The 286,749-nt window shown below is 50.7% G+C and overlaps 4 protein-coding genes across 13 annotated transcripts; 1 reads left to right on the forward strand and 3 right to left on the reverse strand.

Moving 5' to 3' along the window:
• Positions 1–2,102: 2,102 nt before the first annotated feature.
• Positions 2,103–130,709, reverse strand: Bcr (BCR activator of RhoGEF and GTPase). Its single transcript, XM_042266565.2, has 23 exons — positions 129,315–130,709; positions 62,729–62,910; positions 56,669–56,773; positions 56,172–56,357; positions 52,299–52,406; positions 48,336–48,396; positions 44,529–44,581; positions 42,094–42,234; positions 34,518–34,639; positions 33,124–33,292; positions 31,047–31,166; positions 30,121–30,196; positions 28,321–28,425; positions 27,589–27,663; positions 20,616–20,713; positions 18,383–18,514; positions 9,071–9,130; positions 7,884–7,993; positions 6,149–6,288; positions 4,638–4,772; positions 3,572–3,677; positions 2,926–3,088; positions 2,103–2,531 (listed from the first exon to the last, which is right to left on the reverse strand). Exons 1-23 carry the CDS (start codon positions 130,597–130,599, stop codon positions 2,442–2,444), a joined length of 3,822 nt encoding a protein of 1,273 aa, XP_042122499.2. The 5' UTR covers positions 130,600–130,709; the 3' UTR covers positions 2,103–2,441.
• A 7,830-nt stretch (positions 130,710–138,539) lies between these two features.
• Positions 138,540–153,882, reverse strand: Rab36 (RAB36, member RAS oncogene family). Of its 8 annotated transcripts, none has more exons than XM_076558643.1 (13): positions 153,698–153,827; positions 152,507–152,594; positions 151,947–151,992; positions 149,931–150,189; positions 149,037–149,128; positions 148,016–148,081; positions 146,498–146,599; positions 144,283–144,347; positions 142,788–142,843; positions 142,018–142,095; positions 141,549–141,639; positions 140,636–140,733; positions 138,540–140,179 (listed from the first exon to the last, which is right to left on the reverse strand). In XM_076558643.1, the coding sequence occupies exons 3-13, from the start codon at positions 151,979–151,981 to the stop codon at positions 140,174–140,176; spliced, it is 948 nt and encodes a 315-aa protein (XP_076414758.1). In that variant the 5' UTR covers positions 151,982–151,992; positions 152,507–152,594; positions 153,698–153,827; the 3' UTR covers positions 138,540–140,173. The 8 variants fall into 8 exon arrangements, with proteins under 8 accessions (XP_076414758.1, XP_076414757.1, XP_076414763.1 ...); XM_076558642.1 differs by having other exon boundaries at positions 140,608–140,733; XM_076558648.1 differs by lacking the exons at positions 149,931–150,189; positions 151,947–151,992 and adding an exon at positions 150,470–150,519 and having other exon boundaries at positions 140,608–140,733; positions 149,078–149,128; positions 153,698–153,757.
• A 3,363-nt stretch (positions 153,883–157,245) lies between these two features.
• Rsph14 (radial spoke head 14 homolog) lies at positions 157,246–236,821 on the forward strand. The gene is made up of 7 exons (XM_006979072.4): positions 157,246–157,610; positions 158,722–158,969; positions 160,324–160,426; positions 166,861–166,979; positions 232,474–232,699; positions 234,448–234,584; positions 236,541–236,821. The coding sequence occupies exons 2-7, from the start codon at positions 158,771–158,773 to the stop codon at positions 236,780–236,782; spliced, it is 1,026 nt and encodes a 341-aa protein (XP_006979134.1). The 5' UTR covers positions 157,246–157,610; positions 158,722–158,770; the 3' UTR covers positions 236,783–236,821.
• Positions 174,816–227,506, reverse strand: Gnaz (G protein subunit alpha z). 3 transcript variants are annotated; one of them, XM_042266702.2, is made up of 4 exons: positions 227,324–227,506; positions 201,727–203,005; positions 200,234–200,365; positions 174,816–176,832 (listed from the first exon to the last, which is right to left on the reverse strand). In XM_042266702.2, the coding sequence occupies exons 2-4, from the start codon at positions 202,447–202,449 to the stop codon at positions 176,488–176,490; spliced, it is 1,200 nt and encodes a 399-aa protein (XP_042122636.1). In that variant the 5' UTR covers positions 202,450–203,005; positions 227,324–227,506; the 3' UTR covers positions 174,816–176,487. The 3 variants fall into 3 exon arrangements, with proteins under 3 accessions (XP_042122636.1, XP_015853256.1, XP_006979132.1); XM_015997770.3 differs by having other exon boundaries at positions 200,213–200,365; XM_006979070.4 differs by lacking the exon at positions 200,234–200,365 and having other exon boundaries at positions 227,324–227,504.
• Positions 236,822–286,749: the final 49,928 nt, after the last annotated feature.

Below are 286,749 nucleotides of genomic sequence, written 5' to 3' on the forward strand. Positions count from 1 at the left end.
ATGCTTGGGGGGGCAGCCCACGAGGGACTCCGGGCCATCATTCTCTTTGCAGAGAGGGAAGGCTGGGTTATCCCACTCCTAGAGAACCACCCGTGTATTTTCCAGCCCCACGTTGGCTTTGCCAGCCTACAGGCCTGCAAGGTGTGAGATATTAACAGAGGCAGCCCCAGCCACTGCCACCGTGGCCGGATGGCGGAGGAACACTTGGAGCACAACACAAGAGTGATCATTCCATCCTCAAACAACACCTATATAAATAAAGTGAACCGAGGGAGAGGGAGGGGCCGGGCGAGGGGATGCAAATTGGCACGTTGATATATTGCTTTCCAGTTCAAGGTGACAGATGCAAATCAAGAGACAACAGACGGGGGCGGGGGGGGGGGGGGGGCAGAAACGACAGCTGGGGTTGGCTTTCCTCAGCAGTGTCCCCTCCTAGGGTCAGAGCCACTGAGGGGGACCAAGATGGACAGCCCAACCAGGGGAGCCCACTGGGTCCAGAAACGCTCCAGGGCAGACCAAAGGGTGGCTCTGCTGAGATAAAAAAAAAGCCAACTAAACAAACACTGTATGCAGACAGAGAAGACCCTGCTGGGTCTGTTGTTTCCTGCCCAACACCTTGGGCAGGTTCAAGAGCAGACGGTAGGGGATACATGACTCTGCCTCTCGGGAATCCCCACGGGCTGTGGGGTGGGCAGAAGCTGTTCTCGGACACACCCACCTTCCAGGCGTGGGAGGGGCTGTGGTGGATGTGACCAGGTGCAGGAGTCCTCCACGACAAGCAACCTACACCCCCAAGTCATGCCTTTCTGCAGGAGCGGCGCAGCATTCAAGTCTACTGGTCTCTTTCTTCTCTCCCCTGTCCACTCCAAGCCCTGCACCGCTGGCGCCCTGGCCGGCCGCCTGATCAGCTCTACGCTGCCGAGGCTGGTCTTGAACTCATGGCAATTCTGCCTCAACCTCCCAAGCGTGGGATTCCAAGACCATTTTAAAAACAATGCAAGGATTTCTGGATTTCTTTCTGGAAGATAACTGGCGGCTTCCCCTTTCTCTTTTCACTGCGGAGGGTGGTCAGGAAGAGACGACCCCGACTCCCGCCCAGGTACAAGGAATGGAGGGTGGGGGTGGGGCAGAAGATGGGCTAGCCTTCAGTCTGCTTTGGGGCATCTGCTCCCCCCCCCCCCCCCCCCCGCCTGACTTTCCTAACCTTCTTCCCATGTTTCTGACGTTCCAGGGACATCAGAAATGACTCCTAACAAGAAAGAAAGCTGGTTCTTGAAGGAAGACAAAAAAGCTGCTTGGACACTGCCCGTCCACGGTGTACATTCTAGTATCTCATTAGGTGTCTGAATCCGTTAGGAAAAAAATTAGAAACTATGTATAAAACTTAAAAATATTCAAGTATCAAAAGCTATTTCGGATCAAAGTTTTAAAACAAGCCGCTAGAGCAAGCTGCTGCTTCGGAGCAGAAACTCCTACAAAAGTTAACCGAGTCTGCTCAGTCGAGAGCGAGGAAAAAGACGTGATGTGGATGTGGGACGACGGGGGACAGAGAGAGAGAGAGCAGTCAGAGCCAGGCCAGAAAAGTCACAGCCTTTGTAAGCCAAAAGGGAGATGTGGGTACCAGGCAGGCAGTAAAGATCAGTGGGCATGGCCACTCTCCCTGCAGAAGGAATGGTAAGGTACAGGGCTGGGGTCTCCTTCCCCCTCACCCCGTGTCTGGCCCCTGGACACTTCTGGGCTGCGATGGAGCATCCTCCTGAGAAGTGCACGAACAGCTAAAACAGGAGCATCAGCAGACAGGAGGAGCCTGACCTACTTCTGCACAGACATCCTTGTAGAAAGACAGAGCAAGCAGCAAGGAGTGAAGGCCCCCCCAGCCCCCCCGCGTTGACTCAGCATCTCAAACCCCGTTTGTCACACAGTCGGGGCAGTGAAGAATAATCCCCACCCACCCAGGGACATGGCTGGGGCCCCCACCCCACAATATGAAGCAGCAGCAGTGTTTATTCAAGACACAAGAGTGAGGGATCTGGTGGTGTCCCTATTCCCCAGAGAGGGTGCATCGGAACAAATGATCCAGTAGAGATTTTTTTTTTTTTTTTAACTCTGATAAATTAGACTTCGTAAAAACCATGCTTTCTGCCACCGGTCCCTCGTGTGCAGGCTGGCAGATGGGCTGGCCTGGGGCGCCCTCTGGTGGCAACAAGGAAAGAGTACAGTCTGGGGCCAGCCTGGGGCTTGCAGACACACCCGGATGACTTGTGTGGGCCCCCTTGGCCTTTGGCTTTGGGTACTTGTCTCTCGGCGGATGGCCCAGAGCTTGGGAATGGTTAGATTACACCACAAGAAGAGTCCCATTCGCACTCCGGGGATGGAGTCTCTTGTCACAGGTTTCCAGGTCATTCTGTGGACCTCTTAACGGGACGACTGACGCCAGGCCTTTAGACTTCCGTGGAAAACAGGACGCTCTGTCTCTTGCTGTCGGGGGCAGGGATGGCCTCCAGCTGCAGGAAGTACAGCAACACTTGGACCTGTCCCAGCAGAGAAGGGAGAGGAAAACAAGTAAGAGGGTGCTCTGGGTTGCGGGTGGGAAGCTCATCTTGGCTCACCCAGCTCAGGCACTAAGAGACCCCGTTCGTGACAACAGCCTCGCGCATCAAGACACCCTGAATTAGGCGGGTGTCCGCCTACACATGATGACGTCTTAAGGCCTAGGCTGTGCACACTTGAGAGACCCGCAGGTGGGCTGGGCCTTGGGCCCTGCAAATCTACTCAGGTCCCGAGGGAATCAAAGTAGCCAGGGTCCTTCGTTCCTGGCCCTCGCAGTCGTAGAGGGTCGACCTCTGCAAGGAGAGGTGGGAATGACTAAGAAGACTGAGGCCCCGTGTGTCGAGCCAGGGTAACGTGGACTACAGTCTCCCGTACCTGGGACATGACCTCCAGGGACCAGCTGTCAGTCATGGTGATGGGCTGGCTGGGGTTAGCGGGGAGCTTGCTTTCCTTCTCTGAGGGTCGAAGCAGCGTGGGGCCAAAGACTGTGGCGAGGTTGTGCAGGGACATCTTGTTCACCGTCTCCTTTTCGGCCACCCTGTGCAAGGCCAAGGCAGAGGGTGCCGTTTCAACGTTACATTCAGGGCAGAGGTAAAGATTCCACCCCGGCCGGGCCGTGGTGGCGCACGCCTTTGATCCCAGCACTCGGGAGGCAGAGCCAGGTGGGTCTCTGTGAGTTCGAGGCCAGCCTGGGCTACAGAGCGAGATCCAGGACAGGCACCAAAACTACACAGAGAAACCCTGTCTCACAGACAAACAAACAAACAGACTCCACCCCAGAGTCTGAGGAGCCCTGGATCAAGAGAACTCAAGGCCAGTGGGCAGCTGGGACAGCTCTGGGAGTAAAGGACAAGTTCGAGTGCAGTTCTGGCTGCTGGCTTTAATGCCATGGTGCAGAGGGACAGGGGTGGCAGTGGTTCTGGTCCCTGGAATGGGAAACGACTGCAGACCCGGGAAGGAGACAAAGCCCTTGGTGCCTGGTCTCCTGGGGTCTCGGGCTGCAAGGGAGAACAGACGCTACCTTTTCAAGTGGTCCAGAAGGAAAAGGAAGGTCAGTAGGTTGGCTTCTGGGAGAGACAGCAGCAAGTTGAGCATGCAGCTCTCCTTTGCGACGGGGTCTGAAAGAGCTACAGAAAGAGGAGGTTTAGTTTCCAGGGTCATAGCCCAAGCTGGAGCCCTCTCCTGAGGACATCCGATGACAGATCCAAAGTCTATGCTGGAAGATGCCACAGAGTTCGGGCCCATCACGGTCTCGGCGGCTCACACAGCTTAGGGTAATCCCCCTGAGAAGGACCCTGTGGCGGTTGTTTATGTGGCATGGGAGATACCCGAAATGCCTTCTCTCATCTCAAAGGGGCAACAGCAGCCTAGGCACCTGTCCAGCAGGTGTCCTAACCCTGCTGACTGTGGGCAGAGCTGTGCTCAGGGCCACTTTCTGCTGTTATAAGCACCCGAAAAGAGCCCAGGTTCTGAAGGAAGCATGTAGAGCTGGGATAAAGAACTGGAGGGCTGAAAGGCCCCTGCCCCAGTCCCTGGGAGTTTCCCTTGTTTTCATGTGCACCCTAGGGGCACTTTCAGGCCTAAAGGCCCAGGTCTTCTGGTGAACTGGCCATACAGGCTGGGTCACCCTAAGGGCGAGGTAGGAGCTATGCTTGCCTCATGTGCCAGTGGCTACTTTGAGCACCATCCTTCAGGTTGACTAAAGGTCAAGGGTTAGGCTTGAACCTCTGCTTGACTGGGCCAGGACCTGGGAATAGAATGTTAGGGGTTCCAAGAGGAACCCGGCAAGCCATCCATTCAATGCTGCTCCACTGAAAGGAGTGCTGTGGCTATCAGGATCTCACAGCTGGATGTGCCCATGGCGACACTGGTTACCCTCTGGCCACATTGAGAGGACAGGGCAGCAGCAGCCCTCGGGACAACCCACAGGTGGCTTGGTTTTTGTCTTACCCAGCCAACTCTCTTAGGTTGGGTTCAAATGTGGACCGGCGTAGAGGGGAAGAGTTCTGATTCCCTCCCCTAACAGTGCCAGGAGAGAGAAGAGGTAGGGAGATGCCTCCCACAAGGCTGAGGCCGTCAACGCTCACCAATGCCCTCTGCGAAGTTAGGGTAGAACTCATCAGTGAAGAGGGGCTCCGGCAGCTCCCGGAAATAGAGCTTCAGCGTGCCAGCAATGGCATTTACGTCCATCTCACTCATCATCACCGACACATCCTTATTATCTGGAAAGAACACAGAAAGGGATTCTCTATGTGGATCCCAGGTCTGGGCTTCTGCAACCCTGCCCGGGCTAATGAGGTCGCCAGCATGCTGACAAATGTGTGTGGTTTGCCTTCTTTCTCCCAAGCATCTGTGTGTGGGTCTGGGCAGAGTTGCAGGGAAGCAAGAGTATCTCACACCTCTGCCTGTGTCTCTGCTCCGTGAAGAGCAGGTCTGGCTGCAGAGCCAGGTTGGCCAGAGAAGGAGAAGGTAGAGTTCATGGAGCCCAGGTAGGACTCAGGCAACTCTTCTGTACAGAACAGCTGCCTGGGTGGCCGCTTCTTCTAACAGGAAGGCCCTGGGGTCATTTGGGTCATTTTTATGGTCCTATTGGGTATTTTCTTTGGACTGTGGTGGCCACTGGAGAGCAGGGCCTTCTCTGGTTTCCCAGAGAGGCTAAAAGGGCAGCAAGGCTCATCAAAGGGTGCTGGGCCCTTGGTGCCCCAGGTCAGGAAGGCGGTACACAGTCTCTGTTAAGTACACAGTCCTGCCGAGTCCTGTTTCTGTCTACCTGTTCTCTGGGGATGCTGCCTAAGGACCCAGGGCTGGTTGTTTTTTGTCAAGTTGAAACAAACCTAGATATCCCTGGGAAGAGGGGACCTCAACTGAGAAAATGCGCCCATAAGATTGGCCTGTAGGCTTTTCTTGATTGATGATTGATGTAGAAGGGTCTGGACCACTCTGGGCAGCACCATCCTTGGTCAGGTGGTTCTGAGTTGTATAAGAAGGCAGACCGAGCAAGCCACAAGGAACAGCTCAGTAAGCAGCATGCCTCCATGGCTTCTGATTCAATTTCTGTCTCCAGGTTCCCGCCCTGACTTCCCTCCGTGATAGACTATGACTTGGGAGTTGTAACCTGAAATAAACCCTTTCTTTCCCAAGTTGCTTTTGGTCTAGGTATTTTATCCCAGCAATAGAAACCTTACCTAAGGCTGACTCTCTAAGGGTCTCAAGGCCTTTGCTTAGCACTTGGGTGTAGTTAGAGCTTTCCTGCCTTGCCCACAGTCAGGACAAATCTCTCTCACCCGCCAGTCCCACAGCCGCTCAGACCCAACCAAGTAAACATAGAGACTTATATTGTTTACAAACTGTATGGCCATCTGGGGAATCACTATGTGACTAAAGCTGGCTTGGAACTCATCATGTAGCCCAGGCTAGACTGAAAGTCTATCCTCCTGAATGTTAGAGTATGTGCTCACACTGCCATGCCCAGCCTTTGTCTTGTACTCTTAAATAATAAGACAGTAAGGAAGGAAAAGGTAGAGAGTGATGTGCCAGGCCCTCTGGGAGTCTCAGTGTGGACACCACCTCTGTCCCACCCTGCCTGGGCAATACTCACTGACATCAAAGGCGGCCTTCAGTGCCTGGATGTCTGTGGCCACTCCAGACACTCGGTAGATGCCCACCTCCTCCATGCCCCGGCGCTCGATCTCCTCCACACACTGGCGCACAATGTAAGGTACCTTGGACCTCTCTCTCCTGCAGGGGGAGAAGAAGGTGTGTAGAGTTTGAGACCACAAATGTAAGCTCAGGCAAGTTTTCCTTCCTGCTTTGAGCTATTTTATCAGGAACTTTCTAAGAGCCTGAAGTATCCAATCACATTGCAAGTTACACATGACCCCGTGGGAAGGTCATGAGGCTCGTTATTTTCTTCCACGGTGCTGGAGGGCACTCAGGGCATACCTCACAGATGCTAGGTAAATACTCTGAGCTATATTCTCAACCTAGGAGGCTTTTCTAGGCAACATGGCTCTAGGAAGTACAGCTTCCAGGCTGTGAATGAACCAAAAGCTTCCTAGAGTCTCCTGATAAAGACTCTCACCTCTAAGATAGGAAGCTGGACAGGATATTGACCCAGACCCTTGACTCCTGTGCAGTGAATCCCCTGAGGCTCCTTGAGAGCTAAGGCTCGCACAGGGCAAACACCATGCATCTGCTGTGTGTTCGATAGTTTTATGTCAACTTGACACAAGCTAGAGTTATCTGAAAGGAGGGAACCTCAATTGAGAAAATGCCTCCATAAGATCTGGCTATAAGACATTTTCTTAATTCGTGATCAATGGGGGAGGGCCCAGCTCATTGTGGGTGTTTCCACCACTGGGCTGGTGGTCTTGATTTCTGTAAGAAAATAGGCTGAGCAAGCCATAGGGAACAAGCCAGTAAGCAGCACCCCTCCATGGCCTCTACATCAGCTCCTGCCTCCAGGTTCCTGCTCTGCTTGAGTTCCTGCCCTGACTTCCTTCAGTGATGAACAGTGACATGGAAGTACAAGCCCAAAACACCCTTTCCTCCCCAAGTTTCTTTGGTCACGGTGCTTCATCACAGCACTAGTAATCCTAAGGCTAGCTGCATGTACAAGTCTTCAGCGTTACCCAGGTCCCTTGCCATTTTAAATGCTTTCTCTTCTGGACAACCTCTGGACCTCCTGGTACAGCTCTGGAACCAGAATGCTTTGAAGACAGGAACCAGTGCTATGTGGAGGTATGAACCTGGACTCAGATAAACACAATCAGGTCCTTTCCAAGCCCCGATCCCATAGTTACATGGGTGAAGTGAGGGGGCGTCTGCCTCCCCCAAAGTGCACATCCGTGTTTTCTGGAAAGAGCTTGGAAGCAGAATCTCTCATAGGACAAGAGTGTGTTTGGACACATGTCAGTGTCGGGGCAGTACTCCATCCTGGGGAAGTGAATGGAAATCTGGGAGGAAGTGGCCTGTGTCCCCAAGAATTGCCCTCAAAGCAACAAACAGGCATCTCCCGGCAACAGGCTCACGACAAAAGGGCCGAGGTTCAAATTATTCAACAGGAACTTGGGATCACAACATATTCCAGGCAAGGGAAGCAAGTCCTGCACTTGGGCAGTTCCTGACCAGGAGGCGAGGACATTCCTGAGCTGGTCTGACAATAAACACAGGAGGTTTAGTGTGGCTAAGCAGAGCCTCACAGTCTCCCCTGGGGCTACCCCCAGGCCCCCATAGGCAGCCAGCAGGGCCAAATGCCCTAAGAGAGCAGGCCTTTCCCTCAGGCATGCCTGCAGAAGGCCCTCGTGAACAAGCCCACACCGCCCACCACTCACTTGGTGACCACAGCGATCTTGACACCGAAGACCCCTGTCTGTTTGCGGGAAGGCATTCTCTTCAAGCTGAACTCCCTGCTCGTGAACTTGACTGAGAGTTTCACTTCAATCTGCAGGGGAAAGGAAGGGTGTGGGTCTCTTGGGCTGAGATCTCAGGGTCCCTGAAGGTCCTAGCCCAAGAAACCTTTTCAGCCCCAGGGCAGACAGGTCAAGGCCCCAGGATGAGACGGAGGAAGCCCTCGTTGTAGTCAGTAAGAGCCAGGGGTGGCCAGGGGCGTAAAGGATTTACATCTGCACAGTCTCCCCTCATATCCTCATTGTTTCCCTTCATTTTTTAAAGTAATAGTTAAAAAAAAAAAAATAAGCAGGCGGGGCTGGAGCGTGTAGCTCAGTGGCGGTGCACACCCTTAGCATGCACAAGGTACTCTGCTCAGTTCAAATCATCAGAACAAAGCAGAAGAGGACAAGATAGCTGGACAACCACCGCCTCCCCTAAAAAAGAACCCACCACAACAAAAGGAACAGGTCAGAAGGTTCTAATCTGGAAATCTAAACTGCAAATCACAAACTGTAAACTCCCTGAGCGCCAAAGTGATACATGCGGAGGGTTCCACACCCAACTGGCCGCCCGCGAGTGAGTGAAGATGCATAAAATCCCACCACCCCACAGCTATGCATGTAGACTCTCTATAAAATAGTAGATAATAGTAAATTCATATTTATATTTGGGTCCCATGTCTGAGACTGCTTATGTACATGCAAATATCAGGAAAAGGAAAAAAAAAATCTCTAAAACTGCGCTAGTCCCAATCTTTTTGGATACATTTTCCCGGGATAGCCAAAGACGATGTCAGTGGATCTTAAGTGTTTGGTGAGATGTGGTCCTGGGGATGGACCCTAGCATCACAGATCTTTCTTTCAGGATTGAACACGCAGGGTCTGGGTGGCAACTGGCCACCAAATAGAGAGGGCTCCTTCCTATGCATGGGGTCTCTGCTCTGGAGGTGCCCCCCTCTGCCCTGTACACAGCACTCGTGGTGGGCACTCCTTCCTCCTCCGGGGCCCGTTCTCCTCTCGGGCCATCATCTCAGGCTTAGCCTTCTTCTGACCGTTCTGGGTGGAACTGGGTCTGTTTTAACTTTCAGTGGGAAACAGACACAAAAAGAGCCCTGTGGCCGGCCACTTACCCCATTCATGTCGATGACAGTCCGTTGCCACTCTCTGTCCTGTAGGGTTTGGGGGTCCAGCTGAAACCAAAGATGCATGATTACAAAAGGTCCTCAGGCCTGCTTGGAGGCCCTGCTGCTGTTCTATACTCTGCAGGGAAGCAGAGTCCTACCACGGTCAGAGAGGCAGACTGACCTGTTAGATGGTCCTGGAACCTCAGAGTGCCACAGCTCCCCGCCATGAACCCCGCTCCCCACCCCCAGCCCAGGTGGAGCCCAAGTCCCACTTCCATCTGTCAGAGGGGTTGCTAGATCCCAACGGAGGGCAGGCTGGTATAAAAACCAATTTCAGTGGTGACTGTGAGAGGGCAGGGCATCAAGAGTTGCCAATCACGCTTTCTCCCTGAACCGTGCCCAGAAAGACATAGAGTGCCACCCCGAATCAGATAGAAGCCTCACTGTACCCCCAACTTTGACCTCTGCAGACCATTGTCCAGCAGCCAGTCTACAGGAACCTACTGTATGTCACCCGAATAAGTAGTCTTTATAACTGCCACCCGCCACCGCTGCCATGTATAGAAGCTCTGTCTCCCCTTTCTGATGAGCACCCATGAGCGATCATAGGCTTCAGAGAGGCCACTAGCGAGGCTAGACGAAATAAGGAACTCGAAGTCTTCTGAAAATATGTCATGAACTGAGGGAGGCGCTGTGCTGGAGCTCTCCCTGGCATGCACAAAGTCCCTGTTTTTTTTTTTTTTTTATCTCTAGGACCCCCAAATTCAAAAATAAAAGAACAACCACTGCTTCCCAGGTTCTTGCTACAAAGAAATTCAGCTCTCTTCACTGTGGGAATCTGTGGGGTGGGGAAGTCCCTGCCCTTGCTTCACGGTTCCTTGTAGGAACCCCGGGGCCCACCTGCGTCTTGGCTGCCCAAAGATAGTGGCCCCTTCCTTCTTCAGAAGCAAGCGGAGTGAGACAAATCCTTCCCTTTCTCTCTGGGGACAGGAGTAACGGGGACCCCTCTCCCCTAGACACCCAGTGAGGGGCAAAGGCCATGAATGAGCAGTCCTAAGACATGGGTGAGCGGTAGGGTGAGGAGAATGGCCGTCTGAGACATCTGGGTGACTGGGTCCCACCCTTCCCAGCCCACCCGGGACCCCGGGCCCTGACTGACTGGCCCACCTTGCCCCTGCACACCAGACATCGGATATGGGTCCACAGGGCAGTGCCTCGGGCACACAGCCGCTTCTCAGCAGAGGCTATCCGGCTCCGGCTTGCCCGGCTCGGGTAGAAAAACCGAACGAGGCCCTGCATGGCGACGGGGGGTCAGGCGGCAAAGAGGCGGCTGGTGGAGCTGACCGGCAGGACCGTGGCGAGCTCCTAACCTCTGTCTCCTTTTGAGCAGGCTCTCCCAGGGAAGCTCCACCCAACAGCTGGGCCAGCCAAGGTCACAGTTTCCCATCACCCTTACATTCCACTTTTGTTTTTGGGCAGTATATGGGAAAAACAGCTCCCGCTCCAGAGCCTATTGGTTACGGGAATTCAGATAGGTCACCGTCTCCTTACTCCCATGCCCGAGTCTCCTTTTCGAGTGGGTGGTTTCCTGTGGTCCAAATTTAGAGACACTGAGTAACGTGTGTTGTTGGTCAGTCCACTCCAAGCTGGTAGCGTCCTGAAAGAGTGCTTCCAGGCAAGCTGATACTTTCAAATCCCATGCACTGCCATCAATGGACTGGGGGCAGAGAGCATCCTGAGTATTGATCCTGTCCCGTCCCCCCCCCCCCCCCCCCCCCCCCCCGCACACAAGCTTCCAGGGCCTTGCTGATCTAGACACTGTCCACTCTCGAGCACCAAGGCCTAGTATCTAACTCCACCTAGAGCTGCTGGGACCAGGCTAGCCCAACACCAGGCCCCCTAAGTGTAGCTTATATTGGTGTCTGGGTACACTCAACCCTTACAGCAGCCTCGAATAGGTGGGTTGGTCTCAAAGAATAGACTGTGCCTAGGCGGGGCAGAAACCGTGTACAGCAAGCATAACAGGACACGGAGGGCCGGGCTACACTGCAAACAGCATTCAAGGCTGGCACACTTTGCCAGGCAGTTATTTAAAGTTCCAGAGCAATAAAGAAGCAAGAGGCCAGGATCTGGAAAAACTGATGACCGAGGGGGAAGCGCTATTACATACAAGTGCAGGGAAAAGCTAAAGCCCTCAGTGCCACCGTGGCTGTCAGGTACCACAGTGCCACCCAGGCACTGGGCAGCCAGCAGGTGTGTGTTCATACAGTGGTCACAGAAGGACAGTCTGCTAACACCACAGTCTCCCTGGGACTGCATCAGGCAGGAACTTCCAAGAGCTGTAGTCAGTGGGTCTGGGGGATGGTTGCTCAGAGGCCTGCCTAGAAATCTGCTCAGTACACACCAGGACAAGCTGGGGAATGCCTGAGTTCAACTGGAGCAGACACTGAATGGGCCCTGGAGCCTCCTCTACCTATGATTGGAAAGCAGTCGGCCAGATTGACTTATACCAATGCCATGGTCCACAGTGGCACCAATCATAACAGCCTAGTAATCAGAGAAACAAAACTGTAGGCCATGACAGGTTACTCTTATTTAGCTACTATTGATAATACCAAGAAGTAGATAAACTTTAAAAAAAAAAAAAGTCAGCTGGTTGGTGGTGGCGCACGCCTTTAATCACAGCACTTGGGAGGCAGAGGCAGGTAGATCTTTGAGTTTGAGGACAGCCTGGTTTACAGAGTGAATTCCAGGACAGACAGGGCTACACAGAGAAACCCTGTCTCTAAAAAAAAAAAAAACAGTCACAGATTATCTCTGGTACGATTCTGTTGACAGGAAATGTGCAGAATGAACAAAACTCTAAAGACAAAAGGTATCATTACCCAGATGGCTCTGTGGGAATCTGAGCGATAACCCCAGCAGGACACTAGGAGGTTAGAAGAGATGGTACAGGAGGGAAAATGGGAAAAGACAAGATTCTATGTCTTGATATGCTTGATATGACGTTATTCCCCAAGAAGGAACAGGGCTGTGGGAATTATTCCGCTTAGAAAGTGTGTGAATGGAAATGAGAGAAGAGAAGAGGCAGAGAGAAAATCTCCAAGGGCCCTGGGCTTTGCTGGGTCTGATGGTTTCCTTTGGATGGTGGCCCTGGCTGAGGATGATGCTCTCAGGATCCTGTCCCTGTCCTGACCACATCCCACCAGGCTACAGAAGAGCATCCCCCCAGCTCAGGCATCCCCACAAATCCTGGGTTACTGCCAGTCTTGGGTGCAAAACTTGATGTCTTGACCTTGGGAAATCTCTCCCTGAAGATACAGCTAGTGTCCCATCCTGTGACAGTCTCCCTGTGCCCTGACCTTGGGCCACCATCAGTGCCATCCGAACCAGTGTGACCTTGGTGCAGGCTGGCCCTGGCTTTCGGGGCATCTGTAGTATCGTTCTTGAGTCTCTCTACTCTGGATCACAAAGCTTGGGGATAAATGTTATGGCATTCTTGAAGCCTGGCATATAGGTCCTTCCTCATGAGGACAACACAGCAGACTCTTGCGTATTGTGTGTTTAGATAACCCACAGAAGCTTGGGACGATCTTGAAAAGGACCCTGGCCAAGGTCTTGTGTACATACTGCACGTGAGGGCTCCCGTTCTCCTTGCTGGGTGACTCTTTGAACAGCTGGCACCATCCTGGTGACCGTGTCCCAGATCAGTGCCACCACAGCCCTCTCTTTCTGGCCCGTGGCTCTCATGTATCCTGGGTTCAGAAAGAGGGAGACCCCTACTCTTTCTCTTGTGGAATTCCATCTTCAGGAAGAGAAGTGGGGACCTGGTAACTCACCTAAGACAGTCATGTATTGGGGAGTGGGGTAGACAGAAACCACAGATTCAGGCTATGGTTCTTTTTTTCTTTTCTTTTCTTTCTTTTTTTTTTTTTTAAGTTTTTCGAGACAGGGTTTCTCCGTGTAGTTTTGGTGACTGTCCTGGATCTCACTCTGTAGACCAGGCTGGCCTCGAACTCACAGAGATCCACCTGGCTCTACCTCCTGAATGCTGGGATTAAAGGCATGTGCCATCACCACCCGGCCAGGCTATGGTGCTTGGACTAAGTGTTCAATAACATTTATGGAGCAAAAAGCATGCCGAGGCAGCATCTAAACCTCAGAAGAGTCCGACACCTCCTGTCCAGGGATGTGAATGAACAGCACCACTGGAGTCCCAGTTCCCATTCTGGCCCTTCCCTTGGGCCCTGCTCTCCTGCCCGGGACTGGACTTCCTCCTGTCCTCTCTTGGATATCCAGGACTGTGCCTTCTTCATCTCAGCATAAAGCCTTATCTCATAGGAAGTCCCTCTACTCAGATTCTGAGCCAAGGTTGCCATCCCTACCAACTCCCAGCAGCAGGAAACGGACAGCTAGGCACCCAACCCACATGGCACACAGGGAAGAAGACACTGATGTCATCGGGGAAGCCTGGGTTCAGGGAGGCTGGCCTTAATGAGTCACAGACGTCTCTCCCGGGTACACCTAACCCAGAAAACAGTATCTGCAGGTGAGAATAAGCCGGGGGCAGGAGAACGGAGTCAGACTGGAGTGTCAGGGCATCATGGGTGTCCATGGCTCCTCCTCCTGCTTCCTTCCTCCTGAGATCACACGAACAAGCCCCCGTTGCCAGGAGACCGGCCAGCCACTGTGGAGGCGGCCATGAGTCATCTAGACCCTTTACAAGCACTTGGGTTCCTTCCTGTTTCATGAGGTTCCAGAGGCCATTCATCTCTCAGACCATGGCTGAGATCCTCATGACCCGGGGGGCTGGAGCAGGATCCGGCTGTCTCCAGTGCCTCTTCGCTAACAATGACGATGACAATAATATAATAGCATCAAATGTTGACCAGGTCCCAGTGACACATCACTGAGCTCCAGATGCATCATGTCTCCCACTCCGACCAGCTACGTAAGGAAACAACACTGGAGGGTGAGGGGGTGATGACTCACTTGGGTCCCACAGGGCATGGCAGGGCTGGGAGCTGACAGAGATCAGCTTCTTTACCACATAGACTCTGAGCTCTTTGTTCAACACCGCTCCATCCCTGGGCACATTCTCAAAAACCCAATTTGAGTAAGAATCCTGTTAAGTCAGTTTTACTAGAAACCTCTATCCTGAGATTATGTGTGCGTGTACGTGCATGCGTGTGTGTGTGTGTGTGTGTGTGTGTGTGTGTGTGTGTGTGTTAATTAATATATATATTAATATATATATATATATTTTAGGGGTGCTTTATTTTGTGTGTGTATGTATATATGTTTGTGGAGGCCAGAGGCCAACCTCAGCTGTTGTTCCTTGTTCCTCGGGTGCTATCCATCTTGTTTTCATTAAGATAGGATCTCTCACTGGCCTGGAACTTGCCCTAAGGACAGGCTGGCTGGCCAGCAAGGCCCAGGGATCTGTCTGCCTCAATTCCCCCAGTGCTGGGATCAGAAGCATGTCATTATACTGGGCTTTTATCCCTGCCCCTCTTTTTTACACATGGATTCTGGAGATAACATTCAAGCCGCCAGATCAACTATCTCTCCCTCCTATTGCCCCCAGGTTTTTGTTTTGTTTTTTTGACAGTGTCTCCTAAAGGCCAGGCTGGCCTCCATTAATTCACTATGCATTGTGACTGGTCTTGGAGTCATGGGATTTCCTGCCTCTATCTCTAAAGTGCTGGGATTACAGGTGTACACCACCACCTTTGATATTTGGTTGGGTTCTTTATCTCCTACCTTCCTCCAGGTATTATCTGCTTACCTGACCTTCCTGGAGCAAAAATCCCATTAGGCTGGTCTAGCCAGAATCCTCCTTCCTCATGGCATTTCCTATTAGTATTCTTCCACCCACTGACCCTCACTTGGCTGTAAATTCCCACTTGTCTGTGCCGTATCTGGAGTCGAGCCCTGTTCTATATAAAGGAAGCATCCGGAATGAATCTGTCTTTGTTGCCTTCACTGCTCTCTGGCTCTGGAACTTTCTCTCTTCTCTTCACTAGGCTGGTTACAGGGCACTCAAGACTCCCTGACAGAAAAGCAAACGCATCCAGAAACATTTTGTTCATATGGCAGCACCACAGCAAGGCATTTCCAGAGAAGCTTGGTTTGACAGAATGGCTCTGTCCGCTTCCCACTGAGACCCCTAGTTTTCTGGTGGTAGTACTCAGAGGCCTTGTTTCAAAGCCCGCCGCTCTCAAGATTCCAGAGGTGAAACTTCAAGTCACCCAGGATGACTAGTGGGCCCCGAATTTCTCTTTGCTGGACTTGATAAAACCACGAAGGAGCCAGGCACCCAGTCTGCTGGCATCCTTGGGATCACCCCTGAGTGAAGCTGGGTAAATACAGGCTCCAAGAGGGTCCCAGGGGCTGGGGTGTGTGTGAAGGATGCCTGGGTTGTGAGCAGATACCAAGAGGGAGAAGGGGAGCGGAGCAATGGCTATTGGTTCTAACAAGTCCCAGACAGTACTGCTCACCGGAGGACCTGACAGTTGGGAAAGCGTCTCCTTGAACGTCAAATGAGCACCCTTCAAGTCTTATTGCACTCAGGTGCAGCACACACCTGATCCCTCCCCCCCCCCATCTATGACGGAGGCTGAGGCAGTTGGCCTGTAGGTGAGCTCAAGGCCTGCCTAGGCAAACCAGGAAGACTCTGCCGAGCAGTGGTGGCTCACGCCTTTAATCCCAGCACTCGGGAGGCAGAGGCAGGCAGATCTCTGTGAGTTCGAGGCCAGCCTGGTCTACAAAGCGAGTTCCAGGAAAGGCGCAAAGCTACACAGAAAAACCCTGTCTCGAAACACCAAAAAAAAAAGAGAAAAAAGAAATCAGAAGACTCTGTCTCCATCCAAAATAAGGAAGGGACGGGGCTGTAGAACAGTGATAGACTACTTGCTTAGCACATGCAAGGTCCTGGGTTCACTCCCTTCTCTTAAAAAAAAAAAAAAAAAAAATCTGCTGTAAGTACCATGGGAGAAAGCACGAGCTACAATCTGGATGGACCCAGCCCTCCGTGTGACAGCCTGGAGAGGGTGGGTGCTTTCAGAAGTGGAGCCTAAGTGGGAGGTCCAAAAGCCACCAAAGGAGGTGTCTTTGGGAGAAGAAGCTCTGAGGGGACACCTGGATTCTAGGGAGGTAGTGAGGACAAGTTGTTGCAAGATCAAGCCTGATACCCAGACTACCCCACCCCCCAATCCCCCATTGCCATTTCAAGATGCAACCTCCTCTTTCTACATCACTACCAATATGATGGTCTTTTCGGTCTCCAAAATGGAGCAAAATGAAGCCCTTTTTCTCCCTGAGTAACCTGCCTCAAACACATTGCACTACAGAAAAAATGGAATGATAGGGCACACAACACAGGGCCTGTCATGCGCCATGACAGACATTCATTCCATCTGTAACTGTCGCTTGGTAGATGCGCAAACACCTGACTTCTTTAAGAAGCGACGGCCTCAGCTGCGAGAACAAGTCTGACAGAAAACCTTTGGGGAACGAGACAGTACGATAGTAACAGACAGACAGAGGATACCAATACTGGGGCTGGGGAGGTCGCTCAGTGGCTGGAACCACTTTACTGCTTTCACAGAGGACCCAGGTTCAGTTCGCATCACCACCCACGTGGCAGCTCACAGCCACTTGCAACTCCAGTTCCGGGAGACCTGGTACCCTTTCCTGGCCTCTTCGGGCACCAGACACACATGTAGTGCATGCACCTACATGCAGGCAAAACATGCATTTATACACATAAGATAAAAAATAAATAAATCTTAAAAAAAAAAAAAAAGACCCATCATGGTGTCCAGGGGCAGCGTGGTCACTCTGTGGCTGGCTGGATTAGTGGCAGCTGCCTGGCTGAGCATGGACAGGACACTTAGAGGAACATTTCTGCTCTCCAGTCTGCTCTCGGTGTACGGTAATCCCTTGAGGCCCCAAGTGCCCGAGTCCCCCGACACACTTCCACAGTTAAAGACAGGCAGCAGCCTGCACCTCTTAAGACTCTAGCCAGGCAGGGGACAGAGAGGCAGGGGACAGAGACCTGCTGATCTGAGGGAAGAGGATGGGTCCCCGCCTCTCACAGAAGTGACTTCACCACTCCTGACACTGTTCTTATCACAAGGCGAATTTTACTTCTCGCCCCCAGGGAAGGAACCTGGCGCTTGTGGGCGTGTACAGAACTCTCACAGGTGTCTCTTTTCTCCTCTGAGGGGCCTCACACACCGAGGCAGAAAGTCTAGGCAGTGGGGTGCCATACTCAAGACCTGACCCACTTCCGTGGGAGGTGGAAGAGGTCAGACAGAGTGGCTGGGCTGCGTTGCATGGAGTAAGACGCACCAGCAGGATGGTGAGAGAGGAGGCAGGAGGATTGCCTGGAAGCTCACAGGCCAGCTCATCTGGAATACTCAGCAAAGCAGCAGAGACAAGAGACCCTGCTTCAAGGTGGAAGGAGATGTCCCGTGACCTCTACATGCCTACTCTGGGATGCCGTGCCCACATATGAAATAAATAAACAAGTAAATACCCCACAGAAAGAAGTCACACTTGTAAGGAAAGTAGAGACTACACCTTTTTTATTTTTGAAAAAGGATTGCTCTCTGTGGCCCCAGACTGGCCTCTGAACACCAGAGTTCATGTGATCATACGAGGCACATGCAGTCCATCCAGCTGCAGTCCAGATTTCCTCCTAGCTACCCCTACAGAGCGGTCAGGCAAAGCCAGGACACACTCACAGCAGGTGGCGTCAGCTCCCGTCTGCCAGGAACACCGGTGATGCTTCTAGGGCTGTATAAAGCTAGTTCCAAAGGACAGAGGGTCCAAGTGGCCCTTCCTGAGGCCTGGGGACCCTGCGCTGGTCCCGTATGGACATAGTCTCTTGGCCTTCCTGGGGGTTCCTATGCTAACTCTGGGGAGTACTTGTGTGTACCCTGTTCAGGAAAGCGGCTGAAAACTGGGCCTATACACCGGACAGACAAGGAGTAGGCTCTGGGACTCCGACTTTTCCAAAGAGAGATGGTTTCATAACCAACTTTAGCCCAGGGCACCGCCTGACCATCTGCTTGCGGGCTGCCAGAACCATGGGAGAAGCTATGGCTTCAGCTGAAGAAGAAGCCTGACAGAAAATCTTGGGGAACGAGACAGTACGATAGGACAGACAGACAGAGAGAAGGAAGGGCCCGTGACTGACTGGGCTGGCTCTCCACTCCATCCCAGGAGTTAGGCTGTTTTAGCAGCCTCCCATGGGAAAGGCCCCGGAGCACCCGGGGTGGGGAGGGTGGGGGGTGGGGGTGGGGGGCTCACCTGGAGCTGACCTTTCCCCATGAGCTTGTCTGCGCTCTCGCCATCCTCCTTGGGGATCTTCATCTTGTTGTAACACTTTTCATAGCAGAGTATCCGCAGGGTCTGGGAGCCTTCCAGCTCTATCTCAAACTCCTGTGGTTCCCCGAAAGAAAGAACGTCACCCACGAACAAACAGGTCCAGCCAAGGATGTGGCAGTTCATCGCCGTGTCTGAACCACGGCTGAAGAACAAATGGTACCCCTGCTGCCCCAGAAGGACCTGGACCTCACACAACTCTTCTCACTTGGTCCTGGGGCCTTTGTGATGAGCATCCCTGTGGGCATCCCTGTCACCACACTGTGGTTCTCTGACTGGATGTTTCTGGAAGCTTTGAAACCCTCTCCAGCCTAATTCAAACTTGGTACATCAGCATCTATCTCCAAAGCATGGTCTTGATACCAACAACATCAGAATCTCGGGGTGATTGTTAGAGGCGCCAGGATCTTGGGTTGACTGTTAGAGACAGATATTTGATAACTTTGGGTGGTATTGAGGTGAGTTCATTTTTAGGGCGGTGAAGCCATTCTGGTTAGTACTATAATGGAAGACACATGTCGTCATTTATTTGTGAAAATCCACAGCGTGTACTTCTAACATCAACTGTAGCCTTTGGGCGATGACCTGCTGATGTAGGTGAATTACAACATATACGATTTTAATAGTGGGGAGTATATGGGAATTTCTGCCCTTTCTCTTAATTCTGCTGTGAACCTAAGCCTGAAGGATGAAATTGAGGCTTAGGGGTACAATTCAGTGTTCATCAAACGCGAGCTCTGGCTTCAGTAAATTCTCTTTTAAAAAGTGTAATTCATGGAAGGGCCAGACAGAAGGCTTTGGAATTGGTCCTCTGAGCTTTGTCTGCCACTTGATGTGGAGTTAAACTTGCTCCTCTATCAACCTGCTGAGCCTCCAGTGAATCCTGCATTTTCTATTCATGCTTATGCAGGCATGCACGGCTCTCGCTGGGCAGAGTAGCTATTTCTGGGAAGATGTGTCAGGGGTATGTGACTTCCCTGCATGATCTGCATGTACACACCAGGTGACCCAGACCTCCCATCATGCCCCCCCTAGAGCTTTGGCTGATGACACCTACCTGGACCTTTTGCAACCTACCTAGAATCCATCTTTGAGGCCTCTGAGGGGGTCACAATCCCCCAGTCCCCCTGTTTTCTGGAGGCCTTCTACAATGCGTCTCCTGTAGCTTTTTTTTTAAAGATGGAGCTGTCCTGGTATTCACTATGCAGCCCAGGCTAGCCTTGAAGGCTAGGCAATTCTCCTGCCTCTACCTCCCATGTACTGGGACTGCAAGAATGTACCGAGCAAGCCTCATGTGGCTTTATCCTGCCACTATCATAGCTGAGATGACCAGAGAGTTAAGTACTGGTTCTCTTGTGTCTTTGTCCTACTTAAACAATATTTGTAATGACAGACAATGAGGGGATGCTATGTAGCAAGACCTGGGATCTGGCCCCACGGTCCTCCTATTAGGCCACATGACCAAGGCAGACTAGACCAGGGTGCCTGGTATCTCGTGATTCACTCCTCGGCGGGCAAGGGGTGGGAGGCCGCTCTATTACTCCGCTGCTCTACTGTACCAACTAAATCAAGGTTCTTTAGGGTGGCGGCAACGGCAGAGACCAGAAGTGGCCACTTAGAGGTCTGAGCACTTCATGCACACTGGCCTCTGTGCAAGCATGCTACTCCTAAGGTCCAAGGCTGGCGACTACAGACAACAGACTGCACAGAGTTAGTACCTCAAGGCAAACATACAGGGCCCCTGGAGACAGACCAGGGGGGGTCCGGGGAGCCCGGTCTACAACCCTGACAGGCAGGGCCTAAGAACTCTGGAAACCGGAATAACCACAGGAGCTCATTCAAGCTTCAGAGGAAAACCGGAAAATGGAAACCTAACAACTATACAATAGGCTATCGCGGGAGTCAAAAAGCCTTTTAAAGTATTCTTTCCAAACAGTTCTCTGGAAAAAACGGGGTATTTCTCTGCTGGGAGTGGGTGGGTAAGACTCCGAGGAACACAGAGATAAAAATCTCTTGGCTGTGTCACACGCCTCCCCACCCCCACCCCACCAACCTCTGGGAGATTCCAGGAATGCTGGCAGCAGTGTGGGGAAGCCCTTCGGGAGCCCCTGGAGATTAAGATCTGTGGAAAACATCCTGGTGGAGGCAGGCTCCTCACCTCATTCCAGTTCGGCTCGGTCGTGTCCCTGTAGACTCGAGTCTTGGCTTTATTCACAAAATACCCAAAGGAATCCACCTCCAGCGTGCAGTACAGATCTGGGAGGAAGTGACAGGGTTAGTGTGACCACTTTTCCATATGACCAGCTTTTCTTAGGAGCAAACGTTATTCACAAAAATCAGGAAAAAGAACACTTTTTCTTCTTAAAATAACCTAAACAGTGGCTGGCACAAACACCAGCCCTCAGGCAATACCCCTGGTCCTGCCAGAGGAGTTGGGAAACGGGACTTCTCACAGCACTCAGCATCCGCTGAAGTCCCTTCAGTGACAGGCAACCTATGCCGCCGGGTGTGTAGGGGGAAAGGCGGATATGGCCTTGGAAGCCAGGGCGGGCTGGTGCTGTGTTGCATGGAGAGGCCGCAGCACAGCGGATGTCTCCTATCCTGGGAGTGAGAGAAGGTGGCAACCGGAGCCTAGGGGAAGCTCCTAGGATCTGAGCAGACCCTGACAGGAATTTCACCAAGTGCAGAGCTAGGGCGCAGGAAGTCCCCCACCAGGGCAGGGCACAGGAAGAGACGGAGGCACTTGTCTGGTTGTGTGTGACATGGTCAAGTGTACGTGGGGAACGACAGGTCGGGGGGAGGGGTTCTGCATCTTAGGAAAGCCCCGGATGAGGAGTAGGGGAGGCCTGGGGGCGGGGATCGGGGAGGCCATGTCAAAGATAGACCCAGATGATATCCAAGTGCCACAATGGATAATGACATGTGACTGATAAGGCAAGGGGGATAGTATGGTGGAACAGGACAGTTATTAATGGCAGTATCCAGAGTCCAGATGAATACAGACTGGGACACTGGTGGAGAATGACATCTGGCTGACGGCAAGCAGTCACAAAGTGGACTAGAGGCTGCAAGCCACAGGTTTGGCTTGGAAATTTAGAGAGTTAAGACATCAGATGGAAAAATAACATGGGAGGTCAGGTATGGTGATATTTTATTTTGTACTGAAATGTGACTTTATTTGTATGTTAATAAATAAAGTTGCCTGGGGGTCAGAGCTAATAGCAAGCCATAGCAGAAGCTGGGGCGGTGGTGGCACACGCCTTTAATCCCGATACATGACAGGCAGATCTCTGTGTGTTCAAGGATACAGCCAGCATGGAGACACATGCCTTTAATCTCAATACCAACCATAGAAGACCTGGAGGTCTGCATAGACAGGCAGTGATGAGGAGGTCATGTGGTTGGGTTTACAACCAATGAGAAGGCAGAACAGAAAGTCAATAAAAAGACAGATACACAGGAAGTAGGTCTCTTTCTGAGGGGAAGGACAGCAGCGGCAGTGAAGGGTAAGGAAAGGTTTTTAAGTCTCAGCTCTTGGCTGCTGCTCTGACCTCTTGGGCTTTTAGCTCTGCATTTGGCTGTGTTTCTTATTTAATAAGACTGTTACATCTACAGTCAGGAGTCAAGAGTTGGAAAGGCAGCTCTGGCATCAGTGGCTTGTTACTGGATGAACCCTGGGGGTAGGCCTGGCAAGGGAGGAAGATGCTCATGGACCATCCTTATGGTTCATCTTATCGGCTCCACTGAATTTAGAATCCGTGGCAAACAGATTACTGTGAGACTTATCTACACCAGGTTAATTAAGATGTAAAGACCCACCCTAAACGTGGGTGGTACCATTCCACATGCTAAGAAGAGAAAGCAAGCTAGCTTAAGCCTTCGTCTCTCTCTGCTTCCTAACCGGATGCCATGTGACCAGCTGCCTCCTGCCTCCGTGACTTCCCCACCATAATGGATGGTACCCTGGAGCCGTGAGCCAGAATAAGTTCTTCTCTCCTTAAGCTGCCTCCGTTGAGATAGTTGTCATGACAACAAAAAGAGAGATGCTAATACAGGGGCCTGGTACCATGAGTGTTGCTGTGATAAGTCTGACTGTGGCTTCAGGACTCTGGAATGGGCTTGTTGGAGGAATGCGAAAGCAACCTGGAACTCTGGGTTAGAATTGCCTTTGAATGCCGTGAGCAGAGTTTAATTTAACACACATCATTCTGGTGTGAGTTTGGAGGACCAGAAGACCGAGAGACATTTGGACGGTGGAGGCCCACCTCATCAGGTTTCAGAGGGGAACTGGGAAAGAGGTCATTCAGGTTATAGTCTGGCAAATGCCCGGGCAGTATTTTGCTCATGTCCTGAGAACTTGAGGTGAGGCTGAATTTAAAAAAACAAAAAAACAATGGACTAATTTGTTTCATGGAAGACATTTCGAGGGAAGAGGACATCCAGGCTGTGGCATGGCTGTTGCCCACGGCTCTTATCCAGACATAAACGGGTGGTTTGGTAAGGAGAGGAGCTAGAGCAAGTTGAGAGCTGCAGCCAGAACCCAAGGCAGAAAACGTGGCTGTCATTGTTAAAGAGAACCCGTGTGCTCTGAACTGGGACAAAATCAAAGGTGCCCTGAGGTCAAGACCCCATCCAAGTCTCCCATGTGAAAATGCAAATTCGTTTGAAAGGAGAAAGCCTAAACTGAGGGTGTGGCTGAAGGGTTCCCTCTCCTGCCCTGGGAAGTGTTTCCCCAGGCTCAGTCAGCACACAGAAGCCGCGGTAACTGTGGTGCTAGGGACCAGACTCTATCCCAAGCTGGCAGCAGAACTTGGTAGTATCGTCTACAATTGCACTGGTTTTATGGACATGAAAGATGTAAGATTGAGGGGGTCGTGGAATCTTGCACAATGGTTCCAGAGAGCAACTTAGGTCGGACAATGTATAACAGAGCTGGAGTCTCTTCAGGGAGGCCTCAAGGGGCCACCGGGTTAAGCTGGGAAGGAAAGCCCAAGCTGCAATGGAGACCCAGGATGTTGAAGATGCCAGGACCACAGATAGTCACCAGGGAAAGCTGTAGATACAGAATAGTTCTGGCAAAAGAGAAAGGCTACATGTGGCAGAGCTGGGCGGGGGAGAGGCTACCCAATCCTTTTCGAGGTCAGAGAGTTCCATCATAAGTCCAAGATGCTGGGCGTAAAACCACACGCAGGCGTTAGTGTTTTCCCTGCTGAATTTTACTCTTGCTTTATCCCTATCATTCCTTGCTATACCCCAACTCTGGCTCTTTGCTATGGGAATGATGATTCTGCGCCATTGTATGTTGGAAACATGTAACTTGTTTTTGTGTTATATGAGTTCAGATAAGAAAGGACTTGAGGCTTTCAAGCAGTGTTGACATTGTAAAAGACTGTATTTTACATTTGAGACAGTCATGTGCCTACAGGGACAAGGGATTGAAGGTTTTGGCTTAAAGTGATGTTGGGGTGTCAAGTTGATGAGGTGTGGACTTGCTATAGCTAACCTTGGTGGTCAATGTTACGGGAATTAGAATCACCAAGGAAACAAATCTCTGGGCATGACTGTGGGAAAATTATCTAGCTTAGACTGAAGTGAGAAGACCCACCCTAAATGCTCCTGAGCTAAATAAAAAGGACAAAGTGAGCTGGACACAAATGTTTGCCTCTGCTTCATGACCATGGATGCCAACGTGACTAGGCTCCCTCATGTTCCCGTTACCATGGCTTCCCTGCCATGTTGGACTATATGCCCCATAACGTATATGCCATAAGTAAATGTCACAGAGAAATTCCCCTTCCTTAAGTAGCAGTTGCATTTTGTCATATTTTGCATTTTCTAGTACTTTTTAAATTGCATTTTGTAGCACTTGTCATAGTGATAAGAAACTAATATAAGGGCCGATGAGATGGTTTAATAGGTAAAGGAGCTTGTCACCCATGCTGAAAACGTGAGTTCGATCCCTGGGATCTACGTGGAAATCCTCCAAGTTGTCCTCTGCTCCCTGCACATGCAATGGCCCCTCCAGGTTCACAGGTTTGAATATGTAATCTCCAGCTGGTGAACTGTTTGGGAAGGATTAGGAGGCGTGGCCTTGTTGGAGGAGGTGTGTCATTGGGGGTGGGCTTGGAGGTTTCAAAAGACTCATACAATTCCCAGTGTGCTCTCTGCTTCCTACTTGTGGAAAGTGAACGCTTGGCCGCTGCTCCAGGCACCCATGGCCGAGTTTTCACTCTACATTGCAGACTCTGATCCTCTGGAACTGTAAGCCCTGATAAAGGCTTTCTTTCTAAGTTGCCTCGGTCACGGTGCTTTATCACAGCAATAGGAAGGTAACCAAGACAACATTCTCAATCGATCTCTCATGCCCAAGCACCCAGACACACAAATAAATCTATGTAATAAAAAAAATCAAAAAGAAACTAATGTAACTGGTAAACACACATAGGGGCCAAGAGAGAAGCGTTTAGGACTAACTGGCCTGTCATAGCTTTAGGGGAGTCGTCTGTACCCCAGCAAATGTATCTGCTGCAACTGCATGGCTTGGTGACTCTTTTTTGCTTCTTGGAGAAAGGATGTCACAATGCAACCCAGGCTGTCTGAGAATTCCTTCTGTCTCCCAAGTGTTGGGATTATCGGGGTGCCCTACCATGTCCAGCTTTGATAATTTCTGATAAATTAAAAAAAAAAACTGTCCAAATAATGCAAAAATTTCAGAAAACTGCCCTCACCCCCAAAGCCTCCTTGGGTCCAACTATAAACAAGTCTCATTCTCACCTTTAGCCTGACACCTGGAGAGGCTGACTCCAACCTTGGCCTTTTCTACAAATTTAACATACATGGAATGACACAAGATGTAGATTTTTTTTTTTTTTTGCACCATTTCCTCCGTTCAGTGTGTTTTTATTTTATATTCATCCGAACTATGGCGTCTATCAGCAGCTAGCTCATTCCTCTTTGATGGGTCATCGTAAGGGTGCCGCACTATGTCTGCACAAGACTTCATGGAGACAGAGGTTTAAGAGTGCTGTTGGAATATATGAACGGAAGGCTTGTTTCACTTTGTAAGGAACCATGCGATGAGTGTCGCTCGGTGGTCGAGCTTGTGCTCAGATGCACAGGGCTCTAGGTTTAATTCCTGGCAACAAACAAACAAGCCTGTGGACTGGAGAGATGGCTCAGCGGTTAAGAGCACTGGCTGCTCTTCCAGAGGACCCAGGTTCAATTCCCAGTAACCACATGGCGGCTCACAACCATCATGAGATCTGGTTCCCTCTTCTGGCCTGCAGGCATACATGCAGGCAGAACACTGTATACATGATAAATAAATCTTAAAAAAAAGAAAAAACTGCAGTGTTTCCCAGGAAGCTGAACAATGCGACGTCAGCACACGGTGTTCCTGTTTTTCCATCTCCTCATCAATATTTGATACTGTTCAATGTATCGTTTGTTTTAAGGTGTTGGGGTTGGGCCCCATTCATGCCAGGGAGGGGCTCTACCATTGAGCTACACTTCCAGCTCTCATATGCATCTTACTGATTATCACTGACCTCAGGGTGTATAAGCAAATATCTTACACTTTTCATTCTCATTTTCCTGACGTGACAAGCATTTTTTTTTTTTCAGGTATTTACTAGCTAGCTAGCATGTATTTAATAGCTACTATTTCTTTGGTTAGGTGTCTCTCCGTATCTTTTTCACACTAAAAAAATTACCATCATCATTTGTGTGGGGGTGTGCATACACATGAGTGAGTTTGTGTGCCTGCGTGTGTTGTGTGTGTATGCATGCATGAGGTGTGTGAGCTGGTGCCTTTGTGTGCTCATAGTGCATGTACAGAAGGCAGAAGACAACTTCTAGGTGGAGGTCCTCTCCTTTCATGGTGGGCTCCAGGGACTGAACTCAGGTGGTCAGGCTTGCATGGGAAGCTCTTCCCCGCACTGAGCCATCTCACCAACCCAGTACTCATTAAAAAAAGAAAAAATGTTTTAAATTGCATCTTCCGAGTGCTTAGTTTTAAGAGTACCCTGTACATTCTAGATGCAAGTCCCTTATCAGATCCATTCCAGAACTTGTGGAGGCCTCTTGTTCTGCAGCAGTGGTGGAGAGGGTCAAAACTGTATTTGCCCTTCAGCCTTGAACCATAGGCCTAAGAGTTGGGGGGAGGAGCTAGGCAAGGGGATCCGTAGAGCTACAGTGCAGGCACCCTTGGGCAGCTAGAGCAGTGTAGCATTGTAGGAAGGGCATTGGAGCCCATCTGGATTTCCTGGTGGCTTTGCCCAGCAGGTCTGCATAAGAGGATGATTGGACCACAGGCCTGAGTGCAGGTGTTTGGAAGGGTCTACACTTGGCTGTAACTAGCAAGGGGGAGATCTTTGCTCCTCCCCTTGGCATTGCCATAAAAGCCCTTTGGAATAAAGTTCAGGGCTGGTGGGTTGAGACCCAGGCTCTGCCGAGGCTATCCTGTGTTTCTGTCTCGTCATCTAGGTATCTCTTTCTAGCTAATATTTCTCACCTCTCCCTACTCAAGAGTACCCTGGGTCATAAAAGTGGCAGCTGGTCCACCACAGAAAGGTATTCTCTATCCAGTTCAACAGAAGAACTAAATCCCTGCTGAGGGGGTTGAGGGATCCATGCCTATGGTTTCCTGAATTGGAGCTTGGGCTCTCTGGCATTTTGCTGCTATCAGGCCTTGGGCTCAAATTCCAGACCTAATAATTAAAAGACCTGCCAGCAGGTGGCAGCTCATTTGTATGCATTCTCTGAGACAGATATGGGGAAAGGCTGAGAAAACAATCCCATTTCCAGCTCAAAGGCCCCTCAAAGAATTGCACCTCTGGTGGACATCTGAACAGTGTTCCTAGGTTGCCCATGCCTCTCGTCCGATATTCCTTCTTTTTTTTTTTTTTTTTTTTTTTTTTTGGTTTTTCGAGACAGGGTTTCTCTGTGTAGCTTTGCGCCTTTCCTGGAGCTCACTTGGTAGCCCAGGCTGGCCTCGAACTCACAGAGATCCGCCTGGCTCTGCCTCCCGAGTGCTGGGATTAAAGGCGTGCGCCACCAACGCCCGGCCCGATATTCCTTCTTAGTTAAAGTTTACTTACAGGGTCCACCACCTCCCCCCTCAAGCTACTTACTTGAACTCTGTTTAAACCCGGTGGCCGAGTGGACGATGACATTCAGGAAGCCGTAGAGCCCAGGAGACTCATCATCTGCAAGAGAGACCACAGAGGTAATAAACTTTCCGCCTCACCAGGATGGGAGGGTAAAGCGACTGGTTGATCCAGCACAGGGGGGAGTAGCATAGACAGTATGTGCCCACTGTGGATTCTGCATTTTGAGTCTTAGGATCTAGCTGGGTTCAAAACATAGGCAAGCCAGGCAGTGGTGGCGCACGCCTTTAATCCCAGCACTCGGCAGGCAGAGCCAGGCGGATCTCTGTGAGTTCGAGGCCAGCCTGGTCTACAAAGAGAGTTCCAGGACAGGCACCAAAGCTACATAGAGAAAACCCTGTCTCGAACAACCAAAAAAAAAAAAAAGGCAAACCAGTGACCAAAACAAAGTTCCAAAGAGAGAGGGGGCTGGGTGACAAAGGTATGCATGGAGCAGGTGTGCTTACGGTGTGCCAAACCTGCCCACGTGTGTTAACTGAATCCATATGCACATGGACAACACTGAACACAAAACTTGGCCTGGTTTTGGCGGCACTCAGGGTTCACACCCACTGTACTGACGGTCTAACAGGCTGTCACAAACCCAATGACTTGGGGACAAAGCCTCTGGCCAGTCTCTTCAGCTGCCCAGAAGTGGCTGCGAGGGGAGACACTGCTCCTACCAGATCAGCCCGATGCCTGGGAGCCCAGCCTTACCCTCTTTGTTGATGGTCAGTGGAATGTGGTGAACAGTCTGAAGTTTTACACATGAGTTGGTCAGCATTTGCAGCTCCACCGACGTCAGAGAGAAACTCTTGAAACCTGAAGGGGCGGAGGAGGTACGGGGATAGGTCAGTCACAACACACAGCGGGCAGGGAGATGAGGTTCCATGGCTCTCAGGTGAAACGCAGGTACAGCAGCGGAGCAATGTGAAGCCCGGGAGAGCCCAGGCCCGAGGGCTCCTGAGAGGATCAGCAATATTGCTTACAAACTCATGTTCACATGTGTTGACCTGCCACCCAAGCACAGTGCCCACAGGGCAGGTTTGAATACAACAGGATGGTCTGGAAGCATCTCCCCGGAAGGTCTCCCCAGACAGACACCGGTGTAGCTCTGTCCTTGACTCTAAGGTGGGTCATGTCTCTCAGTCAGGTGAAGCAAAGGGGTTTATTTCTGGGCACAACGTGGAGCAGGGACAGATGCTGCTGTACTGGAAATGGTTTTGGAGCCCCATGTTAGGCTAAGAATCCCGGGGACACAGGCCCTTGGTCTCTCCCAGGCCACGGAGGCACTGAAAGGAAGAGATGGTCTTAGCTCAGCATGTTATAATTGAAGAGCCTTCGAGACGGGAGCTCAGGATGGGTCAGAGGCAGGCAGAGCCCCCAGCTGCACCTGCAGAAACCGGACCCAAACTCCTGCTTCAGTAGGAGCTGTTGATTTCTCATCACGGAGCAAGCAGGCCTCTGAGAGCACAGTTCGTGGACAATGGGGAGCTGGGGAGCTGGGCAGCCGCAGCCCAAAGACTAGGGGTAAGGTCTATCATTGTACTCCCAACACTGTTCCAGGGCCTGGAGCGTAGCTTGCAATTCCAGAGAGAGAGGAAAAAACAAAAAACAAACCACTAACAGAGGGAAGAGCCTAGAGAAGGAAGGAGTGATTACAGTGAGGATTAAGTGTCTTGTCCTGAGGTGAGGTAGGAGGAGGACAGTGAACCAACACAGTATGGTTCCTTAGGGGGGTCCAGCCAAAGGCTCCTTCTTCATCACTACCTACAGAGGGAGGGCAATGGAGCCCCAGGGGAGCTGACATATATACACTTGTGTATTTTGTTTTTTTTTTTTTTAAGATTTATTTTATTATGTATACAGTACTCTGCCTGCATGTGTCCTTGCAGGCCAGAAGAGGGCACCAGATCTCATTACAAGTAGTTGTGAGCCACCATGTGGTTGCTGGGAATTGAACTCAGGGCCTCTGAAAGAGCAGTCGGTGCTCTTATACACTGAGCCATCTCTCCAGCCCTTGTTTTGTTTTTTAAATAATATTCAGGTTGACCAGTTGGCTTTTTCAATTGTATTAAGTTCGGAAGGGTCACAGTGAAGAGGCAGTTGGGTGGTTGATGGTAACTGGTGATCAGGGGAAGCCCAAGGATTATGCCATAAAAGGCCGGGCTGGGACAGATGAGAAGGGTGGAAGGTGTGTGAGCAGACACAGGGACAGCTAGCAAAGATGAGGAGTTGGGATGGTCTGGAGGAAGGAATCTTAGGGGAAGACCAAAGGGCACGGAGGGTGGGGGAGCACAGTGGGGCTGGGGAGTTCCTCTAATGGGCGTGCTGAATTAGTCGGGGCTCCACGCAACATTTCCCCCTCGGTCTAAAAGCCCCTCTGAAAGGAAGAGCCGAGCAGAGAAACAAGGGAAAGGGAGGGGAGCTGGAACACTAAGAACTGTCCACAGAGTATCCAGCCAGCCAGCCCTGATGGCTGATGACCAAGTTCGCCGGGTACAGGGGACCACTCACATTTCTTCTGCTGCTCCCGGATGCTCTCTCTCCACTCGGCTCGCTCATAGTCGGAGGAGATCAGGAATGTGTAACTCTATGGTGAGTGAGGAGAAGAGCAGACCCCAGTTATCTCTACTCTGGCTGAATCAACATTGGGAGAACCCCAGAGGGCAGAGTCTGAGACACACACCGTTCTCTAGCAGCCGGCTGAGTCCAGGCGTGCACACAGTCAAACTGACTACTTTTTGCACACTCTACTGCACTGACTGTACTGTGGGCCATCATACCCAAGCACAGGGTGGGCCTGTGTCCAGCATAAGTCTTACCTGAGATGCCTGGGTTAGGGAATGACTCTGGCCGAGGGGGTGTGGCTTAAGGGACATGGAGGAGTTATGAGGTCGATCTTTAAGGTGAAGGCTGATGGAACTCTCACCTCTGTATCTAATCCGTAAGAGGACAAGACGGGGACAAGGCCCCACAAAGTCTGTCAACTGCTCTCCTTGCCACGTGCTACAGAATTAGTCATGCTATGCATGCACAGTAAACACGGGGCTAGTGGAGGGAGAGGCCTAGGCTATAGATGGCACCAGGAATCGAACCAGAAGAGAATGTCAATGGCCCTGGAGGTCCCCAGGTTCCTGTACCTAAGGTCACATCTGCAAAAAAAAAATGTGCATGCTGTCTCCCCTACTCCCTCCCTGGAGTCCTGGCCACTCCCCAGCTGCAGGAGCTGAAGCAGCTGCTACTCAGCTGGGGACTCCAGCCCAAAGCACCATCAGAGGGATGTGTGCCCACAATCGACATGCCCACAAGCGACATGCTGCACTGATCTCTCTTGGAATGGGGATGCTCCCCAGAGCCTAGAATGGCCGTTCGTGGCCCAGGCATCCATGAGCTGGAGACAGCAGGCAGCTGGGTGAGTCTGGACCGCGGCTGGCACTCACCTTGCCATTGCGACTGTGTACCCTGAAGGCCATGCTGGGGGACATTAACAGCAGCAGCGACTCTTGCTCTGACAGCTTCTTTCTCAGCCTCTCCATGACCTTGCTGCCCTTGTTTGCTCTCTGCAGAGAGAGGACAGTCTTGCCTTTTCATCTGGAACCAATGCCACCTGCTCCCCGTCAGCTGTGGTCCATTGCTTTTCACCCTTACCCCAGGCCCACGGAGCACAGAATCCCATCTGTCTACTCAGCACAGTCCAGGGCCTTCGTCAGCTGTTGCTAGTGGCCTTTAGAAGATGTCAACAACCTTTCCTTGGGGTCGAGCCTCAGCACTAACTGGGGTTATACTCACAAAGCCCTTCCTGAAGGAATGAGCCCTTCTCATAAGAGCAGAGGAGAGGCCTTCCACTTTTCAAAACCTGGACAACAATATTAACTGGCACCTAGGAGACCTTTTACCTGCTTCCTGCCTTGGTCACATTTAACATCAGGTCCCTGGGATGTTGGGGGTCGGGGAGGAGAGGGTCCTAGTACATTAAGATGAATGTCACCATGATCTGATCAGAAAACCCCTGCCTGTCCTGAGCTGCGTGGAACTTTCCTGAAGCCACTATACCCTGGAAAGAAGACTGTGGCCTCTCATAAGCTGGTGCCCTGACCCCAATTCCCAGATGAAGAGCATGGTGTGGGATGGAAGCAACTCTCCATAGGCAGCAGGACCCAGGAGCCCTGAGGATGCAGCGCTTCCTCTGCTTAGGGACAGTCCTACACAGGTCATAAACAAACCATCTAACATTCACTGCGGTCTTGGATTTCCCCTGTCTGAAGCTACAGGGCTTCCCTACACACTCCTAAATGTGCAACGTTTACAGTGTGGAGGTCTAGGAAGGGACATACCGGCTGAAGAGGACCCCCATCCTGCTGTATCTGCTTCACCAGGGATCCAGGGGTTGTCCTTGAGCTGAGGCCTGATTTCTGATGATATATCTTGTTTGTGGCTAATACCAGACCCTCCCCACCCTCTGGTCTGGATTAACCCTAGACTCAAGGGATCCACACCCACTCTTTACACCTTCTAAAAGTTCTCCAGAAAAGAATTCAGGGGACTGCAATCCAAGGCAGCTAGAGGGGCCATCCTCTCCATCCCCACATCCTAGACTGCCCTGAGTCCTCTCCAGCCTAAATAGGACATGCCCCTCCCATTATGCATGTCTCCCTGCCTCAGTACCACATGGATGCTGCCTGAGCACCAGTTAGGGGCTGTTCTACATATGGAAAAGGCTAGGGTAGGAGGATTGCTTAGGCCCAGGACATCAGCTTGGACAACCCAGCCAAGACCTTGTCTCTTAACAAGCAAAAGAATGCGCTTAGTTGTCCCAGGTATACACTCTTTCTCTGCCCGACTTTTCATTTCTCCTTGGTGGGAAAGTGGTCCTCCCACTCTTGTGTGCCTTTCTTGCCCAGGATCTGAGAGTAACAATCTCCCGGCTTGTTTTCTACGTGGTAGGACATTACATTTACACCTTCCATGAGAAGAATCAGAGGCTACCCGAGGCCAGATTTTCTCGGGATGCCAGGCAAGGATGGCGTAGGGGAGAGAATGAGAAGACAGGAAAAGGTAGGTACAAGGCTGGGCTCTTCACATTCCAGGGATGGCCACGCAGGACTCAATTGGACATGGATCAGAAAGGAGTCACAGGGGACCGGCGAGTGCACACGAACCTTCTGTGCGAGGGTCGCTGATCACAAGTCAGGTAAGTGGACGTCAAGCAGTTTTACAGACGGGGTAAGTATCCCATAATAGACACTCTGAGAACACCAGTGCCAGTATGCCTCATTTCCCACTGGGGCTGGGTTGCTAGTGACTTTGGTATGAGAACTCAAATTTAGTTGGAGGCTTCTTAAGACAACCTGAGTCCAGCTACAACCAGATGCCCAGCACTCTAGGAGCTGAGAACTCTCAAGGGTCCCAGCAGATCCCGGAACAGATGCCTGGCCAAGACCGAGAAGGCACCTGCTTGGCTTGCACATGTACTCGGGCTACCCAGAACCTGGCCTGAGCTCTCCCAATAGGTCGCACCTTCTCTCGTTGGATGTCACTCTTGATTTGGGAGATTTTGATCTTCAAGGCATCCAGTTCCTCATCTGGCACCAGAGGGATGTTGGGTACTGCCTCCAATTCATCCACCATCTGGAAGCTGAGGTCCGTGAGCGGAATGTACCATTTACAGTCATATTGCTGGGTTTTGCTGGAGAGGGAAGAGGACATTAGCAGACCAACTACTTTCCTTTGCTTCTGGGAATCAGAGAGCCATAGGTCTGCAGCTGGGCCGTTCACCCGACTTCACACTGTGCACCATGTAACAGGCTAGGTGGAGGTTGGCAGGAGACACCGCCAGCCCTGGTTATGGACAGGGCAGGACTGAAGTTCAGAGCATAGAGAGGCTGCGATCTACCTGTCATAATCCCTTCACTTGACAGACAGGGAGTGGAGGCCCCACTTCTGAGTGAATCATTAAGTTCATTTGTACAAAGTCAGTGGAAATGTGTAAGGAGACCCCACTGGGTTTACGTCTGTTCTAACATGACCTCTTGACTCCATTCCAACCTGGTGTATCCTGGGCAAATCTCTGGTGGTGGTGGTGGTGGTGTGTGTGTGTATGTATGTATGTATTTTGGGCAATTCACTGGTGGTGGTGGTGGTGGTGGTGGTGGTGGTGGTGGTGGTGGTGGTGGGGTGTATGTGTGTGTGTGTTTTGGGCAATTCACTGGTGGCGGTGGTGACGTGTGTACGTATTTTGGAAAATTCACTGGTGGTGGTGGTGGTAATGTGTGTATGTATTTTGGACAATTCACTGGTGATGGTGGTGGTGGTGATGTGTGTATGTATTTTGGACAATTCACTGGTGGTGCTGGTATATGTGTGTGTATTTTGGGTAATTCACTGATGGTGGTAGTGTGTATAAAACTTAGAAGGCATCACAGCTTGGCAAGACAAGTACAGCTACCACCTACCCAGTGACTGGCTGCTGACAGGGGAAGGTTCCTGGCTCACCCCCATAGCCCTGGACGCTCACTCTTGGATGGTTTATGATGAGACCTTCCCCCAACAATAGGAGTCATAACCTTGTCTGCCCCCCATTACAGAAGGCGAAGACATGTCACTGTCCTGCCCTGAGACACCTCCAGATGGTTAGTGACAACCCTGACTTTGTGCTTGATTCATATCCAGATGGAAACAATGTAAGGAGTGGGGGGGCGGGGGTCTGGCTACATTGTTATCCCTGTCTGTCAGAAACCCACCCTCCCAAAGCACTGTGGTGAGGACACAGCCAAGGTCACTCATCCTCCCCCACCCCCCCACCCCACTTTGCTTCTTGAGCTTGGTGCAAAGGAGCAGGTCGGTGAATAGGAAGATGTCGGAAACCCACCCTCCCAAAGCATTGTGGCCAGGGCACGGCCAACGTCACTCACCCTCCACTTTGCTTCTTCAGCTTGGTGCAGAGGAGCAGGTCGGTGAACAGAAAGATGTGGCGCAGCTTGCGGGCCCCCTCCACCAGCTCCACCATGAAGCTGTCCTTCAGCAGCTGCCGGTGCTGTGGGCACAGTGTGGACAGGCCGGAAGTCAGGGTGATGGGTGTGGCGGGGAGCTAGGGCACCGGGGTCTCTGGGCTCAGCAGGAGGAGGAGACTATCTAGAAACCTCTTTCCTTTGGGGACTTTCACTCTCTCCACATTGGCTTCCAACATGTTCTATTCATCTTCCTTGCCTGCTAACAGGTGGGGCTGCCATGGCATCTCGTTGGTTCAGCCAAGTACTCTGAGTCCCACCTAGACGCTCGGCCCATAGAAGAACACCAGAGAATGGCGCAGAGGTGGACATCAGTTTGGGGTGACCAGTGCCTCTCTGAGGTGCTGGCCGGAGGTCAGCCACACAGAAGGGGTGTCCCTGTTGAGTGGCTGTTCTCAGGCACAGGCACAGTACTCCAGGGACTGACCGGGCAGCCTATCCATAGGGAGAAGACGGGCCCAGGAAGTCTTTGAGAAGAACAGTGCTGGGGATATGGGCCGGGTCTAAGGCCGAAGGCTTCAGGAAGCCATGACCTACGTCTGGACCCCACCTCTGGCCCTTCCCCAGACTCTAATGACTACGAACAAGGCCAACAGAGAGAAGAGGTGGACAGCACAGGACGTGTGACCTGGGTGGGCAGGGCCTAGAACAAAGAAAAGGATATGAAGAGAGTCTCCCACAGGCTCCAAGCCTTCTGTGTCTCAACAGTCCACCTGAGAGTCAAGGGACAGTCCACCTCACTTGTCCAACTCAAGAAGTTGCTAAGCAGGCACAGTAAGGCAAGTCATTAGTTTATTCAAACAATGCCAGACACCTCATGTGGGTCAGGTGATGTGCCATGCAGAGGACAGAGATAGGTTGGGGTACTGCTACTGTGAGCCACCCCCATGCCCAATTCAAAGATAAGAGAATGGTCCTGGAAAGGCCATCCCAAGGCAGCATTGCAAGCAAGTGGTATGTACACTCACTGGCCTGGGGGGAGCGCTCATTGGCCTGGGGAGAGTACTCATTGGCTGGGGGAGCACTCTTTGGCCGGGGGAGCACTCACTGGCCTGGGGAGAGCACTCATTGGCCTGGAGAGAGTGCTCATTGGCCTGGGAAGGAATACTCGTTGGCCTGGGGGGAGCACTCATTGGCTGGGGGGAGCACTCATTGGCCTGGGGAGAGCACTCATTGGCCTGGGGAGAGTGCTCATTGGCTGGGGGGAGCACTCATTGGCCTGGGGGGAGCACTCATTGGCCTGAGGGGAGTACTCATTGGCCTGGGGGGAGTACTCGGCCTGGAGGAAGTACTTGTTGGCTCAAGGGAGCACTCATTGGCCTGGGAGGAGCATTCATTGGTGGGGAGGGGGGTACTCATTAGCCTTGGGAGAGCACCAGGCTTTAGGGAGGCTTTTTGGAGGGGTGATTGCTCTCCACACTGTCTGGGAAGGATCTGTAGGTCAGATGTACACAACAAAGTGCAACACGAAAACCCACTCTCTCCCCCAGCCTGAGGTATGGTTGCCTCCCCACCCCGAGAAGCAGGGATGCTCCCTGCCCTCATCACAGTGGACTAGAGGCTGCACCTCCATAAACTCTACTTCCCATGCTCTGTAGGGATAGGAGGTAGATTCTGGTGTGTGCATCCTGGACAGGCCCCCGACATCCCCTGGAGGGCCACACATCAGTATCACAGGCAGCTCAGCTCATGACGGCCAGCTGATTGCCAGCACAGGACAGTCAGTTATTTTATACAGGCTGGTGTCCATACGGCCACCAACATGCTAAGATCATGAATCTCACATACATCTCCACAAGGCAGAAGAAGGCTTTCTGGGTGATGGTAGCCGTAAGATTCAAGGAACCGTGTATATACATTTGTCTTTTGGGTTGTGAGCCTAGCCTTTTAACAGGTGAGCCATCTCCGGAGCCCAGCAGTGCATACGTCTTAAGAAATGGCAGTGTGGGACTGGAGGGCAGGTTCTAGAGACTGGGTATACATATTGCTAGGTCTGTGGCAGGGATAAGGGAGGGTGCTGGGACACCAAAGTCTGCAGGGAATGACTACGTGACTGCTTCCTCAATAAGGACACAGAAGCGGGTCCCCAGACCACAAGGTGGCAGTCTTCTCTACACGGAGTAACGGAACGTCTTGCAATAGCCAGCAGAAGGCACTCTAAGCCCAGCCTAGACGCGGTAGGCCAGTAGTGTTCAGACAAGAGCCCCCTGGCACTGAATGCCCTTCCAATCTCATGCAGGCTTAAGAGGTTCCAAGAGGCAGATTCAGCCTGGTCGTCGCAAGTACTTTTGATATCACAGCAGTTACTTAACCCCCTCTCCAGCTTTGTCACGGGGTGGGGGGTGGGGGATGGGAGGGTGAGGGGGGTGGGGTGGGAGTAGGTGGGTGGGGCTTCATCACTTCCCAGCCAGCCCCACCACCCCCGGCCCTCAGACTATGAGAGCTCTTCCAGGAGTGTGTTAAGTCACTGACTGGGACATCAGAGCCGTCCTTGTGCAAAACAGCATGGGATCTGACTTCTGGGCCCCAGGGCGGGGTCAGCTCCACCCAAACAGAGCATCCAACAGCCAGGGAGGAGGGCCTCCTAGCCTTGGGACAACAGGTGAGGTCCCACACCTAACAAGAGCCCATCCAGGAAGGGAGGTCTGGAATCAGAGAAGGAAGGGTCCGTGGGTGAAGGCAGCCGTGGGCAGAGGGAGGGCAGGCCCAGTCCCACAGGATGAGGACTGTCCTAGGCCCGGAGGGCAGAGTCTCAAGGCTGGCAGTCTTGCCCTGCTTTATAGTTAAGATCGCTAGGACTTCTGGGCAGATGCCTCCTCCATGGCTCAGGAGGTTGGCCAGGCCTGGGCTCAACTCTGCTCTGAGCCCAGCTAGAAGCTCTATCGTGTGGAGAGGGGCTAAGATAGTCTCACTTCTTCCATCCTCCATCACCTCCCGCTGGGAAACAGCTCCAGGTTGGGGGGGGGAGGGGTGAGATAATGCAGGGAGGAATCTACGATAAGGAAATACTGAGGCGAATGGACAACGGAGACCTAACAGTAACCTTGCTAAGAAGTCTCCACTGCAAATCCAACTCCTCTGTTGCCTCCCCCATTCCCTTCCTGGAAGCCTGGCTCCTGTGCAGGCTCTGGCCAGCCTGGTCAGTCTGGCTGGGCCAGCTCACATGGCATCAGTGACTTCAGACTCTTGCACAGCTTCAGTCTGCCCAGGGGACACCTTGCTCAGAAGTGCTCGTCAGCCTGGTTACAGGCCCCGGGCGCACAGGGTGCTCAGCCATGCCTTCCCATCCAGCCTGCCCCCATTCTCCAGGGTACACAGGCAAGGTCAAGGCTGAGCCACCTCTGCTAACAGCATCAACAGGGTGCTAAAAAAAATTAAATGAGGTCAGGCAGCCAGGACGAACTGTTGACTCAAAGTCTCACCCAGTGCAGCCCACCCCGCCCCACCCCTGCCCCAAGACAGAGCTGAAGGGTAGACAGCCCAGGACCTTGCTGACCCAGGTCTAAAGAGTCTGTAGCTCAGAGAAGGACGTTTGCTGAAATGGCCAGAGCGTGTACAAGAGGACAGGGGGAGAGGTCCTGGGATGTGTGTATGTTCTCGTGTGCGGCTGCTGGTGTGTAAGTCCTGGTTTCTCCATATGTGCGTGTCCTGTGTGCTGGCAGGAGTCCCTGTGTGGGTGTCTCTGTCCCCATATTGTGGGGCAGAGCAGTGGAGGAAGATATGTGTGTATGGTTTGGTGGGGGGCACTCTCTGGTTGGTCCTCTACGTTCAGGTAGGAAATACCAGCTGGAAGGGCCTTCTTAAGTACCCAACATGGCCAGGCATCCTGGAGAGAAGAGATCCAGGGTCTCCTCCACTCTCACTGCCTGTCTCCTGGCATCGCTTGGATGGCACCAGCCCATCCAGGACCTCCTTGGGGAAGACCAAATGCAGAAGCACGTTGTTATGGGGTTAACGCTTACACTGTCTTTCTCCTTGACACAGCTTGTTGACTTGGTTTCTGTTTCTTTAAAACTCAGATGTGGGGTAGGGAGGGGGTTGAACTACAGTCCAGCGACAAAATGCTTGCCTAGCATGTACAAGGCCCTGGGTTCCACGCCAGTGTTACAGATATAAAAAGTTAAAACGAGAGGGAAAAGACCTGTTCAGTGGCATTTTTTTCTTTTTTCTTTTTTGAGGATTAAATGAAAACAGCAATACCCACGGAGCCTCACAGGAGCTATTGGGCTTTTATGGGTACTGAGGAGCGAATTCAGGGCTCTCGTATCTATATTCTGATATTGTTCTATACTTACAGTTCTGAGCCTCCTGCATGGTCTGTGGGCTCTGCGGTCCCTGCCCATCCTCATCATGACACCAAGCAAGCACTGCCCCACTACTCAAGTGCTGGTGGAGTTGGGGGCCTCATCCTGCCCTCACCTCTGCTCACCACCCTCTCCACACCAGCTGCAAATGGGTTTGACTTGTCCAGCTCTGGTGATTCCACGACTGGGTGTGTGTGTGCACAGAATGGAGCCCAGGGTTTCAAGCATGATAGGCTCTACCAGTGAGGTATATCCTTAGTCCCCCACTCTTTTTAATCACCAGCAGGAAAGCCTAGTGTTCTGTCTGAGCCCCACTGCCTCTCAGCCTTCCCTAGCCCTAGTCCTCCGGCACGATTCCTTCTTACAGCTCCTTCAGAAGCCACTGCCTGCCTTCCTCCACAAGGGGCCGCTAGAAGCCCAGGGAGAATACTGGACTCATCAGCTACTCTTGCAAGCCCTAAGCTGCTAGAGCTCAAAGCAGACAGGCAACAACCGCTTGGAGGAAATCATGGAGCAGCAGGGACCTAGTTACCTAACTGTGAAGTTAATTTGGCCAAACAAGTGCACACCCACCCACCAGCTCACAGGACTAGGGCCTGGACGGATGTGTCTGCAAGACCCTTTGGTCCAAAAGCCGAGATCTCAAGCCCTCACTCCTCACGCTGGGTAGCTCCTGGTGTGTTTGGGTGAGGATTCTGGCCTGCCAGGGCAGCTGCTGGCCACTGTCCAGTTTGGAAACCACCTCTTAACGCTGCCCAGACACTTCCAAAAAAGGGCCAGCCCTGGAGTCAGGAGACTTGGCTGAAAAGCATAAAGAGCTCCCAGCAGACGTACTGGAGATCAGGTGCTACCCACGGCTCACAGTTGGGTCTCTCCACAAGGCCCCGGCTCACCACGCTGGGAAACTTATAGGGTCTTTCCTGGATGGTGACATGAAGGGTGTCGCTCACAGAAGGCTTCTCCATGTCACCACCTCTGTTTCATACTGTCTGTAGGAGAGATCACTTTCAGCTTCACCACCGCCCAGTGGAGGGGTCACTGTCCTTAGAGAACGCAAACGCTCCATGGGGAAGGGGGCCCAGGTCAGGTCCACAGGCAAGCAGTGGGTGAGGATCGGCGCGGGGTTGGAAGGTTGCCCTCTAGCACCTCTTCTGCAGCGTCAAGCACCGTGTCGATGATGGAAAGATACTGAGGAGGATGCTGAGGACCCGACATGTCTGGGGACCACAGGGCACAAGTAGAGGCACCTGCCTGTCATCCTGGCTTAATCAGCCCTGAGGTGCTGATGGACAGTGCTGGATGAAAGGGGTGTAAGTCAGGACTGCAAACCGGCAGAGCCTGTAAGGAGCTGAGGTAGCCCCGGCTGAGTCCTCTGCAGGGAGTCTCCGGCCTTCCTAAAGCACTCTGCCCTAAACACTACGGACCTATGGACAGATGCGGGAATAGGGACTTAGCTGCTAACTTCCAGGTGACATCACATCCTCAGTCCCGAAGGCAGCTGATTTGAATGCTCAATACGTCTTTTAAAGGATCCTAGACAGCGGGCAGGGATACATGCGTGAACTTGGCCCCGTATTCAGGGCCAAGGGAAAAGGGGTTCAAATGCTTGCTTCTCGGGCCAAGCTCTCTCAGAAACAGAACAGCCGCCGGCAAAAGAGAAAGAAGAGAAGCGCCATGTGGGGTGGGTGACGTCAGCAGGCATCCAATCGATACATGAGATCATGGCGGATACAGACCCAAGGCCAAGTTAGAAACAGTGACTGCTGATGGGAAGCACAGGCTTTGCCCTTACCCAGTGGCCTAAAGTGAGAACCAGGTGCAAGGCCCCATGTCGCTTCAGACCTGCTTCCTGGCTCCCCTAGGAAGGTGGGAAACTGCGCCACTCAACACTTTTCCTAGTGAAGCCAGGGTCCCACCACTTCCGTCTTCAATGGACTTAACGATAACGGAAGAGTGGACACACAGGGCCCGGGTGCTGTCATTTACTGCCTTTTCCAACAATCGCATCACTTGGAGGCCCAGGGGCCCAGGGAGGTGAGTTATGTCCCGATCCCACTGTAGAGACCAAGCCTGGGTCTAGAAGGGAGAAGCTGTGAGTGGTGGGATGCTCCGGGGCAGGCCCTCAGGATACTGGGACGGAGCCTGAGTTGGCTTTATTCCAGAGCCTGGACAGGTCCGGTGAATGGAACTGAAGGATAGTTCCCTCCTATTTCCCTGACTCCTCCTGGGTCAGTCCCACCAAGAGAAATGTGCCCAGGCACCTCACTCATTAGCCCAATTAGACTGTGGCTGAGTGAGTACTTTCAACCCAACGTGTAGACCAGCTCTTCCCAGGGAAGCACATGGGGGGTGGGAGCCAAGAGCAGCCCACCTGTCACTATACTGAGGAAGGAAAAGAAAAGTCCCCAAGCACCTGCCGTCAATGGCATGACCTTTCCATGTCCTGCCTAGGCCTGACAACTCCTGTCTCTGCACAGACTCCAGAGACCATAGGACAGGTCCCTTAACTCTAACACCACTTCTGACAAAGGATGCTCGCGCTAGATTCCAGGTCCCTGCCCTGCCTCTCTGTCCTCACCAGATTCCATCCAAGCGAAAAGGTACCTGCCTCGTTAACGTGCGGGGCTCCTCCTTCAAAGGGTCAGAAGCAGCTAGGCGCACAGGCCAAGGGCTGCTTACTGGTGATACACAGACACAGAATCACCATTAGTGGCTGCCACAGGGAGCAAGAGACGCTCTGAAGATACCGACTTCGTTAGCCAGACTCGGGTCCCCCCAACCTGTGGCTCCTTCTCTTTGTCCGACATGTAAGTAAACCCTTAAATCTGGTGGTGTTAGCCGTTTTCCAAGAAAAGAACACCAGGAGATGGTGGCAGGTCTAGGCAAACAAAATGCTATCCTCTGCTTGCCGCTGCTTCGGGTGGCGTATGAGGAAAACAATGAGAGAAAAGGAAAAAAAAGAGGTGGCTGAGTGAGGGACAGTGACAGAGGCTGATGTGGCTATGGCAGTACAAGGTCACCCTTTTGACTTGACCCAGATGCCCGGCTGTACCTGGCAGAGTCACGGATTCCCCAAGGACCACACGTGTCCTGTGCTGTGCTGAGCCACCCGCTAAGGACCGGCAAGGGGCTCTCTGTGCCTGAGGTCGAGGGTGCCGCGCTCAGCCAACGCTCACCTCTCCCTTTTTCACCGTCATGGACTGCCGACGGGGTGTGATCTCCTCATTGATGCTGGACAGGAAGTTCTGGGAGATGCGGAGGGCGTCCTGCAGCAGGGAATGGTCGGGATGGCTGGCTGGAGTGTGCTTTAGCAAGTCCTGGCCCCGGGTGGGAAGACGAGAGTTAGTCAGGACGGGATCGGCACAGACCACCGTGTGAAAACCGCGCGCACACACTGGCTGCGGTTCAGAGCTGCAGGCCCCCTGCTCTCAGAGCGCTTGGGTGAACTCCATTCCAGAAGAAGCCCTGGTCCCATGGCATGCCCGGAAAACCCGGTAAGGGTGGGGGGCTTCCACTATAAAGACCTAGGGCAGGGTTTCTGTTCTTGCTATAATTAACATTTGGGGCCAAACTCTTTGTTATAGTGGAAAGAAAAGGGCTGTTTCTGTACAGCTCAGGGCGTTTAGCACCACTGCTGGCCTCTGCATGCACTAGATGGCTGTAAACATTCTCTCATCTTCATCTGTGAGGACCAAAACGTCTTTGGTCATTGATGCTGGCTCCTTAAGGGCAGAACTGATCATGGCCCAGAACCCCTGGCTTATACAAGGTCAGGAGAAAGCCCTGGGTCCTCCAGGCTCCCCTTCCTTCAGATGAGAGGCTCAGCCTTTCTTCCTACCCAGACAGGAGTATTAATGATTTATTTACCACAAGGGCAAATTGTTCCTGCCCATGGTGAACAGCTAGCTCCCTGATTCAGAAACAAAACCCTTTCAACTCCTAATCCCCGCTACAAAGAAGACATGGAGAGATGAGTAGGTCCACCCCCCACTCCCAGGAGGCTCTGGTTTTCTCTCCCAGGGTACTTCATTATACATGTGCCTGATCTGGACCAATCACAGTCATAGGCAGGTGGCAATATCTCAAGAGAGTCAAATGGATGGGCCACCTGGACAGAACCTCTGAACTGTTACTACTTCACAATTCTAGAGTCATCTAGAAAGAAAGCCTTAATGAGGAGTTGTCTAGAACAGGATGGTTTGTAGGCATACCCATAAGGAATTATCTTGAACATATTAATTTAGGTGGGAAGATCTACCCACGGTGGGTGGTACCACTCCCTAGTCAGGGCATTATGAATTGTGTAAGAGTGGGGAAAGCCAACTTTGTACAGCACACACATTCATCCCATCTCTGCTCTTGACTGTGGATGTAACTGGAGGCTTCAAGATCTGTCACCTTGACAGCTCCTGCCCACAGAGCTCAGAGGTACCATCCCCCTGGAACTGGAGTTATAGGTGACTGTGAATCACCTGATGTGGATACTGAAAACCAAACTTAAAGCCCTCCAGAAGAGCAGTACACACTCTTAACTGCTGAGCCATCTCTCCAGCCCCATCCAAAACTGCAATCAGAGCATGATAAAAGAATAATAAAGGTGAGTATGGTAGCATATGCCTGTAATCCCAGCACTTGGGAGGCTGAGGCAGAAGAACCATGAGTTCAAGGTCAGCTTAGGCTACAGAGCAAAACCCTGCCGCACAACGGAATATTCCATAGCTTAAAAAAAAAAAATGAGACAAAGCTGCCCAGACCAAAATGAAATAATCATCTCCATATACGTTATTAAAAGGGAAAAGGTAGGACCTAGAGAGATGGCTCGGGGGTTAGGAGTGCTCACTGCTCTTCCGAAGGTCCCGAGTTCAGTTCCCAGCACCCACATGGCAGCTCACAACTCTCTGATGCCCCTTTCTGGTGTGCAGATGTACATGCAGACAAAGTACCCACAGACAGAAATAAAAGGACCGAAGTGGTGTGAACACGTGGAGGACGCCACCTTCTGAGTAACTAACAAAGATGTTCACACGTGTTAGCTCACACGCAACAGACCCTCTAGTGGGGACTCCTTAGTGGGAGGGGGAACAAGAAAAGAAAACATCATAAAATTCTTGTGCATTGGTTGTACATTTAAAAAAAAAATACGTGACTGGAATTTGTAAGCATGCATGGTATTATTAACAGGGTTTCCCTGGGCAGCAAGACTGGAGTTGTTTCTGTTTTCTGCTTTTGTTTCTCAGCATAGGGAAACCTCCTGGTAGTGGGTTTCCCGTTGCAACACCGGCCCACTCCCCCAGCCCTGCCTGTTTTCCATGGAACCTCAGCTCACACACTTCACTGCCAGAGAATGTTCCCACTTACAGACCTCTCTGTCCACGTGGGACAGGACGCTCCTTCCCTGTCTGTCCCAGTGGGAGCACCCAGAAGCCTCCAGGGAGGTCCTGACTTCTCCACAACAGCGTGTGGCAATGGGACTGCTGGGTGCAGGTGAGAGGCGGGCCAAAGAGCAGCATTAACCTCGGGATGGGAGACCTAAGCGAAGAGGCCTTCCCTAGCTGGCCTGAGGACAGGGAGAGGGGGGAGGCAGTTGTCACGCTTCTATGATGGGACTCACGTGAAGGACTAGCGTGCTCCTTGTCACCCGGTCCACAGGCTTGTAGAGCAGATCTGTGGAAAGATTGGCAGGGTGAGACATGACCACACTTGGAGAAAACAACATGCTTGTCTACCCACTGGTGCTGCCAGGCCAAGGGGAAGGGAAGCCCTCCCTCCCCTTTGCAGGGCCATGAGGGCAAACTTAGGGTATCTGTCGGCCATGCTACCAGCTTTAAGTTCAGGGCTGCTGCTCGGGCCCGAGCCACTGGAAAGGCTCAGTATGGATGTGCTGCTGACTGGGATTGTCCAGGAGGTTGGCGAGGGCCCCGATCCTACCCTGGAGCAGACCAGGATGTGGCTCTCAAAGTCCATGGCTGGACAAGCTTGAGAGACCTGGATCCGAGAATGGCAAAAGCCAAGTGGGGTGCAAAATACAGCTCTAGATCTTGTGGGTGCTCTGGGATGGGAGCTCATTTGGGGACACCAAGGCTAGCCCTGGCCATCTTTGCTTTTCCCACACAGTGATGAACATGGTTCACATGAGCACAAACACTCAAGGTCTTCATAACATATGCCAAGTACATGTCTTTACGTGAGTTCCATGACGGCTTCAGGACATACACTGCTGTCTCTATTTTATACACAGGGAAAATTCAGCCTCAGAAGGGCTAAGGGGTGAGCTCTGGGGAATGAAACTACATTCACTGCTCCTTATGAGTGAATATAACTGTTCACACCAGCCTAACCCCCCCTGTTCACACCAGCCTAACCCTTCCTGTTCACACCAGCCTGACTGTTCACACCAGCCCAACAATCCAAGCAAGAAGCAACTTACTACTTTTTGATTAGTACAGACACATGGTCTCAGGATTCATCGCTTGCCTGCCTGCCTACCTGCATTCCACTCAGGCACTTTATGTGATGATGCCCTTGCCTTATTCTCTGCTATCCATAGTTGATATGTTTTTCCTTTGAAACATGACTGGGCTCTGCCCCCACGAATGAATTCATCTATTCATGGATTATCAAGGAAGTAGCTTTGCCATTCATCTGAACTATCTCTTTTGGATACTTGTTTGCCTTGCTGTGTGCTGTGTGGCCCCACTGGCAAGAGCGCCCTTACTGGATGCAACGACTGACCTTGAACTTCTCACCCTTTAGGCTGTGTGTGCTTGTGTGTATTACTTGAGATTGAGCACAGGCACTGTGTATGCTAAGAAGCCTTTATTCTCCACAGAGTGCTCAGTTAAGTCATGCGTGGCAGCTCTTATTAGTAATTCCATCATCTGGGAGGCTGAGTCAGGAAGAGAGCAGTGAGTTCCAGGCAAGTCTGGACTACAGTGTGAAACCCTGTCTCAAAAACCAATGAAATAAAGAACTCAGTGGTGCTACTCAGTTGCAGCAGCAGAAACTAGACTAATACTTACAAAAGAAGAGAAAATACAATCCTTTCAGGGCCAATGGAGACAACGTGATGATATTCTTAAAAGGTATTTTAAGAGGACCGGAGGGATGGCCCAGCACTTAAGAGTGCATGCTGCTCTTCCAGAGGACCCACGTTAGGAAGCTCACAGGCACCTGTAACTCCAGCTTCAGGGGACGCAATATGCATAGTCTCCTCCCCCAACACACACACACACACTTAAAATAAGACAATTTTTAAAGTATTTTGGGGGACTGGAGAAGGGCTCAGTTGTTAAGTACCTTTCTTGTTCTTCCAGAGGATCCAAGTTTAGATCCCAGCACCCACAACCACCTGTAACTCCAGCTCCAGGGGAATTCACTGCCTCTTGGCCTCCATGGACAAAACCACACTCATGTGCACAGACCCACATAGAGACATACACACACAGTATTTAATAAAAACAACAACAACAACTAATGATAAAATCAGTAGTATTAGTATTTGGGACCTGGAGAGATGGCTCAGTGGTTAAGAGCACTTGCTGCTCTTTCCAGCCGACATTTGCCTGCAACTCTAGTTCCAAGGTATCTAATGCCTTCTCCTGGTCTCGGTACCAGGCACATATGGTACACATACATACATTTAGGCAAAACACTCATATACATAAAACAGAAATAAGGAAATCTTTAAAAAAAAAATTTAAGAAGTATTTTAAAATGGGGCTCTCACTTGCTCAGACTGGCCCCAAACTTGCAATCCTCCACCTCAGCTTCCTCAGTGTCTCAGGCTACTACTGCATGTCCCTGAACCAGGCACAGCAATGTGTAGATTTATTTTCAGACAGGGTCTCAGTATGTATTCCAGGCCAGCCTCAAATGTAAGTTTTTCCTAAATGTCTCCCAAGTGCTGAGATGATCGGTGTGTGCCACCTCGCTGGTCTTTACAGTAAGACTTTAGTATGTGATATTTATTATGTGATTAATATTGTGTCTATGTGAGCTGCCATGTAGGTGGGTGCTGGGAACTGAACCTGGGTCCTCTGAAAGAGCTGTTAGGGTTTTTAACTGCTGAACCATCTCTCCAGACCCTTAATGTCTTTTTTTTTTTTTTTGAGAGAAATTTTTTGAGAAAGAGTTATTTATTTATTACATATACAGTGTCCTGCCTGCATATTGCCTGCATACCAGAAGAGGGCACCAGATCTCATAGATGGTTGTGAACCACCATGTGGTTGCTGGGGATTAACTCAGGACCTCTGGAAGAGCAGCCAGTGCTCTTAACCTCCAAGGCATCTCTCCAGCACCCCTCTTTAATACCTTTTTAAAGATATAGATTAATAAGCTTTGTGTGTGCATATGCATGCACATGCACTGGACAGCAGGCACGGGTGTATGCATGTGGCATTTGTAGGGTAACTTTTGAGAATTGGCTCTCTCCTTCTAGCGTGTAGATCAAGGTCATCAGGCATGGCCGCAAGCACCTTTCCCCATGGCCTCACAGGGAGCTTGGCAAATGGTGGTACCTGCTAACTCCTGCAATGTTTTCCTGGTGTCACGGTCAGTGACCTTATCCCTTCTGCCCCGCCATGACCCAGGCTGGCCTTCGTTCCTCCTCACTCTCACTACTTGAAGTCTAGAACCGAGAAGATGATAGCAATGATCCAATGAGGTGTCCTGTGTCTGTCTTTCCAACAGCACTCCCTCTGCTGGAAGAGGTCACCACCACGAAGGCACAGTGGTATGGAATAGTAAGTAGTTGAAGATGTGTTGTTACCTTTGTTTACGCTGTGGAACATTTGTTCAATGATGCAAAGGTGTGTTGCATTTGTTTAACTCTCTGAAGCTGTGTTACTGGGCCTGTCTAAAACACCTAATTGGTGTAATAACGAGCTGAACGGTCAATAGCAAGGCTGGAGAAAGGACAGGCGGGGCTGGCAGGCAGAGAGAATAAACAGGAGAAGAGAGAAGAGTGTAAAAAGGAGAAGGAGGAGAACTCCAGGGGCCAGTCACCCAGCTACACAGTCAGCCACGGAGTAAGAAGTAAAAAAAGGGGCCGGGCGTTGGTGGCGCACGCCTTTAATCCCAGCACTCGGGAGGCAGAGGCAGGCGGATCTCTGTGAGTTCGAGGCCAGCCTGGGCTACCAAGTGAGCTCCAGGAAAGGCGCAAAGCTACACAGAGAAACTCTGTCTCGAAAAAACCAAAAAAAAAGGGGGGATACAGAAAGGTAAAAGCCCAGAGGCAAAAGACAGACAGGGTAATTTAAGAAAAGCTGGCAAGAAAAGAGCCAAGCTAAGGCTGGGCATTCTTAAGTAAGAATTTGGGAGCTGGGTGGCGGGCCCCCAAAGAGCAAAGAGTAAACAAACAGACAGACAAACCAACCAACCACCACAGCACAGAGCATGCTCTGCAGAGAGAACTCACTTTCCAAAGAATTCTTGGTGGTGGAGTCCTTGGCATCCTTGTTACTCCGGGCTCTCAGGTTCTGCAGAGAGAAGAGCACATGTTAACACTGAATGGCAGAAGCAGCTTGGACAGCGCTGGAACAGAGAGCTTAATCTTTCCTCCCCACAGAGCCCCCTATGTACAGCAAGTGTCAGGGGGCACTCCGAGCCACCCAATGAAAACACGGGTTGAGCCATGGCCTGTGAACAAGATAAGCACAACAGGTGTCCCTGGACGAGTGGTTCTCAACCTGTGGGTCGCAACCCTGCTGGAAGACAAGTGACCTTTTCATGCAGGGTGGAGGTGGGGTGGGGAGGGTACAGGGGGGTTGCCTAAGACCATCAGAAAACACAGATGTTTACATTATGATTCACAGCAGCAGCAAAATTACAGTTATGAAGTAGCAACCAAAATAATTTTATGGTGTTGGGGGAGGTCACCACTACATGAGGAAATGTATTAAAGGGTCACAGCATTAGCAATATTGAGAACCACGGCCCCAGATGTTCCCTAAAGACAAGGTTTCTCAACCTCAGCACCCTGTGCGGGCATTGAGGGGTCAGAAATTCCTTGTCCCGAGTGTCTGCCCCACGTGGCTGCCCTAAGCCACATCCCTGGTCCCTATGTATGGATGCAGTAACAATCCATCCTCCTGCCAAATGCTCCTTTGGAACAAAGTCATCTACAGATGAGGACCTCTGAGATGGAGAATTCTGCACAGGGCAGTTTAACAGCATTCAAGGAGCTGGTCATTCAGATGAGTCCTCACTCACCTTTGGTGATGGCCAGTGCAGTGGGGGTAGGGATGGGGCACCACCAGAGAGATATCATGTTTTACCTTCAGCCGGTCTCGTGAATGGAAATGCACATGCATACTCGCTAATTGTGCCAATGAATTGCTTTATTATAAAAGGAGGCACTAAGATTGAAAGCAAGGATTGTTAATGGAATGACATCAAAGACGCCTCATTTGATCAGAGGTGCTACTGGAGACGTGACCGTTTAACGCCTCCCTGTGAGGCAGCTGCCAGGCATCCTGACGTTAAACTCCTGAGAAAATGCATAACCAGAGTAGGAACAGGAAGGGCCTCTGGGATCACTCTCCCAATCCTCCGTGCTACAAGTAATGTCTTAGGTCTGGGATCACTCTCCCAATCCTCCGTGCTACAAGTAATGTCTTAGGTCTGGGATCACTCTCCCAATCCTCCATGCTACAAGTAATGTCTTAGGTCTGGGATCACTCTCCCAATCCTCCATGCTACAAGTAATGTCTTAGGCCTGGGATCACTCTCCCAATCCTCTGTGCTACAAGTAATGTCTTGGGATTGGAAGATGGTATTAGTATTCCCTAGCTCATCAGGGCCAACGCCTGATGGCTACTTGAGTACTTTTCCTCAGAGGTTAACAGCCTTGGCAGTGGTTGTTTCTACCTACATCTTACTCAGTAGCTCCCAAAGGGTAGAAGGAGGCATGAAAGCGAAGGGGGAGACTCATGGGATCAGGGGATCGGCCCAAAGTCCACATTCTCCCGGACAGTTTGAGGTACAAGGCGTCCTGCCTCAGGGAGCCTTGAGTTTAATCACACATTTCCTCCGCACACCTGACTCCCAAAGTCATTCTTATCTGGCTCTCATTTATCATCTGGAGAACTAGAACCCCACAGAAGCCAGGTGGGCATCTCTGGTCTAACTGGGTACCACCTCACACATCTCTCACAACGGCCCTGGGGAAGGGTAAAAGTCCACTACCTGCCCTGTACTTGGGGATGAACCTACAGAGAGCTCCACGCATGAGCACTGACAGCCCCAGGATCCAGTCCCTTCACAACCACACGGCTGCTGCTTCTTCCTTGAACTTAACTTTCTTCTCTTCAGGCAGCTCCAATCTCTCTGAAGCATTTTTGAAAAACAGGGAACAGCAGAAATGTAACCAGAACCAAGGTTCAGAGAGCACCACAGGCCTGCTCCTTGCATCCCAGTGTTGGTTCGGATTCCCACTGCAGCGGTCAGTAGGACCATGCGAACGCCCTCCCGGGTGGCAACCCACCACAGCTTTCTCCTTGGGTAGAATCCTGTCTGGGTGGACTCAGACTTTGCCACTTCATTACAGTCTGTTTTTCCAGAATCAAATCTTTTTATCTGTCGGGGCCACCTGGGATTCTGTACAAACACTGAAGTTGATAAAGGTATAGGAAGTAGTTCATTAATGAAGAAGGATGAGGAAGGAGCAGACTGCACACCTGAGGTAAATATGGCCGACAGGGAACAGGACACTTGGTAGGCTTGGGAAGAACAGTGTAATATAGCACAAGCTGTTACCATGGGAGGTGATCAGAGCCAAGGCCACAGATGTGTGATAAATGATAAAATGGTACAAAGTCCCTGGAACACAGATCAGGTACGATAGTCAAAAGTTTTCTCTCAGCAAGAGAAACCTGACTCATCTTGGGTGTTTAGTTTTTCCTCTCTTCTTTGTAAAAGTGTGTGTGTGTGTGTGTGTGTGTGTGTGTGTGTTTCCCCCTAGTACTACTGTTGACGTCAAACTGGTCTTGACCTCATCCCTTACACGAGTAGAACACAGGAGAGAATGTTGAGTGTCTTCCTCTATTACTCACCACCTTATTCCCTTGAGGCAGGGTCTCTCTCGGAACATGACGCTTCTCCCTTTGAAGTTGGCTGGGTTGCCTGGCCAGCAGGCTCCTGCCTCTGCCTTCTCACCCTGGGATTACAGGCACATGTGGCCATGTCTTGCTTTTACGTAGGTGCGAGGGTTTTAAACTCAGGGTCCCATGCTCGTAAAGTAAGTGTTCTTACCCATGAGTCACCTTCCGGTCCCTACATTTTCCTTTCTAATGTTGCCTCTCTGCGTGGATATCTTTCCTCCCAGAACCCTTGTGTGATGGAATAGAGAAGTCAGTCAAAGCTCTGAGGAGGGGGAACTGTACAGAGCTGACATTGACAAGAATCCCCCGAGAAAAATGTCACATGGCTGCCACTGACATTGCAGAGATATGATGGGGAAGGGAGAAGAGCCCTTGTGTAGAGTAGAGAGATGGAGACCCAAGGGTGATAGCGGGCCCTAATCCTGACTTGGGTGCCAGCCCTAAGTGTCCTATTCAGGTTCTCTGTACCCGAGGGGGGCTCTTTTAAGGCCCAGGGGCTCACGACACCCTGTGGCTTCCTTCCATCAAGGTTAAATGCAAACAGGGAGACAAGCAACCCTGAGACCCAGGGCGATACAGCCCGGAGCTTTCCTCCAGTGGAGGTCTATGGACAGCAACCCTGGCTAAGCTGATGACTTCCTCTCGGTCTCTAGTGACAAGACTGTGGAGTAGACACAGGACTCCCATGATAGGTCAGAGGGTTAGAATTATAATAACGACAGACAAAACAAGGGAGTGCCCAGGGAACGTGGCTGCTGATGTTCGAATGTGTCCTCCTAAAGTCCATGTGCTGGGAACATAAACTTACCCTGTCGTACATGCTGTGTTTGAAGTTGGGATCTTTAAGAGGTGGTTAGGATTAGGTGAGGCCATGAGGATACACCTCAACTGAGCTAGTCTGCTTGCTCTGTCCTGTCATGTTAGGATCGTCAGGCTTCTCAGTCTCCACACCAGAATCAAATACATTTATATTCTTGATAAAGTACACAGTGAACAGTTCGTAAGAGCAATATAAAAAAGATGAAAACATCTTGACTCAGACCCTGGCCCTTGGGTAACAAACAGCACTGTGAGGACGGCTCCTACTGAATCACCACAGTGTCCTGCGACGCAGATGACCCAGCAGACTCTGAGTCAGAGCTGGGGTTCATACCCAGCCTTTAATCTGGTATACTTTGTTCTCCCAACAACCAGCCCACAACCCATCGAGGGAGTGGGAGGCTATGGGTGGGAGTCAGCAGCACTCTGGCCTGCACCGCGTCACGGCACTCACTCATTACCTCAGATATCTCTGCAAACTGACTGTTGGCCTGACAGCATTTCTCGGCAGTTTCCATGGCCACCCCGTAGTTATCCACGAAGGCTCGGTACACGCCCAGCTGGCTGGCCTGCAGAGAGGAAGGAGGGGAGGGTGAGACAGAGGTGGGAGAGGGAGGGGCTCCCCACCTTCCTGAGGACTTGGCTCTCGTGCATTGCTCTGGGGGAAAAAAAAAAAACAAAAAAACAAAAAAAAACCCCAGGTACAGACAGCACGCGAGTTGCAGAGACCTCAGCTCTTCCACACTGTTCCCTCCCTCCCTCCCTCCCTCCCTCCCACCTGCTTTACCTCCCCACACACCAAGCACGATTCCCTCTCCTAAAATGACATGTTGAGAAGTGAGTCACAGCCCTGGACAGGTAATGGCTCCCTTCTGAGCTCCCTGATTCCTCCCACCTCCCTTGCATAAAGGGTGCCGTGAGGAGCAGCTTCAACTTGAGGTGAGAGGATCCAGATAAATGCCTCCGTGCAGGTGAGATGGAGGCGGCCATCCTGGCCATGGTCCATGGACCCTGGTAACCACGGTGGGGCGCTCGTATCTGATCCTGTCAGGCAGGTAAGGAACAGTCTGGCTGACTGGAGAGAGGAGCTCTCACGAGGAGATGGCTATGCAGAGTCTGAAGCGTTTTGGTATAGGACCACTTTCATGGCTTCTCCTTTCCTTTCCTCTTTGCCTTAGGGGCTTACTTCTTTCAGGGATGAGAAATTCTAAAAAAATCAATTCTTATGTTTTTGGTAACCCAAAACTGGAGCTGCATAATAATGGTAAACATAAAGATTGCCAAGCCAGGCAGTGGTGCCGCACACCTTTAATCCCAGCACTCGGGAGGCAGAGCCAGGTGGGTCTCTGTGAGTTCGAGGCCAGCCTGGTCTACAGAGTGAGATCCAGGACAGGCACCAAAACTACACAGAGAAACCCTGTCTCAAAAAAAAAAAAAAAAAAAAAGATTGCCAGTATCTAGATAGGATGTCCTGTGTGATGGACATGGATACCTATACTGTGGTCATTCTTTACCAGAAAGGTCTAAAGAAACATCTGACAAACTCAAAGCAGCCTGTGCCCTTCGGAAAATGTCAGTTCAAGGAGCTAATATCGATAGAAGGAGCCTAAAGAGACATCATAGCCAAATACATAGAACATTGGGCAGGGCTGGAGCCTCAATCAGAGAGGGAGTAGGCGTGAGAACTCCAAGCGGAAACAAAACCCCACACACTGAAAGTGGAAAGGGCCATCTGCACCACCACAATAACCCAGGAGTCCAGGGCTCTAGAGAAGGCACTGAAGTTGGAGGAGGTACACATAACTCCCTGCAACCTTGGACTCCCAAGCGTGATGCTGGGTGAGTCTTGCCGCAGTCTGAAAGGGCTACCTGTAGGACTGTGTCTGTCTGTCCTAGGGAGTCCCCAGCATTCAGCCCAGGTTAAAAAAAAAAGCGTGCACTATTCAGCAGACTGACTGGGATTGACATTCCCCTGCAGCCTGTCACGTACGTAGACAGTGGAAGAAAACCACAGAAACCAAAAGTAACTTTCTAAATTTTACGTTCTAGTATTAAGAGTTTTCATTAGTGTTTTCTAAAACAGAAGTTCCTGGGAGGTTTCGGGATGCTATTCCAGGGAGAGTGTGGGGTGTGGTTTCTTCCAACAGCGCTATTCTTTGCTTTTCTGGAGGTTTCTGGTTGAGTCTGCTCTGCAAGTTTTAAAATTACTGGTACACGGCATAACGAGAGAGCTGGAGAAGGGACTCTGAAGATGAGGTGCACGGAACCAAAGACAGCTTCTTCCTACAGTGCAGCTGCGAGGAAAGGACCCCAGGAGAAGATAGGAACCAAGTAAGCGTTAGCTTTGTCTTCTGGCCTTAGCTCCAGTGTGTCTGAGGTCCAGGGCAGCAGAGAGGGAAGGAAAAACAACAGGAAAGCCACACCCTGGACTGGGGGCCTGGGCTCCTGCTTCCTAACAGCTTTCTCAAGACTGAAGCATTCCATCTTGCAGGGAAGCTCCTGAAGCAGGAAGGTCAACAACTCAAAAGGGCTTCAGGAAGTCCCTGAAACTCACTAGATTGACTAGGCCCCTTCTGCCAGAGTAAACAGTAAAAGCTGAGTGTCTCTCTCAGACAAGACAAGCTGCTGACTCTTAAAGAGACCAGACCACGGCCTAGAAGAGGTTTAGAACAACTGAGGCACCCGCAAAGGACACTCTCCAACCTGCTGAGCTGCCTGAAGACTGTGCAGTGTGCTCCAGGCTCCCAGCTTCTGTAAGCTATCACCCATGCTGGGGTGGGCTTTGGTGGTGCAGCTGTGTGTGAGTCATTTCTGCTCCTGTAAGTGATCCCAGTAAAATTCACTGTTTCACTAAGTTGGACTTGGGTGGTATCTGTACTTCGGTTTGTTGTGGGATCCCTCACTGGGGTGAGCAGATGTGTGTGCTGTGTGTGTCTCTCCAGGAAAAGTTGTGTGACACAACAGCCCCTCTGTCTCCTCTCCACAACCATCTGGGGGTATGGGTAACCCAGTGCAGTGTGTGCAGGGGGTCCTTTTCAGGAACCTCTACTTGTAGGAAGGCTGTCCTTGGACCCCTGCTAACCCTAAAGGACTCATTTTCTGCATGAGGGAGAGTGTTCCAGGCAAAGAATATGTGCATAAGAAGCCCGGGCAATCTAGGAATTGGGATCAGCCATCTTCAGAAAGAGACCAGGGCTAGCACCCGACTTCCAGGATGGGGTAACCTCTTTATTGGGCTGTTCTGCCAGCAACTTCCCCCCTTTTCCTATTCCCATGCTAGTACTAACAGCTCTGGAGAGCTGGCAAGTGTTTCTACAGATGTGTGTCAGATTCTTGGTCAATTTTGATCTACTGTCGACTTTCAGAAACTCTTACTCTGTTGTCCAACAAGCCCTTGTCTTTGGCTTTATGGCCCCTCATACATGAGGAACCTAGCCATCCTCCTTCCTTGCTGAATAGCTTTGAAAACAGTACCTGCCTTCCAGAGCAGCCTCAGTGCAGGTAAGGCATCATATCTCCCCCCCCCCCCCCCCCCCCCGGCACACCTTCTGCCCCTTCATATCAGAGTGGGACCCAGCTCTGTAGGAACCAGACTTCCTCACAGCAATGTGGCTGTCACCCGGTCCATGCTCCTTTGCGGAGGTTCCTGGTTACATACCCTCCCTTTCTCCCTTCATTTACTTACTGTGTTGGCCTCGGTTGGTCCCCTAAACTCCTGGGTTCAAGCAATCTTACTGTTTCAGCCTCCCCAAAGAGCTGAAAGTACAGGTATGTACCACTAACCCAGACTCACACACTTCAAACCATCTCCAGGTCTAATCCAATGGCATCACTATGTAAACAGTCATGATGCTGAAATATTTAGGGACTAATGACAAGGAAAAGCCTGTACGTGCCTAATTCTTTTCAGCACTTGATGAGTTCAGTTTGCAAATGAAGACACCCGTAGATACAGAGGCTGACTTGTAACCAAACTCCACTGTGCGCCCATCTGCAATCACCTCCCCGGGCCACGCTCTCTTCGCCACTAAGAGCCCAGTCTGACTGCTGAAAGCCACTTTGGCCCCAAAGGCAGCCTGATCTGTGTGTGGACACTCGAAACCCCAAGCAAAACTGTTGGAGGCCAAGAAGAACAGGACACAGTACTCACCCGACTCCAGCTGGGTTGGTTGTGCCCCTCCCTCCCAGTGGCCTGCCCTTTGGCACCAAGGCACCGAGACACGCCCCGGGCTCTCCTTCTTGCTGTCTCCTTGTGGCACCAGCCCACAGGGCAAACCTAGTCCTTTCCCCGCTATGGACACAGTCACAGGTGCCAGCATGTCCACGTCACTCACCAGCTTCTGGAAGAGGTCACCCACACGCTGTTGGTGGCTCCACTGCTGTACACGGGGGAACAGCCCGTCATAGAACTCCTTGTGGATCTCATAGAGCTCAGGCACTTTGAAGAAAATGGTCTCGATCTGCTGGCTGGTCAGCACTGGCTGGGAGGTGGTGGCAGCGGCTTTCAGAGGCTTCATGGGCTAGAGGACAGCAAGGTGAGGCGTCCTGGTGAAAAGCGCTTACCATTTGCTAGATTCCCCAGGGTGGTATCGGCTTTTATTTCTTTGGTGTTGTGTGATCAGGTCCAGGTAGGACCTTGGGCATGCTGGACAGACAGGTGCTCTACCACTGAACTACATTCGGGCTTGATCGTTTTTTCATATTCCAAGGGAAAAATTAAAAGAAAGGGAAAACTTGGCAACAGAGGTCTCCCGTCAGTATCTACCGGCTCCCAGAGAAGTCCAGATATCTAGAATGAGGTATGAGGTGAATCCCCACAGGGAGTGCTCACCAGCAGCAGCGCCTCCAGATGGCTCAGGTACGTCTCCTCGCTGGCCAGGATTCCGGATAGAACCCACTTTCTCATCTCCAAGCCCTTTTCCAAATCCAGTTCACTCTGCAGGAAGAGAAGCAGAGACATCAGCTCCCCCCGAGGACAAGCCAGAGACGATCCATTGGGAAGGAAGAGGGAGGTCCCAAGAGCCCTGGGACCCATTCAGCCATTGTAGTTACTAGTCACTAAAATCTAGAGGCCCATCCACTCAAGGGCCAGCCTTAGCCCCCACAGACTAGGAAAGGGGAAGCTGGATGCCAAGCAGGCTGCAGGACCTCCTCCCTTCTTGCCTTGCGCTTGGGACCACGGAGCGGCTGCTTTCCACACATGGAAGGACCAGGAAGCACACAGGAAGCCCAAGGCTAGCTCCAGCAGGGCTGAGCTGGGGTACATGGGAGCCTACTGCCTGTCCATCCAGATTCCTGCTATCGAAAACACCCGCTGCTACTTGCCCTTCACCCTATGCGTGTGTGCCTCACCTGGATTTCTGGTCTGTCGCTCAAACTTGAACCTTGGACCAACCAGGCCCCTAGGGAGCACCACCTCCTTCCTCAGCATGCTGCGCTTCCTGGCCTTGACTGACCCGGCTGGCTGTGCATCACCGCCACCTGCCTGTGGGAGTAGCGGGGAGGGCGGCCGGCCCCCAGGCTCAGGACGTCTGTCTGACTCTGCTTTCCAGGCTCGAACCTGGCTGGTAGGGACCCTCTTGCAAAGTAGACTCTACACGAAGCACCCGGGCTTTGTCAGCTTCCCAGACGAAAAAACTATGAAGCTCTCTGCAGCCTTGGTTCCAACAAGACAGAGCTTGGATGAATGCTGACCCAGGGGGTGCAGCCTGCACAACCTGGGGGACCATGAGCTGATGCCAGCTTATGCGGACTGAATTGTGTCTGTCCTGCCCCCTCCCCACCCTCACCCAGGCCCATTCCTATGGTGAAGTCCTGAGCCCCATGGCCTGAGAATATGACTATATTTAAAGACGTTGAAATGAAGTCAGGAGAGTGGATTCTAAGATGGTGTAACTAGTATTCCATAGGAACTGGAGTATATGACAGACACATACGGCAGGCATTTGACCCGACTGTCGTCAGGTGCAGCCATTCACAGATTCAGGAGAGAGGTCTTAGAAGAAAACACCCCTGTAACAACTTGACCGTCCAGCCTCCGACACCTACGAGAGAGTACATCTCTGTTGTTTAAGTGGCCCAGCTTACGGTGTTTTGTCACGGCATGCCTAGCAGACCGATAGTGATGGCGGAGCCAAGGGCAACAGAAAGTACTGCTTGACTTCCTGGCCGCTCCCTGCTTCTCTCCCCAGCCACAAGCGATGTCAGAGGCTGGCCATGCCAGTGGAACCACTGTGTGGCACTCGGCCAGCCAACCCCACCTATAAGCAGAGGGAGATGCCAGGAAGGGGAGGAGCCCTGCATCCGTGGAGGGTCATGTGATGTTAAAGGCCCTGCCCACTCTGCTTCTGGTTTCCTAGCCCAAGAGCAAACCCACCTCCCGGGCTTTAGAACAGGAGCAGTGACCCCTTCCATGACTCACTTTCCTAAATCATTAAAGGAAAAATGTCAGCAATGCTGACATCCGGGGCTGAAGGGCAATCCTATGCAATATGGTGCTGTCCTGCATCCCTGGCCTCGACCTCCCACATATGATGGCCACAAATGTCTGGACAGTAGTGTTTACTGCCTGGGGCCTGCATGACCCCTGGATGAGACTGGGTTCAAGGAAGGACCTGACTGAGGCCAGCTTAGACCTCTGCGAGGCTCTGCAGTTGGGCATGAGGACCCCACTGTGGACCCTCCGTGCCATAATAGCTCTGCTGGTCCTTTCTAGCTACCTAGTCCTGTAAGAGGGAAGTATTTCATGGTATAGCCTGCAGGCTCATCAGGAAGAGCCCAGGGTCAGAAGCCAGGGTTGCTCAGGGAGTCCCTGGCCCTGGGATTTTTATCACCTGGATGTCAACTGCCTAACTCTTGTGTCCCACCTGGATCCCTAGGGCTTGGATCACATTGTCACTGCCACAGGATTACCTAAGAACCCTTCTTGAGTCATGGCTTTATGTATGCGTGCATGTATATGTTGCTAAGCTGTGAACATGCAAATGTGTGTAGGTGGCACCCACTGCTCCAGGAAACTAACCCACCCAAATGGGTCCCTTCAGGGAACACCAGGCAATGGCTTCCACAGATAGGAGCCTCTAGGGCACAGCTGTGCCTGAACTTGGAAATTCCCTGGAACATAGAGTGCTCAATTAAGATTTCTTTCACCATCAAATCCCAAAAACCTGGCGAGGTCCTCGTTTGGACCTCGCTCTATGAAACCCCAAGGACTCCTTCAGAGTCTCAGTCTTCTTGTTGGGAAACAAGCAGGTCCCAGAAATCCAGGACTATTGATTGAGCTTGTTAAACACTGCCCATGGGGCCCGGATCTGCAGGATTTGATGGAGCGATGCCCACTTCTCAGCCCAGTGTTAAATGGCAGGTCCTCGGAGAAGCAGCCTTCGCTTGTCTCTGCACACACACGCCTCCCACTGTGGGGATGATGCACCTATCCCACACAAGGGAAGAGGTTAGGGAAGTGGCAGCCTCTTGACAGCAGCAGCCACCCCCAACCCCCAGCTCTCCTGTTCCAAGAACAATCTTGCTACTGTGAGCTCCAGGGAGATAGCGCGTGGAGGGGCCTGGGGAGGTCGGCAGGGCCAGTGACAGTCCTGCCCATCCAGCATAAGCTGCTGCTGCCTGCATGGATGGGAGGGGCCGGTGGAAGCCTGGTGCCTCATTCCACCCACGCAGTTTGGAAAGCCAGTGGGAAACACTGTGCAAGCAGGACGGCGCCAAGTCCAGTCCTTATTCCGAAGGGCGAGGCCATCTGGCCCGGGGACGGTGCTGGGGTAGACGGAGAGACTCGGCCACGAGAAGAGGAATCTTCTTAGATGGGAAATCTTTTAGTGGGGGGGTGGGGGGGTGGGGATAAGAACCGTGCTGGTGGTGACCCAAGCAGCCCACTCTGTCTCACAGGGAAGGGAACGGGGCAAGAAAGAACAAGAGAGCGATAGCAAAGGCTGGCACTGGCTGTTTATTACCCCGGCGGCGCACACATGACATTCTATTATCAGCACCCTACAGGCAGGGAGGTTCCTTCTAGGAGGACGCTTCCAGTAAAGGGCAATTGGAAGAAAACAAAAAGGTAGTGAGAAGCCCTTATGCCTAATCGGAGTGCAGAAACCGGCAGCCAACAACAGATAGAAACAAACCAGGTTCACGGTAACAAAGTAACAAATGCTACCACGCTCACAGGTGGGAGGAAAGCTGGTCCATGAGTAAGTCTTTCAAGACTCCTCCCACTGACCAATCAGGGTGCAGCTTTCTCGGCTGTAAGTTCATAGCCAGCATAGCTACGGAGCCAGGGGCCCTCTTCTAGCCTGCGTAGGGCCAGGGCTCTCTGAGTAATAGGCTAGATACTGGCCCACAGTCCAGCTTGCAAGTGCTCCGAAGGGCTGACTTTTCACAGCAGACCAGTCCTCCCGAAGGGGAGGTCCCGGCACCCAGAACTGGCTCCACTAGCAGATCCTGTCTCAATAAACCCACCGAAGAAGGCCTTCTTGCTGCTCCCAGGGTAAGGGGTGCCAGGTCCCTGCCCCACCCCAATTCAATACCTACCTAAGGGGTAGATGCTCACAGAGGTCCCCTGAAACGTAGAAGCTCCACTGAGCTTGTGTGTTGCCATGGAATCCCCAGGGGAGTTCTCTTAATGCTCAGTAGCCCAAAAGGAACGAGCTTGGCAGGAGGGAGCAAACCAGGCTTTGGGAGGCAGAAGAACCTAGGCAGTAGGGTAGGGTGCTCTGGCCTCAAACCCACCACATTCCCTAAGGAACCCAAGAAGAGAAATCAGAAAGCTACGGTTCTGCCTGTCACCGGTGCCATGACGGGCCTCTACCCTTAGGGTTGTAGACACTACAATAGCGCACCTTAACTAGAGGGCTGCTGGAACAAGACTCCGTGACCTGTCAACCCTCCTCATTCAGACACCTCCCACCACCTGCTCTGGTGGAATGCTTGGGGGGAACTGCAGACCTGCATGTGCAGATGTGCAACATCCTGCCAAATACGCAACATGGGCGGTGTTTTACGGACTCCTGAGGGGGCCGCAGAAGGCAGACAAGGTTCTGCATGGAGTCTCCAGGGATGAGCCCCTGAACTGGGTGCTAAGAGGCCGTCATCTACATCAGGAGACTGGCAGGATAGCGGGGTTAGGGTGCAAAGAGGGTAGATCAGCTTCCTCTCAAGGGATGGATGGGCAGAGGCGTAAGCGACAAGGAGCAGGTACATGTTACATGCTGGCTTCCTTTCCCATTCTTGTGTTTCAGAATGAGGAAGCTGCTGAGCCTCAGGGCCATTAGAAATCACAGACCCATACAAAGGAAGCACTCTCTCAACAGAGGCGCCAGCCCCAGAGCAAAGCGACCACGGTGGAAAGACGCATTCCTAGGGCTTGGTGAACAGCCATGGGGAAAGTGTGATGCTGGCGTTAGGAGCCAGGGTCACATGCATGCCGAGCATGAACTCTACAAACGAAGCCATGATCCCAAGGCCCGCTCTCCTTCTTAAGCTGAAACCCAGGGTAGAAACCATCCAGAAACAAGGTAAGCAGTGGGGGCCAGAGAAACAAAAGGGCCAGAGACAAGGAGGAAAACCGCTCCAGAGCAACAGTGATTGTTCAGGCCAAGAAGGGAAAATCCAAGATGTGAAGGGAGCTGGCTTCATTGTTTCCTGTTATATAAAAAAAAAAATATCCTGATAACAACACACACACACACACACACACACACACACACACACACACACACACATATAGGGGGAGAGAGAGAGGGAGAAGGAGAGAGAGAGACTGAGAAGCAAGTTATGGGATTAAAGGCTTATTTGGTTCACAATCACAGTCCATCACTGTGGGGAAGTCAAGGTGTCTAGTCCCATAGGCTACCAAGCCCAGGGAATAATACTGCCCATAGTGAAGCAGGTCTTTCCACATCAAATTAGCATAATTAAGATAAATTCCCCACAGGTTATCCTAATCCAGACAATCCCCACTGAGATACTCTTCCGATTCTCATTGTGTCACATTGACCTTTAAAATCGTCACAGAAGGTATCCTTGCTCCAATGGCAAGAGGAGCATGCCCCTGCCTCAGTATACCACTGGAAAAAATGACCTGCAACAATGCCCTAGCCACAGGGTCACAGAATGGCTCAGGACACAGCGCTGGTTGGACAGAGTCACTGTGGGAACTGCTCGGTCCAGCCTGCAAGCACCCCAGGGTGATGATGTTCCTGAAGGAGAAGGCGGGGCCCATAGAGCATGCTCCTTGGAAATGGGACAGATCACCTCTCAAACGTTCCATTACTCCCTAGCCACGTGACCTGGGAGGAAGCCAACAACTGGCCTCTCAGTTATGCACTGGTGACGGGAAGGGGACAGCGAGGTAAGATCCTTAGGACTGTTGGCGAGGGTTATGTGACAACTCCCTGGGAAAAGCAAACACACTCACTTGGTCACACAAGGCCATCGTCAGCACCTTCTCTGTTGAAAAGGGAATAAGTATACAGGGCCAGGGCTAACGTCAGCCTAGCCGAGCACTATGGCACTACACTACCATGTCATTCTTGCTTAGGGAGGGGCCTCTGGCATGACTCTTCTCAACCTCAAGAACACACACAACCTGCCCCTCTAGACTCAGTTTATAAAGCAAACCCATGACCCACCCTCCCTGCAGAATGTATGCACAGGGCTGCCTGCCTCTACTCGATTCACGAGAGGAAGAAGAAAGGAGTTTTCTGTGGTTTGTCTAAAGGTGCCGTCACCTCCTTGCTACACGTCTCTGAACAAGGAGTTAGTTACCTTTTCAGGAGACCTCTCCCCGGAAGCCGCGACCTGGTCCAGAGCAGAGCTCAGTGCCCCATCCCAGGTTTCACATCTACCCCACATTCCCGGCAGGTGCCCCTCCTGGACTCACCACTTTGGTGGGCTCCAGGGCTCCCGAGGCCAGAGCATCGCGGCTGCCTCTGCCTTTGCTGCTGAGGTGTGGAGAGGAAGAAGGTGAATCGTCGATGTAGGGCATTCCATCCTGGTGCCGGCGCTGTTCCTCGGCCTGGTCTGCGGCGCAGCCATACCCAGGTGGTGTTCCAAACGAGGAATCTGTGTGTGTACAAAGAAGCAGCCGGTGTTAATGAGAGCTGAGCAAGGGTCCAAGCTGACACATACAGGTATCTCTCGGGGACTTTAGGTACCCCGCCATCACTCTCAAGACCTACTACTAGCCAAAGACACAAAGGATGAGAAGGGATCCAACTGCAGCTCGTATCCAGATAATACAAGAGTAGCCAAGACTGTCCTCGGGAAGTGGGTAATATAGGGGACTAATATGTAACATCTGGCCCTGGTAAATAAACACACACATACACATACTCTTTCACACACATACACATACTCTTTCCTAGCACAGGGCTTCTAAAATCATTAGACTTTCCAAAGCGATACTTATTTTTTTTTAATGTTAGTGAGGTGATTAGAGAGCTCAGGATGGGGGCTGGTTGTTTGGGGTTGAGTGGGAGGGAAGGGTCAACCACGTGACTAGAGAGTTGGAACTTCCGGCTATGACCCTGGCCCTCTAGGAAAGGGGCTGAAGGTTGAGTTGATCATTAGAGGCCAATGACATAATCAGTCAGCCCCATGGAATGGCACTTCTATAGAAACCCACAACGCAGGGTTGGAAGAGTGTGGTGTCTTGGCCACTGAACACACAGGAAAACACTCTAGGCCACGCTACCATATAACCATCTCTTTCCTCCTACTCATTCGGAGTGGCTCCTTTTTTTATTTTTTTAATCATAAACTGAAAATGTAGTTAGGAAACTGCTTTCCTACCTTCTGCCACCATCCATTCCTGCATAAATGATGGAGTATGAAGAAGGGATTGCGAGACACCCCCCCACCCCCCCACTCCCCCCACCCCCCCACCCCCTCACTTTTCTCTGTGGATATGATCAAACAAAAACATGGGTCATGACCTGGGGTTTGAAGTTTGTGGAGTGAGGGAGGCTGGTCTTATGGGGCTGAGCCCTTAACCTGTGGGATCCAATACCATCTCCAGGAAGATAATGTCAAATCTGAGCAAACACTGCAGTATACCCCGATGGTATCCGCAGAGAACTGAAGGGCTTCTTGGTGTGGAGGAAAGGCCTGCCTTTGGTCACAGAAGCTTTCTGCTGACGGTGATGTGAAGACAGACAGGGGCTTTCCATGTGGGGAGGCGGCCTGGGCTAGGAGAACCCGAATGCAAAGGTGCCCTTGAATGGTCCCTATACATCTACCTACAGGGACGCAATGGTCAAAAAGACCACAGTCCTCTGTACTAATTGTTGGCAAACCCAGGAAAAGCTCACTATGATCCTGGGCTACTCCCCCCACCCCCACCCAGCCCCGGGCTACTACTTACAGTAACCTTTGCTAAGACCTTCCAGTGGACATACACACACAGGCAAGATGTGGCCCACCCTTGGCATCAACAGCTTAATTTGGACAGCTGGGGCACGTGGTGGGTTGGCATGGTGACCAGCAGAGGGCTAGATACCAGACCAGACAGCCAAGCTGATCATGGCCCTAGTTACCTGCTCGTCCTCTGAGAAGCCTTTATAAGAATAAGGGTGTTAAGCTGGGTATGGCTGCACCGACATTGTGTAACCCCACAAGGCCAACTTGGTCTTTGTAGGAGGTTCCAGGGCAGTCAGGGCAACAAAAGTGACCTTGTCACAAAATTGAAGTGGGGGTTGAGGGTGGGGATCAGGGTGCTTTCCTAGTGATCCTGACAAACAGTGAGGTACATCTTTTAGAGACAGAGGATGCTGTGACATCAGCTATCCATGGTTGCCTACAGTTTGCAACAGGTCCAAGCCTGAGGCCATAGGACAGCAGGCCAGCCCAGGTACAAGAACTGGCAACTGTGAACAGCGATCACCAGCAAGGTCTGGTGGTCCTGACCTGAGGAACCTGAACTACAGCCCAGACCCCCTTTATCCCAACCCGAATACAGCACAAGGACAGAGGGGGTCCATTCTAGAAGAGCCTCGTGGCTGGCGAAGCTCTAGTCATAGGAAAGAATATACCCCACACCACCACACACACACACCTCAAGGCTGGATGACAAGACCTGTTGGCCACCTGTAGCTCCTCTCTGAACCATTCCCAGTTTGAGATTCCTTCCTTCCATTTTGCTGAAATAGGGTCTCATGTCTCTCAGGCTGGCCTATGTCCTACATACAATTCACTATGAGGCTGAGGATGACCTTGAACTCCTGGACTTCCTGCCTCCACCTCTGAGATTAGGGACATGCAACCCTCTACCAGATTTATGTGGTGCAGGGGAGGGGGGGATGACCCAAGGCTTGCAAGCACTCTAGCAACTGAAATACCATTGTATTTTTCAATGGAATGGACCCTTCTAGTTTGTATTTTTTCAATGGAATGGGCCCTTCTAGCTTGTATTTCTCAATGGACTGGACCCTTCTAGCTTGTATTTCTCAATGGAATGGACCTTTCTAGCTTGTGTTTTTCAATGGAATGGACCCTTCTAGCTTGTATTTTTCAATGGAATGGACCCTTCTAGCTTGTGTTTTTCAATGGAATGGATGGACCCTTCTAGCTTGTATTTTTCAATGGAATGGACCCTTCACCACAGACAGCATAGACAAGGGCCCAGTGTCGGCTAAATATTCCTAAGAATCTTTTGACAGTCTTGCTCTTTTCCTACGGCCATCTTTTCAGCAGCCGACATCCTCTTCATCATCTGACAGGATGCCTTGCGTCTGCTCCCTGTGGCTTCCACTGACTACATGGACTCATGTCCAAGGTCAAGTCAACACTGGGTAGTAATCAACCCAGTAAGAACATCAGGGTCAGACTTGTCCCAGGGGTCACTGCACATGAACTGCAGGATTCCATGTCTGGGGCACAGTGAACTCCTTGAGCAGCCTGACAGGAGCATCAACTGCTTGGCAAGGGCTTGTCCACCACTGTGGAGTAGGAACAATGTGGACATTTCACCTTCCCAGGGTGAGACCCACAGACCAGGAGGTCCCCTGCTGGGCTGTGCCAGCCCACCTAACAACCCAGACTCCTCAGGTTGCTCCTCCTGCTGCCTGAGTCGCAGGTGATCCAGGAACCGAGCTGTGTCCGCCCTCTTCGAAACTTCCAGAATGATCCGGGCACCTGAACTCAGGAGGAACATGGCCGTGTTCTTAGCCCTGCCTTCCCAGGCTATGGGAACAGACTGAGAGGGCCAGACAACCCATTCACTGGAACACACTGGGAAGGCATACTGGGAGAACTGGGGCTGGGGCAGCAGCTCAGCTGTGGCAGCGTGGCCTCCCGTATTCCAAAAGTGAGAACAGATCAGACATCCAGCTGTGCCAGGAAGGTTTCCCCAGCTCCCACCCTCCTCTCAGCTCTGCCTCTGCACCCTCGCCAGGGTGCACTGTACACTGCTGGTGATGGCTGTCTTTATAGACAGTTGCTCCCATCCTTTGGTAGGCAGACCGCTCCAGTTACAGGCTTAGAAATCTGCTGGGCAGGCAGGTCCAAGTCTCACCGCAGTTAGAGCTAGTTCCAGACCCTGTGAGCACAGACTATAGTCTAGAGCCTTCTCCCAGAACCCTGTGTACCAAAAGCTGACTTTAGCTTGGGAAGAGGGCTGTAAATCAGGAATGCAAGCCTGGTCATCTATAGGGCTCTTCCTTTATTTTGGAGCAGTACTTTGCACAGTACCCATGGCGCTATCCGGAGCTAAGTTTCCTAACAATGGGAAAGCCTCAGTGTGGTGGTATTGTGTTCCCCAAAATATTGTGTACTCTAATAAATTTATCTGGGGTCAGAGAACAGACAGCCACTAGATACAAAGGCTAGAAAATGGTAGCACTCACACCTTTAATCCTAGCATTCCAGAGATAGAAATCCCTCTGGATCTCTGTGAGTTCAAGGCCACACTGGAAATAGCCAAGCATGGTGACATGCCTTTAATCCCAGAAAGCCAGCCTTTAATCCCAGGGAGTGGTGGTAGAAAGCAAAAAGATATATAAGGCGTGAGGACCAGAAACTAGAAGATTTTGGCTGGTTAAACATGTGGCTGGTTAAGCATTCAGACTTTTAAGCAGCAGTTCAGCTGAGAGCGATTGGGATGAGGACACAGAAGCTTCCAGTCTGAGGAAACAGGACCAGCTGAGGAATTGGCAAGGTGAGATAGCTGTGGCTTGTTCTGTCTCTCTGATCTACCAGCATTGACCCCAATAACTGGCCTCGGGTTTGATTTTATTAATAAGAACTTTTAAGATTCCTGCTACACCTCAGCTTTTGCAAGAAGCAAGGTGGAAAACACCTACTTGCTCCCTTTTGCCAGGCACTTCCCAGGGCTCTTCCTGGCGTTGCAATCTTTTACACATTCTGTGGATGTACACAGACACCTTGGCGGGCATGAATTCCCATTTTTCTGACAGAGTTTTAGAGTCTGATTACATTCAAGTCCACCTATGACTATTGCAATTTAAGATCCTTTAAGATGTAGGGAACTCCTTCACTGATGAGGAGCAACACCTGACAGCTCCCGAGGGTGTACACAGCATGCCTGGGACCCACACACAGAGAGGTCAGGGAGTCTGCAGAGAGAAAGCAGGAAGCAGGAGAAGGAGGGCATATTATGCATGAGCCTAAACCCCTATTGGCCCAGGGTGTGATCCAAACATTTTCCTAATGGAGTTTTAATTGGTAGGTTTAAAGCAACCAGGCACTAGCTCTGGGGTGTCACTAAGGCATATCTTGGCCATCGGCGTGACGTGTGGGGTTAGTAGGGCAAATTCAGTTGGTGCCTCCACCTACTCTACGACCACCCAGGGAAGTGGCCATATACCTGCCCCCCAGGGAGGCAGATATTTGAGGCAGATATTGCAGGAACCGGAAGGAGGGGGAAGACGGGAAATTGTGAAACAGGTGCACTACTGGAAGGGGTGACCGGGACCTGCCTGTAATGGGGGGAAGCCCATTCATATGAAATATGGATGCCAAAGCAGCTCTTATAAAACTCTACTTCATGGGCTGGCGTAGGAAGTCTGCCTAGCGTAAGCAAGGCCCTCGGTACATATGTACGTGCACACACACACACACACACACACACACACACGCACGCACGCACGCACGCACGCACGCGTGCACACACACAATTGTATGCACACCAGCACAGCCTGTTGGACTAGGCTTGTTACCCCAGCACTGAGGAGGCTAAAGCAGGATGATGATAAAGTTCAGGCAATGCCTGAGCTATGAGGTGACTTCAAGGTCAGTCTGGGCAACTCAGTGAGACCCTACTTCAAAATGAACGATAAAGAGGGTTCTAGAGATACAGCTTAGCATGCCTGAGGCTCTAGGCTTAACCTCTAGTGCCTACTCTGTCACTTTCCAAGCACATTCCAAAGAGAAGATAGCCCTAAAATTCTGTGCTGGTAACCATGTGATCTAGCAATTCTATTACCTACGTGACTAAGGAGACTAGAAAGTTGTTTACTCGGATGATTAAACAAAAACGTGTGTTGTGATGTTCACAGAAGCCACTGTTCATGGAGCTTTGGGCGGCAGTGGTGGGAAGCTTGCCTGGGTGAGAGCCCCGCTGCTGGTAAAAACCAAGAGTGAAGGTACACCATGGTCAAAAAGCAGAATCAATCCAAGTATCCATTTCCACCATGGCCTATGGGCTTTAAGATGATCTGACGTAAGCTACAAGATGGATGAGCCTTGAGGATATTATGCTCAGTGATAAGAGTCAGTAAGAGTCAGAAAGGGTCACATATCACGGTTCCATCCACGTGATGTATCCACCAAGGACACAGAAAGTTACAGGAAGTAGGTTAGGGACTGCTTTGTGAGTATGACGTTTGGTGTTGGGGTGGGGGTGGGGTGGGGCGGAGAACCGTGGAACCAAACCGATGGAGGCTGGTGTGTTCCATAGTTTTATGTCAACTTGACACAAGCTGGAGTTACCTGAAAGGAGGGAGCCTCGATTGAGAAAATGCCTCCATAAAATCTAGCTATTTAGCATTTTCTTGATTAGTGATTGATGTGGGAGGGCCCAAGAGGTGCCATCCCTAGACTGGAGGTCCTGGGTTCTATAAGAAAGCAGGCTGAGCAAGCCAGTAAGCAGCACCCCTCAATGGCTTCTGCCTCAGCTCCTGCTCCCAGGTTCCTGCCCTGTTTGAGTTCCTGTCCTGACTTCCTTCGGTGATGAACAGCAATGCTGAAGTGTAAGCCAAATAAACCCTTTCCTCCCCAACTTGTTTTTGGTCATGGTGCTTCATCACAGCGATAGAAATCTCTAAGACTGTTGGTTAAAACTGACTGTGTAACACCCAACTGCTTGCTTTAATTAATTCTGAGCTAGATCTGGTGGTTTAGACATGTAATTCCAATATTTGGAAGGCTAAGGCAGAAGGATTACAAATTCAAGAGCCTGGGCTATACAGTGAGGTTGAGGCTAACCTGGAGAAAACAGTATTCATTCTCTCTCTCTCTCTCTCTCTCTCTCTCTCTCTCTCTCTCTCTCTCTCTCTCTCTCTCTCTCACACACACACACACACACACACACACACACACACACACACACACACACGATGACTTTCATGCTATATGAATTTTACCTCGATTAAAAATGAATTGGGCTCACAACGCCATCCTCTATGAGCTTAGCTCCTCAGGGAGCTTAGGGCAGGAGGCTTGCAGACAGCTTAAGCTACATGAGTCACTGTCTTAAAAATACAAAAGCCAAATCTAACAGTTTTCTGAAAGGCCAAGAGTGCTATTGGAAACAGACAAGAGAACCAGCCATCTGTGCCGTAACCCCGGGCCACCACAAGCAGCAAATGGCCACTGCACTTGGGTCTGTTGCTGGTTTCAGTGGGTTTTCTGCTTTCTCCTCCTGTTAGGTTGGCAGCTGTCCCTCTTGCATTGGCAATCAAGCCAAGTCAAAACTCTATAAAGGAGACATCCCTCACCCACTTGGCCACAAGGCCATGGCGAGAGCACTATCTTAAGAAGAGGGGCACCGTGAGCCCCCAATCCTGGGCCTCTTAGCCCTTGCACTGCATCCCTAAAAATGGCATCACCATTTCTGGCCAGTTCCCAAGCATGGAAATCCCCGGTTGCCTGGGCAGGGAGAGGTCACGGTCATGAATCAGCGTGTGCCACACAGAAAGCCCTGAGGCTGGCTAAGCCCTAACTACCACCCAGACGGGTTGCAGAATGCCAGTCAGGAGGGGCCTGAGTGTGCCCTGCTCAGGGCCTGTTGCCCTGGCTCTCCAGGTAGCCCTGTTTGCCCTACAGGAGGGATGACGTTTCTAGTGCTTTGTTTTCTTAGCCCAGTGGTTCTCAACCTGAGACCCTTTAGTACAGTTCCTCATGCTGTGGGGACCCCCCAACCATAAAACTATTTTTGTGGCTACTTCATTAACTATAATTTTGCTGCTGTTATGAATTATAATATAAATATTTTGGGGGGATAGAGGTTTGTCAAGGGGTTGCAACCCACAGGCTGAGAACCACTGTCTTAGAGGCTGACCCATATAAGCTGCACGGCTGTCTACTCAGGGCCTGGGTTCCAGGTGGCTGAAGAATCTGAACTATCAAAAGGCCAATTTTGCAGGACATCTTCCACCAGCTGAGTGTACCCACAATGTGGGCAAGCACCCTTCCCAAGGTGGTCTGAGTGAGAAAGGCCCTCATAGGCTCCTATGTTTGAATAGTTGGTCCCCAGTTGGTGCTTGGGAAGGATTAGAAGGTGTGGCCTTCGAAGGGGTGTGTCCCTGGGGGTTGGGCTTGGAGGCTTCAAAAGCCCATGCCCTCCCAAGTTTCTCCCTCTCTCTCTGTGATGCTTGGAGGCTGAGATGAAGGCTCTCAGCTACTGCTCCAGTACCATGTCTGCCTGCCACCAGGCTCCCTATGATGATGATCACAGATTCACCCTCTGAAACGGTAAGCCTCCAGTCAATTCTTCCATATGTTGCCTTGGTTGTGGCATCTTCCCAGAAATAGAAAAGTAACTGAGACATACACCCCACCCCCACTTATACACCTGGCATCCAGAACACTCAAAAAATCTTAAAAATCTCCAGTGTCTAAAAAATCTAGACACTGGAGGCAGGAAAAAATAATCTGAGGCTCGAGGCCCCAGGCTGAAAACTGGCTGGTGCCAGGGTGGGGTAACCAAGGGTGGAAATCCCAGCTAGGAAAAGACAGCAGCCCATTGCCGTGGGAAGAGTGATTTAATTACTGTTTCTTGAACCACTTGGCTTTTTATTTTTTTAGGTCAACAAGGTTAAGAAAAACTTCTTGGAACCTCACAAATGAACGTGGCACCTATCTCAGCCAAGACACGTGCTGCATTTAACACCTGTGTTGCGGATGTAATGGGACCACACACGGCCCCTCCCCCTTGGAACCATGGGAGATGTACATCAAGACAACCACGCCAAGGTCACCAAGAGAGGAAGCTGAGGAAATGACTACAGAATCTGAGGGAGGGTTGGGAGAGGCAGACATGCTCTGTCCTGAACACAAAGGCCAACAGCAGGCCATAATCGGCCCAGGGGTAATCCTCCCAAAAAACACTTCCTTGGGCTGAGAATGTTACTCAGGGCTGGAGTATACGTGCAAAGCTCTAGGTTCTGTTCCTACTGCTGTTTAAAAGAAAAAAAAAAAAAAAAAAAAAAGAGGATTTCCATTTCCTACCTCTGAACCTGTAAGGTGATTAGAATCTTATTTGGTTGGGACAGACATAATTAAGGCTCTTCGGGTGCCACCTCCATAGATTATCCAATTACTATGACTCTGCTGGGCTCTTGTCCTCAAAGACCACTCAGGAGAAGTATAGGGGGCGTTCCTCTACATCAAGCAACCGTCCACTTCTTGGGACATCAACTGAGTGACCTCGGTTTTGTTCCAATCTGTTATTACCTGGACTTCACAGGTAAGGGTTCAGTCCTGAACTCCCGTCAATCAAATGTTGAGGCTACCTGGGACTTGTGAGTGACCAGCCACTAAGCAGTATAGGTCTTTGTTTCTGCCTCACTGTTCTCCTGGTACAGTAATTTACTAGACTAGCCTAGATTTTTTTTGGAGAACTTTCTACAGACAGGGGACCCTGGGCCTGGGTGAAGTCTCCTAGCAGCTGAGAGTCAATGATTTTGTCACAACTAATAAAATCTACCATGAATATTGCCTACGTAATTTTTTTTGACTAGCAATATTCCAAATAAGAATGTTCAAATATCAATGTGACCTTTGTACTTAACCTTATTCCTTTCCTGGCTATAAACACGTAATTTTATGAGAACCTCACAAACAAAATTACAAACTCTGTTTACAGTTAAAACATGTTTTCACTTCCTAGTGACCTGCATTGAGTAAGGATTCCTTTGGCCCTTTTAACCTACTTTTTAGGATTCTAGGAACCCACAATCCTATCCCATGCACTTGAGACATCATGATTTAAAAAGAGCAAGTTTCTAGAAACCCTTTGAACAGCATCACTCCAGAAGTCCACCCACCCCAGTCACATACGTGGCTACAGTTGAGACACTCCAGGTCGAAGGAGAATTTCCCGGAGGAGGAGGCCATAGCCACACCCGGTATGCACTGTCCCTTTATGCTAAAACCTTTCATTAACAAACTCCAACTCTGCATCACATTAGTTTGTTTTAAATTCTCTTCTGCAGTGCAGTCAGGAGTCTCTGGAGACTTCTATGAGGCGGGCTACTGGCAGAAACCAAGGGCTGCATCTCTGGTCCCCACTGCCAGACATAAAGGACACAAAAGACAACTGGCAAATGGAAGAGTACCCAGGGCAGGGTATATATCCCAAGGCTGTACCGGGGCCTTCCATGCCTCTCCAGATGTTCACTTGGAAGCTCTCTGAACCCCGATGTTTAGGTTCTTTTTTTTTTTTATGAGGCATGACTGACTCGCTCTCCAGCCCCTTGTCCCTCCCCCAGAGGTAGGGAGAAAGGCTGAAAAGTACCAACTCTCTAATCCTGTGGGAGTTGGTCAGGCTGGCGACCAGCCCCATCCTGAAGCTCTTTAGTTTTCCAAAGTACGAGACAAGGAACTATTTTTGGAGCTACACTGTTTGTTGTTTTTTGTTACGCAGCCTTTCTAGATCAACACATGGCCTACAGAGGAACTCAGACCCCAGCACCAAGGAACCACTTCCTAATTACCACCTGCCCATGGAAACAGGACTCTAACCAGCCGGCCATGGGCGCGACATGCCCTGAGAGCCACAGCTAGGTCTCCAAGTGGAGGCCTAAGGTGGTCTTCCAGTTAATCATTAATAGCAGAAGGTTTGGTCATACTCTAGGCTGGATCCTCAACTTGGCGCATTCGTGAACTGAACTGGACCGAGGCTTCCGGGAACAGGGTAGGGTGTGTGCAAGTGATGTTCTGTGTTTAATGCCAATAACTTATGGCATAGGATACGTGGGCAGATGTCAAAAGCCAAGGGACAGATCAAAAGGTGGCAGGGTCTGCTAGCCTAGCATAAACGGATTCTCCCCTGGGAACTCTTTTTTTGTTTGTTTGTTTTTTTATTAAACAGGTATCTGTTAGGAGACATATAATCCTTTTTGTTCCCTATCTCCTTCAACAATTTCCCTGAAAAAGAAAAAAACAATAAACAAACTGGTCTTGCAGGGATCGGGGAGGAGTCAGAGATTCTTTTCATCTCAACATTCCCATTAGTGAAATGAGGCTAATGACAGACACTCTTACCCATATGCCCTGGGGGGTAACAAGTAAACCACCACTCCCCTACCCGAAGGAGGAAGCACCTAGAAGCATCACTTAAAACAGTGACTGCAAACTGGGTATTCGTCCCATCCAGGGAGGGCGTGGATAGTTATCGCCACTATGTGGCTCCCTTCTGGAAAACTCTATGGTCTTCTCTTGCTTAGCTTCTTTAGTGTGCGGAAACTCTTCTTTCACTGTCTTAAACCAGCTCCACTTATAAAACGTGGCAAGGTCCACGTGCTGGTGGGGCTCACAGCAACTGCCTAAGTCTGTCTTCTGGTGCTATAATGCAACACCAGAGGGCAAGGACTTATAAAAAAAAAATTAAAAAAAAAAAAAAGATTATTTAGCTCACAGTGAGCATGGGGTAGGTGTGGCTCTGTTGAGGGTTCCCCTAACTGTTTCGTATCACGGTGGGTGGCATCTGTTACAGTATACATAGGAAATATTCCCCTAAGTGTTAAAAGCTTAGTCCCCAGCTTTTGGGAGGTGGTATAAACTACAGGAGTTAAGGCTCGGTGGGAGAAACAGGTCACTATTCTTAGGAGCTATTCATTGTCTTTGGCCCCTTCCTCTGGGTTCCACTCCCCTTCGCTTCACTGCCAAAGACAAAGCTTTTCCTCTATTGTGTCTTTTCTCTATAAGGCTTCTGTCTTGACAATGACCTAGAAACAAAGGCAGCAGATGACCATGGACTAAAACCTCAGAAACCATAAGCCGAAATGAATCCTTCCTTCCTCGCTTGCTTTCTTGGACACTTTCATTCCGGTGATAAAAAGTCTGACTAATGGAGCAGAGCACCACTGGAGAATGCCAGAGAGGAGAAGGGGCTGGTGCCTTCTCCTAGGATAACCCACTGTTGGATCTAATGTAGAGTCCCGTGAGAACTAACCCAAGAGTCACTTGCCCAATATCTTAACCAACTCCTACTGGGTCTCACCTCTAAAAAGCCCATTACTGATCAGCATTGCTACACTGGAGGCCAGATTTCTAACATTCAAATCTTTGGGGTTACATATCAAAATCATAGCAGCATCTACCTATAGGGTTCTAAGGCTTTTGTGGGCCAGAGAATCATCCGGGCACAGCACTCGTAGCCTACCAGAAAAGGTCAACGGAGCCTGTAATGCCCACGGTATATACTGGCCACTTATCTACAAAGGTCCTCTTTCCCACTTTCTCAGATACCAGGTGTTTCCAGATCTCTCTTCTCAGGCACAAACTGGGCTGGAGAGGAACTCTGCAGGGCTCCAAGCTCTGCAGGCCAAAGAAAGTCTCTGCAGATGGCTGAGAAATGAGCCAGAAAGCCAGCCAGTAAGGATCCCTTTGTCCAGATGCAAGAGGGGACAGAGAGCTTGGCTCTGGACCTGAAACTCAAAACCGTCACATTGGAATTACCACTCATGGTGATAATCCCAGTTGTCATCAAGGGTGTGACAATCTGTTCCAAGACCCACCTGTCACTCCTTGGTCAGTCAGGCTGGGGAACCAGGCCTGGCTCCCAGCCTGCTTCCTCCAGGGAGAAGGGATTCACAGGCCTGAGCCGTCCCTGACAAACACAGCTGCCAGACACTCCCACACCCACTCAGGGCCCACACTCAGTCACCTGCCAGACCAGTCAGGTGAGCAGGTCCTGATGACAGCTGGGCTGCATTCCATTCGTAAAGTACTCTCCAGGGAAAGCTAGCCTCTGAGACTCCAAGGAGGAGCAGCTGGACCACTTCTCTCTGTGACGGAGTCCTTACGTCATCAGTTGGAATAGTATCAGGAAGAGGCCTTCCTCCAGAACTGTGGGACCCACCGGGAGCCGAGGCGTCTGGAGGGGTGCTAAGAAGGTATCCGACGCAGGCTCACAGAAAATCTCCAAGTAGTAAAGTAACAGCTGGACTCTACTGGACCACCTTGCCTCAACAGCCACCTCCGTCCTCGGCGCCTTGCAGAGTTGGCAGCTTATTTAGGTTGAGTCAAAGACACTCAGGCTTCCTGCACACTTCTCACATACAAGCTAATCCCAGCCCACTTCCAAAGGTCCCTGTTCCAGCCCACCGACCTCCCTCTGGAGGGGCTACCACCAGCCCCTGGCAAAGGATAGCAGTAGCAACCATCAATTTCATACCAGTGTCTGGCAGACACTAGTCACCTCCGTTTTCAGGAAGAAAGCCCAGAGCTGCTTGCACCCAGGGCTCCCCATACCCCATGCTTTGCATCTGGGCTGTGCACATGGTGTGTTGCCCTTTTTTGCTGAATTTTGCTCTGTTCGTGACTGGAGCACAGGAGTGGTCAGCGGCAGAGCATGGACCATGTATTTAGAAGGGTGGTGGACTGATCTATTTGGACAGCTGACTGATGGCCATCAGTATCTGGACAGCTGACCGACGACCATCAGTCTGCTTCCACCTGCTGAGTCAGCAGCACACTGGCAATGCACATGTCTCACAGCTCCACCAAGAATGCACTGGTGTTGCAGGATGGAGTCCTAAAGCCTGGGAAGAGAGAGCTGTGAGAGGACCAGAGTGGCATGCATTGGAATCCCGGGGCTCAAAGACTCAAAGAAGGAAGCTACTGTCCACGTGCACTGGGGGGGGGGGGGGGGAGGGGGCGGGGCTGGTCGTTGTGTTGCAAGGTGGTATCTGGAGCGCCTCGAACTGAAGCGCCCCCAAAGGCCTCCATAAGCCACCACGGCTACCAGTCCCAGAGGCGTTGCCAGCTCTCACGGGCAACATCCCTCAGCTTTGTGGAGGAGGCACTGTGTGAGATGTCGCTTGCTACAGACGACATGTTTGCGTCTCTTTAAAATTCACATGTTGAAACTTAATCCCTAGTATTTGGGGGTGAGACCTTAGGGAAAGTGGACAGGACAGGAGGGTGGAATGCTTATTGAGGGGGAATGGTACTTTTCTGGGACCCCAGAGTACTCTCTCACCCTTCCACCACGGGAAGACACAGTGAGAAGACCAGTCAATGCACCAGAAAGAAGGGTCCTGACCAGGCACCATATCTGCCAACACCTTGATCTCAGCCCACTGCCTCTCGGGCGGAGAAACGATCACCCGGTTTGCAGTACTTTTACTAAAGCCCGAACAGACTTGAGGCTGACAAATCTGATGTATAAACAGACCTGTGTTCTGAGCGTCACCCAGAGGCCCCCTTTGCACCTCGTTCGTGTCTGAGAACACGCAGATTTGATCATGACTCCTTCTCGACTCTAGGGTTGTTCTCTTCCTGGGAGGCGCTCACACAAGCTTTATACTCAGGATTCTGCCTCGGGAGGTTAGGCAGAAATGCTTTCAAGGCTGAAGAGATGGAGATGAAATGGGGGCCTGATTTCTGCTGGTGTTTATCCTCATCCCAGCTGAAAAAAATCAAGAGCATTCAGGACAAAGTACTGATGTAGATACGGCTGAGTTGTAGACCCTGTCTAACTGGCCCCTCAGGGCGGAGGGCAGGCTGTGTCCGCGTACCCTTCTCCCAGCTGTCCGCAGCCTCAGGCTGCCTTAGGCTCCAAGGCCCTCTGAGCCCTGAGCTTAGCCCTGGTTCCACCCTAGCTCAGACATGTGGCCCAGTGCCTCGTACTGGCTACTGATTTCCAGTGCACACCGCAGCCTGACGAGCCTGGGCCCCCGAATGCTCCACTCCAGAGCTTGGCTCACACCTACCTCATATCTGCTGGGTCTATGGATCCTACCCATCTTTCTAACCCACTGTTCCTTTCCCTGAGAGTCATAACTGACTCTTGCTCCTGCAGCCTGGGCCAGGGGGCATTCTCCAGAGATCTTTCTCTCATTCTTCACAGCATCCTCCCACTCCAATACTCACATCTAGATTATGGATTTTCTTTCAACTTTTAGTATTCCCTAAGACAAGGGCCCATTCTGGTCCTTCTGCAGGCTGATGAGCGTTTAAAAACCATGGACCATTTGTAGAGCACACCACTAATTAGGTGCTCAGATCTAAACCAGTAAGCCAGCAACTACACATGTGCAGAACCACTGAGAGAGAGCCTGTCTACTATGGCTGAGCCAGGGAAGACACCAGGCTAGCCAAACTCACAGTAGACCGTGAGGCCAGGGGAGGGGTGGGGCACCTGACATACAGGAGACTTTTTAAAGATGTTTTGAGTTGATAAGATACAAATAAATAATATAAATAAATGGCAGTCTCCCGAGAGTCCGGCAGGGCCAGGGTCTCTGTAAAAATGTCAGATGAAAAAACGCACAGGACTGGAGATGCAGCCAGTTGGTGGAATGCTTGTCTAGCATGTGTGAGACCCTGGGTTTGATCTCCAGCACTGCATGGTCCACGTGTGGTGGGGGCACGCCTATAAACCCAGGGAGGGAGATCAGGAGGATCAGAAGGAGGTCATTCTCAACTACTGATGTTCAAATCCTGCTCAGGTTACATGAGACAAAAGAGAAGAGGAGGAGGAGGGAGAAGAGGAGGGAGGAGAGGAGGAGGGAGGGAAGGAGGAAGGAGGGGAGGAGGAGGGGAGAAGAGGAGGGAGGGGAGGAGGAGGGAAGGAGGGAGGGAGGGAGGAGGGAGGAGAGAGGGAGGAAGGAGGGAGGAGAAGAAGAGAGGTAGAAGGAAGGGAGGGGAGGAGGAGGGAGGGGAGGAGGAAGGAAGGGGGAAGGAGGGGAGGGGAGGAAAGGAGAGGGATGTTTACATCCATGGCCACAGCTGACACCTTCTAGAGGACTTACACTAGAGCTCAGCACATCTGCACGGTGAATAGGCTGGGCTCATTGGGAATGAATCGCAAAAACCCAAAGTGACGTTCTTGGTTACTGACCACCAGAAAGCCTCCCATACCTTGTGTCCAGTCCCTCTGGCTGACCTCTTCCTTTTCCCAGGAGCCCCTAAAACAGTTCTCAACCTTCCTGATGCTGTGACCCTTTAATACAGTTCCTCATGTTGTGGTGACCCTCCCACAACCATGAAGTTATTTTCGTGGCTACTTCATAACTGTAATTATACTACTGTTATGAATCGTATTGTAAATATCTGATATTCAGGAGATCTGATAATGCCGCCCCCGTGAAAGGGTCGTTCGTGACACACAGGTTGAGACCCAAGAAGGTACACATCCTGAGGTAGGTGAGGTCACCACGCTTCCTAAGGACCAGGGGGATGTCCACCATGTACGTACACAGAACCTGGCGCTATAAACACACCACTGGCGCTGGCTTTATGTTTTAGGACAGGAGGGAAATAGAATAACAAAGCAAAAGAAGGCAGTGACGCTATCTTTTCTGTTTCCAAACAAGAACAGCCTGTCACCATTGGGAGGACAAACAAGGCAGCCTGCTTCCGCCAGGAAGAGGACCAGTGGGTGCAACATGGAGACGCAGCCAGAGCCCCAAGTCTGCACAAGCTGCTCGGAGGTCTTTGCAAGAAATGAGCATCCAAAAAAAAAGAAAGAAAGAAAGAAAAAGAAATGAGCATCCAAGTAGCCCGTGGCCCACAGGAAGCTCCCACAGGGCACTGCTTAGAGATGTTGAGGACTCCAAGAGACAGTGTTTTCCTACAGGGCCCTCACTGCTCACAGACACTCTTTTTTTTTTTTAATTAAAGTATTTTATTAAGGCTGGCAAGATAGCTTTCCCTGGTAGGCACTTGTCTCCAAGCCTCACAACTTGAGTTTGAGCTCCGTCTCCAGGACCCATATGGTAGAAGGCAAAAACTGACTCCCACAAGTTGTCCTCTCACTTCCACATGTGCATTCTAGTGTGTGTGTGTGTGTGTGTGTGTGTGTGTGTGTGTGTGTGTGTGTGTGTGCGCGCGCACACACGAAGGACAAGTAGGCACTGTGAACATTTTTTTAAAGTTCAAAAATCTTTCATTAGAAACCTTTTCCAGGCACAGGCCTGTGGTGGGTGGTATTGTGTTCCCCAAAATATTGTGCACCCTAATAAACTTATCTGGGGTCAGAGAACAGGACAGCCACAATATTAAACATAGAGGATAGGCAGTGGTAGCACACACCCTTAATCCCAGCATTCCAGAGGCAGAAATCCCTCTGGATCTCTGGGAGTTCAAGGCCACATTGGAAACAGCCAGGCATGGTGACACATGCCTTTAATCCCAGGGAGTGATGGCAAAAACAGAAATATATAGATATAGATATAGATATAGATATAGATATAGATATAGATATAGATATAGATATAGATATAGATTAGATATAGATAGATCAGAAACTAGAAGCATTTGGCTGGTTAAGCTTTTAGGCTTTTGAGCTACAGTTCAGCTGAGACCCATTCTGGATGAGGACTCAGAGGCTTCCAGTCTGAGGAAATAGGATCAGCTGAGGAACTGGCGAGGTGAGGTGGCTGTGGCTTGTTCTGCTTCTCTGATCTTCCAGCTTTCACCCCAATAACTGGCCTTAGGTTTGATTTTATTAATAAGAACTTTTAAGAGTCCTGCTACACAGGCCTTTAATCCCAGCACTTGGGAGGCAGAGGCAGGCAGATCTCTGTGAGTTTGAGGCCAGCCTGGTCTACAGAGTTAGTTCCAGGACAGCCTGGGCTACACAGAGAAATTCTATCGAGAGAGAGAGAGAGAGAGAGAGAGAGAGAGAGAGAGAGAGAGAGAGAGAGAGAGAGAGAGAGAGAGACCTTTTCCCTGTTTTACCTCTCCATATAGATGGCAGAGAACTCATTTTCCCTTTTTGCCTCCTCTTGCTTTATTCAGTGGCATCCCGTAGATTGCCCTATGCCTGTTCTGCTCCAGGTACTGCTATTAACGTCTACTGCCTGACTTAATGGTCCTTGTGGGTGAGGCACAATCATGTGCATGTACATTAACTTCAGAGCCCATCCTCATTGCCAGTGGGAGAAATACTTCAGGCCCCAGATACAGGAAGACTTAGGGAAATATCGTATTTCCTACCCACAGATTCTCAGAAACTGCCTCCCCTCCCAGCTACGCTGCATGCATGCCAGGCCTTCCTTCTTCCCAGTCCAAAGCCAGCCCCACACCCAGAGCAACCATCCTGTGCAGTTGTTGGGGGGGGGGCGGTGCTCTGGCAGGGAATGGGCCCCTGGTGCAGAGTGCACTGCAGAGTCCAGAACCATCTGTCAAACCACTCCAGGTCCCACCCTCACGATGCCTGGCCATTAACGCACCAGATGAGTTACTGTTTCTCTCCCAGGTCCTTTGTCAACTGAGATGAGTCATGGGAACCCTAAAAGGGCCGTCCGTGATAGATCAGGAGTAACAGCCTGGAATGGGGTAGGTGCTATGGAGATGGAAGCTGCTGCTCTTGGTTTCTAATGGAAGGGGGGGCGGGGAGGGGTTGCTATAGAGCCAACTTACCCGCTTTACTGGCACAGAGGCACACCTCCACACCTTTTTTAAAAAGGGTACCAACCAGCAGCCTGTGCCGGGCAGGGCTGGGAGGGCCACGGACTCCCGCAGCCCTGTGCTGGGGCCGAATGGCCTCTGTTCTGCCCACCATCTAGGCTGACCCTGTTCCCTTCTCTTTGCTGTGGAGAGCAGCCATGGAATTTATCAGGAATGTGTGGTGCATCCTTCCCTGGATCCCTGGATACCATCTGGCAGTGCCCGTGGAACACATGGACCTATAAATTATGTCCCCACCTACTCCCATACGTACATCCCGTTCAGGGGGGTGAATCTGCTCCTATTTAGAGCTGGGGGGGGGGCTCCAAGAAGACCCTAGGGTCTTCTGGATCTTTATCTGGGCCCTTCTGCCCTCTGTTCACTGGCTCTGCCTTGCACGACTACTCCATCTGGTCAACCTCAGGGAGTCTGAAGACGGCTTGTCCTTAAGGCCCTCCCGTGTCTGGTCTCCCAACTTCCGAACTTAGGGTCTTCCTTTCAGCATGGTAACTTAGACCTCAATATTAGTTCCACATTTTGAGGTGCCTTTTCACTTCCACAGCCATTACAATTTGGGGGACCTGGTGCTCAGGTGTGGACAGGGTATTCTGGTATCCGAGTTCCTGTTGAACTCTGGAGTAATGGCATTTATGATGGGCCCAGGGGCCTCACAAACTAGAAACCGCTCCAGCCAGTCAGACTGGGAGAAGAAAATATAGACTCCATGGACAGGTCTGAATCACAGCGCCAGCCTCAGCCGAGACCAGACTAAAGGGACTCAAGAAGGGTCATGGAAAGTTACCGTGAAAGGCAGAAATGAAAAACATAGGCTACCAGCCTCAGAGTGCTAAGAAGAAGATCTGTCCAGAGAGTACCATCACACACAGAAAAAAAATGGTATTTAAATGTAAAGGCTGGGCTGGTAAGATGGTTCACTGAGTACAGACACTTGCTGACAGGTCTGATGAAACTAGGTTTGATCCCTGACGCCCACAAGGTGGAAGGAAAGAAAAAGATTTCTACAAGTTGTCCACATGCACTCTGTGGCACACGTGTGCTCTGCCCCACAATCAATGTCACTTTTCTTTAAAAAGTAGGAGCTGAAAGCTGGGTGTGGTAGTACGTGCCTATAATCCCAGCACTCTGGAGTATGAGGCCAGGAAGGACTGCACAACAAGATACTGTTTCCAAGCTGCCTACCCTACCCTATCCCCCAACACACACAGGAACACAAAGTAGATGCTGGAGTCAGATGCACATGTCTGTAATCCTAGCATCTGGGAAGCAGCGGTAGGAGGATAGTAAGGTCTAGGCCAGCCTGGGCTACACAGCAGACCCTTTCTCAAACCAAGAAAGAAAGAGAGCTTCAACTTTTGAGTTCCAGGTAAGAAGGCATACCTCCCCCCATGAACCTAACTGCTGTGGAATATAGTTTAGGATGTGTTACATTCATTTATGCGGTGGAACATTTGTTTAATGATGCAAAGATGTGTTGCATTCATTCTTTCCTGTTGCATTTGTTTAACTCTGTGAAGCTGTGGTACTGTGTCTGTCTAAAACACCTAATTGGTCTACTAAAGAACTGAACGGCCAATAGCCAGGCAGGAGAGAGAAACAGGAGAGGAAGGAGGAGGAGCGAGAAAAGGAGGAGAAGAGGACACCAGGGGCCAGCCACCCAGCCACACATCCAGCCATGGAGTAAGGAGGAAAGAAAGATATATAGAATAAAGAATGGTTAAAAGAGGAAAAAAAAAAAACCCAGAGGCAAAAAGTAGACAGGATAATTTAAGTTAAGAAAAGCTGGCTAGAAAAAAGTCAACCTAATAAGGCCAGGCATTCACAGGTAAGATTAAGTTTCCATGTATTTATTTTGGAGCTAGGTGGCAGGTCCCCAAAGAATAAAAAACAACCAACTATACGTAACATCCAAAATTTCTGGATAAAACACATGATACTGCCATCACAAGACTCAAAAAATAGATAGAGGAAATGCCCTGCCAATGACTTCATGTATTTGTTTGTTTGTTTATTTATTTTGCCTCTTGTTGGCACCAGAGTGACCCAAAACCACTGACAGATACAAACATGAAAATTAAACGCCAGCCATGCAGAAAGCCCTGTGTCTGCCAGCCAGAGGACCAGAGGGGATCCTGCAGGAGGTTGAACGCTCTTGAGTCCCGTCTTGCTACAAGTGAATACTAGCAAAAGCAGGGCATCTGTCTTCCTTCCCACGGATGAGGCAGCAGGGGCCCCCAGAAGCTTTGGCGGTCTCATTCCACGAGGCGATGCCACTGAAGAGGCAGGGCCCTTGCTCTTCTTCACTGGCACAGAGGCAGGAGACTCTGAGGGTAGAGCCCACACACTGTAAGGGGAGGTGAAATTGCTGTATGTCTAGTACCTGAAAGGATGGATCAGAGGGTGAATGGATGGAGGTTTGTGGAGAAGGAGGATCCAGAAAAAAAAGATCTTTTACGTCTACATGTGAAGACAAGCCTCATCCTATGCCCAGCTGCGTGTGTGTGGAATCACCACAGTCCACAGCGCAGCACAGCACAGGCTGCGGACTGACCCCAGGGCGGTACATGGCAGAATGGACAATAGAATCAGAGCCAGAAAACGGGCCAGGATGCGCAATCTGTTTCTACCTTGGCTGACTTCCTACTTAAACCCTGGAAAAAGGATCCAGGACCTCATAACATACTATTCAAAATGTGCAAGACACTACCCCAAATTAATTGACAATCAAGCAGGCAATCAAACAAATGTCAAAAGAAGACATCAAGTACCAACACACAACCCAAATGTCAGGAGTATCAGGAGAAAACCTCTAAAGCACCTACTGTAACTGCCACTGAAGAGGAGCAAAGAAAGATGCTTGAAATAATGAAAAGAGGGGAGACGGGAGTTCTCAGCATACAAATAAAAGCTACGAAACATGCAAAAGCCCCAGAGGACTAAGGCTATAGCCTCAGGAATGGTAGAGCACTTGCCCACCACACACAAGGCATAGGGTTTAGTCCACAGCACCACAACAGTGGGAAACCCAGGGAACAAGAACAAAATTCTTGATAAATAAAAAAAATTTATTGTTTACTGGTGTAAACAACAGTAGAAAAAAATCTCAGAAATCTACAGGACTCCATCAAAAGATCTAGTATTTTCTAATAGCTAATAAAATATATATTAAAAAAAGATTTTATATTTCAGGAGTCACAGTGCTGAGAGAGGATAGAAAAACATTTGAAGCAATAGTAGCTAAGCAGTTCCCAAATTTGATGAAAGACACAAATCTGTAAAGCCCAGAAATATAATAACCCCCAAAGAGGGTAAGCAAAGCCATAGGGGACAGAATATTCCAGTCAAAGTGCTGAAAATCACAGGTAAGAAAAACAGCCTTTTGACAATCAGAGAAACAACACACTGTATGCGAGGTAACAGTCAAGTGACCGTGTGCTTCCCTCCCCAACTTACGGGGGCCTGAAGACAAGACTCAGAAAATAATTACATTTCTTGAAACATGCAATGTCTTTATTTATTTAGGCTACTACCATCTTGGTTGCTAGAGGGCTGACTAGGTCTTAGGGATCAACCTCTGTTAGCACGTGGTCTACAAGTACCTTAGCCCTGCTTCTTTTCATATGAAAACTTTCCCAACCACCTCGGATACTAATACATCTTAAATCATCTATCGGGAATAGCTTTTAAATCCTCTTTAAAATCACCAACATGCTGGGCAGTGGTGGCACACGTCTTTTACCCCAGCACTCAGGAGAGAGAGGCAGGCGGATCTCTGTGAGCTCCAGGCCAGCCTGGTCTACAGAGTGAGCTCCAGGACAGCCAGGGCTGTTACACAGTGAAACCCTATCTCAAAAAAACAACAAAATAAAACAAAACAAAACAAAAATCCCCTAATGCGCTGATAGAAAATTTGGGAGTCTACCTTCAATGAAATTAATGACCCAAAAGGGAATTCGTTCACACTTCTATTGTGTCTGGTCCCCTCCCCCAAGTCCCCAGTCTATTCTTACTATTATCCCAGGGCACAAAATCTCAAGGGATTCCATTAGTTTACATGCAGGGCTTCTTATTCTCCTATAGTTCTCATTTCTTCATCTGTGAAGATGGGAAAATGGCGCCCACCTCGGAGTCCTGGGAAATGAGCAGAAAGGGTACAGGACACACCGGCCACCCCGCCCCCCGCCACCCATCAGCTGTCCTGCTGCTCTTGTTCTGGGGACAGTGCATGGTCACCTGATTACCACCTGAGACTATTGTCACCTCATTAGAAGCATTTTCCCACTGGACCTGGAGTATGATAGTGGGTGTGAGTCAGTTGAAATACCAACGTCAGAGCATCCCAACTTTCTAGCGTCTTCTTTGTTGTGTTAAGTGCTTGGAAAGTGAGGCCCATGGGGGCAGACTCCTGCAGCTCAGGGTGGACTGGGACACAAGTGGGTGCCAGTGCACACGTGGCAGTCAAACATAACGCGTACACTCAGCTTCTACCGTGTGGTTCCCAGGAATTAAACTCGGGCAGGCAGATCTGGGGGCAAGTGCCTTTACCGACTGAGCCATCAAGCCAGCCCTGAATGAAATGCTTTAAAGGGCTAAAGGACCATTAATCTAGAATGCTGTAGCGGGCAAAAGCATCCATCAGGAACACAGGCAAAATGAAGACTGTCCTAGAAAAAAAAAAAAAGGGAACAAGAGCTGGCCCTGTGCAGCCCAGTGTGAACTCCTGACTTCCAGAGCTGTAAGATATTAGGTATGGTTGTGACATCTGTATGCTGCACTGTGCTGGGACCCACATGCTAGGCAAGTGCTCTGGCCCTGAGCAATATCCTAGGTCTATTTTGCTGTTTTAAGTTGCTAAGATTGCTATAATTTATTAAAACAGCAATAGGAGACATAAGCAAGAAAATTACATGAGTTTGAGGCCAGTCTGGGTCACACAATAAGTTTCAAACTGGTTTGGGTTACAGAGTGAGAACCTGTCTCAGAGACAAAAAAATAAATAAATAAATAAATAAATACTAATAATAATAATAATAATAATAAGTAGATTAATAGAGAAATCTCTAAATTAAAAAAAAAAAACTAAAGACCTGGACACTGCTATTAAACACTAACACTAATCTGTAGATCAAAAAGGCAGTCTTGAGGAAGGCAAGAAAATGGTTTAAAGTGAGTGAAAATAAAAACAGACTATATCCCAAGTTGAACAATGCATTAAACACAGTGTTTTGGGGGTAAATGTGCATTTGCAGTTATCAAATGCTTGTATTAGAAAAAAAGAAAAATCTCAAGTCAGTAAATTTCCATACCAAAACAAAACAAAACCAGAGAAAGAAATCCAAAAGGATGATAAGGAAGGTAAGGCCAGGAATCATAAAAGCAGAGAAAAGCAGCATCTAAAGGAAGAAGCTTTTTCAGAAGGAGCGGAAGAAAAAAACAAAACAAAACTGTTAAGGTTCCATCCAGTAGTGTAGATACATGGAGTTGTTTTATTGTTGCCCTGGTGTCCTTTCAGGTCGGGATCAGCAGGAGATTGAGGTCTCCTCCATTCCTGATGTTTTGTGAGTCTACACTATGACAACTTAAAAGAAATGGACCAATCCCATGCCACCTATGGGTTAACACTTCCTCTCCCTTCCCCCGTCCCCCACACCATTAGCCATCTTAGTGCTGACCAGATCATGCAGTAAAAAGAGCCTGGAGCTGACAAAGACAGAGGCAGATTGGGGCCACAGTGCAATAGGCACAAGGACTTCCTGAGATGGTCCAGCCTTCTAGATTTCTTAGATGCTACAAACTCCCGAGAAACCAAATCTCCAATAACTCTGGGCTTGGGCGATCAAAAGGGGCCCAGTGCATTATCATGTGAACCAGGAAAGAATTCCGTACAAGCAAACTGCTGAGTCAGAAGAGGTCATCTCCCAGCAGCCATCAGTCAATGCCCTTTCACCACACAGCTGAACACAGCCCTGGAAACGGCCTTTCCTTTCCAAAGCTTTTCCCTGATGGGAATCAGTCACACTCTCCCGACAGAGAGCTAATCTTACTGTTCAACCATGCCTGCAGTCAAGACGTCCTTCCTGAAGTCCTCAGGATGTCTGTTTTTCTGGTTAATTTCCCCCTTCTCTATGTAGAGGGATGGACAGTCATGTAAGAGAGACACCCTCCCTGGAGCCTCTGGAAGCAACCGGGGATGATGGGAAGTACTCTGTAGAGCTGTTGGAGACGGAATGTGAGAACAAGTGTCTTGTGTGGCACTGGGCATATGGTAGGGAGGAAAGCAGTGGCACCATTTGTAAATGGCACTCATTAATCAACCTGCTCCTCAAATGCTTTCCTGAAGGCTCCACTTTCCACCGTCAGCCCACTCAGGCGGCTCAGGATGTGTAATGTTTCTGGGCCTGAAGAAACTTTAAAATGACTGAGGTGAGATGTGCTCAAGGCAGGCAGTTTGCTAGGTTACAAAGGATCTTGTCCCAGAAGCCACACTGCTTCTTTTTCTCCCTCCTCCTCCTCCTCCTCCTCCTTGTTTTATTTATTTTATTTTATGTGCATTGGTATTTTGCTTGCACGTATATCTGTATGAGGGTGTCAGATCTCCTGGAGGTAGAGTTATAGGCTGTTGTAGGTCGCCATGTAGGTGCTGGGAATTGAACCCAGGTCTTCTGGAAGAACAGCCAGTGCCCTTAGATGCTGAGCCATCTCTCCAGCACCGCCACATTGATTTCTAATCACCAGATGCAGTCAGTACTATTGTATGCTCTGGCCTTGGCCTGTTCTCTCAACCAAATCTAACCTTCACCGCCCTGACTCCAATAAGACGTCGCCTAGTGCTTGCTTCTCAATTCCTTTCACATTACATACAGCCCGGGGAACCTGCACTATCAATATGAAGCCAAGCCAAAAATAAAACTGCTGGAGGAGGAAGAGACTCTCTAGAGAGAAAATACTACCCTGGGGTCTCTCCACGTTAATATGCCATCTTCAACCTGAGACCAGCAAACTTTTGCAGCCAAGAGCTATAATTCTGTATTTCTAGAAATACAGAAGCATTCTGAGTTTCACGAGCCTCGCTGTATGGGCTCCACTACTCCACTGTATTAGTTAGACTTGTTCATTGCTTCAGCCAAGTAACCGAGAAGACAGCTTAAGGGGGGGGGGGGGTCTTTTAGCTCGGTCCCCAGGGCCATCAGTCCACTCTGGTGGGAAGTGCAGCAGACAGAGCGGTTCAACCATGGCAGCAGGGTAGCAGAGAGAGAACAAACGAAACACAGCCCAGGTAAAGGCCACAAAAGAACACCCAGTGACCTACTTCCTCCACCTAGGCCCCCTTTCTAAAGTTTCCAGAACCTACTAGGACAGTGGTTCTCAAACTCTGGGTCACGACCCAATGGGGGTTGTCAAATGACCCTTTCACAGGGGTCACCTAAGACCATCAGAAAACACAGATATTTACATTATGATTCATAACGTAGCAACATTACAGTTACGAAGTAGCAATGTAAACAATTTTATGGTTGGGGGGGTCACCATGACATGAGGAACTGTATTAAGGGGTCACAGCACCGGGAGGGTTGAGAACCACTGGTCTAGAATAATGCTACCAACTGGGGACTGTCCCTTTAATACATGAGCCTTTTGAGGGATCCTTCATATCCAAACCACATTAACCATGCTACTGCATCATGCAAGGAGCTATACGTGATACCTCTAAGCCAGTGACTGGGCTGCGGTCCAGGAAAACTTCATAAAACAGGAAGTGGGCCCAACTGAATGTAAGTGACGGGGAGAAGTCTCAACCCACCATCCTCCCCACATTTCCTCAACCTGGTTGTTTCTGGAAGTCACCATAGGCCTAGAAACTTGCAAAGCAGCTCAGGGAAACTCTTCCTCTCCGCTCAGGCATTTAAATGCTGTCAAGGACCCACCAGTGCAGGTAACATGCACTGAGACAAAAAAGAATGTCCTTCATGGCCTTGATCCGTGGTAACAAATGAAACACACACACACACACACACACACACACACACACACACACACACACACACAAACACACACACACACACACAGTGAGCACGCAAAGAGCAAGAAAGAGTGAGCATGTACAAACACAGAGAGAAAGCAAGCATATTGTATACATTGGGGTTGTGTGTGAGCACACACACAAGCTCACATTAGTGACACTGAAACATATCCAGGATCTTGATTCCCATATAGCAGAGATTCTGCGAAGAACACTTGAAGGAAATGAGTCACTTATGGAGCCCAAAGAGAAGGTTTCCACTGTTCCGTGGGCAATAGCATGTATGTTCCATCCCACGGGGCGCGCGCGGGGGGGGGGGGGGGGGGGGGGGGGGGTACAGCGGACGACGACAGATGACAGAGACACAGATGACAGACAACTCCTGCTCCTTCAGGTAAGAAGGAGAGAGAACAGGATGTGGACACCAGAAAGTGCCAGGGCCCAGTGGCGAGTTTGTGTGTGTTTTTACTCACCTATTTCCAAAAGGTTTTGAGACAGTCTTAAACAAAACGGTAGAAAGGATTCCACTGAGAAGAACACAAACAGGAAGAGCCAAAGCGTGTTTTACACTCCAGGTTGTATCAACTGTGCGAGTGAACCTGGAATTGTCCCATCTCAGGCAACAGTCAAGGAAAGGGAAGAGTCTTGGATAACGGCCAGTGGGCGATACACAGGAGGGCCCTGAAACCCCAACCTTAGTTCTGCAAGGCTGCTCCGTAATCTGGGCTGGTGGGCTACCCTTGACCAGTCTGGCCACCACCAAGTCCCAAGAGATTTCCTCAAATCAAACTCCAGGACAGCTGTCAGCACAAACTGGGGAAGAGGGAGAGCTCAGGCCACATTCCTGAGTCCCCAGGCCAGAGCCTGGAGGAGGATGGGCCCTGCAGTCTCCAGCTGGTGATCCTGGCTTTATCAGAGCCCACACCCTCCACCTGGCCTGGCCAGCTTGCCTTGGGTGGAGTCTGAGAAGCAGGGTGAGGTCCACTCAGTGAGTGAGCCCAGAGATGGAGAGAGAGGAAATCCCAAAATAACCACAATGCCTGCCCTTCTGGGTCTGGATGATGACTTCTGTCCAAGCTCCCAGGGAAGGAGGGAAACCAAGACATGGAAAGATCACAGCAGCTGGTCAAGTGCCTTCAGGTTCTCCTGCCTCAAACACGAAGTGGTTCCTTTCCTTATATGAGGTGCCCAGGGGGAGCTCAGGCCAGTTCGGCTGCGGGTATCCTTCCCTGGGGGGGGGGGGCAGTTAACTTGTCCCTAATGCCAAGTCTGCCTGCGAGAACATGGAGCCATGACTGGGAAGACCAGACCTACCTATGGGAATCCTTGGCTCCTACTCAGGGCTCAGCTCATCACAATCTGCTCTGCTCAGGTTTTGTGGAAGCTTCTCCTCCCTCTGAGTGTGGAGCCAAGGTCTTCAGAGGCAGTAAGTGGGTACATAGGGAGAAGCTCCCATCAGCCATCTGCCCAGCCACTGGGAACAGACTACGAGAGCCTGCCAGAGGCAGAACTCAAAGCCATGCTCGAGAAGAAATGCTGCCCACTCTGCCTCACTGCCCAGCCCTGCCCATTACAGGGCAACAGACACTTCCCTAAGCCCAAGGCTGCAATCTACAAAGCCCTCTGGAACATTTCCCCCCTACTGCTAGGGTTATAATCCAGGGCCTTACCTATGATCAGCCCCCCAAGTTAAAAAACAGTTAACAAGTCAAGAAAAAATATAAACGGAAGTTCTAGAAGCCAGCTCTGGGTTGGCTCCTGAAATAGACGAGGTTCCTGGAGACCACAGAAGCCATCTAGGACAGCAGATGTAGCCACTTCGTGGTAGCTGTGCCTGTCACCGGGGCCTGCGCCCTAGTATGTCTTCCTGTTGTGGAGTTAGACCCAGCATGTGCCGCTTCAGCACTGGCTTCCTGCGGGCCATGTGGAAAGGAGAGATAAATGGTTCACAGCCCAAATAAGGCCACTCCCGGGTCTTCCTGTGGGAAGGCTTCTGGGGTCCCAGGCACCAGGCCTTGGCCCATGGGAAAGGCAGGAAGAGGAGGCCCCAAAGTGCAGACAGGGGGCCATCAGGGCTCGGTCATGGAGAGGGGATTAGGAAGAAAGTAAGGCATCAGAGCTCTACCCATGTCTGTGTGGGGAAGAAGGGTGTTATAAACCACATGACTGAAGACGAACCCCACAAATCTCCATGCGCTCTGGAAGGAGGGACCACTTCCCTTTGGCCCCTGCCGGCTGGGGTCAAGATGGTGATAGACTGCATCTGACTAAGTCTCTGCAGCCTTCCTGGAGCACAGCCTTCCTTGAGCTTTCCTGAGCCTCCTCCCGACAATCTTGGTCCAGCAGGTAAAGGGGAGATGTCTGTTGGATATCCACATGCATCCATTTCATCTTCTCAGAAAGGAGTCAGCACCCCAACTTAAGAGATGCTAAGGCTCCCAGCTTGACCTCATCTTCCCCAATGGGCCACAAATGTAGGCACACACACAGATAAATGAGTGTGCATGCACACTCTCACTCACAAATGATCACACTCCTCCCCAAACTTCACATCCCCTTGGTGGAGATCTTGTCATCTACTAGGTCATTGTCCTCCAGCAGCTGCATGGAACCACATGCATTATGGACTGAATATTGGTGTCTTCTCCCCAAATGTATATGTTGAAATATTCTCATTGGGACAAGACCAACAGGTAGGACCACTGTGGGGGAGAGATCATCAGGTACCTTATGAAAGAGGCCCAAAGGAGCTCGGTGCCCTTCTGTCCCGAGAAGACACAGCAAGAAGGCCTTATCTATGACACAGAGAGCCCCCTCCGCCCGATCTGGAATCTGCTGGTGTCTTAGGCTCTTCCCAGCCCCCAGAACCATGACTAACAATCATTGCGCCAACAAGATTGTGTTCAGCTACAGTATCTAACAGACTAAGACGTACTTGTGACCTCTAGAAGAAGCAGGGACGATGCTGGTAGAGACTTAGACAGATCAGAAATAAGGATAGGTAGTCTGACTCAAGCACTCACCTAGATAGCCCCATGGACATGCTCATGCTACGGATCCAAGCGTTGTGGACACAGACAGCGCAGCTTGGGTCTTTCTGGTTGGTTCATGGGCATGGCACAGACACCAAAACTACTGAGCGTCATGTTGCCTTGTGCCCACAAGCACGTCTTTTTACACCTATTGACTGTCACTAAGTCATAACGTCAACCCTCTCCTCTTGCCCTGCGACAATACTCCTTGCTCTGAACTTCCGAGGCACTTAAGCTTGCACAGCTTACCTGACAATCAGTATCAGTCTTTCCCACGGATACATGGTGAACTATCACTTTCTCATTTTAGCTTTCGCATACTTGTATCCGGCTTTCCCATTTTGACTGGCAAGCTCCCTCGGGCCTCATAGTGCCTAGCTGGGAGGACAGAGATGGGTAAGGCAGGTGTTTGTCTTCACTCAACCTACACATGTTATGTGAGCACCTACTATGTGCCTAGTGTCCCAGCCCCTGGAATGCAGGTGTAAACAATGCACAGTCACGACAGGTCTGCTCTAGAGGGAGACAATGAAGAGGCTTATGACAAGGATGATGTTACCTTCTGAAAGATGCCTCATGAAAAATGGAGGATAGACAGAAACACCAGTGAATCCAATCAGGAAAACAAGAAGTACTCGTGCCATTAACTGAGGGTCTGGCCGGCCTGAGTCTTGAGAGATAAAAGGGTTTTTCACTCCTAGGGTGATGCACTGCCCCCAACCACTACTGCCAAAGACTAAAAGAGCTGGGAGTTTTCTCTCAGAAAACCCTGAGCACTCTGGGTGTCCTTATCCGGTCCTTCATTCAGCAGGAAGTGGGTTCCCTGCCCCTGTCCTCCAACACCTTTTTTGGTATTTCCCATTCACTCCATCCTGAGGGTAGGGGTAGAGAAATGAGAGATGCACCATTACATCTCTGTTAACTTAGAAGCTGAAGCGGGAAAACCAGGAACACAATCAGTTGGAGGATATGGCAGGGTGGAAAAGCCTCAGCTCCTTTCTCCTGAGGAGGTTTATCCTTAGAAGCCTGGAGTCCCAATCTGGGGATGAACAAGTCAGTTCCCATCAGTGCTGCCAATCTGAGACCTGCAAGAGGGAGGTACATCATGGATAGGAACAACGTGTGGACCGGAAGTGTACATCTCTGCTCCCACAGCAGTTCTAGTTCCGTGCCACGCACACCAGGATTGGGAGGTGGGGGGAGGTACTGTGAGCTCACTGGAGAAAGAGGAACTCATCTCTGCAGATCCTGCCCTACTTTTCAGTGGGAAGTGTTCTAACAGACAGGATACTGAGAAGCTGAAATGGGAGGGGTCGGTCCTTGGAGAAAGCCTGATAAAATTCAATCTAATCCTTTATCCAAAATAAAGAGCCATGGAATGAAATATGTCTCCTCTAAGCCACAATGCAGGCTGGCTGTTCTCTTCTGTTGCTACCACCATTCCAGGGAGCAGTGAGGGTGGAGGTTATAAGTCCCATCTTACAGATAGGAACATCAAGGCCCAGAGAAGGCCTCTTAGGACACTGACGGCTCAATTTCATGACACTCCAGAAGCTGGTTGGGAAGGGCATGAATTATGTACCAAAGTATCCAGAAAAAAACAAGTGAGCTGAGCTCACAAGTGGGTGGAGAAGGAATGGCACTCCAGACAGCCTCGGGGCTTCTGCTCTTGGCTTCCCCCAGCAGACCCAGCCTGTCCAGGCTTGGCTCAGGGAGCGGGTGCTCTCGGCATTTCCTATCTGGGTGTGGCCTGGAGCAAATGCTGCCCGAAGAGCAGTTGGAACCCAGTGAGCCCAAATGGATGGGTCGGAGGGGCAGCCTGGGCCGGCCGAGGTTAGAGGCCACTCCCCACCACCTGAACCCGGCTTCCTCTAGGGAGGTCATCTCCCAGATACACTCTGCCCGGCCGGCATCTGATGCATCGCTATCACTATGGCACAGACATGGTCCTCTTGACTGGAGGTCAAACCTCAGTGCAAGCCTCCCTTCGGAAGGGCTTTCAAAGACAGGAGGGAGATCGCTTTTGCCTTCATTTGAGGAGTGAAGTGCTTTACTCCCGAGAGAAGACACGCACTCTGGGGGTCTGCTATGAGTCCAGACAGCCTTGAGGAGCAGGTGGCAGAAGGGATACCCACTCTGGATAGTCATAGAAGTTGGCGATGGCACCAGCGACTACACCCTCCAGAGACTAGAATAACAGAATGGCTCCACGGTTCAGGAGCTACAGGTTCAGTAATCACTGGGTACCAGAGTGAGCTGGATGCTGCAGGAAGAAGCCCTAAGGGGCAAGAATCACAAGTTGTGTGGTGGAATCACAAGTTGTGTGATGTTGAGGGCATTTGGGAAGAAAGGCAGGGTCAGGGAAGGGGGAGGAGCCAAGAAGCATGGATGCTAACCCTGAGGCCAGGAGGACCGGAGTGAAAAACAGGCAAACAGGTAGAATACAGGACCTTCCAGGAGGGCAACCATCTCAGCACTGGCGGAATGAAGGCGCTGTCCCGCCACACAGAAAGGAAAGGAGGAAAAGCCGAATGTAGGTTACACAGCCCTGCAAACCTGCCGGTCTAAGACCCATAACCTTGAACTTGAGACCATGCGCAGCTTAGAGAGGTTTCTTAGAAGCAAAGAAAGAGTGGGTTCTTAGGAGAGGAGCTGGGCACGTACAGTGGCTCACACAGGGGCAGAGCCAAAAGCAGGACATGACCATATTCAAAGTAAAGTCCAGACACCACCCGAGTCCGGTAGGTATAGGTAGGTGTAGATAGAGCAGGCAAAGGGTAGAGTAGGTGCTGGGGCAGGGAAAGAAGCTTCATGCAAAAATATGCACCGCCAGGGACAGACATTGCCGATGCGAGCGTCTTCAGTCAAGATGCTTACCTTTTTACGAGCTCACTGGCATTTCCGGCTCTGAAATGCAAAGGCCCCCTGGAAGACACATCTCTGAGAGCCATCTGCTGGCTTAAGGGCTTTGCTTTACTTTCTCCCCTCCCCCCTGGATTATTTTTAAAAGATTAGGTTTCCTGTTTTTACTGCCCTGCCAGCCAGGCCCTGGGTCCATCCATCCATCAACAGGTCATTAGGAGCACGGGCATGACAGAACGGGCTGGCACGCTGCAGGCCCTCCCTCCTCCATAATGAGGGATCAGTCACCTCTACACCCTGCACCAGCTGCTCGCTCTGTAAACACTATTGCCTCCCTGCACAGGGGCCTGACCTCTCCCACAGGCAAAAGGCCTCTTAATGAAACAAGTAAATAGGCGATTCATCCTAGCTGCTGATGGCTACTCACCCTCAGAGCTGCCTCATTCCAGGACAGAAAAAACAAAAACAAAAACAAAAACAAAACACACACAAAAACAAAAACACCAAAAAACAAAAAACCACCACCACACACACACACACACAGAACAAATAAAAACCCAGCTCTGCATGAGCTACCTCAATCTTCTCTCTTCCAGCAGAAAGACAGTGGGCCAGGCTGTCTTGTGCAAGAGGGAAGGGTTCGAACCACTGGGAACAAGATCAGCTATGCCTGTGCAGACACTGCAGTGAGAGATGAGTATATTTAGGCTCACTCCTGGCCATTCCGGCCCACACTAAGGCCAATCCCCCAAGGGTTGGTCTATGGACTACTAAATAGACCAAACCCCTCCTCACTGTCAGCCCCAGAGCAGGAGGGGCTGGGGTGAGGGTCTCCTTGCTCCCTCAAGCCCATGGTGGCCCCTATGTCCCATGGTGATGGTGATGGGGTTCAGTCAGTGCAACTATTAATCACAAAGGACAGACCCCCAGGCACCATGGCTACATAATGCAGAATCCTTTCATGACCCGCAAGATGAGAAGGAGGTCAGAGACACCGACTCACAACCTGCCTAGAGCCTGGATAACTTGCAGGGACCGGGCACTCGCAGGGCCCGGCCAACAAGGTCCAGGGATCTTAGGCGTTGTCTTAAGTTTGCTGTGTACCGCTGTGATAAACATCCCGAGCAAAAGCAATTTAGGGAGAAAAGTCTGTATTTGGCCTGCACATCCCAATCACAGTCTACCGTTGAGGGAAGCCAAGACAGGAACTCCAGCAGGGCAGGAGCTGAAGCAGAGACCAAAGGTGGACACCGTTTGCTGGCTTTCCTTCCCACGGCTTGCTCAGGATACACCCCAGGATCGCCTACCCAGGAGTAGCGCCGGCCCCAGTGTGCTGGACAGCCCCATAGCAATCATTCATCAAGAAAACGCTAACCTAGCCCCCAGGCCAATCAGACAGAGGCCATGTTCGCATGGTCCCCTCTTCCTGAATGACTCTGGCTTCTGTCACGTTGGCAAGAAGCTAACCAGAGCCGGAGTCCAGGATGAAGAAACAAGCGAGATCAGAAATGCACAAGGGGGGAAATCCCTAGATAGGGGTGAGGAAAGGAACTGCTGACCAGTTTCCCTGGAGTAGGCATGTTTATCTGGGCATGTTCACGCCTCTTATCTGAAGAACCTGACTTTTCTCCAGGAGACAGACGTGAGGATCTGGCCTGGCTCTCCCTTCAGCAGGACCCACAGAGTGCCAAGGCCTCTCCGATACAAGTATGCAACCTTTAACCCACTGCCCGGCACGAGGCCCGGGAGCCCCAGTTTGAATAGTGGAGCCCCTCCTCCGACCCTTAACCACTATCCCCTGCAAGCAGAAGGAGTTTTCCTATGTATCCATTTATTAAACTTTTATTTCGAAAACACTTCCAAAGAAACCTGCAAGGAAAAAAAATGCAAAGGACCACTGCTTAGAACAGGCTGACTTGAGAGGGAGGGAGGGAACTGGCCTATTTTACCTTGCTCCTCTATCACCACTTTACCTTCAGACACAAACCAAGCAGCGGACACGATCCGAGGATACCTGGATTCCCACTAGGTTCCACCATGCTGTATCGGGACAGTCGTTTGCCCCACGCCTGCCTTACAGAAGTGGCTAGGTGACAGCCCCCTGCTCTGAGACCACTCCTGATAGACTTAAGGCCCATCCCCCTTCCGTTTAGAGGGCAGCAAAGGTGGGAACAGTGAAGCATGAAAGTGTGCCACGGTACCAATCGCTGTCTTTCAACACTTTCCCTGAAGCTCAGGCCTCAGGCGCCACACGAGCTCCAAGTCTGTGGGACATACATGGAGACCCCACCCAAGCCTTTTCCCATCGTTCTAGAGTGAGGAACCTAGTAGACAGCATAATGAAATCGTGTTTTTAATTTGTGGTGCTGGGTCTTGAAATAAGTAAATAAAGCCAGTAAATAAAGCAAAACAAGCGTTATGCTTCACACTTGTAATCCCAGCAGTCAGGATAGTGAAGCAGGAAGATCACGGGTTCAAAGCCAGTGTGGGCTATCTGATGAGACGCTGTAGAAAAGAACAAACAAAAAACACTGCAGACAAACTCAGAGCCTTGGGTATGCTAAGCACATGTCCTACCAATGGTCTACAGCCCAGCCAAAAAGATGGCAATAGCAAAACCCAAACAAGACATCCACAACCTCACTCACCCCTTAACCAGTGGTCTGGGTTTGTTTCCTCACAATCCTTCCAGTTTTCACCCTCTAACTAATCAAAACCCCGGGACAGGGTATTTTACCCGAGCCCCAAGGACTCCAGCCTGTTGTGTTCCCGACCCTTGACAGTATGACCTTTCTGTTCTCAATAAGGGGTGGACGCTTGCTCTCCGCCTCCTTGGATCTGGAGTGGACTTATCATTCACTGTAAGCACTGGCAGCAATGACAGTGTGTGGGTCCCCTAGCCCACACATCATGTCCTTACAGCTCCCGTTACTCTGCCTTATGCGGTATCTGAGGAAACTTGGGCTCAACAGCAAAATGACAATCAGGACAAGACAGGCTCCCACCCTCCGGCATCCCCATCGAGGCCACAGTGCAGGGGTTAGACCGCCTCTGGTACCAGCTTCAACCCACACCCAAGCTGCAGGGAGCTGAGTAAGTCCACACAACACCAATGGGCCAACCACCTACGGATCCCGAATCACGAGAGATTCAACCCAGAATCACAGGAGATGAACGGACGCCATGAAACCGTGTGACTGATGTTCCACAATGGATGCACAACTAATGCAACGCCATTTCTTGCTTTTTCCATTTAGAAGCTTCTTCTGCATTGTTATATAATTTCCTCCACTGCTGTTGGTGACAAGCAAGCTCCTTTAATCCCTTCTCTACTGCAAGACATTTGGTTCCAGCTTTCCAAGGCTGTGAATACTGTGAACAGTTTGACATAATAGTACCGAAAAGAGCAGGAGAAAAAAAAGAGTCAGATTTCCTTAGGAAAATATCTTACAATGATTGGGTCTGAGCTTATAAACACGGTTAACTCCTAAACAATGTAGGCACGGAATTCAAAGAGAAAGATATCCTTGTGGCATGATGAAAAGGGAGTTGTGAATAAACTTGGTTTTGCAGAACTGTAGGGAAAGTATTCTGAAACCAGGTCCTGTTCGCACCCACAGCAGCTGTCAAGGCTTACTGAGGCCATTTGGATGTGGATGGAACACCCATCCACAGGATACCCCTGGATGTCCAGGGCTTCCTCCCCAGTACCCAAGGCACACAGAGAGTAATATTTAGATATTTTTCAGTTAAACCCCCCTAAATACCAGCTCCACTAGACTGTCTAAATGTGGCTAAATTGAAAGGGATATGGTGATTCTAAAAGATGATCCAGGCTGACAGGAAAGGTGGGGTTAATCTTACAGTGCTGCCAGCCTGTCTAATTCCATGACTACTTAGTCTTCCTTTATGAATCTACCCTCTGAAGGCAGCTTCCAATCTTGATTCCCAGTTCTGCTAAGTCAGAGGAGAATGTTAGTCCCACTCCAGGGACAGGGCCTACCACTCTATGATGCTCCACAGAGGAAGACCCAGACCTGTCTACAGGAAGCAAAGTTCCCAAACCATGCCAGGTCTCTGGCCTACCTCCACTCCGGTCTCATCACTGATTTGCCCAGACAACCAACTCCCAGGCTTATACCTACTGCCACTGGCAGATGGATTCACTCTTAACCCCGGGACCATAGTTTAAGATAACCATCTGTCAGGAATGGCCGACTACTCCAGCACTGAGGAGGTAGAGGCAGGTGATCTCTGAGTCTGAGGCCAGCCTGGTCTACCCAGCAAATTCCAGGACAGCCAAGGTTACAGAGAGACCCTGTCTTGAAAAACAAAAACAAAACAAAACAACCCCCCCCCAAACAACCCAAACCAAAACCAAATCAAACCAAACAAACCCAAAAGCCCCTTAAACAAACACAAACAAAAAAAAACAACCTCAAATCATCTGGCAGAGAGGGTGGCAGCAAACAGATGGAGCGTGCAGCCAGGAACCCTCCCCTCCATGAATTCCCACCCTCTTTATCAGTGACCTGCTGCATTCCAGAAAGCTGCGCTCATTGTAGTGAGTACAACAGAAAGTTTCCCCTCTCCACCAATAGGCAGGCAGCTAAATGTCGCCTGGGGCACTCGTGCAAAAAGGGGACTGTGTAAGAGAAGGAAGGGCCACAAGTAAAATCATGTCCCCTGCGTTCATGCAAGCAGCATTCCGCACAATCACCAAAGGCAGAGGGAATCCCTGACGGATGGGCAGACAAAACATGGCAGACACAGACAATACAACGGTTATCCAGTCTAACAAAGAAAGAAAAATTCTGACACACGCCACACGGGTAGAACCTTGAGGCCATGACACTAAATAAAATAAGATGGACGACGCAAATGTACTTTGTTATTCCAACCGGAAGAGGTACCCCAGGATACACGGATTCGCAGGAACGTAAGGCAGATAGATAGCTGGCTGCCAGGATGGAGGAAGGAGAAAACCAGGAACAGTTATTTAATGAGAAATAAACGGATCTAGAGTTTCAGGATGAAAGGACGGGAAAGTTATCAAAACGGATGGTGTGTGTATGGGGGGGGGCTGTTGTCAATGTAGTTTACACCACTGTGTTTTTTAAAAACATGTTGTGGGGTGGGTTGAGGGGGCACTGCTAACCTCTGACCTCCACATACGTGCTGTGGCCCAATGCCCTCCTCCAGCTTCCTCTAAGATTTATTACCACATCTCCCTGAATAGGAGATCCTGTTGCGCCCACACTAATTCAGCCCTAACTTGCTCAACCACAGGAAGTAGAAGGTCTTTACCAAGGTGGAGGGAACCTGCCTGGGGGGAGGGGGGCGGGCATCGTCTAGCCAGTCAGAGGCTACGTCCTTTATCCAGTTCTGTATAAGATTTTGTCTCGGGGGTGGGAGGTGGGGGAGAGGCAAGGTTGCTAGGGCTGTGGTCACTCAGGTCAACAAGGCTGGATTCTTTACAGACACCGGGTCCAGGTCTTGTTTGTCTCTTGACATTGCATCCCATCAGAAATGGAGTTTGATCTTAGCTCTGCCCAACTGAGGATGAGGGAGGACACTGTGACCCAGCAGGATGCTGAGATCTGAGCGGAGACTGTGGGGATGTGTGTACAAGAACGATGTTTTCTGCCCCTGGCTTCCTGGGGGAGGCTGACTGGCCTGAGCTTACACTGGGGACCTCCCGTTCCTATCTTAACTTTTCCCCTTGCTGAACTGCTCAAGTCTGGCTGCTGTGGTGGACAGAGAAGGCAGGTCCCTCATCCCCTGAAAATAGTTGATACATACTGAAAGGATGATAATATACGGCGCTGGTGGCGGTGCTGGTTACTGCGTGGAAAGGTCACGGTCACGACAGAACCCGGTTACTTAGTCGCAGAGAGCTTTATTGGGAGGAAGTGGGGGGTGTGGATAAGGACCAGACCTGGGAAAGAACACATTTGGAGGTAGATGGTGGGGTGGAGGGGGAGGGAGCGGAGAAGAGCAGAGTGGAGAGAGAGGGGGTGGGGTCTGCGTTTGGCTTTTAAGGCGCAGGTTGTGACCATGCCTCACAAGTGTGTACGTAGTCGCCAGCACACAGTGAAATGATGTAAGACTCAAGCCCTTTTTCTTAACTCCTGGACTGCGCATGTGCAGTCATGCAGCTGGAGTAAGGGCAGAGTTCTAACACATACTCCAGCTTAGCTGCTCTCCTAGACTTCTCTGTTATATTTTCTAACCATAAGAGGCCCTCGGTTGTCACAAGGTGTCCTCTGACCTCCACATAAGTGCCACAGTGCAATGCCCTCCTCCAGTAAATAAGTGAATGTAATAATTTAAAAAAGGTTCAAGCCTATAGCCTGAGTCAGTGGAAAGGCCAAGGGAAAGAGGGTCAGAAGTTCAGGGCCTGTCTGATTAGTTTAGTGAGGCACCATGGGAAAAAAAAGGAGAGGAAAAAGAACCGAGGACATACCTCAGCAGTAGGGTGTTACCTACTGTGTGTCCAACCCTAAGTTCAATCTTAAATGCTGCCCCTCAGAAATATTCCAATGGCAAATTTCATACGGTGTATGTTATCACAATTTTACAAGAGGAATATCAAAGGGAATGACGCTCCGTGGCAGGCCCACAGCCTTGCCTCGTTTAACCCATTTCCAATACAGGCCTGGACGCCATCGTCACAAACAACCGGCCCCAGCCATTCTTTCCCCTGACATCTGCCAAACACAACTAGCTGTTTCCAGGAACAACTCCATTTCTCTGCTCTGAGAGGAAGGTGTGCCAAGATCCCCGCCGCCGGGCCAACTCCACCTAAAAGACACATGGTGGCATGAGGTGCCAATCCCCAGAAAAGCACCTCCCCAGTCAACCACCCATCGCTAAGGAGCGTCTACAGAGAGTCGGAGACCTGGCCTGGATACAGAGACAGCTGAAGAAAGGTGGGTCTTCCCTGACACAGGGGCTCACAAGAAAAACCCTGTGCTGGGAGGACCAGAGCAGTGGCCGTTGTTATACTGGGTCCTTAGAACCTGGGTGGGGAGTCTGATCTGGGCCAGGCTGTGTTTTCAGGTGTTGTCTCTTTCACTCATCTCATTTACGAAGAGGTCCTCAAAAACAATGGGATAAGCCGGGCGGTGGTGGCACACGCCTTTAATCCCAGCACTCTCGGGAGGCAGAGGCAGGCGGATCTCTGTGAGTTCGAGGCCAGCCTGGGCTACAGAGCGAGTTCCAGGAAAGGCGCAAAGCTACACAGAGAAACCCTGTCTCGAAAAAAAACAAAAAACAAAAAACAAAACAAAACAAAACAAAACAAAACAAAAAAAAAAAACAATGGGATAGAAGGGCTCTACCCCTGGAACAAAGCAGTCTAAGAGAAAGGAAAACAAGTCATTTCTTGGCAATGGGTACTCTGGGCTTTTCCAACTCTGATAGGAAAAGGTAGCGTGTCCTCTACTCTGGACCCTTAAAAAAAAAAAATCCAGCCAACGGATGAAGTGGCCAACATCCCAGGCTGCTAGCTGTCATAACACCAGCAATGACACCAATAAAATGAGAATAACAACTGTTACTGAGTGCTGTCGCTGTGCCAGCATCCTGGCTAAGTGCTTTTTAGCACACATCTCATGTAAACTTCATAGCATGCCCTGAGTGGAAAGATGATTTCTCCGACTTCTGTGCTCCAGATGAAGAAATTTCTTAACCATATTTCATCCATTCTCAGACACATATTTTCCCCAAATTTCAATAAAATTTTAAGTAGAATCTTACATTTCTTTTCTTGCAATGATGCAACTCTTTTTGTTTGTTTGTTTGTTTGTTTGTTTGTTTTTGTTTTTCGAGACAGGGTTTCTCTGTGTAGTTTTGGTGCCTGTCCTGGAACTCGCTCTATAGACCAGGCTGGCCTCGAACTCACAGAGATCCGCCCTGCTCTGCCTCCCGAGTGCTGGGATTAAAGGCGTGCGCCACCGCCGACCGGCAATGATGCAACTCTTAAGTGTTGTCCCCCTTCTCAGCAGTGTGTCAGTTAAGACAATCCAACCCTTGAGGGTGGCCTCAGACAGAATGAGGTGCTCTGCGTGCAGGGTGGGGGACACCCTCAGCACCCCTTAGGGGTCAGTTCTTGAGGGAAGGGCTCTCCTGCCTTTCAGCCCAGCACCTGCTTTCTGTACAGAGCCCCACTGAGGAATCTGAAGGCTCGGGAATATGAATCAGCACCATTAATCACCCACAGCCTGGCTAGCAGCAGCTCTGGAAGGCTCAAATTTGGACATTCCCACCAAAGATGGCCAAGCTGGAAGCTACGGGTGTCCACAGGGATGCAACTGCCCCCAGGCTGAGGAGTCAGCTTCACCCTCTCCAAGATGGCCGAGTCCATGGGTCAAAACTAAATTGGAAAAAACGAGATTCTTATAGGCCCCTCTAAAGGAGCATTCCCCTAAGCCTAACAAGTGTTCAAATCAGAACAGTCACTAAAACAGCAGCCCGTGTCCTTCTAGAGTGGTTCTCAACTTTCCTAATGCTGTGACCCTTTAACACGGTTCCTCATGTTGTGACGGCCCCCCAACCATAAATCTATTTTCATTGCTACTTTATAACTGCAATGTTGCTACTGTTATGAATCATAATGTAAAAATATCTGTGTTTTCCAACAGTCTTGGGGGGGCACAACCCACAGGTTGAGAATCACTGCTCTCGAGACTGGCATCTGCCCTAGCAGCGCAGACAAAGCCAGCTACCTCCTTTACATCTCCAAGCCGCCTGCCGTCTAGGGGCTGATTTTGATCAGACGGCTCACACTCTGGTCCAGGTACTATCCAGAACAGCGCGCGCAGCTTGCGGCTGCCAGAGCCAGAGGACCGGTGCATCACTTTCTTCTCCCAGGAAGAAACAAACCAAAGCCCAGGGGACGGCTGGTCTTCACTACCAACTCGGCGGGATTTAGACGGCAGAGAGCAGAGGGGTTTCGTTCCCTGGCATCCTGAGGGGAGCAGACCTGAGCCTCAAGGAAAAGGACCCAGGCCTCACGGAGGACTTACAAAGCTCAGTCCACTCCAAGTCACCCAGGCCCATTTGCCTGACAAGTGTAGAAAAGGCACCCCCAATAGAGACAGGAAGCAGACTGGGAGAGGCTGGAGAGATGGCTCAGTGGTTACCATCACCGCACAGAGCATGCGGGTTCTGTTCCCAGCACCCACGCAACTGCTCACAACCATCTCTAACTCCACTTCCAAAGGATAAAGACACCCTCTTCTGACCTCCACAGGCACCAGGCACACAAGTGGCGCACAGACAAACATGCACGCAAAACATGAGTACACATAACATAAATACATCTTTACAAAAATTTAAGGGAGAGAAGGGTAAAGGGGTTCTCTTAGGGATGATGGAAACGTTCTCGAATCAGACAGCGTGGTTGTGTAACTATACCGAAAACCACCCAGTGAGTGGTACTCTGCATGGGTGAACTCTGTGTTGTGTATGCAAGACGTAGCTCAAGAAAACCATTGTTAGAACAGAGAGGAACAAGACAACGTTAACCCATCCGCAGAATGGCTTAGTCCTCAGTAGTGAGGGAGAACAAGCTATCAAGTCATGTAACAGCTTAGATGACTATCAAGCGAAGGAAGTCAGATCCAAGAAGCTACACGCTGCAGGACTCCATGTATATGATGCTGGGAAAAACATGGAGAAAAGGCCAATCAGTGGCCACAACAGGCTGTAGGTGGAGTGATGCCTGCAAGAGACACAGATTACAGCAGCTTCCGGAGTGATACCATACAGCCAGTTATGTTTCTTGATTTTAGTGGTGGTGGCTATATAAATCCGTGATGACCCGCAGAAGCATAAAGTGAGTTTTATTCTTTATAAATTACATAGGGACACACAGCTCCGAAGCACAACAAATTATCTTTCAAGATTTTAGTGTGGGTTTTTTTTGGTTCAGGGTTTCATGTAGCCCTGATGGGCAATGTATGATCTTCCTGCTTTCACCTTCCAAGGGCTGGAATTAGAGGCATGTGTTAATACCCTTGAACTGTAATATTAAAATAACAAAAAAAAAAGAGGTACTTTACCACATATACAATTTTTTTTTTTAAAACCTCAATACCAACTTCCTTTTTCCAAACATGAACAAAATATAATTAGGAGAAGAAAAGGAAGTGGAGCAAAAACAAAGTAGCTGAAGGCAGGGAAAGGGTTAAAAAATATAAACATCATGAAGCCAGAGAGATGTCTCTACAGTTAAGAGAGTGTGTTGCTCTTCTAGGGGACCCGAGTTCAACTCCCACCATTCACGTCAGGCAACTCACAACTGCCTGTAACTCCAGCTCCAGGAGGATCCACCCCCTCTGGCCTCCACCAGCGCCTGCATTCAGTGCACACATATATCCACACAGAGAAACATAACAGAATTAAAAACAATTATAAAAGCAAACACACACACATATACACTATACACATCTTAAGACACTCAGGCTTGGCATGTAGCTCAGTGAAAGAACATATTGCTTAGTATGCACAGGCACTGGCTTCAACTCTTAGCACACAGAGAAAAACTTAAATTTGTGGACCCACCAGTAGTCAAGTCAAAGGTGGGGGCAACCTAATTGTCTATCAGCAGAGGGATGGGCAAATAAATATGTGGTGTGCACACATGGAATGGATTATTCAGTCTTCAAAAGGCAGGGATCCCTGACACATGGATGAACTCTGAGAACAGTGTGGTAAATGAAACAAGCCAGCCTGATGCAGCATTCTGGTTTGCAAGCTCAAAGAGAGATGACAGATGCATACATGGTCCCCAACTTACAACACTTTGAGTCTGTGGTGGTTTGAATGGGAATGACCCCCATGAGCTCATATATTTGAATGCTTGCCTCGCCGCCCCCCCCCCAGCCCTGTAGTTGGTGTGGCCTTGGTGGAGGAGGTGTGTCACTGGGGGTGCAGTTATGAGGTTTCAAAAGCCCATGCCACTCCCAGTTAGTACTCTTTTTCTGCTCTGTGGTTGTTGTCTCAACATGGAAGCTTCAGCCACTGCTCCAGTGCCATGTCCGCCTGTCTGCAGCCAAGCTCCATGATGGTCATGGGCTCTATACTCTTTGGAACCATAAGCTCCATGATGGTCATGGGCTCTATACCCTTTGGAACCATAAGCTCCATGATGGTCATGGGCTCTATACCCTTTGGAACCATAAGCTCCATGATGGTCATGGGCTCTATACTCTTTGGAACCATAAGCTCCATGATGGTCATGGGCTCTATACCCTTTGGAACCATAAGCTCCATGATGGTCATGGGCTCTATACCCTTTGGAACCATAAGCCCCCACATACAATGCTTTCTTCTGTAAGATGCCTTTCTCATGGGGTGTTCTGTCATAGCAACAGGAAAGTAACTAAGACAGAACTATGTTTTTGTTGTACAATGGTGTGAAAGTATGCTTAAAGAACATTCTGTTTTTCACTTCGTCATAGTATTCAACAAAATTACCTGATCTGTTTTTCATGTCATAATAGTATTCAACAAAATTATCCGAGATATTCAGTACTTCCCTATATCAGATGGTTTTGCTTAAATATACGCTAATGTACCTATCCTAAGCACCTTTAATGTAGGCTAGGCTAAGCTATGATGATAGGTAAAGAATGAATGAACGGATTGTTGGATGGATGCAAACTGACTTCAAGCCTAGTTACTACTTTCTCAAAACTCTTGTTCTCAATGTGAAGGGGTTTTCATATCTTTGATCAATAAGTGACTATTTTCTAAACTTATGAAGAATTGCGAACCAGTAATAACATGACGTACGTAGCACATTTATCAGCAATGCCCATGTGCCTTGTTATTCAGCGTTAGTGACTCATGACCAGACTTGTTTCAGGAGATGAATATTGGCACCGAGAAGCAGCAAGACAAGGAAGAAGAGGAGCTAGAACCACGTAACCACCTCTCATCCCAGCTTTATCACGCCTAGCTATTTCCTCGTGGGAAGAGGCCTCGTAGGACAGGAAATCAACCCTATCTGCCTCTCATGTCCCATGAGGGAAACACACGCACGCTCCTGAACAGATGGGCATACCTACACACCATTCTGCCACCTATTTCATAATCACCAACAGTTAGGAAGCTATGAAACAACAGGTCAGACCAACCACTGTGCCTGTCTTTGGGCCGCCCAAGCGAAGAATGGTGTTGATACTCTGCAATCACTACATTTCAAGTGGTTTTATAAGTACCTACTTGGTGGTCTAACACTTACCTCTGAGACACAAGAACTAAATTAGTTGCCTGGCTCTTTAAATAAAGTTCAGCAAGTCCCAATACTGCAGAGAGCAGCGAGTGAAAGAACATTCCTAGGTCAAGTCCTCTTGTGCGAGCTGCGCTCTGGCCGCCTTTGGACCAGTGTGGCAACTAGACCCTATTTCCCTCTAAGAGTGCAGGGAGCTTAGCTCCTTACTGCACAAAGCCAAAACCAAGTACAAAGTTCCAGTCAAGGGAGGGGTCTATAAGATAGCCAGATGGAATGGGGAGGGGCAAAACCTGCCCCCAACCAAGCCCATCAAATGGAACATTCTAAAGGAAAACACAGGCTTCCACTGAGACAACCACACCGAACAGAAACGCTAAGCTCTGCCTCTTCCCTGCCCTCTTGCCCTCCGGACCACCTAGCCTATCTCTCCAGGCACGGCCAGCTCAGGCAGAGGGCATTCTTCCTGCAGCTGGCAGAGAATGGAAGTATAACAGGAAGCAGACAGGGAACTCCCACTATAGGAAGCACACTTGGGTTTCAACCCCAGGCGGGACCCGCACTAGGCGAACGGACTCCGGGGCAGCCAGTCATTGGTGCCAGAGGCAAACGGGCTCAATGTGCACCTATGTGCATGAGCACACAGGTGCGGTTATCTCTGCCGCTGGCTTTAGCACAAGCACGTGCCAGTCACTGCTCTGGCTGACCAAATACCAGCTGCCACATTACTGCCACACACTTGACCAGACACTATTAGCTACCACCCGGGCAGGCATCCCCCAGTGTTTTCTCCCCACTCCCACACAGGTAGCCTGGCCTCCAGCTACCTGGGCTCTACTCTTTTGACACACTGTTCCAGGGAATATCTGCACGGCCTGTGGGCAGGGAGGGAGGGCAATGGGCCAGCAAAGAAAAATGTACTTCCCCGTTAGATCTGCACTCCCTACCCTAACTTGTCGTGGGTCCCTGACCTAAGCCACAGCATCGACCCAGACACAAACGGAGCCTTGCACAAAGATTAATGAAAGACAACTTCCAACTGGGGATTTCCCAGAATTTGCTAGGAACTCAGAGAAACGTGATTTTGTTTGTAACCACAAAACTAACTGGATCTTGAAGATGCTATTGTCTAGCTCCTTCATGTACAGAAGAGAATTCTCAGAGACCCGTGGAGTGTAAACGGCTGACCAGTGTCGGGACAGCAGCTAATGGTGCCACGAAGGTGGCCAACAGAGAAGAGAACCAGTCAGCCTCATCAGCCCTACAGACCATCAAGTCGGACAGCTAACTCCTCAACGGCTGGTTCTCAGCACAGTGATGACTACAATGATGGTAATGGGGGAACCCCTACCATGGAAAGAACAATGTAGAAAGTGTGTCCCTCTCTCTTTCCTGTCCTTCCCAAGCCACTGACCACCCAGGCAGCCCTCCTTCCAAGAATGGCCTTGCTATACATGCCTGGTCCTAGGCTCACTGGACACGGGGCAGTCTGCTAGGTGGACGCAAGTCCTCCTGCGGGGGGGGGGGGGGGGGCAGCCCTGACAGACTGAACAGCATCCTCCTCATCCTTTGCCAGCTGACTGCAGCCCTGCCTTGTCATATACGTTTCTCTCCCTTTGTATAATTGCTTTTCTCCAGTGACATTCTACTCCTCCCCCGGAGCTTCAATTAGAGCCAAGCAGGAACTCTGTGAGCCACCATTAACCGGGATATTAACCTGCAGAAAGGATTCACTGCCAGATGCACCTAAGAGGAGTTAAACTGCTTTTCAGAGGCCGTTACAACCAGTTCAGAGCATAATCCACAAACGTCACACTAATCAAGAGGGCAGTGAACTCACTCCCGACCCAAGACTATGCCTTTGACAGAAAAACTACATGCCACAGCTTCAGGGAGCATTCCAAAGAAACAGATCACATAGGTCTAGCCTATCTCAGGAACCCTGAGGTGTGGCTCTATCTAATAGTCATCAAAGAATCCACAGTTATGGTAGGGCCCAGCCTAGGACAACTACCCTTACCATCCTAAAAATCCCACACCACACCACTGGACTGTCAGAGGTCCAAGCCTTATCCAGCTGGGTTCTCTGATGACCTGAAGAAATTGCTTCATAATCCAACAAAAAGAAACCTTTGGGTATGTGCCCAAGAGCAGTACAGAGGGATCTTGTGGCAGCTTGATCGCCATACTGATTTCCTTTAGTGGCTGTACATGTCTACACTCCCACCCGCAATGAATAAGTACTCCACTTTCTCCACATCCTTGCCAGTATATGCTGCCATTTGTTTCATTGATCTTGGCCATTCTGGCAGGGGTGAGATGAAATCTCAAAGCAGTTTTGATTGGTTGTTCCCCGATGGCTAAGGATGTTGAACGTTTCTTTGTTTCTTGGCCATTTGCAGTTCATTGCTTGAGAACTCTCTGTTTGGTTCTATACCCTATTTTTTTAAAATTGGGTTATTTTCTTAATGTTCAGGGTTTTTTTTTCCCCAGTTCTTTGTATATTCTAGATGTTAACCCTCTATCATACGCGTAATTGCTAAGATTTCCCCCCCCCCATTCTGTAGACTGCTGCTTTGCTCAAATTATGGTATCCTTGCTGTACAGAAGCTTTTCAGTTTCATGAGGTCCCATTTATTAATTCTTGGTCTTAATGCCTGTGCTACTGGTGTCCTGTTCATAAAGTCGTTTCCTGTGCCGATGAGTTCAAAGTTATTCCCCATCTTACCATCTATCAGATTCAGTGTATCTAGTCTTCTGTTGAGAGCCTTGATCCATTTGGAGCTGACATCTTACTTGCTCAGCCAGATTCATTGCTGCTCTATTCATAACAGCCAGAAATGGAAACAACCTAGCTGTCTATCAACTAATGAATAGCTAATGAAAATGTGGTGCATGTACACAGTGAGGTATTATTTAACTGCTAGGGAAATTTTGAATTTCGCAGGTAAATGGGCTGAGCTAGAAACGATCGTCCTGAGTGAGGTAACTCTGACCCCAAAAGACTACTATGAATATGTGTTTTCTCTTATATAGAGATGCTAGATGTTAATCTTTAGATATATGTGTTTTACTCTGAATGGCCACAGGGGTTAGGTAGCTGGTAAGGGGTCAGGGGAGAGGAGAGGATCTTCCAAGGAAGGGGAAATAGAATGCAGCATTATAAAAAGACAAAGGGAGAAACTAGAATGGGGGGGATTAAATGGGGACAGGATGGGAGGGCAGAATAAAGGAGGAAATATGAAGAGGGACAACTAAGAATTGAAGGTCTTTTGAAAAGCCTTATGGAACCAGGCAGAGCGGCACACACCTTTAATCCCAGCACTCGGGAGGCAGAGGCAGGTGGATCTCTGTGAGTTTGAGGCCAGCCTGGTCTACAGAGTGAGTTCCAGGACAGCCAGAGCCTGTCTAGAAAAAGCAAACAAAAAAGCCATATGGAAGCCTACTACTGAAGAAGCGTCCTAAAACACACGCATATAAGAAAGGAATTTAAATGGAGTCACCGTATAACGGGGGAGACAATGTCCCAACCAGGCATCTTATGCCACCCAGTCAAACCTCCAGTGCCAAAGATGAAGTTACGTCTCGTCGAGCTGTTGGCAAAAGGAGTCTCACAGACTCCCTATCGCCCAGACGTCACAGGCCATTGCCGGGATTATTCTCCATAACCCGTTTGTGAGGTCCTGTTGCCGAAGACCCCACTCACTTACGTCACCCAACATGGAAAAATCAAGCTCGTGTCCAACTAGAAGCTTCGTTCCCTACTGGCCAGCACTCATGGTGCTGGGAGGTACTTTGCCTGCTACAGGAGGAGAAAAGCCATCGTCAGTTTCACCCAGCTACAAGCCCTGTGACGTAGCTACCAGGAGACCTTCCCACAAGACGATGCAATAGTGGCACACATGTCACAGGAATAACCAATACTTTGTGTTTTTTTTTTTTTTTAGTTTAAGGTTTACTCAATGAGACGGGACCCATACATGACACTGCTAAAGAGTCCAAGGACCCGAGACTAGATAGCTCCCGGGCCTAGTGGCAGAAAAACCTCCGGCTACCTACTATTATTCCTAATAACTTACTGCTATACACATAGAGCAGAACCTCACTCAACCGTCATCAGAAAAGCTTCTTCTTGCTAATATCTTCTGCTAATACTGTCGCAAAAATAATAATGTTCTCCTAAACCCAAGCCCCGTTTTTTTCAGACAGTTTCATGTAGCTCAGACTGGCCTTGAACTACTGGGTTTCTTGCATCTGCCTCCTAGGTGCTGGGACTACCAAGTGCCACCATCTCAGGCCAAAATAAAAACAGTAAACCTACTTCCTCCTCTACACGCCCACCTTTTAAAGATGCACATAGTGTCTATGGATTCCCAGAGGTGGGAGAGTCTGAAACACTGACTATGAAGTGAAGTCACTCGAAATAACTTTTCTATTTTTTTGTTTGTTTGTTTGTTTTTCAAGACAGGGTTTCTCTGTATAGCTTTGCGTCTTTCCTGGAACTCGATTTGTAGACTAGGCTGGCCTTGAACTCACATAGATCTGCCTGCCTCTGCCTCCCGAGTGCTGGGATTAAAGGCGTGCGCCACCACCGCCCGGCTTGAAATAACTTTTCAAAACACCCAGGCTCGCCGGGAAAAGGAAAGCAAACAGCCCTGTGTGAAGCCGCTCACGAAGAAGAGAAAGCCTTCCAGAATAACCTGCAGACAGCAAGAAAACGATGGCCTCTGGTAGTCCCATCACTTCCAGGAACTGAATTCTGGCAACAACTTGACTGAGCTTGGGAGAGGACCCCAGGCCCCAGATGAGAGCGTTAGCTTGCACTCTTGTCTTCAGCTTGGACAGACGCCGGGCAGTGAACACAGCTACGCTGCTCCTAGAAACGATGACATTAAGACCTACCATAGCAACACAAACAATCACCAGCCAACCACTTTGGGGGTGGTGACCACACTCTGTGTGAGTGTGAGGGAGCGCAGGCGGAGAGAGACAGAGACCAAAGACACTGAGACTTTTTTCCCCCCTTACAGGGACATCCAGCATAGGGATCTAATACCCTAGGTCTCTGTCAGCCTAAATGTCCACATCTCCCATACTCTATTCTTTATGCTAATCAGCATCAAGCCACTAGGAGATTATGGCCTCCCAGTGCCTGGATACTTCCTGAACAGCGGGTAAGAATCAAGCTCCAAAATATCTTGTGTTACCATGGTGATCTGTAGGCAGACCCGATCAAATGAACACTCCCCCATCCCCAACCCTTCTCCAAATGAACTGCAGCCCAGGGTACCCTTTAAGAAGCAGCCCCCACCCCCTCCCTGGAGCTTCAAAGGAAATGGTCTGGAAAAGGAAGGCCAAAGACAGAGGACCAGCTAAAAGTCACTTGCCCCAGCCTGTGTGTGATCTTGAAGCAGGAGCATGGGTCCAGTGTGAGCAGCAGAGAAGCCACCTGGTGCTGGAGTAGGAACGGAAGAATGGAAGTGTCCCACCAGGAGTCTCTGGCCTACTCCGTCTAGTCAGAACTTAAAAACTCAGTAAACATAAAGGGCTTCCCTCCCTTAGGAAAGACTTTGAACGAGTTCAGGGTGTTGTGGAGAGAGAGAGAGAGAGAGAGAGAGAGAGAGAGAGAGAGAGAGAGAGAGAGAGAGAAGGAGAAGGAAGTAGACATCCTCTCTTACCTCGGGTCTGTTCCCTGAACTCAGTGGGGGGGGAGGGGTAGGTGGGAGAGGGGTAGGCAGTACACCTTGGTTATGGTGGGCATCTTCTAACTACTGTATTCTAACAACCACCTCAAGTGGTGTCTACCCACAGAATCAAAAACTGGACCCTTGCCAATGTTCTGGGGACTTAGCCACCCAGTCCCCAAAGCAGCGAATGCTTCTACAAAAAGCCCCCCCCCCCCACTTCCTGAGTGCTCAGGCCCAGGTGTCCCTCTAGACAGCTGCTGACCGAGTCTCAGCCCATTAACTTTCTCAGACTTCCCTGACAGAGTTTCTGGAACCCAAGGACAGACAGGCTCAACAGGATAAATAAATCACGGGGCCAAGGGCGGGCGAAAGCAGGACACAGCATCCAGACCAAGTCTCCCACGTTTCTCTGAGACTTCTAGAGCCTCACCACCAGGGCCTCCTTTTGGGATCTTCTCATACACCTTTCCTGGGCCTCATCTGCTTTTTCACAAAGGGTATGCCACAGTGACTCACACCATCTGGTCACTGAATAAAATGCCACAGGAGAGAAAACCAGGCGTATACTAACCACCACAACCCGTATTTATTTAAGCTAAATTCTAACAGCACCTCACAGCTGTTCCAGGGATGGGGATGGTCCATCCGACGGCCCCATGACAGGCGGACAATCAACAAGGTCTCCCAACTCTCGGTTGAACAAGCCCATCTGTCAGCCGGCAGTCCCGGGCCCCAGACGCCAACCTTGACCATACCAAGGACAGGCTTACCACCAACATCCAACCTAGCTCACAGCATTCCACTCCATCTATCCTTGGTCACCAGCTACAGGGATCCACTACCAAAGCCACCCTTCAACTCCACTGTCATAGCGGCCTGTGACAGCACATGACAGACTTTGCTGCAGCCCTGTCCTCCTGAACCCACTCTCGGATCACACTGCCACCCTCTTCCTTCTCTCCTAATGTCAATCCTCACACACCTGGGCCCAAGGGAGGCCTTGTTAATGCTCCACAGCGACCACAGGTACACCAGGGCCCATGGATGAGAGCCCTGAAAAGCCACAGTGTTTAACTGCTGTCCACTAGTAACTGGCCACTCCTCTGAAGGGCTGCCACATCAAACTTTCTGCCTGGAACATTTTCCTCTCCACACCCTTCCTCCATTACAAACCGCGGATGTCGCCTCAGAGCCTCAAATCTCCCCCACATTAAAGTCTTTTTAGGAGCTTGTCTGTTTCTGCTTCCACCTGGCCTGCAAGCATCTCACACTCAAGCTAAGGACTGACTCCAAACCATCTTCCTACATCCCAGGACATCAGGGGAGAAGAAACCTTTCCAGGACAGAGCAGTGTTTTCCCACCAATGCTGCAGGCCGGTGGCCAGGTCAGAACAGGTTGCTTAGACATGAATGTATGTGGGTCCTTGGGAATTAATTTGTTTTTCACCTGGAACCCGTAAAATATTTAATCATGTAAGGGAAATGAGGAACAGGCTGTTTTTTTTTTTTTTTTAACTTGTATTCATTGTAATCATTCACTTGAAAAACAGAATGTAACCACGTTGTAATTTATATATTGCTTGAAAGATTTTGCTGGGGCTTATGTAAGCTGTAAGGAAAAAATAAAGTGTAGGGAAGGAAAACATCAGAGGGAGAGAGGTAGATAGCATGAGAGCAGGAAAGACGTAGAAGGAAAGCAGCTGGGAAGGAGGAGGAAGAAGAGAAGGAGGAAGGAGGAGGGATAGGAAGAGGAAGAAGAGAAGGAGGAAGGAGGAGGGATAGGAAGAGGAGGAAGAAGAGGAAGGAGGAGGAAGAAGAGGAGGAAGGAGGAGGAAGGAGGAGGAAGAGGAAGGAGGAGGAGGAAGAGGAGTAGGAAGAGGAGGAAGGAGGAGGAAGAGGAGGAGGAGAGGAAGGAGGAGGAGGAGGGAGGAGGAAGACAGGAAGTAGGAAGAGCAACCAACAGAGAGAAGACAAAATGAAGAATTAAGCCTTGACCCGCGGATAAAGGTCCCGAGTGTGTCTGTGCATCTGTTCCAACAGTTCGCCTAGCTACATCTCTTCTTCTCCAGCTTCTCTGCCCTTCCGAGAGCCTGTGGGGGCTGGACCCCTCGGCGACAGCTGCATCTTCAAACAAACAAACAGAAACAGCTAACACTTAACACCAATGACCTGTGTGCTGAAGAGGGTTGAGAGAGTCAATTCTACGTTATGTGATTTTAACACAATAAGGAGGAGAAAAGGGATCGTGTTGACTAGAGATGGCTGGAGAACTGGCGGGCTCTTGGCACGGGCTCCCCGCTTCCATGGAGGTTGAATTACTCTAGCTGCTAAAGCATCTCTGAACTTAGTTTCAGGTAATAGACACAAGTGAAGGCACCTTTTACTCGGGTTCCTCAAGGACAGATATAAAGGTGAGCTGTTCTCCACGCCGATGTCTACTATTTGGCCAAAAATGAACAGTGCTTTGAACGTGCTGACCAAGTGAGCTGGTCAGAGCAGACCGGACAGTGCACATGGGCGCCATGAGCTTTCCCTATACAACCCCTGGGGAGCACTCCAGTCCACACGAGCTGGGAGCATAGTGTGGAGCCCCACTATGCTCGAAATATGGGTAAAACACCCTCCTCAAGGTTCTGGAGTGGCAGTATTTGGAAATGCTGAGACCTCTGAAAGGTGGGGCCTGGTTAGAAGTCCTTAGATTGTCTAGGAAATGTCTTGGAAGTAGACTGTGGGACCAGAACCTCTCTTTCTCTCAATTCCTGAGGCAGGACATGAGATTTCCACATTCTCATTTGGAACGTGGTTAAGATTGCCCAGGCATGATTCAAGTCTTTGCCATGACACATCACCTTCACCAGAAGTCCAAACCCCTGGGGACAGCCAATCCTAGACCTGAGCCTCCAAGAAACATGAACCAGAAAGAACCTCCCTTAACTACGTAAGTGAGTAGCCTGTGTTGGGTATACTGTTGTAGTGATGGGAAAAGGGCTCAAGTCCTTTGCCCTAAAACTTTATAAAACTCATATGGGGTCCCTGGCCCACCACCTGAATCCCTGGAGGGGTTCCTGCAAGATGCAGATGTTAACACAAAGCAGCGTCCACCCTTTTCACTCGTCCCAGCCTCTGCAAAGCTTTCTGCCCAGTCCCTACCTGGGCAAGAAAAGGCTACAGAGAAAAATGCTGAGATCACAAGGTGCAACATGATATGCCAGACACAAAAGGCCAAACTGTATGACGGCCCTTCCAAGATGAACTTAGACATCAAGCTCACAAGGACAAAAGTGGAATGGTGCCTGCCATGCCCTGGAGGAAGGCTGGGAGCTATTGTCTAAAGAGAGGAGTGTTTCAGTGTGGGAGTACACAAGAGTTCTAAGGATGGATGGTGGTGACGGCCACAATAGTGTAATGTATTTGTTTTAGCCCGTGTCTCCCCCCAAATCCATATTGTTAGGCTCCTCACCTCCAATGAGATGGTGTTAGGAGGTGAGGTCTTTATCAGGTGCAGGATTAGTACCCTTGTACGAAGAGAGGCTAGAGACACATTTTCACTCTCTGTCACATGAGGTCACAGGGGAAGGCCACCAGATATCGACCAGGCAGGTTCTAAGGAAATCCTTACGTTCTTATTGTACAGGATGTTGGGGAGGGGTATGCACCACGGCACGAATGTGGAGGTCAGAGAATGGCTGTGTAGGGTCCGTTCTTTCCTTCCCCCTTTACATGGGTTCTAGGGATCAAACACAGGCCACCAGGCTCACACAGCAAGCACTGTATCCACTGAGCCATCTCATCAGCCCCAAGCAGGGGCTCTTTACCAAGACTGTGCTGGTCCTGTGACCTGGACCCACCAGCCTAGAACTGAGAGAAACAGACATGGACTGGGTAACAACACATCCAGCTCTGTTATACCTCACTGGATGCAACGGAGCCGTGTACACGAAAGCGAGAATGTCACATACACTTCACTACAGTTCAAGGGGACTACGGCTAGAACCAGGAGCAGAGCTTAGTGGGTGAGCGCTGGTCTAGCTCTGGGTTCCACCATTAAACACAGGAAGGGATGGGATTAGGGGAGGGAGGGAGGCAAGAGGAGAAAAGAGTGAGGAGTGGATAAAAAAAAAAAAAAAAAAAAAACACCAACCACTCTGGGCACCTTCCCTGATGCAAACTCAAGTCACCATGAGGTTTAGCAACCCGTGCCCCAGGGCCTCTTCCCAAAACCATGAGTGAGAGGCGCCTCCACCTCTCTCCTACCACAGCTTCTATCCACAGCCCTCTTGGGACACAAGGGCCCCAAACATAACTGATTAGGTCTCCCTGTGAACCAAAGTAAGCACCTCAAGGCCTCTACCGCATAGCTGGGCACCTCAAGGGCTCTAACCGCATAGCTGGGCGCCAGGGAGGGAGGGCGGGCCTGACGACCTGTTCACAAAATAATATTCTCTGGAATCTTAATGGACCACATTGAGAGAATGCAGTTCTGATCATGTCAGAACATGACGCACCTTGAAAACAGTCGCCTAAGTAAAAGGAGCTAGACATAAAAAGGCCACTTGTGCTATGATTCTGCTCAACAACGGTCCACCAAAAGCCAGTCTCCACGGACAGAAAGGTCAGAGCCAGGTGCGGTGGTACACATCCCGGAAGCTGGGAGGCTGCCAGACACTGGGGTGACAGCTTAACATTTCCTTTGGGGGTAATCAAAGTTGTCCCCAAATTAGATCATAACTGTGGTTACCTCCCAAATCTCCGAACTACACCCTTTCATCCTTTCAATGAGTAAATTATATCTCAATGAAGCTGCTTGGCAGGGGCAGGGGGGACCAGAACAAAGCCACACCCAGCCGAGAGCAGAGCTGTGCCCACAGAGGACGAGGGGAATGGAAGACCGGATGAAGACAAGACAAACTCATGTGCTGCCCATCCATCCTCATCCTAAGCACCAAACAGGATGCTTCTCTGGCTTTTTAGGTTTCGAAGCAGAAGGCTTCTGGAAGGGTGGGGAGAAAAACAAACAAACAAACAAACAAACAACAATGAAACCACAAGAAAACAAAGCCTCCAGATTTGCTGAAGGTCCAGTGACGCCAGTCTCCCAAGAAGTGAAAGCCAGGCAGGGCTGGAGGCCAGGGGATGGTGGCAACCGTATAGGACTAGAACTCAAAGGCCCTAAATTGTCCTCCCAGGGGCTCAGCCAGTCCACGTGTTCCCAGGTCTCTACGCGAACATCACACCACTCTTCCCCCAGGTCTGTCTGGCTCCTGGGTGCTGAAACTCCAGAGACCACAGAAAATTCAGGCTGCCTCTGAATATCGGCTACAGTCTACAGTGGTACCCCATATAGCTCATACCTGGCTACACCCAAGTATTAGCGACCTAGCTTCTCCCAGTCCCCTTGTGGCTTGCTGGAATAAGATAGCCTATAGCTATTACAGCATTAGCTTCCTTTCTAGGAGCCTCACAATTGGGCTGGAAGATGGTTCTGTTAGGCAGAGGTGCTTTACATGCAGACCCGATGTTCTGGTTTGATTCCTGTTACCGTGATAAACACCACGACCAAAAACAACTTAGGGAACCAAGTTCACTTCATCTTATACATCTCGGCCCACCCTTAAGTAAGGAACTCTAGGTAGGAGCCTGAAGCAGAAATCACGCAGGAGAGCTGCTCACCAGCTTGTTCTCTGGCTTGTTCAGCTAGCATTCTTATTCCTATAACTCAGGCTCACCAGCCTAGGGATGGCAGTGCTCACAGTGTGCTGGGCCCTCTTACAGCAAACAGCAGTGGAGAACATGCCTCACAGATAAGACCACTGGCCATCTGATGGCGGCAATTCTTCAGCTGAAGGGGTTCCTATCCCCCAGTGACTCTAGGCTTGTGTTAAGCTGACAGCTGAAACTAATTATGACACTTGATCTGAGTTTGATCTTTGGATTCTTTTTTTAAATTGTTCTTAATTTTTATTTTTATATTTTTATGTGTATCGGTGTTTTGCCATGGGTGTCTGGTCCCCTGGAATTGGAATTACAGGCAGTTGTTAGCTGCCATGTGGGTGCTGGGAAATGAACCCCGGTCCTCTGGAAGAGCAGTCGGTCAGTGCTCTTAATCACTGGGCCATCTCTCCAGCCCCGATCCCTGGATTTTCATCCTACAAGGCAGCAAGAAAGAATGACTCTGCAAAGCTCACTTTCAAAGCTCACACACACACTTTCATTTACATAAATAAAATATGAATAAAAACATCACAATCATCTTTTTTAAGTGGCTCTAAGCATTCCCTCTACAAACTGGCAGACATGGTTGCTGGGGGGCAGGGGTGGAGTCCTTGATTTTTACCAAACCCCAGCTTACAAGGCCCCCTGAAGTCACAGGCCAAGTGGTTCAGGAACACCACAAGAAGACCGCCCCATCTACGAGTCTCACCAGAGACAAAGGCCACCCATCCCAGGTGGCTCCTTCTGTGCTGGGCATAGCGGATGCTGGTAAAAGGCCTTAGTCCTCTGATCTGGTAGGTTTGAGGCCTGACCCCCAAATGATATGTCTGGCTTTCATTCAGGAGTTACAAAGCAGGACAAATGATAGTCCAGTCAGATTTCCATAATAGTATCATCCACTAAAGGGCTTATTTGTAGACAATCAAAAATTATTTCTCACCATTTTGGACACCGGAAGTCCACTGGAAACCATGTCTACTATGAGTCTATTTATAGTTCCAGATGACAGCTTCTTGCTCCATCTTCCTATTACAGGAGGTGTAAGAGAGTTCTCTGGGACCTTTTTTTTAAGGGCACTAATCTCATTCAGAAGGGTCTCATCCTTGTCATCAAATACCATTCATCGCGTTGGAATCAGAATGGGCCGGGAAGTACCTCAGTATACAGCAATTGCTCAGTATACTGGGGTTCTGAGTCTGATGCCCTGTGTGTCAAAAGAGAAAAGAAGAGGGGAAAGAGAAGGAAGGGGAAAGGAAGGAAGGAAGGAATCTCTTTCCTGTAACCTTGTAAAATAAGAGAAGAGGAACATGTCTTTAAGGGGCTGATGCCTTCAAGTCTTCCTGAAAGCTGCAACCAGATGTTTCCATGGTAGCAATAGGTCTACACCAACCACTGTTTTCCTACCAAACTAAAAAGACTGGCAGGGAAGGCCTGTCTCTGGTCAGACAACTAATCAAGGTGCCTTACATCCCGGGAGTCACCTTGTGTCATGTGACTCAGCTCCTTCACAAATGCCTTGACCTTAGCCAGGTTATATTCTAGGCGTCTGTGAATGTCTCACTCACCCTCAGACCCGACCAGTGGACAGCATGTAATTACGATAATGATCTCGCTACAGCCACTTCACAAGAATGTTCCAGGGGCCCATGAAACTGCCTCCAAAGAAATCACACTGACTACACAAACCACATCTCAGTCTTCCAACTCCAGCCTAGGCAGGCGCCTTTATGAACTCATTAGCTACTCTTCCATTGGGGACCATAAACTCTCAGGTCACAGCAGTAATTACGAGTCAGAATCCAAGACACTGGATTTGCAGGGCTCACAGTGTTCTCTACAGCTGAGCAGGGGAGGTCCGCAAAGAAGAAAACGTAACTGGCCAGATTGTCTGCAGAGCTAACCAGTTTCATTCCTGAAGGAACCTGTATCATCAGGCCCCAGAAAAGCCACTGCTATTTATTTTATTAGATGGGATTAAGTGGGTTTGGCTAGAACATAGACAGGTCTAAGCAAAGTAAAACCTTAAAGATGGAGCCTCATGGCTCGAGAGATGGCTCAGTGGTTAAAGGCGCTTGCTGTTCGTCCAGAGAACTCAGGTTCAAGTCCCATCATGTACAGGGTAGCTCACAATAATCCGTAACTCCGGTTACAGGGGACCTGACACCTTTTTCTAATCTCTGCAGGCACCAGGCACATATGTGGTATGCATATATACATAAAGACAAAACACACTTAAAATTAAACTTAAAAAAAGATGGCGCCTCCGTTCATTTTTGTCATGCTCATGGCGTCTCTGACACTTCTCTCCCCTCCCCTCCCAAACTCTTCTCGAGGGTCCAAGGGATGGCAAATCCTATAGGACAGAGAAGTAGGACTCACTCGGCCTTCGTCTCAAGGCTCTTGTCTCCCTGAAGAAGGAAGTCAGACAGACTCAGGATTAATAAGAAATAAGGGCTCACACAGGGTTAAAGAAAGGCTCGCGTAGAGAAACGCTTTGACGTTAAGAAGGTTTTGCTCTTTGTTGGTTGGTTTTGAAAGGATAAGCCCACGAAGGTAGAAAGTCTTTCACCAGATTCATGAAGAAAAGCAGGAGCATTTCTCAGAAGACAACTGCCAGGCATGCACCTGACGTTCAATAAGTACCCTCGAGTTACTGAACAGGGAAGAGCGGAAAAAGTATCCATCGGGATAGACAGAGCAGTATGGGAAGGGCTATGTTAATAGTAATGTCGGGGGACTGGGAAGATGGTTCAGCCAATCAGGTACTTGCTTTGCAAGTATGAGGACCTCGGTCCATCCCCCAGCACCCACATCGAAGAGCGAGTGTAGTGACACATGCTTGTCATCCCAGTGCCGAGGAGGCAGAGGCAGGGGGATCCACGGGGCTCACTGGGTCCTCGGAAGTGTGAAAGGTTATAATAAAGTTACTGTTTCTAAAAATAAAGAAGAAGAGGAATTTTAGGGATGGATAAAGATCAGTGGTAAAGCACTGGCCAGCTTAGGCTATACAGTAAGACCCTATCGCAAAAAAAAGAAAGAAAGAAAGAAAGAAAGAAAGAAAGAAAGAAAGAAAAGAAGGAAGAAAGGAAAGAAAGAAAAAAAGGAAGAAAGGAAAGAAGGAGAAAGAGAGAGGAAAATGAAAACTATAGATGAACAGACAGGACCTCAGCAATGCCCCGATCCAGTCACCAACTTACTAACTGAACAGAAATGCAATGGCTCCTAAAGCATTAGCTTGTGGCTCTCCTGGTGCCTTGGCTCCGTGATGACTCACACCATCCACTGCCTAATGCTACACAAAGCTTTTTTTTTTTACTTTAATTTTTCTTTTCTTCTTGGAGACAAGCTGAACTTGGTAGGTAGTCAAAGATGATCTTGAAATCCTAACCCTCCTGCCTCTACTTCCAGAGTTCTGACATCACAGGCATGACTTTTGAGGACCTGGAGACTGAACCCATGGCCTCCTGCATGCCAGGTGAGCACCCTGCATGCCAGGTGAGCACCCTACCCACGGAGCTAACCCCAGGCCTGTGTGCTTTTGCTCAGATCTGTCCTATAACACAGCTCCTGAAAACCAGTCTGAGCACCATTGACCTCTTGGCCACGGCAAAGTCTTTCCTTAGCAGATTTCAACCCTGCACCTCACACATTTTGTGTGACCTCAGTTCCTCAGACTATGACTTTTAAGAAATTAGTAAATTGATCCTCTCCAGCGTCTACTCCTCACCTTTCACCAAAGAAAGTTCTTTTTCCATCAGACAGAAAACCATAACCAATCAAAACAGAGTCATGGGCTCAGTCCCATTCAATACATCTGCAATACAGTTCCTACATCTAAGGTTCAGGGAACATTGCAGAAGAGGAGGTGGAAAGATTCTAAGAGCCAGAGGGTCAGGGAGTTTGTGAGACTGTGTCTTCTAGAAGGTCAGAAGCTACAACACCCATAAAGTCTCAGCAACATGGCTGCCTAAACATGAGCTAAGCAAAGACAACAACAATAATGGACATGCTAACATGGTTGGGGGAGGGGAGATCGGGAGCCCAGGGGCTTGGACCCTAGATAAAGAACTACAGTCAACTAAAGAATGCTGAGAGCAAGAGAAATAGTCTTCTCCAGGGACGAGCACACCAACTGATTTTCCCATACCAACTGGTCAGCCCTGGAAACATACATATACATAACATCATATAAACTTAGCAGGCTGTATGTATGTAGGAACACACACACACACACACACACACACACACACACACACACACACACACACACCCCAACTAAAGAAAAAGAGGCTATGCATTTGAAAGAGAGCAGGGTAGGGGGCATACGGGAGGGTTTGGAGGGAGGAAGGGGAGGGGGAGGAGGATGTAATTATATTTTAATCTCAAAAACATTAAAAAAAATAATAAGAAACTATGGGGTCATTTCAGTGGTCCTCATCCCAGCTGACTGATGTCTTTCTAAGGAGGAGAAATTTGGATATTCACAGTTGCCAGGAAGGAAATACCATGTGAAAGGCATTTAAGAGAAGGTTACTGCACACGGAGGAGACAGGCCTCAGAGGGAAGTCTTTCAACTCCTTATTCACGTTGGGCCTCCAGCAGTGGGAGAAAACACATTTTAGTTGTTTGGTCTAACCCCAGCCTGGGGTGTTTTGTTATGTAATAGCGTTGGCTGACTAATACACTGGGCCACTTTAAGACCGTGGGTGTGAAAGCCAGGGAAGCAGGAGGACACCACCACTAACAGGTGTTTTCCTAAAGAAAACCCGTCCGTTAAGGACCAGTGGCTGGGGAGTTAAGGGTGAGAATACCGCCCCAGGGAACTTTAAAGCCATACTTAAGTACTCCAGATACTGGACAAAGAGTCTAGGATTCCATTTACATAAGATAACTAGGATAAGTAAGTCCCCCGGGACAAAGGGTAGACTCCTGGCTCCAGGAACTGGAGGTAAGGAGAATAAGGGATTATTTAGATGGATGCAGTTTCTGTTTAGAAAACGGAACAGTTGAAGAGACAGGACTGGAGGTCTGGCTAGAGGTAGAGCCTGTGCTTGGCAAGGCCCTGCGTCAGTCCCAGACCTCCACCCCACCCCCCAAAAGAGAATTGTAGACTCATCGAGTGATGATGATGTCACTGGACAGAGCAGGGATCTGCTTGGTGACAGTGCTCGGTGCAGTGACACAATGTCCTTGGTCTTGATGTCTGACAAAGTCTCAAAGATTGAAACCCCACATTTCGTTATGTACATTTTATGTACGTGTCGTTACGTATTATTTTAAAAACAGTAAGCATGCTACAATAACGTATTTCAATTAAACTTTTCAAAGAAAAACTTCCTCGAAGCCAAGCGGTTGTGTCTCAAGCCAGGATGACAGACCTCCCACGGGTTTATAATTAGCACACCATCACCCCAAGCCTTGATACAAAAACCATGGGCCTTAGCTGAAGCTCGGACCTGTTACTTAACGATGTGAGAACACTTCCCAGGGACCTGTTACTTCACTCTGCACATAACCCTCTCAAGCCACAGGAGGAAGCTACAGCCTGGGCCTCCTAACACGGCTTGATCCCCAAGGAGGGTCAGCACACTGGCTACCTGGACTTGTCCTGGCGGAGGAGGCAACAGTACCCACACAGACCTCCCCAGTCACAGGACTCCACCCAGGAGGAGACATGTGTCCTAAAGCCAAAAGCAACAAATTAGCCGAACGAGAATCACAGGGCAGGCTTGGTCCTGGGTCTCAACGTAACAGCCCTCTTGGCTCTTTTAATGAAAATCTCAGAATACTTCATTCTGTTTCCTGAACACCTCAGTCTGCCAGAGCCTGACAGTGATTATAAAATGTTACACCGACCATTTACCTGTTAGATCACCCTCCCCATCTAGCTCTGCTCAGGAGAAGCCTGCACTCAAGTCAGAGGCAGCCATGGGCTCTGGTCTAAAGAGGTCATGACTGAGCCATCCAAAGGCTCAGGTGAAGAAAACTGATGGTCCACAGTCACCTACTCACACCAGTTAGTTATCTTCCAGTCAGTCACCCAAGAGAAAGACAACACAGAGGTCGGTCACTCTGGCACCAACACAGAAATCCAAAGAGTAAATGAGCATGCTCAACTAACAAGACCCACGGAGAGCCGCATTGAAACACAAGAATCTCAGTTCAGGCTAGAAGCAACGTGGCAGGAAAGCATGGACTCAGCATGAAAAGCCCTGCGCTAAAAACCTCAGAAAAAAAAAAAGACCAAAAAACCCGGGCTACACCTACAACAGCTTACAGAGCGCAGGGGTAGAGTTTGAATCCCATATCCTCCACATCTAAAGGAGGAAGGGCTTTGCATGATGTGGTACATCAACAGTACCAGCTATTTGGGAGGCTGAGGGAAAAAATGACAGCCTGAGCTCAGGAGTTTAGGGCTAGCCTGGGCAACATGGTAAGACCTTAAAAAAAAAAAAAAACTTGAGTCCCTGCTATAAGGTGGGTAAACACCAAGAATATGGCACTTAAGAGAAATAAGCCAGTCATGAAAACACAAATTGTGATTGTACCCAATGCGAGTCACCTAGAACCTTCAACTTCACAGCAACAGAAAGGAAAGTGCTGTTGTCGGGTGCTGGGAGCAGAGTGTGCCGTCTAACAGGGACAGGATTTCTGTGAAAGTGACGGGTGCACAATATGAACGCACTCGGCGTCACGGAACTGCATGCCTAAAAAAACGGTGAGAACAGGCTAAGAAAGAAGTATTTTGTGTTTAGTCGCTTTAGAAAACCTCTGCTGGTGTGTGCGCCTCTTAATCCAGCACCTGGGGGCCAAAAGCAGGCCGAGCTCCGAGTCTGAGGCCAGCTTGCTCTTCACTGATCGTCTGCAGCCAGCCAGGGCTACACAGTGAGACCCTGTCTCAAACTAACAAAGACTCCTGCTCTGAGCACACGCTCTTCCCTTGGCTCACTAGCTCCTTCCATTCTTGGCATCTCTTTCCCCTTGATAAATGCTTTCTCTTTCTACTTCTTTAAAAATAAAATTTAAAAAAAAATTTTTTTTTTTTGAGATAAGCTCTATGTAACTCAGGTTGGCCTCAAACTCCCAATCCTACCTCAACCTCCTTCGATGAAATGGCAGATTTTATATTATATCCTATTTTTTAGTTTAAAAATAAATCTATAATTCCAGCACTAGAGAGGTAAAGGGAGAGGGATCAGGAGTTCAAAGCCAGCCTAGGCTATTTAGTAAGACCCTGTCTCAATACTGTCCCCTCCCAAACACATATAAACTCCAGAGTCACAGAAGGGGGGCTTGGGACACCAGTGTTTTGTTGCCACTCTTGAACAGATAGCTCGCCACATCTTTGGCTGCTGGGCTCATGCTAATAAACCAAGAAAGTTGTGAACGTCCCTGATCTCATATCTGTCTAAACACGGATACATGCATCCCCTCCCCTCTTAACTTCTAAGCTTCCAGATGGCAAAGACCACATCTTTTCCTTCTCTGTGGCCTACACAGGACCAAGGGAAGGATTTTACATACAGAAGGGCCCACGGCCGTCTGTTTTCACCTTCACAGGTGTGGATGCACCAGGATCCAAAACACACACAGTTAAATGATTTTCAGGTACTTCCTGGTACTAGGCACCAGGAAGAAGCAGAACACGGTACCATGACCAGAAGGCCTGGAGCTCTGTATTCACACACCCAAGGACTTCAACTTTACTCCGTCTTGGTTGCATCCTTATGTAGATGGACAGCCCACCACCAGGTGACGGACGAGCTCATGAGGGATCTTGCATGAAGCACCTTGTCAAGGTGCCCAGCACAGAGTACTGTGTGATGGTTTCAGCTCTTTCCCTTAATGTCCCTCGCAACTCATCTGAAGGGACTCTAAAATTACAAGAGCTGGGCCACTGTGCCTGCCATGACAGAACATTAAGGTGACCTCCCCTGCCCCCACATATACACACACTGTCATTTTCCTTATTGTTCCTTTTAGGCCAGTAGGCCCCACAGCCACCTAATGAACATCAGTAAGTAGCCCCGACAGAGACAGATGGCTGAGCAGTGAGCCCTCCCATAGAGGACAGAGAAGAGTGTTCAGCACAGTTCTCTGGGCTACAACAGCTGGGCATGTTAAAGCCAAAAAGAACTAAACTCACGCAGTACACAACACTAAGAGAGAGTCCTAACATAAACTTCGCGCTGCAAGTGATAATGATGTGTCTATGTTGGTTTATGAGCTGTCACAAACGTACCCATTTAGTGGGGGATGTTGCTATCAGGGGAAATAGGTGTGGTGGCATGGGGTAATGGGAAGGTCTGTACGCTTCCCATTCATTTTTGCCGTACACCTCAAAGTGCTCTGATAACTTTAACTATTTAAAAAGTGGTCTAAGAAATAATAAAAGTAAATCTTGCTTCGAGCACTCCAGTTTATTATTGGATGGTTCACTGTGGTATTGGAAATTGAACCCAGAGTTCACACCACTAGTAAGCCACATCTCAACTCTTTTAGATTATGCTGTTCGATCTTAATTGTTAAAAATGTCTGAGGACACTTTCCATGTTGGAGCACGTTTTTCTTTTCTTCTTTTTTTGGTTTTTTGGGAGACAGTGTAGTTTTGGTGCCTGTCCTGGATCTGGCTGTGTAGACCAGGCTGGCCTCGAACTCACAGAGACCTGCCTGGCTTGGAACAAGCTTTTAATCCCAGTACTTGGGAGGAGGAGACAGGTGGATCTTTGTGACTAAGAGGCTAGCCTGGTCTACAAGGCCAGTTCCAGCACAGCTAGGGCAGCATAGTTAAGTTTTAAGACCCTGGCTCAAAAAAGAAAAGGAAAGAAAGAAGTCTGAGGCAGATGGGTACAGTGGCACATGCCTGTAATCCCAGCATTCAGGAGGCAGTAACTGCAAACTAAAGGCCAGCAGTGGTCTACACAGCAAGTTTTAAACTAGACAGGAGTTCACCTATCTCAAAAAGGCACAAAAGAATGTTTTAGGGAAAAATAAGAGAGAATGTGGGGCTTCAGGATAGTCAAAGAAAGATTCAAAAAGTTCTACAATATGAAATTAACTTCTAAGCCACTTCCTGAGAAAACTAACCTGCATGTCTCTTGGGCCCCACCTCCTTCTCGTTCCTACTGTGACCTACTCTTGCACTTGGGTCTGATTATGTGGTGGGCAACATGGCCATTTCTACGGTAGGTATAGGAAAGTCTAGGCTCAACTTCCTGGAAACTCAAGAGTTCCCTGCCAGCAAGAGAGTACCAGAGTGCAGGTCTCCATGGAAGCCTTTCACGCTCGTCTTGATTCCTAACATCGCCAATCACCACAGCACTGAAGGCCAGCTCAAGCAAGTGCAACTCGCACACAGCTGGCTGGACATGGCCGGTGCCCAGTGATCCCTGGGCACGCCTCCAGACCTGGAAGGAGCTCGCCGACATGCCTGCAAAGCAAACTTCGGACTCCTAGAGCTTCTCATCCCTCCACTAGGGACAAGGAATGTGGCTGAACCAGGGTACAGGCAGACAGGTCCAGCTACACACTGCCCTCAGCCCAGATGCCCACGGAAGAGCAGCGACTGGAGGCACCTAACCAGGACAGAGTGCTGGGCTTAAAAAGGCAGCTTAATACAGCCAAAAATAGCCTCACTTTTTCAAGCGGATTCTGACAAATGAAGCACATGCAACTCCATCATCAGGGGGAAAAAAAAAAACCTCAGCGAAGCAGCAGACCAGATCAGCCCGACACAGGCAAGAACTCCAAGAGATTCCTGACAGCTGTACACCCCCAAATCCCACGCCTGCCAGCACCCCTCCCACCTTACTCCAACTGAAAGTTCTGCCTAGATCTCAAAATCTAGTCCCATGACCCCACCTATCCAACGGTACCTGTGTGCAGCAAAGAAGTCACTGTTTCATTTTAGTGCTGGAGTCAGACCATGCATTTGCCTCTCCCCCCACACAACAAGAACCTGTTGAGGGCCCATCCTTGGGAAAACGAGGAGGCAAGGGCACCCTGGAGGCCCAGAAAAGAAGGTGGGGTCTGGAGATGCAGCTCTGACCTCATGGTGTAGGTTTAGACCTAGCGGTGTAGCAGGCCTCAAAGGTGAAAGGCAGCGGGTTTGAGCCCCAGGACAGCAAAAGAGAAAGACAGACAGACAAAATCCAGCGGCGGTGGGTGGAGGGGGAGGAGGAGTCTATAGGTGAGTAATAGTGGGCGAGGCATATCAGAGCCAAGCCGATCAGGATGGTGTGGGACTGGCCCCATATACAATCTCCAACCTATTGATTTCCAGGGGCCCGCTGCGCCAGAACTCACCTCACCCACCTCTAGCTCTTATCTCCATCTGCTCTCACCGGCTAACGAGTGGATCCGACACAGCTAAGACCTCGAGGCAGCTTGCACATCTTGGGTTCCCCTAAACGTGTCATATAACCGCTCCAAGACCAGAACAACCAGGTGGCAGGGAATAGCCAAGCACAGATCACACCCCCACTTAAAGAAGCTGATCTAGGTGGCAGAGATGGCTCTGACTTTTTTTGTGCAGCATGAACAGAGCATAGGACACTCTCCCCCAGTACTTCTGCAAACCCCACCTGCTCTAGAGCTAGAGGGTAAGCCAACAGCCATCCCCCCCCCCCATATTCCCCCCACCCCCATCCTATTTGCCTTCAGGAGGAAGGAGGTGGAGTTAGTTCGGGCGCAGGGCCAAAGAAACACAAAAACACTTGAATATCACGCCAAAAAGTACCCATTCCCCCCATGCCAATCTACTGCTTAAAGAGTCCGGAGCAGGTCTAAGCAGCCCACACAGGCACTCACTCACTCACCTGCATCCCCCTGGAAGGTGCTGTCCCCATCACTGGGCCAGATCTGCCCGGTCTTGCGGACACCGACGATGGTCGCCTCAGACACCACAACCTGGCACTGCCGGTGCCGCTTCTGGCACTGTGGCGTCGGGGGGCTGCTGCTGTCGAAGGACTGCTGCGAATTCTGCGAGGGCGAGCGGCTCTTGTCCCGGAACATACGGTAGGTGGTGGGGCTCGGGGACACGCGGCTGGACTGGCCGGAGGAAAAGTCCTCCTCGCTGGAGGTGAGGTTCTCATTGGAGCTGCAGTCCGGGGTGTAGCCACCTCCGCTGTCCTCAAAACTCCGGGGAGAGTAGGATCTGCGGGGCCAGGTGAGGCGCTTCTCCTGCTCGGAAGTGCTCTGGCTTCGCAGGAGCGGGCCCTTGCCCTCCCCTTCCACCATCATACCTCCGACGTAGATGCTCTGGTAGGGTTGGTACTCCAGGGGCGGCCAAGGGGGCCTGTTGCCGCCGTTGGCATTGATTAGGTTGTCCTTCAGGAAGCGGGGGTTCAACTCTGCATCCTCGTAGTCACCGTCGAGGGCGCAGCTGCTCTCCGAGGAGCGCCCGCGATAATGGGGTCTGGGCGCTTCCCCGGGCCCCTGCCCGGTGCTCTGCTGGGACTTCTTGCGCTCCATTTGCATGGCCTGGCTGCCTAGAGAACTGATCCGGTCGGACACCTCTTTGTCGTTGACCTTCACCAGGCCGCGCTCGTGGTGGAACTCGACGTTCACGTAGAAGGGCTTCTCGGCGTCGGCAGAGCCGGGCTGGGCAGGTCCCTTGCGGATCTTCTCGAAGTTGGATCTGAGCGCCGCCACGCTAGTGGGGGGCCCTCGGTCGTCCCGGTCCGCCGGCGCAGCAGCCGCTGGCCTGCGGGCGGACGCCGGCCGTGCCTTACCCGGCGACCCCTCTCCGTCCGGCCGCGCCTCGGACTCCTCGACGGGCGCCGGCTCTGCGCCATCGGCGGGCGCGGGCGGCTGGCGCGGGGCGGCCGCTCGCGGCTCGGCGGCACCGTCCGGGGGCTGCGCGGCGCGGCGGAAGCCCCAGCGCTGCCGGTCGTAGCTCTTCTTCTCCTTGGCCAGCAGCGTCTGCAGGTAGATCATGCGGAAGCGTTCCTGGTTCACCTCCTGCTCCAAGCGCCTAATGGAGGCCTTGCAGCGCTCCAGCTCCTGCTCGATGTCACCCACCGAGCGCAGCTCCATGCGCGGCGGCTCCGAGTCCGGGAACTGCGCCCTCCACGCCTCGGCGAAGCCCACGGAGTCCACCATGGCGCGGCCGGCTCACCTGCGCCGCGCGGGGCTGCACGCCGGAGCCCGCCTTACCGGCGGCGCGGCATTCTCATCGGGCCCGACCCGGGGCGCCCGGCGGCTCCCATGGCCCCGCGGCGGCGGCGGCGGCGGTGGCGGCGAACAATGCTCGCCCCCCGGGGCCGCAGGTGAGGCGGACGGCTCGGCGGCGGCGGCGGCGGTGGCGGCGGGAGAGGGGGGGCGCGGACGGGGGGGAAGGGCGCGGGGTTGCGCACGCCGCTATTGTGTGCGGGGCTCCGCGGCGCGCGCAGCGGCGGGAGCCGTCCTCCGCCAAGCCGGGCCGCCGCGGGCTCACGCTCGCAGCCCGAGCGCTCCTCGCCTCCGGTTCCCGCGCCGCCCTGCCCGCAGCCCCGCTGCCCCGCAGCCTTCCTGGCAGGCGCTGCGATCAGCCCGGCCAGCTATCGCTGCACTCCCGCCCCGGCCCGCACTCAACGCCGCAGGAAGGGGAGGACCGGGGGGCGGTGGCCGTGGAGCGGCTGACGGGGGGCGGGCGCGCCTCTTAAAGGGGCCGCGCCGCGGGCGGAGCATTGGGTCCTTGAAACAGACCAGCACGGCGGCGCCTACCCGATCTAATCCCACTCTGGACACAGGGATGCCCCACCACCGGGTGATTCCCAGCGATCCCTCCACCGGGGAGGACCTGGTTAGTTCTTCACACCTAGAACGGAAATATCTGGTTCCTCTTTTCTGCGCTGCCAGAGCACCTACCAACCTCGGTGCTGATAGCACCCAGCAGGGTCCAGACTACAGAGAAATCAACTAGGTCACACTCAGTTGAGACAGTCAGGGCCAGGCTGGGTCACCCATGCCAGCAGCCCGTGCGCCAGCCAACAAGCCTCTGGTGTTGGAGATCTGAGGTGGATGATAAAGCTTAACAATGGCCACACAGTTGCCACAGGACTCCTTACTCTGAGTGATAGATAGGAATGTCTCTCCCTCTGCTCATTCAAGGCGTCCTCCTCCTGACTTTTGACCTCCAGAGGCCAATGTAGGATTTTCAGGGTCTCTTTCTTTATCTGACGGGATCACAAACTTCTTTCTTAGCCTCGGAGCTGGGAGGAAGATAGGAAATCTTTGATGGTTCCCAGGGAAGCTTAGGGATCTGAGGCACATAGACTCTCTGTAGGGAATCTCCTCTATACAAAATGAAATCCAGGCCAGCCTGCTGGGTGAGGTGAAATGAAACAGGATTTGGCAACTGAAGAAGAGCCTGAGTTGACCACTTTTTCCTCTCCGTGCCTCAGTTTCCCGAGAATTGAGATAAACCCAGAACACCTGCCTCCACAAGCTGTTATTTCCCTGGTTTGTAAACCGTCGCGCTTTTCTAGCGAAAGAGAGCCGAGGAGCCGCGGCTAGATGAGCAGGGTCTCCCTGCCTTAGACCGTGTGGTCTCGGTGATTCCCTTTCCCTCCCTGGAGCTCGCTTTCGTCCTCATCTGTAGCGTTGTTTTCGGCACCCATGGGTTCAGTCTATGTTAACGCTGGCAAGGCTGGCGAGCCTTTGGAGCCCAGCTCAGAACTCCGTGCGGCTCGCTGCTGCCCTCTGCAGACCTTTTGAATCTCTGGTTTCCCTCCTTCCCCGCCCACCTCACTCTTCTCTGGCTCAGCAGGCAGTAAACAACGCAATTGCTGAAGAAGAAACTGTTTTGCTGGTGACCTGACTTTGCCGCCTTTGAGGCGAGCATCCCAGGAGCGCAATAGTGAGCAATGTTCTCCTCTTCAGTAGACTCCCCTTTAAAATGAGCGTAAAAAAGCCTGCTCCTCGCGGGGGGGGGGGGGGGGGGGCGGTCATGGCTCAGTGGTAGAAGTCTTAAGAGGTCTTATTTGGCAAGACAAGCCCATGGATCAATCTCCAACGCTACCAAAAGAAAAAAAAAGAAAGAAGAAGCCGTGACCTCCCAGGGTCACAATCAATACTAGCTGCCGCCTGTAATGATCTGATGGGAGTCGTTCAATAAGTGGGCCAGGCAAGATGAGAACTCCGGCCTCTGGAACCCTATTTCCTGGCCATCTGAAAAAGAGACAAAATTCTTTTTCCCTTGTTGATTTGGGTCTTTCAGTTTCCAATAGGCTCGTTAGGGCCCATATAGCCGTTAATGTGTGGGACAGGAAGCAGTACTTTGGTGGAGGTGGATGATGTCACCCATCAGTATGGTTAACTGGTTCACAGACTCCAATTCAGCTCTACTTTAAATATTTTTTGTAGAGTTTTTGGTGGGTGGTGTGCTGGGATTTTGAACCCAGGACCTTGTGCATGCTAGGCAACCACTCTTCCACTGAGCTACGCTCCCTCTACTTTAAATATTTTTTTATTTACTCAACCATTCATTTATTTTGAGATGAGGGCCCATACTTCAGCCTCCTGAGCTAGCTGGGACTATGTTTATGCGCCAGCATGGTAGCTTTTAATATTTTATAAATAAATAAATTTGCTTTTAAAACTCAGAAGCTGTTTATCCAGCTTTTCAGACTGTCTCTTGACATAGCAAATGGCTTGCTGAGTGTAAGGACACAGCCAGACAGTGACTTTCTTCCCCAGTCAGATGTCCCTTTCTTGCTCCAAGCATTTTCCTCCATCCTCAGGACCTCCCTGAAGGAGCGCTAACACAAAGCTTCTGGTCCTCTTCCGCACAGCACATCTCTCTCCCTCCCTTCCTCTCTTTCTTTTCCTATAGAGCTTTCTCATCACCTGCCTTTCTCTAGGAAGACAGAGTGAGAGGAGACATCGGGTCCATGCATACTACAGTCTGTCTCCTCATCCAGTGTGTGCGACCATGAGATCTTAACTCTGCAAGCATTCAGACTGACAGTGAGTAGTGGCCAAACTGGGATAATTGTGTGGCTCAGAAGAAGCACATCTCAGGGAAACGTGTGTGTGTGTGTGTGTGTGTGTGTGTGTGTGTGTGTGTGTGTGTGCACACGAGCGCATGAATGTGCCTGCACATGTGAAAAAGAAAGAGAGAGACAGAGAGAGACACAAGCTGGGGAAAGGCCAGACTGGACAGGTGACAGCTGGGCACTGGGCTAATGCTACAGCAGAACAGACAGAGAAGGAGGAGGCTTTGGGGATGATGTAGCTATTTGAGGAACAACTGAGTTAGGAGATGAGGTCGGTGTGTGGAGCAGGAGGTGAGATCATAGGTGGGCCAGCACCCCGTGGGTCTCAACCTGCATGGTCCAGAACTTCCCACCATAACATACTTTCTACTATCTGTGTACCTACCGCCTCCTCCATATGCATCCCAGGCACTCAGATAACAGAGATATCAGAGAACAGAATGTTTGATTGAACTTCAATGAATTTATATGTCAGTACTTCCAACAGCTGCTGCATCAGTCCATGCAGTAAGCGGAGGGAAGTCTGCGTGATGTTTCTGGTGGCAGGGTTGGACAGTGTGGTGGTGAGGACAGGTCTGTGGCAGCTGGGCACACAGTATAAGTGGCTGGTCTAGACTGGGTTGGAAGCAAGGTGACCAAAAGAAAGGGTTAGAGTACAGGGCCATTCTAGAAGTGGAGCTCAGAGGACTTCCACGGTGGGTTAGGGAAGTAAGGGAGAAGGACCGGTCATGGGGTTGAAAGAGAGATGCTGACTGCAAGAATAGGCAGGGATGCCCAAGTGAGACTTCAGGTGCCCACTGCCGTGTGCTATCAAATAGGTATGCCACCACCAGGCTTGGTTTATTTGGTGCTGGGGATTAAATTCAGGCAGGCACACGGGCTGAATTCAATGGTAGAGGGCTTGGTAGTATGTATGGGGGGTGGGGGGGGAGCCCTAGAGCAGTGATTTTCAGCCTGTGGGTCACGATCCCTTTAAGCTAATCTCTAACAATGAAAATGCATCCTACATCTCAGATATTTACATTAAGATTCATAACAGTACCAAAATCACAGTTATGAAGCAGCAACAAAAACAATTTTGTGGTTAGGGGTCACCGCGACATGCGGGGAGGAGTCACCATGACATGAGGAACTATATTAAAGGGTCACAGCATTAAGAAGGTTGAGAACCACTGCCTTCCAGTACAATGAAGAAAAAAAAGAAAACTTGGACCTATTTTTTTACTCCTTCTCTGCCCAACCATCACCCCCCTCTCCATCCCCGTTGGAGGCAGGAGGAAAGCTCCCTTTTAAGTGGGAGGTGGCTATGTTATCCATCTGCTATCCATCATATCATCTGTCATCTTCAGGGAGACAGGGGCAACAACATCAATACAGTAGTTCTCCAGCCCTGTTGGCTCATGCTGTGCTGAACAGGGCTCGGCCGGTGGACCTCCTCCAAGCTTACAAATCCCTGGCCGACAGTAGGCAGCGGGAATCTCAGTAGGGTAGCCTTGCCAAGTAGGCAGTGGGTCTTCTCTGGAGCTGCTGGCCCCGGTTCCCAGTGACTGAGCAGGACTTTCATGAGCAGCAGCAGCTCCATCCACCTTCGGCAGGATCAATTATTGATGACTCTTCTGAAGCCACGCCAGTGGGATCTCCTGACTGTCGTCTGCAGCCTCCATCAGGAGAAGGGCAGGATGCAAGGAGCCTATTAGCGAGGGGATTGGCCAATAGTGTGGTCTAGGTTTCCACTTTGCATCATCAGAGGCCCAGAGCACCTATTATAGATCAGGGATGCCTCCCCTGGTAAGGGAAGGAGCCTCAGGTCTGCTTTGCCTCCCAGATCCAACCCCTATTATGTGTCCCAGGAGGCTAGGGCTAGGAAGGTGGAGTGAAAAGCCTTCCAACAGCCTAGGGAGCTGCATCCAACTGGGGCACAGGATCAGACAGGTAGCTGGTGCCTCTGAATGCCACTGATGCACTGGACTACAGGGAGGAGACCTGCCCTGCCTGGATGGAGGCGCGATGTGATGGCTGTACTTCTGTCTGCCCATCAGCCTCTCTCAGGGGAAGGCCTAACATATGGGAAGTGACATGTGAGGCCACAACAGATGGCAGAGGAGCCCCAGGAGCCTCTGGGGGGGCCCTGTCTCAGGGCAGTATCTAAAGCCAGCTCAGGGCCCATCCAGACTCACTTCTTATGAAGTGAGGAGGGGCTACCTAAGCTGTGTGACTCTTCTGAAAACTCCCAGCCTCCCCTGTTGCCACGTTCTCTTCATGGTCTACCCTCCACCTAGAATTCCTTGTCAACAGGGCCTAGAGCTCTGTATGGACAGAGCTATTTCTTGTTCCCAGCCTGCACGTTTGTGGGGGTCACATCCGTAGTGAATGTTGGGTGGGTTGGGGGATTAGTAACTGGAAGAATTCAGAAAGTGGGCTCTAGAAACTCCTGAATAATTAGTATGCTCCATGTCTGTAAATCCCAGCACTCGAGAGGCAGAGACAGGAGGTATTTTTAGTTTGAGGCTGGCCTAGATCACACAATGGGTCAGTCTGTTTTAAACACACACACACACACACACACACACACACACACACACACACACACACACACACACACGGTAGGGAGAAATGGAGACAGAGACAGAGAGAGTTGTGTAACTGTATGAATATAACCAGTCCTGTCTACTTCTATGTTTAGCTACCTAGGTGTTAGGTGACCATAGTTCTGGCTTAAGGCATCCTGGGGTCCTCTAGAAAATTAAGCTTTTCTGGGAGTGATCTCTATCCCCTAGGCAATAGTGTTGTGGCTGGATCCCTGTGGCCTCCTACAGGCCACTGAGGCTCATAACAGAACCAGGAAGGTAGAGGCAAGCATGACATGAGTTCCAATCACTGTGGAGCTTGAATATCACCACCACTGCATGACTAAGGGAACAGGCTATGCTGGGTAAGGCTTGGTGGGCGAGTCTGAGCCGGGTGGGTGAGGTGCCATGCAAATAAATCCCTTTTTAAGTCATACCCTTGGGTGAGAGGCCACTCCAAACACTTGCCTGGAACAAATGTGTGAGAGCCTGAAGGGTAAGGCTATTGAGTCCTGGGCCCTGGTTCTACTGGGACCAGAACCAAAGCCGAAGTAGGGTGGAGGAGGAAATGGCTCAGATGGGTTCTGGCTTTTTAGTCTTCTCATCTGCTGGATAGCAGACAGGACAGAGGTGTCTCCAGGAGAAGAGTGAGTGGGAAGCAGGGGAGGATTCAGAGGACAGGGAGAGCACAGCTCTAGGTATTTGAACATGATCACCCACTAGACCTTGGCTGTGAGAGGTTGCTGATCTGAGGCTGCAGGCCCAGACCCACAGACTGCCTGGGCCTTAGCTAGAAATCCACAGGCAAATGCCGAGGTGCCTGCAGGGACTCTCTCCATATTCAGTCAGGGTGGGGGTGGGGAGACATGGAAGTGATGGGGTTTGCTATAACTTTTTTACAAAACATTTTTAAAGACTCGTTTTATGAGCGTGTGTGCATATCCAAGTGAAAGCATGTGTACCGTGCGTGTATAGGAACCCAGGAAGGTCGGAAGGGGGTCAGAACTGGAGTTGCAGGTGGTTGTGAGCCACCATGTGGGGCCTGGGAACTGAACCTGCGTCTTCTGCAAGAGCCATAAGTGCCTCTGACTGCTGAGCCGTCTCTCCAACCCCTCGGGTTTGCCTTTCAGGGATGGGTAGGGAACCTGTGGTCGGCAAGAACTCTTACCACCGAATGACACCTCTAGTCCACTTACTGTGCTTTGGATGTCTCCTCTAAAACTCACATTGAATGCCGGGCGGTGGTGGCGCACGCCTTTAATCCCAGCACTCAGGAGGCAGAGGCAGGTGGATCTCCGTGAGTTCAAGGCCAGCCTGGGCTACAGAGTAAGTTCCAGGAAAGGCACAAAGCTACACAGAGAAACCGTGTCTCGAAAATCAAAAAAACAAAACAACAAAACAACAAAAACCCCTCACATTGAAAGTTAATTCCAAATGCAACAGTGTTGAGAGACAGTACCCATTGGGAAGGGTTTGGGACTCCTGAATACATTGCGCTTTAACACAATACCGAGTTTGTTACAAAAGCAAATTTGGTCACTGGACTTCCCTGTTCAGTGCATGCCCCCTGGTCCAAGTACCACGCTAGGATGTGGCATGGTTGTCCTTGCCAGATGTGAATGCCCTTCTCTTGGACTTCCCAGCCACCAGAAGCATAAATCAATCTACTGTTTCTAACTTACTCAGCCCTATGGTGTGGGGTTTTAGTCACACAGACATATTAAGACAACACTGTTGATTGGTAGAGAAATATCTGAATCCTTGGTTTTCCTTGGTAAGCTTAGAATCTATCCTCCCAGGCCAAATACTGAAATTGGAGAGACGGTTATTGTGACCGGGGGCCCTACGGAAGCATGCTAGCATACTGTGGTGGGCAACACAACGAGAGTTTAATAAACAGTTATCTACAGAGATGTGGATGTATGCAAAGCAGTGTACTTCCAGTCTTGGAGATCATGACGGGATACACTCCACATCACTGCCCTAGGACACAGAAGGATGAGGGGAGGCTTCCGGTCACCATTGCCATCTACTTCCGCCCCGTGAAGCATTACACTACACACACTAGACCCAGACCTCCCTTAAGCAACAACAATGTAGCCTGTCCCTAACAGGCCATGTCTTGGTGGACCAAGGTAGGGGGTCACAGTTCAGAGAAGAGCCCACCGAGACCCTTTCTGAATTCTATGAACTATGGGTGAAAGCTAACAGCGGTGGCGGGACATGAACCAGCTGACCAGGAGATAAGGAAGTCAAATGAACTTCAGCCTAGCCACACTAAGGAAACTGTATGTTTTGCTGAAGTATGGGAAGGCTTGGCATGTGCCCACAGTGAGAGACCAGGGCAGATCATTGGGCAGGTAGGCCACCGAGCAATGTGTACAGTACAAGGGCACTCTGGAGAATCCAGCCTCAAGGACTAGGGGACAGAAGGACAGCACGGAAGAAGGAATTTTACCAACTGTTCACCACGTTCAGTTCAAAGACGACAACCGACTTCAGGGCAGAAGTATTTTCATTTATATGCTGACCGCCTAGTTTAACACCAACCACTGAATTCCTTTAAAGAGAGGTTTTACATACTTTTAAAAATAAAAGAGCTTGAGCCAAATGTGAGCTCCATGTCCGTGACCCCAGCACTTGGGAGGCAGAAGCAGGATTGCTACAAACTCAGGGCCAGTCTCGTATACGTGGTGACACCCTGTTTTTGTGGGGGGGAGAGAGAGAAAAATGGGGGGGGGGGAGCACTAAAATAAAGCTAATGAATGCTGGTATGGAACAGGAAAATATGCCAGTGTCCTCGGCTGTTGGGCCATCGCTGAGTTAATGAACAGTCATGGAAATGTGTGGTATGCCAGGCACTTAGAAAAGGGCACTGGCCAATACGGCTGCCTGCAAATGCCTATCGTCCCTAAGAAGCAGGTGTTCCTGCATATGGTGATACACGTCTGTAATCCCGGCGCTTGGGAGACGGAGGGCAAGTAATATCCAAGGCCAGCCTCAGCTACATACAGAGTTGGATGCCAACATGCGCTACATGAGACCCTGTATGGGAGGGGGGGAAGGAAGCAGCAGCTTGGAATGCCGGGTGTGCCCACCTTCTTATGCCGGGAGTAAGACAGGGAGGCATGAGTCTAGACCCAGAGCTATAGGAAAATGGAGTGGGTGAGGAGTCGGGGGAGACCCTGGACCCAAGCAGGGAGCAGTGTTCCTGCTGATATGCAGGGAAGGGGTTAGGCAAGCTAGAGTCTGCATGTCCCAAGTCCTCCAGAGATATGTGGACCATCGCCCAAGTCCCGAGAGATCTGCAGGACAGCTGGAGAGACACATGGGAGGTCAGCAGGGATGGATGGGTACAGGTGACGGCACAGGGCAGGGCTAGGCTTGGGGATGCAGAAGGAGCTGCCAGAGGGACTCCATGCAACTGTCATCTCTCAGCAGAGTCACGACGATCCATCCTCTGACACGCAGGGCCGGGCCATGGGGAATCTCAGAGATAGAGGCAGGACTCTGCCAGAGCGTCCAGATGGACTCTGTCCATTGTGCTTAACGGCGGAACTCAAGGGTCCTGAAATTCTGTGGCAGAGGGACGGTGGATAGCTAGGTCCGAAGCTCCGAGACCTAGAAAGAACTCCATGTCTTCTGGATGGGAGAACCCCCAGGTGGGGTGGCAGGTGAGTTTTACTTGCCGACTCTGACAAGTCTTGGTGCGTAGAACACGGAGATGGGGGTTCAGAGGCCTCACCTAGGATCAGCAGGGAAGGGCTCCGGGTGACTGCAGATATGATTGGGTAAGGGGTGTGGGCTAGCCCTGAGCGTCCTGAGATTGCAGTCTTGAAGCCTCTTGAGACCACAGTGACTGTCTGAAGACCCTGTAGGGAAGGCTCACCCTAGTGCCCACCTGCAACCAGCCGGACAGTATGGAGCCCTGGCAGTCAGTGGGGCTGGGCCAAAGAGAAACGGCTGAGCCCCGGAGACACAGGCCTTCTTCAGCTTGAGGGCAGATCTGCTGCGGAGTTTGGGCTCCATTTCACCCCGTGTGTATGCAGGGAGCGGATGGCTCTGAGGCTGGCATCCACTAACAGCAGCCCAGGCCGGGTGGCCTCCTATTCTCCTGGGTCTTGGGCGCCTCTATTCCTACAAAGACAGGAAAATAAGATGGCATCCAACAGGCACCCTACAGCGGACACCGGTCAAAGATGACTCCACCCTGGTAGCTGGGGCCCGAACCTCGGTCCCCTGGGCCTGTCCTCTGAAGCCTGGATGAGCTGGTGTGGGAGGGATCCAGGGGACATTTGGGGTTGTGGCATTCAGGTAAGCTGGAGGCAAGACATATCTGAAGATCAGGAGCTTGAGCCTGGCCCAAGACGAGGCTGTGTGGAGATCAGGGAGGCTGGGGCAGGTGTCTGAGCCGACAGGTGGGGTCACGGAAGCCACAGGCCTGAGATGTGGTGACGGCCCAAGAAGACCGCCAGGTTGGCCAGTTAACAACGGTGGGTGTGGACTTCTGGTCCCTATCCTGCTCCTCAGCACTGCCCCCCGCCCCAAGCCCTCACTGTACGCACGGATTAGGTCTCCATCTCCATCTCCGACCTGGGCCTGAGCGCTGGGCCTCTTCTCTAGGTCCTGAAGGACAGACTGCTCGAATGCTAGGGCGGCCACACGGCTGAAGAATGCCTTCACGTTCTCTCCTGGGGGGCCACAAGACAGCTGTGACTCAAGGGGCCCTCAGATGCATTATGGGCAAATCCTTAGGCCAGCCACGATCCTTTCAGAGCCCTCCTGATGGCCAGTGACCAGCCCATCCATGGGCGGCAGCACAGTGCTGGGTGGCAGCCTGCCTTCCCATTGGGATCTGGTCCCCATGCCTATCCTGCTGCCAACCCCACCCCAGGGCACTCAAACACCTGAGCCTTCCTTTCCTAGAACCTTCCCTCTCAATCGGTTGCTACTGAACAGTTGCACCATCCGGGACGAGCTTGAATGCGTGCCTTCTCTTTAGGAGCTACCCACGTGCTGTTGGCCCTTTACGTGGAATCTGTACGCATCCTCCTACAGTCCCAGTACCGACGTGAACACTGCCCATGCGCAGCATCAACCTGTGCGACTGTGCAGAATAGCCCTCCTTGCCCTACAGTGGGATTCCAGAGAACCTGCCCTTAGTGCGATCAAGGAGGGCGGGTGCTATGGGGTGGTGGGTGGAGGCCACGGCTGGGAAGGAACAGCAGATGGCTCCAGGCATGGGATGCTCCCAGTGTTGGTGGTGGCCTCGAGGTGGCACTTCCAGTTTCCATTCATACCCAGTCCACGGCCAGATCCACACTGTCTCTGTGCACTGGAGGCAAGGACTACCGGCCGTATTTCTGAGTTCCCACGGCGTTGGAATCTCTTTACGGCGTGTCCTTTCCTCTCATCTCCCCAAGAGCCTGGTTTTCCAACTCTGCTCTTGACACTTCTGCATCCTGCAGGTTTTTGGTAATCAATGCATGCATGGTGCGCTACTCACCGGTTTTGGCTGACACAGACCAGTACTCTGCCTGCATCTCATTGGCCAGGTGCACAGCCTCGGCTTCGGCTTGCTCACACGCGGCGCCTGACTGGAGGAAACAGCGCTGCCTGAGCCGGTACCTTGGGTCATTGCAGGGCGTCCCTGGAATGGCCACCTCGCTCTCCAACCTTGCTTCTCACTCCCCCCTAAGCCAATGGGTGTGGTGGGGTGTCCCAGTGCGGGGATGCTCCCAGTGCGGGGATGCTGCTTGCCTAGGGATGATGCGTTAGTGGTCCCCAGAGGGAAATCTGAGTCATCCCTGCCTCTTAGTGGGGAGCCCGGGAGCCTGAGTACTCTCTTCAAGCCTGCTTTGAAGCCCGACACAAGGCATGCCAGTGTTGCTCACTGCTCCTCAAAAGCGGGCTGCAAGCACGGGCACTTTCTGGAAAGTTCCTCGGGGTTGGGCCTCCAGCTTCAGTCTGCTTACCAGGAGATCCTTCTTGGTTCCCACGAGGAAGATGAAGCAAGAGCCTGCCTCATTCTCCCTCAGTGCGTCCTCCAGCCACTGCCTAGAATGTACAGAGCGGAAACAAGAGACTTGTAGTCAGCCAGGAGGCACAGGGAAGGAAAGTACCCCAACCTACACTAAGTGGGATGCTAGTGCTAGAGCCAGAAGAGCCTGAGTGGGACCAGGAGGAGCTGGGAACATAAAGGCACAGGTTTGGGAGAGGTGAAGACTCCTATTGTGAGAACTAGGTGACCTCTGCCCTTTATCAGCTGGAGAAATCATCCCTATCTCCTTCATAGGGCCTGGAAGATGCTGATGTGAAGGGCCCAGGCAAACAGGGAGGAGGGGTTTCAGTCCATTAGGTGGATTATTTCTGGCAGATGATGGCCCTCTGAAATTGGTCATCTGCCCACATCTCTGCCCAATGTAGCAAGTGAAACATTTCTGTCAGGGAGGATTAGCTATGAAATTATTAGGGGTCAAGGTAAAAGTGGACGGAGGGGCCCCTCGTTCAAAATGAAGGTTTAATATGCTGGCAGCAGGATGTCAAAGCAAAGTGTGGCCTGTCAGCTTGAGCTCCTGAGCAGCAGATGGGGATAAGTCATTAGGGGTAAGTGGGGACCTAGACAGTAAGTGCCCATGGTTCTGGGCCCAGCCCAGAGTCTGGGGTTGGGGAGCCCTTCCAGGCAGCTTTATGAGTCGAGGTGATGATATACAGAGACAGACAGGGAGGTAGAACCTGGGACTACTTGCCTGGTGTGTCCCAGAGTCTGCACGTCAGTGAGGTCAAAGGCTGTGATGATCACTGGACACAGGGAAAGCCAACAGCCAATCAGCAACAGGTGTGGTGGAGGAGGCTCCCCTGGGTATCTTCCCAGATCACAAGGAACTACTGGGGAGGCCCCACTGGGGAGGCTGGGGAGGAGTCACCCTGTGGTGGCCACCTTGGACCTGCCTTCCCACCAACCTCCCAAATCCCCCAAACCTGTAGCTAACAGGACAGGGGCAGGGGGCGCAGTGAAAGGCTTGAAGCATGTGGACTCTGGGAAGAGATCCCCTGCCACTCGTAGCCCAGTGGGCTTGGGTGAGAGCTGTGACTGTAGAGAACCTGTTTTCCCTGTCTGTACAGTGATGAGAATGATACCCCTAGCTGTCAGGAGGGACACTGTTTTGAAAAGCTGCTGGTCTAGGGCCCGGCTCTGGGTAGACTTTTAATTGAAGGATGGGGATAAGTATCAACCAGTTAAAGGAAATGGCTTTCGTGGTGCTACGTGGGCAGCAAACCATCAGGTATCTCTGGGGTCAGCTCTTTTCATCGCAGAGTCTGCCCTGGATTCCCAAGGGGAAGGCCACAGGAGGATGGTCCAGGCAGAGGTCGGCTCTCTGCTGCCCTGCCGGGAGTCAGGGCAGGCTGGACAAGGGCTTTCTGTGCACTTTGGCTGATGATAATCCGACCAGTGATGGGAATGGTGAGTACTGTTTACAAAAGTGTACTAGGTACTAGGTACCTCACACCATTTGCTCCAGGGAGGCGCAAACCCCTCAGGAAGAGGGGCTAGGAGAGGGGGTAGCTGGAGGAGGTCAGGGTGGACATGGCCAAGCTGGAGGTTCCACCCACAACTCAGGTACATACAGCTTACATCCTGTTCTCCCTTCTTTACACTGGGATGAAACTAGAGTGATTTTCACACCATCTCCGAGAAGACCTAACTGTGCCTACACTTTGAGCCTGGTTTAGGGTCCCACCTCCTACCGGACTCTCCTTCTGTCTCCTTCCTGGGGACTTCACGTTGCCACCTCTGCTGCCTTTGAGCCCTGCTCAGCCCCCAGCTGCTGTACCTGGCCATATTGGCAGTGGGCAGCAAAGCCCCAGTATGGGACCTGCCAACTCTGCTGGGTCCACCTGTCACTCCTCCCTGGCCTAGCCCCCTCCTCTGGCTGAGACAGGAAAAGGCTCTCCTCATCTTCACCTGGAACGTGAGGTCCTCTCTCTTTTCTGGGACCCTTAAACAAGAATACTCTTTCGAGTTGAAAACTGGGGGGCCGAGGCAGCCGCCTGCACCTGATCCTTCAGACTCCCTAAGGGTGGGACTGTCAAAGACGGCCAGGGCCTAGTCCTCTGGGCAGCTTCTTCATCCCTAAGCACTGGCTAGACTGCTAATCCCAGTGGCTCCTGGAGGACAGAACAGTAGTGTTTGTGTAGACGACTTCGGTTGAGAGCTACGGCGTCATTCGGCTGCTCACCCTGGGCACCGCGGTAGTAGGCAGACGCAATACACTTGAACTTCTCCTGCCCGGCCGTGTCCCAGCTGTGAGGGGAAGAGGGAGACAGGAAACCAGCGGGGGCAGGTTAAGCAGTCACAGCATTCCTAGGCAATGGAATAGTGAGATCATGGGAAGATCTCAGGACCTACACGGCCAACATGCCAGCCACACGTGAACAGCAGGAAGTGCCTGGGTGATCCAACTCTCCCTGCCCCGGCTCCCTGCAATCCCCCCTCCCTCCGAGTTTTTTCCTGGGGTCACTGTGCCAATAGGGGAGAAGGTGTAACATTGCAAACTGCCTCGTCCAAAAAAGTTACCGCCCTTCTGACTGCGACATTATATGACATTATAAAGGGCCTTATGTTCCATAACAGGACAATGCTGGGGTTCCGGGACAGGCCTTCAGCGTATGTGTGACAGGGGTACCCTTCACCTTCCCACAGTAGCTCCCCACATGGGGAAGGGGGATAATAGGGACACAGTTTGCATCCCTTGGGCAACTGATCAGTTAGCTCCGGCTTTCTGAAACAATTTGTTGAGAAGGAAATAGAAGTTGAGCCCTAGATCCATGGAAAAGGAATGGGACAGCAGATTAATCATGTCTGCCATGGGTACGAGGTGCAAGAAGGGAAGGAGACACGCTGAGATCTACTTGTATGGGCTGAAAGCAGGTTGTCAAAATGCAGGGATGACCCCGAAATCCAATCATCAATCCATCACTTTTTAAAGTCAACAGGTTAACATTTAATTTTTCTCAGGAAACTAAAATGATAGACCACAAATATGATACTGAATTTGTTTTCAGGCAGCTCAGCATAATGAAGGCTTGTGGGCTTTATTCCTTCATTAATTAATTCTTTTTTTTTTCATCTCTGAAGAAGCCTCTAGGTGGGGAAGGGGCATAGAGTAAGCCAGGCTGCAATGGCCTCAAGATAAGATCCCGAGAGCCTGTGGCAAGGCAGTGCCCATTTTACATTGGGTCCTCTGATTAGAGACTGCCTGAAGCCTCAGAGAGAGTCCGCTGGCTGGCCGCTATCTGTACAGCTCCACCTAGCTGCTCCCTCTAGACCAGACCTTTGCTCCTCTCAGCTTTCCAGAACTCTCAGTCACGAAGCCCTGGATTTTCATAGCGTCTTTTGCTCTGAACCAACCCTGGGCTCGCCCTTGCACAGGATGTATTATCATTTGGCTCCAGGATTATACTGGGCTGCTGTCTCCACGTGGAGATGGGACCTGACACAGGAGCTGAGGAGTCAGCCTAGGCAGGGCACAGAATAAAGACTAAAGCCAGGGAGGAAGCCAGGGAAGGGGGCTAGAACAAAGGCTTGGTGAATGCCAGCCGGCGGCGAGAAGAACACAGGGGATGTTAAACAAGACGGGGGGGGGGGGGGGGGGGCGTGCATTCGGGGGAGGCTCACCAGAGAGCACAGGGGTCTGGTAGCTGGGTAGGCCTGCAGGATCCCCTGGGGACTGGGGAGAAGGAGGTCCACAGCACACAGCACTTTCACCAAGGTAGAAGAAGGTGAACCCCAGGAAGGCCTTGCACAGATGTGAGGGGAAGTGAAAGGGGTGGGAGGTGGGGCAGAAATGGGGGGGGGGAGGCACTGAGGGGCAAAAGCATGGACGGGTTAGGAGAGGAGACAGACTGAGTGGGGAAGCACAGTGTGGCCAGAGGGGTTACACATTTACAGAGTGAAGCATCGATCAGAGGATGGAGAGCATCTGGCTTTCCGGCTTGAGAACGGGATGAGGGCAGGGTGGCCTCCAGCAGAACCCTACTCACCCAAGGCTGGCACACAAGGACCGACTCTGTCCTACTTTATAATTGAGAATAGAGAATAGAACTCAGGAAAAAAAAAATGTCAGGGGCCACACCTGCTGCTTGGGAGATCACAGGTCCACCTGGGGAAGAAGGCTGGACCTTGGTAAAAAGCTACTGGGTAGGAGAGTGGGTGGAAGTGCAGGTCGGGCCGTGAAGACCGTCTCCACATCTGTTGACCAGAGTGAGGCTACTGTGAGGATGGAGAGAGAATCTAGGGACCCATACGCCACGAAGCCCGGTTTCTTACCACCACCCAGGGCTGTGCTCGTCCAGACACATCCTTGCTGAGCACCATGGGGGGCAGAGGAAAAAGATCCCGGCTAAGGTCTTTCCCCCAGGGGAGATCTTGAAACCACATTATCAGAGACTTACATCTGGAGGCTGTAGGGAATCCCCGCAATCTCAAAGCGCTCGATTTCAAAGTCTACCCCAATAGTGGCCTTGTAATCACGGTCAAAAACATTCTTGCACAACCTGTGGGAGGTGAGGAAGTCATTGGCGGTCCCCTCCCAAAATAGGTGGAGGTGCTCACAACACTGGAAGTCTGTAGGGAATAAGATCCCCCAGTAGGGAATCAATAAGTGATGGGCCTGGTGTGGTGGCCCACGCTTTTAATTCCAGCACTAGGGAGGCAGAGGCAGTTGGATCTCTGTGAGTCTGAGGTCAGCCTGGTCTACATGGGGAGTTCTGGAACAGCCAGGGCTTAAAAACAAAAACAAAAACAAAACAATCCCCCCCCCCCCCAAAAAAAAAAACACCACCACCACCACCAAAACCAAAATACATCAAGGAAAGTAGTAGTGCAGAGGCTGTGGGTGTGCAGGTGTGTAAATAAGCTCTCCACCACCAGAACAAACTCCTGAGATGATGGCAACCCATGAGGAGACGTTCATCTGGGCCTGGAGTTCTAGAAGCTTCAGTCCATGACCGACTTAGTCATGTTGCTTTGAACTAATGGTGAGGCTTCCTCATGGTGACGGCATGTAACTGAGCAAAAGAACATCCCTCATGGCCAGGAAGCAAAAAAGGGCCGAAATGGGGGCACACGGTTCCCTTCACGCGTACATTCCCAGTGACCTAATGACCTCCCGCCAGGCTCCGCCTCCTAAACGTTGTGCCACCTTACAGAAGTGCCGCAGACCAGAGACACAAGCCTCTGACGCAGGGACCTTTGAAAAATACTTATCCAAACCACAGCAACGGGCGGTCAATAAAAATGACGTGGGGGAGGGGAGCTGCATCAGCCCAGAAAGCAAACACTATCGTACAAAAAAGTGAGAGAAATCAAGGGTCCATTCCCAGGGAGGGCAGTGCAAGGGCCCCAAGGGGACGGAGTAATGAATGCAAAGTATCAAGGACGCTCCATCATCTGGCAGTCACCGCAACCGCGCGCATGCGCTTGAGCATGAGCACATGTACGGGTCAGAGCCTGACTCGGCATTTTCCTTTAATTGCTCTCCATCTTGGTTTTTGATCTCTCACTGATTTGGCGAGGCTGGCTGAGCAGCAAGCCCTAAGAATCCTCCTGTCTCTGTCTCCCCAGGGCTGGGATCACGGGCAGGCGCTGCCACATGTGGCTTTTCCATGGGGTCCTGGGGATTCAATTCAGGTTTTGGGTACTTATGCGGCAAGCACTTTATCGACCAATTATCGAGTCAATCTTCCTGAGCTCCCAATCTCCCTATTTTTAAACTTTTCATTTTAAAATTGGGTATGGCAGGGCAGTGCCAGCAAGCCGTTTCTCCAGCCCGTCTCCTTGACTCTTGCCACGCCCTTGAAAATATTTCCCAGGCTAAGGCTGTGTTATGTTCCCAGAAGCCACGTGTTGTTTGGGGCTCCCAGGCAAAGGTACGATAATTTGGTGCTGGGAGGTGGGGCGGCAGGACTTACCTGTGAATGAGGCTAGTCTTTCCCACATAGAGATCACCAACTACCACCACCTTGGAGAGCTTCAGCCTGGAGGAAATATGTCCGTATCACCCTGGAGAATGGTATCAACAAGTGTCTTCAGCATATCCAAGTCTTTCCTTCCCTGAACTATCTGAATGAGTCCACCCTTCCACCCTAGATGCAGAAAGGAGCCAGAGGGGTCAAGGGCATCACCAGGAAACGCACAGAATCAACTAACCTGGGCTCATAGGAGCTCAGAGACTGAACCGACAACCAGGGAGCCTGCATGGGACTGACCTAGGCCCTCTGCATGTATGTGACAATTGTGTAGCTTGGTCTTCTTGTGGAACTCCTAATAGGAGGAGCAGGGGCTGTCTCTGGTTCTTTTGCCGACTTCTGGGACCTTATTCCTCATACTGGGTTGCCTTGCCCAGCCTTAGTACAAGGGGAGGTGTCTAGTCTCACTGCAATTTGATACGCTACGTTTTCTTAATATCCACGGGAGGCCTGCCATTTTCTGAATAGAAACAGAGGGGGAGTGGAGGGGCGTGGCAGAGGGGAGCTAGGGGGAGAGACTGGGAGGAGAGGAGGGAGGGAAAACTGAGGTCAGGATGTAAAATAAGCACACACACACAAACAAATAAATAAATAAAAGATTTCAGAGCTCTGGAGCATGTAGCGGCCAGGCTGGGGCAGGGACAGGAGGTGGTCAGAGAAGTCTCCCAGAGGCTCTGACATACGGAAACCTGAAGGGATGAGAGGAAGATTGTATCCCACAGCAGAAGACAGTTGGTTCAGACAGAGCAAACGGACCTGCGCTGAAACTTCCCTGCAGCTGAAACGTCATCTGTACGACGTTCTGAGAAACCGGGAAATTGTTCCTATGGCAAAGTTAGATTCAAGTCCCGATAGTGAGCGGCGCCGGCTCCGCCTGTGTGTTCAATGGGCTCACTTCATTTACACCTGCATTTGTGCTTCTATTCTTCCCACATCTTCCACACCCTTGTCCCCCGGGGCTTACCCAACAGTGCCCGTGTTCCTGCGCTGGCAGGCGGTGCTGACCTGGCTGTGGAAGTGCTCCTTGAGCTGCAGGCAGGCATCAGGTGTGTACCACTATGAAAAGACAGACAGACAGACATGCAGACAAGCAAGCAGACCGTCCTGCAAGGCCACATCTCCACAACACAAACTGGGCAGCATCGGAGCATGAGACCTACTACCTAACCCTCCTTCTCTCCGGAAACTTGAAGCTTGCAGGGCCTCGTGAACATTCCTCGATCTCGGCAAAGCCACGGGTTGTGGGGTAGGAAGTGTGAGCCCATTTCTCAGACAAGGAGACTGAGAAAGAATCTGCCCCCGAAAGCATCACGTTGACCCAGCCTGACGTGGATAATAAGTCCTCAGGTCTGAAGTGGCCCTGGGATCCAGGATGGACATGGCCAGCTGTAGCTGTGGCCTTGACTGCTGTAGGTAGAGGGCTGTAAGGGAATCTCATCTTCCCTGGGTAGACTCCTTAGGGCTGGGCATTCTGGAGCCTTACAAGGGCAGCTGGGTCAAATCTTAGCTCTACCATGCCCAACTGTGTTGATGTTAAGCAGTTTTCCCGACTCTCTGAGCCTCTGTGAATAGTGTCTTTTGTCCCATGAGACTGGGCCTGCTCACCCCCCTCCTGCCCCCATTATACGTCCTTTCTCTTCAACTCATATGAGAGACACCAGCCTGAATCATCCCTGGTTACCACGGTCACACTCCATTGGGAAAGCAGTGGCCCAAGCTCACTCTAAAAAAACCGGGGGAACTCTCCAAGATCTGAGGCACAAAGGCTTTCTCTGTCAACGAGTGAGAAGGAAGTTAGAGGAAAAGATGAAGAAGGGGAAGAAGTAATGGTTGCAGATGGGAACACCCACAGCCTTACAGCCATCTTCTTCCTCCTTCCGAGCTTTGGCACAGAATCTGAAAGACTCGGAAAGTCTCTCTTCACACTGGTGCAAGCCTCGCAGAAGCAACCATGGGCGACAGGGTTGTGGTGGTTTGAAAGAAAATGGCCCCCAAAGGGAGTGGCACTGTTAGGAGGTGTGGCCTTGCTGGAGGAAGTGTGCCACTGTGGAAGGCGGGCTTTGAGGTTTCCTATGTGCTGAAGATCCTGCTCAGTGTCCCAGACCACTTCCTGTTGCCTGTAAGCCAAGATGACGGACACTCAGCTCCCTCTCCAGCACCCCGTCTGCCTGCACGCCACCATGTCCCATCCTGATGATAACGGACTGAACCTCTGAGCTGCAAGCGAGCCACAATGAAATGTTTTCCTTATAAGAGCTGCCGTGGTCGTGGCCTCTCTTCACAGCAACCGACACTCTAAGACAAGGGTCTTTTCTTTTTCTTTTATTGAAAATGGATTTTTTTTTTCATATAATGCATTGATTTCCCCTCCCCCTACTCCTCCCAGTTCCTCCTCACCTTCCCTCCCAGCTGGATCCATACCCTTTCTGTATGGATCAAACAGGCATCTAAGGAATAATAATAAATAAAAAAACAAACAAATCAGAGTATGATAAAATAACCAAACAAGAAAAATCACAAACGCACACAGAATCAGAGACATACCTATTCACATACACTGGAATTCCATTAAAAACTCAAAACTCGAAGTCCTAACATACAAACTAAAAACCTGTATGATAGGGGGCAGGGGCAGGGGGAAAGCCCCGACAACATTATGAGACAAAGAACCTCCAAAGATGTCACTGAGTCCATTTTTGGTTGGTCATCTACTGCTGGGGATGGCGCCTACCCTAAAGAGTGGTTTGTTTCCCCAGTGAGACTCCCTGGGAGAAAACTAATTTTTCATTTGCTCTAGCAGCTATCAATGCACAACAAGATCTTTTTTATTTTTATTTTTTTGGTTTTTAAAGATAGTGTTTCTCTGTATAACAATTCTGGCTGTCTGTCCTGGGACTCCCCTTGTAGACCAGGCTGGCTTGAACTCACTAAGATCCACCTGCCTCTGCCTCCCAAGTGCTGGGATTAAAGGCGTGCGCCACCACTGCCTAGCCCACAACAAGATCTTTTTGTTGTTGTTGTTTGTTTGAGACAGGGTTTCTCTGTGTAGCTTTGCGCCTTTCCTGGATCTCGCTCTGTAGACCAGGCTGGCCTCGAACTCACGGAGATCCACCTGCCTCCGCCTCCCGAGTGCTGGGATTAAAGGCGTGCGCCATCACCCGCCCGGCCGCACAACAAGATCTTAACATTACCTTTCGGAAATATTTTCTGCTTGTACTAACAGACACCTCACCCCCACCGATGGCAGTGACTTAACCAAGTGCTCCAGCACACTTGACTACACACTTGACTACCAACAGCCCCACTCTTTGCTTTTTACCTAACAATTTACTTTGGCCCTCCTTAGCACTGGGAAGAGGAGCCTCATCCCTCCTACACCTGTTGAGGAGCAGCATTACTACCGGCCTCTCTCTGGACACTGACGCTGACCTTCTGCTTTCACTAAAGGCTGTAATGCCGGACCTTTCACACTCTCCATTCATGCCAGGACATACACAGAAATGAACTCCTAGAAGTGGGATTGGCTCCATAACAGGCAAAAGCATCTGTAATATGGGTTAAGTATTGTTCCCCCCCCCCCAAAAAGGAAAGTATTTACCATTTCCCACTGCAGTTAATATTAGACTATAGTATCGATTGGAGTGTTCAGCAAAAAGTAAAGGTGGAATGGCAATAAAGTCCTGGATCAGAAGTTAGAACACCATTTTTGTTTCTAAAAGATGGATCTTGTTACATACTCCAGGCTGACCTCACACTCACAATTGTGTCTCTGCCTCCCAAGTGCTGGAACTACAGGTGTGTGCCACTACACCTGTGTGCCGCCCCCCCCCCCCCCCCGAAGTGCTGGGGATAAAACTCAGGGTTTTATACCTACCAGGCAAATGCTTTCCGATTACGCCACATCCCCATCCTCTGGAGAGCTAATAATAAGAACAATGAGGAATATCCTGACTTGGGGGAGCTTACCCTTACCATGGGCCTCAGCTCCAAGGTAAGCTTGGGTGACTTGCTTATGGTCACCACTTTAAAGACAGCATCAAGATTATACCAAGGACTGTCTACATGGCTTATAATCTCTATGACACACAGCTACCTGTTGTCACTACTGGCCTGCCTTAGAAGAATTCAACACCCAGTCTTTCAGTGTCTCAGAAATAAGACCAACCTCTGGGATTCACATGCTTGATTTCTGGGGGTGACGGGATGTTAGCAAAGCTGGACACGGCTGAAGTGTCCAGGAAGGGCTAGGAACAGAGTCACATTCCCACCATCCCAGCACTGGAGAGACTGAGGCAGGAGGATTGCAAATTTAAGGGCTAGTCTGGGACACTTAGTGAATTCCAAGTTTGTCGAGGATCGTAGAGGCCTTTTATCAAAGCAACCCAGACCCAAAGAAAACTAAAAACAGCGTCAAAGGTGTTCTAAAGACTGTACCTTAGGGAAGCTGGTGATGATGCGGTCCTGGCTCACAGGGGGCCCCAAAGGGGTCCAAGAGGGCCTCATTCTTCCAGTGTTCTGTAGACTGAATCAAGGGGAAAGAGGATTATATAAATATATGAGGTTTGTTTCTGCATCGTGGCCCAGCAGATCAAAGCAGAACCAAGTGCACCAGGTGCCACATGATCAACGGAATTCTGATTGGACTAGCATCCCAGCAAACCAAGGGATCCACAGCAACCAAAGGGGACCAGACAACCTGAACCGGCATGAACAGTCCTATAAAGTGAGTAACTTTGAAGAACCACCTGCCCTTTTATTGTTTCCTCTTTCCTTTCCTTTTTTTGTATATAACCAAACTCCTAGCCAGGTGTCGTAGTAACACGGGCCTGTGTCCTCAGCACGTGGGAAGCAGAGGCAGGAAGATGGCTGGGTTCCAGGGTGCTTGGGCAACACAGTGAGAACCTGTCCTAAAAAGGCCCAAACCAACCAAACAAAAACACTCATTTTATTTTACAGGATGAAGTGTTGCCCAAGTCCAGATTCACAAAGTCAATTATGACTAAATTTGTTAAGCTGTCTTTTGGCAAGATTTGGAAAGCCATACAAATCCTCAAAAGGCACCTGTGAGTTTCGGCATCGCTTTTCATCACTTTAAAAGCACATCTCAGCCTGCATCCCTAACAGCAACATTAGGCAGAGGCCATTCAATCTGTAGGCAGCACACTGGAGGAGCAGCCCATACCCCATCTTGCCCAGAGTCAAGAGGTGAGCGTCTAGGAGGAGGGCCTCCCTCTCAAGGTTCCTTGGCATGAGGGAGGTATGAAAAAAAAAAAAAAAAACCTGGCTGTGGATCACAGCCTGGGTAGTGGAACTGGAGTGGGGAGGGGGTCTCCTGCTCTTAGTGTGTTTCAAGATGGAGCCTCTGAGTGGTATAGTGACTTTAGGTTCCGGTCCCTTTTACTGATGGTCCCCACACCACCCAGAGAGTCTGGCTCCTCAAGCCCAGTGTCCTTCTCATCTGACCCGGCTCCCGCAGAGGCCTGGCTCGGAGTGGACGCGCAGTGAGGAAGAGCAGGGCTGCAGGCCACACTGGGGTTTGGGGGTAAGACGAGGGCAGGGCACAGGAGAACCTCAGGACTATCACCTCCGGGATGCGTCCCTAGCCTGGAGGGTGAGTGGACTCACCAAAGCTGCAAAGACCGGGTTCCGGCGCGCTGGCTGCAGCAAATCACTACAGCAACGCGCGGGCCTCGCGGGACTGGCTCGCCGCTCTTGAATCCCGACGTCAGGGGCGGGGTCTGGACCCTCCTCCAGTCCGCAGAAACTGATGGCACAGGGCCCGCGCGGAGTCATCACCATAGCAACGAGAGCCTCTCGGGGCGCGGAGCTCTGCACAGCCTGCTCAGAGACTTCCGGACTCCACTGGAGCGCCCAGGCTCACCATGACAACCAGGGCGGTGATGCTCAGGCGGGGCCGGTGGGTGGAGCCTGGTCTCTCAGGATGGAGTCTGGGTAGGAGTGAGCGTGAAGGGGCTGGGTTGGCTCGAGGTTCACTCTGGCCACCTTGGTGGGCTAGGTCGTGAGAGTCCCCAGAAAAGGGGTATTGGAATTGGATTGAAGCCTGACATCCTCCCCGCGGCAAGGGAAGGGCCCACCTCATGCTTACCATCTGCCTTACTGCATCAGTTTGAATTTAATGCTATTTGGAAAGCATGTGCCTGGCTTCTGGCACTCATGCTGAAAAATTAATTTCCTTCATTAATGGATGTTTTAAAAGCTGAATCAAGTTCCTGGGCTCCTTCTAGCTAGTTTCGGTTGAAAAGCAAGGTGTGGGGGTACAGGATATATTCCAGGATATATTCCTCAGAACTCTTACCACCACCACCACCCCTCAAAAAATTAAAAGCTCATTCAAAAAGATTTGCCTAGTGAGTTAGAGATAGAATTGAACCCAGGTTTTCTGATTCCCAGCCCGGGGCTGTTCACCACACTTTTCTAAAATAACATTAGGGCAGTCTGGTTAGAGAGATCCTTTCGGACTCGATCCTCTGACAGACAGCAGTAGGTAGATTTCTAGTGTCATGTGGGTGATACCAAGGGTGGAAGATCTATTCCGGTCATCTTTAAGGCAACAGGAAATGCCCTGGAGACCGATGCTTCTGCTTGTGTCTTGGTTAAGTAGTTTCGCTGCTAAGGCTTCAGACTTAAAGGGTTTTTATGCCTCCCACCCTTAGTTTACTCAACTATTAAATGGCCCATCAGGCGCATTTGCAAGGATTTCTTGTGAGGAAGATGTTGCTGGAGCCGGTTTCTTTTAGCATAGAAGTGATAGAAGAGATGTGAGTGTGTGCAGGGTCGGCAGGCAAGGCTTTAATGGGTCTATTGCTAGGGAGTGGAAGTGGGACCGGGACTGACAGATCAGGTTCCCCCACCCCAGACCCTGCCCCTTGGAACAAAATGAGACACAGGCCTATATCTGTTAGCCAGGGTGGGTGAGACACAGGTGGTTGTCACCATGCCCGGCAGATCTCAACTGCAGTGTTTTTAAAAACTGTTTGTGGCAAGCCCTCCTGCAGTCTAGGTGGACCTCAAATTTTCCATGATAATGGCCGTGAACTCCTGATCCTGTTGCCCCCATCCCCCATGTGATAGGATAATAGGCCATGCACCACACCAAGGTGCCTAGTGTCTTCATGTTCTTAAGAGCATGAGGGTGGGGGTGGTAACTACAGGGCTCTAGGTGTTTTAAGTTGTAGCAGCTCCTGAAAGATCAGGAAGGCAGAAGACCAGCTCAAAAGTCAACCTCCATGCAGGGACAGAGAGAACTTCACCCAAAGGTTAAGGCCGCCCCATCTTTTCATCCCTTCCCAGTCACCGGTCTATAGATTCCAATGAGCAGTCGTCATCAAAAGTAGCCTTCAGATCCCTGAAGAGTAATCTAGACACACGTTATTGTAAACCATACCCAGAGGTGTTCTCTGCAGCAAAACATTGGGAAACTATATTAAATATGTGCTATTCAATCTTTGTTGACAGGATTTAGAATTACCCCTAGGTAAGACCTCTAAGTGTGTCTGTAAGGATGTTTCCAGAGAGGTTTGACTGATGAGAAGATACCCACCACGAATGTGAGGGGCGCACGCACCAGTTGGGCACCAGCCACTGCTGTCCCTACCTGCTTCCTGTTCCATCAAGTTCGGAGGGGGGGCACTGAGAGTCACTTCGGCCGTCCTACCATCCCCACCGCGACGCATCCTCAATATATGAGCCGAAATAAATCCTCTGTCCCTGGATTTGCTTTTTTTTTTTAACGAGAAAACTATCTAACGCACCCAAATATGTGACCTCTCTCATCAGCGACCTTCATTTTAGTCAACTAAGAACAAGGGAAACGAAAGGGGTTTTCCTGGCGTTTGTGAGCGGAATATAAAACATTGGTTCTCAACCTGTGGGTCGGGACTCGGGTCGGACTCGGAGGACCTTTTCACAGGGGTCGCCTAGGACCAATCGGAAAACACAGACATTTACATTCCGACTCATAACAGTAGCAAAATTAGTTATGAAGTAGCAACAAAAGTAACTTTATGGTTGTGAGTGGGCATACCACAACAGAGGAACTGCATTAAAGGGCTGCAGCGTTGGGAAAGTTGAGAACCGCTGATATAAAACATCCTCCACAGGTTCACGTTTTGAATGCTCGGTTGGTCCCCAGCTGGTGGAGGTTTAGACTATGGGGGGAACCGGGCCACTGGGGCAAGTCCACAGAAATATATTATCCCTTCTACCCTCCTCCTCACCATGTCCTGCTTCATGTTTTCCCACTGGCATGATATTTTGCCAAACACCCATGGAAATTCTAAACCAAAGCAGAGCTTTTCTCACTTGAGTTACTTCTGCATTCAGTAATATGTGAATTGTAGAAAAGGCTTTTAATCTTTGTTTGTTTGTTTGTTTTTCAAGACAGAATTTCTCTGTGTAACATTCCTGGCTGTCCTGGAACTCACTTTGTAGACCAGGCTGGCCTCAAACTCACTGAGATCCGCCTGCCTCTGCCTCCCAAGTGCTGGGATTAAAGGCGTGTGCCACCACTGCCTTATAACTCTGAATTCAAGTCCATCAACCACTCGTTCTATATTTACTGAAAGCTTCTTGGCATATGTCTGGCACAGAGATAATAAACAGAATAAAAGAGACGATTAACAGGCACAGGCAAGGTCTTGCTGTTGGGGGTTGGGCTGGGTCTGACTGAGTTGTGTCTATAGGGGATATCAGACGGATCTTGTTATAGTGTGTGTGTTTGAGTTTGTGCAAGGTTTTAGTGTGTGTGTGTGTGTGTGTGTTTATGCAGAGTCTCCATAGGTCATGTGTGTAGTTAGGGAAGTTAGGCTGGGTCTGCTGTATTGTGTGTAGTATGCTAGGCAGGATTTCAGTATGTTGTGTGTATGAGGGAGGGGGGGTTAGGAGGGGTCTGGCTATATTGTGTGTCTACCTCCCAGGTAGTGGTAATAAAGGAATACACGCCGTGGGGTTCAGGTTAGGAGTTTGGACTCATGACGGAATCCACTTAAGCAGCCAAAGGGGAGGTAAGCAGGTGCTGTTGGGGCGACCTCTCCAGCCAGTATGTGCTTGGGTGATCAGTTTGCAGAAACGTGAGGCCTGACTAGGCAGTTCTGGGGACAGGTCTGTGTAATTGCGGGGGGGGGGGGGGCGGGGGGAAGTAACTGAATCTCTTTGAGATTCTTAGCCTTAAAATCAGTAAAGTTACACCTTCTTAACAAGCTGGTGACCCAAAGCATGCAAAGGACACAGGAAAGAGAAGGGTGTAAATAAGTCCTTTCTATTCCCACCAGTACCACAAAAGCGAGTTGTCTTTGTTCTACAAAGTAACATTGTAAAATATTATTGTTCTTCCATCCTCGGCTGGGCTTAGCCCCTGGCTCTTTGCGCCTGCGCCTTGGCCCTCTAGGGCGATGACCAGGAAGCTGCAGACGCTGGCAGTCTCCTAGCAACCAGGTCGCCTGGGAATGGAATCAGCGATCTGGCTGGCAGACACCAGGAGACTACAGGCACTGTAAATCAAGTGAGGCCGCTGCAGCGGGTAGGTGCCCGGCACAGGGCATGGGGGGCTTCCTGACCTACCCAGTTCCGTTCACACGGGGCTCACGCCCCCACACCCTGGCTCTCGCCTTTTCATTGGCGGCCGGATTCTTGTTGTGTGTGCCCTTTACAGGAGGGCAGCCCCTTGTCCCAGAGACCGTGATTCCCTGGAGTGGAGCCCATTTCAGAGATGGCTGCCACCTTCTCAGCCTGGCCCCTTTCCTCCCCTTGTTGGCTGGTGGCTGGCACCAGAGTCTGGCTTGTCGTTTACTTCAGAACTGAGTCCTTCTCCTGCCGCTAAATGCAATGGTGATCAGGATAATAACCACAATCAATGTATTTCAAGTTCTGGTCAGCCAGGCTCCTGGGTCTCAGTTAAATGAACGTGCTGGAAGGACAGGAAGGAAGCACTCCTGTTACCTAATTTTTCAGCTGCAGATACACGCATGGAGGGAATGACTTGTCAAGGGTAACCCACAGCCTGGACTATATCCCATTGTTAACCCTGAAGCCACATTGCCTAAAGTTGTTCAAAGTGTGTGTGTGTGTGGGGGGGAAGGGAGATAATAATAGATCATTGTTTAACCTTCATCCCTTCTTGGGAATGTGTCCTAAGCATGTGAATACATGTCTTTGACATGAAGGAGCAAGACCTCTGCTTGAAAAGCTTCTGGCTTTACCAACTCTCTAGCCAGTATCTGTTTCCTTACTTATAACTGTGGGCGACGCTTTATGGAGTGGTTGAGTTAGATGCCACTTAGGCACTAGTTATGGCTGCCACCGGTTAAGCAGGGACATCAAAGGAGAAGCCATCTTGGTGTTTGCTTGGTTGGCCTATGTTTTCCCTCTTGGTGCCTGTGACCAAGGAACCCATCTATCAGGTAGCCCGAGCAGTTTCTTCTGTCATTAAGGACCGAGATTTGCAGTTTGGGTTACTGACCAGGGCTGTGACCTTGTGAAAACTTGTCACCTCTGTTTGCTCGTCTGTAAATCGAGGTGAAAGTGTCTGCCTGTGTTTGTCTTCACCGGCAGTTCTGAGGCTGAGATGGCTGGGTTCCACATGCTAATAGTAATAACGCCAGGGTTTTTGTTTTTGTTTTCCCTTTTATTAGCGATTTCTACAGAGCTTCGTTTTCAAAGCCCTTTGGCGGTTGTGGAAAGATGGCTCATGCCCGGATCTCCATGTACATGCCTCCCGACATCGACCCCACAAAGGCTGCCATTGCTTATGGCTGTCGGGCCTTGCCCAAGCTTAATGAGGAGCTGCAATCACCGAATCTCCAGACAAGGCAGAAAGCCCTAGTGGCTCTGTGTGACCTCATGCACGATCCTGAGTATGTCTATGAGGCCATCAACATAGGTGAGAGTGTCACACCCCAGGTGGTCATGACTGGGGGCCTGGCGTGGCTCAGACAGTGGATGGCATCAGCAGAAGACGGGCTACTTATTAAGCCTGACTTCAGGCCAGCAGTACCCCTAAGTGCAATGCTACCTGCAGGAGGGGGAACAGTCTCAGTCTACAGATATGCAAATCAGTGTCCAGGAGAGCGGTGTGAGTCTAAGGTTGCCTAACCAATAGATTAAATAGGAGGGGCTGGAGAGATGGGGGCTCAGTGATTAGGAGTACTTGCTGCTTTTCCAGAGGACCTGAGTTCAGATCCTAGCACCCACATCAGAGAGGGCTTCTGTCCTCTGTGTGTCCTTGCACTCATATGCACAAACTTATTTACACACACACACACACCTATACATAATTTAAAATAATATAAGTAAATCTTTAAAAATTTAAGCAGGATCTTTATCCACTAAATCTGGCATCCCTGGATCTAGCCAATTCAAGGGCATGCATGTGACCAGTTTGTGGAATGTCTCCTTTTTTTTTTAAATTTTACTTTTTATATTTTCATTATGTGTATGTGTCTGTGGGTGGCTATGTGTTTGTGAAGGCATGTGCCTGGGGAGGTCAGAAGAGGGGGTGTCTGATCCCCAGAGCTGATGTTATAGGTGGTTGTGAGCGGCCTGATGTGGGTGCTGAGAATTGAACTCGGGATCCTCTCCAAGAGTGGCATGCACATGGCAGGTTTCCAATCTGACCTCATGTCTCTCCTGAGATCAAAGAAATGTCAAGGGCAATTTTCTTAACCCCAGGGCCTGCCTACAAGAGGAGGAGTGAATAGGAAAAGTGAGGATTGGGGATTTAGCTCAGTGGTAGAGTGCTTGCTTTGCAAACACAAGGTCCTGGGTTCAGTTCCCAGGTCCAGAAAAAAAAAGAAAAAAAAAAAAGTCAAAACAATAAAAAGACACAAAACAAAACAAAACAAAAAAACCAAGGTAACTGGCACAGACAACTCCAGGTGTAGAGGCACACACCTTTAATCCCAGCACTTGGGAGGCAGAGGCAGGCGGATCTCTGTGAGTTTGTGGCCAGGAGCCTGGTCTACATGGTGAGTTCCAGGACAGCCAGGGCTACATAGTGAGACTCTGTCTTTAAAAAGTCAGAGAGAGAGAAGAATTATGAAGAGATTAAGAGAGATGGTCCCTGGTTGTGAACCCCTTCTACTAACATGCTGTGCCACTGACTTGACTCCCCCAAATTCAAAGTACCTTTGGTACTTTCCTGTTGCCAAACATTGCGTCACATGCTGACTTCTATCCATTTTTTTTTTTTTTTTTTTTGAACTGGCAAACGTTCAAAAGGTTTCCTGTCTCCACAGGCTGCCTGGAGAGCCTGAAGACCCTGCTGAAGGATGAAGATAACCTGGTCCGGATAAAGACCACTGAGGTGCTGTACATCATGGCCACCCATAACGTAGGCAGGTGGGCAACTACTAATGAAAACCAAGGTCACAGTTAGAAATTGTTCTACTCCCCCTGGGTAGACATCCTTGCGTGACCCGAGTGCTCTGACTTCTATTGGTAGCACTGCCCTCAGGTGGTGCTTTTATTTGTTGGTGACAGTCCTCTCTACAGGGTAAGTTTTGGTTGTCCTTGTGACAGCAGAACAGGGTTCTGTTCCAAACCCTTTTCTTGGTCCTGGGGGATCGAACCCAGGGCCGCATGCATGCTGTGCAGGTGCTCTGCCCTGGAGCTGTACTCAAATGCTGTGCTAGACTAGTTTTTAAGTTAGATCCTGGTTCTGGCCTTCCCCCGCTGAAGGCGGAAAGTTCAGATCCAACATCCCGCAAAACCGTTGCCATTCCCGAGTCCCTTGTCTTAGCTGCTCCTGGGGAGCGTGGCTTCACCTTTCTGTTGTGCGGTCTGAACAGGTCTCATCTCTCTCTCACTGAGACGCCGAGGACATAGTGTATAATCCCTGCAAATGGTCCTCTCCTGTGTCAGGTTTCGTTATTTGCACGTAAACGCTATTTCACCTTGCTAGTTAGAGCCCGGGTGGCAGTTGGGGCAGGGTGCTTTCTCCCGTTAGCTGAGCTCGTCCCCTCGATTAGGGGGCACTGGTTGTACTTGGTTCAAAAGCAGAATCCTAGGTAAGGCTATAGATCAGTGGCAGAGCATGTGCCCACCACGTATAAGACCCCCTTGTTCTGTTTCCAATACTGAAAAAAAATTTTAAAGAAAAGGTAGCATTTCAGACCACACCACCATGCCCTCTCCGTAGTCTCCTGTACAAAGACCACTGCCATTGTATAGAGGCTCACAGTGAAAGACAGCAGCTCCGAGGGCCAACTGCCAACTGTCTCCGGCTTATTTAGTGTAAATACTGACACTGAGAAAGGCTTCATATCGTATCCAAAGGGCCTCATGGTGTTGCAGAAAAATTCAAAGCCACTCTGGGCTTTGATGTTACCCCATGCTTTCAGACCCTTAGTGACCTCCCTGTACCTGCTGGAGACAGATGCTGCTCAGTGCTGTGATAGGACATGTGTAGGGGGTACACGGTGCCAGTCTGGGCCCTAACTCAAGAAGATAGATCAATGCTGCGGTCAGAGCAGTGAGGTAGGGGCGTGGGCTCTGGCCCGTCGGTGGTGAGGTACCCTTTCCTGCTCTGCAGCCTAGTCAGATCTCTTGGTCTCACTTACCTTGTCAAAGAAAACCTCAGGGGAGAGAGGATGACCGTTGTGCTCTGGAATTGGAGGCAGACTGTAGTAGCGTTGACCCACCTGTGCTCCCCGAGGGAAGCTCTGGATACTGTCTGGGGGAGGTTGTGGAACCTTTTGGACATGGAGCCTAGCTGTCAGCGTGGATTCTATAGGTCACAGCCAAGCCTGGGTTCTGGCTGGAGTCGGCCTCTTCCTCTCCCTCCCAGTTTGCTGGAATATAATAAGCAAGTGTGCAATATAAGCTTCTGATGCCACAGATAGTAAGTGGCTGGTCCTACCGACATGCCTTCCCTGCCCTGACACTGAGCCAGAATACATCTTAAAGTTGTCCCTCCCAAAGGTGCTCAGTGTAGGATTCTAAACTTAGCCCTTTCCCTGCACATTACAGTAGATAAGGAAGGGAAATCGTCCCCACCAAATGTTGGTTTCTAAATCCCACCTCCAAATCAGTGTTGACTCCCCCCCTCCCCAGTACGTGCTACCCCCTTTTCTTATTCTCTCTCCTTCCCTCCTTATTTCCCTCCCTTTGTCCTTCCTTCCTACCTTTTTGGGACAAAAGACATTGAACTTTGGGGCTTTGTATATGCCAATCGAGTACTCTAGAACGGAACTGTACCTCTAGCCCTCAGCAGTGATTTTATTACTCTGGCCAGTGGCTCGCCAAGCCCTAAGTGACTGCCCCAAACTCCTTGTGTTGAAACTTCACCCGCACGTCACACAGTAGTGACAAGGAGGAACAAGGCTGGCCTCCTAAGTGTGGCATCTTGGCACCTTGGGTAGTCAAATCACCTAACACCCTGAAGGGCAGGAAGCTCCCTGAGAATTCTGGTCCTTGTTCTTTGGCTGGCATGCTAGCAAAGGAGCCACATTCTTTTTTTTTTTGGTTTTTCGAGACAGGGTTTCTCCGTGTAGTTTTGGTGCCTGTCCTGGATCTCGCTCTGTAGACCAGGCTGGCCTCGAACTCACAGAGATCCACCTGGCTCTGCCTCCCGAGTGCGCCACTGCCACCCGGCACCCCCCGAACGTAATTTTTGATTAATTATTTGGGGATCTCATGCAATGCAGCCATATCACACTCACTTCCCACTCCTCTCGGGTCCACCATCCCACTCTTGTGCCACCCTGCCCCAAACAACAGCAGCAGCAACAACCAACCAACCAAACAACCAACCAAACAACACCAAGTCCAATTTGTGTTGCCCACATATTCATCTGGAGCGCCGTCACACTCCCAGGAGGAACCACATTCTTTATAGTCAAACGACTTTCTTAGTTTTAGTTTTTCTTGCTGGGTGTTTTTGTCTTAAAAATTTTTATTGTTACCAAATATTTATTGTATAAAACCATGAATTTCATCATATTTCCTAAGCAGGTGTATCATGTATTTTCTTTATTCCCACACCCTCTGTTACCTGGTTTTATCTCCCATCCCTTTCTTTTCTTCCTAAATTATCTTTTTTTTTTTTTTTCAATCCTTTGATGCCGGGAATTGAACCCAGGGATTCATGTTAAGCACGTGCTTTACCAGTGAGTCCCCTGCTGGCTTCTCTCCCTCTCACCATTTCTCCCTCCCTTCCCTTCTCCTTCCCTCCTTGCTGTGTTACTCAGGCTATCCCAGAACTCCTTGGTACAAGTGATCCTCCTGTCCTAGTCCGCTGAGAACTGGGACCAAGAAGCATGCCAGCCAGTGTGCAAAGAATGCTTGGTATGGAATGAATCATGGGGTGGGGGCGGGGGAGGAGAGGAGGGAGCCCAGCAGCTCTGGAGTGGGTGTGTCCTGTGGGTGTGTCCTGCCAGCACCTCCTTTTTCCAGTAGCGTGCAAATCATCCTCTCAGATTAAGTTCTCACCAATGTCACAGCGCCGTGACTGGCCGGGCATGTCCTCTGTGCTGGACATTTATCGAAGAGCTTCAGACATGACTTTATTCCAGAACCCACCCTGACAGGTGTGACCTCAGAAGACTCCTTTGCAGATGCTGTTGTCTGCTTCAAAGAAATGGTTCACAGTCAAGGAATAAAAGAAACAATGTATTTCCTTTAAATCAGCTCAATTAACTCAAAACCACAAACAACAAGACATTTGCCCATCTCTGCGTGAGACCCAGGCCTTTTCTAGGATATGGGTCCATCAGGTGGTGGTTGCTAAGGACTTTTCTGCTTAAATCACCAGTTTGATTTGCAGCATGTATCTCAAAAGCACACTAAGCTAAAAAAGACATGATTGAAATATCTGCCCACAAAAATGTAGAACATCTTACAGTCACCTCACTTTCTTTGAGACTCATTTGAGTTTTTACATAGCATTCAAAATTTCTTTCAAGAGGAAATAAAAAATAATTCTTTATTTAATTGGCTTACCTAATATTTAATTAACTTACGTGTTGTTAAAACAATCGTAGAGGGCAGCCATGGGTCTGGGGGGAAGCAGAGGGCGGCAAGCAAATGCCGCGTAAGTCAGTTGGGAGAAGGCAAGAGAAGGGAGGACTGGGAAGAGTCTGGGGGTGCCAGGCTGTGAAATCTCCCCCTGGGAGCCAGAGCTGGAGAACGGCGGTGAGCTCAGCTCCACTGTGTAGGCAAGGTGGGTTCCAGGTTTCTGCTGCCTTGTGCCACTTCACAGGTGGCCGGACTGATGCTCGAAACGGTGAAACGAATCCAGGCTAGAAGGATCCAGAGACATTGCTCAAAAGTGAGAGGGCTGTGATTCCTGCCACCCCACAAGCCACTACGCTTTGTGTTCATGGCCTCCTAGGTTTCTAGAAGGTGGAAGATCTCTCTGGCTTGAGATAGCATGGATTCCAGCAGGGTCACTGACCTGATCTTCTCTGAAGCTCTTCAGAGATCACAGGGCTATCGTAATAAAAACAGCACTGCACTGGCATAAAAACAGACATATTGGTCAGTGGAATAGGATTGAGACCCCATATGGAAGCACACATGTAGCCAAGTTTCTCAGGTCCCACCCTGCCCTTTGGTCCCATAGCCGCTTATAAAATAACCATTCAGAGGCTTATATTAATTACCAACTGTATGGCCTATGTCAGGCTTCTTGCTAGCTAGCTCTTACATCTTAAATTAATCCATTTCTATTTATCTTGTGTCCCGTGGCTTTACCTGCATCCCATTACATGTTGCTCCTTGGACAATAGTTCAGTGTCCCCCTCCCACCACGCTCCTTTTTCCTCTCATTATCTCTCTTGGATTTTCCCACCCAACTCCATCCTGCCCTGTCATAGGCCAATGCAGCTTTCTTTACTAACCAGTGGGAACAACGTATATTCACAGCGTACAGAAAGAAATCCCACGGCACTTCCCTTTTTCTGTCTAATCAAAAAAGGAAGGTTTTAACATAGTAAAATTATATATAATAAAGCAGTTATCAAGCAAGAATTACAGTTACAATATCTAGTCTGTTTATAGTTGGCAAAATTAGAAAATATTCTACCATCTATCCTATTTTGTGAGTCTAAAGTTTTATATCTAATTTATCTTTTATGGTGACTAAGGAAACCTATAATTATAACTATCTAATCTTCAACTCCACCAAAGACCCTCAGAAGAATATAATTTTACCTAAGTAAACAGGAAGTGCATTGTAAGCAACTTGCAAAGATCTAGAATGACAGAGACATCTGGCTGCCTGGACAGTCACCTAAAGTTCCTCTGTAATGTTGGGGCATCCATCTTCAGCCTATAGGCCTAGAATTTCTCAGTCACTTCTCCCTGAAACTTCTGCTACACACATACTTTTATAGCCACCTGATTTTTGACAAAAAAGCCAAAAATACACATTGGAGAAAAGAGCATCTTCAGCAAATGTTGATAGTCAAAGAAAATAGCTATGTGTAGAAGAACGGAACTATAGCCTTATTTCTCTCCTAACACAAAATTCAACTCCAAATGGATCAAAGACTTCAACATAAGTCTTGATACCCTGAATCTGATAGAAGAAAAAGTAGGGAATACACTTAAACTCACTGGCACAGGAAAGGACTTTCTGAAAAAGGCACAGATAGGGTAGGCCAATAACTAATAAATGGGACCTCATGAAACTAAAGAGCTTCTATACAGCAAAGAAAACCATCACTCATGTGAAGAAGCAGTCTCCGGAATGGGAAAAAACGATCTACCACCTACGACAGCCATATCTAGACGATACAAAGAACCAAAAAAACTAATCTCCAAGAAAACAGCCCAGTTAAAAATGAGGCATAAAACTAGTTAATCAGAGAGTTCTCAAAAATGAAATACAAATGGTTGAGAAACGTTTTCAAACATATTCAACATCCTCTGTTATGGGGGAAATGCATATTAAAAGGAGTTTGAGATTTCAACTTACTCCTGTCAGAATGGCTAAGCTTTAAAAAAGTGACGACAAAGTTAGCCTGGATGTAAGGAAAGAAGACTTCTTCTTCACAGCTAGTGGGAGTGTACACTGGCTGCAGCCACTGTGGAAATCAGTGGGGTGGTTCCTCAAGAGGCTAGAAATAGACCTACCACACCACCCAGCTATACCACTCTTGAGCTCATGCCCCAAGGACTCTGTATCCCACGGTAGCGATAACTGATCAGCCATGTGATAAAGCGCTGCTTTATTCACAATATCCAGGACACGGGAACAACCCCGATGCCCATAAACTGATGAATGGGTAACTAAAATGCAGTGCATTTACCCAACAGAAGAGCCTTCGACTGTTTAGACAAATGAAACTGGGTTTGGAGAGACAGCTCTGTGGATAAGAACACTTGTTGCTCTTGCAGAGGACCTGGGTTTGGTTCTCGGCACCCACACGGTGGCTCCAGGTCCAGGCTTTCTTCTGACTTCCTTGAATACCAGGTGCACATGTGATACATACACATACATGTGGGCAAAACACCCATAACACATAAAATAAACAAATCTTTAAAACAAAGAGGCCGGGCGGTGGTGGCGCACACCTTTAATCCCAGCACTCGGGAGGCAGAGCCAGGCGGATCTCTGTGAGTTCGAGGCCAGCCTGGACTACAGGGTGAGTTCCAGGAAAGGCGCAAGGCTACACAGAGAAACCCTGTCTCGGAAAACCAAAAAGCAAACAAACAAACAAACACATAAATAAATGAATGAATGAATAAATAAATAAATAAATAAATAAACAAACGAAGAAAAGAAACACAAAATGGTCTTCTGATGTCTCAAACCATCTTCCCTTCCTTAGAACTGGCTTCTTAGAGCATGACATCATCCTAGCCCTGTCACACCTGCTGGATGATCACCAGATCGTCTGCCGGGAGAACCTGCACCAGGCATACAAGCATCTGGCACAGCTGCCTGCAGGTAGGGTTGCATCGCACATGGGATCTGGTATACGACTGTCTATGATCTTCCCCTCCAGGTCACTTGGTGCAAGGCTGCAGATCACAGTCCTTGGTACTTTTTGTTTTTCTTCCTTTTAAAATGACCTCAGGCCGGGTGGTGGTGATGCACACCTTTAATCCCTGCACTCGGGAGGCAGAGGCAGGCGGATCTCTGTGAGTTCGAGGCCAGCCTGGGCTACAGAGTGAGATCCAGGAAAGGCACAAAGCTACACAGAGAAACCCTGTCTCGAAAAAAAAAAAATAAATAAAACAAGATAAAATGACCGTGGGGCAGGTCTGTACTCCTAACTCCTCCCGAGTGCTGAGGAGGACCAGCCTGGACCGCAGAGTAAGACTTTGTCTCAAAACCATAGTGGCAGCAACAAAGTTACCTTTTTGTTCCAACATGACAAACGTATTTTACAAAGTTGGGCGTGTAGCTCATAAGTAAGAGAACACCTGAGTCCTATCCATTTCTAAAAATGCAAATAAGCGAATGTTTTCTTTAATCTGTAACAAATGAATGCAAATAAAAAGCCCTGGAGCCTCCCAAGCCTTTCCACAGGCCAGATTCTGGGTTCCTCTTCCTCGGGGTGACTTCTTCAGTTGGTAAAGCCACATGTTGGGTTGTCTGGTATTTTTTTTTTTTTCTTTTGGGGGTAGTGGTATTGAACCCAGGCTTCACATGTGCTGACCAATACTCCATCATGGAGTTTACATCCTAGTTCAGTTTATGGCTCTAAGCTTTATGAAGATGAGAATATCCAGCCTATACTATTTCGGTTTTGGATGCTTTTGTTTAGTGTTTCATTGCTGGATCATAAATGATTTTGGAAGACTAGGATTCACACTAAGTGAGTATACTAGAGTTTGTCTATTCTGCTGCCAAAGGACATCTGATTGTATCCACTTAAGGCATAGAAACAGTCCAAGTACTCTCTGTATCTCTCCACACACAGTACCCTTCCTCTTCATCTCCCTTGAGCCGCTAAAAATTTAGTGAATATAACCTACAACATGTACATGGATTTTTGCCACAGATATAGTATATAAAAAAGTATGTATATAATGCAACTTTGCATATTTTAAGTCTGTGTTAAGTGGGTCTTGCTGCATGTATCCCTTTCCAACTTAAAAATTCTCTAAGAAGTAATATAATTTTGAAAGGTATTATTGTATATGTGTTGTGCATCTCTTTCCACACAGCATCATAGCTGATGATGATGATAATGATGATAGTGTGTGTGAGTGTGTGTGTGTGTGTGTGTGTGTGTGTGTGTGTGTGTGTGTGAGAGAGAGAGAGAGAGAGAGAGAGAGAGAGAGAGAGAGAGAGAGAGAGAGAGAGAGAGAGAGAGAGATGATTTGTGTGTGGAGGGCAGAGGGCAACTTTTGAGCTTTTGGGAGTCGGTTCTTGCCTTCCACCTTGTAGAGGTAAGGTTTGGTTTGTTCCTGATGCTATCTGTCCTGCATACTCCAAGTTAGCTGGCCCAGGACTTCTGGGCAAATCTGACCCCACCCTCCGTTTTTACCTTAGGAATGCTGGGATTACAGATGTCTGCTACTGCATCCATTTAAAAAGAACAACAATAACAACAACAAAACATAGATTCCAGGGATAAAATTCAGGTCACCAGGAATGTGTGACAAGTGCTGCTACCTGTAGAGCACCTCACTAGCCCTAATATTATAATTTTGAAACATACCCATGTTGTATCGAAGGGTCTTATACTCTCACTGCACTCTTTTGTCATTTGAATGTATTATGTTCTGTTTTGTTCTTTGGGTTTTTTGAGACAGGGTTTCTCTGTGTAACAGCCCTAGCTATCCTGGAACTTACTTTGTAGACCAGACTGGCCTCGAACTCACAGAGATCTTGCCTGCCCGTGCCTCCCAAGTGCTGGGGTTAAAGATTTGTGCCACCATGCCTGGCTCTTGAATATATTGTGACTTGTTCCCATGTTGGCTGTTTCCACTTCTGGGATGCAGGAGGAATGAGCACCTCTGCACAGACCTTTCTGGTTCACAAGAGGGATGCCCCTAGAGTCTGATAGGGGAGGTGATGCTGGCCCTAGATGCCTGCCTGCCTTCCCTTTGCAGGATGCCAGAACTGCTTCCCACCCTACCCTCCCCCAGCCAGTGGCATCCTTATCAGTTAGCCCAATGGTGTGCTGTGGTAGATCACTGCCGTATGGTGTTGCCCGCGGGTGTGACCAGTGAGAATGACATCACTCTGCTCGGCATTACCCCAGGCTCCTCTCTGCTCAGTGCCTCTGGGGAGCTGGGATCCACCCTGCCAATTAGTTCTTCTACTTCTCGTCAACGTGAAGGAGTTGTCCCAGATCCCAAGTGTTTGTTGATCACCTGCACTGACAATATCATTTTTTTTTCCTGGACTGGCTGGGTAGCATGATGGTTAGTCTCCATTGCCAACTCAATGAGACCTAGAATCACCTTGAAAACGGGCTCTGGGCATGCGCTCACGAGACTGTCTTGGGCATGTTATTTGGTGTGGGAAGACCCACCCACTGTGTGTGGCATCATGCCCTGGGCTGGGATCCTGAAGAAAAGGAGAAAGTGAGCTGAACACATGAATCGGTCACTCTCTGCTTTCTGACTGTGAATGTGTCGCGAGCTCGCTGACAGCTGCCTCAGGCTCCCGCTGCTGTGACATTCTTGTGATGGATCATTCCTGGATCTCTGAGCCAAATAAACCCTTCCTTCCGTTAACTGCCTCGGTCCAGAGTGTTTTATCACAGCGACAGGAAAACTAACCGAGATAGGTCGCTTCTCATCATTTGTTCTTTTGTTGACCCGAAAGCTCTTCATTTGGAAGTCGGTCTCCCCAGTCATTCCTTTGTGCTTCCCCAAGGTGGGGGATTGCTACAAAAGACAGTCCCATTTATCCTGAGCTCGTGAAGACATCCCGCCATGCTTTCCAGGAAATAGGAGCCATTATTTTTCACGTTTAGCCTGCGAAGGTCATAGCTAGAATGGAGCTTTGCCCATCTTTCTAGACCTTACCAATCAATCCTGCCGGAGTTCTGAAAGCTCTGGTGTCCTGGGCTCTCTCGGATGCTCCCCGTCTCCCTGTAGAACTCAAACAACATGAGTGGGGCATCTGCTGTGCAGACAAGCCCAGTGAACCACAGCCTTTCCGGAGACCGCGGCGGCGTCAGCTCTTGGCCCCGGGGCCTTGATGGGTGCCGATCCCTGTGGACGAGGTCCCCAGGAGGGAGGCCAAGGCAGCCTGGTGGAAGGATTGGCAGCAAGGACTTGGGGTGGCGACCTGGAAAATGGACAGAGGGAGGAAGGCAGTGTGGTGGGTGCCTGGGTAGAGATGCGTCTTGGGACCACTTGGGTGCTGCGGCTTTGGGGTTCGCGCGGGGGGGTGGGGGGGTGGCTGTATGTCACACGGTGTCCTAGCTGGGTGTGGCCTGGACCTCTGCTCCAGCATCCCTCTTATCAGTATGTAACCTTGGGCAGTAGCCAGTTGGTGGGAGCCTGTTTCGTCTGTTTGGGTGCTCCCCTAGCTTGAAACATATGTTATGGGGCTTCCTGTCATTAGTCACATTGAAGGTTTTTTTCTTTTCTTTCTTTTTTTTTTTAACCAGTGTATCCTTGATGTCTGCTGCTCCCACGGCACCACCAGCCTCTAGAGTATCTTGCGTGTAGCTAATATTGTTTAGCAGGTGGATATACCTCCAGGTTTTTTTTTTCCCCTTCCGAATCTTTGGTGCTACCAAGGTCTGACTTGTTCCTAGAATAACCAGCAGGGGGTGCTCCAGGACTAGGGCCTGTCCCAGTGACTGGCTTCTTAGGTCCTAAGGGGTTGCCCTGTTGCGAGAAGAAACCAAAATAGAAGAGGTAAATGCCACAGAGGGGCGGCCAGGCCAGGCTCCCCAGAAACTGGTGGCCGTGAGTTCCCACCCAGGATCCTCCTTTGTTTCAGGCATTGACTGGTTCTCTGGATGAGTCTGGCCTGGCCCTTTCTCACGTAACTTCCTCCTGCTGAGCCTGGCTCTCAGATGTTGGCCCAGATATAGTGGTGGCAGGTGTAATTTACTATCTCTGGTCCTGATGTGGGCTGCCTGGCCTTGGGTCAAGCCCTGGTGGTGAATGCCGGTATCCTTTCTAGCCAGACATACCCACGAACAGCCAGAGATGGGGTACAGCCTCCACCTGTGGAAATCATTCCCTGGCTTCGGACCACGTCTAGATCTCAGCGGGGGCAGTGGGCACCACAGGGAGATGTTTGCATGCGGTTTTGAACCTGGGAAGGTTAAAATGCTGCAGGGAGCTTCCCTGGAGTCATATTGTCTGGGCTCGCTTGAGATCCGGGAAGCTGTTTCCACAGGGAGCTGAACCTGTAGGGACCGGCTATTCCCTGAAGTGAAGGGCTGCTGGAGAAACTCGCCCTTCGTTAGGATGCCTCAGCCCCAGCTGGGCAACCCTTGCTCTTCTGCAGCATCTGCCTCAGTTTCCTGGCAGCTGGGAAACATCCCCCCCCCCCGTCTTGTGTCTGACACCACCCCCATGCCCTTACCCTGACAGTCCAAGCTGCTCCTGTCCCTGGCCTTAGTTAGGACCACGACTGATTACAAGGACCTATGTGGTTTCTGGGCTGCTGTCAATAGTTTCTGGGTACCTCCACCTCTCCTCTCTACCCCCTGGCACCTCCTGCAGGACAGATCCTTCACCTGGCTAGCCTGTCAAGACTGACCACAGTTCCAGAACTTACCCTCACCACCTCTCTTGGGCCAAGAAGGCTTTCTTAGCTGATTCCATGATGTTTTCACAGTATCCCCAGGGTTCAAAATAGCCCATTACCAATGGAATTACCACAGGGGCTGGCTCCCCTGGGGCCACACTCTAGGCTGTTCTGGCTGGCACCTGATGCGGGAACTACCCCAGTCCCGAAGCTCCCTGTTAGGCCTCTGTCGGTGAGATGAGTCCCCCAAGAGTGCCACCCAGCTTCTGGTGGCTGCTCATCCTATGGTGCAATGTCACCCTCCATGGCATTCACCCCTGTGCCAGCTGGGACCACTCTCTGCCCATTTGTTTTGGATGTCTGCTATTATCTAGGGCCTAGACAGACCACTACAAGCCTTAGACGCTGTAGACTGGCCAAGTCATTTGCTATGCTGTTGGGTGGTGGGAAGTTGTCCCGTTAGGGTCTGTGTGTGTGTGTGTGTGTGTGTGTGTGTGTGTGTGTGCGCGCACACACACACACACACACAGGCATATATGTGTGTGGAGCCATAGGTGGGTTTTAGTTCATGGGAACTGTCCATCTTTCTTTCTTTTTTTTTTAACATTTTAATAACGTTTTATTTCCTTTAGACATTTTTGACTATTTAATTGGACTAGATTTCTCTAGAGTATTCACATACGATTGAACACTTTTTTTTTTTTATGAGTTTATTTGGAAAGCTTTCAAACAGAGGATGATCAGAGAGGGGAACAAGGATGAGAAGGTGTCCATCCTTTTTGGAGACAGGGTACTTGCCTGGGAGGTAGGCTGGGCTGGCTAGTGAGCACTGTGGATACGTCTGCTTCCACCGCCCCAGTCTCGGGGTTACAAACCCATACCACGAGGCCCAGTGTTTCACGTGAATGCTGCGAGTTGACCTCTGCTGCGCATGCTGGAGCAGAGCCATCTCTCCATATCGTTTCCTCGTTTGTGCGGCAGAGTCAACAATGTCAGCTTCTTAGGAGTGTGGTGTAGAGCACAGCTGTTGAGGGCGGCCGGCATCACCGTAACCATCGTGGATTCCCATACGTCCATGACCGTACAAGTCCCCGAGGAAGGTGGTAGTCCCGGATGGTGGTGTGTCTTGGGAGAGGCTGGACAGCACCCTCGGAGGGCAGGCCAGTCCCTTCAGCTAGTCTTGTCATCCGTTTCCCACTTACTTCCTTTTTAAGTCCTGTTGCCAATTTCCCTGCCAAGGCCGGCTAGTGGTGTTTACTTTGTAGGCCTCTCCTGGGCCTCTCCGGGTCAGCCTGTGGCCCCAGGGGTGAGGGTGGGGGGGAAGGTCAGACAGTACCTGGCAGATGTATCAGTGAAACTTGCTATTATTATACTGATCTAGAGTGGGTGAGTGTGGGAAGATGGGAATAATGGGGAAGGATATGACTTTTCAGACAGGCTGAGGTGGACTTAAGCTTGATCCTGAAGGATGGAAATATCTAGGCCTCTGAGGATGGAGAGCAAGAAGGAAGGAAGTAAAAACTGTCCCAGGGAGCCCGGCATGGTACGCAGAACGGAGGTCTGTCTCTGGAGGATATGATGGTTGATACTGTGAACTTGACAGGATCTAGACTCTCCTGGGAGATCAGGTTCTGGGCATGCCCTGTTGATGGTCAGTATAGATTAGCTCAGCCATTGGACAACCCTGGGAAGGACTATCTAGATTAGGTAGGTGGAGGAGGGAAGATCCACCTTGATTCTGGGTAGCACCATGTCACACGCTGGGTTCTAGATGGGAACAAAAAGGGGCACGTGGGCTGCCCCATTCTTGATCACGGATGCAATGTGATCGGCTGCTCTTACCGCTATGACTTCCCCAACACGACGGCCTGGAACCTCAGATTGTGAGCCAAGGTAAGTTGCCTTTGTCAGTTATTGTAACCAAGGCAACAGGACAAGTAACCAACACAGGGGCTGGGAGGGGTCACGAGAAGGTGCCCACGGGGCTCTAGAGGAAAGCCACTTCCTGGGTCAGGCCTCCTCTGCTCCCTGCACACACCCAGGGAGGCAGAATCTTTCTATTTTCCCTTCAGCTGTGTATTTTTAGGTTAGAGATGCTCACAGTGAAATCTGTTTTCTGTTTCACAGCTGGTATTAAAAGCACAGAGTACGTCTTAGTGACTTACAGTTGAACATTTTATCTCCTTAAACAAAAGCCCCCCCCCCAGGGGGGGGTTCTTACGGTTGGTGACATGGGGACAGACGAAGGAGAGTCCCACATAGGTAGGAGGGTAGGTGGACCAGAGACCCGGGTCTGTGTGTTTGTATCTGGGTATGTTTGTGTGGACGTCGGCTGTCCTACACTCAGGGCTCCGTCTGGAGTTCTCCTTGGAGGAAGCAGTTTCAGGGTCATCCTGCGCGCCTCCTGGATTCCTGCTCCATCCACATGCAGCACAGGGTGGGGATCCAAGCACCCTACTCCTCCTGTGTTCCCCACGAAGAACACTGAGTTCCGCCGACTTGAGGGAATCCCCCCACCTGCCTGATTCCTGACCTTGATCTTGGGATGCTTCCAAGGGTGGTGATAAGGTGGTCACCACTGGCCCCCCGCAGAGGTGCGGAGTATTACTGTAACTGTACAGAGTCTGACTGCACCTGAAGCGGGCCCTTGTTGGGCAATACCTCCTTGACTTGTATCGGTACCGTTCTACCACCCCAAGTACCTCTGAACACAGAAGCCACTGAGTGGGTAGGAGGGGATCTGTCCTATACTTTCCTCCTTCTGGGAAGCCACCTGACACCCCCGAAGAGCTTATCTGTGGGGTAAGGAGTCCCAGTAACAGTGCAAGCAGGGCCAGTGCTGGGTGGGGTCTTGGGAACCGCAGAAGTGGGTCAGAACCACCATCATTTACAACCTTCTGTCATCACGTCTGAGGGGCCCGGTAGGTTTATTCTCTTCTGTAACTCCCCTCCTTTTTAAATTCAGTCCAAAATGACTTTACCTGTGCATGTATGGTAGACGTGGGGAAGGGGTGGGAGAGACCCCAGCACGGAAGGCATCTCTAGCTGCTGCAGATGGCACCGAGCTAAGGCACACACGAGCCACACACACAGCACGCAGGAACAAGGTTCGGCTCCATTCAGGGTATTTTATTTTCTTAAAGTAGACAATCTTTGACTTTCATACGGTCATCAGCTCTTCTCTCCCTCTGTACATCTCAACTCCTTGGCTGCGATCTGTACATTGACCTTGGACTCATGGGTACCAAACAAAGGGTTGAGAGAGATTTGGCAAGGGCTCTAGTGGTGCCGTCCCCGTTGGCAGCAGGGGTTTTGTGACCAGCGTCTGTGGGCCCTGGGGCTAGAAGGCCTGGAATGCAAGGTCCCAGGTCCCAGCAGGGGTTCCTTCAGGCCACAACTCTGGCTGTGCCTTCACCGGAGTCTGAGCAGCTAGCTCCCAGCCCACCTCAGGCTTGGAGTGTTTGGGGACCAGGGAGTGCCTTCTCTTGCCTGCCCCCCTCCCCCTTCTTTTGGCAAAGCCATAGATAATTTACACTTTAAATACCAAGACATTTAGCTATTGTTCATTCGCTCCTAGTAAAGAACCTTCTGTAAATACATCACATTTATTTTTCTTAAATAAAAACGAAGCAGAAAACGGCACCAATTACAAGAGGACGTTGCAGAGGCTTATGTACATATATGTCCCATGAGGCTGGCGTCGGGGTGCCACCTGCCCCAGAATTCTTTGGAGCCGAGGAGCAGAATCGTCCAGATGACAGCTTCTATACTCACACAAGCCAGACACAGAGGGGACACCTGAAATGAAATGTGTTTTGAAAATCTGCATTTAAAAAAGAATAGCTAATCACGTCCGAAACTGTAGTTTTGTTTCGTTGTTTTTTTTCTGCGAAACATAAAATTTGGCCAAAAATAAAAAAATTAAAAAAAAGAAAAAAAAGATGCCAGGGAAGAAAAACCAGGTTTCCATTTATAAAACATCAGACCAGCAGAAGGAGAGCCGCAAACCCAGCTGGCCTAGTTTGAAATAAACGATGCCGCTCATTTTCCTGGGTTAATTTTTGCTGCATACTTTTTAGCTGTTTAAAAAGAGCCACCAGTGGTTAGATGTCCGATCCGTACAGTCCCTTGTTTTCCCGCGGGTCCGAGGTACGGGACACATGTGGTGCAGAGTGGCCGAGTTGGGTGCGGCTGGGAGCGGGGGAAACAACAGCCCCTGCTCCGGGCCTCCCCCCTGGTCAGTGGTAGTCCCCAATCCGGAGCTCAGTTGGTGAGCTGGCCTTCTTCCGGGCAATGGGCACAGCTGGCCGGACCTGGCCCCAGAGAGTCCTGCGGCCTCTCCCCGCCCCGGGGCAGTCCAACGTGAACCCCCATGCAGAATGGGGCCAACTCAGGAAGGCAGAGTGAAGGGGGGGGCAAGACGGCCTCCTCGGAACTGATCGGCAGCTCCGTAAGACTTCAGGAAACCTTGACACTTGGGCGAGCTCTGCCATCTCCGGATGTGCGTGTGTGCGTGTGTGCGTGAGTGTGTGCATGTGTGTGTGTGTTTGTGTGCGTGTGTGTCGTCTACCTACCTAGCAATCTATCCAAATATATTTATGTTTGCTGAGACGTGGGGCCAAGAAGGCAGAGGCTGGGGGTGGGGGTGGGGACACACTCTTCAAGCCCCGTTTTCTGCCCCCTGGGGGTTGGGCCTCTCTCTAGCATGAGCCGGGGGTCCGACACCCCGCGGGTTTCACCACCGGCAGGCAAGGCAGGCAGGCAGGCCGTGCCTGGCTCCTCAGCAAAGGCCAATGTACTTGAGATTGTTCTGTATAATGACATCCGTCACCGCGTCAAAGACAAACTGGATGTTACTGGTGTCGGTGGCGCAGGTGAAGTGGGAGTAGATCTCCTTGGTTTCCTTGTTGCGGTTTAGGTCCTCGAACTGACGCTGGATGTAGACGGCAGCCTCCTCGTACGTGTTCTGACCCTTGTACTCTGGGAAGCAGACACTGAGCGGGATGCGTCGGATCTTCTCCGCCAGGAGGTCCTTCTTGTTCAGGAAGAGGATGAGCGAGGTGTTGATGAACCAGTTGTTGTTGCAGATGGAGTCGAAGAGGCGCAGGCTTTCTGCCATCCGGCTCTGGGGTGGTGAGGAGGGAAGTGCTGGTGTTAGTCTCTGTGAGCAGAGAGAGGACTTAAGACCCGCAGCCCCGCCAAGAGGCGCCGCCCCCAGACCGCCCACCCGCCCCGTGCTTGCCCCTGAGATAGCGTCATACGTCTGATAGGTCAAATCAGTCTTCACTCATCTCCCCCAGAAGCAGCTGACCGTCTACTTCGCCCCGAGTATCTAGGGGTTCCCTCCCCCTTCAGGACCCCTCCTCTGGGTAAATGATGCTCAAATGGCCTCAATACGTGGTCTGAGGGCTGAGGCAGTGCCCAGCCTAGCCTCCTCGAACCCACGGGGATGCAGACCCCTCCTCTGGACTTACTCTGAGGACCTGACATATTTCAAACAGTCCTAGCTCCTGGGTCTCTCCACACCCACACTCAGAAGCTCAAACATTCCATGGGGAACTATTTCTTCAGTGTGAGTCTGGGTTTCACACAGTCCCCTGAAACCTTAATTCTGCCATGCGGCACCTGCGGAGGGACAACCTGTGCTTCCATAGGCTGGAATGGCCGCTGTCTCTGCACCTTGCCCTCCCCCTGCCCCCACTGGATTTATGGGCTCACATGCAGTGGGTGTCCCGCCATGTCTGAGCAGGCAGGCTTGCACAAAGAGAATGAGGGTGACGTGACTGTGGGACAGAGTTGTGACCGAGTGACAGAGCATGGTCTCTGGTCCCTTCCACTGTTTGCCTCTCTTCTTTTTTGAGGACATGTCATGTGCACAGTGACTTTGGGCCTTAAGGAGCATGTCCAAATGTACTCCCCAGGACATGGACAGATCTTCTTTCTTTCTTTCTTTCTTTCTTTCTTTCTTTCTTTCTTTCTTTCTTTCTTTCTTTCTTCCTTTCTTTCTTTCTTCCTTTCTTTCTTCCTTTCTTTCTTTCTTTCTTTCCTTTCTTCCTTTCTTTCCTTTCTTCCTTCCTTTCTTTCTTTCTTTCTTTCTTTCTTTCTTTCCTTTCTTTCCTTTCTTTCTTTCTTTCTTTCTTTCCTTTCTTTCCTTCCTTCCTTCCTTCCTTCCTTCCTTCCTTCCTTCCTTCCTTTCTTTCTTTCTTTCTTTCTTTCTTTCTTTCTTTCTTTCTTTCTTTTTAAATTAATTTATTTATTATGTATACAGTGCATATATCCCTGCAGGCCAGAAGAGGGCACCAGATCTCATTACAGATGGTTGTGAGCCACCATGTGGTTGCTGGGAATTGAACTCAGGACCTCTGGAAGAGCAAGCAGTGCTCTTAACCTCTGAGCCATCTCTCCAGCCCACAGACATCAACGGGTAACTGCCCCCACCTGGGGTCACTGCAGGTGGAAACTGCCCATCACTTTAAGATAAAGTGAACAAGCCAAGTTCCTGGAGAAGCCTAAGCCAGTTTTATATCCTCATCAACTGAGATACTGGCCAGCGAGTGAGTGAGGCTGGCATTGACAAGGGGGACACAGGGCACCCGCAGCATCCCCAGCGGCCACAGTGACAATGATGACCTCCCTATCTCCATCTTACCGATGGAGAGACTGAGCCGCGGAAAGGCAGGAAATGTGCCCCGAGTCCCTCATCAGGGGCTGTGGGCTTGCAGTCTCACGCAAGGGAGTGGCCTGGGGGCAGAGTTCCAGGGTACCACACGGAAACCAGCTTTCCCAGGCCCCATGTTCTCTGAGGCACTGGCTCTGGCTGGAGGAAGCAGATGTGGGGAAAGGGGGGGTGGTGGTCAGAGGTCCCTGTCATCATCCCGAGACTCGCCCGCCACCAGGAAGACTATGTTTCGCAAATTCCGTCTTTCGAGTTGATACGATCAATACAGGAGAAACTCTGGAGAGTGAGTAACCCCAGGTTTTGGCACGGTCTAAATTGACCTTCCCACTGAGAAACGGAGAGCAGGGTCCCAAGCCCAGCGATATACGAGGGGGGCCAGCGCCTTCCTCTGGGGTTGAACCAGACCTGGGTGTGATGCTCTGAAAGGGAGGTCGGTGGGGGGTGGTCTAGGAATGCTACCTTCTTCTGGGAGAACAATTAGCTCTAATGGATTCCTGGAAAATGCAGTGTAAAAGACGACTGTGGGAACGGAGCTGTCACTTCTCATAGAAATGATGTCATAATTGGGGCTTTTGCTTCTGACTCCAAATTCTGTATCAGATATGGCTATTAGCACATATTCTTCAATTCATCGAGCAGGCAGGCTTGCTGAGCATGTCCTGAGTGCATGGGGCCATGTCTCTCACGCTAGACGGAGGAGGTCTCGGAGCTTTGTGTGAGCCTTGATAGGGATACTGGAATCCATCCAGGGGTGGGCCAGGGGGTTCCTCCTGGCCCGTAAGGGGGATGGGAAGCACAGAGTTGGTGTGGGGGGGGTGCGGGGAAGGTGGTGGTTCCCTTAGCCCCAGTGGGTCACTTGTGATGATGGCAGGAGGTGGTCCTTGGACGGAGGTCAGCCCAGGAGTGTCCAGGAAGTGGGATGTGGCTTTGAGGAGGGGGTGGAAGGACCGCCGCAATAGTGAACAGTGGCTGGCCTGGGGTCAGTCCTCTCAAGACCACGCTTGTGGGAAGAGCTCAGTTGCAGAGTCCTTCAGGGGTAGCGGTAGGAAGGGCCAAAAGGCCATCCCTGACACTGCCTCAGCTTCTGTGTGCCTAACGGACTCCTTCCCACCCCAGCTGTCTGAACCACTTCCCTGCTGGAAGTGCATCTCGCATTCTTTGGGGGGACCCTGCATGACTAAGCCTTGCATCTGTCACTCAAGAGATCATGGAACCCAGGCACCCAGCTCACAGGGTGGCAGGCGGCAGCAGGGGCAGGACTGACTAGTTGTCTAGGAAGCACAGGATCTCCCTTTATCTCGGGCTCCTCCTCACACTCCCAGGCTCCTCGGGCTCTGCTGCAGTTTCAAGCTCAGGTTTTCTGGTGACCCTCTCTATTTTTTTTTTTTTTTTAAAAAAAGGACTGCAGAACCACCCTGGCCATCATTTAGCAATTTCTTGGGAGATGGTGTCTCTCAAATAACACTTGTTCCCATGGTCCCATCTCCTGAGACCTGCCCAGTAGGATTCAGAAGAGCCAGCGGGGGGGGGGGGGGGGGGGGGGGGGGAGGACGGGACGACTGTTGTGCATTTGGCCTGTAAGCTCATGTAGGACACAGGGCTTCAGAGTCATGGCAGTCCCCGAGCCAGACACTTCCCTCTGTCCTCCAGAGACTGCTGACGCTGGGTGTGTTGTCAGTATTGTGAGCACGGGAGTTCTTGTAAAGTGGATATGCATAACTGCCCTGGGAGCCAATCAAGATGGCTTGTTGGAAAGCGCGGTCAGAGCCGCTCCAGCACACCACCTCTCAATGTGAGGGGGGGCTGGCCAAGAGAGGCAGGTACTGCGTCCTGCCTGAATCTGCCCCTAGACAAGAGGCTCTGTGATCGCCTGTGGCCCCATGGCAGAGGTAGGACAGAGAACCACCAGCAATCGCATTCAGGACCCTGCCCAAAGGAAGCCGACCGGAGGATCCGGTGGCCAGGGAGGGGTCTTGCACTTGGCTCCAAAAGAGCAGCCTTCAGAGAGGTTGGTGGGAGCTCTGACTTGGTGCCCACCGGAGGAGTCCAATGCCCTTAGACCCAGTTTCAGAGTGGTAGCCACACTCTCGGAGACTCACGTCTCCCTGCTATCTCAAATCACCACCACTGGAGGAGCTATGCTATTCCTGGCTGTCAGCCTTGAAGCCATGCAACAACGGAAGAGTGAGTGGGAGGATTGAAGCTGGCCTTTTGCCTGGCCTCCCGGCGGCCTCGCCTCTACAGCACTCCTCATCCGCTCATATTCTGCTTTTTCTTGTCGGGCATCTTCTTCTGTGAGGCTGCTGCCCTACCTCCCTAAGCCTTCCAGCTGTGCCCTACTCAGTCTGGAGGTATCTCATCCCCCACCTCTTCTCCATTTACATCTGCCTGGCGTCAGGGGTCATAGCTGCTTCTCGTGCGGTATGGTGGGGGGCTTTTACTGCACCCCTAGTCTTGAAGCAACGACTCCACCAGCCCAACATAACGTGTTTTCTTTTGATCCTGGAATCTGAGGCGCTGCAAGCAAGCAAGCCAGAGCCTACTTGCTGGGGTGGAGGTGGGGATGGGGAGGCTTTCTCCTTTTACACATGGACTGAGCCCTACAGTTACTATTGACTTGCCAGAGCTCGGTAAAGAACCACTAATATTCTCTTCTGGCAGGACATCTCCCTTACCTTTACCTCTCCAGCCACCAATGGTGCAGCCAGGGTGGAAATACTATGGTCAGTAGTTACCATGTGGCCAGCCAGGGTTTAACCACTCAGCTCTCTGAAGGGCTCTTTCACTATGGAAATTGACATTTTCTAGGAGGCTGGGGTTCATCTGAACATTCGTCTATATAAATAACACAGAGCATATGATTCTGACAGAAGCCTGTGCAATGTGGGAATGTGGGGATCTTACTGCTTGCTGGTGGGAACCAGTGATTTGTAGCAAGCCATGTCAGCCACACCGAGGCTAGGTAGCAGTCCCCAGGGTGGGCTGCAGCCGTATCTCGGACATTTGTGACATGTTTAGAGGGCTCTAAATGTACTCAATGCCACATGTCCTCTTTTTCCCCAGGGCGGGGCTTGCCTGCACTTGGATTTCTTACAAGGGGGGTGGAGGGGACCTTCAAGCATGCTGGCCCGAGAATCCAGGGGTCTTCTTTCCCGGTACAGCCTCCAGGGGCCAGCACCTATGGTAGCCGAACCAAGACTGGCTCCTGGAATGATTTTTTTTTTCAAGGAGGCCAGCCGCCGGTGTGCGTTTGTGTCAGGTCAGCCATTTGGTTCCCTTTCCTCACACCTGGTGACACACAGTGGCAGATGTCCCTGGTTATGCATACAAGGTCTGGGGTTCATTTTTTAAAAACATCCTTCTGTAGCCGCTCTGCATCCCGACTAAGCTCCTAAGGATAATATCTGGACCTTTGTGATGGGTATTCTCCCACTGTGTTCCCACCTCCCATCACTCACTTGGAATCCACTGTCCCACACTGGCCGGCCCTAGCACTCCGAACACCACTCTCTGTCCCGTGTCACACTCTGGGCGGGACGCCAACTTGTCAATGTCACGCCCCCTTCACCTGTGATAAGAGGTTGAGGTCAGCAGCTCCCAAAGATGAGACTTTTTTTTTTTTTAAACCAATCAAACATGAGTACACACATAATCTGGAATTCATGTGGGACCCAAGTCTTTCACTTACGTCTGAGGCCTTGATCTTCCACTTGGCACATGCCCAGATGTCCCTGGCCAGATACCTCACCACACAGGCCCCAGGGGCTGGCTTGCAGCCTTCCTTCCATGTGAAAGAACAAACAGCTTTGCTGTCAAAGCCGTAAAGTTCTTGAACTGGCTGGCTCTGGGTGTCAGCTTGACACAACCGAGAGCCAGTAGTGAGGTGGGAGCCTCCGTTGAGGAAAGGCCTCCATGAGGTCCCGCTGTAAGGCGTTTTCTCAATTAGTGATCCACGGGGCAATGCCCAGCTCATGGCGGGTGGTGCCATCCCTGGACTTCTGGTCCTGGGTTCTTTAAGAAAGCAGGCTGAGCAAGCCAGGGGAAGCAAACCAGTGAGCATCACTCCTTCATGGCCTCTGCTTCACCTCCTGCCTCCAGGTTCCTGCCCTGCCTGAGTTCCTTGTTCTGACTTCCTCCAAGGATCTGAAAGCCTGAGCCAAATAAACCCTTTTCTCCCCAGCTTGCTTTTTTGGTCATGGTGTTTCGTCACAGCAACAGAAAACCTAGCTCAGACAGTTCTCAAGATGAACAACCTTGTTTCTATATCAAGTTAACTGGACTTCAGTTTCCTCTTAGAACTGAAAAGGTGCCCCAATCCTTGAGAGGTGGGATTGCCGGTTTGAGGCCAGCCTGGACTACATAGCAAGACTCTGTCTAAAGAAAAATAAAAGGCTTCAATGCCCCCAACACCATCCACTAAAAAAGGTCTCAGTTAAAAGAGCAGCAAAGCTGTTCTCATCCCCTGACCTAAGGAACAGCTCCTTTTCTGGAGGTCCCATGAGTGCAGTGAGGAAGGAGGTGGCTAATGGAAAGCGCTGTGCACTTCCAGGGCCCCCCACACGGTAAATCTCTGCCTTGGAAGCCACCAAACAATCACCCCTATCCCCAGAGTGGTGGTATCACAGGCCTTTTCTGCACAGGGATCCTCTCCCCATCAGGATGCCCAACAACCCTTCTTGGGGACCCAGCACACCCCAGCTTCCTCTGGCTTCCCTCTGCATGTAGACAGTCCTTCAGATACGGGTCCAAACTAATCCTTTCCCAACCCATTCCCCCATCTGTGTAAATACTCCTGTGGTGGGTACCCCCCGCCCCCGCTAGTTCATGGTCATACTGCTTTGGGGAAGCCATGCATAAACATCTACTCGTGTGCCCCTGTACCCAGGCTCAGGTAACTGCCAGTGGCTGGGATTTCTGCCAGCAGCAAGAATGAAATGAGTAACACATGGCTCACGGCAACAGGGGGAGGGGGGGGAGGGGGGCATTTCAGCTGGGCGTTGTGGCCTGTGAGGGTACTGTGAGGCGATGTGGTGTCAGGACCAGCTGGGTGGGGGGAGACAGAGACTCTCCTGCTCTGGGCTACTGTTTTTCCTCACCTGTAGGTCAAATTAGTTCTGGTACAGTGTGGGAAGTTCAAGTCAGCCTGTGGTAGAAAAGCCCAGGATTATTTTTCATAGACTAATGAATTCAGCTTTTTACCCTACAAGTGGGGCTGGTCTGGGTCATGAATGAGCTCCATTCACCAGACTGCAGTTAACAGGGCTGACCCAGTCAGAGCAACAAACTGCCAGTCTTGGGGGGCAGTGCCCGGATGGGAGGGGCCTCACTGGTTTCATACTGGTATTCTTCACCGAGTGACGGCTAAGCTTCTGGGATTTCCACTGGAGGGAAAGGCTTGGTTGGGAGTGCCAGTGTGAGGGGCCGTCTACTAGATGGCAGTATGGCTTGAGGGCCATAGGAGCTGCTGACCCACACCATGACCAAGTCCGGTCCCGGTCAGTACTCTTGGTGTAGAACTGATTTCTTCTTTATACTGTCTAGATAAACGGGAAAGGGCCAGAGCCCTGTGCTCTGCATTCAGTGGGCAGGGGAGATCCCAGTCACTTCCCTGAACTGTCCTGAGTTCTACGGAGAGAACCTCTCTAGCAGGGAGTGGGTGGTTCGACCTCACCCTCAGGTCTCAGTAGGTCCCCAGAATGGAGGAGCCTGTGAAAACAGCTTGTCTCTAAAGAGGAGGTCTTCCAGGCAAGCGAAAGATGTCTATTTCTTCTCCAAGCAACGAAGACTAGAAGTGTGGTGTAGCTGGCTGAGGAGCTTGCCGACGGGCTTCAAGGAAGCAAGTGCAAATGTCCCTCACCCCTGGACTTTATGGCAAAGAGGCCAGTGTGGCCAACAATGCAGGGGGCTGTGGAGCTTAGTTTATGTCACCCCGGACAGTCCGTTTCGGCTCTGACATCATTAGGCGGGGTCTCAGAGGCACAAGATCCCGGCCCAAACTTATCCCCATCTAGCCACACATCCTGTCTTGTTGGTTTGGATGTGCAACGTCTCCCATCGGCTCAGGTGTTTGAACACTCGGTCCCCAGCCGGGAGTGCTGTTTGGGAAGGCTGTCAAGGCATATGAAACGGAGCCTCGATGGAAGAAGTGGATCACAGGGCTGGGCCTCCCTCGACATCCCCACTTTGCTTCCTGGGTGTGGACGCAATGTGACCAGCCAGCCTCGGGCTCCAGGCACCCATACCTTCCCTGCCTGCTGCCTGCCACATCTTCTCTGCCATGGCCCCACCATGGTGGACTGTGTCCCTTGGGAGCTGTAAGCCAAACCCTTCCTCCCGTAGGTGGCTCTTGTGAGAGTCTTTTATTATAGCCACAGTTAAAGAAACTGAGGCACTGCCCGTGTCTGCCACGCTCTGTGATTGGAAGCCTCTGGTTTGGAAATGATGGGGTTGGATCTGAAACAGCTCACTGCTGTTGGGACCTGGGACCATTACAGGGACTGTCCCGAATATTTGTTGCTGAGAAGCTTCTGTTGGGCATGACTCTGCTGGCTTCTTGGAGGAAAGGGCCTGTACATGCCAGGCAAGTGTTCTGAGTCACATTTCATTCACCACCAGTCTGCAGCGAGACTCTGTCACCTCCTACATCCCAGATCACAGCTCTTGCCTTAGTGAAACGGAGTACTCATCTCGGATCCTCCAGCGACCTGGACTGGATTGTGTTTCCAAGAAGTTGGTCTTGGACTGGGCACTAAACCCTTCACTTCTTCTGAGACCTATCTCCAAGGCCCCATGACACCCCCCTTAGAGGCCAGGCTTATCAGCCAGGCCCTTGAGACTTTTCAAGGTGCCAGGGTCTCCTTGCACGGACAGACTAGCCTAAGTCCAGAACGTTCACTCACTTGCTGGTCTGAGGATCTGTGGCTGCCGTTCCTATCTGGTAGCTGGCTGGTTCTGCCACTCTCTCCCGCTTCAGAGCCACAGGGGAGGTTACTACCCATGCTCTGGTGGCCTCAAGGAGCTTGGAAGACACGCGGAGTGAGGCGAGAGACACTGAGGGGAAGTCAGCTGAAACCCAAGCAGGCATCACGGCGCCGCTTCCTGGCAGCGGCATGCAGTTGGGGAGGCATCAGTCATCTGCCTAGGGGCCAGATGCTCGGTTCTCCCCAGACGGTGCCAGCTACTGGCTGCTGCTGGCTTCCCCATTCCAGCCTGTCTTCTCAGTGAAGTGGCTCCCGGTGGGCAGGGCCTGTATATTTAACCCCCCCCCCCGTGCCTCGATGGAATGCTAGCTAACCCTAACAGCAGAGACAAGGTAGCTGTGCCTCTGGCCCTGCGGCTCACTGGGAGGCTCCCGAGGCAAACTGGGCACAGCGGCCACATTCAAGCGTGTGGTAGCCCCTTGGGTCTCTCTCAGCACTGAACTGCTGGAAGGTGGTAACAGCGGCTGTCACGCAGGGCCAGCTGCCCCTCCCTCTGTTCAGTTTCGCACCCAGACTCTCAGTCGACGGATTGCTGTTTCCATGACAACGGGAGAGGACGCCTCCACCCTCCGTCTCACATAGCAATAAAGACCAAAGACGGGAGGAGGCTGCACATCTTAGCCCAATATATCCACTTGGGGGTAGTAGAAGGCGGGCCTCTGGGAGTTGGGGGACCTGATTTTCCCTTGATCCCTTTAAGGGAGCTCTCTGGGCTCACTCTGGCCTGAGAAACAGGCCAGTAGACTATTAGGATAGAAGGTTCCTCTGGTGACATGCTCCTAAAGGAGTATCCACTGGTGGGGAGGCTTCCTGATGTGACACAGGGATCCAGGTCCAGGGAGAGGAGTCGAGGTGGGGATCCTTGAGGCATTCCTATTTTATAGACTCAGCAGACCTCCACCTCCGCCCAGCCCCGCACCCTGCACCATGGAGAGTCCCGTACAGACTGGATCACCTTCAGGCTTGGTCACAGATATTGGCCTGGGGCAACTGGGATGTATCTGGAGACAGAGAGGATGCCTGGGGACTTATTTGCAGTCCAGTCTGGTTAGCACACTCTTTCTTCCTCCTGCAAAGTTAGACGCTGCTCCGAAAAACCTGGAGAACTGGATCAGGGAGGCTAACGACTCAGTGAGCCCGATTGCCCTGGAGTCCGTCTGTAGGACAGCACAGAATCGGGCCAGTGCAGTGCAGGGGCAAGGGGTGAGCTGGGGCTAAGGGAGGCCTGCTGCTGCCCACCTACGTGCCGGGCCCCACTTGGGCTCAGAGCCCACTCCCTCAGGGTGGCCACTTCCACCCAACTGTTCCTACACCTCACCTACTCACCAAACCTGGACCTTGCAGATCCGTGGGTGCCCAGGGTACTGAAGCAGATGGTACAACCTGGCCGACGGTTCCGGCTCCAGGGGCCTGGCTCACGGCTCCTATTTCCCATTCTGCCTGCCCACCACTTGCTTGGCTCCTCACGCTACCTTATTTTTGTCTTTGGGATCTGCCGCAGGCTTCCCAAGCAGAGACCCTTTAATCTCAGGTCCCTCCCATTCAGTTCAGTATCCCTTTTGTGAGAACGCTTCTACTCGACTTTCATTTTTAGGGCTTTGAGTAGTATATGGGGAGGGGCCTGGAAGAGTAGGCGCTAGTCCCTGCTTGAGGGATAGACAGGAGCAATAAGCAAAATCACCTTCCGAGAACTGAGTCCTTCAGAGGACACATACATACACTACCAGCTGTCCAGAAAAGACAGGAAACAAATGTCGAGTGTGGCTGGCTAGGCAGTAGCACACCGACTAGGCGTAGCTAGCTAGCACTGAGGACCAGGCCTGGGCTGGGGCAGCAGTGTGAACATGACCCCTTGGGAGTCTGAGCTATCATCGGAGTCTTTGGTGGGGATCAACCTCCTTGTGTGTGCCTTGTGAGCATCCTCCAGAGGCTTCCATCTCTGGTTAACATATTTCCTGCCTCTTCCATGTGCTCACTTCCCCGAGAAGTGGCCTCTGCTTTAATGTCTTTCTGCATGCACTGCTCTTCCTCTGAGGGCCCACAGCTGGCTGGCCTACTGAATCCCGCCTCTAAAGTTTTTACAGGTCGTAACCTCAACCTCTTAGCACTGGGATGCTTTTAGCACCGTTCAGACCATATTCTCCTCAGTGCTCATCATTGGCCCACGTTCATGACCGGCCGGCTGTCTTGGGACCTGCTCTCCTTAACTTGGGGGCAATCTTCAGACAGGGCCAGATGGCATCTGGAGTGGCAGCTATGTTGCAGGTGGGGGGTCGAGGTAGGGGTGAGGGTAGGTTAGGGTGAACGTAAGCTTGGGTGCCTGGCTGTCCAGTCTGTGCCCCTACTCTTGGGCATGGCATACAGATGACAGGGAGGAGCCCAAACATTTCTGTGAGGATATCTAGGTTGTGTGTTGGGGAGGTGACAGGTACCCAAATGAGGCCTCGAAAGAGTGGATCTGGGACTTTTCTGGTCCGTAGCAGCCTAGCTTCCCAGTAACAGGTGGCCTTCATCTTATGTCCCTATAGCTCTGATGCTCAGAAAGGGGCCGGGAAGGCACTCAGCTCCAAAATGACTGGGAACTGGCTTCACCCCCTTCTCAGCGGGTGAAGTCTCGGGTTTTGTATTTGTGAATTAACACTCTCTGGTCAATCCCCTGGGCTCTGTGTACAGATGCTCAAGACCCAACTCTGTGTCTGCCCCCTCTTGCTGGATGTCCTGTGCATCCTGCTGGGAAACTTGTATGGACCAGCTGCCCAGCCCAGCTGCAGCCCCCACTTGCAGGCAGAGAGCCCTGAACCCACAGGAGCCACTTTGGTCCCGTGGTACAGGAGGGTTAGCAGTGAGGGTGACTACAGCTTGTAATGTCAGACATTCTGGATGTCTAGTGTCCTCCAGCTTTCCTTTCCTCGGGTCTGTTCTCATCCAGTCCCCTTTACCTTCTCTTCTCCCAGTGGCTGCCTCTCCCCACCACCTCACCTAGGCAAACTGGGGGAGAGCTACCTAGTTTACAGAGGACTTTGGGAGAAGCTCTCTGCTCGGCAGCAAACGAGATTTCCCGGGGCTGGTGTAATCCGAGCAGGTCCAGAAGTCAACCTCTGCTTACCCACGTCCCTCCCAGTGCCCAGTGACAAGTGCCTTGTTCACAGAAACAGTACACGCCAGACCTACCACTTCAAACAGCAAAGGCTGTTTAAACAAGATAAGAGGCCATGGGTAAGGCTATACCTCAGGCTCTCATAACACGGGACGCTCTCATCCTGAACCTGCCAGGAACAGCAGGAACTACTACTTCCTGCCTCACGTAGCAGGTGAGTCTCTGGTCACCTCCTGTTTACCTGTATAGTGTGGAGGGGGCTGGGGTGACCCTAAATGGTAATAATAGAAGCCACCACCCAATCCTGCCCAGTCCCTGGGGAGCGGCCAGCGAAGGATCCTCATTGGGATCTATACATTCGGAGGCCCCCGACTTTGCAACCAGGGAAATATCTGCACTTGGAACCCAAGTGTCTGTATCTGTGTGGTGGGGGCCACCCCTGGCTGGGCTAGGGGCTCACAGGCTGCAGGAGCAGGTGCCCGGGTATACGACCTGGGCAGGCTCTGTGCCATCTGCTCATGGCTCCTGCCCTTCTGTTTCTATTTATTTTGTCCCCAGTAACACAACCCCGCAGATCTCTCTGCACATCCTTCTGCATGGAGAGCTCGGAGCCCACGACGTTCCACGTGAACTGCCCTAGATACCGAGGAGTTGGATGAGGGGCTTGGGAGGTCAGAGTTGTACTGCTGGGTCAGCCTGGACCTGGGCCATCCAGATGGACCCAGGTGGCCACATGACACACTAGGATGACTGCCAGGCTACAGTCCTACCAACCCTCAGACTCCAGGGTTAGCTCGAGGGAGATGCCTACAGTACCTGACTGTTTTTGTTTGTTTTTTAACTTACCTGATAGAGCTCTCTAGGGGTATGAACACAGCCATCGGACAGTGCCCTGTTTAGTCAGTGGCCTCTCAGCAGTAGGCCTAGTACCCCACAAGTCACCCTACTCTCTGCCTTTTGTTTTTAATGGATCTCAGAACCAATGACAGACAAGTTCTCAGGGCCTGGTGACTCTTTCTGCCTTGACAGGTGTTGGTTCAAGTCCCAGGGGAGGAAGAATCCCACAGTATGACATGGGCAATGGGCATCATATAACCATCCTAGATAACCCAGAGGTTGTGATTTAGGGATGTTCTAAGACTCCTAGGTCTGGAACAGAAAACTCTGACAGGATGCGAGGCACATTTACTCCCAGAGGAGCTGGAGCACCAAGTCCTGTTCCACTGTCCATGCCCGGCAGGCCAGAAGCACGGGGCTGGGGGTGGGGGAATGCCCGTCACCAACAGGAAGTTAGTTAATGGACACCAGGAAGCAAGGATCTTACAGACTGGGGACTGTCAATACAGATGCAGGCCCGTGAAGCAAACTAGTGCATGAGGCCCCTCCTGCTATTTCTCCAGAGGACACCTGGGACTTACAGCTCAACACATCTCCTGGACGGTTCAGCAGGTACATGCTTAGCAGCAGAGAGTCTCCCACCCCTCCCAACCCCCACCCCTGTAGGCACCAAAGCTTGTGAAATCCTTCTCAGTAGGACTGGGCCATTCCTACTGAACAAGAAAAACTGGGGATAGAGATCCCAGTGGGGGAAATGTCTGCTTATGGCCTATAGGATGGATTTCAGCAATGCTCATCCTTTCTAAGAAAAGAAAGAGTACTTAGGTCACCTGATGTCACCTGCAGAATACTGGGGGAGGGGGATGCTGTAGCAAGCTCTGCTCTGTCTAAACTCCAGTTAAGGTGGCAGAGCTTCTTTGAGCAGAATGCACATGGCAGTCACAGAAGCCAGATGTAACTTACTCTCTGGGTCTCTGGTAAGACCAGTACAAGGCCTGGAGCCTGGGATATTTGCTCTTGACTGAGGAAAAGTCTACGATCCTGCCCTGAATACAGCAGCTGCCCAGCTCTAGGGACAATGAGTTGGCAGGAGACTTGAACTTATTTACTTTTCTTAATTCATCTATTTTACATCCTGGCCTCAGCCTCCCCCATCCTCCCTCCAAGTCCCCCTCCTCCATCCCCCCCCCCAACATCCCAATCCCCTCCTCTTCCATCTCCATCCAGGAAAGGGCAGGTCTCCCATGGATATCACAAAGCATGGCTTATCAAGTTACAGTAAGACTAAGCACCTCCCTGTGTATTAAGGCTGGGCAAGGTGACCCCGCATGAGGAGTAGGATCCAAAAAGCCAGCAAAAGAGTCGGAGACAGCCCCTGTTCCCACTGTTAGGAGTCCCACAAGAGGACCAAGCTACACAACTGTAACATCTATGCAGAGTGCCTAGGTCAGTCCCACGCAGGCTCCCTGGTTGTTGGTTCAGCCTCTGTGAGCTCCTATGAGTCTAGGTTAGTTGATTGTGTGAGCCTTCCCATGGCGTCCTTGACCCCTCTGGCTCCCACACTCCTTTAGGAGACCTCAGCTTTAATACTGTCTCTTTGGAGGAAGGGCCAGAGCACACAGCAGGATGAAGGACTAAGGACAAGGTTTCCTGCTTCTCCTGATTACAACCTCCGCGTTCTTGGCCAACGATTTAGTGCACACATAGGCAGAGTAACCAGGTTGTGCAGGAATTCTGATGAAAGGTACGGTCACCTCCCAGTGTTTACTGTGGCAGGGTCTGTCATCCCTGGAGAGGCAACACACTAAGAACTCCTGGGCTATCTGTTTTGTTTTCTCTCTGGGCCTCAGTGGTTAGGAAAGGTAGCTGGGCCAATGCTGATGACTCTTTGCCTTCTGGATAGTGATCAAGGCTTACTTGGACTTAAGGCCATCCATGCCTTAGGATGTCATGGTTATATTGCAGGCTGCCACCTTCTGGAGTGTTTTGAGAACCGCAGAGTAGGTCATTAGGCCACGAGCAGCAATTGAACAAACAAACAAACAGATGAAAAGAGAAAGCTCCCTTCACGTCATGTGGCTGCTCTCGTGGATGTGCTCCACGGTTCTTAGCAGGTGACAATACTCATCCACCTCAGTATCTTCTGAGTACTCTCGGCCTAGTTACTGAACACTGTTCTCACCCTGGTTTACCGGCAGGGTCCTGAGCCCACACACTTCACCTGGAGGAACCCTGGGCCTTCAAGTTGTTTAGATCAGGAAACACTTCGTCCTGGGTGGTACCCAAATACCTAACCTACCTCCAATCCCGTGCATCCCGAGTTTAACCACTGTGGGACCCTATCCTTCCAGAGCTGGCAGAGTTTCGGAAAGCAAGAGAAATCCCAGGGGGCACCACTCAGGCTCGGGCAGTCACGGCAAAGGAGTCACCATGAACCACTGACAAGGCTGTTGCTGAGAGTATTCTGGGATGGTCTGGACAGAAGTGGGCCCGGGAAAGAGCTCCAATCGGGCCGGGGCAGGAGAGGACACTGATGACCCTCTAAGCTACGGAAGGCAGACAGCATGGATGCCCTGGCAACAGGGCCCAGGGCAGAGCAGCCACAGTGCATGGCAAGGGCAGGTCCATAGTCCAGGCTGTGCTCATCAGGATGTGGCCTTGGCCCTGCTAAGTCCAGGCTGGGTCACTCAGGGCCTCCTGCTGTGCTATAGACATGAGTGATAATAGCAGGCAATGACCATGTCAGAGCGAAGCGCTCCATCACAGGCTTTCTGTCCACATCTTCCACAAGCACCTTTCTCGCTTTCGGTCACAAAGGTCGGGTAAGCTTGTCTCCGCCAAGGCTACACTGGAGCCAGGGGCGGTATCCAACTCTGCAGCCAGACTCTCGCCTCCGGTCTTCGGTTGGCTAGGTGAGGCTCAGAGAGAGGCAGGAGCTGGGCCTGGAGCCTCTCAGGCACCACCTTCTCGCTTTAGTCGGTCTCGCTTGTCGTGGGTGGGAAGCCACATCCAAACCACGGCTTGCCTCTGCATCATTCCCAGGACGCTCCTTTTGCCTAGACTGTGGCCTTGCTTGAGTGGTACCCCGAGATTCCATCTGCTTTCTCACCACTGCCTACCCTGAGAGGACAGGCTCATACCACCATAGTGTAATCCAGGTAAGGGCAGGATCGGACGTGGATGAGGCTTCGGGGTTCCTGAGATGGAGCAATATTTTGTTTGGCCCACACACAACATGAAGGCCAAGAATTCTCCCAGGCAGGACACACAGTTCAGAGCTCGTAGCTTTTGAGGACCGTCAAGCAGATTCAGTCACACGTATTCAGTTGTAGAACGCTGGGTCAGGACATCTAGCCCACCCTGCAGAGCACAGCAAGCTTTTCTCAGGGGCACAGCTGGCCAGGAAAAGCGGTGCAGGGCTATGGCCCTAGGTCTGAGAACCTTAGGACATGAGGCCCAGGGACTTGGGCACATAGTAGTTCTATTACCAATAAAACTAGATACATGGGAGACCGTGACTTGGGAAATGTGGGGTTGGAGAGGGAAGGGCTGAGGGGGAAAGACTGGGGAGTGGGAAGAAGGGGGATCTGTGGTTGGTATGTAAAGTGAATGGAAAATTTCTTTTTTTTTTTTTTTTTTTGGTTTTTCGAGACAGGGTTTCTCTGTGTAGCTTTGCGCCTTTCCTGGGACTCACTTGGTAGCCCAGGCTGGCCTCGAACTCACAGAGATCCGCCTGGCTCTGCCTCCCGAGTGCTGGGATTAAAGGCGTGCGCCACCACCGCCCGGCGAAAATTTCTTAATATTAAAAAGAGAGAGAGAGAGAAAAAAAAAACCAGATACAGTGCAAGAGCTGAAGAGATACTTACTATGGGGTGCAAGGGATGAGGCAAAGCTCCTGGCTAGCCTGAATTTGTCCTCTGCCCAGTTAGAAGCATGCCCAGGGAGAAGGAGCGCCTATCATTAAACCCTCACCAACAAAGGGTGTCTCCTTCAGATATCCAGAGAGCCTCATGGAGGGGCAAAGAAGGGACTGTTTCCTGTCAGTACAGAAGCCTTTCTGCCCAGGAGGTGGACCTAAGTGTCCTGACCATTCTTTACCTACTCTTCTGCCATTCAAGGCCAGTCAAGGATCTCTCCTGGGTGTGGCAGATCTAATACCCACCCTGATCATCAGGAGCCCATGCCCCCAAGCCAGGGAGAGCTCAGGGCTTTCCTTCACCACCCTAGAGTCTCTTCTTGTTAAGTGGGAAAACTGTTGTTCAGTTCTTGGATTATACAAATCCCTTAAAACAATAATAATCTGTGTCTTAAAGCCCAGAGCTGTTCTGATGTGTACATAATGAGCAGGACTAATGCGCTCAGGAAATTAATTACCCACTGCCCAGGGCAGCGGAGTGGACAGGAGACAGAAGCCTTGAGTCTCTCGGTACAGCTCAGAGCCAGAGCAGGGCATCTCTGCGAATATGCAGTGTTGATCACCCTGGCCGCGAGAGTGTGCAGCTCGGGGGCTGAAATCACACCATCCCTGGCTCTGCATCACCGTGTATTTGGACTACACCTCTTGTCCCCCGGCAGGGCTAGGACTAGATGCAATGGGACTTTGTCCTGCTTCACCATTCCTTGACCTCAGTACAGGGTGCCATCCAGAACTGTGCTGCCCACAGGTCCCCAACAGCCTCTCGGTTTCTGCCTCCTTTGCCAGTTGCCCCCACCCCACCCCACCCCACCCCACCCCACCCCACCCCACCCCACCCCACCCCACCCCACCCCACCCCACGGCTCTTGGGCTGGATTCTCCATGGTCCAGGTCAGACTGCCATCTGACCTCTGTCCCAGTCTGTTCAGGCCCTGTTGCTGATGTCTGGCCCCCTACACTCTCCTGCAAGCTGTTCCCAAGGCGGAAGGGACCCCTCCTGACTTCTCCAGCCCAAGGCAGCTGTTCCAGAGGTTTCCACAGACCCTCTCAGGGGGCTCCTTAATGCCATCTCCTGGCCACTCAGGAGAGGAGGAACATGATGACTGCCATGTCCCTACGTTGTGAGCTCACTGGGCTGGGGGCCTGCACATTCTAGGTGGCTACTTTCCTGAATGATGCCACAGGATTTGGCTCTCTCTGGGATGGAGGAGAGCCCACAGGTCTCAGGTTAGCTTACAGAGAGAGAGCAGCAGTCAGTTCTAGAGCTGTTTCTCTATGCAGCAGAGTTCTCTCAAGTCTGTGAAAAGAGAGCAGCAGCGAGGGCCAGGCAAGGCATTGATGATGCTCCGGCAAATGACGCTTCTTCAGCAGGATAATGGTCAGTGGAAATGGTATGTGGCCAGTGGGTCGGGGGAAGTCTCCAAGGGACCACGGGGGGGGGGGGGGGGGGGGGAGAGGGTGCGGGCAAGCACACACGGCTCTGTGCTTCAAAAACATGCATCCTCTAATTCATCATCCGCTGAGCCTGGCCCCAGCAGGCTCTGCCCACGAGAGTGCCTTGTCTGTAGACTGTTGGTAAATAACAGCGGGCTGGGTGTGGGGAGGGAAATGGAACTGCTGTGTAAAGCTGGTCGATGTCTGTGATGTAATGAACTGACACCCGGCCGATCTGAAGCTCCCAGTACGTCGTGAGACAGCTCAGAACCTCCTGAAGATCAAGTATCAACTCTCACAAGCTGGGGAAAGCCAGATACAGAGGGCTGTCAATGACTTGCTCCTCTGCGAGGCGTGAGTACCTGGGACAGGTGCTTGCCCCCCCCTTCCTTAAAACTGATCAGCACTCGAAAAGCCTAATTGTAAGGAAGAGCCCCTTCCCACCAAAACCAAGGCACGAGCTGGCTGTCTTCCTGCTGTGGTGTGAGCAACAGTCTCAGGGATCCAAGACCACAGTGCTTGTCTCTCTGCGTGTTCTGTAAAGGTATATGAGGGTCCCTATGGTAGAAATGATGGGATGATAGAGCTGGCATCCTGGGACTGAAACACCTGGAGTGGTTTCCAGTGACCCAGTAGGACATATGATCAGTCATTATGGAGAAAAAGCTGGATTACACAGTTCACAAGGACAAATCGAAGGCGCGGTAAACGGATGAGAAGGCCATGTTAGGAGTGCAGAGCTGTCCCATGCAGGTTATTTCTAGTGCGGGAGACAAGGAGGTGTACTGAGAAACAAGTCCCAAACCCAGGGCCCCCGGCCTGCTAAGGACTTACCAAGAGCCAAAGGCACTGTACCAAGGGGACTGACAGGGTGGCCCTGTCCTTGGAAGCACCCGGTACGACAGGGAAAGAGGGCCATGAGACGGAGACAGGAGTGTTTGTAGCTTATGTCTGTCTCCCCGAGAGCAGCTGGAAGGTCTCAGCACAAGCCAGGGGGCAAGCCCAAAGGCTTCATGCCGCCAGGGGGGGGGTTTCTCCATTTTCTCCCCCTCTCCCCATCACAGGCTGAAGATGGCATACTCCTGAGGCTCAGGTGAAGCCTAGGGTCCTGGGAGAGCAAACTCTATCCGCTCACTGCCCAGGAGATAGTCTGGACAGCTGAGTCCTGCTCACTACTATGGATCTACTTCACCCTGGCGCTTTCTGCTGCCTCTCAGGGCTGTGCCGTCTGGGGGGGCCCCCCCAGTCCTTGAGACCCAAGCCCCTCTGCCACGCTACCCCACAAGGTCTGAGTCCTGGTCTCCGTCATCCGAGGGTCACGATTTGTGGACATCATAAACAAAATGCAGGGAGTCCACAAGCCTCTCTTGGCATATGATTCTAAACGCTAGACACCACTGTTGGAGCCGTGTCCTTAACTGGGTCAGGAGAGGGAAGCAGAGTGGGGACATACTGTACTGAGGATCCTCCCAGTTCCTGCTGCTGGCTGTTGGGGAGCAAGCAGGTCAGCCTAGATGGTCACTGGAGTCTCGCATGTGATGTGGGGCTGAGAGGGGAGGGCTATGGCTCGAGCGTGAAATGTCTCACAGGCATGCGCGCTGTGACACTCGACGCCCCGCGGCGCTGCTCCCTCATGAGGTTGTGGAACCGTTCGGATGATGGTTTAACCAGCGGAAGTTGGTGGCTGGCGGGCAGGCCCCAAAGGTGGGATCTGCCAAGGTGTGAACAAGCTCCTCTGCAGGTACCTGCTGCCTTAGCCACCACCCGTGTGACGGTGGACTGTACACTCTGGAAGGCGAGGCCGACATCAATCTTTCCTCTCGAGTTACTCTGGGACATGGGAAGCAGATACTCCGAAACATTCGGAGCACTGCCTGGCTAAGGACGTTAAGTAACCTGTAAGGTCCCTTCCAATCTAGTCTGTGTATGCTAGGAGAGGAACATCATCCATATCCAGCTGTTTCCCATTTGGAGCTCCTTCCTGGGACCAGATGTGACCTGCTCCCTCATCCCTGGCTTACTGTACGCACCCTGCAGACCTCTCAATAATACTTTTTTTTTTTTTGATCTCTCTATATAGACCAGGCTGGCCCCCAACTCACAGAGATCTGCCTGCCTCTGCTTCCTGAGTGCTGGGATTAAAGGTGTGTGCCACCACGCCCTGTTCAATACCTCATTTTTAATGAGATATTTAAAATTTTTTTCCAGGTTGGCCTTTACCTTGTAACCCTGCTTTAGTCTCTTGAGTGCTAGGCTTACAGGGCTTGTGCCACCATCTCTGGCTTAAATTCCTTAAAACATTTCATTTTGAGGGGTTCAATGATGAAGAACACTTGCTGCTCTTACAGAGAACCCAGGTTCAGTTCCCAGCACCCATATGGTGGCTCACAACCATCTCTAACTTCAGTGCCAGGGGATCTGGCCCCTACTCTGACCTCTGACAGTACCAGGCACACATATGATATACACACACATACACACACACACACACACACACACACACACACCTAGGCAAAACACTCATACACATAAAATAAAATTAAAAAAAAATTTGAGACAGGACTTCATGTTAGAACCCAGGCAGGCCCTGAACTCAAGATAATCCTCCTGCCTCAGCTTCCCGAGAGCTCAGATCACAGGTTGTGAGCGACTACACATGACTTAAATCCATCAAAAAGAAACTGAACAAGCCTCCTTTCAGCGTACACACAATCAAGCACATGGCGGCTTTAAAACACAGTGGCAGGTCCATACTGTGTATTCAGGACAGTCTCGTAGATGCTTCCCTTCCTTTGGGGCACCCATTAGGGAGCAGCACCCATGGGGTCTCCCTCAGGCAAGCTAAAGTGGGGGCCTCGCTCTCTAGCTCTTCCCATGCCTGCCCGTCTCCTACCCACTCCACAGTGCCCGCTGAATGCCTACTATGGCTGTAACATAGTAGGTCATGTGAATCCTGGGCTGCCCTTGGAATGTTCCCAGAAGTGGGGAGGGGCCGCTGACCTGAGAACCCCGGGACCTAGACCAGGGTCTAAGTCTAGGTGGGTGCCGGGAGGGTAGCTGCTGTAGAACCCCCGACCTGCAGAACTTGCACTTCCGCCCAAAGTCTGCATCTGGCTGGTCTCCTCGATTCTGCCGGGTGAGCCTGAGGCCGCCCTGCGGTGTGAGTCCTGCCCAAGCTCGGCTGAACTTGCGGGGCTCAAATGGCCACCACTGATCCCCGGTAGAAAGCAAATGGGGGTAACTATCGCCTTGCTAGCTCTGGAAAAGGGGGGCAGGTATCCCCGGCAGTGTAAGGGCCGGCAAGAATCAAGTCGTCGCTGTGTAAGACTGCCCCTCGTGTGCCAATCAAGTCTGCGCTATCAGAAGTTGGCTAATGTTCACTTGTAGTTCTAGTGCCCCACCCCCACCCCAATCAGGCCTTGCACCAGCACAGCAGGCCACTATGGGACTCAGGGTGGTGATCTCTCTGTGGGTTTCAAGATGAGGACATCTGGCACTTTACAGCTACGCCTTTTCATCTGTCCCTTCTGAAGTGTCTCTCTACCATTAAGTGGCTTCCAGTGTCCATCAGCTGATCCGCACAGGGAGAGGCTAGATGGCAGCTGTCTGCTTCCCTGTGCTTCCCCAAGACCTGGGGTCCTGACCTGAGGGCTCCTACAGGTCACAGCCATGGTCCTGGTTCCACGTGGGCTGCCAGGGCTGTTTTATTCCGGGCTCACAATCCTCCCGTGGCCACCGGGTGACCTGCGTCTGTCATCTGAGGAGGACCAAAGCCTCCACCCTGTGTCTGTGTGAGCCCTGGAAGCTGGCTCAGTGAACATCCTCAGATGGGAGGTTGTGAAGCGGGTGGGCAGTCAGTCAAGCGCTGCTGGCTCCTAAGATCAGTCGGGGGGGTGGGGGTGGCGTACAAGAGAAATCCCCATATGTCCCTGGGATGTGCTCAGCCTCTGGTGGCGTCTGGGAGTATGCCACACGGCACTGGAAGCCCACCTGGGTTTGGAGTCTGTAGCTGCCTGTTAAGGTTCCTGGGAGGTTGGAGTCTCAGTAAAGACCTGTCAAATCCTGGAGAGTGTATGAATCACGGACACACATGGCATGGCTCCTCGTATGTGCCTGCTGCCACACTCCATGGATGTCCTGGAAACCCGCACCTCCAAGGCGCTGCCCTGTGCTCACTGCCGCCCTGGAGCGCCCAGAGCCTGGAGATGCTGAAGCTCTCCTTGGCAACACGCTGACGCAGAAACCAGCAGGCGGGCTGGGGGATGGGGGTGGGGCAATGGCTCCTTCTCCAGGCATGGGGATGGGAGGGGGTACCACCAGCTCTAGGAGAGGAAAGGCGAGAGGACCTTGGAGCTGAGCAGGAAAGGAGAGCCCTGAGGAGCCATGTACACAAGTCTTGGCACAGGCCCCCCCAAACTTCATTGAGCTTTTGCAAAGGTGGTGTGGTCTGATCTTGGCTGAGTCCTTGCTGGGGCTGGGACTTTGAGGGCATTCCAGGAGGGGGAGGAAGCAGCCAGTGGCAGCCGGGTCTCAGCATCTGGCTGGAAGGAGAGGTGAGAGGTGCTCCCTGTTGGCACAGCCAAGGCAGTGGGGGAGGGGAGGGATCAGAGGAGGGTATTGTCTTTCCTCAGCAGCCTGTTTGTTTTCTATCGTCAGATATTACTGGTGGAGCATGAAAGGTCAGAGCCATTTGGAATCCAGTGAATTTCCAGCTTTGCTAGGGTTTGCCATCAAGAATTTCCTTTTCTGGTGAACAACGCTACTTCCTCGGGGCCCATGGGGATGAGAGAGAGGGGAAGGAGAGAAGAAGAGAGAGGGAGAGAGAAGGGGGGAGCATAAGGGACTGGGGGGGGGAGGTAAGAGGAGAGGGTGAGAGATGGAGGGCGGTGAAGGGGAGAGGGAGAAAATGAATGAGAATAAATAACGTATGGTGTGCGTAGGCTCAGCCGCAAAGCCCTCCCTTCGGGAGATGCCCTGGTAGACTCAGCCTGGTTTCTGCAAGAGGTGAGCATGGGCCTCACGGGACGCCCCACAGGGATGGGCCTGAAAGGGGGCCAGAGGTAAGACACCACGGAGCTCCACTCAGTCCTCCCAGGGCCTAGCCCCAGGAGCGCCCTGCTTACACGGGAGCACCGAGCCGCACTGTGACAAAGCGCTCAGTGAGGAGGGGACAGGCTGCAGGCTATGGCCAGGGAAGGCATTCAGTGAAGCTTTGCTGGAGATGAACCTCTGTGATTGGCAGCTACAGCGTGGCTGGCCAACCCTCCATCATACTGTTCCCACGACCAACCCCCCGGGGCACTACACTTTGCCTGACATCTGGGTCAACCCCAAACTCTGACCGCAGGTAATGTCTCTCTCCTCTGTGAGGATGCCACTTCTAGTTAGAACCACACACATTGCTGGAGTGGGAAACGGCCGGAAACATTGGACGGGCGAAAACCCCGAAGATGGCTCACTCGTAAGACAGATACAGCCTGGACACAAAGTAGACCACAGGTGGCAACGGGGTCACCTACACCTGCCGCTCATCACCTCACTCATCGGGGATAGTATCAGTACCTGGCACGGTTCCCAGGGTACCTGGATGCTGGAGGGGAGGGGAAGAGAGCCCTGCCTTCTGTCTTCATGGCCATCGGTCAGGCTACAGGCTCTATGTCCAGAACACTCAGGCATCCAGAGCTGTGGCCAGAGCCTTCCTCCTTCCACAAACACCTTTGGGGGACACAGGCCCAAAGTTAGAGTCCTTGGATGAACCCCGAGAATAGTCATCACTTGCCTCAACAAGCCCAGACGAAAGAAGGCGCCCCATCCTTGCCACTGACCCTGGCTGGAGACCAGCGTTCCGAAGTGGAGAGGCCGGACCCTTGCCTCACAGCGTGGTGGAGGTGACACGTTCACGGATTCCTCACGGGCATCACTACCCCCCCTCCCAGGTACCACAGCTCCAGGAATCCACAACCTCACACAGATTCTTAGGGGCTGTAAAGGGAGACGCTGGGGTCTTTGTTTAGTGTTTCTGTCTGGTACAATGGTTCTGCTGAGGAAGAGAGCCCCAGGGCAGCCGCCTGCGATCATTTGTCTATCAGGCTTCCACTCCTGCTACTCCTGGGGGAGAGTGTAGGCAGCTTGGGCATCTAGCCTTCTGCCTCAGTTGGAGCTGAGCGTGCTGGCTACCCTCTCCATGCAAAAGGCCTACGTTGGCTTCCCTGTTTCCTCAGAAGCCCTCCTCCCCCGCTGCTCCCCCCCACCCCAGCTCTACCAGCTAACCACTGGATCTAGGTCTCCTTCAGGTTGCTTCTCTGGTAGGTAGCCCTTCTCACACACCGGTTTTAAGCCTGGGACAAGGGATTCAAAGAACATCAACGAGGCCCTGCAGCCAGCCTATCCACTAAGTCCAAGGCCGGGTCCTGGCACCTTGGATTTAACCCTTCTTAACCAGATCACCGCTAGCCTCTCCGGATCAAGATGGAATCACGGGGTCGGGGGGTGGGGGGGTGGGGTGGGGGGGGTGTTGCTGTTCTCAGGATCTCCATGTTAGGTAGTGCTGGTAGGAGCTTTAATGGGTTTGCTATGCTGCCACTGGGCCCACCAGTGACTCCGAGACAGGCCTTGCCTTCCATGTCCCCAGCACAATCTAGTCACCCAACTGGGGCCAGGGTGACCTGGAAACCTGGGCAGTGGGACCAGGCGCTACACCGATAAAGGTGGGGGCCCTGCCTGGTGAGCTCAGTGGCGCCTAGGGGTGTGGGGTCATCTGGAAGGGGTCTGAGCAGAGCCACCGAGGCCACAGTGATGTCCCTTGGGCTGGAGGCGTCATGGGGTGCTAGTGTGGCCCTGCCCACTGGGGTTCACAGCTTGACAGAGGTGCCCCCCGAGGGAGGCCCTGTGGCATCTGTGAACTCACCGTGCACACTCCCCTGAGCACAGAACAAGGGGCACGCTCACCCCATCTCAGGGAACCGCTAAAGGCTCCGTGTGGCTAGGTGAAGGCTCAGTACCAGTTGCCTCTCTCGGCTCTCACGAGCCCACCTGTTTCCCAGGAACAAACGGTAGGAACCTAGGCTTCTACTCACCGTCTGGTTGTCCTCATAGAGCTTCAGGTCATAGCCACTGAGCTCCACACAGAATATGATGGCCGTGACGCCTTCAAAGCAGTGGATCCACTTCTTGCGCTCTGACCTCTGCCCGCCCACGTCCACCATCTTGAAGGTGAGCTCCTTGAAGGTGAACTTGTTCTCCACAATGCCCGTGGTCATGTCCCGGGAGCGGAGGATGTCCTCCACCGTGGGGATGTAGTCAGGTGCCGCGATGCGCTCCAGGTCATTCAGGTAGTAGGCGGCATTGTCCTCCAGGTGGTACTCGCTGGAGCGCCCGAAGCAGGCCTGGGCCCCCGGGTCGGCCCACAGCCGTCGCATGACCCCCAGCAGCTCGGGCGTGATCTCGCCCTTGCTCTCGGCCGGGCCGGTCAGCGCGAAGAGCTGCACCGCGTCATAGGCACGGTCGGGGTTGTGGAAATCAATCTTAAGGGCGGCCAGGGCCCGGATGATGCGGGTCAGCGAGTCGATGGCGTTGTAGATGATGAGGGGCTTGTACTCCTTGCACGCGTCCAGGTTGAAGCCGCCGCTGTGGATGATCTTCATCTGCTTGACGATGGTGCTCTTGCCCGAGTTGCTGGTGCCCAGCAGGAGGAGTTTGATCTCCCGGCGCTGCCGCTGGCTCTCGGAGCGCAGGTGGCGGTCAATTCTCCGGGACCGCCGCGCTGCCTCTTTTTCCTCCGAGCTTTGCCGACATCCCATGGTCCGGCAGCAGCGGGTGGGGTGGGGGGGCCCCCCTGATACAGAACACAGGATGGGTGCCTCTCCCCCCTTTTTGCCCGACAGACAGGATGGTCACAGTGAGGGATGCTGAAATGTGTGGGCTGGTGTCACAGGCGGACTCTCGTCGGGGAGACGGCGGCGGGCTGACCTGGGGGTGGGTGCTCAGCACTGGCTTTGGGGCAAGGCCGTCATGTCACACTGCAATCCCTGCCCCAGTGGCTCTTCTCCTGCGGGCATGGCGCTCAGTGCGGCGGGGCAGAGACCACACCCTCCCCTCTAGTGACACTCCACCTCCCTGTTCAGCAGTGTGGCCTGATTTGCCGTAGTCATTCCCTGTACTCTGCCACGGTAGGAAAGCTGTCCGCTTGCGTCTGCCTGCCTAGGCAGTGTCTGCCCAGGCTACTGCTGTCTGGTCGCTGGTTGCTGTGGCGATGATGCTGATGCTTCTAAGCACGGCTGGAGGGCCCAGCGCTCCCTGAGGCCCCCCTGCCTCAGGCTGCTCTGGCTCCCTGCCTTGCATCCGGCCCTTCACCACCTAACGAAAAAAAAAAAGAACAGCGTGAGCTACCTTCCCCGGGCCCACCTCAGGCTGGACAGGGGGAAAGGGATCAGCCGCCGCTGCCGGGCCTCAGGAAACACCACAACGGTTGGTTCATCAACTTCCCAGCCCCTTAAGTGCTTCAGGGTCGGTGCCCAACCCACAGCAAAACAAACATGCCTGGCCAATGCCTTCCACTCGGCCGATCTGCTTGACGCCAGGTGCAGGGTGGACAGGCGTGAGCTGTGCAAAGCTCCTGCCTGCTGCCCACTACCCCACCCCCACCCCCACCCCATGGATTCACTTCTGCCACTTCTTGCCTCCTGGACCCTGTTGACCTTGTCCCCTCTGAGTCTGTGTGTCTGCCTGGGGCTCCACAGTATGATCCCCCGCTGCGGGTGTCCACTATTCCAGGACACAGAGGGAGCTCAGCCCTGTTCTGCTTTACAGTACAGTCCTGGCTGTGTGTCCCGTCTCCCCCCGAAGGAAGCCAGGGAAAATGGGGTATCTCCCAACTTTCACCCCTTTAGACACAGGGCCACCTCCGTTGTAGGGCCAGATGCAGAGAGTGTGTACCGTGTGTCAGGACGGAGCTCTGGCCCCCCGGCTGTCCTTTCCAGGGGGAATCAGCAGCTGGGGGTACCATAGGGTCCTGAGTGAGCAGTAGCTAGGCACAGTTTTTAAGGAATGGCCAAGGCCCGCAAATCGGGGCGATATGGTGATCATCTGTCTAAGGGAAGCCCTCAGAAAACTGGGAATCTCCAAGTCCAGCCATGGCTGCTCGCTCAGGTCCGAGCTAGGTTCAGGCTGAATCTTTCACAGATCCTTCTAGGCCAGAGTGTTAATGAGGAACAGCTGGACTCACAGCTGGAGCCAGTGACACCTGTTGACCACTAGGGGGAAGGTTACCTACTAGATACCTCCCTGACCCGCTGGGTGGCTGGGACAGGTCTCCTCCAGCCGGAGACTCAGTTCTGCCGCTGTCTGGGAGCCCAGGGTGGCAGCCCCCCGGCCATGACACATCTCCTGCCTTCTTTCTTCTGATCTGTCTTTGCTTGGCTATTGTGCCACAGGTACTTTATAACCTACCTGATGTCCCCCGTCCCCGATAGCAGGCTCTGGGGGCGAAGGCCCAAGGCAGACAGAGCTCCTCATCTAGACAGGAGCCTCCCTCTGCCTCCACTCCTAGGGGGTGACCAGAATCTGAGACTCAACCTACCCAGCCACCCACGTGCTCCTTTCCCCATCTGACTTGGACCCTTAGGAAATGGCAGCCCAGCCCCCATACCGTGCCCCTCCCTGTCCCTACCCACACTTTCCCCAGCGGCCGTGGCCTCGGATCTTCAGGGTGTGAACCTCACTCTTCACACAGCTTTTGGCCAGGTCCCCCATTGCCTCTCAGCACCCTGGGTCATTTACTCCACATCTCTGAGCTCATCCCTCGTGCTCACGGGTTATCTGGGCGGGAAAGAGCATCTTTCCCCAACAGAGAAAGCCTGGTACTCTGCAAGCACCAGCCCGTAGCAGTCACCACCCCACTGTTCCCCGGTCACAACATCATGATATCGTTACCTCCTCAGCCGGAATCCATCCATTCCCCTGCCCTCTCCCCACCGCTGCCCTCGGCTGCTGTGGGACATGCATGACCTTCTGTCCTGATGTTGCCTGCCCTCTTCCCCTGGTAAAGAGCGTTGAGTGAGCAGCCACCCCCACCCCCGGCTTCACCGCCACCACCACCACGAGCAGTGCTCAGTGCACAGTGGCCCCCCGAGTGGGAGTAGGGGGAGGAAGGGAAGGAAGGGGAGGTTAAGGGACTTCTCCACTTCTCGGCAGTCCCGCCTGAGCAGCCATGAAGGAGTGTGCCAGAGACACCCCAGAGGCAGAGCTGCTCCGAGCGGTGATTAGACGTCGCTGGGATGATCCCGGGATGTCTGAGAACGGGAAGCCTTGAGATGCACGCGCTCAGTGGTGGCACACAGACAGCACACGCGCGCACGCGCACTGGAGCCACACTCCGCTGTGGCTGTGCAGACCAAGGTCCGGAGCCACGTTTCCTTTAATGCACTTTCATTGTAAGCAAATGCCATGGCACTGATAAGGCCCCCGTCTCTCATCACACTAGGGCTTGCCCGAGCCTCTCCCTTCACACTGATGACCTGACAGCCCCCCCCCCCCAACACCCAGGGTACAGAGGTGTGTACCATCTCCAGCCTGCTGTGTGTGGGGGGTCATCTTTCCAGGAAGCCTTTCTAGCCGCCGCTGGGTGAATCAATGGGGGTGCACTGGGGCCAATGCCATTTTCCTGCCATGTCACCCTCCCTCCCGAGGCCTGGCTGAGGGTGTTCCTTGTTCACACCACGTTCTTCAGTGTTTTAAAAGTCAAAGGTATAGCCAGGCCTCACTGTCTGGTTCTCTTTTATCTGGTCCCGCCAAATGAGCCTCCCGAGCCGCTGCCAAGAAAACTAGGATCCTGGGGACAGGTTACAGTGACCACACGTTCAGCACATGGCCTAGTCTACATAGGTGACCCCAGTCTTGGTAGGGGGTTCTGACTCCTGAGGGGAACCTTGGTCCAGAGTTGCATCTGAACAGGAGATCCTGTCTTGTCAGGTCCTGCTTGCTCTGGGCTCCACGCTCTCGGCCAATTCTGCTTTAGGTGTCTCTTGCTGGAACTCTGCCTGCTTTTTGTAGGTCAGCTCACACGAGTGAGGAACCTCCCCTCCACGTTGCTGCTGCTTTTGCTGTGTGTCTGTCTGTCCTGCAGTGTCTCCTGTCAGGCAGAGGTCTCCTCAGGACTGGTGTGGTGCGGGAGAAAGACGCACCGCTGGGGAACTGGGAGGAGACCGTGGTTGTGAGCAGGCAGGGCACCAAAGCATGGTGCCTACCCTTAACTGCCCATCCTGTTCCTGCCCTGGTGGTGCCCCCCTCCCCAGCACTGGATCTTGAGAATAAAGAGAAGCAGCCTGGCCTTTGGTCTCAAGCGGTGGGCGAAGGAAGAGGTTTCTCTGTGGATGGACATGTGATCCGAGCTTCAGGAAATGTGCGTCAGCACCACGAGGCTGCAGGGGAACTGGGGGAGCTGGCTTGGGGGCAGCATGCTGCCAGCTGAGAGCCCTATCTGTTGCTGTCTAGAAACCCGAAGCCAAGGGCTGGTCCTTGATAAGTAGGCACTGGTTGCTGGGGGGCAGCGAGGGAATAAAGGGGAAACTGTGGTCAGGCAGCGAGCTCGTATCATGGGGACACGGCAAGAAACTGTCACAGTGATGGCACCGTGGAGTCACCCTCTGCTAGATCACCAGGGTACCAGATACCTTAAGCAAACAAGCTGAGGACCCTTCCCAGAATTCTTTTCGCGCCTCTGTGGGGTCTGGTCACACCTGGGCGAGTGCCAGAGTAGTGGGACTGGGAGATGATGATGGATGCAGAAGTCCGGCTATGCTCTGAATGGAACCTCAGCCAGGCCTACCCGCTGAGGTCGGGCTCCTGTCAGCCCTCTCTCTGAGTCTACCTGGATTTCACTGGGTCTTGAGGGACCCCTCCGGTCTCAGAATGGAGCCTGATGTCATCTGGCCAGAGGGAGAGTGGGCTCAGTGGGCGTCCACATAGTTTGATGTTTCCTGGCCCAGAAACTGAGTTCCCAGGGTGACACCCAGGATCTGCCAGCACGGTGTCCTTGGGGATGGCTAGAAATAATAGAAGTACTAGGCAGGGAGGAGGCTTGTACAAAGGTTTGGAATGTGTGGGTGTGGACAGGAGAGACGAGCCACAGTCATTGCGGAACTGAAGGGAGGTCAAAGGGCCTCATCGGAGATGAGAAAAGTACCAGGAGGAGCCTAGCTGGATTCTCACTTTTCCTTCATCAAAGAGAAACAAGAAAACGGTTCGAAGCTGTGTGTGCAGATGCACGTTTGTGACAGTGACCCGCATGCGCTTATGTGTATGTGTGTTTGGATGTTTGTGGATGTGTGCATGTATATGTATGTGTGTGTGTGTGTGTGTGTGTGTGTGTGTGTGTGTGTGTGTGTGTGTGTGTGTGTGTATCTGCTTAAGTAGCAGTGAAGATGTTCCACGGGATGGGGTAAAGTGCGTGTCTGTGTGCAGTTCCACATGGTAATCCTCAAAGCAAGGTGGTCACGGACAGGAGGGCCCAGCGGCGATACAGTGGTGAACAAAGGGGCTGGGGAAGCCAGCCAGTGCATCATCTCACACTTACGTTAGGAAGCCGTGGCTCGGAGCCTGGAGCTCGGGCTGTCTGTGCATTGGATAAGGCAAAGACCAGGTCCCCAAATTTACTCAGGGAAAGACAACAGGAGTCAGACCGTAGACAGGGCATAAACAACAGCAAGGGACGAGGTGGCAAAGTTTACTGTAAAAATGGGGCTCCCCGTTAGGAGGGGGAAGGTCAAGGGTGGAGCGCACAGGCGGCCAGTCTGCAAGGGTGGGCAAGGCTGGCCTCCTCGCGGAGGAGGAGACACGACTGCAAGCCCGTGGTAGAGGAGCAGGCGGGCAGGCATCTGAGGCCGAGGGAGATGCTGGTGAAGGCTGAGGTACCCGTGCGTGCGAGGGGCTGGAAGGACAGCCCAAGTGATGGTCCAGTGGCAAGTCAAAAGACAACAAGGGGGCCGGAGAGATGGCTCAGAGGTTAAGAGCACTGACTGCTCGTCCAGAGGTCCTGAGTTCAATTCCCTGTACCCACATGGTGGCTCACAACCCTCTGTAATGAGATCTGGCGCCCTCTTCTGTATACATAATAAATAAATAATTCTTTAAAAAAAAAAAAAAAGCCAACTAGGGCTGGGATGATACCACTGGGTTACAACAGCCTGGGAAAAGCTCCTGTGTACAGACTCCAGGTGAGAGGGCCAGGATGTGGAGGGGGGGACAAGTGGCAAGCGGATGTGACAGCTGGACGCTGCAGGTGGTTCTCTAAGATGAGCCGCAGGGCAGTGATGGAGTGAGTGGTGGCTGGGTGGGAGCAGGGAGGGGATGCAGCGTCCCAAGGACTGTCTGTCCAGCAAGGCTGAGAGGTAGGGCCACTATCGGAGAAGGGATGCTGAGAGAGAAAACGGTAGGCATGGGGATAACAGTCGACTCTCCTCGGAGTGTGGGACCTCAGTACAGCTGTGTGTGCCGTATCCGTCAGTCAGTCAGTATCGGCCAGTCTGTCCCAGCCCTCCGTCAGATGCACGCAGCTGGAGGCATGTAGAACGTGATGTCTCTGTCCTCGCCCAGCAGTTTGGGGCAGCTAGTCTTCTGTGGCCCCCAGATCTTTACAAGCTCCACGCTGGCCTCAATCACGCCACTGTACAAAGACTCAGTGCGCAGTGCGCGAACCCTGACCCCACCCGGGGAATCCTCTACTAGAAGTCCGCGTTCCTTCCAGTTCCGAAGCCAGAACTCTCGGTCCCTGCTTGGACTCTATCACAAGTACCAACCGTCTTCTTTAAGACCTTCCCTACCTGCCTGAGTCTAGAGCAGCGGTTCTCAACCCATGGGTTGAAAACCCTTTGGGGGGGGGGTGTCACATGTCTGATATCCTACATATCAGATATTTATATTAGTAGCAAAATTACAGTTATCAAGTAGCAACTAAATAATTTTATGGCTGGGGGGGGGTCACCACGGCATGAAGAACCATATTAAAAGGTCGCAGCATTAGGAAGGTTAAGAACCACTGGTCTGACTCTGGTATCTACTCACTACTTGATCAGCCTACCTTCAGTGTACCCTGCCCCTTCCTAAATATGACCCTCTCTGTCCTGGAAAAGATATCAAGTGACAACCCTGAGCAGGCCAGAGACATAGTTATAGACAGTGTCACTTCTCTAAGGATCTTCGCATCTTGGACACCCTCTACACCAGTTAGCGCCGCTCCTCCTTGGTCTATACCTATAGCTTACAGTCCCTGGAGGCTTGACATATTCCCTCCGAGACAGAGGACTTGGACAGTACAAAACCGACACCCATGGCTGCCAGAACCCACTGCGACAGCGCTGGGTTGTGCCAGCTTCTGGTCTGTCCCCCCCAAACTCCTCTCTCAGGACCTCCTCTGCAACGGTCAGTGAGCTGGCCCCGCAAGAGCACTGGAAAGGCAGATCGGACCCAAGTCACCGGGTGTCTTTGTCCAAGCTAGGTGACTCTAGAGTAGGAAGGTATCTATTGGCTTACGGGCCAGGGTCCCTCACTACCACGTCCTAGTTTCTCACAGACAAGCAGCCTGTCCTCTACCTGTCTAGATCCCTGGCTACCTGTTACCATCCTTGCTAGTCCCTCAGGAAGGCCTGCCTCATGCTGAACCTAGACCACCAGATAGGTTGATCCAGGACAGCAGGAGATTTGCACAGACACTCCCTCTGAACACAGAGCTACTTGCTGGGGAGATATGCAGGCCCCCTGAGGGTTTACACTCAGGCTGAATGGGTGGAGAAATGGTCAGACCCGAGACCCAAGACTGTTAGCTTCGGTGAGTAGAACCCCAAAAGGTGGTGGGTAGCCAAAGCCCAGGATACATCAAAGCAGTGAGGCTGCACCCTGACACACAGTTGGGCTACTAAATGCCCCCAAATACCACACACCTTGAGTGCATGAGGAGTCCTATTGTCTTGTACCCCAGGCAAAAAAATCTGGCCTGGAGTGTCTCCAGTCTCTGTGTGGGGGGCATCAGTGTATGTGGTTACAGGTCTTGAGGTAGAATCAAGAGTCCCTATCACGGAGTCCTTTCTAACCCACGGGAGTTACTCTGGGGCTGCTTGCACCTGCCTGACCCTGGCCTGTTCTGAAGTTCCCCATGAAGGCCAAGTGTACCCCAAGTCGGGGTGAACCTCAGCACTGCCCATACCCTCCACTCCATTTTTTGCAGTCACCTTCCGCCCTGACAGTGGCAGCTCTTCTACCTATGTTCCCTGGGCACCCAACAACCATGCTGTCACGGGGAGGGGGCAGAGGGCGGCCGGCCCAGCGGTGGCAAGCTGAGCTCCCCAGGCCCTTCATTCACATCAGGCTGTCGGGCAAAAGGGTCAAAGTTTCAGCTCCACAGCCACCCCATATCTAAGTCTGCAAGGACTAGCAGGGCTCTTGAGGAGGCTGACACCAGGGGTAGGAAACTGGGCTGGACAGGGTGAGCGCACTGGGGCAGGGCTGTGCAGGAGTGGATGCCACGTGGGACGCCACGGGTGTCGCCAGGCTCCCAGAGCAGCAGCTCCCCTGGATTTGGAAGAGGCGCTTCCGTATCCCGGCCCCTCCACGTTGCAGTGTAAGATGTCAAGTGGGCACTCCGTTGGGAAGGCTGAGCAGAGTCAGTGCGTGTGCTGGAGAGTGAGTGGAGTTGGAGCTGGACCCACACTCATCTGGATGAGAGGGGCTCCCTGAGGCCCGCACCTGGGCAGTTCACACACCGCTGGACTTTGGTTGCCCAACTCACTCGCCAGGAGGCTTCCCCAGGCCAACAGAGCTCATTCGTTTCTTTTCGTGAGTTCTCAGCTGGGCGTGGTGGTACACACGCCATGAATGGATTCTTCATGAATCCATTTCACTTGTGTGTGTTCTTGAACAGTGGGGGGGGGGGCAGCTTTGTGCTAGCCTCAGGGAGTTTATGTCCCAGGGAAGTCAAGGCAGTGGCCTTGGAGAGAAGGTACTGGAACCAAGCCAGGGCTTCACTGCGTAGTCTACGGCAGCAGCATGCCTCCTTGGGCAGCCGGAGCCACCAGGGGAAGCAGGGCCCAGAAGCCTATGGCTACAGACACATGGTCCCAGCACCCAGGAGGCTGAGGCAGGAGGATCATGGGTTCTGGGCCAGCTTGAGCTATATAGCAAGCCCTGTCTCAAAATGAACGAATCCATGAATGAACACACCAAGATTTACATATGGACCCTCTGGCTTACTCCTGGAACTGAAGTCCTTGAGTGGACACCCACCATGACTTTATTTTAGTAACAGAAGAAAACGGAAAAGCTTGTGCCTGCGGCTGCCACTGATAACCAGTTTCCTGCCCTCTTAATTCGGAAACATTTTTTTTCTCCTGCCTCTTCACGCCTGCCTTACTAGATGGTGCCCTCTTCTTCAGCTGAGACACTGTACATTCCTCTCTTTCCTGCTGAAGCGGAGCAGCTTTGTTAGGTTTGTCCAAAGCCGGGCCTGGGCTACAGGAGGAGTCTTCTTCATGCAGTCTGGCCCTCCAGCCGGCTCTATTTCCCTTCTCTGTCCGTATCAGCCTTCTTTGCCCAATACAAAGTACAGCCCAGAAGCCAAGACCCCACGGCTATGGACTTGTTCTCCTCAGCCAGATCTGTATGCAATCTCGTCCCCACCTGTTACTGTAAATGCCTGGGCACGGTCCGGGGTGAATCCATTTCATCTGTGTGTGTTCTTGAACAGTGTGGGGCGGGGGGGGGGGGGGGGCAGCTTTGGGCTGGCCTCTGGGAGTGTCTGTCCCAGGGAAGATGAGACAGTGGGCTTGGGGAGAAGGTACTGGAACCAAGCCAGGGCTTCATGGCGTAGTCTACGGCAGCAGCCTGCCTCCTTGGGCAGCTGGAGCCACCAGGGGAAGCAGGTATTTAGGGAAACTGAGCCCAGAAGCCTGTGGCCACAGACACTTGGTAGATAGCTACACTCCCACCCCACACCTGCTGGCTCTCATCTATGCCCGCCCATGTGTAAGGGTAAACACAGGGGCTGGTCCATGACTTTGTAGAAGTCTAGAGAAAGGAGGTGAGTTCCTCAAGGGAGTCTACAGAACTCAGCTTTAATCAACCCCCCATCCCCCACTTCTGTACCCCATGCTGTGTTCCTAATCTGGCCACATCTGGGTATAACTTGCTACAATGTTTTTCTTGAAATGGATTTACACACACACACACACACACACACACACACACACACACACACACACACACACACACACACACACTCCTACTTTAAGAAGAACTTCAAGTGGAAAGCCCAAGTCGTTCATCATAGAAATTATCTGGAATACACGACAATGTGAAGGGAGTGTTTTTGTTGCTAGCCTGGGACTGCAGAAGGGCCAGGTGAGGTCACTGGCTGTTTGTTAAACAGTGAGGATTAGTGTCTGCTGGTTGGGGACAGCCGCCCCGGCACCAAACTGGGATTCTCTCCATGAAGGAAAAGGATTACCTTCCTCACAAGAAAGGCTGGTACAGGACCTGCTGTGGTTTGGTGGCCACTCTGTCTCTTGCTCAGAGGAGATGCTGGGTTCTGGGAATGCAAATGGGATGTACAGAAGGACCTCTCTGCTGGGACGCTCATGGGAGCAGACTGCCAGGCTGTGGCATCCACACTGCGCTCCTTGTCCTCAGGCCAGAGACTCCTCTTCCTCCCTCTTCTACCCAGCTGCGCTTGCGTGTTTTAGCAAGGCATCCTCTACGGCTCTGCTCAGCATCTTAGATCTGGGCCTGGGGCCTGAGGCTCTCCGCTCTCAAATCCACGTGGCAAGTGAGCAATACATCCTCCCTGCCGTCTCAGACCCGAGCCCCCCTATGCATCGCTCCGCTCCACGCAGGGGGGACTCGGGGAAGACAAGCTGAGTTTGTGTCCTGAGGAGCTCCTGGTGTGGTTGGAAGATAACCAGACCGTTCCTGACACAGACCAGCACTGCACTGGCCGGGACACGATGAAGGATGGAGAACAGCCCTGGTGAAGAATGGCTGAAAACAGAACATCCCAAGCTGACCTCACTGCAAAAGGGGGGCTTGTTGGCGACCTGGAGGTTATGCCCACACCTCAGAGGTAGGGCTCAAAGTCTGGGAGCCCTCTGAAAGGTTAGGGGCTCTTGAGGAGGCTGACACCAGGGGTAGGAAACTGGGCTGGAGAGGGTGAGTGCGCTTGGGCAGGGCCGTGCGGGAGTGGATGCCACGTGGGACGCCACGGGTGTCGCCAGGCTCCCAGAGCAGCAGCTCTCCTGGATTTGGAAGAGGCGCTTCCGTATTCCGGCCCCTCCACGTTGCAGTGTAAGATGTCAAGTGGGCACTCCGTTGGGAAGGCTGAGCAGAGTCAGTGCGTGTGCTGGAGAGTGAGTGGAGTTGGAGCTGGACCCACACTCATCTGGATGACAGGGGCACGTTTCCTTCCGGCTGAAACGTCCTGTCTGAACAGTGGCTGTTCAGCCCTCACTGGGCTTCAGGAGTAAGGGCAGCTCTCAAGCCTGCTACCGCGAGGTGCCAGTGAATGTGTGGGGTACAGCCGTGTGCACGCAGACCCTACTCTGGCTTCCTCTGTGCCTCTTCCCTCACCCAGTGTGACTATAGGGAAGGTCTGATAGTTCACGAAGGTGTTTGATACAACATGTATTTGGGGACCAAAAGCCCCATCTTCCCAAAAGAGGAAAACAAAAAACAAAAAAAACAACCCTCTATTTGACACTGGACAAAGACAAGGTTAGGCAATTCCTCCATGGAACTGCTCTTGTGGGAAGAGAGCTCAACCACCCCTTCCTTCCTGTGAACCCTACCCCCCCACCCCTCCACCCCCATCCAACCCCACCCCACCCCCCACCCCACAAAAGAGAAAAAAAAGTTTCTGCCTCCTGGGCTCTATTTCACACCCTTCAGGGCCCACAGTGCCTATCACACATGACATTTTCCAGATCGCTTTTGAAACTGCAGTGTGAGGCTGGCTCCGTGGTAGTGCTGGATCTTGCCCCAGGAAGGAAGGGCAGACTGGCCCTCCCCTGGCCTCAGGGCTCCTGGGTCCCACCATGGTACCCTTCCCGACTACACTGGGAGCGTGGTCTCCCCTGAGATTCCCCACTGTAGGCTTCTCTGGGCTTCTGCTCTACCTCCCCCCCCCCCCCGGCCCCCTGCAATTGCCAGCTCCACTTCCTTCAAAGCAGGTGCTCTGTGAAAAGATTTGCAGAACAGATGGATGGATAGATGGTCCAATACCGAAAGATGTTTGCACAGAGCTCGAAGCTTCCCAGCGCTCCCTTTGGAGTACGTTACCTAATGTGACCTCGCTTAGGAGCCTGTGGTGGAGGGGCGGGGGGTCACACACCAACAGTCATATGGACCTCGGGGCCCTGAGGTCTCTGCTGGCCCACAGACCCTCCTGAATGTTCTGGGACCTGGTTCTGTTGGGATTCCAGGGTCCCTCCATCTGCCTCCCTGACTTTTTGGCTCCTGTTTTCCACACATCCCCCTTAGATGGGTGTCTCACCATCCTTCCTGAACAGGTGACCCATCCAACAAAGACCCCAGACTTAGAAGTTTCTAGTTCCCTCTTCCCTGTTGGCTGGAGTCCTCCTCCCGGAGCTTCTGCCCTTCGCTCTCCTACCATCCAGCCCTCCCTGCCCGGGCTAATTACTTACTACACATTCTGTACCAGGCACATCCTCACCCCGTGTCCTCTTCTCTCTGGTTCCTGGGGTCTCACACCGCATTCTCTTCCTGAATCTCTAGCCCTTAACTGGTGTCTTTTCCTCCTGGTCCCTGCTGCAATCCTCACTTACATTCTCTTTCTCTAGCGCCCCCCCTCCCCCCGCCCTAGCCCTGCGTTCTCTGCCCCACCCACCCCCTTATCCCATTCTCCTCTCATCGTCCTGGCCTACGACCCCTTTGCCCAGCCCTCGTCCTTCCTGCCCATGCCCTCTCCTCCTGGTCACTGTCTAAACTCCCTCTCTTCCTGGTTCCTGGACCTGTGTCCCACTCCCCACACCAGAAGCGTCTCTTCCCTTCAGGTTGTCCCTAGACTCTCCCTCTACTGACCCCGGCGACTTCTAAGAACCCAGTTGACTCGCCTGTCTTGGAGAAAGGGGCTTTCAGATTGGCCTTTCCTGGGAGCTCTTACAGATTACCAAGCGGTCCCCTCGCACCCTTGGCCTGTCTCTTGCGACTTTGCGTCTGCTGTACACCACAGCTTACACCTTCTCAGGCAGAACCGCATCCCCCTATGCAAACAAACAACAGACACCCGCAACCAACTTCCAATGTGATAAATTATTAAGATGCGTTTCTAATACCCATGAATCACCAAACACTGATATCGAGATGCATTTCTAATACCCATTAATCACCAAACACTGATATCGAGATGGGGCTGTTGGCTTGCTGCTTTAATGAGGAGTGATTTATAGAGGATGCTCAGGAACCAAAGCGAAGCACTTTAGAAATGTTTTCCTCGTCGTCACTTAATACAGATACGCGTGCATCCCCACGCTACGGTGCCGAGGGACTGAGCCCTTCCCGGACGCAGCTCAGGCTCACGTTCTGGAACTGCCAGCAGTGTCCTTGCGTCATCACAGCAGCACACCTTCCCTGACACCCAGTGTGCTTTCTCCAACCCTGGTGTGCGTGTGGAGAAAGCAGCAGCTGCTATTCAAACCCTAGGTGGTGATGACTCCCCCGTGCCCAAACTTCAACGGTCTTACCCACGCTAGACCAAACTACACCCAGCTTTGGGGGGCTTACAAGCCAGCCACTGTGGTTTCTACAGAAGCCCCCTTGTTCATCATCTATTTGTTTATGTAATAGTCAAGGATGTAATTATAATAGGGACAACTGGAATAAACAAGCTTGGGACAGACACGGCCGACTCCCAGGGGTGGGCAAACAAGTGCTCAGGGGTGCTTGAGGACTACCCCACTGTTCTGGGAGCAGCCCTGGCCACAGGCCAGCACAGCCTGCTTCACAGGGAGACTGGAGAACTCCCATACACTCGGGGAGCAGATGACAGAGCGGGGTGGGGGGTGGGGAAAGGGCTCTGCTCACCACCAGTTTTCTAGAAGGAAGGCTTGCAAATGACTTTGCATTTCATTTATCACACACCCTGCAAGTGTCTGAAAAATGATAGAAAATGCAGGGTGTTGCTGATCGGGCTTAGGAAAACATGACTATGTTTGTGGTATTTTTGCAAACCAAGTCGCTAGGGCCCTGGCCACTGGGTTAGCTTTTCCATGCTGTGTGCCGTGACCTTCCTGACTTGCAAACTGGTAGCAGGTCCTCCTTTGCCAACTCCAAGTGCTTGCTCTCTGTCTGTCTGTCTGTCTGTCTGTCTGTCTCTCATTGTCTCTCTCTGTCTCTGTCTCTCTCAGCTAGAATCCAAGTAGATATTAGGAAGTACAGGAATGTGTATACAGGGACCGCCCCCCCTTCCCCTACACAACCCCTAGCCCAACCCATGGCTCCGCTACAGTTAGGTGGGTCACAGTGGCCCGTCACTGTCCTACTGCTGAAGGAGGGTGAGATCACTGGAGAGGCCCTCTCCTGTATCCCCGTGACTCTGGCCAGCCACATGTGTAATCTTCTGGCCCACAGCCACCAAGGCTGACCAGACAAGAGGTGATAGCTTCACTGAGAACACTGACTCAGAAGGAGATTTGGCCAGGACTGAAGGGGTAAAAATGAAGAATTCGACCTATGGAGGAGAAGAGAAAAAGAAATAAAAAAAAAAAAAAAAAAAAAAAAAAAAAAAAAGGCAGCCAAGAGGCGGGGCCTTGGATGCGAGCCACATTAAATGGTGTGCTGCCTGGGGGAGCTGTGGCCTGGCGAAGGTTCACTGCTGGTTGAATTAGGTCCTTGGGTTGAGGAGATAACCTGATGTCGCCATACTGGATGTCTGTAGATTCCTGCCCTTGTCTCAGACATCCATAATCTAACCCCACTTCCGGAAGCTCTCCAAATGAGTTCTTGAGGCCTGGCTCCTTCCTGAGGCCCCTTTCTTCTCTTTGTTGTTTGGAAGGTGAGGTGTACCTCCTCTCTACCCATTTCCCCTTTCTTCCTTGCTTTGTCCCACAGTCCTCTTCTGGACCCACCTACGCTTACACTTGTGTTCCGACTCAGTTCACACGGCCAGTGTCGTCCCAGGGCAGATTCTGGGATCCTCCTCAGGTCTGAGAAGGGCCCAGAAACGTGCACTCGGTCAGTGCTGAGATCTGCCTGAGGCCTGCCGCCTGGGGCCTCTGCATCTGTTCTCCGGCCAGCGCTAGGTCCCTCCTGTGCGCATCTACACTTGAAGGTAGTCCTGAACAATCTTGGTGAGGTCCTTAAGAGGCAGGGGCTAGCTGGGCGTGGTAACACACAGCTTCATTCCCAGCACTTGGGAGGCAGGGGCAGACGAATCTCTTGAGTTCGAGGCCAGCCTGATCTCCATAACAAGTTCCAGGACAGTCGGGGCTACAAGAGAAACCCTGTCTTGAACAACGCAAACCCAAACCAAAAGAGAGGCCGAGGCCGAGTGGAGTGTTCTTACACTATGACCAGCAGAAGGAGAACACCCAGGAGAAACTCTGAGAGGGGGGTGGGTGCGATGGGGGGAGGTGCTCAGGACACGATCAGGGATGAAGCTAAGTCCTGTGAAGTTCCAGCCATGGAAGAGCACTGGGTTGACCACATGGGGAGCCCAGGAGGGAGAAGAGCCCCACTACTGTGCACTTTGAGGGAGAGGTAGATCAACACAAGCATTCCCCCCCCCCAAAAAAAAGAGGGCTCCACGGCCCTGCGGCAGACAACAATGGGTGTGGGACAGCAGTCGGTGACAGCGTAGCCATAGGAACAAGAGGTTCCGGGAGCACTGTGTCATGCACAACATGCTTGTATACTTTCCGGGTACTCCCTTTCGAACAGGGCACCTCGGGCCAGGCCCAGGGCCCTCTGCTATCCTTCCATCTCTGTCTATAACCGAGTCATCGAGCTGAAGCCACTCAGCCTGCCACCTGGACAGCAGCAGTGACCTCACAGGCACCCCTGATGTCACCGGCCCCATGGACTTGGTGCTCCGCCGGCAGCTAAGGGCTTCTTCTTAGACATAAGGCAGCTGGTGTCTCTCTCTCTTGGGCCTGAAGCCTTCTTTCTGTCCCTTGTCATTTTAGTTCGGAGCTGGGGTCATGGTCCTGCCGGGGGGAGGGGGGGCACGGGCTCTGCTGTGGCACACTATCCAACTGCCTCCCCACCCCCAGCCCCTCCTCAGCTCATCTCCCCGGCAATCTCTATCACACAGGGATCCCTCTCAACTCAGGACAACTGCACCCTCCATCTCTCTCCTCTGTCAAAGTCTGTGAAATTTTGTCCAGAGACGTCTTACATCCAGTGGGTCAGAAGTCTCTTCCCTGCCAGTCATATTTACAAGCAAAACCAATCACCCTGACCCGAGTATCCAAGTCTCACCTCACAGTACTGTTTCTTTCTAGAACAACATGTCACTGCAGAGCTCACATACACTGGGCACTATACTCTTTCCTATCATGATCGACAGCGTGAGCAGCACGGAGTGACTGGGCGACGGATGGGAGAAGGGACATCCGGACACCCCTTCCCCTGGGTGGCAATGCTGCCCTGCCGAGAAGTCACCAGGTCACCAGAGTCTGGGACATCCTCTATCTTGTAAATTGGGGGGGGGCTGGGTGTCTGTTGCTTCCTTCCCTATATAGACCCCATGCTGCTCTGAAGCCCCCCAATAGGCCTATTCTCCCCCCTTCAGCACTGACCTTCTTCCTGTGCCAGTGACGGAGACATATCTAAGGCCTGGAGGCTAAGGGCCAGGGGCTGTAATGCATCCTGACCCAGAACATACCCATAACCTAAAAACCAAGGGTGTGTGGGTGTGTGTGTGTGGGGTGATCAAGGAACCCCAGGAGCTGGGGCAGGGAAGTGATATATATTCAGGAGGCTCCCTGGAAAAGGCAGGTGGGATTGGGGAACAGGAGTGGACCCACCAATGCCTCTGTGCAGGCCCAGCCACAGGGCAGGGCAGACTGGCAGTGTGTGTGTGTGTGTGTGTGTGTGTGTGTGTGTGTGTGTGTGTGTGTGTGTGTGTGTGCATGGTGTTATCGCAGAGGAAATCGATGCCTGGCACCAGCCCAGTGTTTAAGGGAAATGAATAGATTTTGGCCGAGGACAAAGAGAGTTTGATTAATCAGAAATTGGATAATAGAGGCAACACTCTAATTATTTTTCTTCCCAGCATTTATCAAGAAATATGTTTGCAGTGCATATCAGAGGTAACAGAGTGGGTGAGCGGGGCAGCTCCGCTGCGGAGAATGTCTGGCTGAGGGACAGGCCATCTGCACCCACACTCAGTGGCAGGGATGGACGTGAGGCTCCTGGAAGCCAGTCCACAGGGCAGTCGGAGACAAGAGGGGCAGGTGGACAGGTCCGAGCACGCACACGCTTGGGACAACTAAGGCCAACGAGGACATGCTGTGTGACATGAGTGAAGCCGGCGGGGGGGGGGGGGGAGGGGGGGGAGGCACAGGGGCGGGTCGTCCGTCAGCACAAACCCCCACCCTCACATACAGACTATTGGTTTCCTGTCCCAGAGTGCCGCAGCCCCCCCCCCCCCGTCCCCCCGTCCCCCTTCACCCAGCTCCGACCGCCCAACCCCAGCATGGGTGCAGGGCACACACTACCATTTTGGGTCAAACTGTTTCTCATGGAGTTCTAGGACCTGCTGAAGCCAGGACAAAAGTTGTAAGTCCATCTTGCCAACCCTCATCTAAAAGAACCCTAGGGATCCCCCGCCCCCAGCTGCTTGGAGGGGTTTCCCATTTTCACCCCTGGTGGACCACTGCATGGGTCAGGTGGGAACACTGAGTGTCTCAGGGTCTAGGGCTCACACACCTTGCCATTCTCTGGTCATCAAGACATCGGTTGACATAAGGGACCATCAACAACAATGGCCAAGCCGCTTCTGAGACTCCAGATGTCAGCGACAAGGGTGCTGAGGAGAGCGATGAGTCCTTCCCTGTGTGTGTGTGTGTGTGTGTGTGTGTGTGTGTGTGTGACACAATTCCAAGTAAGGAGATATGGGGACGAGTTAAAGCTGACAGGCAACAGGCAGGCTGTGACAGAGGGCTGGCTGCCGGCAAGCACCTTTCAACCCTGCCAGGTGAACTTCTTACAGGCTCTCGCTAACCGACCATGACTGCTTCCCTGTGAGCTATGACACAGCCTAGGGTCCTCTCGGCCACAGTGTGCTTTAGGCGGCCACTCTGAATCTGGAGTAAGAAATGAAAACGTCCTGTGCTCTTGACTCAGCCCAGAGCCTCCGACTTAAAAAAAAAAAAAAAAAAAAAAAAAACGAGGAGGGCTGGCGTGGTAGCTCAGCCGTGGAGTGCCTGACGGGTACGTGCCAAGGCCTAGCATGTGCACAGTACCGCTAGCACTGCAGATAAAGCGAGACGAAACAGGGAGCAAATAAAGAGTAAAGGCAGCTGGGCGGCGCTGGCGCATGCCTTTAATCCCAGCACCCGGGAGGCAGAGCCAGGTGGATCTCTGAGAGTTCGAGGACAGCCTGGGCTACAGAGCGAGATCCAGGACGGGCACCAAAAAAAACGACACAGAGAAACCCTGTCTCGAAAAACCAAAACGAACAAACAAATAAATAGAATAAAGGTGGTGAAATTAAGGTGGGGGTGGGGGTAAGGGGATAGGAGTGTCTCGGGATCCTCTTGCTATGAGCAGCCCCGCCGACCGGACCTGCTAGGCTGTTTCCAGATCTGGGACCTAGCAAGGCCCCCCGGCCACGACTCTGTTGACTGTGCTGCTCCTTCCTCCCATCAGGATCTTGTGTCGTCGACCCCTCAGGGCCGTTTCCCCACGGGTTCACCTCTTGTGTGCCACTCGCATGTAAATTCCACCGCCTCGTCTGACCCAGGTGCCACCGAGGCACATGGCCACATCGCCGCCATGGGGCCCGGTGTCCGGGGTAAGGCGTCCGACTCAGTGTCAGAAGCCAGGCAGCTGACCCCGCGTCCGGCCGTCCAGCCGGCCGGCCGGGACGTGAACCGGGGCCAGGCCTACCGGGCCCCCCCCAGTTGGTGGTTTGTGATGGACAGTTAAACCCAAGATGCAAAGCCATCTCTCTCGGGAGCAAAGGGCTAAGCCGGGGCCACCATTCTCCACACCAGTCGGCACATGCACGCCAACCCTCCGCAAGAAAGGGACTCGAAGGGATGGCGTGAGGTGCACCCGCTTACTGATGGTTGTTCCTCAAGAACAGACTCCCTGGGTGTCGTTTTTCTCATAGGCGGACACCCCCCCCCTAAAAAAAAAAAAGTCCGTGCCTCATACATCTTTCATTCAGACCCAAGAAACAATACACAAACAGCAAGCAAAGGAAACCAACAGGTCAGACCGTGGTGACCGACAGGGGGGATGTGGGAGGGCCACCGACGACGATGCGCACCCCAGGGATGTGAGTAAGGTTAGAGCGAGGTCCCAGGGAGACTCAAGGAAGCATGGAGTCCGAGATGTGAAAAGCCTCTCAGTATGGAGCCCCGTGTGAGAACCCCCGAGCGAAAGCAACAGCCACTGCGGAGCCCGTCCTGCCTTGTGGAGAAACCTGGCCTGCAATGTGGATGCCGGGGGTCAAACAGCCCTGCCGTCAGAGGAGAGCCGCTCATTTTAGGCGGGATCCGAGACAGCAGAAGGATGGCGGGTGAGGCCGGCCGGCCAGCCGGTGTCCATGCTCCCTGTATCCCACCCGTCGGCAGACCCTCCCTCTGTTCCCTGCAGGGGATGAGCCCTGGGGTTAGCCTACAAGGGATCTCACAGTCCACTCACTCCTCTCGTCCCTTTAGAGAGAAGGAAACTGAGGCCCGAAGGAGTAAAAGAGATGAAAGGAAATACACCCAATCCCGGAGCTGCGCACCCCTCACCAGCCACGGAACCAGAACCAAAGGGCTGGATGGGAAATGCCCAGGTCCCCAGGTCCAGTCAGGTGGCCTTCAGCATGCTCTCCCTGTGACTAAGCGGGGGTAAAGCCAGTCTGCCGAGGAGGAAGCTGAGAGCTATCCCCATGCTGCTGAGAATCCCAGGCTCCATAATGCCCTCCCTGAGCCTGGCTTGTCAAGTGCAGTGGCTTCCAGGGTCTACTGAGGCACTGAAGACAGCCAGCGCCCCCCTCCACCCCCTCACCCCCCGGGTCATGTCTTAGTCTCTTCAACTAAAAGGGAGATAAAACACCGGCCCCTCCTCCACAGCACTGATTGTGAGGGGCTAAGAAACATTTCCTGCCCCCCCTGGAAGGCGGATGGCCATGAAATGCAGGGCAGGTTTGGTATGTCCTCCTTGGGAATGTCTAGGTCTAGGCTCTAAGGAAATGTGGAGCATCAGTCTAGTACCCCTCCGCCCCAACGTAGCAAAGGGCCATGGCTCACAGGAGGACCCTCTCTGAGGCAATCAGGATTTAGGCCAGGCCCACTCAGGAATCCTGTCTCGGCCAGTTCTCTATCCCAGGAGCAGAGGTCTCCCACTCAAAGGATCGCTTTGACCACAGCCTGCCCCAGCATGGCCATGGCCACAAGAGCCCTGGGGACAGACAGGATACACTTCGAGTTGGATTGTTCTAGAAGGCACGTTGGGTTTGACACCAAAGGCCCCTCCCTGCGCTGTGGTTTCTGACAGTCTAGCTTCCTAGCACTTCTTGATGGATTCTCCAGGGACGTCTCTAAAAGAGACGTATACCTTAATTTAGAAGTGAATAACTCAAAACTCTGTGATGTAGCAGGCTTCTGTGGGGGGGGGGGGGAGACAAACTCACGGAAGTCACTGTACGAAGCTGCCAGCCACACTCGGCCCCATGTCCAACCGTGGCTGGGCTTCGAGACGTGTGCCTCCTGACACCTGCCGTCCTGAGTGGCTACTGGCCACCGGGGGGGGGGGGGGGGGGGAACGACGACAAAGACGGAGAGGGGAGAAATGGTCACGCACAGTGGGGAGCAAGTCTTCAATGTGTGGCTTTGGGATCCCTAGCCAGGAGATCACACAGACAAGATCACAGGATAGTCCCGCCCGATCCCACACAGCTTATCTACCACCCACTCAGGGGAATGGAGAAAGGGGCGCGGGGGGTGGGGTGGGGGAGGGGGAGGGGGACATGGGAGCAGGAACATCACAGTACAGCTTGTAAGGCCTCTTTCTCTGGCCACCACAGCCCCAGCTCTGTTCCCATGGTCCCCATAAGTAGGCCGGCATCATGGGCGTACACATAGGGCCCTCCTCGGTCAAGCCTGATGCTGAGCTGTAGCCATCTTGAAATGCCTACTAATTTCTTACCAAGGCCCCAAACTGATTGTGTAGCCAGAGCTTCCCATGATGCTCCAACCCCAGTGTTTAATGCAGGGACCCCCTCCAACCAACCGCCCACCCCGGGACGCCTTCTCCAGCTTCCTAAAGGACTGTGACAATGGTGTTCCCACCTTCCCCAGTCTGCCAGTTCTCCAGCTTCAGCCTCCGACTCTCAGGTCCTATCCACCCTGGGTCTTCAGTGACCTCACTGGCTGACAGCTTCCCCAACACTTGCATGCCAAGGACTTCCTGCCCTCGCTCTGACCATAACGTGGTCAATACCTGCCAGAGTCTCATCAGGTCCCCAAGTCTCTTCCTCTTGAAGGAGTCTTCACGAGCCTCCTTCCTCACCCAGGGTCAGCTGCATCCGTCTAGATAAAACTCCAGGGCTCCCATCTGACTCATCCCCTCTTCTCCCCATCTTCAGTCCCTGAAATACCGCCTAGCCCCAAGGGGCCTCGGGGTCTCATCCTAGCCCTGTCCGTTTTTATTTTACTTAGGATATCATCGCTCTTTGGTAGTGGGGAATGGGACCAAGGGCTTCCCATGTTTGACAATTCTCTCCCACTTAGAGCTACTCACCCAGTGGAGCGGAGCACTTTTTAAAAACTCCAACCGGTCCCAGGTCCTCCTCTGTTCTAACCGGCCCAGGTCCTCTGACTCACTGGAGTGTGAGCCTTACCTGATCCAGTCTTGAGATCCTACCCGCATGCCTGCACTGGGATCCGCCCACTACCCTTCTCTCTCATGTGTACATATGAGCATGTTTTTATGTGTGCGGTATGGGTACACACTTGTACACACACACACACACACACACACACACACACACACACACACACACACACAGGTCAGAAGATAATCTCGCATGTTGCCTCTCTCTGGGTGTTGTCCACCTTATTTTTGAGAAGGGGGTCTCTTGAGGGCCTGGGTCTTGCCTGACTAGGCTACACTGTCTGGTTAGCTAGCCCCGGGAACTTGCAAGTTTCTACTCCCCATGACCAACACTGGAATTACAAGTACGCAGCTCACCACCTGTTCTTTGTTTTTTCCTGTTATTGTTTATGTGGCTCCCGGGGAGGAGAACTCCAGTCCTCACGCTTGAATGGCCAATGATTTACCGGCTGAGTTATCTTCTCCAGCCCCTCTACTTGGCACTTTTGAGACAAGGTCTTGCTATACAGCTCAGGCTGGCATCCAACTTGCCACCTTCTCGCCTCTCCTCCTGCGCTTCTCCTCCAGTGTGGGTACATTAAAGTGGACAGCCGATGTGGGGACCAAGGACAGCGTTGTTAGTTCTTTACAGATGAGGACCAGAAGGGTCTGAACTAGAGGTAACAGGACCAGGGCCTGTCTCCAGGGCTTCTGATGCCTTCACCGGAGTTCTTGCTTCATGGCTCTAGGTCACTGAGAGCCGTGGTGCTCCTGGGCCCTCCTCAGGCTACAGAGAGCACAGTGTAGCCTCTGCTCACCCGGAGCTAACTTTTGGTGTCTGCCTTGAACACTTTTTTTTTTTTTTTATCATGTTCAAGTCAAACACAGGACTCATAGGCTGCCCCAGGCTTGGATATCCTGGGTTTCCTTCCTGGGGGCTTTGGGAGACCAGTGGGCTATCTGCTTCCTCCAGAGTTTCCATGAGCAAGCCCCAGTCAGTCAGTCAGCAGCTAGCGCACCTCTGCAGACACCCAGTCTTTTGAGGCGTTTGTGAGGCGGCAAAGGCATGCTCTGTCCTTGCCTCCAGGGGAGGAAGCACAGACGTACACACGCATGCATGCACACAAGCACACTGTCATCCAGGTTCACATACCAGACCACTGAGTAGCTAGACCGAGGACACATTCTCAAACTATCTGCAAGAAGACTCTCTCCCAGCAGCCTCTACGCAGGGGCCTCTTGGCAGTGATGTCTCTATTCAGCTACCCAGATACTGTTGGACTCACCATAAAATCTCTTGAGGTATAGACTGAGACACTTTTTTTTTTTTAAATCCTTAGGAACCAAAAGGCCTAAGAGGTTGGGAACAGAAGAAAGAATCCATTCTTTATACTTCAAACCCTGAGTTCCATGGCAGGTCCCTGGAATGGGTCAGGCAGGAGGCACAGATCACGTACTCCATGAGGGCAGGCCGGCTGAACCTCAGCCAATACCGTGTGTGTGTGTGTGTGTGTGTGTGTGTGTGTGTGTGTGTGTGTGTAGGGGGGGAGGGGTGTGTGTGTGTGTGTGTGTGTACCACCCTTTGGCGGTAGATACACTACCAAGATGAGTAAGGACCAAGCCCTTCTGAGAGGGAACCAAAACCATCTCTGGAAACAGGAGAGCGAATCTAGGGCAGAGGGTGACATCGGTCTTCTAAGGGGGAAGAACTATGTCTACTCACAGCCTGTCTCATAAAAAAAAAAAAAAGCATCTGCTAGAGGAGCACCCAGGAGGAGTTTTATACCAAATGCCAGCATCTCTTCATGTCTAGAGACGGCAAACGCAAGGGGGCACCACTCTGTCCAAGCACGGGGCAGCCCTCTGTAGCTTCCTGGGTCCCTCAGTGGTCCTTCCTACCCTATCACTGTTTTTAAACCTTCCCAACTCCAGACTCACCAGCTGAACGTTGTCTCCTTCAAAGGCAGGTGACTTCATCTTGACTAAGAAGGGGGCTGGGTGGGCTGGTTACCCAGGGCCCTGGCTCTATCAGAGGCAAGGTGCCTTGTAAGGGCAGACCCAGGAGGCCAGGAGGCCTCTCTGGTCCTTGAAGTTTTTTTCTCCACCACAACTCAGCTCCAGGGGTCACAGAACTATTCCCTTTTATAGACACAGAGGCTGTGGGTTCCACTGAGACAGCCTGGCCAACAATGGTGTCTGGTCACGGTGTCTCTGTCCACAAGTCCCTTCACGGGCCTCTCTGGCCTTGCACCCACCTCGCCCTCACACCTCTGACTCTGTACCTCCACCCAACCCAGCCCAGCGGCTCCAGCCTCCATTCATTCTCTCCCCTCTGCCCACACCGCTCATTCTGGCTGTGCCCATGTCCTTCAAGCTCCAGTTCAAATGTCACATTGCCCACAGGCAGGTCTGACCTAAGCCTGGGGTATCTCTCTCGGGCCCCTCCCCAGCCCCCTGCGCCACACCGAGGGCCTGGTTATCAGAGTCCAGCCATATCTCCCCCCAGCCCCCATAGGAAGGTGAATCAGTCCTGGGAGGGCAGGCCCAGTCCCCTCCCACCCTTCCACCTCAGCACCGGGCCCTGGGGGAGCCAGCACTCAGTAAATGTTTGCTTAATTGAATCTGGCCAAGCAGCTTCCTCTAGACTGGGGCCAGGTTAGCAGAACTAGATGATTCCTAGTGCAGGGAAAAAAAACCACTTGGGCAGAAAAGAGCCAGCCAGGCAGGGCTCAGGTGTCTTGCCCCAATCCCCTCCCCAGACAAGGCGACCTCGGTTACCAGGCTGTGTCCCTCCACCCTGAGACTCAGACTCCAGGGAACCCTGGTCTCACTTGGCACTGTTTTCCCATCCTCCTCTCTGTAACAGGATCCCCAATTCTCGGCCTAGGCAGATTCCTGCCATCTTCATCCAGACAGGCTCAGCACCTCCCTAGAGGGAGAGCCCCCACAGATCCACCGCAGGATCCCGAGCAGAGGCCCTCACACCCCTCTCCAGACACCCCACCGCCTTTTAAGGGAAAAAAATATTGAGCCAGGAACACATTACAATCGCAGCAGGTCGATACTCATCTCTGGCTCCAAATGCCTCCAAGGAACCTGCTCCCTTGCAAGAGCGATGACCGAGAACAGCGAGCTGTTGTACCCGGGCCTCAGGGCCCTCTCTCTTCCCGTCCTATCAAGGCCAAGCGCCCGGAGCTCCTGACACCTGCGGCTGCCTGCACCCCTGGCCCCCCGGAGAGAGACCCTCGCCTGGCGTCGCTCCTGCAGGTCGCCCGCCTGGGCTCCGCACCCGCAAGCTGCTCAGGGCGAGCAGTGGTCCCCTATCATCCTCGGCACCCCCCTGCTCAATCTCGCCAGGCGGCGGCCAGTCCTTCCGAGGGTAACTGGGCCGCCGCTGCCTCCCTCCCCAGGCACCTGTCTGGGCCGTGGCCACCCCCCTGCCCACCTCGCAGACAACCCCACCCTCGCGGCTCTCCTACCCGGCAGGGCATCCCTGCCTCTGCACCCCTAGTCCCAGAGACCTCGGGTCCCCAGCACAAAGGCCCCAGGCTCGGGCCCGGGTGGGGGTGGGGTGAGCCCCAGCCGCGCCCCCAGCCCAGGGTTCAGCTGTGCGCGCCGGGGCCGCTGGTGCGCTCTCTCACTCACCTCCCGGGCGCGGCTCCGTGCGTCGGTCGAGCTGCACCCGGCGGGGCGGGGCCGCGAGCGCGGGGCTGTGGCGCCCCGGTTCTGCACGACGCGGGGTGCCGGCGCCCGCGCGAGGACGTGACCGGTCCGCGGGTGGCACACACGCTCCGCCGCCCTGGCTCCCTCCTCCGCCCTCCCGCGCCGCCCGCAAGCGGGTCCACCCGCTCCGCACCGCGCCGCCGCCGGCAGGGGGCGGAGTCGCGAGCGCAGCCCGTTGCCAGGCCAACCGCAGGCGGGGTCTGTCGCTCGCCTGCCCCGCACCACGCGCTGCCGCCGGACCACTAGCTCCGGCTCGTTTCCCATTGGGCGACAGTGACCGACGGACGTACAACCCGTCCAGTAACGACAGACAGGGGCGGGGCCGCGGCTGTCTGCGCGCCGCCGTACGGCACGCGCTGCTGGCTCCGGCGACTGTGGCACTGCACTGAGCTGAGCCTCGCCGAAGCCGCTTCTAGCGTCTGGGGAAACCCACCCCGAGAGCATCGTAGCCCTGGTTCCTTGCACCCTGCTTGCCTCGCCCTTGTCTATACCTCAGTGGGGTTCGAACTCAGCCCCGGCAACCTACTCTCCCACCCTTCTCTTTGCCAAGTGCTGTCGGTCCTGGCTTCCTTGGATCGTTTCAACAATCCTTTAGGGCGCGTGAAAACGCTAATGGGCTAAGCTAGCGAGGTTGGCGCAGCATGTCGTTCGTCTTCTCTTCTGCTCTCTTTTGCAGCATGTAGGGGGTACTTATAGGAGTCCCTCCCACCCCAGCCGAGAGAAGCCGAAGGGGGAACCAGAACCTTCCTTGGATCCGAAGGGAACCAAGTCCCTGCCCCCTTTGGAGACGCCCCAGGAGACACCAGATACTTGGCAAAATGCACCTAAGTGCAGGCCGTGAGATTCTGCCTAGTATCAGGAGGAGCTCATGTGTGGGTCTTGGCTGGGGGCACCTCATTCCCGTGCGAGAAAGACTCAGACCGGGGGTCCACCAGAGTAGTGCCTCTCTGTCTTTTCCATCGTTCTAACCCTAAGCATATAATGTGTCTGAGAGCCCAGGGTGAGGTGGGGAGCCATGACCACATGTTGGTGCCAGCCGGATGCTTTGGAAGCAGGACATCATCATCCCACCCTCTCCCTGGGAATGGTTCTTCTGCTGTGAAATGGGGACTGTTGTACTACATACTTGGGGGGAGGGGGGGAGCTCACCTGTGAAAGCGCTGTCTAAACTTTCAGGGAAGGGACAGGTACTGGTTATGGGCACTGCTGAGGCCAACCTAGACATGGTACAATGCATGGCCAATGAGGACCCAAGGAATTCTGCTAATGATTTAAGAACATGTCTACCAAATCAACAGGCTGTGGGGCCGGGCTCCTGTCGCTGGGACCTGGCTGAGAGCCAGTTTCCCAATCTGTTAAAGAGGGCACTATAGACTCCTCAGAGGGTTAAGGAATGTAGGAAATAAGTGATCAGGGCTCGGTGGAGGCAGTTTCCACAGCAGGCACAGGGGTCAGACTTCAGCCCTTTGCAGAGAGTAAAACCAATGCAAGAATTAGATTACCCCCTACAGCATTCCAGGTGGGGGAGCAGAGGCTAGCCCCTGAAGTGTATACCAGGGCTGGTTGCTGCCTCCTGGACCTGATCCTGGCAACTACTTCAAAGTGAGAGGCTTTGGTGTCTGTCACCTGGTCTTTTGCTGGTGGCCTCCACGTGGTGCATACTTCTAGAATATAGCTCTGCACCCTTTTAGAAGACCCTCCCTGGTCGCTATAGAGCAGGGGGTAGAAAAGCAACAGAAGCATTCATCCTTATAGTTACACAGTTGTAGCAACCCGGTGGGGTCCTTGGGGGCACAGGGCAGGGAGAGCAGCTTTATAAAGATAGGATGCTTGGGTTGGAGCTATGGCAAGAACAGGATGGCCAGGGATCAGAGAGAAATGAGTTCCAAGGTGGGCATGAAGGAATGTGAGCTCTGTGGAGAACCTAGGAAGGGCCAACTTATCCACACTAGCACCCGCCACACACAAGGATCCTAGGAATAGCCACAACTAACTAATGACCTGTGAGTATGGTTGGAGAGGTTGGCTTAAGAACCGGCAGAGAAATTTAAGATTAGCTCTTTTCACACCCGAGAAGGCGAGTGGTAGGTAGTGTATTAGCTGTGATAGGCGTGAGCTCACAGACAGGGCGAGCTGTGTTGCTGGGAATAATCAGATAATGAAAATATTGAGGAGTCCAGCTCAAGAAAACAAGAGCAGGCTGGGAAGTCAGCCTACAAGGCCTGTTGGATCTGCGGAATCACAGGGACACCGATGCCCTGATGACTTGCCCCCAGCTGGCTCTCCACTAGCCTTCCCGATATCCTGGTGTGGGCTGGGGGTGTCCTGCTCCTCCCTGGAGTTTCAGCCACCCAGGCCTCGCCTTTAGAGAGGGCACCTGTCCTGGCAGGCTCTTTTCTGTGCTCTGACTGTCTTGCTTCTAAGACTCACTGATTCTCAGGCTGTGGCAGCCGGGTGGGTTTCTGCACTCTGTTTCGCTGGGTCCATGTGTCCCATCCCCCCACTTCAACATTCCAGACCGCACCTGGGTTAGTTACAACCAGCCAGGCCAGCCACTTGTCTTTTAGCTGAAGAGAAACAATGTAAATGAACAGAAAAGACACACCCCTCGCTAACTTTGTTTCTGATTTTCCCCCTTGGCCTCAAAGTGAATCTTGGTCCAACAAAATCTGAGCTGCTGAGGGTCCTGGCTCTGTCCTCGGCTGGCAAGTCCTTTGGGCATTAGACTTGCTCCCCCCCGGGACTCAAGGGAAGGGGGCTAGATAGAGACAAGGAGAGTACCTCTAATATTATAACTTTTCTGACCTCCTCTCCCTTCATCCTTCCCCTAACCTGTGTCTGTCTCAACTCAGCCAGTAGTCTCAGGCAGGAGGGACTCCAGCCCCCAGGGTTCCTCCGGGAAGCTTAGACACAGGTGCTAGTCAGGGCAGAATCAAGTCCCAGTTAGGAGACTTCTACCAGCGTTTACCAGCACCCAGGCCCAGTTTCAGTGCTGAGGAAACCAGGCTCAGAGATTAGGTAATAGGTCCAAAAATCACACAGCTGGGAAAAGACACATTTAGGTGTCAAATCTAGGCTTTGGAATTCTGGGTGGGAAATGGAAACACAAACAAGTAAAAAACAAACAAACAAACAAATCCCCAAACCCAAATCCCCAGTTCATTGGAAGCAGTAAGTAGGGAAGTAGCTTCCCTGAGCTGTCCTGATACCTTAGAGCATGAATGGGCAGAGCTAGTTGCTACACTCAGGCACCCCAGGGAGAGGCTGGCTAAGAGCACCAGGAGCCACTGGTTATCCGGGAACAGGAACGTGAGGAGCAGTGAGAGCTGCTAAGATCCCCGGGCCCCACCTCTCCACCCCATCACCACAGTCACCTGCCATCTGACATCCTCAGGGACCGAGGAAGGAAAGCCGGGGTGATGCCCGCAAAGAGGAAATTCCCTGGTGCTAATTGCCACTGAGAGACCTGTAGGCTAATTAACCTGTTCATTTGCCTCTCTAGAGTAAATTAGAGGGTTTAACTGGGGAGACTGAAAGAGAGATGTTTGCTGGTGGCCACCTCCTGGGGGGGAGGGGGCAATGGGAGGCTTTGTAGTGGGCACAGTGGGCTGCTGGAGAGGCTTGGCAGAGGGGCTGGCTGCCAGGGGGTAGGCACAGGTGGTCCTTGCGTTGTTTCCCTTTTCATTGCGGTGAATTGGGAAGGCTGCCCTGATAGCCTGGAGCATTCCGGGTTCTCCAGAAGGAGAGGGGTAGGTCCTGTTTATTGGGGGGTGTCCTCTGCTGCTGGCCTCTGCGCCCCATGGTTTGGTTATAAAATGCCCCTCCCTACAGGTTCATGCACCTGAGCATTCGGTCCCCAGCTAGTGGCACTGTGTTAGGGAGGTTGTGGAGCCTTCAGGAGGTGGAGCCTAGCTGGACGTGGGCCAGCTGGGGTATGCCTTAAAGTTTACAGCCTGTCTCCCCCACGACTGCCCACTGTGTGCTTCCCGTTCTGCAGAAACGTGAGTTGGTAAGGGGGTCCCAGTTTTGTGTTCCCACTGCTATGGGGCCACCCGTGGTCACGCCTTCCCTGCCATGACAGACTGTTCCTTCAGGGCTCATGTCACTTGTGTGTTTAGTCACAGCCGTGAGAAAAGAAACCAACACAGCCTGGCCCCAGGGACTTCCAAAACCCCTTGGCCAGAGTCCTGTCATTTTTAGATGGGGACACAGATCTTTGGGGGGGGGACGACAGGAGATCCTTTTTTACACCCCTACACTTTCCATCTCAGGCTCTATCTATTCCAGGCTCCAGAAGCTTTGGCATAGTTTGGATGTGAAAGGAAGCCCAATGCTTCCCCACTACTCTGGAGGGAGTTTGGTTGGTGTTTCCTTTACCTCTGACAAAATAACTTGAGAAACTCAGTGTAAAGGAGAGAAGATTGACTTTGGCCCCTGGTTTCCCGGGCTTCAGTCAGTGTTCACACGGCTTTATTGCAGAGCATCTTGAAGCAGCTGGGGGTAGAGCAGAGCTGCCCGCCTTAAGGGTAGGTGGGGGTGAGGTGAGCCAGAGAAAGGGGAGAGGGGAGGAGGGAAAGAGGTGGTGGTCGGGAGCAAGACATAGTGACCTACTTCTAATAGACTCCACTCTCTATTAGCTCATTGCGCTATGAACTGACCATGGATTAGACCACCGACGAGGCTAATTAACGAAGTAAATGCCATGATGAGCCAATCACCTCTTCACTGGGGCACCTGCTGGGGACCAAGTCTTTAACATATGAACCTTTAAAGATATTTTACATCCAACCCATAATAGCATGGGAGAGAGAAGGTCTCTCTCTGTAAGCCTGGATCTGGTGCAGTGAGCTGCAACCTCTCAGGCTGCCTGTCTTGCATGACTTGTCAGTGGTTGATGCCTTCAAGGCACAGGTAACCAAAGGGTGTCTGACTTTTGTCACTTCCAGGGCCACACTTCTTCAGACGTACTGCATCTGTGAACTCCTGCCCACTCCTCGGGATCGATCCCCTCACCCAGGCGGGCCAATCAGTATTGGGGAAAGGACACTCTAATGCCCTTTCCTGTTCTGCAGGTGCCCGGGGCATCGTCAACAGTGGCCTGATCCCCTCGCTGGTGTGGAACCTGCATTCAGAGGAGGAATACATTCAGGAGATCATCTTGGACACTCTGGCACCATGCCTGCAGGAGGATGCCACTGAGGCTCTAGATAGCCACGCTGTGCCCTGTTTTAAGGAGAAGCTCCAAAGTGAGAACCGCCAGCTCCGCAGCAAGGCTGCCCGGGCACTCATTGCTATCAGGTGAGGTGTTTTGTGGTGACCGAGCGGTCACCTCCTTGAGTTTCTGCTGAGGGCCAGAGAAGGCCACCAAGCTACTCCTGGCCTATCAGGAGATCAGCAGTGGGGCTTCACCTAGCTACGTCTGCCAGAGAACCCAAGTGCATCCACCCAGGCATACGTCCTCTAACTTCCTTGTGCCCTGGGGGAAGGGGACACTGGGTCAGAAGAGTACATTTTTCATTGGTGTGACCGTGGTGGCTGTCCTGCGATTATGCTATATCCCAGGGAACTCGCTCTCACTTCCATCCTGGACACTCCTAGCTAATTGGTCACTTCTCCATGAGGAAGACAAGCAGATGAACTCCAGTGATGATGATGATAGCCAGTGGTCATTAAGTATGCAAACATACCCAGGCACTGCCTATAAAGTCAACGAGGGCCAGACAACTGCCACGGAAGGAGGAGGCATCTATCTGCCTGTAGAGATGAGAAGACAGAAGCCCGAGTTCCAGTCACGTGCTCAAGGTCACGTAGGATCACAGTCTAAATCTGGGCCCGAAAATGGAGGGAGAACGGAACCTCCAAACAGCCAGTCCTGTGTCTCAGGAGACCCCTTTGCCTGTGCCCACACCCCCTCAGTTCAAGAGGGAGGGAAGGCCTTGCCATCCCTCAAGCCCTGGCTTAACTTCTATCAGGGAGTCTGGCTAGGAGGCCAGGCTAGTATTTCTGGTGGGCCTGCCCCAACCCCTGGGATGCTGGTTTGGAATGCTCGTTATGATGCATATTCTCAGACCCACCCATAACTATCACCATCAGGTCTGTGGCCGGAGGTCCCCATCCAACGAAGCTCCGACGACAGAACTTTATCAAAGTGCCGCTTCCGCCCAGCTCCCCTGGTCTCCCCCATCAGCCTGTCTGTCGTGTTCATTCCCACCCCTTACGATTTTGTGTCACCCACACAGTGAGTCTGTTCTGTTTGCTGCTATAGACTAAGGGCTAGACGGTGTGCTCCCCAAATGTCAAGTGCCTAGAGGCCGATAAACGTAGCAGCTCTCACCTCAGTGTCTGGACTAGTACTTGCCTCGGGTCACCGAGGAAATGAGCTCAGGGCCGTCCTGTAGGTGGACCCAGGACTCTGCGTCCTTGATAAATCGCCCCAGGGTGAAAGGCTGACAGCTCAGAAAGCCAAGAGCATCACAGCATCACGGAGAAGTGGCTGCTGGCTCTGCTTCCTGAACAGTGTTCCCATAAAAATACCTATGTCTTCGAGGTGTTCAGAGTTCCGACAAACGAGAGTCCTGTGGAAGGCAGTGAGGTAGGGAAATGGTGAGCCAACGGTCAAGTTGAAGTCTCTCTGTTGGGATGTTTGTGCACTGTGTGTGTGACATTACCATCCTGAGCCCTTCTCTTTTGGGGGAGTTGGGGGGATCACGCTGGCTCATGGTTGAGAAACTCTCAGGAAGTTCACCACCCTCATTTTCACAACATCATGCAATGCTGGAACAGAGTGAACCTGTGGTTGCTCAGCTCTCCCCTGGTAAAGAAACCAACTCGGGTAGAGACAGACTGTCTGGCTGTGGGGTCTTACCCTTCCACATAAACAAACATGTCTTCATTTATGAGCATGGCTTAGAATGACACTCATTCCCCCGGGGGACCCTTCATCTCTTTCAGTGGCAGAAAGTCATACTCCCAACACAGGTTCTCTCTTAGTGTGTGTCCTGGGACATTCCCAGGCCTCACCTCCTTTTGTCCTCTCTCTGCCGTAGCATCCCCTTGGAGGGCAAGCAACAGGTGTGGCAGCATGAAGTCATTCCTATCCTGGTGGATCTGTTGTTGGACCCTGATGAGGAGGTACAAGGTAATGTGGCTGGGGCCCTGATGCACGCAGCCGTGACCACTGAAGGTAAGACGGGGTGCCCTTTGGATTCCTGAGGCTGGGTGGGTGCAGGCAGAAGGGAAGAGGCAGGCCCCTTGCTTGCCAGCATCCACAGTGAGCTTTCCAAATGCTTCCTTCTCATGTCAAGGGCCAAGTAGTGACCTCTCAGACCTCTAGGCTCCATCAAAATCCACTTTTTGATCTATCGCTAAGGACCTTTTAAAGTTTGGTCCAACCGCCTGGCGGTGGTGGCGCACGCCTTTAATCCCAGCACTCGGGAGGCAGAGGCAGGCGGATCTCTGTGAGTTCGGAGGCCAGCCTGGTCTACAAAGTGAGTTCCAGGAAAAGCGCAAAGCTACACAGAGAAACCCTGTCTCGAAAAAAACCAAACAAACAAACAAAAAAGTTTGGTCCAAAGTTTAGACCTCTCTCATCTTCTTGGACTCAGTGGGCTGGCTGGCAGTGATTTGTCACAAGCCACTCGCGTTAGGCCTGTGCCCCTCTACACCAAGCTATTTCCTTGGCCTAAAGACCTTGCCTCAGACTCAGGTCTCTTTGAACCATTATTCTGAGATTGATTAGTTTGGTCTCTATAATTCTGTTATTCCTGGGTGGAAGCAGACCCCAGAGTCCTTGGCCTTACGTGTTGCCTTTTTAAAAAAAATAATGTGTAGGGGTGTGTGTGTGTGTGCGCGCGCACGCGCAATCATATGCCTCTTCCCCTGGAGCCAGAATAACAGGTGCCTGATGTGGGTGCTGGGAACAGAACTCGGGTCCTTTGCAAGAGCAGTACCACACTCTTAGGTCATCTCTCCTTTCTGTGTTTCTTGGTCATAACTACTTTTGTTAAGCTGTGGTATAGGGCACATACTATAGAAAAACCTTCCCCTTAACCCCTCAGGTCAGGATTCCCAGGCAGCAGATATCAGGGCTAAGCCACCCAACCACTGGCTGAGGGAAGGGACCCAGGGTAGACGCCACACCTGACAGACTAGATGTGACGTCCTCCCGTCTTGCTTCTCATAACTTCTGAAAGCCATCTGGCCTTCCTGACCACCTCATACCCACCCACTCCAGGCCTGTGCATGATGCTCTCTTTGTGTTTTCCTGACGACTCTGGAGGTCTCGGATTTATAATCAACATGGCTCCCCGGTGGACCCCAATAGTAGAATTGAGACACACAAGGGGAGAGGTTGGGGCTTTCTCAGAGTCTACAACATCTTTCCATCATCCCTGCTTACTGAGGCAGTTCTGACTGCATGTGGGAGCAGGGCACCCTGTGTGCCTTCACATGGAGGGGGGTACCTCAGCCCAAGCTTATGTGGGAAGATTTGGAAGGCCAGGGACCCATTAGGCCGTAGCCAGTGGCTAGAGACACAGAGGCCAGGACCCAGGGCTATGCCACCCTCTCCCAGCTAGGTCTCGGAGTCCCTATCCTAAGTTGGGCCCTGAGCTGGACGATGGAGCACAGAGGTCTTGGCCTTGGGTATCTGCAGTCGTCAGAAGAGGCAGAATCCTGGAGGAGGTGGAGAAGCCAGCATTCAGGGGGCGGGGCCTAGGGCAGGTGCCCAGCCTCCTCCGAGAGCATCCAGAGGGCCCCACGGCTAAGCTGCACCTTGGCACCTAACCGTGTGTGTTTTGTGCCAGGTGCAGACCTGTGGCTCAAGAAATGCCTGCCACATAAACATGTGATTGATTTTTTTTCCCTTTTTTTTTAAAGAACACTGCGTATGTTGTCTTATGAAAGCTGATTACAGGAGAGGGGTGGGGTGGCACAGCGAGCCTGGTTAGGGAACCTAACAGGCAGAGAGGAAGAAACGGAGGGCCCAGGTTGGACTCAGCGGAGCAGTGCGGCAAAGACGGAGGGAAGGAGAGGCTGGGTCCAGGTGGCGCTGCTCTTTAGACATCCCAGGTAGCGGGACAGGGGGAGACAAGCCCCTTCGGTGCAGATGATTGGGAAACCCAGGGTCTGTGGCCCACAGGGAAATACGCGGCCCTGGATGTGGACGCCATCGCCCCGCTCCTGGAGCTGCTCTGCGCTACAACACACAGCAAGGTGTGCCTGAACACCATCAAAGCCCTCACCATGCTGGCCGAGGCCCCCGAGGGCCGCAGGTTGCTGCAGCCCCACCTGCCTACCCTCCGGGTCTTCCTGCAGCACAAAAACGAGGCCATACAGCGGGCAGCCCAAATAGCCATCAAAGTGATTGAGTGGAAGCCATGACTTCCGAGAGGCTGTCTGTAGGCCTGAATAAATGAATTGAATCTCCTATGCCGGATTTCCCATGTCACTTCATGTTCTTAGAGCAACGTCACAGCTCTCTCTCTCTCTCTTCTCTCTCTCTCTCTCTCTCTCTCTCTCTCTCTCTCTCTCTCTCTCTCTCTCTCTCTCTCTCTGCCAAAGAAGAAACACTAGACCCAAAAAGGACCTGGTTCTGGGAAACACAGGTCCATCCCATGGTGTGGGGTGGGAGGAGGTAGCCCCGACACAAATATTTTCTGCTTGGATCCAAAGTCCTTATAGAAGGCAGATAGCAGAGCTGAGCCCTCCAGGGACAGGGGTGGGAGGCGGGGAGTTGGACTGGGGGTTGGAGGGTTATGCAGTTGGACCAGGCACCAGCCAAACATAATACCTTTGACTGATTTGGACCTTGGGGTACAGCTGAGCATGGTTTTGCTGAGCGCTTCTACCTATAGAGAGACCAAAGTACCCCATTAAGCTACGCTCATCTAGTCCTGCCTGAATGGTCAGGTTATGGATGTCCTGCTTTACAAGTGAACTAGTGTGCCCAGCATCAGTTGGAGGAGCCACAGAAATAGAGCAGGACTTCAAGGCTGAGCCTCTGGTCTGGGACTAAGCTGGACCCTCCTCTCTCCCCAAGAGCCTGTTCAAACTCCTTCCTTACCGGTGAGAAGTGTTGTTTGAGAGGACCGCTCAGAGTTAATATTATCAGAACCAGAACCCCAAGAACCCGAGTAAGACTTTCCCCACTGTCCTTTCAAGGAGGCTCAGGGACCCTCCTGGTTATCAAGAGAAACACAGAGAAGTGTGTGTCCTGGAATTAAAGGATCAGCTCAAGTCGGCCCTCTTGTACCGAAGGGGACTGGCTACTGGATTCAAGTGGCATTTCAGGTGCGATCCTATTTTCAAAAACAGACCACATGAAAGGAAACCATTCTCCTTCAGCAAAGCAGGGGCCCTAGGACCTCCGTGGTCTCACGTTCTCATCGTGCCTCCATCTACAGCAAGCTGACCCTGCTCCTGCCACCGGGTCCAGCCAAGGTCAGCAACACCCTCCACCCAGGATCCTGTGCATTTGATGTCGACTCTGGAACCCTCTTTTGTGACATGGGCCCCACGTGTGGGTTTAGATGCAGACCATTTCCCCACAAAATCCAACCTATGTGGCTGTGTGGGCCCCTCTCCCAGGTCCCTTTCTAGCTGGGTATGCCTTTCTGTTTTCTCGGCCCCTAACAGTGTCTCTAGCCCCGGACTGTTTTAAGCGCTGGCCCCTTAGGTCCAACAGAAACTCTGCCCTTAAATGTCTCCAGGCAACAATGAACACCAGTTATTCAGAAAATGTTTCAAAAAATAGAGGAGGAAGGAGCATTTTCTTTTTTGAACATGATTTTTTAAATTCGTTCTTTGGGAACTTCACATCATGCACCCCAATCCCATCCACTTCCCAGTCTTTCCTCCCGCCACCCTTGTAGTCCCCTCCCCCACAAAAAAGAAAAAAAAACCATTTTGTTCTTTTGTCTTTCCCGCCTCTCCATCACATATTCATTTGTCACAGTGGCCTTGGGAGCCACGGCGTGTCCCACAGTCTACCCTTTTGCCCAAACGGCTTTACTTGCAAATATTCATCGCAACGAGTTGTTGGTCTGGTTCAAGACCCCTGGCTTCTAGGACACCATCAATATTGGACCTTCCCCCAGACTTCTGCTGTTGCCCCGAGTCATGGAGATCCTGCAGCTCTATTTCCACAGGCCTGGTCTCTTCACTCGCTCCAGCAGGTCATCGATGGGGTACATGTTGGGGTGGGCCAACTCAAAATCCTGGATGGCAGCTAAGTTGGTCAGTTCTGGCCTCTGCCGGGACTGTCCACCTCAGGCGAGGGTCGGGGCCAGTTTTCCTGGGAGGTGGGGCAGTTCTCTCGCTGGGCGGGGCGGGGTGTGTGGGTGGGTGGGTGGGGTGGGGGTGGGGAGCAGTTCTCCAGCGCCCAGGCCAGCTCTCCCATGGCCCCTGGTAGTAACATGGGCCACAGACATCAACACAGACCCTGGCTAAAGTAGGACCATGGACCTAGACATGGCCCTCAGCCACAGTTTAGGCCCCGATATCACCGTGGCCTCAGGTGGCAACAGTGTAGGCCCTCAGATCAGTATGGCCCTGGCAACAGCATGGTCCTCATCCAGCAACATGGCCTCAGGTCGGGGAGTAGATATTATCAAAACCAGAACCCCAAGAACCCGAGTAAAACTTTCCCCACTGTCCTTTCAAGGAGGCTCAGGGACCCTCCTGGTTATCAAGAGAAACACAGAGAAGTGTGTGTCCTGGAATTAAAGGATCAGCTCAAGTCGGCCCAAAGGGGACCGGCTACTGGATCCAAGTGGCATTTCAGGTGAAATGCCTGGAAGACCTTTGGTGATAACATGGGCCCTGGATATCAACACAGACCCTAGCAGCTGTAGGGCCACAGACCCACCAGACATGGCCCTCAGCAGCAGCACAGGCTGGGACATCACACGGCCCCAGATAGCAGCGCAAGCCACCCATAGCAGCCTGTTCCTCACTGCCGTCCCATATTCAGTTCCTTTTCTCTCCACAGTGCGCGAACCACTCCGCTTCTCCTTCTCTCCCATTTCTCCACTGCATACCTGTTCATCGTCTTCCTGCCCACCTGTTGGAAGGAGCATTATTTTGTTTTTGTTATTTTGTTTTTCGAGACAGGGTTTCTCTGTGTAGTTTTGGTGCATGTCCTGGAACTCGCTCTGTAGACCAGGCTGGCCTGGAACTCACAGAGATTTGCCTGGCTCTGCCTCCCGAGTGCTGGGATTAAAGGCGTGTGCCACCGGCGCCCGGCAGAAGGAGCATTTTTTTTTTTTTAAACTCCTGGGATGATCCTTACTACCCTTGTCCTTACACCACAAAGAAATCACAAGAAAACTATGGACCAACATGTCTTCTGAATAGAACCATGAAAAATGCAGTGAACAATTAGCAAGACAAATGTAACAACTTGGTAAAAGTGTTACATATCAGGGCCATCCAGGGTTTAAATATCTCAGGAAGGGACATGAAAAACCAATCAAGGTACAAGAGTCAGAAAGATCATTCCACAAAACTCCATTTGTGGTTAAAAACGAAACAAAAACTGTTAGGATTCTTAACTTGGGAATCTTGGGAAAGAGGAAAACTTCCTCTATAGAATAAAGAACACCTGCAAAAATTCAACAGCTGGCCTCATATTAATAACTTCTTATTCCTTGAGATAAGGAACAAAACAAGGACCTCAGTTTTTGCCACTTTGGTTCAGTGTCGTCCTGGAGATTCTAGCCAGGACACACACAGGCAAGAAAAAAGCAGGGGAGGACATCCATATCTTTTTTTAAATGAGCAAATGATTTTATCCATCAATTATACCATCACTATAAGAAAAATACTTTAACTATAAGAACTAACAAGTTCATCTTTGTGGTGGCATCAATATACAATTAGTTACGTTTCTGTCGACTCACTGTGAATAGAAAAATGAAACTAAGAAATTTTCACAGTAGCATCAAAGAATAAAATAAGTTAGAATAAATATGTGCAGGATAGATTGTTTATTTATTTATTTTTGATGCAAGCTAGTCATTTGGGAAGAGGGAACCCCTATGGAGAAAATGCCCTCACCAAGCCGGGCGGTGTTGGCACAGGCCTTTAATCCCAGCACTCAGGAGGCAGAGCCAGGAGGATCTTTGTGAGTTCGAGGCCAGCCTGGGCTACCAAGTGAGTTCCAGGAAAGGCGCAAAGCTACACAAAGAAACCCTGTCTCGAAAAACAAACAAAACAAAACAAAACAAAACAAAACAAAAAAAACAAAAAAAAAAAAAGAAAAAGAAAATGCCCTCACCAGATTGACCCATGGGAAGGACTCTGCTTTTTTGTTGATTGATTGATGTGGGAGGATCCAGCTACTGGAAGCAATTTCACCCTGAGGCTAGTGGTCGTGGATGACGTCAGAAAGCAGGCTAAATAAGCCATAAAAAGTAAACAGTACTCTTCTATGGCCTCTGATTCGGTTCCTGCCTGCAGGTTCCTGCCTCTGAGTGCCTGCCATTTTTTCCCCTGGATGGAGATGACAAGCTGTAAACTGAAATAAACCCAAGTTTCCTCCCCCAAGTTGCTTTGGTCATGGTTTTTTTTTTTTTTTTTTTTTTTGGTTTTTCGAGACAGGGTTTCTCTCTCGTGTAGCTTTGCGCCTTTCCTGGAACTCACTTGGTAGCCCAGGCTGGCCTCGAACTCACAGAGATCCGCCTGGCTCTGCCTCCCAAGTGCTGGGATTAAAGGCGTGCACCACCACTGCCTGGCTTGTTTTTGTTTTTTAATCACAGTAATGGAAACCCTAGGACAAAGCCTAATAAAATAAATGCAAGACCTCTGCACTGAAAATTAAGTACAGGTTAAAAGACCTTAGAGACCTAAATCAAGGGAAAGCCATCCCACGCTTGTAGAGCAGAGACTTGATGCTGTCTGGCAGGAACACACTCGTGCAGCTCACGCCACATGTTGGAAACGGAGCTCTTGTTTCCAGGGCTGTTCTCTCTCCTCTGCGGCCTATTCTAGAGTGGATGTTGTTTTCACCTGTGTTCTTATGACTGTCACCCCGAATCCTCTGTGACAGTTGAAACTGATTGTCCACAGAGTCTAGAAACACCTAGGAGGACACCTCCAGGCACACCTGTGGAGGATCATCTAGATTAGGTTAGCCTCTGGGCATGCCTGTGAGGGATTATCTTGATTGGTTAATTGAGTTGGATAGACCCGCCTTTAAAGTGTTTGGTAACATTCCTTGAGCGGGGTACCATTCGAGAATACGAAATAGAAATCTGGCTGATGGTGGTCGTTGATCACTCTGCTTCTTGATTGTGGATGCAGTGGGACCAGCTACTAGTAACAAGCTACTTTCACCATGGCTTCCAGGCTATGGTGGACTGTAACCTTGAATTACAAGCCAAATTAAACCCTCCCCAAAGTTGCTTTTTATCAGGTATCTTATCCCAACAACATGGAAGGTGACTAAGACCCACCTCCACTCCAAAGTTCTCCTCTTGGCCTTTGTACCAGTCTCCCAACGGGTGTTCCTGTTTCTCTTTCATCTCCCCAGCAGCATCAGCAGATAGGATCTTATCACTTTCCTGTTCTAACTCTAGAGGATTTAGGATTCCAAAGCATACAAGGCCTCTGGTTGGGTTTCAAAATCTCTACCACCCATTGTCTTTGTTTGGGCATCATCCTCAAGCATGCCTTTCATTCTGGCCTCAAGCCTTCCATTGTCCGACACTTCTCTTATCAACGAATTGACTCCTCCTTCCAGGACTCTGGATCTGGGTGGGATACCCGGCTGGGCATTCCTGTGGTGTGCAGGATTCCTGGTGTGCGCACCTGTGGACTTCTGCCTACCTCCAGATGACTAGGTTCCTTTGCCGGCGCCTCATTGTTTCCCCCTGCGATGTGCAGTTACGCAGACCCTCTGCAAGGAGGTTCTAGGTCTTGAAAGTGAAAAGGCACTCACGAAGGACATGCGAAGAGCACATGCAATATGAGCCACAGCCACTGTTGTTGTCTTCTCTCTCCCATGGGCTGTAAGGTCTCAGAGCAATTCCTACGTGCTCTGTTCAAAGCTATTTCTGTAGGGGCACAGCACAGTAGTGGTGACACAGAACTGTCAGCTGGAGAATTAAGGAAGGGATGAGGTACTGGCTCTTTGAGCATGCTTTGATTTTCAGGATGCTGCTGGGTGGGCTTCCCCAAGATGCTTTCTTAAGGATTACGTATTTAATTTGGTCCAAAAAGGAAAAAGGAGAGGCTAGGTAGTTCCCGTAGAGACCGACAGCCCAGGAGTGCCTATACCTGATGGCTGGCTCAACATCAACTGGGAAGAGCTTACAAGGAGAGTTTCCTTTCTCTCCACCCTCCAGAAATCACTGTAGGAGACGCTAGTCAGCTGTCTATAGCGGGGAAGGCCATTTCAGCTACAGCCTCAGCCCTTCCTCTGGACCAGGCAGGAGCTGAAGTTTCCACCCAGGTGGCAGCTGCTGCTCCTGGTCTGACTGGTCATCAGCACCTGTGAGTTAGGGCCCCTGGCACCTCCACCTGGCAGGGGTGGGGCCGAGCTGAGGACAGACATCTTTGACACAACAGGACCACCTTCCCGGATGAGACAATAAAGCAGCAGAGGGTGGGTGTAGGAAAGAAATCCTGCTAGTCTGGTAAACACAAGCAAAAAGTGCCAAACATATCAGAGATAAAAAGCCAAAATTAAATTTAAAGTGAAAGCCGTTGCTTATGAAGTAGAGCCATTTGGAGAAAATGACTCATCTCCGAGAGGAACAGATGTTCTCATTTGCATAGTCTCTTTAATCCTGAATGGACTTTGCTCTGTCCCCCGAGCATGCATAGTCCGCAGCTGGCGGCACTTGCAGGGCACCAAGGGAGTGTTTTCGTTAGCGTGGTCCTTGGTCCCATATTGTTGGGTGTCCTTGGAGGAAACCGGTACATCACCATCACCATGAGGGGGTCTAGGAAAGGAAGCCGTCTTTCCTGTCCCCAAACTCCCCACTCCAGCTAGGCTGTGTTTGCCACAGTAGACATCTCCAACCACCAACCATGAACACAAACAGGAGGATCCTTCCAGCCATGACCGCTCTCCAGTGTCACCCCCTCTTTATCTTTCATGTCCTTGCTGACCTCTGTCTCTCTGACTGCCTCTATTGGGCCAGGACCCCTGGTTCTCTCAACATGCCACAGCGCTTTGTATTCTCCTTAGTCACTCCCATCCCCTCAGTGACCAGCTGATGCTGAAACTCCTTCCTGGGGGAGATTATCAGCAACACCTACCTCTTCAAAGGGTCCAGTGACAAACCCAGGCACAGATCCACTGAAGTTCACTGTGGGGGGGACCCATGAGTTCACTGGGCTCCCTTACAGGGCAGAGCTGAGGGGCGTATTTACAGGGATATGGGTATTTGTCTTAGGGTTTCTATTGCTGTGCTAAAACACTATGACCAAAGGCAACTTGGAGAGGAAGGGTTTATTTCGACTTACAGCTTGTGGTTCAGGAAGTCAGGGCAGGAACTCGATGCAGGTACCCGTACAAAGGTAGGAACTGAAGGAGAGGCCATGGACGAGTGCTGCTTACTGGATTGCTTCTTATAGCTTGATCAGCCTGCTTTCTTATACCATTCGGGGCCACCTACCCAGGAGTGGTACTGCCCCCCAGTGAGCTGGGACCACCCAGATCCATCATTAATTAAGAGAATGCTCCACGGATTTGCCCAGAGGTTCCTTGAGTAGGGGCATTTTCTCAATTGAGGTTCCCTCTTCCCAAATGACTCTAGCTTATGACTTTGAAAAAACACTACCCAGCACAGTGTCCTTCCCTCCAACAGGCTGTACCTATGAAGTCTTTGCTCATTGGGCATAAGGGCTCCTCCATAGGTGAATAGATGGAGACCACGTCTCTCCTGGCTTATATAGAAGCCTTCTCCAAGAGCCACATACAATGAAGGCAGAATTGTATACAACAGGCAGTAGGGAGCTGTTGAGCACTTAGGCGAGGGTCCTGTGAAACAGTCAGGAAGCCCAGCTGGGACAACCCCTTTGCAAGGGTCACAGAGCCGAACTCCCTAAGATGGTGATTGCTTGGCTGGGAGGATGGCCGCCTACAACAACGTGGGGTCAACCACGAGGCCAGGCCACAGAACAGATCAAGGACATTTAGAGGCAGGTGTCTAGGTCTCTCTAAATAGACCCGAAAGAGAGGGAACAGGCGAAGGTCAGGGGATACACACGTCTTGACCCAGAAGGGAGGAACCAAGAGCGAAGGCCACCTTCACAGTGCATACGGCGCGAATCCCCACAGACTCGCCCCTACTGTGAAACAGACATGACTAAGGCAGGGTGGGGGACAAGGGACTTGGGGGTTTGGTGGCTGCAGGAGAGGCAAAGCTGTCAGCTGTGTTCAGATCCCTTCAGCCGGACATTCCAGGTACACGTTGTGGGGCATGGCTTGCCCACGCTCCTCTTCTGCTGCTGTTTACCCACTTTACCGAAATCTATTCCAGCATCCTGGCAGAGAATCACTTTTTTCTTTTTCAACATCTGGCCCTGCGGCTTCCCTGGTCCTCTCTACCGAAGTGCTGGGCATTGCCAGGTGACTGACGAGAGCCCGGGTTCTTCTCTTCCTTTGTGATGACTCCAGCTTTCTCCTTTCTGTGGGTGTTTCAGATGGGCATCGCAGAGCCTCCTAGCCATAAGGAGATGCAGCTCACCGGTCTTGCCATGCTTCTGCAATACCCTGGGCTCTGTCTCTGGAGTACTTGGGCATGTGTGGCTGTTCCTCTGTGTGCTCCCTCTCCTGAGGACAGAGGAAACCCTGTGAGTCCTGGAAACAGACATTGTTTTCTTCAGTAACGTCTGGGGCGTGTCTCCCCCAGGAAGAAGCTCTGCTTCTCTGCTTGGCCAGCAGAGCATCTGCAGATACCTGGGTCCCGGGAGGAACATCCTACCGCTGTCCAGAAGGAGCCCAGTAACTCCAGAAGGCTGCCATGCCTTTCTCTAGGACTCCTAACCGAAGCTGTACATTATGACCCCAGCGTCTGTCTGCACTGATAGTGCAGGCTGGCCCCTCGGAGCCTGTGCTGACCAGGATCAGCACCATGTTAAGCTGTATCCCACTACTGTGGGCCCACCATCTGCCTAGAAATGTGACCTCCCAGCCACTCCCGGAGATAGGGCAGTTCCATTTCAGTCAGAGCTGCATCGCAGAAGTTGTGCTGTGACATCTGATGTTTCATCCATCGAACAGTCTCCAAGTCGCCCATGTCTTTTGCCTCCTGTCCCTGCAGCTGAGGCTGGAGAAGCCTCAGGGATGGTGGAACTATCAGCCAGAGACAGAGTGGCCTCCATTACAAGGTGAAGGACACTTGTAGCCAGGGAGGACCAGTCAGTGACATGGTTATCTCATATGGTGGTGGAGAGTCCTGATCACCAGCCATGCTGTGGTGTCTGCTCTTAAACGCCCACGGTGTTACTCCATCATACAGTGTTCAGGAGCACACAGGCTGCAGGGAGGGGCACTGGAGACGTGTGGAAAAGTCAACTAGTGATTCAACCACAGCCCAAGGTACCTAACAGGCAACGCTGGATGGCGAGCGTCCGGCTGTCTCGGGGCCGGGAGTGTGGGAGTGCACATTTTGGGGGCAGTGTTCATTCTGGATCTCTCACTGGTTTCCTGACTGCTGAGTGCTTCAGCATTCCAGCTCTAAAACTTGGCTAGTGTTTATCCCTACCCTATATCATTTTGGCAATGCCTGGCACACTGTGGGCACAAAGAGGTCCAGTTTTATCCACTCGGAAAAGAAGAGCTGATAGTGGAGGATGCTGGGTCTTTTGTCCCCAGGAGAGGTGAATCTCACTCCCCAGAAATCCACAGGACATTCCTACCAGGTGATATCTTGGAGGTCTTGAGAAGGTGACACAGGCCTCTTTAGACCTAGAGTTTAGAGAGGAAGGAACCTATCTAAGTCGGGGTTACTATTTCCTGTGAAGACACACCATGGCCAAAAGCAAGTTGGGGAGGAAAGGGTTCATCTGCTTGCATTTCACATCATGGTCCATCTTTGGAGGAAGTCAGGACAGGCACTCACCCAGGGCAGGAACCTGGAGGCAGGAGCCGACGCAGAGGCCATGGAGGGGTGCTGCTGACTGACTTACTCCTCAGGGTTTGCTCAGCCTGCTTTTTTGTAGAACCCAGAATCACTAGCTCAGGGGTGACACCACCCACAGTGGGCTGGGCCCTCCCCCCATCAATCACTAATTAAGAAAATGTCCTCCGGGCTTGCCGACAGCCCAGTCTTACAGAGGTATTTTCTCAGCTATGGCTCCTTCCTCTCCGATGACGCTAGCTTGTGTCAAGCTGATGATGTAAAACTAACCAGCATAGGACCTCAGAACTCCACCTCTCCTAAGTCTCTTTCCTTCTCTCCTTCAGATTCGTGGCCTCTCCCCAACTATGCCCCAGGATCAAGGGTAATCTCATTATAGCCTTTATCCAGTGTTTGCGTCAGGGCTCGGAAGAGGCTCAGGTCACTCTATTGCCTGGCTCACATGGCCTCACATGCTCCTTTTCTGACCCTGCCTGCTAAGACAGGTTCTTGGGCCCTCTGGATGCCCCATGCCTCAGCTTCTCTCAGGGACGCGTGGTTACTTTTCGGTTGGATTGAAAGTTAGTTCTTGAGACCTGCTTTGATGGTAACTTCTTAAGTGAGATTGCTCATTCCCCTCTCTCTGCCCACCTGTCCCTGTTCTCTGTTACAGAGGGCCCTCTGCCACCTCCTTCTGTGGAGGGTCTGGTTTGGACTCCTGCATTACCCGCCACCCCCACCATATCCACCCATTTACACACACATACCCCTAAACATTAAAAGCTAAGCTCTGAACCTGACAGAGAACACACAATATTTGTGTGAGTCTGGGTTATCTAGCTGAATATAATACTTTTCAGATTCATCTATTTTCTTGCAAATTTCATTTTTATTTAGTGTTGAATCAATCCCCTGTGTATATATACTGAACTTTCATCATTCATTTGTTTATCTGTTGGTGGACATCTAGGCTGATTTCATCTCTTTGCTATTATGATTAAGGCATCGATAAATGAGAAATGCAGGTATTTTTAGGTAGGATATAGAGCCCTATATTTTCAGGAATTGGTATGGTTGGATTGTATGGCAGTTTCATTTTTAATGTAAAACATTTATTTACTGGGTTGGGGATTTAGCTCAGTGGTAGAAAGTTCCTGAGTTCCGTCCTCAGCTCAAAACAAAAACAAAAACAAAAACAAAAAAAACCAACCAAACAAACAAAAAAAAAACCAAAATGAAAACAAAACAAAAAACCCCCACCACATTTATTTACAATTATTGTTCTTCTTATTCTTGTGTGCGTGTGTGCACCCATACAACGGTGTGCACATGGAGGTCAGAGAACAGCTTGTAGGCGTTTGGCTCCCCTCTTCCACCTTGTCAAGGCGGTTTCTTTTGTTGTTTCCGCCAATCTATGTATTCCAGGCTAGCAGGAATCTAGACAAATCTGTCTCTGTCTCCCGTCTTGCTGTAAGAGTGCTGGAATTACAGGCGCGTGCCACTGTAGTCCGTTTTTTGTGGGTACCAGGGGTTGACCTTAACGTCGTTGGGCTTGTGTAGCAAGCCCCTTTACCCACTGAGCCAACTCACTGGTTCTAGTTTTAATTTTTTTGAGAGACACCTATGCTAATCTCCCCCATGGCTGCATTAGTTTGCACCCCAACCAGCCTTGGATGAACGCTCCTCTCTCCTCACATCCTCGACAGTGCTGGTTGACATCTGGTTTCTTGATAACCGCATTCTGAATGGGTGAGGTGGAATTTCAACGTAGTTTAATTTGCATTTTCCAGACAGCTAAGCATGTTGAACATTAAAAAGAAATTACTAGCACTTTGTTTTTCTTCTTTTGAGAACGGTCTGTTCATTTTATTAGTGTGTTTACTGATGGATACGTTTGATTTTTGCAGTGATTTATATATTTCAGATATTAGCCCCCGTCTTAGGTAGAGCTAACTGGAAAAGATGTTTTTTTTCCCCCATTCTGTAGGCTATCTGATTGCCCTGCCGATAGCATACTTTAATTTCCTGTAGTGTTGTTGGTTGATTCTTAGTCCCATGTCCTGTGTTATTAGAGTCCTTTCCTGTATCTATATCCTGAAGTGCAGTCCCTATATCCTCATGGCAGTTTCAGTGTTTCAGCCTCTAAATTAAAGGTCTTTGGTCCATAAATCTATGTATCTCTATGAAGATGTAGATTATAGATAGATATCCAGTTTTACCAGCCGCGTTTGTTGAACAGACTCTTCTCCCGTATGTGTCAAACATCAGGCAACCATAGCTATGTGGCTTTATTGCCAAGTTTTCCATTCTATTTGACTGGTCTACACGTTTATTTTCATGCCAGTTTCGGGCTGTCTTTGTCACTATGGCTCCATAGTATAATTTGAGGTCAAGTGTTGCGATGCCACCAGGAGTGTTCTTTCTGACTAGGATTGCTTTGGCTGTTTGTGGTCTCTTGTGTTCCCACATGAATTTTTAGTTTAGTTTTTTTTCCTTCAGTTTTATGAAGAACGTCACTGGAATTTTGATGAGATTTGCATCGAATCTGCAGAGTACTTTGGTAACACAGCCGTTTTATAATATTAATTTTGTCCATCCAGGAGCATGGAAGACCTTTCTAACATCTAGTATATTCTTTATATTTCCAATGTCTTAAAGTTTTCAGCATAGAGGTCTTTTACAGTGTGCTGGCTAGTTTTTTATGTTAACTTGACACAAGCTAGAGTCATCTGAGATGGAGGAACCTCACTGGAGAAATTGCCTTCACAAAGTCAGGCTGTAGGCAATCCTGTAGGGCATTTTCTTAATTAGTGATTGATGTGGGAAGGCCCAGCCCACTGTGGGTGGTGTCACCTCTGGGCTGGTGGTCTTTAGGTCTACGAGAAAGCAGGCTGAGCAAGACATGGCAAACAAGTCGGTAAGCAGCACCCCTCCATGGTCTCTGCATCAGCTCCTGCTTCCAAGTTCCTTACATTCTTTGAGTTCCTACCCCAACTACCTTTGGTGATAACCATGGTATGGAAGTAAAAAAACAAAACAAAACAAAAAACAACCTTTTCCTTCTTAAGTTGCTTTTGTTCATGATGTTTTGTTATTTTAATAGAAACTGTAACTAAGACAGCTAAATATATTCCTAGGAACATTTATTGTTGTTTGTTTTGTTTTGTTTCTTTAAAGATTTCTAATTTGTTTTGTAGCAAGTTTATTACTGGCATATATGAAAACTATTGGTTCTTGTATGTTGGCTTTGCCTTCTGTAACTTTATGAGAAATGGTTATTAGATCTAGGGGTTTTCTTGTAGGGTCTGTAAATAGGATCTGTAAGGTCTTCATACAGAATCATGTCAACTGTGACTAGGGACTGTAGCTGGAGAGTTTTCTCTCCAGCTCCCGCCAACCCTGCCAGTCCCGGAACCCACTTATAAAATAAACACACAGACTCTTATATTATTTAAACTGTTTGGCCTAATGGCTTAGGCTTCTGGCTATCTAGTTCTTCTATCTTAAATTAACCCATTTTTATTAATCTATAAGTTGCTATGTGGCTTGTGGCTTACTGGTACCTTACATCTTGCTCTTCCTGGCGGCGGCTTGCAGGTCTCTCTCCCCCAGCCTTCTACTTCCCAGAATTCTCCTCTCTCCTTGTCCTGCCTATACTGCCTGCCTGGCCACAGGCCAATCAGTGTTTATTTATACAGAGCGATATCCACAGCAAGGGATAATTTGACTTTTCCTTCCTTAGTTTAGTCCCCCCCCCCTTTTTTTGAGACAGGGTTTCCTGTGTAGCTTTTGTGCTTTTCCTGGAACTCGCTCTGTAGCCCAGGATGGCCTCAAACTCACGGAGATCCGTTTGACTCTGCCTCTCCAGTCCTGGGATTAAAGGCATGCACCACCACTGCCTGGCTATTTTAAGTCCCTTTTATAACATTCTCTTGTCTTATTGCTTTAGCTAAGACAGGTAGTATAATGGGGGAAGAAGAAAACCGGAGGAAGGTATTCTAACTGGGGAAAGAGGAGGGAATATAATATAGAGGAAGAGGGAAGAAGGAGAAATAAATAACACTCCCAATGTTTGGAAAAGCCATAGGAAAACATCATTTTATTAGCTTATTTGAAATACATATACAACACATGCATATACACACATGTATTATCTATGTTAAGTAAACTTATAAAAGAATACATATTAAAATGGAGTTATAGCACATAGGATGATAATGGTTCTCCCAAGAGCCATAGACTATCCAACTGAAATCCCAGTGCCAGATATGGAACTCTTCCCTTTGAGTTGTTGGCCAGGGAGTTCCAAGGGACTCCTCAAAATATGTAGGCTATTGCGATTGTCCTTAATTGCCTCCTAGAACCGTAAGGTAAAATTGTATTGCTTGAAAACACCATATACTTAAGACAGAGGGTTTGCAACTGGCACAGATGCCTCTTCTTTGCGGACTGACTCTCACTGTATCCAAAGCTGCTGCGCAACCTGCCGAGGTGGAAAAGCAATCAGTGGTCCATCCTAGCTAACTCCAAAGCCGAGGAACCACAACAATGACCGACTGGGCAGTGTATCCCAACCGCTCCATAGCAGTGCTGTTGTCGTGGAGACAACCAGCAGCGTCTAGTTAGATGGAACCCCTGCTCAATGGGAGGGGATTCAAGCTTGGTACTGGAGTCCTAGCCAACTACCCATGACCGATGAAGTCATAAACCTTAAAGGAGAACTTACTACTGATATTTTCCTAAACAGATATGACTTATACCTGTATTCTAAACCCGTATCCATTCACCCAGATAAGCGTAGTTCTCATCCATCATCAAGAAACTTCTTCTTGCGACAGATGGAGGCTACTACCGAAATTCACAAATGGTCCAAATGCAGAGAGTAAGTGGGTACGGAGTGCATGGCCCCAGCTGGTACATCTACAATACAGCCTCTACACCCAAGCCTCATGGGACACCACAGAAGATGGGGCAAAAAAAACCTTAGAGGCCAGAGGAACAGGATACCTGCTATGAATTAGTGTCTTCTAGACATGATAGGGAAGCAGTAGCCATTACATTTCAAAAATGTGGTTGCCCAGACAAGACCTGTAGAATAATGATACCAGTTGTCATGCCAGTGTCGGTGGAGGAAATCTCACACGGTTCCACCCTTAGATGAAGAGCTACAGGCAATCAGTGGCTGCTGAGAGTCGGTCTTCTTCAGGGACATGTAGCTAGATTTTTCCTGCCTTGCCCACAGTCAGGACAAATCTTTGTCACCCGCCAGTCCCACAGCCACTCAGACCCAACCAAGTAAACACAGAGACTTATATTGCTTACAAACTGTATGGCCGTGGCAGGCTTCTTGCTAACTGTTCTTATAGCTTAAATTAGTCCATTTCCACAAATCTATACCTTGCCACGTGGCTGGTGGCTTACCGGCGTCTTCACATGCTGCTGGTCATGGCGGCGGCTGCAGTGTCTCTCCGCCTCCGCCTTCCGCTTCCCATAATTCTCCTCTTTCCTTGTCCCACCTACTTCCTGCCTGGCCACTGGCCAATCAGTGTTTTATTTATTGACCAATCAGAGCAATTTGACATACAGACCGTCCCACAGCAGGGACATGCCTCTGATAGATACTCCAATCCCAAGTGGTCTGACCTCAACAGATGTACAGACGAGCAACACTAAATTGGCTCTGTAGGATTTCTCTCTCTCTCTCTCTCTCTCTCTCTCTCTCTCTCTCTCTCTCTCTCTCTCTCTCTGTAATGAAAATAATTATAGAAGATGTAATGAACTTGAGAGGGAATAGGGGGAGGGACACAGGGGTTTTGAAGAGGGAAGGGTGAAAATGATATACACTATGAATGATACTCTCAAAAATTAAAATTAAAAGAAAAAGAGAAGGGAACTGAATACATCATTAAAAAAAATGTGATAAGCCCTACGGCAGGGTCTGAGCTGATGTCCTTGTCCTGTTACCACCGAGAGCCATGAAGATGACAGGGTCTGGTCAACCCCCTGAGACCACCTCACTGTCCAAGGGCCATGCCGCTGTGGGGACCACACTGGTCTGGGTGGCCTGTGCTGCTGGCTGGGGCCATGGAGATATCTGGGCCTGGGCCACTGTCTAGGGCCATGTTGGGGTCTGTGGCCCTGCAACGGCTGGGGTCTGGGGTGATGTTTATGGCTCCCATCACCACTGAGGGTTCTGCAGATGCCCAGGGTCTGGTCAGACATCTGGGCATGTCTGGGGGCCATGCTGCCACCAGGGCCATACTGATCTGGGTGGCATGGCATGTTTGAAAGCAGGCATGAAAATACAGCCACCTGGTGGTGCTAGCACACAGCACATGTAGCCTGCCCATACTGCTACTTAGTGGTTCTGGGAAACAGGCGTGCCCCTGGCACTACTAAGCACCGGGACCAAGCATGTGTGGGAAGAGGTGTGTGCATGCTACCACAGGAGGCACTGAAATGTGGCGCATGTTCGAACAGGCTTACCCTTGCTGCCATGGGATGATCCTGGGACACAGCACCTTGTGAACAGGCATGCCCAGGACAGCCCAGGACAGCACTGACTGGTACATGGCACACATGTGAACAAGCATGCTCACACCACCACATGAGGGTCTATGACTGAGTGTTCATGTGAACATGTGTGTCCATGCCACCACACTGGGATATGGCATGCATGGAAGCAGGCTTGCCCATACTACTATGGGTCGTCACTGAATATGATATGCAGCCAGTGTCACCATGGGGCCACACGGGGATCGTGCATGTGTGGGAACACATGTGCCCACACTGCCATGTACACTGCCATGTGGTAGTACTGGGGTATGGCACATGTGTGGCAGGTTCCCATGCCACCACACGTTAGCATTGGCACATGGCATGTATGGGAGCAGATGTTCCCACGCTGCCACATTGTGGTGCTTGGACAGGACATGTGTGGGAGCAGACATACATGTAGCCCCACATGGCAGTGTTGGGACCCTTGCTCATGCCATAACGTGTAGGCACTGGGACATGGAACCTGAGGGAACAGGTATATGTGTGCTGGTAAATGTTGGTGCTGGGACACAGAATATATGGGAACAGGAGTAGCCATGTCACATACGATGGTACTGGGCCACAGCATGTGTGTAAATAGGTGTGCCCACACCACTATGTAATGGCATTGGGACATGACATGTATATGAATAGGCATGCCCAAGCTGTCACATGATGGAGCTAGGACAAGCATGTGTGTCAACGAACAGGTGTGCCCGTGCTGCCAAATGTTGGTGCTGCGACACATTGCGAGTGTGAACACACATGCCCACGATGCGACGTGGACATGTTGGTGTAGGGACATGGCTTATGTGTGTGGAAATGCATGTCAATACTACCAGGGGACATCACTGGGACATGGCTTGCATGTGAACATGCATGCCCACACCTACCACCTTGGGACAGTGCTGGGACAAGGCACATATATGAACAGGTGAGCCCTGTCATGTGGTAGCTCTGGGTCATGGCAGGTGAATCCATGGGCACACCCAGGCCACATATGGTGGTTCTGGAATACAGCGAGGATGCAAACAGGCGTGCTCGTTCGTGTTTCCACATTGTGAGGCTGGGGCACGGCATGGGTATAAGCATACATTCCCATGCCACCAGATGCCAATGTTGGGATACAGCAGGTGTGTAAATGGTGGGCCATCATTGTCATGTGGTTGCACCAGGTGCAAACACGTGTTAGGACTTGGTACACGTAAAACCAGCCCTGCCCATGGCTGCAACATGTAGGTGATGGGAAATGGCAGGTGTGCCAACTGGTATCCCCATGCCGTCTGGTGGCGGTGCTGGGACACAGAAGGCACACAGGCGTGTCTGAGCTGACATGTGGTAGTCTGGGACATGGCAGGCCCGTGCACAGCCGCGACATACTGCCGCATTGCCGTACCGTACATGGCAGGCATGCAAACAGGCATCAGAGCACTGGGACACAGCAGATGTGCAGACAGGCATACCTGCGCCACCGTGTGGTGGCTCTGAGAAGCAGCGTGTGCGTGAGCAGATGAGGCCAGGCTGACACGCTGCAACACTGCGTTATTGCAGGTCTCTGAACAGGTGGGCCCACGATGTCACACGGTGGCCCTGGGACTGGGCACACATGGGAACTGTACACCCACCCACCATATGTCATCACCAGGGACATGGTAGCTGTGGGAACAAAAGCACCCATGCCAACCTGCGGCCGTGCCGGGACACGGCATACAAAGGAACAGGCATGTGCCCACGGCTAAGCGGTGGTGCCGGGACACAGCAGGGGTGCAAACAGGCATGCCCTTACCACTGTGTGGTCACGCTGGGAAAACAGACAGGGGGAACAGGCAACCCAGGCTGCCGTGTAATGACACGGGGACATGGCGTGTACGTGAACCAGCAAGCCTTGGCTGCCACGTTGTGGCTCTGGGACACGGCAAGAGTCCAAGCAGGTGCACCCAGGCCACACGCGGTGGCCACTGGGACAGAACAGGAGCGTGAACGAGAATGCCTGAGCAGATTCTTCTACATTGTGAGGTTGGCACACGGCACAGGTGTGAACACGTGTGCCCGCACCACCACGTGGGGACGCTGCAGGTGCTCGAACAGGTGTCCCTGCCCTGCCAGGTAGCGGTTCTGGGTCACTGTAGGTGTGCCAGCCAGTGTTCTGGTGCCGCCACGTGCCACCCTGGGACTCCACGGATGTGTGAACGGGTTTGTCCACGTCACCACGTTTTGGCACTGGGATAGAATAAGTGTGAACCGGGATGCCTGCGAGGCTAGGTGGCCGCAGCACCGGGACCCAGCAAGAGTGAACAAGTGTGCCTGTGCTGCCGTGTGGCGGTGCTGGCACACCGTAGGTGAGTGGAACAGGTGTGCCCGTGCCACCACCTGGCAGTGCTGGGACACGGCAAGAGTGCAAACACATGGGGCCGTGCTGCCACGCGCCAGCACTTCGGCACAGTAGTTGTGAACAGATGGAAGTAGTGATGGTGCACCAGGAAGAAGTGATGGTGCACGGCAGGCGTGCAAACAGGCAAGCCCATGTCACTAGGTACTCGGCGAGTGCTCAGCAGTCATGTTACATGCATGGACACAGAAGAAGTGCAAATAGGTGTGCCCACACCGACACATGGTGGCGCGGGGACTTGGCAGATGTGCAAACCTACCTGACTGGGCCACCACATGCTATCGCTGGGACACTGCAGGTTAGCAAATGCATTCCGCGCCATTGCATGGCGGCTGTGCCTACGGCAGCTGTGTGAACGTGTGCACAAGCCGCCGCGCGTCACCACTGGGATAGGGCATGCATGTCAACAGGCATGTACCTACCATGTGGTGGGACATGGTAGAAAAACAAACATAACCCCCGCTGCCAAGTGGCAGCACTGGACTCGGAAGGCATGCACACAGGTATGCCTGCTCCACGACATGTTATCTCTGGGACCGGGCAGGCATGCGATGGCAGGCGTGTGACTATGCATGCCTGTGCCCCCACTTAGGGGTGATGAGAAAAAGCCGGCGTGCAAACAGGTGTGCCCACCCCACCAGACAGCGTTGCTGAAACTCAGCAGATGTGCAAACAGACCTGGTCACCCCACTACATACCAGCACGTGGATATTGACAGGCGTGAGCAGGCATGCCCACGCCACCACGTGACAGTTCTGGTATACGGTAGGTATGCCAACAGGCATGCCAGTGCCCTCATGTTTCAGTGCGGGGACACGGCAGACTTGCCAACAGGCATGACTGCATTAGAGTGTGGCATTGCTGCGTACACAGAAGGCATGTGCGCCGGCATGCTTGTTCCGCCATCTGGCATGCTGCAACACGATAGGTAGGTGTGCAAACGTGTGCTTGTGATGCCAAGTGCCATTTCTTGGACACAGTAGTCAGGGAAACAGGCACGCCTTACACCCCCATGGCTGCTGTATGAACAGGTATGCCGTGCTGCCCCCTGCAGGTACTGGGACATGGCAGGTGTGCAAACAGGCATGCCAACGCCACCATGCGGTGGTGCTGGGACACGGTAGACGTGTGGACAAGCAGGCCCACCTTGTCCCACGACAGCGACATTACAGGGCTGGCATGCACACGGGGATGGTGCATGCCACACCCCATAGCAACGCTGGGGTACAGTATGCATGTAAACAGATAAGCTCAGGCTACCATGTCACGGTCCTGGGGCATGGCGGCAGACGTGTGCGCAGGCATGCTAAGGATGCCAGGTGGCAGTGTGGGGGACACGGCCGGTATACCTCGGTCACGTATCGTATTCCTGGGATGCAGCATGGGTGCGGGCAGCTGCGTCCATGCGTCCACACTTGTGAGGCTGGGGCGCGGCACGGGTGTGAACAGACACGCCCACTGTGGCAGGTGCCGGAACTAGGATGTGTGTGCGAACAGGTGTGCCAGCTCTGCCACTTGGTGGTGCTGGGAGAGTCCATGAGTGTGAAGAGGTGTGCCTCTTGGTGGCCCTAGCGCTCAGGAGATACTTGAACAGGCCTGTCTGTAGCCTTTACATGCGGTGCTGGCACACGGTACATGAACAGGCATGCTGAGCCGCATAGCGCTGCTGAGAAGCCGGGGGTGCAAAGAGTTGCTCCCACGTCGCCACACGGGGACACTGAGATACGGCAGGTTTGAACAGTCGCGCTTGCGCTCCACATGGCAGTGATGGTGCGTTCAGTCGTGCGAACCGGCTTGTCTGTGTTACCCTGTGGCGGCACTGAGCACGGCAGATGTGCAAATAGGTGTGCTCGTGCCACCACGTCTTATTATTGGGATGGGGCAGGCATGCACACGGGAATCCCCACACCACCATTTGTCATCATCGGGACACGGCAGGTGAGAAGAGAGGCGAGCCTTCGCTGACCCACGGCATCGCTGGGACACGGCTGGTGTGCAAGCAGGCATCCCCATGCAGCCACGTGGCAGTGCTGGACCTTGGTAGATGTGAGAACAGGCCTCCCGCATCACCGCGTGTTGGCACCGGAACACAGGAAGTACGTGAACAGGGGCGCCATGCTACCCACGGGGTGGCACCTGACATGTGTCAGACGCGCAAACAGGCGTGCCCACGTCAAAACAGGCATGCCCACGTCAGAAAGCGGTGGTGCTCAGTCAGACATGGCAGGCGTGAACGGGGTATTCCTGGGCCACCACGTGGTGGTACCGGGACGTGACCAACATACAGACATGCATCCCCGCGATATGATGTGGTGCAGAGGACATGGCAGGTGTGTGAAAGGCATGCTAGTGCAGCCACTCTGTGGTGATGGGACACAGCAGGCAGGCGTGTCTGCACGGTCAGGTGGTGGCTCTGGGACTCCTTAAGTGCATCAGCGGGTGTGCCCGCACTACCGTATGGCAGCGTTGGACATTGTTAGGACAGGACAGGTGAGCAAACAGGTATTCTGCACCACCACATGAGGGGCCTGGGCACAACAGGTGTGCAAACAGGTGTACTCATGCTACCACACATCATGGCTAGGGTAGGGCATAGGCATGTGTGCAAATAGGCATGCATCTGCCACCATGTGGCAGCATTTGGACATGGCCGGCATACAGACATGTGTGCCCACGTCACCACATGGTGGCACTATGACAAAGCAGGCATGCAAATAGGCATGTCCATGCCATGAAGAGGCGGTGCTGACTCGGCAGGCATGCAAAGAGGTGTGTCTTGGCCTCTCTGTGGCATCACCGGGACACAGCAGGTGTGCAAGCAAGCACGCCATCATTGGGACACAGCAGATGCGTGAACAAGCAGGTGGTAATGGCGGCCATGTTATAGGCCAGCATGCACACAGGAATGCTTATGCCATGTGGAGGCACTTGGACACGGCAGATGTGTGAACGGGCAAGCCCAGACTGCCATGCGGTGATCCTGGGATATGGCAGACGTGTGAACACATGTGCCAAGGTCACCAGGTGGCAGTGCCAGACACAATGTGTGTGCAGTCATACCCAGGCTGCATTACTGCATTGCTGGATCACGGTAAGGTGCAAACAGCTATGTTCATGCTTCCACACTGCAACACACCCAGAGTGTGAATAGGCATGCCCGTGAAATAGGTACCATAGCTGGGACATGCAGATGTGTGTGTGTAAACAATATGGTAGCACTACCACATGGCGGCACTGGGACTTGGTGGGTATGTTAATAGCCCTGCTTGTGGCCCTCCATGGTGATGTGGGGACGTGAGTGTTGTGTGAACAGGCATGCTGTGCCTCACAGGATGGTGCTGGGATAAACGATGATGAACTATGTGCTCACACCATCACTTGGCAGTGATGGGATATGGCAAGTGTTCAAACAGGCATGCCCCTGCTGCCAGGTTGCAATGCTGGGACATGGCAGGCATATGAACAGGCATGCCCGTGCCAACACTTGATGGCATTGGGGCATGGCAGGTGAGAAAGGAGGCGTGCCTGTGCCAACACACGGCATTGTTTGGACATGGCTGGTGTGCAAGCGGTCATACCTGTACAACCACATGGTAGCCCTGGAACTTGGCAGATGTGAGAACAGAGCTGCCTAAGACGTCATGTGTTGGTGCTGAGACAAGGCAGGTGTGTGAACATGTGTGCCATGCCACCATGCGGTAGCACCTGAACACATCAGGTGTGCAAACGGGCACACCCACACTGGAAAGTGGTTGTGCTTGGACAAAGCAGGTGAGGAGCAAGTATGCCCATGCCCCCATGTGGCAGGGCAGGGACATGGCAGGCATGCAAACAGGCATGCCCCATGCAGCCACTTGGCATCGATGGGACTCAGAATGCAGGTGAGCATGCATTCCCATTCATTCCCTCACGGGGAAGTGCTGTAATATGACACTCATGCAAACATGCATCCCATGTACTGTCACTTGGACACAGCAGGCTCGCACACTGGCATGCCCATGCAGCCACATGGTGGTGCTGCAACACAGCTGGTGTGTGAACAGGAGGGCTTTGGTGGTACTGGGTCACGGGGGCATGCAGTCCTGCTTTGCTGCTGCATGATGGCACTGGAACATGGCAGGCACGAACAAGCATGTCTACACTCTCACATAGCAGCCATAGGATGCAGCAGGCACACAGACAGGAGTGTCTGTACCCCCGGGTGGTGGCCCTGCGACGTATCAGGCTAATGAATAGGTGTGCATGTACTACCATGTGTCAGCGCCGGACACAGCATGTGTGCAAACAGGTGTTCCCACTTCACCACGCGTCATCCCTGGGACCCAGCTGGCGTGTGTGAACAGGTGCGCCTGTCCTGCCTCCTGGTGGTGCTGGGACATGTCAGACATGCCCAAAGTGTGCTCTTGCCAACAACCCATGACGTTCCTGGGGCACGGCAGGCGTGGACACAAGCATGCCTGGGCCACCGTGTAGACATGCTGGAACTGGGCAGGCGTGTGTTGGTGTGCAGACCCGACAGGCGTGAACATGCGTGCCCACAGCACCATCATTTGGTGGCTCTGGGACATGGCAGGCATGAACAGGCATCGTGGAGGCACCACAACGCTGTGATGGGACATGTTAGGTGTGCAAACCACCAGGCGCTAGTGCTGGAGCAGAGCAGGTGAATGAACAGGTGTGTTCCATTGCCGTGTGGTAGCTCTGGGACATGGCAGGTGTGCAAACAAGTGTGCCTGTGCTGCCAGGTGGTGGCGTCGTGACACAGCAGTCACAAGAACAGGTGGGACACCACCCCCACGTGACGGCGTTAATCATGCGAACAGGCAAGCATGCCCGACAGGCGTGCCAACAGGCGTGCTTGCAAGCAAGTCCTCTGGCATTATTGGGACCCAGAGGCATACCGGTAGGCTTTCCTGGGCTACCACATAGCAGTGCCAGGACAGAGCAGAGGTGCAAACATGTGCTAGTGCCACCACACGCATTGCTCCGACCTAGCAGGCATGCAAACAGGCACGCCCAAGCCACCATGTGGCCGAGTGGGCATCAAGCAGGTGTGTAAACAGGTTTGCCCTGGCCAATATGTAGTGGTGCTGGGTGGGGCGTGGCAATTGTGTGAATAGGCACGCTCAGTGCTGGGTTACCATGTGGGCGTGAACAGGCACGCCCACGCTTCTGTCCCCCAAGGCTGGGACATGTTGTCACCCTGGGATTTGACAGACATGCCAACAGGCCTGCCCATCTTTTGGGGGTTGGGGGCACAGCAGCTGCAAACTAAGTGTATCTAGAAAGTGTGAACAGGGGTACGCACACCGCGACATGGCAGCTCTGAGACACGGCACAGAGAGCAGGCGTGCATTCCGCACCACCACATGGCTGGGCTGGACGTGGTGGCCGGTGTGCAAATAAGCACGCCTACGTAACCACACGGCACTGCTGGGACAGGACAGGCATGCACACGGATGTGCGCACGCCAGCACACGGCAGCTACGGGAGCGCACGTGCTTCCCCAGAGCAATGCTGGGGCGTAGCAGGTGCTCAAACAGGCGTCCCCTCGCTGCCAGGGGAGGTGCTAGGGCACGGCAGACACACACACACACACACACACACACACACACACACACACACACACACACACACACACACATCCCTCCCGTCACCTGGCATCAGACAGGGAGGGTGCGTAAACAGGTGTGACCGTGCTGCCATGCAGCAGTGCGGGGGACCGCGCAGGCTGGCGATCCGGTGTTTCAGGCCTCCGCATGGTGTACCTGGGCTACTGTAGGAGTGCGAATGAGTAGTCGTTCCTATGCTTGTGCCTATGAGGCTGGGACATGGCGAGTGAGAACAGGCATGCCCATGCACCACACAACAGTACTGGGATGTGGCAGGTAGGCATGTAGCATGCCTGCACCTTCTCGTTAGTGGCACCGGGGAACAGCACAGTAGAGACAAGCACGCCCTGCCGCCAAGCCATAGTGCCGGAACTCGGCAGACCTGCAAACAGTCCTGCGTGTACCACCGTGCATCTGCTCTGGGGAACGGCAGGTGTGTGAACAGCCAGGTGGTGGTGCTCGTACATGGCAAGGCTGGACAGGTGTGCCCGTCTGCCAGGCGGTGGTGGTCCTGGGACACGGCAGGCCTACACACAGACATCTGCCTGCTGTGATACAGCGGCACGGGGCATGGCAGGCGTGCCGACAGACATGTCCGCGCTCACCATATGGCCACACTAAGATCCAGCAGACGTGCTGAAAGGATTGCCTACGCGACCCCAGGTTAGTGCTGACACCCGGCGGGTGCACAGACAAACACGTCACCCGGGTAGTACTGGGACACGGCAGGTATGTAAGCAGGCACACCCGTGCCGCCACACGGCAGCCACGGTATACGGCAGGCTCAAACAGACATGCCTGCATCATCAGAGGGTGCTTGGACACAGAAGGTGTGCGCACCAGTGTGCCTGCGCTGCCACGTGGTAACACAGGGACACGGCGTGCCTGCAAACAGACAAGCTCAGGCCACCACCTAGGTCACGGCAGCTGTGTGAACAGGTGTGCCAAGGCCACCGGGTGGTGGCACCGGGAAACTGGGTGTACTCAAGCTGCGTATTGTGTTGTCGGGCTAAGACAAAGGTATGAAGAGCTCTGCCCATGCTTCCAGATTGTGAGGCTGGCACACGGCATGTGTGTGAACAGACACACACATGCCACCAGGTACCTGTGCTGCAGTCTGGCAGATGTGCACACGGGCAAGTCATCGCCGCCACATGGCGGCACTGGAGATGGCACATGTGTGGCAATGCCACCCCACGGCAGCCCCGAGGCACAGCAGGAGGCAGGCTAACAGGCATGCCCATACCACCATGTGGCCTCACAGGGACACATTAATCATGTTAACAGGCATGCCTGCACCCACCATGTGGCCTTGCTTGGATATTGCCGGTGAGCTCAGGCCATCATATGGTAGCCCTGGGACTCGGTTCATGTGTGATCAGGTCTACGTGTTTGCCGTGGGACATGGTAGGTGCATGAATAGCCACACTCCCATTGCCAGGTGGTGTTATTGGGAAAAGGCAGGCATGCAAACAGGCATGCCCGTATGGCGGTGCTAGGACAAGGCAGGCATGAACATATGCGCTCACATTGCTACATGGCACAGCTGGGATGGGACAGGTGTGTAAACAGGCATGTCTACATCATGGGACATTGCTGGGAGATGGCAAGTGAGGACAGCCCTGCTGGGGCTGCCAGGTGGCTGTGCCGGGCCACAGCAGAACCGTGAACCAGTGTCCCCGGCTGCCACACATCAGTGCTGAGATGAACACCTGCACCAACAACAATGCTCATGCTGCCTGCCAAGTGGCAGCCTTGAGACCAAGCAGGCTCATGCAGGCATTTCCACACCACCATTCTGTGGCCCCGAGACATGGCAGGCATGAAGAGATGTGTCTGTGGTGCTGTGTGGCATTGCTGGGACTCGGCAGCCATGCCAATGATAGGAACAGGGCTTTTTGAGTCACAGTACGTTGGTGCCCGGACACAGCTGATGCAGGAACAGGCGTGCTTCTGCCAATGGGTGGCTGTCCCAGGGAATGGCAGGCATCTAAGCGGGCATGCCTGTGCCATTAGGTGATATTGCTGAGACGTGGTAGGCGTGCAATAGAATTGCTCGTGCCGCAAGGTATTTCTGGGAAATGGCGGGCGTGTAAACAGATGTGCTCAAGCACCAGGTGGCTGTACTAGGACATGGCTGGCATGTGAACAGGTGCATCTATGCTGACATGTGGCATCACTTGGACGTGGCAGGCGTACAAACGCACATGTCCACGCTGTCATCAGTAGCGCTGGGATTGGGCAGATGTCTAAATAGGACCACTTAGGCCACCACATGCTGGGACATGGCAAGTACATGACCAGGTATGCTCGCCGCCCCCCCCCCCCCCCCAGTGGAGGCCCTGGTACACAGCTGTGCGAAAAGGCATGCTCAAGCCACCATGTAGCAATGTTGGGACGTGGCAAGCATCTAAACAGGAGTGTCTCTCGGCGGTGGTGCTGGGACTCCACACGCATGAACAGGCAGATTTGGTAAATGGCAAGTGCCAACAGGTGTACACTCACTGTGGCAGGGCCAGGACACAGTGGGTGTCAACATAGGCATATCCATAATGCCACTTGGTGGGGTTGGGACATGGCAGAAGCAAAAACAGGTCTGCCTGTGCTGCCACGTTTGGCTCTGGGATACGGCAGCAGCGTGAACAAGCACGTCCACGCCACCACATGGTGAAGCTGGGACTCGGTAGGCATGCCAACAGGTATGCCTGCGCTGGCCTGTGGCATTTTGGGGCACAGCAGGTTTGTGAAGAGGTGTGCTCATGTTCTCACATGAGGCCCTGGGACACAGCAGGCATGAACAGGCTTTCCCACACTGCCTGGTGGCATCTTCAGGATAGGCATGCATGTGAAAAGGTGTGCCCTTACATGGCAGGTGTGCAAATAGGCATGCCCGTGCCTCACACGGGGGCACCGGGACATGACAGGTACATGAACAGGCATGGTTATGCAGCTAGGCGGCAGCCCTGGTACACAGCAGGAGTGGATAGGTGCATAGAAGCTTCCATATAGCGAGTCTGAGGCACTGTGGACGTGCAAACAGGTGTGCCCGTGTTACCAGGTACAGGCCCTATTTTATGTCAGGTACATCCAGGCATGCTCAAGCCGCCACATAGCAGCACTGGGACATGGCAGGCATACAAAAAGGTGTGCCTTTTCCACATAGCAGCACTGTGTGGGTATGGCCACACAGCCACTTAGCAGTAGGGGGAAATGGCAGGCACATACAGGTAATGAATGTGCTGGGACACCAAAAGTGCACACAGGTGTGTCTGCACTGCCAGGTGCTGCCGCTGCTGAGATTGACAGCAGGCACGTGAACAGGTGTGCTTACACTGCCACATAGAGGTGCTGGACACAGAAGGCATGCACACAGGTATGCCTGTGCCACCAGGTGGCAGAGCTGGGACACGGTAGGTAGATGTGAAAACAGGCATGCCAGTGATGATGCCATGGGGTAGTGTTAGGAGATGGCAGCTGCCCAACCAGCATTACTACACGGCCTGGAGGCAGCACTGGGAAGGTGTGTGTGCCCGCTTCACCACATGGTGGCGCTGGATGCCACAGATGTGCAAACAGGCGTCCCCCACGCAGCCAGTGCCTGTGGGACTGAGACTTCGCACGTTTACGAACAGGTGTGCCAAGCTGCCCTATGGCAGCACCACGGGACACAGCAGGAGTGCAGACAGGTGTGACTTGTTAAAACAGCCTGCTCACCTTCACCTCTACCTCCCTGCTGGTGTAGCAGGTCTGGAGTCCGTCTCAATGAACATTTCTAAGGACTTTCTAACACTCCTGGTTCTGGATAAGAGAATGTACATAGAAAGCCATTGCTGAAAAAACAAACAAACAAACAAACTTTGACTCAAACAGTTTTGTGAGGCAAGAAACAGTACTGTTGTTTTACAAACAAATAATTCAAGCCTCCGTGTTACTAATCAACAGGCGATTTTCATGCAATTCAAGGGCAGTCTCCAGTTACTCTAAATTTAGAAACCATAAGCACTGAATTTATTCAAGCAACAGTCACCAATGTCAGAGAAGTTTTAATGCCTGTGAAAACCTGTTCTTCTGCATTTGAACTGGACGAGGCTTGTTTCTTTTGTCATGTAATGGAGTGTGAAGTTAGCTCATCCATCTCATGTAATGCATATCGAGAATTCTGTGTCCTTTTATTTGAAAAAAGGACATTATTTTTTTAATAGCTTGTAAATAGAGTTGGTCAGATAATTTAATTTCACTTTCATTTATATTGCACAAAATATGGGATTATTATTGTCGTGGGCACCGCTGTACACACACTAATAATCCTAATACTGAAAGGCTGAGGCAAGACCGTCAACATCAGCCTGAGCTACAGAGTGAAACTGTCTCAAGAAAAAAAAAAACGCATTAAAATGTATACTAGTTTAGTTAGAAAAATGGCTATGGCAATATAATGTGGTTTCTATGAAGTATCTGTTAGGATACTGCCACCCCTCCAGCTATATGACCGCACAAGCGCAGTTTGGTAGCTAAGCAAGGGGTCTTATGCGATTACGCAAATGTGTGCAGCATAGTCACACAATCTGCGCATGCGTGGCATAGCTTTGTAATCCCACAGGCACATGTGCAGGAGAATTCTTAAAAAGCTGGACTCCTCCCCTCTTCTTCTGCTCTCTCCTCCCCACTACACTCTCTCTCCCTGCATGTGTTTTTCCACCAGGCCTGGTCACTCTCTTCTGTTCCCCACTCCTCCTCATAAAGCTCTGATACTGGGTTTTGTCCATGTCTGGTGACCTTTCTCGAACAGTAGCAGCACCGCTTATTATTTAAAACCAACAGTAACAAACGAACATGTTCTAAGTATTTCATTCCGGAATCATTATTATTTAGCGTGCCTTTGGTAACAAGGGAAATGATCAATTGACTTGAATTTTATGAATCAGACAGTAGCTGGGATGGAGGAACCGAGAGATGGAGCACCTAACGCATGTGAACCAAGGATGCAGGAAGTCCTCGGCAAATAAACAGCCTTGGAATGACTGCACCCAAGTGTTGCCCTGTTCCCACAGAGCGTCCATCTGGTCACTGGGAGGAAGTGGGCACCTCTTCTGACAGTGAGGATGGAGCTTGGCAAGTTTAAGTTTCTGTGGCTTGTGGGATCACTGTAATTTAGCCAGTCTGAGTTTGGGTGCACCAGTAAACAGAGTATGAATCACAGCTTTGATTGAAGATACACTTTCTTTTGGGAAGACCATACACGAAAAAAAGAAGAAAAAAACTCATCTACATTGTTAAACCCTAGGCCTCAAAAATATCACATTGTTTAGTACACAGTTATTGTTCAGAATTTTTCATTGGATCAATGAATGTGTAATTGGCTGCATGCATAAATAGCGGAAGATGAGTGGAAACATGACAATCAGTTGAGATTTAGGATTGTCTGAAGAATGGGGATTGAAGGGGATTCAGATTTAATCACTTAAACTTTATGGAAAACAGAATCTTAGGGAACTATTCTAGACTCAAGTTTATTCATGAACCAGTAGGTACCACATTGAGAGAGAGCATCTTCATTCTTTGGGATACTTCAGATACTGAGATAAAATTCCTGTTGAGTGAAAGAAAGACATTCTTTAGCTACACTCAAACAGCTTGCAATTTACTTTCCATGTATAAAATGAATTAAAATCTTCCTGTCAATCACGATGGGATTCTGACTTAAAAAGAAATAATTTCAATGTAATTACATGTAAGTTTATGCAGTTATAGTCACCTATGTGATCATGGCTAGGTTAAATTTTGTTATCCAATCAGTTAGTGAAGAACTCCTCTCCCTCATAACCTGGTACACAAAGATCACATTTTTAAAGGCTTTAAAAGCCTTAATGAAATAAAGTACCTAACTAGAAAATAATTGAATGGAATTATAATTTTCTACTTCATCTATGAAACCCAAATAGAGTTGTTTTAAACTTAATAGTGGTCTTTAACAAATTAAGAAATTAGGCCCTGGAAATGTATACTAGCAAGCATGTCAGAAAGCAACTCACAGGCCACACACACATCCCAGCACAGCTGTGAATGAGTGTTCTACTTTGATTTCTGTTGCTATGATAAACATCATGACCAGAAGTAAGTTGGGGGAGGAAAGGATTTATATCATCTTATAGGTTATCGGCCATCATTGAGGGAAATCGGGGCAGGAACTCCATTCAGCAGGGCAAGAACTTGAAGCAGAGCCTATTGAGGAATGATGTTTACTGGCTTGTTCACAGGACCACATTCAACTACCTTTTTTATAGAACCCAGCCCCACCTTACCTGCTCTGGGATGGTACTTGCCACAGTGAGCTGGGTACATCAATTAGCAACCATGAATGCCCCATATATGTACCCACAGGCTAGTCTGTTAGAGGCAATTCCTCAATTGAGGATTCCACATATGTCAAGTTGACAACCAAGATTAGCCATCACAATCAATCCCTCCCATCCTCTCTCAAAACTCGTAACTTTACTTAAAACATTATGGATTTTTTTTTTGTGATTTAGAAAAGAAGATCACTTGTACAGTCTTTGGGTCTGAACTTTTCAGATGACAACATTATGTCACAACATCAAAAAGCTGGACAAATCTGCAAAGGTGTACAGAAAGACTATGTCTAGATGGCGTGGAGCTTGTAGTCATGCTAGCCAAGCTTCATGCTACTCAGTCTTGTACCATCCCACATACCTTGACTGTGGTCCCTGAGGACATAGAAGGTACCGCATTTGTGAAGTTGATATTTGAGGAAGTTGATATTTTTAGTGCAAGATGAATAACTTGCTGAATGGCAAGCCACCAAATAATACTGCACCCAGAAAAGTGAACAGGAGGTAATATGCTTGCATTGCATGAAATAGATTCAGTGAAGTATCATGAATAAAAAAATCTCAAAAATTATGGCTTGGAAGAAGTACGGTGGAGTGGGAAACTTCAAATTTCATATCCCACAGAAATGCTGTAAGACTCCAGAATCAGTTTGTTAGATCTCTGGAAACAGGCAATACGCAACAGGTAAAAAAGCAAACAGCGGCTAGCAACAGGAGGACCCTTCAGGTCTTCCCTGGCTCAGTCGCTCTTTACAGGGACCATCCTGAGCTCAATGAGCTTTCCTTGTTCTGTGTTCTTGAGAAAGCAGAGCAGATATCATTTAAATTTTATGCCTGTCTGTTCAAATTTACGTTAGGAATGCCTGAAGAATTGCCCTAACGTTCTTCTCCAGTTTGGTTCATTGTTGATGTCAGAGCAGAGAAACAGTGGTCATTGATGGAAAAATTAGAGAAGATGTGAAACATCTGCCTGGAGCAAGAAGCTACACGTGAACTGTGAGATAGACATGCTGAGCTGGGAAGGAAAAACTAGGGGAAGAGTTTCTTTCAGAAATTACAGCATTAGAAACCTCTGTTTATTAAGGAATTCAATCACCAGTGTACATACTGAGGGGTTTAAGCACCCCCCCACACCCACACACCCACCTACCACACCACACCCATCATACCCATACCCACACACCCACACCCACTTACCACACCACACCCACCTATCATAACCATACCCACACCCCCACACCCATCTAACCACCTACCACACCCACACACCTACACTACACCCACAAACCCACCTATCACCCCACCTTCCACCCCCCCATACCCACATCCCCACATCCACACCCCCACACTTACACCCTCACACCCCACACCCACACATTCACACCCATACACCCATATCCACACGCCCCCACACAAAAGCACATTCACATGCACACCACACCCATACATCCACCTATCCATCTACCACACCCACACCACACCCACAACCACACACCTACCCGCAGACACAGAGGAGAATGGGGGAGGGGAGAGACAGAGGGAGACATAGACAGATCTATGCTCAGAAGCAACCTGAGAAGATCATAAGTTTTTTTTAAGACTAGCAATAGTTTGATTCTTTATTTAAAAGTATCTGCATTGCACTGTCACTTGATAGTATGTCTGTCATCACCACAAGGGACAGATTCATCTTCACTAACTGATGTCTTGTAGCGTCAATAGGATGTGAATTAAAGAGCAGAGTGGTTCAGTCTCATAATGCCACTTATGTTCCTTAGAATAAAATCATTTTAAAGTAAAATTGTGCAAACTTCTGGATTTATTAGGCTTTATTTAAGAAATAAAGTTAAATAGGTGATTTTTCTCTTTTATTTATCTAAGTTTTTGTGTTTTTTAATACCCATGACTATCTACAACATTTAAATAGGAAGTCCTTCAGCATCTCACTATTAAATGCACTTCATAGATCCTATATGTAGATGACATTATATTTAATATGTATTTAATTTAAATGAGTCCACCTCTTTCTTTTCTAACTTTAATTTAGCTTAACTTTCTTTGTGCATATTCATTTTACCTGGGAAGGGCATTTTCATGCAAATACACATTGCACATTGAAAATACTTCCCTATATCTCCAAACCCCCACTCTCTTCCCTATCTTTCTATTAATCCCTTTTATTCACTTAAACATTTTTGCTTCTAATTTCATGTCATATATACAGACATCATTTTATGCATGAAATCTAAAAAGCATGAAATGAGAGAAAACATCTTTCTGAGATTGGTTTAATTTACTTTATATGTTTAACTCCAGTTACAACCCCCCCCCCAAATTATATAACTTTGTTCTTTTTTTTTCCCTGTTTGTTTCATTAAATCTAATCAGAAAGTGTTGCTGGGTTGCTCCCATGACATACTTACTACTATTGCATATGGCTACATCTTGTCAGACCAGTAGTCGCTGTAGCTCACACTGTTCATAACTGGGTAAGACTGATGATTACTTTTCTGCTACAGTAACTTGCACACCACTGTATAGCACTATGAAAGCTAGCCAGTAGGGAAGAAGCTCTGTGTCAGCTGGATTTCTTCACGTTCTATGATTCAGGCATGTAGTGTCTTCAGCAAGAGGGTCCTACTGTCAAGTTCCAGAGGATAATTGAGAGAAATGGCAATACCCTATAATGTTTGGAAACTGATGGTATCTCACTGGCCAACAACTTAAAAAAGACAACCCATTCCTGGAACTGGGGCTTTAATAGTTAGCATGTAGTGTCTAGTTGGGGTATAGTCTGCCTCCCTGTATTATAAGTTAATGTCATTTACACTCTCGTATGTGTATGTGTATGTATATGTATACGATTTTTATGTTTTAGGAAGCTTCTACATTAGTAGTTTTCTATATGGCTGTAGCTAGAGTTTTCTCTAGTTCTGCCCAGGGCCCACAGCCACTCAGACCCAAATAAACACACAGATGCTTATATTAATTAAAACTGCTTGGCCTAATGGCTCAGGCTTCTTGCTAGCTAGATCTTACACTTAAATTAACCCATTTCTGTAAATCTATACCTTGCCATGTGGCTCGTGGCTTACCGGTATTGTTACATCTTGCTTCTCATGGTGGCAGCTGGCAACATCTCCTGACTCAGCCTTCCTCCTCCCAGAATTCTCCTCTCTGCATATCCTCCTATACTATACTTCCAGCCTGGCTACTGGCCAATCAGCGTTTTATTTATCAATCAGTCAGAGCAACACAATCACAGCATAAAGAAAGATATCCCCAGCATATGGCATTTAAAAAAACTTGTTAGTATTAGTTATCTCTCCCTATATTCCCTTGTCCCTCCCATCCCTCACCCCATTATCCATCTTCCTCTTTATAATACTATTTTCTACTGTGTCTCCTTCCTTGAAGGACCTCCTCCCGCTCCGTGGCTCCTTTGTGGTCCTTACCTCTATGGATATTCTAAATAAAACACATATTTACAGATGGAAAGTTAGCATCTGTGTATGAGAGAGAACACAAAGTGAATGTCCTTCTGGGCCTTTGTTTTCTTTTCTTTTTTGTTTTTTTTTTTTCTCTGTGAAACTTTGGTGCCTGTCCTGGAACTTGCTCTGTAGACCAGGCTGGCCTCGAACTCACAGAGATGCACCTGCCTCTGCCTCCCAAGTGCTTGGATTATAGACATGCACCACCACCACCCAGTGGTGTTCGTTTTCCTAGATTGTCATCTTCATGGCGTGAGATGGAATCTCAATATAATTTTTGACTTGTATTTCTCTGAGTGCAAATGAGACTGAATGTTTTCTCATTTTTTTTGTGGCATTTATATTTCATCTTTGAGAACTGTCCATTTACTACATTAGCCATTTGCTGATGAGGGTGTTTGATATCTCATTTAGAGTTTTGTATATTTTAGGTGTCAGTCCTCTGTCAGATGTATAGTTAGTTAGCTGAGATTTCTCCCCATCTGTACGCCACCTTTTCAGTTGACTGTTTCCTTTGCTCTACAGAAGATTCTTTCACTTAGCAAGGTCTCATTTGCCAATCGTTGGCATTAATTCTTGGGCAGCTCGAGTCCTGTTGAGAGCCCTTGCCTGTACCTTTAACTTAAAGTGTTTCCCCTATTATTTTCTCTAACAGTCTCAGAGTTTCAGATCCACCATTAAGATCTTCGATCCATTTGGAGTTGATTTTTGTATCAGGTAAGAGATAGGGGTCCGGTTTCACTCTTTTACATGTGGATAACCAGTTTCCTAGTACCATTTGTGAAGAGACTGTCTTCTCGCCAATGTGTATTTCTGGCATCTTTTTCATAAATCGTGTAGCTGCAGCTTGGAGGGTTTGTAACTAAACAAACAAACAAGCAAGCAAACAAACAAACAAGCAAACAAACAAACAAACAAACAATGCAGTTGATAGTGGACGTGTAGACCCAAACTGGAGCGCTCTTGCTTCTGTAGACATTTCATCTGAATAGGGGTTCACTGATATGTATAGAATTTAGAACTGCTTGTTTGTGTGGCTGTGTGTTGTTTTTATTTGTTTGTTAATTAGAATAAAGTGATTCTTAAAGTATTAGAAAACTCTAAAGGCACACATTCAAATTTACATAATTACAGGGCTATAAATTATTCATAGAATATTTTTCCAAACCTACATTATTTTATTTTATTCAGGATAAAAAACAGTAGAAATAAAACTTAAATAACTACAGTGAAATTAATTGGAGATGAATGAGCCCCCAGGGTATTTCCTTTGTAAGCATTTGGTCCTATGTGAGAAGGAGATGTAAACTCCAAACAAAGCTTCTACTAGACATTGGGAAGATTTTAGACAGTAGTTTAAACATTATCAAGGGTATTTTAAATGAATTAAAATAACTATAGAACTAAACACATTATGTATCACTTCACTGGGAATACAGAATCCTTTTTTCTTTGTTTTTTTTGGAGACAGGATTTCTCTGTAGCTTTGACGCCTGTCCTGGAACTTGCTTTGTAGACCAGGCTGGCCTTGAACTCACAGAGATCTGCCTGCCTCTGCCTCCCAAGTGCTGGGATTAAAGGCGTGTGCCACCACTGCCAGGCTCAGAATCCTTTTAGTTTTATAAAAGCCATTTTATTTGCTTCATTTTCAACTCTCTTAAAAACTAGTGTTTGATATACTCATGTACAGAAATACACACTAGCACACTGAGCCCCATTGATGCGCATGGTTTAAGCATATCAATTAAAAAGAAAATGCAAAAACCCTAAAAGTTTAAGTAACAATATTGGTCATGAATGTAAAAAAAAAAAAGAGATAAGTTTCAGATAACAAGTTATTCATAAGGATAATCTATAAAGAACAAATTCTGTAGAGGGAGCCTAACCCTAAAGTAAAACAAAACAAACAAACGAAAATCTTGAGAACCCTGTGCAGTTACACTTCAGTTGTCCTGTGACTGCTGGCAAGAGGGAGGGCTTAAATAAAAACTAAGGTAGAATACTTGCCTCTCACTTGAGTGTTTAAAGATAAAATGACATGAAATCCTAACACAATAAACCAGAGATATCAAAACCAGAGGACAGTGACACAGGAAGGAAATAAACTGGAGAACGGCTGAGTGAGCCTCACCAAACTGTTGCGCCGACCTCTCCAATTACAGCATCCCCGGGCAGTGGACTCTCATTCGCTTGAAGTTTCCTCTCCATTTATTAAAGTGCCTTGGGCTCGAATTTTATAATTTTGCCTAAGGCCATACGACTTATAGGAAGAGAGCCATGTGAAGCTCAGCAAAGTCACCAGATCCAGGACACTTCTAATGCTTAGGACAGGATCCCTGTGCCTCATCCAAGACTCAGCTTGGAAAAGGGTAGGAGAACGAAAGGGGGCTTGGAAAGGGCTGGGAGCCTGTCTTGTTTCTAAATAGGAATTTTGAAGCCTGTTGGTGGGAGCCCGGGCTGGCAAGTTCAACCAGAAATCTGGACAAATATTTAAGCAACAGATTGAGGATCAATGCCGATGAACGAAATAAGCATTTTGGGAGAGCCAGAAAGGAGCGATTCGGTTGGAATTGGCAGCTAAGGACATTGTTTCCATTAGCCAACATTCTGGAAAAGCCACATTACAGATGGTGGGCTAAGATCCCAGGCAAAATGACTGTAGCAGACCTCTTCCAATGATCTCCAAACAACCACTCGGGATGGAACATAAACTCCAAATTGCACGCTACCATTGGTACAACATCGCAGTGTGCGACAAAATGCCTTTCATGCTTCTCACATGGGCACACTCATTGCAGAGTCCGACTGACAACATGTGGTAAGTGTTCCATCACGTTTTATATAAGAATGTGCACCAGTGAAAGATTATAATGCAAACTGCCTTTACTGTCTCAGTGATGTTGTTAGTTTTGAAATTTTATTTTAATAATATTTGGGAAGAGTCATTTGGAAATTTCTGGAAATGTATAGACAAAAAACAATGTGGTTGATATATTGTGCACCCTAATAAACTTATCTGGGGGTCAGAGAACAGAACAGCCACTATATTAAACTTAGAGGTCAGGCAGTGAGTGGTAGCACACACCTTTAATACTAGCATTCGGGAGGCAGAGATTCCGTCTGGATCTCTGTGAATTCAAGGCCACACTGGGAACAAAGCCAGGCGTGGTGGCACACACCCTTAATCCCAGCACTTGAGATCTGTCTTTGCTTGAGAAGCACACATTCCTTTAATCCCAAGAAGTAATATGGCAGGACACAGAAAGGCATATAAGACTTGTGGAAACAGGAACTCATGCTCTTAAGGCATGAGGACCAGGAACTAGAGGCTTTTAGCAGCAGTTCAGCTAAGACCCCTTCCGGGTGAGGACCCAGAAGCTTTCAGTAGAAACGCTTCTCTTGAAAGAGAGGCTTTTAGTCTGAGGATTTGTGGAAACAGGAATGGCTGAAGAGTTGTTGAGGTGAGGTTGATTGTGGCTTGTTCTGCTTCTCTGATCTTTCAGCATTTATCCCAATATCTGGCTCCTTTTTAAGACTGTTTAAGATTCATGTTACAATGTATCTCATTTCTACAGTATAAAAAAGAGCAAAATTATCATAAATAATGAAAACATCCATAGATTCTTATGAACTGTCAATTAATGAACTAAACTGAAATTTTACAATCCTCCTTGGTTTTAAGTCACTATTACATGAAGTTGATAACATTCTTATCTTTATAGAAATATTTCTTTAACTAAATTGAGAATGTAACATGTAAGTAAATCTACTGAATACATAAATTCTAAGAATAAATGACAGCCACACTTAAAAGACAAACTAATGATATCAAATGAGGTTGGTCAACAAGTTATCAATGTCACTCTAAGAAACCAGTTCAGTAACTCAATTATATATGAATGTCATAAATTTCCATGTAAAAGAAAAATTACTTTAAAGTTACATATAATACTAAAGTTTAATCTTTGCAAAATTGGGAATATAAGCAGAACACAGCAAAGAGGAAAATTCTTATATCCAGCTCACTGCCATCATCATTGCCCTGTATCAAGTTAAAAGAGACCAGGAATAGTCAAGGTGTTTATCACCTATCATCTTGGACATATGGAAATAAATCAATTATAATCAACCTCACATAACCAACAAGGCAAAATAGAATTTCATATTTGGCACTTTGAATGAGAAGTAATGGTGAGTGTCATGGTGAAACCTATACTAACTTAAATCCCAAGTCACACAATTACAATGCTGATAGAATTTGCCCCCTGTCTTTCTCAAAGCAGATTGGTGGTTTGAAGACTGACTAAAGGAGATATACAATGTAATATTATATAATTCATATAAATATAACCATGTATAAAATAAATATACACAATATTAAAGGAGTCATATAATAGCCAGGAAAAGTTCTAAAATAGCAACAAAACTCTAACCATGAAGGTCACCTGAAATTGTAGGTAAGATTAAAAGAGTAGAAAATGTTTCTACTTGGTTATAAAAACCATGAGAACATTAAGCCATACTCAGAAAGTCTTCACTAATCACAAACTCAAAGAAATAAAACTCCTCAAACTACCAAAGTATCAGTCATAAGAAGCATTGTTTAGATCTTCTAATCTAAGTGAGCTGAAGAAGGGAGAATATAATTCTGAGACTATGCTAAGAGAGAGCTGTCATATTCAACACAGATTAGTGTCAACATTTGGTTGGAGAAATGTGATTACCAACATCACGTTGGCCAGAATATATCCACACCAAGGAGATTCATGGAAGGTGATGGCCAGAAATCACAGGGACGCGACCCCATATAGAAAGGTGGAATCCTGAACAAAGAAGGGCAATTTCATAAAATTCTTGATAACTTAAGATACTAAAACTGAGGTTGTATCCCAGAGGAGGTATGTGGAAGGAAAATGATTATCCAGTGAAGGATTAGATATTCATAATTAAGCACTGAAGACTGAGCGTGAGCTCTCGCAAGTTGAAGTTGTAACCTGCATCACATTTCTTTAAAATATAAAGGCAGTGTAGTTACCACCAGGTGTCCCCAGATTAGCCACACTGTTCATTATTTAATAGATAGCACTTCACTGTCTAGCAAGGGCTGTGCCGTGTCCTCTGGGTCCATAATTCTCATTTGTATAATGGACTCAGCTAGAAACAGGCTAAGATATAAACCTTAAGTAAGTATTTTCTTTCCAGAAAAAAAAAAATTAAAATTGCTGACCAAAAAATATCTTTCCCAGAGTGAAGATGAAATTCACATCTATACATCACCTAAAAACTATTTTATATGAATCACTACTGTTATTTTCAAATACATTGCCTTTGCAAGGCTAACTCCTGCCCACATATCTGAGCATGGATTTACTTTGTGCTCCGTTATCTCTTTATTTTCTCATGGCGTCAGGACAACCCTGGGCCGTGCAAGATAGGTTTATTTTCTCCACTCTCGCTCTAATTGTTTAAAAGATGGAAATACCGTTTTCATCAAACCATCTCTTCTAGCAGGCTTTGCAACAGATCTGCACGCTGACAGATGAGTGTGGTGGCGCCAGTGGCAGGACCTGCCTTGCTTGCACACTGCTTTCCTCTTTGATTTTACGTTTAATTACAGCTCTGTGGAGTCTTTCATTTTCTTCAAAGGGTGGTGAATTAATTTCCATAAATCTTCATCAAATTAAAATTACCCTAAATGTAAATTAAAACAATCTGAAAATGGTTGTCCTTTAGACATCTTTGCAGAACAGGAATGGCCGTACGCAGTGTATTCTGCAGACTGTGACACTTGGTGACACAAATTACCATGTTTTGTAAAAACCATGTTTTAATCCACAGGACTATCATTTATCATCTCATAAACAATAGTTACTGGCAACTTAGCAAAAATGCCTCGTAGGCATTATTAACTCAGTAATATGATCCTTTTTGTGTGCACTGGACTAGTTCCTCAATATTGCTGAATTTCTAAGCAGTTAAATTCTTAACGTCTGAAATCTTTGAAACTCTTAATTCTGTACCTCTTATCAACAATCCTCATGTGTACATTTTCCAGATTTTGACACAACTGGGCATTTTCTGCCCTTCCCCACTAAGAAGTTTCTCTATGTGACTTCTGTTGCATATTACCACTTTTATTTCTGAAAATCTTATCTGCACATTCATATGTGCACATGGACATGTAATAAAAGCAACCATTAAGAAAAACAAATTTAGACAGCCGTGGTGGCTTACATAGGATTCCAGCACATGGGAGGCGAGGCAGAGGCAGGCAGATCTCCATGAGTTCGAGGTCAGTCTTACCTATACGATGGGTTCCAGGTCAGCAAAATAACATAGTGATTCCTGTCTCAAACAGAAATTGCCCAGATCATGTCATTTGTAGAAATGTATGGATCGACAGCTCAACATATGAAATGAAATGAATCAGACTCAGAAAGACAAACATCATATTTTCTGACATATGAGAAATCTTGGGAAGTGGGGGACATGAAAGGGGAACAGATCCTCCAAGAAAAAAACTATGGGCGTGGGGACAGCTAAAGAGGGATGTGAGAGCGCATGGGATGAATGTGACTGAAGTACATTGCACACAGGTATGAAAATGCCACAGTTCACCCCACTGTTCCATTGTAGACTAATAACAGCAATGCTTTAACTAATAACAATAAAATAACAACTAATAATAATAACATTTGTGCTTTTAGGGGTGTGACCACTGGTTGGTTGACCATTCTCACGTGGATGGTCCTACATCCTGAAGTCTAGAGGCAACACCAACTGGACACAATGGGTTATTAAAAAGAGAGGAGAACCTGAAGTTCAGAGAGGATGAGGATATAGGGGTGGATCTGGGAAGAATTAATGGGAGGACTGATGGTGAATATGATCAAAATACATTGCACAAAGTTCTCAAAGAATCCCCAAATATATTTTTTTAAAAGAAATGCATGAATAGAACCAGAGGGAATTATGTGATTATCATAAACTGGACACGGAAAGACAAGTGCCACATTCTTCACAAGGAAAGTTAAACAGTTTAATGAATTAAAAAATCATGATTAATAAAGGCTGGGCAGATCAGACATGGAGGGGAAAAGGAGAGTGTGCACACGTGTGGAAGTAGTACCCTGATCTCCACCAATGTGTGCAGTTAGCATATTTTTTTTTAAATGGTGGCACACACACCTTTATTTATTTTTTTAAATTTATTTATTTACTATGTATACAGCATGTATGACTGCATGCCAGAAGAGAGCATCAGATCTCGTTACAGATGGTTGTAAGCCACCATGTGGTTGCTGGGAATTGAACTCAGGACCTCTGGAAGAGTAGTCAGTGCTCTTAACCTCTGAGCCATCTCTCCAGCCCCCAGTTAGCATATTTTAATATGAAGTAAAGGATGAAATAATAACATATAAAAGAAGAGATAGAAGTATGGTTGTTTCATTGCCTAGAAAAGCTACCAAGGACTTATAACAGCTAAAGGTCTTTTGGAAATCCTTGTGTTTCTGGGAATAAAAAAATATTAATCAATAAAACCTTTGGACACCAGTAAAAACAAGTTAGAAATTGTAAGCACTAAAAGACCCCACACAAACAAGAGTGGTTTTCAGTTCCCTGACATGCCCAAAAGTGGAGTTTACTGAAAGTTTTGAATAATGGCATGTGCCATGAATGAAGAGCAAGATATATTATCTATTGAATGACTCAGTGGTATACTACTTTCATTTATAAATGAATAAAAATACATTCATTTTTTTTACTTGTTTTAGAACCTGAGCTAGTTTTTTTTTTCAAACTTCTTGGTGATTGTTTCAAATAAAATTAAAATTCTTCTGAAAATAATACAAGAACTGTGCAATCTGGATAGAAACTGATTAAAATAACATCAATACCTAAGTAACCTTGTATGTTGTTAGAGGAATAACAGATACACTAGAACAACAATAACAAAAAAGACCAACACAGTTGTAGACTTCAACATACTTGAGGCTTTGTGTACCCTGTAGGGAGTAATACAAGTCATGAGGGAAGAGGGGATGGAGATTTTGGTAGTGATCACTAATCTTCATCAACATCAACTTATCTATCTTTTGTACTCATATCAAAATCTATTATTTCCCAACACGTTTGTTGTTAGACAAAGCCACTGAAGAGGCCGTGTGAGTCAAATGTGAAGTGAGCTGGTTGAAATAAGAGAATCTTCCAGTTGCTTTTGATCATATATACATACATATATATATACATATACATATATATATGTATGTATATATACAGACATAGACATAAATGGAGGCACATGAAAGTCTTTAGACTTTTATTATTATTAATGAAGCAAAGTCACAGGAAACCCCGTGATGATATCACAGCTAAAGGAAACGTTAGCAAATGTGACAGCTACTTAAAAAGCATTTGTTAGAGAATGCCACCTTTAAAAAAGATTTATTTTGTTTTATGCATATGAGTGTTTTGCTTGCATGCATATAGGTGCAACACGTATGTGCCTGATGCATGCTGGGATCAGAAGATGGCATTGGATTGAGTTACAGATGGTTGTAAGTCGCCATGTGGGTACTGGGAACTCAACCAAGATCCTCTGCTAGTGCAACAGATGTGTTCTTCACTGCTGAGCCAACCATCCATCTCCGAGAACAACACTTTTGTTTACAAGACTAGCAGCCAAATCTAACAAGTTGACAAAGGATTTGTCATGAAAATCTGAAAAGAGCTAAAAAATCACATAGGTACAGAATTATTATGTGTCCAAAGGATAGACGATGTATCATGATTCTCCCCTAGGAAGCAGTTAAGAAGGTTGAAACAGGATGAGAACATACAAAGATGTAGAGAACTTAGGGATTTTCAGGCCCTGACAGCCAGGGTTTACAAGAGCTGGGTTGGTTCCTTCCTTCCTTCCTTCCTTCCTTCCTTCCTTCCTTCCTTCCTTCCTTCCTTCCTTCCTTCCTTCCTTCCTTCCTCCCTCCCTCCCTCCCTCCCTCCCTCCCTCCCTCCCTCCCTCCCTCCCTCCCTCCCTCCCTCCCTTTCTTGCTCCTTTCCTTTGTTCCTCCTTTGCTTTCATTCTTGTTTTTTTTTCTCTCTCTTTCACCTTGAGGGTTTGCAAAGTTGTAGCTGACAGGTTACTTATTGAAATAACACAGCTCAGACTCAGCAAAGTGAGAGGCAGCATTTTCAGATGATCAGTTCTGTCTGATTTTCAGTGTTGTGATTTTATGTTCTTTAGTGTGATTCCAATTTAGGTCTGTCTTGATATTTTCTAATTAATATTTTAATCTTAGTTTTTCTAGACAACTAGTGAAAGTCATACTTGAATTTTATTTTGCCTGTTTTGAAACCTCTGATCCTTATAAATAGCACATCACAAACACACCCACCCCAAAGGAAAAGCTGTCAATCATTCACAGAGCCAGGATGGGAGGGAAGTTTTTATGTCACTGGCTAGAAGATCTCATGGCCCAATTTCACAAGCCATTTACACTCCAAAAGGAAGAATTAATTTGAATATCTGTCATAATCTAGACAGTGGACAAAGTGCTGAGACACATTTTTTCAGTCGACTCCTTAGAAATGATAGATGGTTGCAAAATTAATTCATACTCTTTTATTTAATGGGTAGATATTTTCATTTAATTATTCATTAAGAATTTCCAACATTTCCTCATTGTCCTTTGTGCAGCACAAAGTACAAACAACAACAAAGTTCACCAGAAGGCCTTTGAATGACTACATAGACAAAGGAGAAAATGCATAGTGTGGTAAGGGATTCAAGTGTCTAAAAAATAAATTTTAAAAAGTGCAGATTTAGAAAATTACTGTTAAGAATTTAACAAAATGAAACAAATATCCCTGTGTGCCTTGTGATAGGATATTAGTTAAATGTATTAAGCAAATACAAAAATCAGTTAGGCAGAATAGATTCTTCCTTCCCCTGGAGGTCCTTACTCCAAAGCTGATGGCAGCAAGTACTCTCTCTTTCTCCTTCTCCTTGCCTTCTCTCTATATACTTCCTTTTAACTCATTACTCATATATATATATAAACTCTTTACTCTTTTTTCTCAAAGTAAAGAGAGTCCTTATGTTGAGACAAAACAGAACTCAGGATTCCAATATCTGAAGTATCAGGTGTGAGAGACAAGATGTAAGGACACAAGGTACAGCCAGGTTCCATTTGAGTGGCTGATTGATGGTAAAAATATGAGAGTCGACTGCTGAGATTACTTTCATCACTGGAAGCTGCAATGCCTCCGAATTGTTACTTTGGCATCTAGAAACCTAGTGGACTGCACAGCAGCCAAGTGTCCGGATGGAATTATTAAATGAAAGCTTACAGGCCCAACAACTGTGTTCTAAACAAGAATGATATGCTTCATCATGAGGAGGTGGAAAGACTACAGGTATTTTTGTTCTTTTGAACAAATTGTTACTTCTTTGGCCAGAAAATGCTTTACATTTTAAACACAGTTTAAAACATCTTATTTGGGGAACATGGAATTATATTAAAAACAGTTGTTTTCATGGAAAGTTTGAGTACACTATTTTCATCTTGTAACCAACAACAAACAGTTCTTCCCCTGAAAGTGCAACGATAAAGGAAAATCTTGGAGTTTCTATGATGTGTCTGAGTCCTACAAGCTCCTTCCCAAACCCCAGCTAATTTTCTTGCTCTTCTCTTTGAACTGTTCATCTAAACAGGATTTGTTATGAAATATTCAGCACATTTTCTGAAAGTGTAAAATTTAAGGTGAAACGTTACAGCTTCCATTTCGAATGTCAATTCTAACTGTCCAAAAGTGCATTAAATGAACTTAATGCTATAGACTTTTTGAGTCTGATTAATTTTGGTGTGTATGATTTTTTTTATTTATTTTCAAGCTTGTAGCTAGAGTTTTCCTGCCTTGCCCACAGTCAGGACAAATCTTTGTCACCTGCCAGTCCCATAGCCACTCAGACCCAACCAAGTAAACACAGAGACTTATATTGCTTACAAAGTTGTATGGCTGTGGTAGGCTTCTTGCTATCTGTTCTTATAGCTTAAATTAATCTATTTCCATAAATCTATACCTTGCCACATGGCTTGTGGCTTACCGGTGTCTTCACATGCGGCTTGTCATGGCGGCGGCTGGCAGTGTCTCTCTACCTCAGCCTTCTGCTTCCCAGAATTCTCCTCTCTCCCTGTCCCACCTACTTCCTGCCTGGCCACTGGCCAATCAGTGTTTTATTTATTGACCAATTAGAGCAATTTGACATACAGACCATTCCACAGCACAAGCTATCTATCTGTCTGTCTGTCTATCTATCATCTATCTATCTATTTATCTATCTGAGGTAAAGTTTATTTGAAAAAAAAAAAAGTATCCAGCACACAGCACATAGGTAGAACAAAACAACTCTGGTGATCACTGCATGATTTTTATGTAGCATAGAGTTCTCTCATCCTGATACTGACTGGTACCAAAAAAAAAAATCAATGGCCCTCAGACTGGAGGGGGTTCAGATGCAAATAGGAGAGAAATAACATGAAGCATCAAGTCAGAACTATCAGCAAAGGCTTTTTGAAAAAGTTACACGGAAATTTACTACTATAGATATTTCCTAAACACACACACACACACACACACACACACACACACACACACACACACGTAAGCGCACACGCAAGTGCACATTCGCACATACACAGAGGTCAAATGGAGTTACCCAATGACAGGGGCAATTGCTAGCTATAGGCTAGCAAATAAAAACCCATGACAGGAAATGACAGGAATGCGTTCCCTCATTTGGAGCTGCTTCTCTGAGACCCCTGAACATTATAGGCTATTGACATTGCTATTGATTACTCTCCAGAACTTGACAATAATCTTACTGAACATTACAGGGCAGGCCCTGTGCCCAGGGGTACTTAGCCCACAAGAACCAGACTCAGTGGTTTAAAAACAAGAGAGAACATGAAGTTTGGTGGGTAGGGAGGTTGTGGGTATCTATGAGGAGTAAAGGAGGGGATGAATATGATCAAAACACATTGGTATTCTCAAATAATTAATAAAAACATTAACAAAGAAACAAGACCTTATTGTTGAAGATGCCACATGTTTGAGTCATAGGAGAAATACAGCTGGTACTGACCTGGAAGTTTCATCCTTCCTAACTCATAGTACTGGAAAGTTCGATGCATGCTCCTAGAGGAGAAAAGCAACCATCAGTCTTACCAAGCTGTGGAGCCTGTGTGATAGAATAATGATTGGCCAGGAAATATATGCCCACCGGTGCATTAGTGGCATTAGTGTCACAGAAGTGTCCAAACACTTTCTGATTGGGTTTGAAGTCTACGTACATGAAGGAATTCATATCTGGCATTGTTATTAGTGTCAAGAACCTGTGGCTGGACAGATTATAGGTCATAGGGGAGGTCCTACTACTATTAGTCTCTCAAATGGACATATGTCACCTAATGGTATATCATTAAGCCTATAAATTAGTGAACCTCACAGCCCTCATCAGAGAAATTTCTTTTAGCAGTAGATGGTGATTAACCCAGAGACCCACAACTGTTCAATGTGTAGAGGAAAAAAGAAAAAAAACCAACCTGTGGAGTGCTCAGCCCTGCAAGGTACATCTACATCACACCCTGTCGTAGTCACTTTCTTATTGCTATGATGAGACACAATGACTTATAGAAGACACAAGGTAACTTATGGAAGAAATATTTTACTGAGCACTTACAGTTTCAAAGGCTGAGTATGATGACCGTTATGGTGTGGGACTTAGCATCAGGCCAGCAGGCATGGTGCTGGAGCAGTAGCTGAGAACTTACATCTTGAGACACAACTACAAGGGAGAGAGAGAGAGAGAGAGAGAGAGAGAGAGAGAGAGAGAGAGAGAGAGAGAGAGAGAGATGACTGGGAATGGCATGGGCTTTTGAAACCTCAAAGCCCACTCCCAATGATACATCTCCACTAACAAGGCTTTACCTTCTAATCTTTCCCAAATGGTCTAACAACTTGGGGCCAAGCATTCACATATATGAACCTATGGAGACCATTCTTACTCAAAATAACTTTTCCTTTCAAGGCTCAGGGATTGCTGTGGAAGATGTGGCAGATAGGGGGTTAGAGCTAGCAATGGTGGCTGACTACAAGGAAGCTTTTCTGGACACAACATGGCAGTTGCTTGTATAAATACATAGTGGACATGGCATACATAAAGATCTGTGCAAGACCAAACTGGACGGAATCAATTCCAGATGGAGAGGGAAGGTAGGCATGAGCTCTCACCTCTTGTCAAGGAGCTATTGGCAGTTGGCAGCTTCTGAAAGCGTTAGAGTCAGTTTTCTTTAACGGTGTGCTTCCTGGTAGGTCAACCGAGCTCCAGTCGGTGGTCCCACACCCAAAAGTATATGGGCGGCACAAGTTTGTTGCAATGATTTTAAAGACAAAAAAACAAGGAGAGCACAGTTAGGTGGTGTACTGGGTGGTTTTGTGTGTCAACTTGACACAAGCTAGAGTCATCAGAGGAAAGAGCCTCAGCTTAGAAAAATGCCTCCTTGAGGCCAGCTGTAAGGCATTTTCTCATTTAGTGATCAGTGTGAGAGGGCCACCCCAGGGTGGGTGGTGCCATCCCTGGACTGCTGGTCCTGGGTTCTATGAGAAAGCAGGCTGAGCCGGCCTCGGGGAGCCAGCCAGTCAGCAGCACCCCTCCATGGCCTCTGCATCAGCTCCTGCCTCCAGGATCCTGCCCTGTGTGAGTTCCTGTCCTGACTTTCTTCAGTGATGAACAGCAATGCTGAAGTGTAAGCCAAATAAATCCTTTCCTTCCCAACTTGCCTTTTGGTCATGGTGTTTTGTTGCAGCAATAGAAAGCCTAACTAAGACAGGTAGATAGAAAAAAAAAAAAAAAAAAAGAGAAGGCTCTTGAAGGAGTTAGGGAAGGGGGTTTGAACATGATCAAAATGCATTGTATGAAATTCTTGAAAGATTAGTAAAAATGTTAAAGCAAATATAATGTCATGTCTTTTTTTTAAAATTTTCTTCTTTTTAAATTAAGGATTTTTTATTCATTTTGCATACCAACCACAGATTCCACCATCTTCCCTCCTCCCATGTCTCTAACCTCTCCCTTCCAACCCACTCCCCATTCTCTCCTCCAACAAGGTATGGTCTCCCATGGGGATCAGCAGAGCCTGGTACATTCAGTAGAGGCAGGTCCAAGCCCCTCCCACCCTGCATCAAGACTGTAATGTCACATGTCTTAATCGGTCCTTCATAATAGACAAAACCCATGTGGTAGTACAGAACCGAGTCAATAATGATGCACCCTGAGGAGGGAGCTACTTTGTGTGATTTTCTGATTTCTCATTGCTGTTTTCACATAATAGATTTAACTGTCTGTTATGAATATATAGTAGTCATTCAAAACACCTATCTCCTCTGTTTTCTTTGTCAAGTCAATAAAATCTAAAAGGTGGACCTGCATTAAAAGAACATACAGTAGTTATAAACTCGCTTCATGCAGCAAGCTGGAACTTGCCGGAATCACCTCCAGGAGGTTGATCTGACTGCTCTTTTGCTCACAATCATGTCACACAGAAAACACCTGGAGAAATGAGTATATCACAAGGTTGGGAATTATGTATCCTTGCCAAATTAAATCTAAAATTGCATATGTGGTATATAATCGAAACTTGATGCCTTTCCTTTTTTTTATTAAGAATTTTTTTGTTCATTTTACATATCAACCACAGACCCCCCCTCTCTTCCCTCCTCCTGCCCCCTCCAGCTTTTCTCCCTAACCTATCCCCATTCCCTCTTCCAACAAGGTAAGGCTTCCCATGGAGAGTCAGCAGAGCCTGGTATCAAGGCTGTGCAAGGTATCCCACCATAAGTAACAGGCTCCAAAAAGCCAGCACATGCACCAGGGATGGATCCTGATCCTACTGCCAGGGGGCCCTTTAAGCAGATCAAGCTACACAGCTGTCTCGCTTCTGCAGAGAGCCTAGTCCAGTCCCATGGAGGCTCCACAGCTGTTGGTCTAAAGTTGGTGAGTTCCCACTAGCTTGGTTTGGTTGTCTCTGTAGGTTTCCCCATCATAATCTTTTTTTTTTTTTTAAGATTTATTTATTTATTATGTATACAGAAGAGGGTGCCAGATCTCATTACAGATGGGTGTGAGCCACCATGTGGTTACTGGGAATTGAACTCAGGACCTCTGGAAGAGCAGTCGGTGCTCTTAACCTCTGAGCCATCTCTCCAGCCCCCCATCATAATCTTAATGCCCCTTGCTCATAGAATCCCTCTTCCCTCTCTTCAACTGGACTCCTGCAGCTCGGCCTGGTGTTTGGCTGTGGATCTCTGCATCTGCTTCCATCAGTAACTGGATATAGGCTCTATGATGACAGTTAGGGTATTCAGCCATTGCATCACCAGAGTAGGTCAGCTCAGGCACCCTCTCCACTATTGCTAGCAGTCTAAGCTGGGGTCATCCTTGTGGATCCCTGGGAACTTCCCTAGCACCAGATTTCTCCCTATCCCCATGATGTCTCCCTATATCAAGGTATCTCCTTCATTGCTCTCCCACTCCGTCCCTGTTCCAGCTTGACCATCCTGTTCCCTTATGTTCCCATCACCCATCCTATACTCTCTATCTACCCCCACCTCAGCCACAGTTTACTCATGAAGAGCTCATCTGTTTCCCCTTCCCAGGGCAATCCATGAGTCCCTCTTAGGGTCTTGTTAGCGAGCTTCTCTGGAGCTGTGGGTTGTAGTCTGGTCATCCTTTGCTTTACATCTAGTATCCACTTATGAGTGAGCACATACCATGTTTGTCTTTCTGAGTCTGTGTTACCTCACTCGGGATGATATTTTCTAGTTCCATCCATTTGCCT

The sequence above is a fragment of the Peromyscus maniculatus genome, chromosome 21 (genome assembly GCF_049852395.1).
Source record: "Peromyscus maniculatus bairdii isolate BWxNUB_F1_BW_parent chromosome 21, HU_Pman_BW_mat_3.1, whole genome shotgun sequence".
Lineage (NCBI taxonomy): Eukaryota > Metazoa > Chordata > Mammalia > Rodentia > Cricetidae > Peromyscus > Peromyscus maniculatus.

Bases quoted from the DNA above. Each gene is read 5' to 3' on its own strand.
- Bcr (XM_042266565.2), bottom strand. From the start codon at position 130,599: ATGGTGGACTCCGTGGGCTTCGCCGAGGCGTGGAGGGCGCAGTTCCCG. The intron at 56,358-56,668 runs GTGAGCACTCCC...GCTGTCCTCTAG, and splicing joins ATCTGGAGGCGCTGCTGCTG to CCCATGAAGCCTCTGAAAGC. The intron at 4,773-6,148 runs GTGAGTATTGCC...TGTTCTTTCCAG, and splicing joins GAAGGCCGCCTTTGATGTCA to ATAATAAGGATGTGTCGGTG.
- Rab36 (XM_076558642.1), bottom strand. From the start codon at position 151,981: ATGGGGATGTGGCGTAATCGGAAAGCATTTGCCTG. The intron at 150,190-151,946 runs GTAGGTATAAAA...CTTGGCTTACAG, and splicing joins AATCGGAAAGCATTTGCCTG to GCAACAGGAAGTGGTCTGGG. The intron at 142,844-144,282 runs GTGAGCAGCCGA...CCCTGTGTCCAG, and splicing joins CTACTACCGCGGTGCCCAGG to TGATCATCACAGCCTTTGAC.
- Rsph14 (XM_006979072.4), top strand. From the start codon at position 158,771: ATGGCTCATGCCCGGATCTCCATGTACATGCCTCCCGACATCGACCCC. The intron at 232,700-234,447 runs GTGAGGTGTTTT...TCTCTGCCGTAG, and splicing joins CGGGCACTCATTGCTATCAG to CATCCCCTTGGAGGGCAAGC. The intron at 234,585-236,540 runs GTAAGACGGGGT...TGTGGCCCACAG, and splicing joins CGCAGCCGTGACCACTGAAG to GGAAATACGCGGCCCTGGAT.
- Gnaz (XM_015997770.3), bottom strand. From the start codon at position 202,449: ATGGGATGTCGGCAAAGCTCGGAGGAAAAAGAGGCAGCGCGGCGGTCC. The intron at 200,366-201,726 runs GTGAGTAGAAGC...TGTCCCCCAAAG, and splicing joins TCTATGAGGACAACCAGACG to GTGTTTGTGGAAGGAGGAAG. The intron at 176,833-200,212 runs GTACTGATACTA...TCACCACCCCAG, and splicing joins TACCCTGGGAACCGTGCCAG to AGCCGGATGGCAGAAAGCCT.